This window comes from Lissotriton helveticus, chromosome 3_1 (assembly GCF_964261635.1).
Source record: "Lissotriton helveticus chromosome 3_1, aLisHel1.1, whole genome shotgun sequence".
NCBI lineage: Eukaryota > Metazoa > Chordata > Amphibia > Caudata > Salamandridae > Lissotriton > Lissotriton helveticus.
In genome coordinates, this window is record NC_136061.1 from 356,328,479 (window position 1) to 356,616,836 (window position 288,358).

The window sequence follows — 288,358 nt, forward strand, 5'->3', positions numbered from 1 at the left end:
GAGGCAGGGCGCCCAAATTTAAGGACTGGCTGGCGGACTTGACCTACTGTCAAGAACAACATACAACATTCACTGAATTATTGCCCATCTCGAGTCGGCCCAGCGACATCTGGGATCCACTGGTGAGCTACCTACTCGCACGCTCCGAAGACGTAGACCCGACGGGGGACCACCCTGATACAGTTCAGCGTCCTGGCTCGAACACTAGACCTGACCATAGACCCCACTCACGTATACACACGTCCTTTCTGGACGGCCCTCGCAGGGACCTCTTGCCCTCTGGCTGTAGTGATTTCACCTACTTTTCGGGCCCCACGCGGTGCCTGACATCGTAGACCTCCCTCCTCAGGTTGCCTATCATTCCTCCTCTATCATACAGAGAATCCCTACGCCGTACCCGACACATGCTAGTGCACCTTCTGTTAGGTTACACACCAGGGCACCGCACACATCCTTATTTCCTGATACTGATGGTTTGAATGTTGGGACAGTTGTGCTGCGGCTATAGTGCTATGCCCACCTCTGCTTGCCTGGACTGCCACACCAGCTCACTACCAATTATCCTTCTGTACGAACATGAATTGCCTCTTAGTTACTCTATCGTTGGGGTGTTTCGTTAGCTGTTATGAACATGAACAAAACTTTCAAAAACATTGTTCTACTGCTGCTCATCCTTAACTGCCCTGCAACACCGGCTGTGTTAATATCCTCCCTCACATATATGCTGTGCCACCGGGCCTCAGGGATGCCGGTCACGAGGCTGTGTTATGGTTACCTTATTATGCTGCCGGCCTCCGGGTTGTAGGCGCGAAAAGCTGTGTATTACGATTCATCTTGCACAATAAAGAAGATTTGAACTTAAAAAAAAAAAAAAGTATGTAGTGCAGTCCCAGTGCTCGGATCATGTGTAAGTAAGTACACAAAGCTAGGGCAACCCTTACACCAGTGGGAACCTAGCAACCAACATAAACATGACACAGTGGTTCATGTGGTTTACTTTAAAAACATTTTTAAATCACCAGAGTAGACTTCAGAGCACTCGAAAACTCAATGTAAGCCAGAAAACCTCACCCTTATTAGGAATTTTTGTTATCAATAGTATGTACCGCCCTAAAGGGACAATCAAGAACACTTCTTGCACCAAGAAGATTTTATATACAGAAGACCAATATATACTCACAATCAGTAGACAACAGACATACAAGAAAAGGTGCTCAGTGACCCAGTGAGGAGGAAGCACATAGATGTAAGGAAATCAAACTAGTAAAACAACCATTTCTCAAATAAGTATCCCCATTCTATACAACATAATATCTCAAATGGAGCATACCTAATGCCAACTCGACTCCACAAAATGTACTGCAAGGCATCATCAGATAGCCATCGCTGTCGCGCCCCTCAGGCAGACATTGTACACAAGTTTTGGAACTGTCCAATAGTACAAGCCTTCTTGGCCAACGTTTGCACAACTGTTGCCAGAACCCCAGCCCACCAAAATCTACACTGCGTGGAGGGATATCTGCTGGGATTTTATAAACACCAGAGGAGCGGTCACCCATTTCATTGACCTGGCCCTCCTAGTAGCTAGGTGCACAATCACAATGAGGTGGAAGTCTCCTTCACTCCCTGGAGTCATGCAATCGCAAAATACGGTTGTACACTGGAATGAGATGGAGTCTGTATTCCTGCATCGAGAGGAGGTACGGGGTCGCCGAAGCCCCCCCGAAGCCCCCCCATAGCAGCTACGTGGGACGAGCTGCTCCTCACTACTAAGTAATGCTAGGGACGATACCATAGTCTGACCTCTACACTACATGATTCCACTCCTGCACAATATTCACCCAACAATTACTACCACACGCCTTAAGCCCCTTCCTGCGAGCAATGCTTCTTACGGTTGGGTGCTGTGACACCGAATGCACCCATTCGCTGACTCTGCCGCGATACTATACCTCATGTTGCAGGCTCAGGGTCATTACTGTGTTCTACAAGTTTAACAACGTCATGTATTATTGTCTTTCTTCATGCATGTTTTCTTATCTGCCTTGATGCCTGTATGAGGACTGTCATAAACTGATCCTCATGTTGTAAAAATTCCAGAAAACTCGATAAAGTTACTTAAAAAAAGAATAAGGGGCATATTTACAAGTCCCTTGCGCCGCTTTTGTGCCGCCGTTGTGCCGCTGTTGCGTCACTTTTGTGACGCAGCGGCGGCGCAAAAGATGCACCATGGTGTGGGGTAATTACAACGTGACGCATCTGGGAGATGCGTCACGTTGTAAAGCTCTGCGCTAGAAGGAGGCGTTCCTGCGCAGGGGGGGGCGTTCCGGCGTAGGAACGCCTCCTGAAAGTGGCTGAGTGAAATCTACAACATTTCACTCAGTCATTTTGGTGCCCATGCTCCGTCAAAACCCTGCGCCTGCTTGTAGCAGGCGTAAGGATTGACGCAGCATTGGAATAATAGGGCCCCCCGAGCATTGCTGGAGCTGCGTCGTGCTTGCGACGCAACTCCAGCAATGCGACACTTTTACGGCACAGATGCGTGATGCATCTGTGCCATTTTTGCCCCATGGTGAGCCGCATTGTAAATGCAGTGCAACCATGTTGGCGTAGCCACGGCGCACAATAAGTGGCACATCCCTGCTGATATGCAGGGATGCGCCACTTATTGTAAATATGCCCCTAATTCTTTAACCACTCCACGATGGGGGTCGTTAACTGTGTAGCAAACAGGGGGATATGTACATCCAATATGGTGACCAGGTTTATATCTACCAGGTCATAGTAGGCAGGACAGCGCTTCCACATGAACTTCACCTGGTATCTGTGCATGTTTGTGGGCTTTCTCGCTCTTTGCTCTATGGCACACTGAGAGTCCTTTCTGTTAAACATTTGTTGTTTTCATTCATTCCTTCGGGTTGTTCCCCTTAGGCAGGAATTATTATGTACTGTTCATACTAACCTCACACTCATACTCACTCAGCTCCATTCATCCTAGAATATTCGGGGTCACTCTTTTGGCGCACCTGAACCATAGCCTCCAAGTGGTTAGTTGCTATGTACATACTACATAAGTTTAAGTTTAAGTTTGACATTTGTATAGCGCACTACTCACCCAGAGGGTCTCAAGGCGCTTGAGGGAGGGGGGTACTTACTTATCGAATATCCAAGTTTTTATTTGTTTTCTGAAGGAGAGGTGGTTCTGTGTAAGGCGGAGGTGGGTGGGGAGAGAATTCCAGGTCTTGGCCGCTAAGTAGGAGAAGGATCTTCCCCCCATGGTGGATCTATGGATGCGCGGAATTGCGGCGAGGGCTAGATTGGACGATCGTAGTTGGCGGGTGGGGGTGTAGAAGGACAGGCGCGTGTTGAGGCATTCGGGTCCTAGGTCGTAGAGGGCTTTGTGTGCGTGGGTGAGGAGACGGAACGTTATTTTCTTGTTGACGGGGAGCCAGTGGAGGTCTTTAAGGTGACCGGAAATGGGAGCTTGGCGGGGATGTCTAGTATGAGTCTGGCTGAGGCGTTTTGGATGCTTTGGAGTTTTTTCTGTAGTTTGGCTGTGGTTCCGGCGTAAAGGGTGTTTCCGTAGTCCAGTCGGCTTGTGACCAGTGGGTGGGTGACCGTCTTTCTTGTTTCGGTGGGGATCCAGCGGAAGATTTTTTTGAGTATGCGTAGGATGTTGAAGCATGATGATGAGACGGCGTTGACTTGTCTGGTCATCGAGAGGGAGGAGTCCAGGATGAAGCCCAGGTTACGAGCGTGGTCCGTAGGTATGGGTGCGGTTCCCAGGGCCGGTGGCCACCATGAGTCGTCCCAGGCAGGGGGGGATGAACCTAAGATGAGGACTTCCGTTTTGTCCGAGTTCAGTTTTAAACGGCTTCATCCACTCGGCTAATTCTTTCATTCCTTCGTGTAAGTTGGTTTTGGCGGTGTTTGGGTCTTTGGTGAGGGAGAGGATCAGCTGGGTGTCGTCTGCGTAGGAGATGATGTTGAGGTTGTGTTGGCGCGCGATGGATGCAAGGGGACTCATGTATACGTTGAAGAGGGTGGGACTGATACTGCAAACATATCTTGATTGCTAATTCTCGTAGAACCTATTGAAATATGATTATATAATAACTTTCAATTACAGCTGGTGAATGGAGCTCAGAACCTTATGGATTCCAGTATGTCTCTCTTCCTGTTCCCTTCTCCTGTTTCCGTAAAAAAGCTAACCAATGTTTGTGTTAAATGTATGAGTACCAAGAATCCTTTAATTAAGGGGGGTGTGGGCCTATCTACTTGGATTCCAATTTTACCTAAAGTTGTGGCATTCACACAGGGATTACTGTGATAGATGGGGACAGGCTTTTTACATTTCTATAAATCAGTTGGTTGCAGACAGGAAGTGCACAATTCCTTTTAGGCAAAGTATGTACATGTGTAATTTTTTCACTTATGAACTTCATGTGTAAATTGTTTCGACTGTAACCTTATATTGCAACATGGTACAAAGACAAATGACCCTGCTTCGGCCATATTTTGCCAGGTAGAGACAGTCACAACTGCTACCTGGAAGCAGCAGTGGGGTGGGAGAGGGAAAGCGGGGGATGAGGAGGGGTGGGTTTAAAAAAAAAACACTTACCTCCTGGCCGACTAGCTGCGCCGCTGCTGCTGCCTCCCCTGCGTCCTCTTCCTGGTTTCTTGGGAGAAACAGGAAGCACGAAGCACCAGGTTTCTCACGCTCCCCACAGCCAATCACAATGCTGCAATGCAGGGTTGTGATTGGTCTGAGTGCTGTGACACAACGCTCAGCCAGGGGCTGGAGGAGTGGGCATGTTCTCTATGCAGGCTGTAATGCAGCCAAGATGGAGAAGAGGGAAAGTGCGAATGACTGTTTTGGGCGGCCAGAGAGGGCTGGCCAAACAGTCATTGTGGACTGGAGAGTGTTCTACCACTCCTCCCCTGCTCTGCAGCCTCGCCCTCCCCCTCACAAAAGCTGGAGCAGCAGGAGGAGAAAATAAAATGATAATAACATTACTTTATTAGCATTTAATTTTTTTCCTTTCTTTTGCTGGTTCATGGATGTGGGGAGACGCTCCTCCGCTTTAGCAACGGAGCTGCCACTGCGTAGAGAATTCATATATCAGGTTAATTGTAACCTACGAAAATTTCTGCTGCTTAAAAGGGATTTGAACTGCAACCTAAAGTACCCACATTTTAGAAAGAGGTTGAGTAAGGGTTTCAAAGCAGGATTCTTCAGCAGCCGCGGCCCGTGGAGGGAGTTCCATGGGGCAGCAAGGCGGGGCGGGGGGTGCTAAACACCAGAATATGGATAATGTGAGGTAAGTAAACAATTTAATAAATAAAACAAATTTCGTAGCGCGCCCTGCATCTCAAAATGCGATGCAGGGCGCCCTACAAAATTCGTTTTATTTATTAAATTGCTTACGTACCTCACATTATCCAGATTCCGGTGTTTAGCACCTCCCACCCTGCCCCTCCTCCGCCCGCCTTTCTGCCCCACGGAACTCCCTCCACGGGCCGCGGCTGTTCTTCAGTTTGACACCTGTCTACATGGTTGAGCACACATGCAGGCAGAGCGACTCAATCTAGCACCCGCTTACCAGGAGTACTGTTGCAGATCAGGCCCAGTCTACATTATTACAATTCAATTGGGAACTGGGAGGAACTACGCCATTCTCTTTGGGCAACATATATAAACCTGTAATGTTTTCACTTGTGAACTTTATGTATATAGTGTGTTTAAACTGTATCTTTAGATGACACTATGGTAGAAGGATTAGCTTTGCTGCATTGTCCATATTTTGAGGAGCCCTGAATTCATATTTCAGGTTGTTTTTGACATAGAAGAATTCAGGAAGGAGCACAAAAAGAACCGACTCTATTATGACCCCTGCTTGGAATGCAGGGGTGCAGCACTCCTAATTTGTACTCTTGGATTTGTGGACGACTCTCTCAAGGACTGAAGACACCAGTTCCCTTACTCTCCCTCACGACTAGAGGAGAATCACTTGCTGGGGACCGTGAATGAAAGGGTGCTGTGGACTTCTGATGGACTGGTTCTGCTCCGGTGACTGAGGATTGGGCACTCAGGCATTTTGTTGTTGCCATCAGACACCCTACAAGAGGCCCAAGGCCTCGGTGCTTGGGAAGTGTAAGAGTGTTTTTTGTTGTTTTATTTTGTCTGGTGTAAGAGTGCTTTTCCATGGAGTGCCTGTGGGGTGCTGCTGAGGAAGACTTTTAGCCAAGAGATCACCAGGGTTAGGTAGGAGGGAAATGCTAGGTCCCATCCACGAATCTCAGGGAAAGACGAGCATCATCTCCAGCCCCACTGGAGCCCCCACGCCTCTCCAATGTGGTCCTGTATGAATGGGTCCCTTCTGGGGACCGAAAGCTTCACCTGCTCCCTCTCCTCAGGCCATGTGGAAATCTATTAAACAGCAACACAGCTTTAGTTTTTTTGCCACTGAGTTCCTGATGATGGCCTTTAGGGCAAAGAAGTGATCCACAGTGGAATGGCCCTCACGAAAAACCCCTGTCAATAGGAAAGATCTTATTTTCCTGGGCACATTCCCCCTGATGCATCAATAAGATTTTGAAAAGACCTTTTCAGAGATGCCCAGGAGCCTTATCAATCTACAGTGTGAGGGGAGTCTACCATTCTCTTTTTCCAGATTAGATTTCACCACAGAGCCTTCGCATGATGGGAGATAGATCCCCATTCTGACTTTTCCACCAAACAAATGCATGTAAACCCTTTCCCACCAATCGCTATTTACCTTAACTAAAACTCCTGGAATATTATCAGGTCCCACGCCTTAGTTAGCTTAAGTGATCAATTTTCAGCTTGATCTCTTTGGCCGAAAACCAATTGCGGACCGAACCCATAGTTGGGTACAGATCTGAGTTAAACTGCAATGGTAATAAGCCATAGAGATCCTCCAAGTCTGATACACAAGTATCCTCAGTAATCATACAAGCAAGTGTCCCCCAATGTGCATCACTAAGCTTATTCACCTTTTGGCAGAATGCTCTTTGGTCCCCTGACTGATTACGTCTAGCATTTCTGTTCCATGCTTATGAAAAAAGGCAGATGTTTCGCTCTTAGTAATTGCCTATACTTCCTACTTAGCTGCTTCAAATCTTCACTGGAGGATTTCTTAGACCCTAGCCTATGCTGTCGAGTTACCTTCCTCAGATGGGATTTCATGGTCTGACAAGTAGCATCAAACCACCATACAGCTCTGTCGTGGCCACTCCACCATACCACAAGATAATTTAAGTTCACACGTATGCATGCTTGTAGATTTTCTAAAACCATATTATACCACACAATTCTATCTTGAGTTGACTCGGCCTATACATCGACACAGTCCGACCCTTGGTACGCGGCCAACTGCTGTAGGAATGGCAGGTCCAACCGTGTAGGGAATCTCTGCAGGAAGATTATACTTAGGGATAAAACCCTAACCACCTCTACCATTTCCTCATTACATAGAGCGGCAGAGAATGTCCAATGGTCACTTCCCTCATAGGCCATTCCTTTAAAGTCTAGATAAACCCAAACTGCCATGCTGGAAAAACATGTAGTCAGTCAGAAAACGTTATTCAATTCAACCAATGCAAATCATAAAAGTGCAAATACATACATACATCTCATTGTAGCATGAAAAATACAAGAAAGTAAAACAACAGATAAAGTAAATAATTACATCTCAGCACATCCATCAATAAACACCTGATAAAAAGCATGCTAAAGAAAAACATACATTAAAATAGTTAAAAATTGTAAAAACAATCAAACTGGTCGTACCTGTCAAGGGTTCAATGGTAACAAAAGAGAGCGGATGTATTTATAGCATAATGTGTTGAACCTAGGGCAAATAAGAACAAGCAGTGTGTCATGGGTAGAAATATTATCACAAGTACGCGCTGGTAACTCAGAGGCTTTAAGCCAACCACCATTGGCAAACAAAAGCTGGGGAATAATCTTAAAAAAGGTAAACAACCTTCTTTGGTGGCAGGACATATCAAGAGTCAGAAACATTTCCAAACCACTCTTCGATTTGACCAATAATAATGTGTCATCAAACACTTAGACAGCGCAAGAGCCTCTATTAAGTCAGACAGACAGCCATGGCAGCCAAAGCAGTATGTTTGGACTCGGGATATCCTTCTCAAAACGACCATTTAGACACAAAAGTCCATTATCTAATCAACCAAATGTCCAAAGCCCATACCTCTTTCCTAGTTGCATCTCTGGGAAAGAAGGCAGTGGGTACAATGGTGGGCTGGAGGGCTCCAAACCCTCGTGCAGCACTTCATCCAAATAGCTTGGGTGTAACCGAGAATTAAAGTCCCCAGCCAAAATTAGCATTGCCTTCGGGAATTTCCCCAACACTTTATGAAAGGAACGTTCAAAATCGTCAACCCATTTGTTCATGTTATGCTGCTCCTGTTTCTGGATATATACTCCTATTAATACAACCTGCCTATGATCAATTATCCTTCATCCAAAGTCTATTACTGAGATTTGTACTCCACTGAACAGATAGATTATATCCAAACTTTTCTCTATTAACTTGGTGAAGATTAAGGTCAACAACCCCCCACCACCCCCATCCTGAGGATCTCCCTTCCAACGTTTATTATCTGGGAAACAACCTTTACAACACAACCATTACATCGCACTACATTTACAACGCAGGCATTACATCGCAACATCCTTTACAACGCATGTCACTACAACGCATCCATTACAACGCATGTCACTACAACGCATGACACTACATCGCATGTCACTACAACGCAGGCATTACATCGCATGTCATTACAACGCATACCATTACAACGCATAGTACCCCTACACTATCCAACACTTACCCTACTTTTGCACCCCCTGGAGTTAGAAAAGTAATTTTTACACCTACACTATCAAACACTTACACTACTGTTGCATCCCCTGGAGTTAGAATAGTAACTTTTTACCCTTACACTATCCAACACTTCCCTTAAATGCAATGTAATGGTATGCGTTGTAATGGTATGCGTTGTAAAGGTATAATGCAATGTAATGGAATGCGCTGTAAGTGTAGTTTTTAAAAAATCGTCGTAGTGGTATGCGATGTAATTTTATGCGTTGTAAAGGATGTTGAGATGTAAAAACTGCGTTGTAAAGGCATGCATTGTAAATGTATGCGTTGTAACATCATACATTCTTATTATCCATGCAGTTAACAGCTACAAAGCCCTCAAAGCTTGCAAAGAAGATATCTGCAACAACACTATAAAGTACAAACTCAACTTTCCATCCAGAGGGCCTGACTTCATAATTCACACAAACCCACGGAAGTTCCAGATTAAGATTCTCAGCTTGCTAGAGGGCTCTTCGCTCTAAAATTAATTTGCCCATGTTTCCCCCTCTTGCAGACCCCGCAAGTGCATCAATGAGGAGTACTGATTATTTTATTAACGTATTTCTATGACAGGGCCCTTTATGCTCTAAAGCTCTGTCAGTCAGTATTACAACTCTCAGGTTGTCCAAGTGTTGAGCAACTGCCCAAGTCCCTGGTTACTGACTTCTAGCGATCCCTCAAGTGTAGAGTAGGATGAAATAAACGCCTACAGGCTCAGGGCTACCTCTCCACAGGAGCTTAAAACAGGAATTCGGCTGGGATCTCTTTTAGTGCGTCCACTATTAACCAGAATCCTAATCCCCAGGCCAACATCAGCTAGATCTTGTTCTGCTTCTCCCACCATATTTGCTAATATTATCAAATGAAAGATGAAATCTATCTTAGTTAGTTCCCTTCCGTCCTTGGAATCCTACAAAGGCACCCGAAGATGTCCCTGAGAGTAAGGGGAATTGTTGGAACATAGCTAATACCATGGACTGATGCAACGGCCTCAATATTCTAGCTTTCTTATACTTTCATAAAATGTCCAACAACAACAACATGCGTGTCCCCGGTAACAAAATGAAACTGTAATTTTACTACCTCCCGCCTCACAGGCCCGCAGAACTTTGCACTCACTCCAACTTCAGAGTCTTCATTTTGTTTAATTTATACATTTTTTAAGGAATGACTCTTACCAGCTGATTGTTTTTTACCCTGCTTTGAGGGCTGATTGAAGCCAATTGCTGCAATAACCCTGCGGCAAAGGAGAGACAGATGTTGACCACTATTAAAACTCCAACTCCTCTTCCGCAGCTGATCAGCTTCAGCTTTCATGTTATCCCTACGGCTTTTCCTCCCTCCCAGAAACCTAGTTCTCTCAAATGCCCTCCGACCCTGGAACAAGTCATAATTAGAGGAAATGTTAGGCATCCGTAAGCATATTGCCTTTTTCTAACTAGCGTTGGACATTGAGATATAGAACTAAGTTAAGGGACTCACCAGCACCCTGGCACATACATCTCAGAGTAATTGAGCCAGCGACCTGTAAAATCACAGCTTACAAATGATCCTCTACGGACTCATTACTGTTGGCAAGCAACTGTTAACTTTATGGAGCTCAGATTGAATTTCCTTTAGATGATTGGATTGGAGAGCTAACAACCCCAATAGTCTCCAGGATTCCTTGCAGAGTCTTCTGCCTTAATAAAAGGACATCCTTCAGGGATGAAGATGAAGAAGTCTGTAAATCAATTGACGCAGTTACAGAAGCCTGATTAGAAACTGTCACTCGGCTCAGTGCCTCTTGAATCAGGGAAAGAGCAGACTAAGCCACAGAGCTCACGAAACCTCACTTCTCCTAGATAGGCTGGAAAGCTACGGCACGGGGATGAGGAGAGTCTGGGACCCTTCTCCAAACTGTTGGCCAACAAGCCCTCCAAATGGTTCCCTTGTTGGGCATTGCCAATGTCAGCATCTATTGCAACTTGCGTTCCCAAATTTTGTCCGGGTGAGGGGTTGTAGCTAAATTTGAAATGTTTTGTGACAAAATTCCTTATTGAGGTGGTCATGGGTGACAGGGTCACATTTTCCTTTCTCGCAGACTCCACTAGATAGGTACATTTAACTTCATTGACCAATTACTTCCTCCTTTTAGTAGGCTTCTCCATCCCCTTACCCTTGTTGTTGCTCAGATGGATCTCCTTAGAGCAAAGGTTTGGAAGAGAAATCACACAGGGAAGATCAATGGCAAAACGTTGAACATAAAAGGAGACAATACAAAGTGCACCTCAATCTGCCATACCATACTCAGTCACCGCCTCTATCGCAGACCCCAGTATTCTGTCCCCACAATACGGGTCAGATCCTTGAACGGTAGACCATACAACACACTCCTTGTGCCAACACATGGAATCCATTAAGCACAAAGCCAGGAGACAAGCCGAAAAGATAGTGCGTAAATTAAAGGCACATCAGTTCAAGGAGCAGGGCCAACACTCGCCCTTCCATGGGCTCATAACCCCCTGACCCCGCAGTAGCCAAGGAGACCTGCTCCCCTAAGTGTGACACCATCTTGTATAAATTGTGTGCCAGGGGCCATACAACAAAGACCCGAAACCCAGGGGTTGTCAAAGGGGGGCAGGATTTAGGCTGACTCAGACCAGGTGGGCTACTTTGGCCATGTAGGGTACCGGGTGGGTGCCCGCATTAAATTGTCAGTAAACCAGCAATTTTCAAAGCAGCTAACTTGCTGCTTCCAAATAGCATATCCTGTTGGTGATTTGTGGCTTTCAGGGGCTTATCTCCAACATTAATCACCAAATAGTACATCCTTGAACAATAAAGCGGTGGTGGTGTCGAGCTGAGCTGACAGTCATAGCCTGTCCCCTGCCAAAATGGCGGGCCAGGCCGGAGGAGGGAGCTGGGGGGGGGGAATAAAAAAAAAGAAATAAAAGTACCCGATTTCCGCTGCCTCTGCAGTCCGCTCCATCCCGCTCTTCTTGATTTTGGGACAGGCTCTCAGACTACACTGTGGCCAATCATGACGCTGCTGGAAAGTAGCGTCATGATTGGTCTGAGCGCTACATCTTTGTGCTCCCAAGCAGACTTGAGCATGTGCCTGCTTTCTCCAGTCTCAGAAACGCAGCTGAGGCTGGAGAAAGCTTCACTGCACATGAAGTGTTTGGCAGGCCTGAAACCGTCGGCCAAACATCTCATGCGCAGTGCACTCCCCCACCACAGTGTTATCCTCCTGGACCCGCCCCCAAGACTCGTCAAAATCCTGGAGGTGGGTCCAGGGAGATAAAAATAACCGATAATAAAACAGGTTAAAACCTGTTTTATTTTTTTTTATTGTCGCTAAGGGCCAGCTTAAGTGTCAGCGGCAGGAGCAACTGCAACAGATTTCCTCCCGCGAGGCGCAGGCGCTGCGCCTCGAACGAAACTTGTCCATAGCTGAGGACGTGCCCAGGGAAAAACTTCTTGCCAACCTCCGCGCTGAGATTAGCCAACTTTCGAAGGATGCTGCTAAACTTCTCTTGCGTTCGGCAGTTGCCAGGGTATATGGATGGGGTGACAAGAATGGCTCCCTCCTTCACAGGTTGGCCACCTATCCCAGGGCGAACCGCATTATTCCCGAAATAGTTGACCCGGACGGCTTGGTGCACTGCTCCCCTACGTAGATCGCCCGCGCCTTCTCCACCTACTACCGCCAAGTATACATGACCAAATCCCCGACGCTTTCACTCACAGGCTTGCTAGTAGCCGGGAACCACTCACAGGCTTGCTAGAAGCCGGGAACACTCGCCATCTGCGCTTAGACACCATGGTCCAGGTGGATCTCGACCGTCCTATCACTCGTGAGGAGATCGGCGAGGCCATAACCCGTACCGCCTCCAGCAAGACGCCGGGTTCAGAAGGATTCCCACAAGAATTCTAAATCGGGATACCCTCATTCCATACCTTGCTGGATTGTTTGAGTACGCGGTTGACACGGGTTCCTACCCACCCGAGACTGACCTGGCCACCATTGTGGTTCTTTCCAAATCCCAGCCACCCCCCTGTAGGTGTGCGGACTACTGTCCCATCTCCCTTATCTATATGGTTCTAAAACTTTTTGCCACAATCCTGGCTCAATGGCTCCAGCCACACCTGACCATCCTGGTTCAGCCGGACCAGTGCGGGTGTATGCCCTCCCACGGCACCCAACACTGTCTCCGCGACTGCACCTGGCCCTAGCCCACCGTAACTTGCTCACCCCATATTTGGCAGTCCTTCTTGTGGATTTCGAGAAAGCCTTCAACTCTTTGGATTGAGGGTTTCTGGACGCCGTTCTCACCACAATGGGCTTCGGTCCACACTTCCAGAGCCTGGTCCGGGTCTTTTATGCCCACCCCAGAGCTCGTGTTTTAGTCAACGGGGTCCTGTCGGAGCCCTTTCCTGTCTGCCGAGGAACATGACAGGGGTGCCCTCTCCCTCCACTACTCGTCGCCCTAGTGAAGGAGCCCTTAGCTTCTTTAATAAGGTCAGAGAGGAGTGTGCAGGGTTGGGCCTGGCCCAATGCAGAGGCCGACAAGATTGCCCTCTACGTAGATGATGTTCTTATCTATTTAGCGGACCCGGGCCGGACCGGGCCTCACTGCCTCCGGATTCTCCAGTCCTTCGAACGGGCTTCCCGTGACCAGCTGAACCCTGGCAAGTCAGTCCTGGTACCTCTACACCTATCCGGGGAATGTTATGACTGACAGTCCAACAAACCAATCCAGCGCCAGTCATTTAAATACCTAGGGATATGGGTGACCCTGTTCCCCGACTTGGCTTGGGCCCTTAACGTCACTCCTTTGGTTAAGAAAGCCAAATTGGACCTCCAGAAATGGCAGACACTACCTTGTGGAAAAGTAAATTTTGCCATGTTCTGTGTCCCTACGTGTCATCCATCATATGTTATGTGTGCATGATTAAATATGCATATGCATTCCCTATGTTCGATTAATGACGCAATTACAGTTGTGTCCACCTCTAGTATGCCAGTTTCCAGTTCTCGTGAATACTACGAATATCAGGCCTATGTAAAGCTACGTTGCCACGTTTCTCAGTGTGCACGTTATTCTATTGAAAAGTCCCCGTTTCTAGGCCTCAAAAGGGCCTGGACACAAGATTCAGCTCCTGTCTCCTGAAGCCTCGCTGAGGAGCGATACAGCCCCCACCTGTATCCTCGACCCTTCACTTACTTCCTGCCTCGCAGTGCCCGGCTCACCCTGGCTCTGCCTCTGAGTCTGCCAAGAATATGTTATGATTCCAGTTATCAGTTCAGTCCTCCTTCTCTGCATTCCTAAAGCTACTGAATCGCATCGATAGTTTCCGTCATTGTCTAGCCTTCACGTCTCCACGTTAGAGAAATACTGCATTTAATGGTCATTTAATATTCTTCATCACGCACTACATGTAGAATAATGCATGGTCCAGTCTTAGAATCAAGTTAGCCTTTCCCCTCCTGACTTCTAGTTTATATCAACATGTTCTCTAAACATCGGATACTAGATACTGTTTAGGTACATGTCGCCCTGACTCTCCAGACTTCAGTCTCTGCTCCTAGCACAGAGTTCATAGCCCCCAGCTTCTCCTAGTAACATGTCATTGCTAGTTTGCGCGCACCATCAGGTTAGAGGTCCCGGCTCCTCAGGTAGCCCCCTCCATGGTTTCCGCCCCATTCATGACATATTCTGTTACGTTTGCATCACATGTCTATGTATACGCCCTGTTACACCTCTTTTCACCCTTATCTTTCGCGACTGCTACGCGTCACGCCTTTTGCTCCACCCACTGCTACGCCTATTGCAATGTAATGCTATGTGTTTGCGTTATGTATATATGCTCATGCACTGTTATTAAAAAGTTGTTCCCCTTGTCCCGATCCTGATCCCGGCAGCGCTGCTGGGCCTTGCCATCCTATTCCTTTATGCTGTAATAAACCTGCAAACTCCTACTACCTCGAATCTTGACTCTTATTTATTGAGCTATCTGTTATTCATTTATGCATTCAAAAATAGGGTATTATTTATTTATTTACCACATAATGGCGCCCGAACAGGGACTTGCCCTTTCCCCACGCGTCGGTGAAGCCACGCCGACCCCCTGACCCTCTGCAGTCGTGACGGAACTCTTCTGCGCACCGGCAGATATTTCTGCTTCAAGTATCCCTCAGGCCCACGGAGGAGACGGAGGAGGCGGTCCAGCATCCAGACGAGACGGTGGAGGAACGCGGCGAGTCCCGACCAGAGCCCAAGCCGAGAGTCCAAGGTCCGAGGTATCCGGAGGCCCACCTGTAACAGAAGTCCGAAGTTCGTCCGTCCGGCGTCCAAGCAGTCCCGTCCAGTCTGAGGCCTTCCGTTCTTGCTGCCCGGTGAGTACCGTTACTGGGGTAGTATCTAGACAGGGTCAATTTAATTGACTCTGGTCCGTGGGTTGGTGGTACACAGACCCACAAACGAAGTGTCCACTTCGGTGGATGCGGGTCGTGACGTGTCTCTTTATGAGACCGGTAAGTTTCGTACTGTTTCAGCAGTGCATCTAGTTCCTGTTCTAGTCAGTTCTGTTCTCGAGAAAATTCATGTATTCTGTGTTCCGTATTCCAGGTAGTATTCTGTTCGAACTGTTATTTTTAAATGTTCTTCATGTATTTTAATGTCGTGGTATGAATGGGGAATAAGTGTCGTGTTCATTGTGTATTGTATTGTGTCTAGATTACAGTCCAGTCATGCCCTTGTTTTCTAAGTTACGCCAGTTAAAAACTAGAAAGGGTCTGCTGGAAGCAGCAGTTCCTGTCCCGCCTAGGGACAGTCCAGGTCATTTTATGTATCAGAAGCATGGCATAAGCGCCATACTGTATCTAGATTTATGGGTAGAGTATACCAAACAGTTGGAAGAAAAGTACCGATGGCCCGTATCGGGTACATGGGATGCCGAGTGCATCATGCGAGTAGAAGAGGCATTATGGAAAAAGAAAGCCAGACAGTCACAGAAAGATGCCATCGAGTTATGGCGCAAAGAAGCTCATAAAAGAACTGAAAAAGAAATCAGAAAGTCAGAATTAAGTAGAGAATCCTTGGAACGAGCCCATGAAAAAGAACTAATCGAGATAGGTGAACGAGTCAAAGCCGAACAGTCAGACAGACAGAGGCATGCCCTTATTAGGGGTATGTATCCTCTTCTTGCCGAGGGCTTGCCAAAGGCGACCCCAGAGGCATCCAGTAATTTCCCGCCACCATTAATTCCGACCAAGCTGCGTCACAAACAGACCGCAGCTGATATTTTTATTTCGTCCTATTTGGACAACACAGTCCCAGAATATGCAAATCCTGTTCGTGCTCCGCCAGTCCCTGTAAATCAGGCACTTCCCGCTCCTCCAGACACCGGAGTACCTGTTACGGTACCCCCGGTCCAGCCCGCCATACAAGTCCAGCCTACATTTCCATTTCCCACTCTGCCAGGACGAAGAGCCTCAGTAGACGACTCTAGTTTAGGGGCCGCAGGGGGAGGTACTCCTCAAACCCCGCCGCCACACAAGCGTTTAACGACAGCCGAATTACATATACAAGCATCACAGCGTACGCCCAGGCATCAGACTGTAGCAGAAATAAGAAAATCCCTTGCCGAATGCGGCTATGATCCAGTCCCAGGCGAGGATGATATGGTTTTATATTCATTCCGTGTAAGAAAGGTGGCCGAGTATCTAGTCACCTTACCGAATATGAAAGAAGATCTAGACAGAATATATCGCTTCATCCGTACAGGGGATGATCCAGAAAGCATTGGCGAGGCCATGTCTCAAAGGAAAGCTGAGACCCAGCTCATGATATTAAAGTTTCTGATCAATTGTCTAATAAGAGAACAAGATTACCCGTCTAAAGATCCGGCTGAAATGAAAACCCTGACAAGGTGGAGTGATAATATAGCCGAGGGTAAGCACAAGACCGTTGGTGCTATGGAGAGTATGTACAAGAAAATCCGTAAAGAAATAATAAAGTTACACGAACAGCGTAAAGCAGCACAAGTAAGCGAGAAAGAAAGTAACTCTGATCCTGAAGAGTTAGACGACGAGAATCCTGACAGAATAGCGTATGTAGGAAAATCTAGATTTCCAGATCGCCATTTACGCCTAGAACACAAGTCTATTTTCCATCATCCAGCACCAGAACAAGGTTCTCTAGAACAAGTGTTTCAAGCTACCGATCACATTCTGAAATCACGAATCGGTTACAGTGAGTTAAGTACCATGCATGAACAAGAACTAGCCCGATCAGCAGTCCGATGGATTACTGATTCTACCACTTTTCCAGACGAAATAGTGGCACAAATGTTTCTGAAAATGCCCCCAGCCGAGCAACGACTGGCGGGTATGTATATGATTCAGCACCTCATTACATTGTATGAGGGTCAGCACTCTGATCCAGGCCCGTTACATGATATCCTGAACGAGTTACTCCAGTATAGATGGAAAGGTTTAGGTACTGACTTAATTAGTGTCATTCTAGAACAGCGTCACAAATATAGAACGTTTCTGAACCCGCATTTTGTTCATGTCTCACCCCCAGAAAGTAAACCATTTTATATGGAGAGACAGAATCCGTTACGAGAAGTCCACCCAGTCAGAGGAACGGGTGGCGAACTAGAACGAGTGTTTGTTTACACTCCGATTACAAAGATGGAACTCCTAGAGATGAAGAAATTAATTCCCTGTCATGATAAAGATCCAGCAGGGTTCCATAGAGAATTAAAAGACATGCTCCGTATGGGAGAATACACGTATCCAGATATAATTAAAATGTTAAAAGTTCTGCTGCCCGCAGGGGTGTATGAAAAGCTCAAGGAAAAAGAATGGGAGGTGGGAGAGAAAAAGATCGATTGGGCAGTTCTAGAAGCTGAAGACAAGGCACGAGTACCAGGTACCGGTCTTGGAGCAAAATGTAAAGAATTACCAGAATTATTAATACAAGTTTTACCCAGATTATTGACAACTAGAAAAGAAGACTGGGATGCAATCTCAGCCTGTAAACAGAAACAAGACGAAGATATTAGTGATTTTTATTCTAGATTTGAGAAATGTTTTAGCATCAACAGTGGCCTCAAGACAAGTAGTGAGTCATACCCTCACCTTTTTGTTACTAAATTAGTCGAGAATTCAAGTCCACAAATTAAAAATCGAGTTTTGAAAGTACCTGGCAAGCTAATACCCCGTCCCAGATGTTGCAGATGCTCCAATACCACCAGAATAGGATCAGGGAAGAACAAGAACACGAGAGAAAACGTATGAAAGACACGAAAATGAAAGTACTAGTTGCACAATCTGTTCCTCAAGACAGTCAGAAGAGGGGTCCGAATCAAGCCAGTCATCCTGCAGCTCCTGTTAAAGGGAACTGCAATTATTGTAAACAGCCAGGTCATTTTATAAACGAGTGTGCAGTTCTGAAACACAACATAGCTACCGGTAAGACTAAAGAAAGACCACGTCCGCCTAGACAAGAACAAGTTTCACAGATTCCTCAGCCACAGAATGCACCACAGACAGTTACCGCACCGCAGCCTATTGCTGCAACACAGCACGTTACACAGCAGATGTACCAGTATGCACAGTCTGAGTATCCAGAGTACCAGCAGTATTCATGAAACAGCCTAGAGAGGGAGGTAGGCTTGCCTCTCATCGAGATACCTGTAGATCAAGAAGGTCCCTATGTTCACAGTCAAGTATTAGGGAAAGACAGAAAGTTTTTGATTGATACAGGGGCAAGTAGGACCACAATTAGTCACGCCGAAGTTCCAGGGGCTCCGCTCTCAGGCTCAAGAAATGTTTCCCTTGGATTTTCAGGAAAACCCATTGTAAATGAAATATCAAAGCCAGTTACTCTAGAAGTAGGTCCATTGTCCCGCACTACTGATCTGTTACTTACTAAGTCATGTCCAGAAAACCTATTAGGCATTAAAACACTGAAAGAGTTAGGTGCAGTTATATGCTGTTCCCCAGAGGGAATACGATTGTTCCTACGTGACTTTAAGGGTCACTATGTATTACGAGATTTTGATTCCAGATTGTCTAATGTCCCGCAGCATCTATGGGCGCAAGGTCCAACTGATGTTGGTTATATGCAAATCACACCCTATCGTGTGACTCTCAAGTCAGGTGTAGTGTTACCACGAATCAGACAGTACAGATTGCCACCTGAGGCTGTAGCAGCCTTATCCAAAATTATTGACGAGCTCATGGCTCAAGGAGTGGTTGTAGAAACTGACTCCAATGTATGCAATTCTCCGATCATTCCAGTCATGAAACGTACTGATCCAAATGCACCCCCAGTATATCGATTAGTGATTGACCTACGAGAGCTTAATAAATGTATTATTCCTCAGTACCCAGTCGTTCCAGATATCTCTTCCCTATTGACAGCCATTGATTCCGAAGCCACGTTCTTTACTGTAATCGACCTCAAGAACGCGTTTTTCAGTGTCCCTATTCATCCAGACAGCCAGTTCCTTTTCGGATTTTGTTTAAATGGAAGGAGCTATATGTTCACACGCGCTCCTCAAGGTTTCACAGAAAGCCCTAGTATTTACAGTCAAGCACTTAAGAGACAACTAGACAACATTCACATGCCAACTGACACTGCCCTGCTCCAGTATGTCGATGATCTCCTGATCACAGCCCGTTCTGAACGTGCTTGCGAGCGAGCATCCCTTACAGTCTTGTATTTCCTAGCCGAGATGGGGCACAAGGTGTCCCCTTCGAAGCTTCAATTCTGTGTCCAGCAAGTGGTCTACTTAGGACACTTACTGTCCAAGAGGGGTAGGCAGTTGCGGCCTTACTTCTTACTGCAGACAATGGATTCCTCAGTATGCATTTCTAGCCAAGCCGCTGATACAGTTAACGACACAGGAGGCAGCCGTATCGACTGTCCTCCCTTGGACATCTGAACATACACTTAGTTTCAATGAGTTAAAGAAAGCCCTATGCCAAGCTCCAGTTCTAGCGACACCGAACTACAGTAAGCCTTTTACACTTTTCGTCACTGAACGCGAAGGTACAGCATTATCTGTTCTCACACAAGATCAAGCAGGACAATACAAGCCCTGTGCTTATTTTTCGAGCACATTAGATCCTGTAGCCCAGGCTCTGCCTGCGTGCCTCAAGTCAGTTGCAGCCGCAGCCCTAGCTATCAGACAAAGTTATTCCATAGTCTTAGGACATACCTTGACAGTACAAGTTCCACATTCCGTGGAAGTTCTGTTAAACCGAACACAGACTCAGCACTTGACAATTGCACGTTTAACAGGTTATGAATTGACACTGTTCCAGCCACACATAGAAATCAGACGCTGCAACATCCTGAACCCTGCTACACTGTTACCATCAGTTACTCCGAATTCTGCCGCACATGACTGTGTGGAAGTAGTTAACATTATGACCAAGCCAAGACAAGATCTGACAGATATTCCGTTACCAGACCCCGACCTGACACTTTATGTGGATGGTTCATGTATGAGAACAAGTACAGGAGAACTAGTCGCCGCGTATGCAGTGACTACTGACACTGAAGTTATTGAAACACACCGTATTGACGCCCTGTCCGCTCAAGCAGCAGAGCTAGTTGCTCTGACACAAGCCTGCATACACGCCAAGAACTTGAAAGTTAATGTTTACACAGATTCACGTTACGCATTTGGAGTTGTACACGACTTCGGAGTGCTCTGGCAAGAGAGAGGTTTCATGACTTCTCATGGAACCAAGATTCAGCATGGTCTCCTTATTCAAGCTCTGTTAGATGCCATACATTTACCGACATCTATCGCTATCATGAAGTGCAAAGCACATACGAAAGTTACTGACATTATTTCTCAAGGTAACGATCTAGCAGATCGCACAGCCAAGCTTACAGCACAGACTCTAGACATTCCAGTTAATCCGACACAGACACACACTCCAGATCCGATTACATGTATGACAGTTAAGGACCCTACACAAGATGTCATAGATATCCAGTTACATGCTACTCCCGAAGAAATCAAGAAATGGTCCGAACAAGGAGGGGTCCAGACAGATCAAGGATGGTTAACGAAGGGTAGAGCCACATGGTTTCTCCCCGACTCTATGGTTCAAGTCATTATTAATACCGCACATAGTCCAGCACATTTAGGAGAAAAAGCTATGTTAGACAGTATCCAGAACATCTGGTTCAACAAGCATTTACGAGCTGCAGCCAAGCAGAAAGTCCGTACCTGTATGATATGTTGTCAGTTTAATCCAGGTAAAAGTGTCCCGGTGGAACAAGGTGGATTCCAGCCCCCTGACCACCCTTTTGAAGTCCTCCAGATGGATTATATTCAGATGGAGCGATGTCGAGGTTTCAAGTATGTCCTTGTAGTTGTATGCGCTTTGTCCAGGTGGACAGAAGCATATCCAGTTCCAGATTACACCGCCGCGACCACTGCCAAGCAGTTGGTTCGTGAGTTCTTCCCCCGTTATGGACTCCCTAGAGTCGTATATTCTGACAACGGCCAGCCATTCTCATCTGAGTTGATGAAGCATGTTTCCCTTTTGTTGGGGTACCAGTGGAAGTTTCATTGTGTACGCCATCCTGAAGCAGCCGGTCTCGTAGAGAGACATAACCAGACTCTGAAAATCCGTATTGCAAAAGTGTGTAAAGAGAAAGGTGTGGACTGGCTAGTAGCTCTGCCAGTCGCTTTATTTTATATGCGCATGGTCGCACATTCCAGATCAGGTCTGTCCCCGTATGAGGTCGTTTTCGGCCGCCCCCCTAACATGTGGGGTACTCCTAGACCCCGAAGTATTACCGATGTTTCAAGTAATATGCTGACAGATTACCTAGCTTCCTTGATGTCTGCCCTCAACTCTTGTCGTTCACAGGTTGCCGCCGCATTTCCAGACAATACCGAGGTGGCACCGCATGAAATCGTTCCAGGATCCATGGTCCTTGTCCGGAATTTTGACCGCTCAAGTCCGCTGGAGCCACGCTGGAAGGAGCCCCGACAGGTCCTCCTCGCCACCCATACAGCCGTGAAGTTGGAGGGTCGCAAAGGCTGGGTGCACCTTTCACATATAAAAAAGTTTTATGGACTGAAACCCGTCTCAAAGAACATTTCCCAGGATTTGAAGGATTGCCAAAATATTGTTCTCAAGGACTGTCCCGCAAAAGACATTGCTACAAACCCTCCCCTGTTAGAGAAAACTCCGCAGCAGGAGTATAAGTTGAAACTCCGGTCTAGTAAAATAAGTCAGCCAGTTTTATTGTCTAAGTCCTCCCCTAGGTGAAACGGTTAAACTGTTTCTGACATGTATAAAATAGACCCCCATAGTGAGAGAGTTAGTCAAAACTCAATTCGATGTATCGTTTTTCTATGTTTCATATTATTTCTCAGCATTATGATTTCCTGCACCAGTTATGCATTTTTCTTGTATTTCCCAGTTCTTCATGTAAATAAGTCTGCTAATGCTACAGTAGAGCACACGTTTAGTGATCTGCCTCCTCATGAACTCTCTTACCGCCTCGCTATGCGAAATAATTCTTTTATCCGCATGTTACATTATTCACACCAGACCAGCAATGCCACTAATTGTTGGGTATGTGGTCGACTCCCCCCTTTCCAGATACCGAAGGGAGTTCTGCCACTTTTTCCTTATCCTTTTTCACATAATGGTTCGTGTGGAGCATGGTCCACGTTAACGTCATCCTCAACAGATATGTCTTTTCTTAACAGTACATGTTTCCCAGACAAGCAAGGTCTCCCCCACAGAACCGGGTTAGATCTAGAAAATGAAGTGTATAATTTAGGTAACTATTCTTCGAATTTCATGGTCCTGAATGTTCAGTCTGATACTACTCCAGACTTACCTGCTATTTCAGTACTACCAGTTAAAGGCGAATTATGTGTCCGAAATAATGGTTCCGTACATGTAGGACATAGTGATTGTACTACTATTGTCAAGTATAGTGACAGTGGGAAATCCATTTTCAAAGCTTCACGTCATTCTTATTTTATTTGTGGTCAAACTGCATATGTTCGTCTGCCCCTCGATTGGGAGGGAACCTGTTACATTGCCTTCCTACTGCCACCAGTTTTCCTAGCCCCACCTGATTATCATAGAAACACACATCTAGTACACATTAGACATAGAAGGGAGTCCCAAATTGTCGATTATACTGAAACTGCTCTAGAACAGTATACAGATTTCAACAGAGGTTTCTTTTTCTTTATAGGACCTATCCAGAATAGTAAGCTAATCCGTAGGTTAACCAGAACCCTCGAAGCTGTAGTAAATGAGACTGCCTCTGCTCTAGGTAATTTAACCGAAGAGCAATCTGCTATGAGATTTGTCGTTTTACAGAATCGTCTCGTCCTTGACGTCATACTGGCCGATAGGGGCGGGGCCTGTAGAGTCATCGGATCTAGTTGCTGCATTTTCATTCCAAATAACGCGCCGTCTGTTTATTCAGCTATAACCAGACTCCATAAGATTGCCCATCTGTTACACCAAGATCCAGGCACCTGGACATGGTCCGGTTGGTTCTGGAATATAATTTCCGCCTGGGGATGGAAAGTCTTGTCCTTTCTAGGTATTGCAGTAGCGATCATATTCAGCTGCTGCCTCTGTATACAATGTGGCCCTGCGATTTGCGGCATTTGTGCTACCTCTTGTATTCCTAGTCCCAAGCCCCGTTCTAAATCCCGTTCCAGGATAATTCGAGACGAGCAAATGATACTGTATGAAATGATAGATGGTATCATGAATATTGATGTTTCCTGATGGAAACGTAGTGACAAGGAGGGAATGTGGAAAAGTAAATTTTGCCATGTTCTGTGTCCCTACGTGTCATCCATCATATGTTATGTGTGCATGATTAAATATGCATATGCATTCCCTATGTTCGATTAATGACGCAATTACAGTTGTGTCCACCTCTAGTATGCCAGTTTCCAGTTCTCGTGAATACTACGAATATCAGGCCTATGTAAAGCTACGTTGCCACGTTTCTCAGTGTGCACGTTATTCTATTGAAAAGTCCCCGTTTCTAGGCCTCAAAAGGGCCTGGACACAAGATTCAGCTCCTGTCTCCTGAAGCCTCGCTGAGGAGCGATACAGCCCCCACCTGTATCCTCGACCCTTCACTTACTTCCTGCCTCGCAGTGCCCGGCTCACCCTGGCTCTGCCTCTGAGTCTGCCAAGAATATGTTATGATTCCAGTTATCAGTTCAGTCCTCCTTCTCTGCATTCCTAAAGCTACTGAATCGCATCGATAGTTTCCGTCATTGTCTAGCCTTCACGTCTCCACGTTAGAGAAATACTGCATTTAATGGTCATTTAATATTCTTCATCACGCACTACATGTAGAATAATGCATGGTCCAGTCTTAGAATCAAGTTAGCCTTTCCCCTCCTGACTTCTAGTTTATATCAACATGTTCTCTAAACATCGGATACTAGATACTGTTTAGGTACATGTCGCCCTGACTCTCCAGACTTCAGTCTCTGCTCCTAGCACAGAGTTCATAGCCCCCAGCTTCTCCTAGTAACATGTCATTGCTAGTTTGCGCGCACCATCAGGTTAGAGGTCCCGGCTCCTCAGGTAGCCCCCTCCATGGTTTCCGCCCCATTCATGACATATTCTGTTACGTTTGCATCACATGTCTATGTATACGCCCTGTTACACCTCTTTTCACCCTTATCTTTCGCGACTGCTACGCGTCACGCCTTTTGCTCCACCCACTGCTACGCCTATTGCAATGTAATGCTATGTGTTTGCGTTATGTATATATGCTCATGCACTGTTATTAAAAAGTTGTTCCCCTTGTCCCGATCCTGATCCCGGCAGCGCTGCTGGGCCTTGCCATCCTATTCCTTTATGCTGTAATAAACCTGCAAACTCCTACTACCTCGAATCTTGACTCTTATTTATTGAGCTATCTGTTATTCATTTATGCATTCAAAAATAGGGTATTATTTATTTATTTACCACAACCTCTCAACCCCAGGGGGAGAATCACATTGTTTAAAATGATGATTCTTCCCAGGTTCCTCTACGTCCCTCAAAATACCCCCCCCCCTGCTTCCGTAGGAACTGGTTCCGAGAGCTAGACAGTATGACCTCTAAATTTCTATGAGGGAAAGGGAGGACTCGCCTGGCCCTAAACACTTGCAGGATACCATCATTTGACAGGGGTCTGGGGATGACACACATATATCTTTATTACCTGGCAACACGCTTACTCTCCTTACATGATTGGTTTAATGGGGGGTGGTCTGACTTGGCTTACAGGCTTGAGCTGCACATGCTGCCACTGACTGACATCCAATCCATGCTTTATGGGGACCCCATTCCAGCCCGACTGCTGGACGTGACGTGCTCAGTGCTCCTTCTATGGCGGGTGGCGCTGCGGCACACTCAGTGGACACAGAAGTTGACCCGGTGCACCCCCCTCTGGTCCAGCACCTGGCTTAAGGAGGTGAGTGGCCTACAGGGCTATCGCTTCTGTAATGTAATGTAATGTAATGTAAATGTAATGTAATACTACATTTCTATAGCGCGCTATCACTCCAGGGAGAATCTTGGCGCTTTGGATCCGAGATTGATGTTAGGGTGATCCGCAACTGTACTGTCCAAAGAGCGTTTAGCATTCATATCAGTGCTTTGCACACTGTATCCGTGAGGGTGTATATCCAGGTCTTAAGAGATTTCCTGAAACACTGTTCTGATGAAATCTGGCGAAGATGAAAGGGGAGTTTATTCCAAGCCCTAGAGCTAATCACAGCCAGAGATTTCCCTCCCTTTGTAGTAAGCCTAAATTTAGCAACAGTAAGCAGGTTGGCAGTGGAGGACCTGAGGTTACGTGATGGACAGTAACGTGTGAAGCCTTTCTGGAGATATTTCGGGCCCTGCGAATGAAAGGCCCTAAAAGTAATAGTTAGGACTTTAAACAAAATGCGTTTATGGATGGGTAGCCAATGAAGGGCAGAAGACTTCCTCGGCCATCTAAGCACCAGGCAGGGGCGACCGCGTGCTGGACCATCTGTAGCCTGTGAAGGACCGCTTTACTCGACCCTGCATACAAGCTGTTACAATAGTCCAGTCTTGATGTTATTAATGCCACCACCACTGTACGTCTGGCTGCCAGGGGAAGAAGATCGAAGAATTTCCTCAGGCCCTTTATGACGTTGAAGCAGGTGCCTGCCACCGCCAGCGCCTGTTGTTTGAATGATAAGGTCTCATCAAATTTGATCCCTAGATTCCGTACCACCGTAATAGTGTTCGGGTGGGGCTTCCGCATCCTCAGGCCACTATTGCTTGGGAGAGAATAGATTATGAAGTCCAAATGGCAGGATTTCTGTTTTACCTGAATTACATTTCAGGTGATTATTTCTCATCCACGTGAAGGTGGCTGATATACAGTTTTTACGGTTTTGTTCTGCGTTTTCCATGTCCTTATCAAGGACTAGGATCTGCTGCGTATCATCAGCATACGCAATAGTGCTGATCTTAAAGGACAAGATTAGTTTTATCAGGGGGACCATATATAGATTAAAGAGCGTTGGGCTCAGACTGGAGCCCTGTTGTACCCCAGTCATCAACGCTTTTTCCACTGAGCAGTATTGTCCTAGAGTGGTCACTTGACGTCTGTGGGTCAGGAAATTCCTAAGCCACTCCAATACGGTTCCTGCTATGCCAGATGTTGCCAGGCGATCTAAAAGGATAGCATGAGAGACCGTATCGAAGGCTGCAGATAGATCTAAAAGGATCAGGACAGCCTTCTTGCCCTGATCCATAGCAGCCCTTAGAGTTTCGTAAACAAAAGGGCGGACTTAGTAGAATGCTGGGCTCTAAAACCCGCTTGATTGGTGTGTAATATATTATTGTGTTCCAAAAATGCAGTGAGTTGCCTATTCACAAATGTTTCGGCTAATTTACAAAGTGCTGGGAGGAGTGATATGGGCCGTAGATTGGACAGGGTCGTAGGATCTGACAATTGTTTCTTCTGAAGAGGTTTTACCGCTGCGAGTTTCCATTCTGATGGAATCTCCGCAGAAAGGAGAGAAGAGTTGATGACACTGTTTATGATGGGATTTGCCGTGCCTACCATGGCCTGCAACAGTACCGGAGGGCAAGGATCAAAAGGAGACCCTGATTTGATTGAGGATATAGCTAGATGGGGTTCCTCCAGACTGATCGGAAGAAAAGTCGTCATAATGGCCATGTTTGTGTCAGCCATGGTAGCTTCATCAGGGGCACATGGCTCAAAGGGAGGAAAATCTTTAGTAATATCCTGTACCTTATGCTCAAAGTAATTAGCTATGGAGTTACACAGCGTCTGAGATGGCGGAATTTCCTGTGTCAGTGTTTTGGGATTCCTAAAGATGTTAACAATTCTAAAAATCTCCTTCTGCTTGTTTTTAATAGCTTCGCTTCTGCGATCTTATAGGGATCTCTCAGCTGGGGGACGTGTGGATGATTGACCATATGCGTTCCTTTGCAGACCTGCGGACCCGGTATTCCCTGCACCAGTCCCAATTCTACAAATATTTGCAGCTGCGTCATGCCCTCCATGTACACTTCTCTGAGGGCACACGGATCCCTAAACACCACCCGCCTGAGGCGCAGATCATGCTTGGGGACCTGGAGAAGGAGGGAGTCTCCTGTATCTACCGCACACTAATTAATAATACCCCAACCACGCTCGACCCACTCCGATATCAATGGGAGCAATGGGTTTGAACTCTGGACATGGTGGATTTGCGTGATGCCCTTATTGCCCCCAGGACTATTACTGTTTCCGCCAGACTTCGCTTGGTGCAGCTATACTACTTGCACGCTGCCTACCTGACCCCAGCCCGACCCCAGCCCGCCTTCATCGGGATGGGCTCCGCCCCTCCCCTGCATGCACAAGCTGCGCACATGATCCCGCTGACTTCTTCCACATGGTGTGGGTTTGTCCCAAATTGACGCGGTTCTGGGGTGACATTGAAGAAGAGCTTACGGAGGTGCTGGGTTGGGTGGTTCCCCATGATGCTAGACACGCACTTCTGGGGATTACGGATGGGCTGGACGGGTCCAGGAATGAAAAACTGTTTGTCACAAGTGCATTGGCTATGGCTAAAAGGGACATAGCTGCCTCCTGGACATGTCCGGATTCTCCGAGTGTTGGACGATGGCGGAGTGGGGTCGACTGGTGCGCCGCTCATGAGATAATATTGTATGAAGCACGTGGTTGTCCTAAGAAATATCGCAGGGTGTGGGGGAAGTGGCTGGGGGGACTGATTTAGAGTTATGGAAATGTTTACCTATACTATTTTGTAACCTGCCAGATTCGTACATCGGGAAAGTCTTACCTTTTGTATATACCTATGCTTTTATGCATTGCAATATGTGGCTGAATTTGTGTGTGAAAACAATAAAAAGTTGTTTATAAAAAAAAATCGGTTTTATTATCGTTTATGTGCGCCTGGTCGCAGGGGGGGCAGTGCTCCTCTGCCCTAATGCTGGGGGCACCACTGTTAAGAGCTGAGCGAAGTAGAGCAGCAGGAAGCAGCAGAGACAGGTGGTCATGAGCACAACCTGTGCTCTTTCAGGGGTGCCTAGAGTAACAAATTGGTATCTCAGCCAATAGCGTGGCCTTGAAAACAAGCACATCTTGAGTGGCAAGGCTTCCAATAACAGCAATTGAGCAGCAGCTGCACCTCATGTTTTTGTCTGCAACTTTGTAGCCACCTCCCCTGTTTCCCTTTTACTTTATGGATTTACATCCACTTCAGGAAGCCATTAAACATTTGCTCATTCCACAGAACTCCTTGGTGAGCAGTCTAATTGTTAATTTATAAAAAGAGTGCAAGGACCCAAAGTTGCTCTTAGAAGTTTGACACTGCCTAATGCTGGGGTTGCTAAATATTACGCTGTCTGGTCTTCATTCTACCTTATGCTTCTTTCTTCCACAACTGTGCATTTCTTTTCTCTTTATCTCACTTTTGCAGGTTCTTCTTAATGCCTGCTTTTGGCCTTTGCCACAGTTTTTTAGGGCTCGGCCTACGTCACCACGAAGTGGGGCGGAGCTCCGAGCTCCTATTGTTAAAGAAAAAAAAAAGTTTCTTTAGGGCTCGGGAAAGAAACATTCCTTAGTGAGCGAGCTTTTTTTTATTATCTGAATGGTGATTGGTCGTCGCCATGCTGTTTTTGTAGTAGTCTTGATGCCATAGGGCATATGTAATGTTAGGCGGCCATGTTGGCATATTCTCTGCGGTTACGCGCACGGCAGACTATTAATCTTAATTAGGAGCTGTCAGAGTGCCCGTGTAATGCAATCCAGATGGTCTGAGCGGTGAGCGCGTTCAATGTAAAATGACGAGAGGAGAGGCAGCAGGCGAGGCTCACAGAAGATGACTCATACATGCTCGTCCACACTGTAGTTCTTGTGTTTCCTGAATACTCTCATTTCCAAAGGGCGCCATTTCCTTCTTTTCCTCGCACGCTGCGCTGCACTATTTTTGTCTGTGGTTTAAAAAACGGGGTTTAAAGCCGTTTTATTATAAAACATTTGGATTCTGGTTCTGTAAGCTTTGTTTTCCGAATTTTAATAAGTGCTGACATGCAGACTACTGGTTGAATAAATGATGAGGGTTAAAAGTGACCTTCGTGACACGTGCTGTCGAGCCTGACTCGCAGAGTTAACATGCAGTCATCATTATTGTAAAGTTTTTGAAAAAAACGTGAATACGCAATAATCAGGGAAAACAGAGCCTTCCCGCGGTTACAATGGGAATTCACAAATGTCTTGTGTGTCTCACGTAATGCCAATGGCTATTTCATTAGGAAAAAGTAGACTCATTGATACATGCACCACCACCAGCAGTACTACCAGTACTACAGCCACCAGTACTACCACTACCACCACCACCAGTACTAACAGTACCACGACCACCAGTACTACCACTAACACCACCATCAGTACTACCAGTACCACCACCAGCAGTACTACCACTACCAGTACTACCACTACCAGTACTACCATTACCATTACCACTACCACCACCACCAGTACCACCACCACCAGTACTACCACCACCAGTACTACCAGTACCACCACCACCACCACCACCACCAGTACTACCACTACCAGTACCACCAACACCACCAGTACTACCAGTACTACAGCCACCAGTACTACAACTACCACCACCACCAGTACTAACAGTACCACGACCACCAGTACTACCACTACCAGTACTACCAATACCAGTACCACCACCACCAGTACCACCACCACCAGTACTACCACTACCAGTACTACCACTACCAGTACTATCACTACCAGTACTACGGGCAGCAGTACCACCACCACTAGCACTACCACTACCGGTACCACCACCAGTACTACCACCACCAGTACCACCACCACCAGTACTACCACTAACAGTACCACCACTACCAGTACTACCACCACCAGTACTACCACCACCAGTACTACCACTACCAGTAGCACCACCTCCAGTACTACCACTACTACCACTACCAGTACCACCACCACCACCAGTACTACCAGTAACACCACCACCAGTACTACCACTACCAGTACCACCACCACCACCAGTACTTCCAGTACTACCACCATCAGTACTACCAGTTCTACCACCACCAGTACTACCACTACTACAGCCACCAGTACTACCACTACTACAGCCACCAGTACTACCACTACTACAGCCACCAGTACTACCACCACCACCAGTACTACCAGTACCACCACCACCAGTACTACCACTACCAGTACTACCACTACCAGTACTAGCAGTACCACCACCACCACCAGTACTGCCACTACCAGTACCACCACCACCACCAGTACTACCAGTACTGTGAGTAGTGAGTAGTGAGTAGTGAGTAGAGTAGTGAGTAGAGAGTGCAGAGTAGTGAGTGCAGAGTAGTGAGTGCAGAGTAGTGAGTAGTGAGTAGTGAGTGCAGTGTAGTGAGTAGTGAGTGTAGAGTAGTGAGTAGAGTAGTGAGTAGAGTAGTGAGTAGAGTAGTGAGTAGAGTAGTGAGTGCAGAGTAATGAGTAGTGAGTAGAGTAGTGAGTGCAGAGTAGTGAGTAGAGTAGTGAGTAGTGAGTAGAGTAGTGAGTAGAGTAGAGTAGTGAGTAGAGTAGTGAGTAGAGTACTGAGTAGTGAGTAGAGTATTGAGTAGTGAGTAGTGAGTGCAGAGTAGTGAGTAGTGAGTAGAGTAATTAGTAGTGAGTAGAGTAGTGAGTAGAGTAGTGAGTAGTGAGTGCAGAGTAGTGAGTAGTGAGTAGAGTAGTGAGTAGAGTAGTGAGTAGAGTAGTGAGTAGAGTAGTGAGTAGAGTAGTGAGTAGTGAGTGTAGAGTAGTGAGTAGTGAGTAGAGTAGTGAGTAGAGTAGTGAGTAGAGTAGTGAGTGCAGAGTAGTGAGTATAGTAGTGAGTAGTGAGTAGAGTAGTGAGTAGTGAGTAGAGTAGTGAGTAGAGTAGTGAGTAGTGCGTAGAGTAGTGAGTAGAGTAGTGAGTAGAGTAGTGAGTAGTGAGTGCAGAGTAGTGAGTAGAGTAGTGAGTAGTGAGTGCAGAGTAGTGAGTAGTGAGTGCAGAGTGAGTGTGCAGAGTACTGAGTAGTGAGTGCAGAGTGAGTGTGCAGAGTAGTGAGTAGTGAGTGCAGAGTAGTGAGTGCAGAGTAGTGAGTAGTGAGTGCAGAGTAGTGAGTGCAGAGTAGTGAGTAGTGAGTGCAGAGTAGTGAGTAGAGTAGTGAGTAGTGAGTGCAGAGTAGTGAGTAGTGAGTAGAGTAGTGAGTGCAGATTAGTGAGTAGTGAGTGCAGAGTAGTGAGTAATGAGTAGAGTAGTGAGTAGAGTAGTGAGTAGTGAGTGCAGAGTAGTGAGTAGTGAGTGCAGAGTAGAGTAGTGAGTAGTGAGTAGAGTAGTGAGTAGTGAGTAGAGTAGTGAGTAGAGTAGTGAGTAGAAAGTAGTGAGTAGAGTAGTGAGTGGAGAGTAGTGAGTAGTGAGTAGAGTAGTGAGTAGTGAGCAGAGTAGTGAGTAGTGAGTGCAGAGTAGTAAGTAGTGAGTAGAGAGTAGAGTAGTGAGTAGTGAGTAGAGTAGTGAGTAGTGAGTAGTGATTAGAGTAGTGAGTAGTGAGTAGAGTCGTGAGTAGAGTAGTGAGTAGAGTAGTGAGTAGAGTAGTGAGTAGAGTAGTGAGTGGAGAGTAGTGAGTAGTGAGTAGAGTAGTGAGTAGTGAGTAGAGTAGTGAGTAGTGAGTAGAGTAGTGAGTAGAGTAGTAAGTAGTGAGTAGAGAGTAGAGTAGTGAGTAGTGAGTAGAGTAGTGAGTAGTGAGTAGTGAGTAGTGAGTAGAGTAGTGAGTAGAGTAGTGAGTAGTGAGTAGAGTATTGAGTAGTGAGTGCAGAGTAGTGAGTAGTGAGTAGAGTAGTGAGTAGTGAGTACAGTAGTGAGTAGAGTAGTGAGTAGTGAGTAGAGTAGTGAGTAGAGTAGTGAGTAGAGTAGTGAGTAGAGTAGTGAGTAGAGTAGTGAGTAGTGAATCGAGTAGTGAGTAGTGAGTGCTGAGTAGTGAGTAGTGAGTAGAGTAGTGAGTAGAATAGTGAGTAGAGTAGTGAGTAGAGTAGTGAGTAGAGTAGTGAGTAGTGAGTAGAGTAGTGAGTGGAGAGTAGTGAGTAGTGAGTAGAGTAGTGAGTAGTGAGCAGAGTAGTGAGTAGTGAGTGCAGAGTAGTAAGTAGTGAGTAGAGAGTAGAGTAGTGAGTAGAGTAGTGAGTAGTGAGTAGTGAGTAGAGTAGTGAGTAGTGAGTAGTGAGTGCAGAGTAGTGAGTAGTGAGTAGTGAGTAGAGTAGTGAGTAGTGAGTACAGTAGTGAGTAGAGTAGTGAGTACAGTAGTGAGTAGAGTAGTGAGTAGAGTAGTGAGTAGTGAGTGCAGAGTAGTGAGTAGTGAGTAGAGTAGTGAGTAGTGAGTAGAGTAGTGAGTAGTGAGTAGAGTAGTGAGTAGAGTAGTAAGTAGTGAGTAGAGAGTAGAGCAGTGAGTAGTGAGTAGAGTAGTGAGTAGTGAGTAGAGTAGTGAGTAGTGAGTGCAGAGTAGTGAGTAGTGAGTAGTGAGTAGTGAGTAGTGAGTAGAGTAGTGAGTAGAGTAGTGAGTACAGTAGTGAGTAGAGTAGTGAGTAGTGAGTAGTGAGTAGAGTAGTGAGTAGAGTAGTGAGTAGTTAGTGCAGAGTAGTGAGTAGTGAGTAGAGTAGTGAGTGCTGAGTAGTGAGTAGTGAGTAGAGTAGTGAGTAGAGTAGTGAGTAGAGTAGTGAGAAGAGTAGTGAGTAGAGTAGTGAGTAGAGTAGTTAGTAGTGAGTAGAGTAGTGAGTAGTGAGTGCAGAGTAGTGAGTAGTGAGAAGTGAGTAGAGTAGTGAGTAGTGAGTAGAGTAGTGAGTAGAGTAGTGAGTAGTGAGTAGAGTAGTGAGTAGAGTAGTGAGTAGAGTAGTGAGTAGTGAGTACAGTAGTGAGTAGAGTAGTGAGTAGTGAGTGCAGAGTAGTGAGTAGTGAGTAGAGTAGTGAGTAGTGAGTGCTGAGTAGTGAGTAGAGTAGTGAGTAGAGTAGTGAGTAGTGAGTAGAGTAGTGAGTAGAGTAGTGAGTAGAGTAGTGAGTAGTGAGTGCAGAGTAGTGAGTAGAGTAGTGAGTAGAGTAGTGAGTAGTGAGTAGAGTAGTGAGTAGAGTAGTGAGTAGTGAGTGCAGAGTAGTGAGTAGTGAGAAGTGAGTAGAGTAGTGAGTAGTGAGTAGAGTAGTGAGTAGAGTAGTGAGTAGTGAGTAGAGTAGTGAGTAGAGTAGTGAGTAGTGAGTAGAGTAGTGAGTAGAGCAGTGAGTAGAGCAGTGAGTAGAGTAGTGAGTGCAGAGTAGTGAGTAGAGTAGTGAGTAGAGTAGTGAGTAGAGTAGTGAGTAGTGAGTAGAGTAGTGAGTAGAGTAGTGAGTAGTGAGTGCAGAGTAGTGAGTAGTGAGTAGAGTAGTGAGTAGAGTAGTGAGTAGTGAGTGCAGAGTAGTGAGTAGTGAGTGGTGAGTAGAGTAGTGAGTAGTGAGTAGAGTAGAGTAGTGAGTAGTGAGTAGAGTAGTGAGTAGAGTAGTGAGTAGAGTAGTGAGTAGTGAGTAGTGAGTAGTGAGTAGTGAGTAGTGAGTAGAGTAGTGAGTAGAGTAGTGAGTAGAGTAGTGAGTAGAGTAGTGAGTAGAGTAGTGCAGAGTAGTGAGTAGAGTAGTGAGTAGAGTAGTGAGTAGAGTAGTGAGTAGAGTAGTGAGTAGAGTAGTGAGTAGTGAGTGCAGAGTAGTGAGTAGTGAGTAGAGTAGTGAGTAGAGTAGTGAGTAGAGTAGTGAGTGCAGATTAGTGAGTAGTGAGTGCAGAGTAGTGAGTAGTGAGTAGAGTAGTGAGTAGTGAGTGCAGAGTAGTGAGTAGTGAGTAGTGAGTGCAGAGTAGAGTAGTAAGTAGTGAGTAGTGAGTAGTGAGTAGAGTAGTGAGTAGAGTAGTGAGTAGTGTGTAGAGTAGTGAGTGCAGAGTAGTGAGTAGTGAGTAGAGTAGTGAGTAGAGTAGTGAGTAGAGTAGTGAGTGCAGAGTAGTGAGTAGAGTAGTGAGTAGAGTAGTGAGTAGTGAGTAGAGTAGTGAGTAGAGTAGTGAGTAGTGAGTGCAGAGTAGTGAGTAGTGAGTAGTGAGTAGAGTAGTGAGTAGAGTAGTGAGTAGTGAGTGCAGAGTAGTGAGTAGTGAGTGCAGAGTAGTGAGTAGTGAGTGCAGAGTAGTGAGTAGTGAGTAGTGAGTAGAGTAGTGAGTAGTGAGTAGAGTAGAGTAGTGAGTAGTGAGTAGAGTAGTGATTAGAGTAGTGAGTAGAGTAGTGAGTAGTGAGTAGTGAGTAGTGAGTAGTGAGTAGAGTAGTGAGTAGAGTAGTGAGTAGAGTAGTGAGTAGAGTAGTGCAGAGTAGTGAGTAGAGTAGTGAGTAGAGTAGTGAGTAGAGTAGTGAGTAGAGTAGTGAGTAGAGTAGTGAGTAGTGAGTGCAGAGTAGTGAGTAGTGAGTAGAGTAGTGAGTAGAGTAGTGAGTAGAGTAGTGAGTGCAGATTAGTGAGTAGTGAGTGCAGAGTAGTGAGTAGTGAGTAGAGTAGTGAGTAGTGAGTGCAGAGTAGTGAGTAGTGAGTAGTGAGTGCAGAGTAGAGTAGTGAGTAGTGAGTAGTGAGTAGTGAGTAGAGTAGTGAGTAGAGTAGTGAGTAGTGTGTAGAGTAGTGAGTGCAGAGTAGTGAGTAGTGAGTAGATTAGTGAGTAGAGTAGTGAGTAGAGTAGTGAGTAGTGAGTAGAGTAGTGAGTGCAGAGTAGTGAGTAGTGAGTAGAGTAGTGAGTAGAGTAGTGAGTAGAGTAGTGAGTAGTGAGTGCAGAGTACTGAGTAGAGTAGTGAGTAATGAGTAGAGTAGTGAGTAGTGAGTGCAGAGTAGTGAGTAGAGTAGTGAGTAGTGAGAAGTGAGTAGAGTAGTGAGTAGTGAGTAGAGTAGTGAGTAGAGTAGTGAGTAGTGAGTAGAGTAGTGAGTAGAGTAGTGAGTAGAATAGTGAGTAGAGTAGTGAGTAGAGCAGTGAGTAGAGTAGTGAGTAGTGAGTGCAGAGTAGTGAGTAGAGTAGTGAGTAGAGTAGTGAGTAGTGAGTAGAGTAAGGAGTAGAGTAGTGAGTAGTGAGTGCAGAGTAGTGAGTAGTGAGTAGAGTAGTGAGTAGAGTAGTGAGTAGTGAGTGCAGAGTAGTGAGTAGTGAGTGCAGAGTAGTGAGTAGTGAGTAGAGTAGTGAGTAGTGAGTAGAGTAGAGTAGTGAGTAGTGAGTAGAGTAGTGAGTAGAGTAGTGAGTAGTGAGTAGTGAGTAGAGTAGTGAGTAGAGTAGTGAGTAGAGTAGTGAGTAGAGTAGTGAGTAGAGTAGTGAGTAGTGAGTGCAGAGTAGTGAGTAGTGAGTGCAGAGTAGTGAGTAGTGAGTAGTGAGTAGAGTAGTGAGTAGTGAGTGCAGAGTAGTGAGTAGAGTAGTGAGTAGAGTAGTGAGTAGAGTAGAGTAGTGAGTGCAGAGTAGTGAGTAGAGTAGTGAGTAGGGAGTAGAGTAGTGAGTAGAGTAGTGAGTAGTGAGTGCAGAGTAGTGAGTAGAGTAGAGTAGTGAGTAGTGAGTAGAGTAGTGAGGTGAGTAGTGAGTAGTGAGTGCAGAGTAGTGAGTAGTGAGTGCAGAGTAGTGAGTAGTGAGTAGTGAGTAGAGTAGTGAGTAGTGAGTAGAGTAGAGTAGTGAGTAGTGAGTAGAGTAGTGAGTAGAGTAGTGAGTAGAGTAGTGAGTAGTGAGTAGTGAGTAGTGAGTAGTGAGTAGAGTAGTGAGTAGAGTAGTGAGTAGAGTAGTGAGTAGAGTAGTGAGTAGAGTAGTGCAGAGTAGTGAGTAGAGTAGTGAGTAGAGTAGTGAGTAGAGTAGTGAGTAGAGTAGTGAGTAGAGTAGTGAGTAGAGTAGTGAGTAGTGAGTGCAGAGTAGTGAGTAGTGAGTAGAGTAGTGAGTAGAGTAGTGAGTAGAGTAGTGAGTGCAGATTAGTGAGTAGTGAGTGCAGAGTAGTGAGTAGTGAGTAGAGTAGTGAGTAGTGAGTGCAGAGTAGTGAGTAGTGAGTGCAGAGTAGAGTAGTGAGTAGTGAGTAGTGAGTAGTGAGTAGAGTAGTGAGTAGAGTAGTGAGTAGTGTGTAGAGTAGTGAGTGCAGAGTAGTGAGTAGTGAGTAGAGTAGTGAGTAGAGTAGTGAGTAGTGAGTAGAGTAGTGAGTGCAGAGTAGTGAGTAGTGAGTAGAGTAGTGAGTAGAGTAGTGAGTAGAGTAGTGAGTAGTGAGTGCAGAGTACTGAGTAGAGTAGTGAGTAATGAGTAGAGTAGTGAGTAGTGAGTGCAGAGTAGTGAGCAGAGTAGTGAGAAGTGAGTAGAGTAGTGAGTAGTGAGTAGAGTAGTGAGTAGAGTAGTGAGTAGTGAGTAGAGTAGTGAGTAGAGTAGTGAGTAGAGTAGTGAGTAGAGTAGTGAGTAGAGTAGTGAGTAGAGTAGTGAGTAGAGCAGTGAGTAGAGTAGTGAGTAGTGAGTGCAGAGTAGTGAGTAGAGTAGTGAGTAGAGTAGTGAGTAGTGAGTAGAGTAAGGAGTAGAGTAGTGAGTAGTGAGTGCAGAGTAGTGAGTAGTGAGTAGAGTAGTGAGTAGAGTAGTGAGTAGTGAGTGCAGAGTAGTGAGTAGTGAGTGCAGAGTAGTGAGTAGTGAGTAGAGTAGTGAGTAGTGAGTAGAGTAGAGTAGTGAGTAGTGAGTAGAGTAGTGAGTAGAGTAGTGAGTAGAGTAGTGAGTAGTGAGTAGTGAGTAGTGAGTAGTGAGTAGAGTAGTGAGTAGAGTAGTGAGTAGAGTAGTGAGTAGAGTAGAGTAGTGAGTAGAGTAGTGAGTAGAGTAGTGAGTAGTGAGTGCAGAGTAGTGAGTAGTGAGTAGTGAGTAGAGTAGTGAGTAGTGAGTGCAGAGTAGTAAATAGAGTAGTGAGTAGAGTAGTGAGTAGAGTAGAGTAGTGAGTGCAGAGTAGTGAGTAGAGTAGTGAGTAGGGAGTAGAGTAGTGAGTAGAGTAGTGAGTAGTGAGTGCAGAGTAGTGAGTAGAGTAGAGTAGTGAGTAGTGAGTAGAGTAGTGAGGTGAGTAGTGAGTAGTGAGTGCAGAGTAGTGAGTAGTGAGTAGAGTAGTGAGTAGTGAGTAGAGTAGTGAGTAGAGTAGTGAGTAGTGAGTGCAGAGTAGTGAGTAGTGAGTAGAGTAGTGAGTAGAGTAGTGAGTAGAGTAGTGAGTGCAGATTAGTGAGTAGTGAGTGCAGAGTAGTGAGTAGGTGAGTAGAGTAGTGAGTAGTGAGTGCAGAGTAGTGAGTAGTGAGTAGTGAGTGCAGAGTAGAGTAGTGAGTAGTGAGTAGTGAGTAGTGAGTAGAGTAGTGAGTAGAGTAGTGAGTAGTGTGTAGAGTAGTGAGTGCAGAGTAGTGAGTAGTGAGTAGAGTAGTGAGTAGAGTAGTGAGTAGAGTAGTGAGTAGTGAGTAGAGTAGTGAGTGCAGAGTAGTGAGTAGTGAGTAGAGTAGTGAGTAGAGTAGTGAGTAGAGTAGTGAGTAGTGAGTGCAGAGTACTGAGTAGAGTAGTGAGTAATGAGTAGAGTAGTGAGTAGTGAGTGCAGAGTAGTGAGTAGAGTAGTGAGTAGTGAGAAGTGAGTAGAGTAGTGAGTAGTGAGTAGAGTAGTGAGTAGAGTAGTGAGTAGTGAGTAGAGTAGTGAGTAGAGTAGTGAGTAGAGTAGTGAGTAGAGTAGTGAGTAGAGTAGTGAGTAGAGCAGTGAGCAGAGTAGTGAGTAGTGAGTGCAGAGTAGTGAGTAGAGTAGTGAGTAGAGTAGTGAGTAGTGAGTAGAGTAAGGAGTAGAGTAGTGAGTAGTGAGTGCAGAGTAGTGAGTAGTGAGTAGAGTAGTGAGTAGAGTAGTGAGTAGTGAGTGCAGAGTAGTGAGTAGTGAGTGCAGAGTAGTGAGTAGTGAGTAGAGTAGTGAGTAGTGAGTAGAGTAGAGTAGTGAGTAGTGAGTAGAGTAGTGAGTAGAGTAGTGAGTAGAGTAGTGAGTAGAGTAGTGAGTAGTGAGTAGTGAGTAGTGAGTAGTGAGTAGAGTAGTGAGTAGAGTAGTGAGTAGAGTAGTGAGTAGAGTAGTGAGTAGTGAGTGCAGAGTAGTGAGTAGTGAGTGCAGAGTAGTGAGTAGTGAGTAGAGTAGTGAGTAGTGAGTGCAGAGTAGTGAGTAGAGTAGTGAGTAGAGTAGTGAGTAGAGTAGAGTAGTGAGTGCAGAGTAGTGAGTAGAGTAGTGAGTAGGGAGTAGAGTAGTGAGTAGAGTAGTGAGTAGTGAGTGCAGAGTAGTGAGTAGAGTAGAGTAGTGAGTAGTGAGTAGAGTAGTGAGGTGAGTAGTGAGTGCAGAGTAGTGAGTAGTGAGTAGAGTAGTGAGTAGTGAGTAGAGTAGTGAGTAGAGTAGTGAGTAGAGTAGTGAGTAGTGAGTAGAGTAGTGAGTAGAGCAGTGAGTAGAGTAGTGAGTGCAGAGTAGTGAGTAGAGTAGTGAGTAGAGTAGTGAGTAGTGAGTAGAGTAGTGAGTAGAGTAGTGAGTAGTGAGTGCAGAGTAGTGAGTAGTGAGTAGAGTAGTGAGTAGAGTAGTGAGTAGTGAGTGCAGAGTAGTGAGTAGTGAGTGCAGAGTAGTGAGTAGTGAGTAGTGAGTAGAGTAGTGAGTAGAGTAGAGTAGTGAGTAGTGAGTAGAGTAGTGAGTAGAGTAGTGAGTAGAGTAGTGAGTAGTGAGTAGTGAGTAGAGTAGTGAGTAGAGTAGTGAGTAGAGTAGTGAGTAGAGTAGTAAGTAGAGTAGTGAGTAGAGTAGTGAGTAGAGTAGTGCAGAGTAGTGAGTAGAGTAGTGAGTAGAGTAGTGAGTAGAGTAGTGAGTAGAGTAGTGAGTAGTGAGTGCAGAGTAGTGAGTAGTGAGTAGAGTAGTGAGTAGAGTAGTGAGTGCAGATTAGTGAGTAGTGAGTGCAGAGTAGTGAGTAGTGAGTAGAGTAGTGAGTAGAGTAGTGAGTAGTGAGTGCAGAGTAGTGAGTAGTGAGTGCAGAGTAGTGAGTAGAGTAGTGAGTAGTGAGTAGTGAGTAGTGAGTAGAGTAGTGAGTAGAGTAGTGAGTAGTGAGTAGAGTAGTGAGTGCAGAGTAGTGAGTAGTGAGTAGAGTAGTGAGTGCAGAGTAGTGAGTAGTGAGTAGAGTAGTGAGTAGAGTAGTGAGTAGTGAGTGCAGAGTACTGAGTAGAGTAGTGAGTAATGAGTAGAGTAGTGAGTAGTGAGTGCAGAGTAGTGAGTAGAGTAGTGAGTAGAGTAGTGAGTAGAGTAGAGTAGTGAGTGCAGAGTAGTGAGTAGAGTAGTGAGTAGGGAGTAGAGTAGTGAGTAGAGTAGTGAGTAGAAAGTAGTGAGTAGAGTAGTGAGTAGAGTAGTGAGTAGAGTAGTGAGTGGAGAGTAGTGAGTAGTGAGCAGAGTAGTGAGTAGTGAGTAGAGTAGTGATTAGTGAGTAGTGAGTAGAGTAGTGAGTAGAGTAGTGAGTAGTGAGTAGAGTAGTGAGTAGTGAGTAGAGTAGTGAGTAGAGTAGTGAGTAGAGTAGTGAGTAGTGAGTAGTGAGTGCAGAGTAGTGAGTAGTGAGTAGAGTAGTGAGTAGTGAGTGTAGAGTAGTGAGTAGTGAGTGCAGAGTAGTGAGTAGAGTAGTGAGTAGTGAGTAGAGTAGTGAGTAGAGTAGTGAGTAGAGTAGTGAGTAGTGAGTAGAGTAGTGAGTGGAGAGTAGTGAGTAGAGTAGTGAGTAGTGGGCAGAGTAGTGAGTAGTGAGTGCAGAGTAGTGAGTAGTGAGTAGAGTGGTGAGTAGTGAGTAGAGTAGTGAGTAGAAAGTAGTGAGTAGAGTAGTGAGTAGTGAGTAGAGTAGTGAGTGGAGAGTAGTGAGTAGTGAGTAGTGGGCAGAGTAGTGAGTAGTTTGAGTTTGAGTTTTAAAATATTTATAGAGCGCTCATACACCTGCGGTTTCTTGGCGCTAGAACTAACAGGGTCCAGGGCTAAAAAGACGGGGAGAGCTGATGAGGATTTAGTCAAAAGACTTAGAGAACAGATGGGTCTTGAGATGTTTACGAAATTGAGAGTAGAGGGTGATGGTGCGGAGTTCTAGGGGGAGGGAATTCCAGAGTGTAGGGGCAAGGGTGGCAAATTTCGAACCTCCCCACTTCTTTGTCCGGTAGCGTGGGATGGTGAGGAGGGACTGAGAGGACGAACGAAGTTCCCTGGTGGGTACATAGTGGGTGATCTCGGAGGAGATGAATGCTGGTGCCAGGCCCAATCGGGCCAAAAAGGTGATGGAGGCGAGCTTGAATTGGATCCGGGCTCGCACAGGGAGCCAGTGTAGGGTTTTCAGGAGGGGGGAGGAACGGTGAAATTTAGGAAGATTGAATACCAGGCGGGCCGCCTGGTTTTGTATCTGCTGCAGACGCCGTAAGCTGTATGCAGGGATACCTGCATAAAGGGCGTTGCCGTAGTCCAGGCGGGACACCACCATGGCTAAGATGATGAGTTTAAGGGCAGAAAAAGTGAAGAAACGGGACACCCTGCGTATAGTGCGCAGTGAAAGAAAAGAGGAAGATACCACAGAGCTAACCTGGGAGTGGAGGGTGAGTTGAGAGTTAAGTTTTATGCCAAGGGTTTTGACCGAGGAAGTGGGTTCAGGAGAGGGACCAAGAGAGGTGGGCCAGAAAAGGGAGGACCAGGGGCTGGATGAACCACCCGTCAACACCAGCTCAGTCTTATCGGGGTTGAGTTTAAGATGGTTGTGGCTCATCCAGTCCCGGATATGGAGCATGACAGTTTGGAAGTTGAGAACAGAAGAGGGAGAAGAGGAGATGTTGAAAACAAGCTGGAGGTCATCCGCATAATTAAATGCGGCGACCTCCATTTGTTGAAGAGAAAAAATAAGAGGGGCGACATAGAGATTAAACAGGAGGGGGGAAAGAGAGGAGCCTTGGGGGACCCCGCACTGAACTTTTCGGACGTCCGCTGTGAAATCACCCAGGCGGACGGCCTGGGTGCGGTCACTCAGGAAGGAGGATAGCCAGACCAGAGCAGTCCCCCCGATCCCCGCCGCCCTGACACGGGAAAGCAAGATGGAATGATCCACCGTGTCAAAGGCGGCTGAGAGATCGAGGAGCACTAAGGCCTGGCGCTGGTTGGTATCCATACCCTCCCTGAGGTTGTCTAAGACCGAGAGGACAACGGACTCCGTGGAGTGTGCGGGGCGAAAACCGGCCTGGCGAGGAGCGAGAGCTCCATGAGTCTCTACAAAGGAGCTCAGAGCGCCGGTGACATGGCGCTCGAGCACCTTTGCCAGGAATGGTAGGAGCGAAATGGGGCGGAAATTGGCAGGGACAGAGGGGTCTGCCCCAGGTTTTTTCAGAATCGGTACAATAACCGCGGACTTCAACGGAGGTGGAACAATACCTTGAGTGAGTGAACTGTTGAGGAGATGAAGAGGGGGGTCTTGACAGGTAACAAAGATGTGGCGAAGAATGTGAGCGGGACAAGGGTCAAGTGGAGAGCCAGATTTAACCAGGGGTACTAGGGAGGACAGGGCTTCCCTAGATATGGGGGGGAGGGTAGTGAGTTGTCCTTTGGGAGGGGGACATTGGGGGTCTACAAAGGAAGGAGAGGAGGGCGGGATGTTAGCTTTAATGGTCGCAATTTTGTTGATGAAGTAGTTGTTGAGGGAATGGCAAAGTTCCTCGGAGGGGACGGGCTTAAGGGATGTCCTGTCCGAGAATGCCAGGTTATGGACAATCGTAAAGATCTCCTTAGGCTGGTTCTCTGCGGCAAGGATTTTGGAGGAGAAATAGGCGGTTTTGGCCTCCAAGATATCTTTTTTATACTGGGTAAGGATGTTAGTATACTCCAGTCTTAGAGTGGGGCAATAATTTCTCCTCCAAGCCCGCTCCGCGCGACGCACAGTAAGTTTGGTGGCTTTGAGCTCTACGTTAAACCACCGGTTGGCGTCTTTATCACGCTTAGAGGTAATACGTTTGAGCGGGGCAACAGAGTCGCTCCCAGCGGAGAGCCATTGGTCTATGGCCTCAACCTGGGAAAGGGTGGAAAGGCCCTGTAGGGAGGGGAGGGAAGTGTTGAGAAGGGAAGAAAAGTCTTCCGGAATGACCCGGCCCCATGCTCGGACCCAGGTGTTTTTGGGGCGAGGGGGCTTAGCTGGGGGGTGAATAGGGAGGGAGAAAGATATCAGGTGGTGGTCGGACCACGTACAGGGCAAAATAGAGAGGGGTTCCACCGGGCAATTCAGGGACCAGATCTGATCTAGTATGTGACCTTTGATGTGGGTAGGGGAGTGGACATGGGGGGTAAAGTTAAGGGATTGGAGAGTTTCAGAGAATTCCTTTGAGGACGAGCATTCGGCTGGGTCGGAGGGCCAGAAATTAAAGTCGCCGAGGAGTAGGATAGAGGAATTATTGATTGTGATGGTGGCCAGGACTTCCAAGAAGTCTGAGAGAAACTGTAAAGGGGATTGAGGAGGACGGTAAGTGAGAAAACAGGTCAGAGGAGGGGTGACGGAGGTAGTGCGGATGACCAGGTATTCGGAGGTCGCAATGTTAGGCAGGGACAAAGTTTGAAAAGGAAGGTCGGTACGTGCGATGACCGCCACGCCGCCCCCAGCTCTGCCAGAAGGGCGGTCAGCCCGAAGGGCATAGTAAGAGGTCGGTAAGGAGGCTAGCAGGGCGGGGAGGGAGTCTTCGCCAAACCAGGTCTCCGTTAGAAAAAGAAGATCTGGAGCATGGAGATCCAGCAAGACCGATAGTTCGTGCGCGTGAGCGACTGCAGATCGGGTGTTGAGATAGAAAGCAGTGAGGGTTTTAGGGTTAGTAGGAGGGGTAATGCTACAGGGTGAGAGACAGGGGCCAACCGTAGGGGGGGGAATAGGAGGGAAAGCTGCAGGGGAGAGACCTAGGGAGACAATGCGAGAGCAGAGTAGTGAGTAGAGAGTAGAGTAGTGAGTAGAGTAGTGAGTAGTGAGTAGAGTAGTGAGTAGAGTAGTGAGTAGTGAGTAGAGTAGTGAGTAGAGTAGTGAGTAGTGAGTAGTGAGTGCAGAGTAGTGAGTAGTGAGTAGAGTAGTGAGTAGAGTAGTGAGTAGAGTAGTGAGTAGAGTAGTTAGTAGTGAGTAGTGAGTGCAGAGTAGTGAGTAGTGAGTAGTGAGTAGAGAGTGCAGAGTACTGAGTAGAGTAGTGAGTAATGAGTAGAGTAGTGAGTAGTGAGTGCAGAGTAGTGAGTAGAGTAGTGAGTAGAGTAGTGAGTAGAGTAGAGTAGTGAGTGCAGAGTAGTGAGTAGAGTAGTGAGTAGGGAGTAGAGTAGTGAGTAGTGAGTAGAGTAGTGAGTAGAAAGTAGTGAGTAGAGTAGTGAGTAGAGTAGTGAGTAGAGTAGTGAGTGGAGAGTAGTGAGTAGTGAGCAGAGTAGTGAGTAGTGAGTAGAGTAGTGATTAGTGAGTAGAGTAGTGAGTAGTGAGTAGAGTAGTGAGTAGAGTAGTGAGTAGAGTAGTGAGTAGAGTAGTGAGTAGTGAGTGCAGAGTAGTGAGTAGTGAGTAGAGTAGTGAGTAGTGAGTGCAGAGTAGTGAGTAGTGAGTGCAGAGTAGTGAGTAGAGTAGTGAGTAGTGAGTAGAGTAGTGAATAGAGTAGTGAGTAGAGTAGTGAGTAGTGAGTAGAGTAGTGAGTGGAGAGTAGTGAGTAGAGTAGTGAGTAGTGGGCAGAGTAGTGAGTAGTGAGTGCAGAGTAGTGAGTAGTGAGTAGAGTGGTGAGTAGTGAGTAGAGTAGTGAGTAGAAAGTAGTGAGTAGAGTAGTGAGTAGTGAGTAGAGTAGTGAGTGGAGAGTAGTGAGTAGTGAGTAGAGTAGTGAGTAGTGGGCAGAGTAGTGAGTAGTGAGTGCAGAGTAGTGAGTAGAGAGTAGAGTAGTGAGTAGAGTAGTGAGTAGTGAGTAGAGTAGTGAGTAGAGTAGTGAGTAGTGAGTAGAGTAGTGAGTAGAGTAGTGAGTAGTGAGTAGTGAGTGCAGAGTAGTGAGTAGTGAGTAGAGTAGTGAGTAGAGTAGTGAGTAGAGTAGTGAGTAGAGTAGTTAGTAGTGAGTAGTGAGTGCAGAGTAGTGAGTAGTGAGTAGTGAGTAGAGTAGTGAGTAGAGTAGTGAGTAGAGTAGTGAGTAGAGTAGTGAGTAGTGAGTAGAGAGTAGAGTAGTGAGTAGAGTAGTGAGTAGTGAGTAGAGTAGTGAGTAGAGTAGTGAGTAGTGAGTGCAGAGTAGTGAGTAGAGTAGTGAGTAGTGAGTGCAGAGTAGTGAGTAGAGTAGTGAGTAGTGAGTAGAGTAGTGAATAGTGAGTAGAGTAGTGAGTAGAGTAGTGAGTAGTGAGTGCAGAGTAGTGAGTAGAGTAGAGTAGTGAGTAGTGAGTAGAGTAGTGAGGTGAGTAGTGAGTAGTGAGTGCAGAGTAGTGAGTAGTGAGTAGAGTAGTGAGTAGTGAGTAGAGTAGTGAGTAGAGTAGTGAGGTGAGTAGAGTAGTGAGTAAAGTAGTGAGTGCAGAGTAGTGAGTAGAGTAGTGAGTAGTGAGTAGAGTAGTGAGTAGTGAGTAGAGTAGTGAGTAGAAAGTAGTGAGTAGAGTAGTGAGTAGTGAGTAGAGTAGTGAGTGGAGAGTAGTGAGTAGTGAGTAGAGTAGTGAGTAGTGAGCAGAGTAGTGAGTAGTGAGTGCAGAGTAGTGAGTAGTGAGTAGAGTAGTGAGTAGAGTAGTGAGTAGTGAGTAGAGTAGTGAGTAGTGAGTAGTGAGTCGAGTAGTGAGTAGAGTAGTGAGTAGTGAGTAGAGTAGTGAGTAGTGAGTAGAGTAGTGAGTAGAGTAGTTAGTAGAGTAGTGAGTAGTGAGTGCAGAGTAGTGAGTAGTGAGTAGAGTAGTGAGTAGAGTAGTGAGTAGAGTAGTGAGTAGTGAGTAGAGTAGTGAGTAGAGTAGTGAGTAGTGAGTGCAGAGTAGTGAGTAGAGTAGTGAGTAGAGTAGTGAGTAGTGAGTAGAGTAGTGAGTAGAGTAGTGAGTAGTGAGTAGAGTAGTGAGTAGAGTAGTGAGTAGTGAGTGCAGAGTAGTGAGTAGAGTAGTGAGTAGTGAGTGCAGAGTAGTGAGTAGAGCAGTGAGTAGTGAGTAGAGTAGTGAGTAGTGAGTAGAGTAGTGAGTAGAGTAGTGAGTAGTGAGTGCAGAGTAGTGAGTAGTGTAGTGAGTAGAGTAGTGAGTAGTGAGTAGAGTAGTGAGGTGAGTAGTGAGTAGTGAGTGCAGAGTAGTGAGTAGTGAGTAGAGTAGTGAGTAGTGAGTAGTGAGTATAGTAGTGAGTAGAGTAGTGAGGTGAGTAGAGTAGTGAGTAAAGTAGTGAGTGCAGAGTAGTGAGTAGAGAAGTGAGTAGTGAGTAGTGAGTAGAGTAGTGAGTAGTGAGTAGAGTAGTGAGTAGAAAGTAGTGTGTAGAGTAGTGAGTAGTGAGTAGAGTAGTGAGTGGAGAGTAGTGAGTAGTGAGTAGAGTAGTGAGTAGTGAGCAGAGTAGTGAGTAGTGAGTGCAGAGTAGTGAGTAGTGAGTAGAGTAGTGAGTAGAGTAGTGAGTAGAGTAGTGAGTAGTGAGTAGAGTAGTGAGTAGAGTAGTGAGTAGAGTAGTGAGTAGTGAGTGCAGAGTAGTGAGTAGTGAGTGCAGAGTAGTGAGTAGTGAGTAGAGTAGTGAGTAGTGAGTAGAGTAGTGAGTAGAGTAGTGAGTAGAGTAGTGAGTAGTGAGTAGAGTAGTGAGTAGAGTAGTGAGTAGAGTAGTGAGTAGTGAGTAGTGAGTAGAGTAGTGAGTGCAGAGTAGTGAGTAGTGAGTAGAGTAGTGAGTAGAGTAGTGAGTAGTGAGTGCAGAGTAATGAGTAGAGTAGTGAGTAGTGAGTAGAGTAGTGAGTGCAGAGTAGTGAGTAGTGAGTAGAGTAGTGAGTAGAGTAGTGAGTAGTGAGTGCAGAGTAATGAGTAGAGTAGTGAGTAGTGAGTGCAGAGTAGTGAGTAGAGTAGAGTAGTGAGTAGGACATCACAGGCAGCAGCTGTGCAAGCTTCTTACACTCGCAAGGAGACCACAGGCAGCTGAGGTGCAATTTTCTCCCACTCACAAGAACGACATCACAGGCAGCAGCAGTGCAAGCTTCTTACACTCACAAGGAGACCACAGGCAGCAGAGGTGCAAGCTTCTCACACTCACAAGAAGGACATCACAGGCAGTAACGGTGCAATATTCTCACACTCACAAGGAGATCACTGGCAGTACACACCACATGAACACACTCCATAACACATAGCAACAATACAATGGCATTTACAATGCCATTAGCTCAAACTCAAATAAATCAGAGCCCGATTGCATTTCTAATGCTTGTTCTATTATTGCCTCCCTGCTTCTTTCTCCTTTTTCTGCCTTCCTTTCTCTTATACTGGATCGAAGTCCAATATTGAAAGTGATGACACGCTCCCCATAGATGAGTGCAGGGGTAAATCTATAAAATCACTTAGGCTAGGTTAAGATTATCCCACACATCAGCGCCAATCAAAGCTTAAAATAGTAAAAAACTACCTGAAACCATCCAGGAAGTCAATATTTTTCTCCAGCCTGTTAACCGTACAGAACACATAGAAATATCAATTGCGTGGATTGCCTACTCTGACATAAACACAATGTGAAATAATACGACATTGTAAATTGCAGAGGTTGATAGAGTCCTTCAGAATGGGAAGACTTGAAGGAATTCATGGTTAAGAACTATTTGAGTAGGTGTTTGCTGATGTTGAAAGACACTTAGGGCATCATTTAGAGTTTGGTGAACGTGCTGTAGTTCCTCCCCCATGGTGAAACGGAGAAGACTATCAAGCGGTGAGAGGATGTAGCCTAACGGCTATGGCGGTCTACCTTAAATCTGGAGCACAGGGTTCGTGTCTCCGCACAGACGCTCAACATCCTGTGATTCTAGGCAAATCACTTAGGGCCATATGTATCAACAAACTCTTTTGCGATTCCTAAATAGCGAATTTTAAGGAATCGCTATTTAGGAATCGCAAAATGGTATGTATGAAGAAATTCGCTATTTTTTTAACGTTGCCTTAATCTTCCTTATTTGCGAATTCGCAATTAAGGAATAATTTCCAATGCATTCCTATGGGCCAGAAGGCCCATAGGAATGATTGCAAAATAATTCTCAAATTGCGAATTCGCAATTTGCTAATCGCAATTTGAGAATTATTTCAAGGGTGCAGGGGTGTCTCAAAGACACCCTGCTGCACCCCTGAAATGTACATGTGTGTGCATATGGCGCACAATTATGCCCTATGGGCATGTGTGTGCATCACATGCCACCTTCAAAAATGCCAAATTGTGCATTTTTTGAAGAATTCGCAAGTTACCATCAACTACAAGTTGGTGGTAATTTGCGAATTCTTAACCAAAATTCGCAACACAAAAATGCTACATACATAGCATTTAAGGAATCGCAAAATTGCGATTCCTTAAATGCTATGGCAAAATAAGGAATCGCAAATCTTTGCGATTCCTTATTTTGCGAATATTTCATACATCCCAAAACATGCAAAAAGGCCGTTTGCGATTCGCAAAGGCCGAAATTCTGCGAATTTCGGCCTTTGCGAATCGCGTTGTAAAAGTCCGTGAGATCTTGGACGTCTGCCATATCTGCTGATGGTGTCAGGGCGGAATCGCATTGGGACACCAAGGCATTGGCATCCATATTCCTAATATTCCTTTTCCATTGTTTAGTTTTTGTAGGTTGGTTTCGTTTTGGAGTTACCTCACTGTTGATGGAGAAGAGGATACTGTAGTGAAGGGGGTGCTGGTGACACACCGCCGGGGCCAGGCGGTAGCTTCCACGATTTGGGTGGCGGAGCATGCCAGCCGCCATTTGGGCATGTCTCCATACCAATGCCTACCGCACCGGTGTGAATGGGGGTGCTGGTGACACACCGCCGGGGCCATGGGGTAGCTTCCGCAATTTGGGGGCCATACAATGGCAATGGCCATCTGGCACACATCAACAGTGGACCATTAGATTAATGGGGTGTTCACCCACAAAATCAAAAAGGACCTGGGTATTTATGATATAATAACAGTGGTCCTTGACTATAGATTTAAAATGAAATCATCAGTAAACCAATATACATTACGTAATGCGAATCAATCTGCATTTATCAAGACTAAATCTGTATGGGAGAAAAAAGACTTTTTTTTAAACTCTCTGTATGACCTACAGAGACAGTACCCAAGGGGAACAACTAAATTTACAAGGAAACGAACCAAACAATAATGGTATAGTCTCAATTTCAAATTTTATCAGCAAAAAAGCAAACAATCACATTTATTTACAGTACCAACAGGGACAGTGCTGTTGATATCCGGCGCAAGTGCTACAAAAGAAGGAGAGAAAAAGGGGTGCTCAAGTGTTTTAAGTGAAAAATGAAGAAATCATGCTAAAAAACAGTTCCAATATTTACAACAATATACACAAGCGATAGCTTTCCGCAATTAATAATACAAACAAAAAAGCCTGTTCACTTCCTTCCAGGAAGAATAATGGAGGGGGGGGGGGTTGGGAAAAACTATGATACAGGCAGTTTACAAATTGGGCGTCGACGTTTCGACCCTATTGCACGTGGGGAGTTTACTACCTCGGCGGCGGGTCTTCTTCAGGACAATAAGGGGGAGGGGAGGGGGGAAGGAGGACAGAAGGGCTTGGCCACAATTCACTAGGATTCTGGATAGTCACCTGTAAGACAGAATTATGGTGGATTTTAGCCCAAATGTTGCTTAAAAGGCTGGTTTGTTTAAAAAGACATTTTTTTGGGGGGGGGTTACATTACCAATTAGTCTTATTTGGTCCAGATTCCGTCAATTGGAGTGGGTCGCCTGTTGGGTACAAGGTAGGATAGTGGTCAGTGATCTGCTCCCTACAAATCACTAACTACAATTAACCAAACCTCCTTGTGCGGAGTATCCTTCAACTCACCTGTCTGTGAGGCAGTTTAATTGTCGGTGAGTGGACTCGGGCAGTCTGGGGGTCCAATCTATAGGAGAGGAATACCCTAGTTAATTCCAAGTGGGACATGAAGCCCATCTGCCTTCAAGTTTAATGGTAGATGTGGAATTTACACTTACCAATATATTTTTCTAGTAGGCTGTAGATTACCGGCGCCCCCACGGGCCGTCCGGTAATAGTTTAGACAGATCACGCCTATGTTGCAGATCAGGTTGCAGCGTGTACTCGCTGGTTGAATGGCCGTCGTGTTTCAGCACGAGCCGATATCTAATTAAAGGATTTAAAAAGCAGACACATTACTTGTGTGACCGCTTCGCGTTTTGCCGTTACTGTCTGCAAGGGGCGGGGGTAATGTATCTCAAGGGCCTGTTTAGCAAAGGTGTCTTACCTAAATTCAGGCTCTCTCCGAGAAATAGCCCAGGTCGAGGATTATTATTTCCCAAACGGGACGAGTCAAGCATCTTTAATTAGATATCGGCTCGTGCTGAAACACGACGGCCATTCAACCAGCGAGTACACGCTGCAACCTGATCTGCAACATAGGCGTGATCTGTCTAAACTATTACCGGACGGCCCGTGGGGGCGCCGGTAATCTACAGCCTACTAGAAAAATATATTGGTAAGTGTAAATTCCACATCTACCATTAAACTTGAAGGCAGATGGGCTTCATGTCCCACTTGGAATTAACTAGGGTATTCCTCTCCTATAGATTGGACCCCCAGACTGCCCGAGTCCACTCACCGACAATTAAACTGCCTCACAGACAGGTGAGTTGAAGGATACTCCGCACAAGGAGGTTTGGTTAATTGTAGTTAGTGATTTGTAGGGAGCAGATCACTGACCACTATCCTACCTTGTACCCAACAGGCGACCCACTCCAATTGACGGAATCTGGACCAAATAAGACTAATTGGTAATGTAACCCCCCCCCAAAAAAATGTCTTTTTAAACAAACCAGCCTTTTAAGCAACATTTGGGCTAAAATCCACCATAATTCTGTCTTACAGGTGACTATCCAGAATCCTAGTGAATTGTGGCCAAGCCCTTCTGTCCTCCTTCCCCCCTCCCCTCCCCCTTATTGTCCTGAAGAAGACCCGCCGCCGAGGTAGTAAACTCCCCACGTGCAATAGGGTCGAAACGTCGACGCCCAATTTGTAAACTGCCTGTATCATAGTTTTTCCCAACCCCCCCCCCCCTTCCATTATTCTTCCTGGAAGGAAGTGAACAGGCTTTTTTGTTTGTATTATTAATTGCGGAAAGCTATCGCTTGTGTATATTGTTGTAAATATTGGAACTGTTTTTTAGCATGATTTCTTCATTTTTCACTTAAAACACTTGAGCACCCCTTTTTCTCTCCTTCTTTTGTAGCACTTGCGCCGGATATCAACAGCACTGTCCCTGTTGGTACTGTAAATAAATGTGATTGTTTGCTTTTTTGCTGATAAAATTTGAAATTGAGACTATACCATTATTGTTTGGTTCGTTTCCTTGTAAATTTAGTTGTTCCCCTTGGGTACTGTCTCTGTAGGTCATACAGAGAGTTTAAAAAAAAGTCTTTTTTCTCCCATACAGATTTAGTCTTGATAAATGCAGATTGATTCGCATTACGTAATGTATATTGGTTTACTGATGATTTCATTTTAAATCTATAGTCAAGGACCACTGTTATTATATCATAAATACCCAGGTCCTTTTTGATTTTGTGGGTGAACACCCCATTAATCTAATGGTCTCTTGTGCAGGTACGCCTGCGAGGGTTGTTTTTTGTGACTTGTGAAATTGTTTGTACTATATGTTGTATTTTTTGTATGTTTGAGGTATTTTTTTTTTTTTTAAATCGATAAACACATTATTGATCACCAGACATGGTCGATAATGAAACCCTAACATACAGTGAAGATTATATAAAAACACTGATTGGAGAACAGGGAGGAGGTAGCTTCCTGGGTAGACCAGTTAGCCTAATAGACCCTACACTGAGTGATAAAGTAAACAAGTTGGAAAGATTAGAGAAGAAGCTTGTAAGAACAAGACTTCACGGACATACTTTGGCCCAATACCTACAAGCCAACGTCATCCCAGTTGGGCTCCAGGTTCGGAACGAACCGGCAATCTTTGTGGATAACCCGGTTTTCAAAGGTAAATTCAGTTTTATCTCTAACAACTGCTCCAGGCACTGGATGGTGCTTGGGGTTGAAACTGCATTAGAAGAAGTCACCCGTCTGATCAAAGAAATAGCTGAGATAAGAAAGGAAATCACAGAAGATACAGCCTTAAAAAACGCTAAGGAGACCCTAGAAAAACTTGATAAAACCCTCAAAGACTTTGATACGACAACACAATCGTTCAAATTGGATAAGTTAGCGAACGATATCAAAGTTTTTGACAAAAAGAAGGTCTATCCCTACTTAGCAGAAGGGTATTATAACCAAGAAGCAAGAGGTACCTATACAACTAGAGGCAGAGGGGGATATCGGAGATATAACACCTTCTCCAATTCCTCAGTCAGCAGCGGGTCAGAAACAGACCAACCATCCACTAGTGCTGCTGGACAGGATACTGATCAGTCTTTTTTAGATCAGGACACATGGTCGGATCAACGAGGACGGGGCCGTCCCTGGGGTCGACCCGGGGGTCGAGGACGAGCCTCTTGGAAACAGAACAGGGGTCAACAAACTTGGAATCGAGGGAGAGGGAAACAAGTGCATTTCGGACAGGAGTCCCACGGGGAGATACGGACCCGTTCAAATCACTACAGATGGTAGATGAGCACACAACATCAGCACAATGTAGCCCCCTGATAAATTTGTCAAACTACAGCTTGACACACGATGAGAAACAAGTTTTGAAAAAGGTTTGTCCTTTGTTCCAACTAACTTACCCAACAGTTTCAATTTGAAACTGGAGCTCTTCCAGTTTTTTCGGAAGGTTCGCCTTAAATACCATTTTAACAAAGTACCTAACAATAATTTGATCAATAGCACAGGCTTAAGACCACCCTCAACCTTTACCCCGCCAACACATATGATGTCACCAAAAATTCTAGCCTATGAACAAATGGTTATGGGTGATATCACTAAATTACTTCAGGAGAGAAAATATGTCAAATACAATATCTCAAAGACCGAACGACAGGCATTAAACAATCTAAATAGCAACAGTGGGATAGTTATCAAGCCCGCTGACAAGGGTGGGGCTATCGTTATACAAGGGAGAGATGCATATAAAGCTGAAATTCTCTCACAACTATCTAAGGAAGGCAACTACAGGAGATTACCTAATGATCCAACAAAGGAAATAGCGAAAACAATACGAGACCTAACTGATACAGCTCACCTGGAGGGTATAATTACCAAATCCGAAAATGAATTCTTAAATAACCAATATCCCACGCTCCCGACAATATACACAGTCCCTAAAATACATAAGGACCTAACAGCACCACCAGGAAGGCCAATTATTTCTGGCTGTGGTTCGATCTTGGAACCGCTGTGCAAATTTATTGATACCTTTTTAAAACCCATAGCGGAATCCACCAGCTGCTATTTACGAGATACCATGCAGGTGATCCATTTGATGGATGCAAAACCTTTTGATTCAACTTGTGAATTACTCGTAACAATGGACATCTCGTCCTTGTATACGAGTATTCCACAACAAGCAGCAATGACCACAATGGAAAGGACACTTGATAACCGAACACGTCCACATAGGGTCCCCACCAGCTTTATTCTATCACTGTTGGAAATAGCTATGAGACGCAATTATTTCATCTTTGACGGTAAGTTCTATGAGCAAACCAGCGGAGTAGCGATGGGGGCTAGCTTTGCCCCCAATCTCGCGATCATCTTCATGGATGCCTTTGAGCATCGATGGATATTAAATGACAACAACCCTTATAGAACCAGAATCACAGAATGGCGTCGATATATAGACGATGTGCTCCTCATTTGGAGGGGCACAGTGAATGACCTAATGTCTTTCCATAGTTGGTTAAACCAAAGAGACAGTAACATACAGTTCACCATTGAACAAAGTAATAAGAGCATCAATTTCCTTGACCTGACCATCATGGCTGAAGAGGGCGTCCTGTATACCACACTGTTCAGGAAACCCTCCGAGAGGAATACCCTCCTTAGATACTCAAGTCACCATCCTCGCAACCTCAGGGACAATTTACCCTTTGGGCAATTCCTGAGGTTGCGACGGAATTGCACCAAAAAACATGATTATTTCAAGGAATCTGATATCCTGATAAAAAGATTACAGGAGAGAGGGTACCCAAGAGGCTTGATTAGAAAGGCTCGAAAACGAGCGTGGTTTAATGATAGAGATACATTACTTCAACCCAAACAACAAGTGGCAACCATTGACAATAGACTCATATGTGTAACAACATTCAATACACGGAGTTCTGAGATCAAACAACTAATTAACACACATTGGCACATAGTTGCTGATGAGGTAGGCATTACTGACCCTCCGATGCATGCGTTCCGTAAGGGTCGAAGTGTAAAGGACTATGTGGTGCAGTCACTGCTGGCGCAGAAAAATATTGAGAGCCAAACGGCATTGTGGAATATTCCGCCAATATTAGGCCACCACAAATGCGGTAGTTGCAAGGCATGTACAATGACAACTGAATGTACGACATGCACTTACAATGACCACACACATACTATGCAACAACACACAAATTGCAACACAATGGGTGCTATTTATGCCATAGTGTGCCCGTGTGGGTTCATGTACATAGGGCAAACCACACAAAAAACGAAAACCCGCATCTTACAGCACTGCAGCAAAATACGCTGTAAAGTATTAGGTGCCCCACTTGTTGATCACTTTCTCCAGTTTAACCACCACCCTGAAAGTCTCAAATGGTGGATAATAGAGAAGGTGACCAAAAATCCACGAGGGGGCAACTATGCTAAAGTATTGAGTACCCGCGAATGCCGTTGGATGCACCTCTTCGACACAGTAAACCGTGGGCTGAATGACCGTGAGGAGGTCATGAGACAGATGGTGGCAATTAGGAATAGATAAATGACCAACGGGACACTGTACCTAGTCCGCACCTTATCTGTACCTAGAGTTCACCCCCTATCGATAGCCATAGCTGTTGATAGTTGACACATGGCAGATGGGAACAATTTTATACATTGCGTTCAGTCCCCAGTTTAGTACACCTAGAGGCCACTCTGTCAACTGTTGTGCTCAGGTGACAAATGATGTAGAATTGAGAGTCAATGTACATGTAATAGATGTCTTGTGTATTGTATTGACACATTATGTATAGTATAACATTTGTATTATTGTTTATGTGTAATCTATTGTGTTAATAAGAAGAACTACAATTATGAATCAACTGTGCATATATTTGAGTAAAAAATGTTTCAAATCTGTTGCGAGTAGCACAGGTCATCTAAAAGTATTGAATGAATATTTCATATAGGACGGGGTTTAAAAGAACCCGAAAGCAAATTAAATAAGTCCTTCCTTTCTTTTTATTTGATCTAATACGATAAATTTGTAGTCCCCCCTTTGTGTTTACGCGCTGGGCCAAGTGTAAGGTCATTGGACCAAACAGCACACGTGATAGTGTGCCAGTAGCGTCTGAGGTTGCTCGAATCAGTATGTAAGCGCGAACCAAACCTAAGGGTATTGGTTGACAAAGTCACGCGTTATCACCACTACGCGGTAGTGACTACAGAATCCGGACGCTTGACTCGTCCCGTTTGGGAAATAATAATCCTCGACCTGGGCTATTTCTCGGAGAGAGCCTGAATTTAGGTAAGACACCTTTGCTAAACAGGCCCTTGAGATACATTACCCCCGCCCCTTGCAGACAGTAACGGCAAAACGCGAAGCGGTCACACAAGTAATGTGTCTGCTTTTTAAATCCTTTAATTAGATATCGGCTCGTGCTGAAACACGACGGCCATTCAACCAGCGAGTACACGCTGCAACCTGATCTGCAACATAGGCGTGATCTGTCTAAACTATTACCGGACGGCCCGTGGGGGCGCCGGTAATCTACAGCCTACTAGAAAAATATATTGGTAAGTGTAAATTCCACATCTACCATTAAACTTGAAGGCAGATGGGCTTCATGTCCCACTTGGAATTAACTAGGGTATTCCTCTCCTATAGATTGGACCCCCAGACTGCCCGAGTCCACTCACCGACAATTAAACTGCCTCACAGACAGGTGAGTTGAAGGATACTCCGCACAAGGAGGTTTGGTTAATTGTAGTTAGTGATTTGTAGGGAGCAGATCACTGACCACTATCCTACCTTGTACCCAACAGGCGACCCACTCCAATTGACGGAATCTGGACCAAATAAGACTAATTGGTAATGTAACCCCCCCCCAAAAAAATGTCTTTTTAAACAAACCAGCCTTTTAAGCAACATTTGGGCTAAAATCCACCATAATTCTGTCTTACAGGTGACTATCCAGAATCCTAGTGAATTGTGGCCAAGCCCTTCTGTCCTCCTTCCCCCCTCCCCTCCCCCTTATTGTCCTGAAGAAGACCCGCCGCCGAGGTAGTAAACTCCCCACGTGCAATAGGGTCGAAACGTCGACGCCCAATTTGTAAACTGCCTGTATCATAGTTTTTCCCAACCCCCCCCCCCCCTTCCATTATTCTTCCTGGAAGGAAGTGAACAGGCTTTTTTGTTTGTATTATTAATTGCGGAAAGCTATCGCTTGTGTATATTGTTGTAAATATTGGAACTGTTTTTTAGCATGATTTCTTCATTTTTCACTTAAAACACTTGAGCACCCCTTTTTCTCTCCTTCTTTTGTAGCACTTGCGCCGGATATCAACAGCACTGTCCCTGTTGGTACTGTAAATAAATGTGATTGTTTGCTTTTTTGCTGATAAAATTTGAAATTGAGACTATACCATTATTGTTTGGTTCGTTTCCTTGTAAATTTAGTTGTTCCCCTTGGGTACTGTCTCTGTAGGTCATACAGAGAGTTTAAAAAAAAGTCTTTTTTCTCCCATACAGATTTAGTCTTGATAAATGCAGATTGATTCGCATTACGTAATGTATATTGGTTTACTGATGATTTCATTTTAAATCTATAGTCAAGGACCACTGTTATTATATCATAAATACCCAGGTCCTTTTTGATTTTGTGGGTGAACACCCCATTAATCTAATGGTCTCTTGTGCAGGTACGCCTGCGAGGGTTGTTTTTTGTGACTTGTGAAATTGTTTGTACTATATGTTGTATTTTTTGTATGTTTGAGGTATTTTTTTTTTTTTTAAATCGATAAACACATTATTGATCACCAGACATGGTCGATAATGAAACCCTAACATACAGTGAAGATTATATAAAAACACTGATTGGAGAACAGGGAGGAGGTAGCTTCCTGGGTAGACCAGTTAGCCTAATAGACCCTACACTGAGTGATAAAGTAAACAAGTTGGAAAGATTAGAGAAGAAGCTTGTAAGAACAAGACTTCACGGACATACTTTGGCCCAATACCTACAAGCCAACGTCATCCCAGTTGGGCTCCAGGTTCGGAACGAACCGGCAATCTTTGTGGATAACCCGGTTTTCAAAGGTAAATTCAGTTTTATCTCTAACAACTGCTCCAGGCACTGGATGGTGCTTGGGGTTGAAACTGCATTAGAAGAAGTCACCCGTCTGATCAAAGAAATAGCTGAGATAAGAAAGGAAATCACAGAAGATACAGCCTTAAAAAACGCTAAGGAGACCCTAGAAAAACTTGATAAAACCCTCAAAGACTTTGATACGACAACACAATCGTTCAAATTGGATAAGTTAGCGAACGATATCAAAGTTTTTGACAAAAAGAAGGTCTATCCCTACTTAGCAGAAGGGTATTATAACCAAGAAGCAAGAGGTACCTATACAACTAGAGGCAGAGGGGGATATCGGAGATATAACACCTTCTCCAATTCCTCAGTCAGCAGCGGGTCAGAAACAGACCAACCATCCACTAGTGCTGCTGGACAGGATACTGATCAGTCTTTTTTAGATCAGGACACATGGTCGGATCAACGAGGACGGGGCCGTCCCTGGGGTCGACCCGGGGGTCGAGGACGAGCCTCTTGGAAACAGAACAGGGGTCAACAAACTTGGAATCGAGGGAGAGGGAAACAAGTGCATTTCGGACAGGAGTCCCACGGGGAGATACGGACCCGTTCAAATCACTACAGATGGTAGATGAGCACACAACATCAGCACAATGTAGCCCCCTGATAAATTTGTCAAACTACAGCTTGACACACGATGAGAAACAAGTTTTGGAAAAAGGTTTGTCCTTTGTTCCAACTAACTTACCCAACAGTTTCAATTTGAAACTGGAGCTCTTCCAGTTTTTTCGGAAGGTTCGCCTTAAATACCATTTTAACAAAGTACCTAACAATAATTTGATCAATAGCACAGGCTTAAGACCACCCTCAACCTTTACCCCGCCAACACATATGATGTCACCAAAAATTCTAGCCTATGAACAAATGGTTATGGGTGATATCACTAAATTACTTCAGGAGAGAAAATATGTCAAATACAATATCTCAAAGACCGAACGACAGGCATTAAACAATCTAAATAGCAACAGTGGGATAGTTATCAAGCCCGCTGACAAGGGTGGGGCTATCGTTATACAAGGGAGAGATGCATATAAAGCTGAAATTCTCTCACAACTATCTAAGGAAGGCAACTACAGGAGATTACCTAATGATCCAACAAAGGAAATAGCGAAAACAATACGAGACCTAACTGATACAGCTCACCTGGAGGGTATAATTACCAAATCCGAAAATGAATTCTTAAATAACCAATATCCCACGCTCCCGACAATATACACAGTCCCTAAAATACATAAGGACCTAACAGCACCACCAGGAAGGCCAATTATTTCTGGCTGTGGTTCGATCTTGGAACCGCTGTGCAAATTTATTGATACCTTTTTAAAACCCATAGCGGAATCCACCAGCTGCTATTTACGAGATACCATGCAGGTGATCCATTTGATGGATGCAAAACCTTTTGATTCAACTTGTGAATTACTCGTAACAATGGACATCTCGTCCTTGTATACGAGTATTCCACAACAAGCAGCAATGACCACAATGGAAAGGACACTTGATAACCGAACACGTCCACATAGGGTCCCCACCAGCTTTATTCTATCACTGTTGGAAATAGCTATGAGACGCAATTATTTCATCTTTGACGGTAAGTTCTATGAGCAAACCAGCGGAGTAGCGATGGGGGCTAGCTTTGCCCCCAATCTCGCGATCATCTTCATGGATGCCTTTGAGCATCGATGGATATTAAATGACAACAACCCTTATAGAACCAGAATCACAGAATGGCGTCGATATATAGACGATGTGCTCCTCATTTGGAGGGGCACAGTGAATGACCTAATGTCTTTCCATAGTTGGTTAAACCAAAGAGACAGTAACATACAGTTCACCATTGAACAAAGTAATAAGAGCATCAATTTCCTTGACCTGACCATCATGGCTGAAGAGGGCGTCCTGTATACCACACTGTTCAGGAAACCCTCCGAGAGGAATACCCTCCTTAGATACTCAAGTCACCATCCTCGCAACCTCAGGGACAATTTACCCTTTGGGCAATTCCTGAGGTTGCGACGGAATTGCACCAAAAAACATGATTATTTCAAGGAATCTGATATCCTGATAAAAAGATTACAGGAGAGAGGGTACCCAAGAGGCTTGATTAGAAAGGCTCGAAAACGAGCGTGGTTTAATGATAGAGATACATTACTTCAACCCAAACAACAAGTGGCAACCATTGACAATAGACTCATATGTGTAACAACATTCAATACACGGAGTTCTGAGATCAAACAACTAATTAACACACATTGGCACATAGTTGCTGATGAGGTAGGCATTACTGACCCTCCGATGCATGCGTTCCGTAAGGGTCGAAGTGTAAAGGACTATGTGGTGCAGTCACTGCTGGCGCAGAAAAATATTGAGAGCCAAACGGCATTGTGGAATATTCCGCCAATATTAGGCCACCACAAATGCGGTAGTTGCAAGGCATGTACAATGACAACTGAATGTACGACATGCACTTACAATGACCACACACATACTATGCAACAACACACAAATTGCAACACAATGGGTGCTATTTATGCCATAGTGTGCCCGTGTGGGTTCATGTACATAGGGCAAACCACACAAAAAACGAAAACCCGCATCTTACAGCACTGCAGCAAAATACGCTGTAAAGTATTAGGTGCCCCACTTGTTGATCACTTTCTCCAGTTTAACCACCACCCTGAAAGTCTCAAATGGTGGATAATAGAGAAGGTGACCAAAAATCTACGAGGGGGCAACTATGCTAAAGTATTGAGTACCCGCGAATGCCGTTGGATGCACCTCTTCGACACAGTAAACCGTGGGCTGAATGACCGTGAGGAGGTCATGAGACAGATGGTGGCAATTAGGAATAGATAAATGACCAACGGGACACTGTACCTAGTCCGCACCTTATCTGTACCTAGAGTTCACCCCCTATCGATAGCCATAGCTGTTGATAGTTGACACATGGCAGATGGGAACAATTTTATACATTGCGTTCAGTCCCCAGTTTAGTACACCTAGAGGCCACTCTGTCAACTGTTGTGCTCAGGTGACAAATGATGTAGAATTGAGAGTCAATGTACATGTAATAGATGTCTTGTGTATTGTATTGACACATTATGTATAGTATAACATTTGTATTATTGTTTATGTGTAATCTATTGTGTTAATAAGAAGAACTACAATTATGAATCAACTGTGCATATATTTGAGTAAAAAATGTTTCAAATCTGTTGCGAGTAGCACAGGTCATCTAAAAGTATTGAATGAATATTTCATATAGGACGGGGTTTAAAAGAACCCGAAAGCAAATTAAATAAGTCCTTCCTTTCTTTTTATTTGATCTAATACGATAAATTTGTAGTCCCCCCTTTGTGTTTACGCGCTGGGCCAAGTGTAAGGTCATTGGACCAAACAGCACACGTGATAGTGTGCCAGTAGCGTCTGAGGTTGCTCGAATCAGTATGTAAGCGCGAACCAAACCTAAGGGTATTGGTTGACAAAGTCACGCGTTATCACCACTACGCGGTAGTGACTACAGAATCCGGACGCTTGACTCGTCCCGTTTGGGAAATAATAATCCTCGACCTGGGCTATTTCTCGGAGAGAGCCTGAATTTAGGTAAGACACCTTTGCTAAACAGGCCCTTGAGATACATTACCCCCGCCCCTTGCAGACAGTAACGGCAAAACGCGAAGCGGTCACACAAGTAATGTGTCTGCTTTTTAAATCCTTTAATTAGATATCGGCTCGTGCTGAAACACGACGGCCATTCAACCAGCGAGTACACGCTGCAACCTGATCTGCAACATAGGCGTGATCTGTCTAAACTATTACCGGACGGCCCGTGGGGGCGCCGGTAATCTACAGCCTACTAGAAAAATATATTGGTAAGTGTAAATTCCACATCTACCATTAAACTTGAAGGCAGATGGGCTTCATGTCCCACTTGGAATTAACTAGGGTATTCCTCTCCTATAGATTGGACCCCCAGACTGCCCGAGTCCACTCACCGACAATTAAACTGCCTCACAGACAGGTGAGTTGAAGGATACTCCGCACAAGGAGGTTTGGTTAATTGTAGTTAGTGATTTGTAGGGAGCAGATCACTGACCACTATCCTACCTTGTACCCAACAGGCGACCCACTCCAATTGACGGAATCTGGACCAAATAAGACTAATTGGTAATGTAACCCCCCCCCAAAAAAATGTCTTTTTAAACAAACCAGCCTTTTAAGCAACATTTGGGCTAAAATCCACCATAATTCTGTCTTACAGGTGACTATCCAGAATCCTAGTGAATTGTGGCCAAGCCCTTCTGTCCTCCTTCCCCCCTCCCCTCCCCCTTATTGTCCTGAAGAAGACCCGCCGCCGAGGTAGTAAACTCCCCACGTGCAATAGGGTCGAAACGTCGACGCCCAATTTGTAAACTGCCTGTATCATAGTTTTTCCCAACCCCCCCCCCCCTTCCATTATTCTTCCTGGAAGGAAGTGAACAGGCTTTTTTGTTTGTATTATTAATTGCGGAAAGCTATCGCTTGTGTATATTGTTGTAAATATTGGAACTGTTTTTTAGCATGATTTCTTCATTTTTCACTTAAAACACTTGAGCACCCCTTTTTCTCTCCTTCTTTTGTAGCACTTGCGCCGGATATCAACAGCACTGTCCCTGTTGGTACTGTAAATAAATGTGATTGTTTGCTTTTTTGCTGATAAAATTTGAAATTGAGACTATACCATTATTGTTTGGTTCGTTTCCTTGTAAATTTAGTTGTTCCCCTTGGGTACTGTCTCTGTAGGTCATACAGAGAGTTTAAAAAAAAGTCTTTTTTCTCCCATACAGATTTAGTCTTGATAAATGCAGATTGATTCGCATTACGTAATGTATATTGGTTTACTGATGATTTCATTTTAAATCTATAGTCAAGGACCACTGTTATTATATCACACATCAACAGTGCACACTGGCCACATGGTCAAGGGCACATCATCGTACACACAATGCCAATGTCCCATTGACTCCACTGGTGACTACACATGCCATGTTTGTGTATGTGTGTCATAGATTGGTCTGTACTTTCTCACATGTCACTTAAGAATTAGATGGTCGATGAGGCAGGACAGTGTTGTGTTGGACTCTACAATGTGTACACATGTCAATGCGTTGAGGTGCAGTGATAATCACAGCAATGCTCGTCTCACTGTATGATGTGATTACTTGCATGGCCTCTTCTGTCTACTCATTTATGCAATTGTCATGTCGGTCTTGTTTCACCACAGGCAAATGAGCACATATTTAGGAATCGCAAACATTACCACTCCATTAATGTGCAAGTGGTGCGCCTGGCAGATATGATCATCTCGCATGTGTGTGCCAGATTCCCTAGCTCAGCACATGACTCCTACATCCTGCAGAACAGCATTGTGCCCCGGCTGATGGCTAATCTGCTTCCCGAGCGTGCATGGATTGAGGGTGAGTATAGCCTAGTCGTATAGCGTGCGGTGCGTGTGGCCTGCTGCCCTCTGCCTGTGCAACATTGCAATGTCTATTAGTCATACCTAGGTGACTCTGCATAACCCAACTGTCCATGGCTGCTGAGTCCACTGCGGAATCCCAGGACCCCGGCTGATGTCTGCTAAAATTAGACCCATGGGAGGACACGTCGTGTGGTGGAGCATACTTTTGGTCTGCTTAAGTCACGTTTCCGCTGCCTGGACAAAACCGGAGGCACACTGGCATACTCGCCCAGGAAGGTGTGTCAGATCGTAGTGGCATGCTGCATGCTCCACAACCTGGCCATTCGCAAGGAGATTCCCCTGCTCCTGGATGATGATGAGGACCCAAGGCCCCCGCCTGCATACCAACCTGAGTCCAGTGATGAGGACAGTGGAGAGGAGGAAGGTGGTGACATGCGTCAACAGCTCATCACTCACTACTTCACTTGAAGGTGGGTGACAATGTACAACATACCCATTGCCTGGTGATATTGCTTTTGTCGTGAAGGCGTATGTGGAAATTGTAAAAACAGCCAGGTATAAACTCAGCAGTGGCTGGCTATGTTACTGGGACATGTAATTTGTGAACGTATATGGGACGAGTATGTTGACACTTGTTGCCCATTGTGACGTCTGCATGTTAGGTTATGTATATGGTAGGTGTTGTGTAATGTCCGTTATGCTATACTCACACCAGTGATTGTTGTTCTGTTGTGTTTCCCTAGGTGCCTTAAACTGATCCTTGCCTACATACAGTACATTCTCCTAATACATTTTGTACATGTTGAAGACTGTACATCCTGCACTAAAGACAGAGTTGATACAAAAAAATGTGTGTAAGGTATTTTATTTCTAAAGTTGACATGTGAGGGGGGGTGCACATTTACATTGAGGTGGTGTTAGAGAAGTGAGTTGACAGTCATGCCAAATGAGATGAAAGAGTAGTTACCACATTGATGTGGTGACCCAGTCCAACAGACAGATGCCATTCACAAGGCAGTGTGGGGAAGGACAGTACAAACAGTCAATGCAGTGGTGAAGAGGGTTGTCATCTGGACTGGCTCTGTGACTGGCTTTTGGCAGGTGCTTTGCCTCCAGATACTCCCAGGCTCTTCTTAGGTCGACCCCTTGGTCGATTGGCAGGAGTGGGCCCTGCTGTGGTGCCAGTGGTGTCTGAGAACTCACCCCTCTCTGTGGCAGCAGGGGAGGATGGTGAACTGTCATCCTACGGCCCACCAGAGGGAGATGGAGGTGTTGGTTATTATGCAGGCCTGTCCCTCAGTAGCGCCACTTGCTGGCACATGAGGTCCACCATGTGTTGATGGACCTCATCAGCAGGATGAGCTCGCGTAACAGGTCGTCCGACCGGCCACTTTGTCCCTGGGCCTGTTCGTATGCTCCAAGGACTCTGGTGATGTGTTCCAGGGATGGGGTCCCAGCCTCCTGGTGTCTGGAGGTGACCCTGGCCCTCCCACCTAACCAGCTACCACGGACCTGTTGCCTCGCACCTAATGGTCACTGCACACTCTCCCTGCCATCCTCAGTTAGGGATTTGGGGTGGTCATCCAATGGGACAGGGAGGGTGTTGCAGATGGCACTGGTAGTGGTGGCAATGGTGGTGGGTGCACAGGCCGTAACAGCAGGGGTCAGCTGTGCAGTTGGTGCTGCAGCAGATGTGGTGGTGGGGAGGATAGGGTCCTGGGACCTGTTGCTCCCTGGCACCCCAGATGGGCAGGCCTCAAGCTCATCGTCCTGAAAATCCAGGGAGTCTACATCCGAGAGTCCATGTACCAGGGGGCAGACTGGCTCTGCAGCTCGCTGGTGTTGTCCTCTGCAGTAAGTTCTTGGTCACCTATGGATTAGATGTGAAATGGTCATTGTAGTGCACTCCGCAAGCTTTGTGTTAGCTGTGTGTAATCCACTGTTTGCTCAGTACACAATTGACTGATCATCACATTGTTTGCTATGTGTACTACTGTGCCTCCTGACATGATGCAGTGGTACATGCATTACTTGTCCATGGTGTGAGGTATCAATGCATACCATGCAACTCGTGCAAAAATCATGTTCACAGGGACATATTGCCATGTAGGGACCAGCACAACATGTTTTCATTGTTGACTCCTTGTTGATTTGTCTGACCTGGCAGACATCACATCTGGCCATGTACTGACCATTGTATTCTGCATACCTTTGTCCTGTCATGTGCATATCTTGATGTATAACCCCACACACTTTCTCATTTTTGTAATGGCCCTTGTTGGTTGGGCCCCATGGCAGTGCACTAATCAGTGAGTGCTGTGCATGATTGTGCCCAGTCTGTCTTATACATGTGCATTGTTGTGTCACACTTTGGTAGCTGTGAGAGTTCCCTTTGCTTACCTGTGTGCACACTGTGCTTGTCAAGGGGGGTTGGTGTGCACATGTGTGCAATGAAAGGGCTGGTCTTGCCATATGGCACCATTTCTTTTGTGACATATGTGTGGGTGCACGTACTGGCTACTTACCTGTTACGTGCTCATATTTGGATTTTTAGCACATCTGTGTGTGCCTGGAGGAGGATTACATTCTGCTCAGTGGTGTCATGAGACAGAATAATATGTCTACCTACCGAGTAATTTGCTTGAGGTGGTCCATTATATGCCACATGCATCTGTGTGTTATGGAGTGCTCCATCTTGCTGATGCTCTGGGCGAGAAGGCATGGTGGGAGTAGTGGTAAAGGCCTCCCACCCCCAAGCAGCCCTCAAGGGGAAGATGGCTACCTACCTGTAAGTTTGTTTGGTGTACTGCAATGGCTTCTAAGTGCTTCTGGGTGGGGTGGCGGGTGGGCTCCATCCCGCTGGGATGTGGGCCAGGGGGCATGGTGGGAGTAGTGGTACAGGCCTCCCACCCCCAAACAGCCCTCCCAGGGAAGATGGCTACCTATTAGGCCGCTTGGTGTAATGCAATGGCTTCCAAATGCTTCTGGGTGGGGTGGGGGGAGTGCGCCATCCTGCAGGGCTGTGGGCCAGGGTGGGAGTAGTGGTGCAGGCCTCCCTCTCACATACAGCCCTCCCAGGGAAGTTGGCTACCTACCTGTTGGATCGTTTGATGTACTGCAATGGCTTCCAAATGCTTGTGGGTAGGGTGGGGGGAGGGCTCCATCCTGCTGGGCCGTGGGCTAGGGGGCATGGTGGGAGTAGTAGTGCAGACCTCCCTCCCACATACAGTCCTCCCAGGGAAGATGGCTGCATACCTGTTAGTTTTTTTAGGGTAGTGTAATGGCTGACACATGCTTCTGGGTGGGGTGGAGGAGGGCTCCATCTTATTGATGCTGGAATCAGATCACTGGCTACCCATCAAACAGCACATTGAATTCAAATCTCTAACTCTGGTAAACAAGGCAATCAACGGGGGTAGTGCGGCTGATCTTCAAAAACTTTTTACACCATACGTTCCCTCACGCGCTCTCATATCGGCTAATCATGGTCTCATAGAAACTGTGAAGATTAAACGGGCCAGATGGGGGGGCCGAGCTATTACATACTGTGCAGCCAAGCTTTGGAACAAACTGCCTTTGTCTATGAGACTCCAGCCTAATCTCCAGCTCTTCAGGAAGAGTCTAAAAACCTGGCTTTTTACAGCCACATAAGCTTCATCATCACTCTATTTTCTGCCCTCACACCTCAGCGCCAAGACTCTACGGCATTCAAGAGCTTTACAAGCAATTAAACATTAAACATTTCCTATGGTGTGAATGTTTTTGGTGGAATGAGGGGCCACCGCCAGTCCTGTCAGCGAGCTCCCGGTTCTTGCTTCTCTTCTCTATGACAACCCTCTTCAGATCATGCCACCGCTTCATGATCAACTTTTTGGATCGCGGGATGGTCCCTACTGCATTGACCCTTTGGACTAACCTTTCCCACATCTGTGTCCTTGTGGCTAATGGTGTCTGTTGGACCAGGCTACCAAACAGTTGTGGTTGCACTCTGACTATCTTATTTACCAAGACTGTCAACTCACTATCTGTGAATAAGGCATTTTATGTGTGGACATGGTGTGCGGTGTGGAAAGTGTTTGTGGGTGCAGGGGTGTGAGTGGTGGGTGTGGTGGTGGTATGTGTGGTGTGTTATGTGCTGGGGGTTGGTGGTGCTGGTGTGATGGTGATGGTGATGTGTGTGTGCTGTGTTCTTTTGCCTCTCCTCTCAGATCTGGTGAATGCCCTTGTCTTCTGGAGTGTTGCAAAGGATTATAGTCAGGGAAGGGGCTGGTTTTATACTCAGCTATGTCGGTGTGTCCAAATGGGGTATTCCTGTCAGGTGTGTTGTGTGTGTTGTCCTGGGAATTGTACTTTTCTTTTTAGCATGTGTTGGTGTCATTGGGATGTGATTGTGTTTATTTGGGGTGCATGGCTACTTTGATTTGTGCAATGTTCGGCCTTCTTGTGGGATTTTTGCATCGTCCGCCATGTTGTCCATGGATCGTCCGCTGCGGTGGCTAAGCTGCAGCTCTTCCACGGCAGTCGGAAACAGCGGAACGTACCAGGGGACCATCGGGGATATCCTAATTTCCCGTGAGGTGTCTCCGCTATGCTTGCGGCGGGTTGTTGTTTATCAACTGCATTCCCGATTGCCGGGGTCGGATTTTGGACATCACCGCCCACTACGGGCAGTTGTTCTTGCGACGGTTCCGCCGGTTCCGCCGCGGTCGGTCTTTATTAGCGGTGGATCCAAATTTGACCGCTGGCGGGCGGTTGTTTTCCGCTTCCATGGCGGTCAGGGTTATTTTCCGACCGCCATTCTAATGATCCTCCAAGTGTGGATCTGAGAGCGTTGAAAGCGAATTTGGTGATAGACTGCAACCCGTTGCCTAATATTAATGAGGTGGTATGTATGTTTGAGGGAGCCAAAGTGTTTTCCACTTTCGATTTGCAATCAGCGTACCACCAAATTTCTTTAACTTTTGATTCTAAAGAACTTACAGCATTTCTTACACTGCAGGGGGTCTTCCAATATAAGAGAATGCCTTTTAGTGTGGCCTCTGCTGCGTCTGTTTTTCAGAGAGCTATGCATCATATATTCAAGGATTTTGATTATTTCGTGAAATGTTTCCAAGATGATATCCTTGTATTTTCCCTGAGTCATGGAGCACATAAGGAGCATGTTAATGAAGTTTGCTAACGGTTGGAATTGCATAGTTTAACCCTCTAAAGCAACACATGTAAAATGTTTTGTGACTCTGTTGAGTATCTAGGACACATTCTCTCTGGACATGGTGTGGTTCCCAAAAAATCTCTTGTTGAGGCCATTGTAAAAGATCCTGCACTGGATAACAAGGAGAAACTACTGTCTTTTGCTGGTTTATGTGAATATTACAGTAAGTTTATTAAGGGATTTGCTACTGAGATGGAGCCTCTTAGGGAACTTACCAGGCAAAAGACAGAATTCTGTTGGGGTAAAAGACAACAAGATGCATTTCAGCAGATCAAAGATGAAATTGTGCAGGCGCCAACCTTGAAACCCTTCTGTGTGAACAAACTGTGCATTGTCACAGCTGACTGTCTTTCCCACTTATAACAATACAAAAAGGACTGTCAATGGTCTGTACAACTAATGGGGGCAAAGAAAAGAAAAATGTGACGGACTCTGTGTCTACCTGGAAGGTGTGTAGAACGAAAAGGAAATGAATCCCATCAGCCCACCCATATGGCAGAGCTTCATCATCTGGGATAGAACCAAAGATGGTCTGGTTAAGGAGCCACACACCTGTTGGAATTATGTGCTTCTCCAAACCCAAGGAACCACCAGTGATGGATCATACCAAAAATCAAATCAGTTTGAGATGGTGTGGGATATTAAATTGCAGTGAGAAAAGAATCAAAAAGTGAGATGTAAAATTGGCTACCATGATTTAAGGAAAAGTTTATTAGGGAAAATCATGGTGTCAAGATTAAAATGAGTGTGAGATAGTTTGAAATAATAACTGTCTGTTAAGGATGGTATTTGGTCAACATGTTTCAGCCTTTGTAGGAAAGTTTAAGCCTACCCGGCGTTCGTCAGGACCTCTTGAACACTACTGCAATAAAGCTTGACCTAAGCTTAGTGAAAAAAGCAAAAATTAACACAAATTAATGATACAAAACATCCTACCGTACAATGGATTTTCCAGACGGGGGATGTCTGTTTCATAAAGTATTTAGGATTCTTTCCTAAAAAGGGAGATACACAACAACAAATAGGTAGAACACAGACACACATTTTAATTGTTTTTGCGCCATATATTTCTTTATGCCAATAGGTCATTCTCCAAAACGATAGAGATATGTTTTTTATTTTTACTCACCCAAAAATGCTTGGGAGAAAGCCTCGCCTCTTCCTGGCCACTGCTCAGGCCCTGCTCTAATTTGTGAAATAGAATAGTGGGTGTCTGGTTAGATCACATCCATACTAATGATTCACTGGCACAAAGTGCCAAAAACCTAGGCATTGTTTCTGAGTACATGACAGACAGCAAATGCAAGGGCTGGCGTGAGAGTGAGACACAGTTAGTAACAGATCTCTGATTCTAACAGTATATCAATGTAAGAGCAGTAAAAAAGCTCTTCAAGGCTAGCTGGTAGTGAACCTAGTTCATTTAGTAACAATAATACATAAGGAGCTCATCAAACTCCGCTTTGTAATTGTAATCCAACAGCCTGTATGTTGATATCCAGAGCGCTTTCCTAAGAATAAAAACGCTTCGCTGTGTAAAGCTTGAAAATGAGCGCTCTCCTAAGTATAAAGTAGGAAACCGCTTCGCTTTAGAGCGCTGAATGAGCTTGGCTTGCGTCGCTTCCTCACCTGTCTGTCGGTACCCCTGGACTGATCCTGAGCCGAGGGGGAGGTATCGACTGGAATAGGGAGGAAGTTAATATATGTTACATTGACCAATGGGGATGCTCCATAGCTGTAGGACCAGAGTGGAAACTGCATTATCAGCCAATGGAATAATGTTTACTTAACTGGAACAGGGAGGAAGTTAATAAGTATTACATGGGCCAATGAGGATGCTCCCTAGCTGTAGGACCAGAATGGAAACTGCAGTATCAGCCAATGGAATCGTTTTTACTGAAACAGGAAATGAAAACTGCATTATCAGCCAATGGAATCGTTTTCACTAGGCTGGAACAGGGAGGAAGTTAATAAGTATTACATGGGCCAATGAGGATGCTCCCTAGCTGTAGGACCAGAATGGAAACTGCAGTATCAGCCAATGGAATCGTTTTTACTGACACAGGAAATGAAAACTGCATTATCAGCCAATGGAATCGTTTTCACTTGGCTGGAACAGGGAGGAAGTTAATATGTGTTACATGGGCCAATGAGGATGATCCATAGCTGTAGGACCAGAGTGGAAACTGCTGTATCAGCCAATGGAATTGTTTATACTAGAAAAGGAAGTGGCTGCTTCTCGAAGGAAGTGCGCCACAGTACTTGGACCAGCCCACACACAGGATAGCTATAGGACCATAGTGGAAACTGCAGTATTAGCCAGTTATAAAGTATTTATTTATTTGTTTATGAGTAGTTTCATAGGGAGACCTTCACACACTGACTAAAAGGGATCACCCATGTTGGTGGGTACAAACCCAAGCTCTTTATTAAGAATTTGTTCCTCAAGGTCACAAGGGTACAGGAGCTAATATTCACTATGAGACTCTCCCCTCTGTGCTAGGTCCTGCTTGTTGTTGTTGTTGCTGCAGATGGCCCTTCCTGCTTCGGGTGTTGGGAAAAGATGGTTCATCTTCCCAATGAACCTGTGGCTGGCCTCTCCTACCTCTGCTCCGTCCACGGCCCTGTCCTGAAACAACCTGGTCATTAAACCATTGTGGTGGAGGCTGAAAATTGGGCATTGGTAGCGGGAATTGTGGCTGATGATATCCCCAAGCTGCCAGAGGCCACCAGGGACCTTGTTGGTAAAAATTACCTCCTTGTCTCGCCCCCCTACGATTGGGCCTATTGAAACGACCTCTTCCCTGCCCCGTTGATGTGCTACTGCACGGTGAGTCTGAGTCACTGAAGTGTGGGTCTGAGGAAGATGTGGAATAGTTAGACCCATGCCGTCTACCCTTCTTGTTGTAATCTGGAGGGTTGTAGGTGTCGCTTGTGTATGGGTACATTTTCTCAAACGAAAATTTAACCAGATCTTTACGAAATTTTTCAATTTTGGAAAAGAGTATAGACACTTTGTACTCCTTGTTCGCTTTGGTAGTTTCATCAGAATTTTTCTTAAAGACAGTATTAGTTAAAGTGGTCTTGATCTTCCCCTCTAGGGTTTGTATTTCTATCAAGATGGCATCTGCCACTCTTTTGGCTGTGGTGATAATCAAGATCAACCAGTCGCGGGTACATCGCCATGCGATGAGCGACCAGTCTTTCAAAAACGTCTTATCTGTAAGAAAAAGCCGGAGAGTGTTGGTGACTATGAGTCCTGTAGGAGCGCACTTCCCATGGAGATATTCAGCCATAATCTGCCCGTGGATGCATGTACGTGAATACGTTTTCTTTAAAGTCAGAACAGTACCCCAATCATCCTGCTGACTCGGTCCTACCGCCGGTAAGGCATCCAGAATACTAGGATTCTCTGAAAGAATGGAATTTAGTGTCTCATCGTCAAACGACAAGCCGGTGAAGTCCGCCATCATACAACCTCAGAATAAATTGCCTAGGCGAGCAAATGCAACTCTGAAGTGAGAGCTGCTCAAAATATATATTCAAGAAAGAAGACCCGCAGCCGTGGCTGCTCTAGAACGTCAAAAACAAGATTGGTGGAGGGTCTAAGGGGAAAATTATTTAAAGACCAAAGGACAGACAAACCCCTTATTCACAGTATAACAATACAAAAAGGACTGTCAATGGTCTGTACAACTAATGGGGGCAAAGAAAAGAAAAATGTGACGGACTCTGTGTCTACCTGGAAGGTGTGTAGAACAAAAAGGAAATGAATCCCATCAGCCCACCCTTATGGCAGAGCTTCATCATCTGGGATAGAACCAAAGATGGTCCGGTTAAGGAGCCACACACCTGTTGGAATTATGTGCTTTTCCAAACCCAAGGAACCACCAGTGATGGATCATACCAAAAATCAAATCAGTTTGAGATGGTGTGGGATATTAAATTGCAGTGAGAAAAGAATCAAAAAGTGAGATGTAAAATTGGCTACCATGATTTAAGGAAAAGTTTATTAGGGAAAATCATGGTGTGAAGATTAAAATGAGTGTGAGACAGTTTGAAATAATAACTGTCTGTTAAGGATGGTATTTGGTCAACATGTTTCAGCCTTTGTAGGATAGTTTAAGCCTACCCGGCTTTCGTCAGGACCTCTTGAACACTACTGTAATAAAGCTTGACCTAAGCTTAGTGAAAAAAGCAAAAATTAACACAAATTAATTATACAAAACATCCTATCGTACAATGGATTTTCCAGACGGGGGATGTCTGTTTCATAAAGTATTTAGGATTCTTTCCTAAAAAGGGAGATACACAACAACAAATAGGTAGAACACAGACACACATTTTAACTGTTTTTGCGCCATATATTTCTTTATGCCAATAGGTCATTCTCCAAAACGATAGAGATATGTTTTTTATTTTTACTCACCCAAAAATGCTTGGGAGAAAGCCTCGCCTCTTCCTGGCCACTGCTCAGGGTTGGAGGACCCGCTCTAATTTGTGAAATAGAATAGTGGGTGTCTGGTTAGATCACATCCATACTAATGATTCACTGGCACAAAGTGCCAAAAACCTAGGCATTGTTTCTGAGTACATGACAGACAGCAAATGCAAGGGCTGGCGTGAGAGTGAGACACAGTTAGTAACAGATCTGTGATCTAACCAGACACCCACTATTCTATTTCACAAATTAGAGCGGGTCCTCCAACCCTGAGCAGTGGCCAGGAAGAGGCGAGGCTTTCTCCCAAGCATTTTTGGGTGAGTAAAAATAAAAAACATATCTCTATCATTTTGGAGATTGACCTATTGGCATAAAGAAATATATGGCGCAAAAACAGTTAAAATGTGTGTCTGTGTTCTACCTATTTGTTGTTGTGTATCTCCCTTTTTAGGAAAGAATCCTAAATACTTTATGAAACAGACATCCCCCGTCTGGAAAATCCATTGTACGGTAGGATGTTTTGTATCATTAATTTGTGTTAATTTTTGCTTTTTTCACTAAGCTTAGGTCAAGCTTTATTGCAGTAGTGTTCAAGAGGTCCTGACGAAAGCCGGGTAGGCTTTAACTTTCCTACAAAGGCTGAAACATGTTGACCAAATACCATCCTTAACAGACAGTTATTATTTCAAACTGTCTCACACTCATTTTAATCTTGACACCATGATTTTCCCTAATAAACTTTTCCTTAAATCATGGTAGCCAATTTTACATCTCACTTTTTGATTCTTTTCTCACTGCAATTTAATATCCCACACCATCTCAAACTGATTTGATTTTTGGTATGATCCATCACTGGTGGTTCCTTGGGTTTGGAGAAGCACATAATTCCAACAGGTGTGTGGCTCCTTAACCGGACCATCTTTGGTTCTATCCCAGATGATGAAGCTCTGCCATATGGGTGGGCTGATGGGATTCATTTCTTTTTTGTTCTACACACCTTCCAGGTAGACACAGAACCCGTCACATTTTTCTTTTCTTTGCCCCCATTAATTGTACAGACCATTGACAGTCCTTTTTGTATTGTTATACTGTGAATAAGGGGTTTGTCTGTCCTTTGGTCTTTAAATAATTTTCCCCTTAGACCCTCCACCAATCTTGTTTTTGACGTTCTAGAGCAGCCACGGCTGCGGGTCTTCTTTCTTGAATATATATTTTGAGCAGCTCTCACTTCAGAGTTGCATTTGCTCGCCAAGGCAATTTATTCTGAGGTTGTATGATGGCGGACTTCACCGGCTTGTCGTTTGACGATGAGACACTAAATTCCATTCTTTCAGAGAATCCTAGTATTCTGGATGCCCTACCGGCGGTAGGACCGAGTCAGCAGGATGATTGGGGTACTGTTCTGACTTTAAAGAAAACTTATTCACGTACATGCATCCACGGGCAGATTATGGCTGAATATCTCCATGGGAAGTGCGCTCCTACAGGACTCATAGTCACCAACACTCCCCGGATTTTTCTTACAGATAAGACGTTTTTGAAAGACTGGTCGCTCATCACATGGCGATGTACCCGCGACTGGTTGATCTTGATTATCACCACAGCCAAAAGAGTGGCAGATGCCATCTTGATAGAAATACAAACCCTAGAGGGGAAGATCAAGACCACTTTAACTAATACTGTCTTTAAGAAAAATTCTGATGAAACTACCAAAGCGAACAAGGAGTACAAAGAGTCTATACTTTTTTCCAAAATTCAAAAATTTCATAAAGATCTGGTTAAATTTTCGTTTGAGAAAATTTACCCATACACAAGCGACACCTACAACCCTCCAGATTACAACATGAAGGGTAGACGGCATGAGTCTAACTATTCCACATCTTCCTCAGACCCACACTTCAGTGACTCAGACTCACCGTGCAGTAGCACATCAACGGGGCAGGGAAGAGGTCGTTTCAATAGGCCCAATCGTAGGGGGGCGAGACAAGGAGGTAATTTTTACCAACAAGGTCCCCGGTGGCCTCTGGCAGCTTGGGGATATCATCAGCCACAATTCCCGCAACCAATGCCCAATTTTCAGCCTCCACCACAATGGTTTAATGACCAGGCTGTTTCAGGACAGGGCCGTGGACGGAGCAGAGGTAGGAGAGGCCAGCCACAGATTCATTGGGAAGATGAACCATCTTTTCCCAACACCCGAAGCAGGAAGGGCCATCTGCAGCAACAACAACAACAAGCAGGACCTAGCACAGAGGGGAGAGTCTCATAGTGAATATTAGCTCCTGTACCCTTGTGACCTTGAGGAACAAATTCTTAATAAAGAACTTGGGTTTGTACCCACCAACATGGGTGATCCCTTTTAGTCAGTGTGTGCAGGTCTCCCTATGAAACTACTCATAAGCAAATAAATAAATACTTTATAACTGGCTAATACTGCAGTTTCCACTATGGTCCTATAGCTATCCTGTGTGTGGGCTGGTCCAAGTACTGTGGCGCACTTCCTTCGAGAAGCAGCCACTTCCTTTTCTAGTATAAACAATTCCATTGGCTGATACAGCAGTTTCCACTCTGGTCCTACAGCTATGGATCATCCTCATTGGCCCATGTAACACATATTAACTTCCTCCCTGTTCCAGCCAAGTGAAAACGATTCCATTGGCTGATAATGCAGTTTTCATTTCCTGTTTCAGTAAAAACGATTCCATTGGCTGATACTGCAGTTTCCATTCTGGTCCTACAGCTAGGGAGCATCCTCATTGGCCCATGTAATACTTATTAACTTCCTCCCTGTTCCAGTTAAGTAAAAATGATTCCATTGGCTGATAATGCAGTTTCCACTCTGGTCCTACAGCTATGGAACATCCCCATTGGCCAATGTAACATATATTAACTTCCTCCCTATTCCAGTCGATACCTCCCCCTCGGCTCAGGATCAGTCCAGGGGTACCGACGGACAGGTGAGGAAGCGACGCAAGCCAAGCTCATTCAGCGCTCTAAAGCGAAGCGGTTTCCTACTTTATACTGAGTAGAGCGCTCATTTTCCAGCTTTACACAGCGAAGCGTTTTTATTCTTAGGAAAGCGCTCTGGATATCAACATACAGGCTGTTGGATTACAATTACAAAGCGGAGTTTGATGAGCTCCTTATGTATTATTGTTACTAAATGAACTAGGTTCGCGACCAGCTAGCCTTGAAGAGCTTTTTTACTGCTCTTACATTGATATACTGTTAGAATCAGAGATCTGTTACTAACTGTGTCTCACTCTCACACCAGCCCTTGCATTTGCTGTCTGTCATGTACTCAGAAACAATGCCTAGGTTTTTGGCACTTTGTGCCAGTGAATCATTAGTATGGATGTGATCTAACCAGACACCCACTATTCTATTTCACAAATTAGAGCGGGCCTCCAACCCTGAGCAGTGGCCAGGAAAAGGCGAGGCTTTCTCCCAAGCATTTTTGGGTGAGTAAAAATAAAAAACATATCTCTATCGTTTTGGAGAATGACCTATTGGCATAAAGAAATATATGGCGCAAAAACAGTTAAAATGTGTGTCTGTGTTCTACCTATTTGTTGTTGTGTATCTCCCTTTTTAGGAAAGAATCCTAAATACTTTATGAAATAGACATCCCCCGTCTGGAAAATCCATTGTACGGTAGGATGTTTTGTATCATTAATTTGTGTTAATTTTTGCTTTTTTCACTAAGCTTAGATCAAGCTTTATTGCAGTAGTGTTCAAGAGATCCTGACGAAAGCCGGGTAGGTTTAAACTTTCCTACAAAGGCTGAAACATGTTGACCAAATACCATCCTTAACAGACAGTTATTATTTCAAACTGTCTCACACTCATTTTAATCTTCACACCATGATTTTCCCTAATAAACTTTTCCTTAAGTCATGGTAGCCAATTTTACATCTCACTTTTTGATTCTTTTCTCACTGCAATTTAATATCCCACACCATCTCAAACTGATTTGATTTTTGGTATGATCCATCACTGGTGGTTCCTTGGGTTTGGAGAAGCACATAATTCCAACAGGTGTGTGGCTCCTTAACCAGACCATCTTTGGTTCTATCCCAGATGATGAAGCTCTGCCCTATGGGTGGGCTGATGGGATTCATTTCCTTTTTGTTCTACACACCTTCCAGGTAGACACAGAGTCCGTCACATTTTTCTTTTCTTTGCCCCCATTAGTTGTACAGACCATTGACAGTCCTTTTTGTATTGTTATACTGTGAATAAGGGGTTTGTCTGTCCTTTGGTCTTTAAATAATTTTCCCCTTAGACCCTCCACCAATCTTGTTTTTGATGTCTTTCCCACTTACCTTGTCCTGGTGAAGATGAGTCTGTGATAAGTGATGAAATTGAGCTTGCTGCATCCGTTGGGGAATTCTCTGCCATTTCTGAAGATTCGTGGAGAAGCAGTGTTGCTGGAGATGACAGATGGAAACTTTTGAAAAAATTTATTTTGGATGGATGGCCAAGAGTAGAGTTGAAACCTTTCCAGCATGTGTCTGATGAATTGGAAGTTGAGAGTGAATTTCTTTTTTAAAATGGGAAGTGTGCACCCCCGGAGCTTATGCATGATAAAATTCTTAGACTTGCCCATGAAGGTCATCCTGAAATGTCCTCAATGAAAAGGTTGGTGAGATCAAGTTTTTGGTGGCCTAGCAATGGTAGGATGGTTGACAGGGTAGTGAGAAAATGCTCTAAATGTATCAGCAGTGACAAAATGTTAAAATCTTACTCTGCACTTTTAAGACCTGTTCCTTGGCCCAGAAATCCCTGGCAGAAAGTAGCTTTTGATATATCTGGTCCGTTTTATTGTTTACCACATGATGCTTGCTTTGCTCTTGTATTAATACATTATCACTCTAAGTGGCCAGAAGTCAGGGTTGTCTTTCACGCTACTACACAAGTTATCATCAAATTTTTTATCGAAGTATTTGCCCATGAAGGCAGCCCTGAAGTTTTGATTACGGACAATGGTGTACAGTTGGAGTCGCATGAAATAGAAGATTTTCTTCAACTGTGTGGTATCAAACACATTACTACTCCTCTTTATGAACCTCAAGGAAATGGTCAAGTAGAAAGATTTCATCGAGTTCTTAAAGATTGTGCAGAATGGGCCAGGAATTCTGGTAGAGAGTGGAAGACAGTGTTGAGGGAGAGACTTTGGATGTATAGGATCACTCCTCATTCTGTCACTGAGCTTAGTCCATTTCATCTGTTGAGGGAATGAAAACCTGTATCTAAGTTATGTCCATGGTGGATAAAAAAAAAGATGACAAGTAGTGCGGATGATGATTTGCGTAATACTGTTCAGATGGTGAAACATCATCAGGATAAAATGAAAGAGAACTATGATTCGAAGTGGAGAGATAAAATTCCTACTTTTGTTGTGGGTGACTGGGTGAGGATACTTAAGCCTGGTGTCATTGAAAAAGGGACCTCCAAGTATGGTCCTGCACGTAAAGTTGTTAAAGTCAACTTGAACCACATTGTGACCCAGGATGGAAAAGTGTGGAATGTAAGACATGTTGTCAAGTGTCATTCTAGGAATGAAGGTGAATTCCGGGACAATGTTGAAGGTGAAGAATATTCTGTGAGAACCAATTTTTCCAATGATCCTGATGACTATGATGTGGGTGAAAACTCTGGGAGGCTCTTGGATAATATTGATATTGATTCTGTAGCCTCCAGAGTTAAAGCGAGGGGGAGATTTATCAGTCCCCCCGTGAAATTCAGAGATTATGTTTAATTCTTTTCTTTTGTTTCATTTAAGGGAAAAGATGTGTTATATTCTCTTTCTAATTATGGTTTGTTCCTTTAATTACTTTCTTTACAAGTTATTTATGTTTGAACTTCCATCTGTAATCTGTTGCTATGGTACATGGTGATTCCATGTTCCATGAAACAGAAGATCTGGAGATCTTATTGTGAGTAGTTGTATGTACTGTGCTGAGCTATAATAAATGACCATATTGATATATTACTTGCATCTAGATTCATCGTTACAAGGTTGTAGAGTTGGTCAATTTTTCCTTTGATTTGTACCAGCGCTTGCGCGCTATCTCCCGCTGTCGGGACACTGACCTAAATCCTTAGGGTGGCCCCTCTTCCTCAGGGAGGCCTGCGCCACAATTCTCTTTCGCCCGGTTTGACGACCGTGCAAGACAGCGGTGAGCTAACGCACTCCCGGCTCTAGCATAATCCCCCGGGCAGGCTTCACTGCTCCGTCTTTCGGTGTTCTAAGTCAGGCGCCACAGGGGATTAACTGCGTGGTGCGCTCCAAGCCCGATAGAGGGCGGGGCACTCGTGCGCACATTCTTGACACAAGGGGAATCCCTCTCTCATTCCCCCACATTCTTTGTTCATCTCGCTGCTTCTTCCACTGCACACGCACACAGCGGGTGGTTGCGCGTGCTGGAGGCAGCACCTGTGGTGTTTTCCCATTAATTGGTTTATAAGGTCTCTTTACTCTATACACTGGCTCCAGTGAGTGATTCCTCCATGGAGCATGTTCCCCTCACTCCAGCCTCACGCCCACGAGCGTGCCCTTTTTCAAACAAGCCTTGGCTAATCCAAGACAGTATTTTACCTTTTTCCTTCTGACTGGTGCCCAAGTATTTGCCTAAATATACTTCCTGACCATGGCAGGCAAATTCTATGACTGGGAGCCCATGGATGAGGAGCACTCCTTGCATCCTAACCATGTGGAGCTTGAGGATGCGATTGATGCATTCTTGGAGAGAGCGATCTCCTCTGTGCTTGACCCTCTAAGCTGCAGAATTATTGAACTGACAGTCAGAAGGACTGTGGTACCCTCATCAGAGGCAAGGGCAAAGCACACGCAGAACCCCCTAAGACTGCTTCTATGGATGCTTTTGAAAGGCTACCACAGGATTCCTAAAGAGGCGCCATGATGGCGACGCCCAGGAGGATTCCCAGCCGGGAGAGACCCTGACGAAGATTTCAGCCCCCAAGATGAGGCAGAAGACAATACCAGGGCGGATACCAATGTTGACGGTGACTTGGTTAATGAGCCAGTTCCAAGTAGACCCTGGTGCCCGGAAGAGGGCATCAAGAAACCTCGGCTGGAGGCACCTCAAGCCAACGATTCCCCAGATACCTCAGGGATGCTGAATCCTGAGGACATCTATCATCCTCACTCTGCAGATTGGATACCGGTGCCTTCAATGGCATCTTATGTGGCCAGCAGCATCAGAAAGCCTATCGACCAAGAGGTCCGCGTCTGTCTGAAGGCAGAGTGTCCCTGGCCCGCACTTGCAAATAAAGTGATTCACACCCCTCTTGAATGGCGACTTCTATTACAAAATGTATAAAGGACCCAAAAAAGGGTCTATCCTGCTCTTGGCGGTCTTGCCAACATAAGTTGCTAAATGTCTGGGGTCACTCACGAAAATTCTGGACATGGCGGAGGACACCAAAGTGGCTGGCCACTTGATAGATCCCGCGATACTCTCGGGTTGGGCCCAGAGGGCTCTATGATTCCTCAGAAACGCTAATTGTGCGCTATCAACAGAACGCAGACATTCTCTGCTCATAAAATTCGAGCCCATACTTGGTGAGCTAGCCAGTACGGAGGCTGGCCCGGAGGCGAACGGATGCCTCTTCAGAGAACCGTTCATAAAAGATTTCTCCCGGTTTGTGAACACCTACTCCTCTCTTGATAAGGCACAGCAATCCATCAAGAAAGTGTTCAGTCAGCAAATTTTTGGAGGGGCCGTAAGAGGTAGGGGATGTTCCTCAGGACGGGCAACCAATTCCAACCCCCACAGGCTCCAGACAAAATGCTCCATGGAGTGGCAGGACCAGAAATGGTTCGGGGGCTTCTACCCCTCGAGAGGCCGTGGCAAGGGGGGTGGCAGAAAGGGCAGCTTCCGCAGAGTCAAAAAAAGCACCAGGAGGTGTCACCAGTAATGTATATCCCATCTTTCCTACCAGGGGTGGGAAGAGTGCAATGGTTCCGACCCAAGTGAGCGGAGGACACACAGGACGCTTTGGGTTCTACTGACCGTCATGAGGTTTCACATAGAATTCCACGGCAAACCGCGCCAATGGTCTCGATCACGACCTCTGGTCTTCTCATGGGAGGGAGCACAGGTGGTGGACAGGGAGGTAGCAGAACTTCTCTGAAAAGGGGCCATCGCCCCTGCCTCTCCCTATCCCGGAGGCTTTACCAGCAACCTTTTCCAGGTAAAAAAAAAGACAAGGGGTTCAGGCCAGTGATCAATCTGTGGGATTTCAACCGTGGGTGGCTTACCTCCACTACAAAATGGAAGGGGTACATCTTCACAGGGATGTCCTTTTACCTGGTGACTGGATGGTACATCTCGACCTGAAAGATGCCTATTTGACAGTGCTGATCTTTCCCTCCCACAGACGCGTCCTTCAATTTCAGTGGAGGAGCTGGTTTTATGAGTTCACTTGTCTTCCGTTTGATCAGTCATCAGCACCTTGGTGTTTTACCAAGCTGTTGAGACCAGTCATGGAATGGCTCCGAGCACGAGGTGTACACCTCATAGTCTAGCTGGACGACATCCTCCTGATGCACCAGGAGAAGGAGGTGTTTCAGATGACTCAAACCCTCCTGCAGGACCTGGGATTTATCTTGAACGACCTGAAATTGCTGTACACTCCAGAACAATGCATGACCTTCCTGGGGTTCGAAGTCGACACTGTGCAACAATGCCTGCGATTGCCCCAGTGTCCTCGGTTGGGGCGCCCGTTGCTGGGACGTACCCACAGGCAGGCACTGGTCAGAACACGAGTAGTCTCTCCACATCAATTGTTTGGAGCTCCTGGCAGGTTCTTCAGCGATCCAGAGCCTAGTCACCAGCAAGGCGTTCTGCGCCATTCTTCTAAAGCTGGACACTATCTCCGCAGTGAGTTGCATCAATTGCCTGGGGGGCACGAGAGCCAAGGTTCTGGCATATCTAGCACAGGACTTTTGGAACTATTGTCTCAGACACAATTTCTCCGTCACAGCGGAATATCTTCCAGGGAGCCTCAATCAGATGGCGGATTGACACTCCAGACACCTGTAGGATATCAGTGCCTGGAAGTTAGATCCCCTGATCTTTCAGAGACTCATGGTACATTAGGGCCAATGTCAGGTGGATCTCTTTGCCTCATGTCTCAATCATCAACTACCTCATTTCTTCAGCTGGAGACCAGATCCACTCACAGAAGAAAAGGATTAATTTCTACAGGACTGGACTCCATTTCGGGGGTATGCATTTTCCCCCTTCTCCATGATTCCCAGGCTCACAGCATTAATCAGGTGTCAGAAAGCAGAAGTGATCCTGGTGACACTGCTTTGGAAGTCACAAGTCTGGTTTTCAGTTCTACTGGAACTTTCTACGGATTTTCCAATCCGACTACCCCAGACTCCTCTTCTGTTGGCGAGCTCGAACGACAAACTACACCCTCTGGTTCAAGGGGGGTTTTAACGCTTATGGGCTGGAAGATTGCAGGGGTCGTTGGGAAATCCCAGGCCTTTCAGTGGGGGCTTCCGCTCTTATCAGAAAGGCATGGGCAGAGTTCACATTCAAACAGTACAAATCGGTGTGGCGCAAGTGGTCACGCTGGTGTCTATGACAGGGTTATGATCCCGTGGGGGCGGATGTAGTTCACATAGTGAATTATTTATCAGAATTGGACGATAAAGGCCTAGTCTATCGATCTATTGATGCCAGTCATTCTGCAGTCTCAGCAGGGCATGTCCCACTACATGAGATTTCGGTAGGAGAACATCTCTTGGCTTGTAGATTGATGAGGGGTATTCGACTGTCTTTTCCTCCGTGTGCAAAGTATTCTTCTTTATGGGATGTAAACATTGTCCTCAGACTATTTCAGTCGTGGCAAGATAACCAATACCTCTCATGGAAAGAACCAACGGGAAAGCTAGCCATGCTTTTGTGCCTGATCTCTTGTAGACGGGTATCAAATGTGCGAGCGCTAGAAATATCCTCTTGTATTTTCACGCCAATACTAGGGTGGTTCATTATCTGGTGTTCCAGGATCACCCCAATTTGTGCGTGGTACATTGTCTTAGGGCATATGAGGAAATGACAGAAGAGTATCGTCCTCCTGGTACCTCACAACTTTTTCTTTCATTAAAGAAACCAATCATACCGGTCTCGTCCGCTACGATTGCACTTTGAGTGCAATGGATACTGAGGGAAGCTGGAATAGATATCGATTCCACTTTTAAGGCTTTTTATTTCAAGCCCATCTCATGCATGCCCTCGCTAGTGGTCGATCAGCTTTGAACTAGCTGCAAGCCGAGCCTCCAGTCCTGGCATAGAGTATAACATTTCCTAGCCATCGTTAAGGGAAGTTTCAATTCTATTAAGGGCACGGAGGCGAGGATAGTCCCCCCCCAATTTGTCTTACCTATTTGTACCCTCCCTTGGTGTCTACGCTATTGGCTGTTGGATAAGTATAACTGCCTTTCGTAAGTTAAATTGGCTGAAGTTTGTTATTAACCAAGATACACTGATTTTCTCCTATGAGTTATGAGATGCTCTTTTGTGCCACTTTTTCACTAATGTATATATTTTGTTCTCATATGCACTGTGGTTGGACGTTCTGTTGGGTGTCCTATTTTTTATCTGATATGGTCTCTCTTGCCTTCACATGGTCGGATTAGAAGCAAGATTATTAATCGGAATGCGGGATAGCATCTGTTTCACCCGTACATGCAGATAAAATGCACAATAGCAAGGAAAGAGACGCTGAGCAGTGAAGAAAGAGGAAGTGCTGTTCCTTGCTATTGTTTATATGGGACTGTGTTGTTGCTGTTGTTCTAATACAAAGACTCATGGGATTTGTAGTCTTTCTGTATTTGATATGTTGATAAGGCTGCTGAGCGGGAAATATTGGAAGAGAAAAGCATAATCCTCGCCTCCGTGTCCTTAATAGAATTGAAAATTTCCTTCACGTTAGCTAGGACATTTTATATTCAATCTCACTTCAAGAGATGTCAAAAACATTGGAAATTGTGAAGACCATCTGCCAAATCATGCAATACCACACCACATGCCACAGTGTTGGCCATGAGACCAATCAAGCCCTCCTTCTACAATCCACATGCTGTCAAAACAGTCAGTAACAGTAACACAATGGCCGTAAATCAAGTAAATGGATGACAATATCTCCTAACATTAAAATCTCCTTAATTAAAACAAGACACCCATGTTATAATATATCAGAGTGGACTGGCATACTTCGTCTGCAAGTAGTAATCATTGTATGCCAAGCAATGTGAAATGCTAAAAATGTGTGACATGAATGAAGTGGCATGATGTCATACTTTATAATAACAATAACTAAAGGGATTATTCCCTGACGTGACCATTCATGCCCATCTCTCCACACCCTCCTTTGTGAGAGCAAGGCCACGGCACGAAGGGAGCATGGTCTCACTGCTGTCCACCCAACAAGGAACATCATATGTCTTCAGGGAGAGCATTATATGTCCTGCCACTACGGAACGCCAAGAAGAAATATCCTCTCCACGTATCCCCTCCATCCCCAAGACAAGAGCAGCCCAGCTGAACCAAGCATAGTCCTGACGCCCCATCCATGCACCAGCATTGGGCTGGTTATATTCTCCAGTGCCCTGACCCCCAACCTCCACTGTGGCCACCCCTGTACTGTGCTGTCTTGAGCAGCATCCAGGTACATTGCACCATCTTTCTCAGCATGACAGGAGAGACATGTGGTCATAAGACCTGCGTCTGAGAAACTTTCCCAATATGGTGTCACAGGGCCTGCTGTTGGGAGGGAGGTCCATCATTCAGTGGGTGATGCCACTGTCTTGAATCAAAATCTGATGTGGTGTGGCTACATGGCAGGAGGAACCGCTGGATGAACCCACCCGGCTGCTCAAGGCACACAATGGCATTCTGAAGCAGAAACTTGAGGCCAGGAGTGTGCAGGATGAGTTGCTGGTAGGTGACTATCACACATTCACAACAGCAGTGTGGGACCTGGAAGCTGCATTTCATGGGGCCAACCATCATCTGCCACCACCCTATCTCTTCCCATATCCCAAGACAGAAGGGTCACAAAGACAAAAAATCTGTCTTTTGCAGTCTCTGAGACACAACCCCTATTAATGTCTTTGCACCTCTGGCGCCCCATTCAGAGGTCATCCTGGGCCTGAGCTAATCACAACACTGACCGACCCACCACCAAGAAGCGGAACTAATGTCAGCCGTTTAAGCACTGATTTTTTTGCCCTATCTGTGCACACATTTTCTTAACTACTCTGGACTATGATGTCAGCATCCCAAACATATCTAAGCCCCTCCTCACAGGGGCATTCACCAGAACTCTCACCCCACCCTCTGAGAAATCTATAATGCCACAACCCCTTATATGAATGTAAATAAAAACCACGCCACATATTGGAAATAAACACATCACAATAATAAGAACTCCAGTGTGTGGCCTACCTTGTCTCATACTGATCTATCCGAGGTGAGTTACACTTAACTTGTTGTTAACTAGCAGACAAGTGCACAATGAGGGTCCCCTGCGAGGCTCTGCTCAGGCCACTGAAGTATCCGTCACTAGATTCAGAAAAAAATACGCCACACCCTGTGATATCAGTGTTTTGTGTTGACACACCAGGAAGTGCGATATCTTAAACGTGTTATAAACTGCAGGACAGTAAAATATGCACTCCAACATAATTCATACACTTGTCAGACTTGTAGACAAGTATGTCAAGGCAGCATGAATTGAACAGCATAAAAATCTGCACCCTTTTTGTCACATAAAGAAATGATTGCATGCCACAATTTGTGCAACGCCGAATTAAATCTATCAACTTTCCGTGTTCAGCGACAAGCAAGGAAATACAGCATCCTGCGCAACAATAAAACTTTTGCAAAATGACATGGGAGGAATATGATGTCCAGGCCCCATATGTTTCAGAACACCTTGCATAATCAACACATCGTACCTAAACACAGATTAGTACACAACACCATGGTTGGCCCACAAAACTGATGCTGGATTTTAAAATTGATATTGCTATATCAAAAAATTACTGTATTCAAATCAGATCTGCACTCCCTTGCAGTCAGACTATGGGGAAAGACTGTGGCAGAAGGCAGATGATTATCACAAACATTATTTTTTGCAGCCCTCACTCGGATCAGTATTGCCCCCTCACAGGCAGGGCGCTCTCTAATTCCCAGTGAATTGTGTAGCAATTAATAACATCACATAGTGAGATTCATACGACCTGTCAGGTCCAAGTAACAACACACCCCTGTAGCTGTACAATCACATGACTGGAAGTTGGCATCCCACATCTGTATTCACTGCCACTCACTTAATTCCCACCCACCTGGCCCTGTGGATATCTTCGATTTCAGTGTCTGTGTAACGTTTCCCCAATCCACAAAATATCTGATATTGGGGCAGGGGGTGACAGGGCGATCAGGCCTGTAAAGTGATAGCAAAATGATATGATCACAGCATGACACCATATGCTTCGAAAATCATTTCTATATAAAATAATAATTAGTTGTATTACATCAACACAAACAGACCATCTGCAAGTGTCAGTTCACTGCGGTTCTGATCTGGTGCATCCTCTTTTGAAAACAACTCACATGATTCCCTTTTGTTCCTGTCTGAGGACAGCAGTGATGTTCATTATGGCACAAAGGTGGCAGTCCTTGAGGAAGCGTAATATGTAATCCCTCTCCTGGTATTGTTGGGTTACTGAAGGGTATCAGTAGCCAGGATCTGCTGTGCTATCAGGAATCCCCTGAAACAACAATTTATATGGGGCATCAAGTGTCTGCAGCCTCAGTACATGTATTATTTGCTCCCACAAACACTAATGTACAGCAACATATAGATAAGGAAAGCTTTCCTTGGTGCAAGGTCTGTCATCTGTTGTGGCACAATACTGTTGCAATGCAACACAATCATGGGCGGATCTAGGGAACTTTGCACCGACTCTGATGATGAACTGATCAGTAGCGCAAACCAACAGCACAGGGACTGGGCGAATTTGCTTGTGGCTGCAGACAGTGCACCTACTTCCAATCAAGTCGCAATACCAAACGGCACCACTCACATATGGCACTCATCCCAATCCATAGAATTCCACCTTTATGTTGTTCATTGTTGCCAAACCCACAGGAAAATAGAATTCTCCATATATAGAAGCATCACTCCAAATAACTAGGCAAGGACAGTAGAAACATTTAGTTGTGACATGCCATCTGATAATACCACAGCCTCTTGGAAATAACTGGTTGCACAGTAGCACAATATAATTTGGCCTTTGCAATGGGTGAGTTAGCTGTTCTCATATGAATGTCAGCTTCAAGGTGTGATTTCAACTTTTTCATGAAGACATTATGGTGTTGTGGTCTGATTTGTGCTATGAAGACTCTTTCCTACATGGTGCTGAGGTCTCGATATGGGCTGTATACACATTCTTCAAGTATCCAGCGAATTATTCTTCACCATTACTGTAGAGGATGCTGAAGGAGAATATGAGAAAACATACTGAGGTCAACTCATGGTGATGCATATGTACCAAGGCTAGAATAAAACCCAAACAGTATTTTTGTATCTGAGAACAGTATGAGAACACAACATGGAAAGATGTAAAATACAAATTGGCCATCTGGTCCAAAGTACATGTAATTTGGCAACATTGTTTGGCAATGGATATTTTTGCGACATGCATGTCTTGGGCCAACATATTAAAACATGCCTTGAAAGAGTTAGAAGGGACATCACGTCATATAGTAAGTATCACACAATATGTATATTTTTATGTGATCTTGGCATGCCATATAATGATGGATTGTAGTACAGTCTTCATAGGCATATCTCATGTTTTACACATTTTACTATTCAAAATAACTAATGGTCATGTTCAGATGTCATTAATATTCACAAAACTACAGGTTTTTACAATCCTTCAGTTCCAAGAAAGGAAAATATGCTATTCCTGTTCTACTGCGTCATCATGGGTAGACAGTGCACAAGCCCGATAATACCAGATGGATTATTCTATGACAGAGTTTCCCCACAGCAAGAGCAGCAATCTACATTAAAGTTGTGATCCACCATCCATGGTGTTGCTGTGAGAAGGTGGCCTAGTATATGCTGTCTACTAATTAAAGTGGGCACCTTGTACCAGTCCGCACGACGCTTACGATTAAGGCTCCCGGTTTTCCGTTTAAACGGATTTTTATATATAAATACGCACGAAAAACTAATTTTCCTTTGTCTGTATTTATAACTTAGAACCGGGAAAATACTGACAAACAGTGCGTTGCAGCCTCTCTCCTGCCGAGGGTTACCTCGCCACGCTCCTCTTACTAATCTACACCACTCGGGCCTCTTTAAGAGAACTGCTAACGTAGACGCACAAAGCAGTAGGTGTTGCATGTTAAAGATGTGGGGGACGCTGTAAGAAATGCAAGTACTTGACCTTTAAAGCAGCATTGTGTCCATTCTAGTAGTGCCTTATAGCCGAGCACGAGGCGTTAATGCTGTGGTTCCCAAACTGTGCGCCGCGGCACCCCAGTGCGCCGTAATGAGGTGCCAGGGGCGCCGCGCACAGTCTAGGGTGACCAACTGCCCGTAAATTCCACGGACCGTCCCTACGCCTTTTATTAGGTCTCGCCCTGGAACAGGGACGGAGACTTATAGTCGGCTGATGCCGGGGAATGAGGGACACAAAACTGGCATGATTTTTAGCAGTCGGATTTGGCTGCGCGAACGCGCACGTTCCGTCCTGCGCCGCCCTCCCAGCCTACTGCGCATGCGCCGCCCTCCCAGCCTACCGCGCATGCATGCATGCACACAGACACAGACACACACACACACACACACGTCGCAGACAGACACTCGCTCACACACACACCCCCTCCCCCACAGTCACACACACGCACTCCAAGACACATACACACACGCACGCACACACATACACACACATACACAGGCCGCCCCCCCCCCCTGCGCCTACATGCTCCTCTCCCTCCGCCCGCCCGCCGCTCAGCAACGCACTCACCGGCTTCCTCTCCTCAGCTGCAAGGCCCGGCAGCAGGACTCTTCTTCCCTCCTTCGGCACCGGGGCGCAGGGTAGGCTCCTGCCTGCTCCGGTGCTCCCTGCTCCCAACACGGCTCCAATCGCGGCTCTTCCGTGGGAGGCGGGGTAGGCTCCCGCCCTCCTACTTCCTGTTTCCGGGTGTCGCGCCGGCCTGCCTGACTTCCTGGTCGCAGGCCGGCAGAGTAACGAGGATGTTTTGCGGTATGTATTTATTTATTTAATTATGCATTTTTATATAGCGCAGACTTTACCCGAAGGCGGTATTTATTTATTTATGTATTTATGCATTTTTATATAGCGCGGACTTTACCCGAAGGCGGTATTTCTTTATTCATGTATTTATGCATTTTTATATAGCGCGGACTTTACCCGAAGGCGGTAATGCTTGCCTTAGCGTAATGGTGTTCCTTCTTAATTTATTGGTGGTGTCCCTGTTAGAATTATTCCCACTTTTAGTCTAGCAATGCTTGGCATGATGTTGGCATCTTTGGCATTATTGAGCCCATCCCTGGTATAATGGGACCACAACGTATTGTGGGCATTCTTGACCCAATTGTGCTTCTCTTCACCAGCGGTGATGGTCATCCCTGGCATGCGATGGGTGTTCATGGAATTGGATGTTGATATGTAGACATGTAAAGCCAGACTCTGTCCATGGGGCAGTAATATTCATGAGTACTTGATGACATGGAGATCAAAGATACAACTAAAACTGAAAAGCCATTATTTTGAGAGACTGTCATATTTGTTTTTGGGAATCAGAAATATTTATTAAAATGAAATGCTTGTAATAACAAGCCAATGCATGATTACCAGCTGTGATCGTGTTTTCAAAATGTTTGTAAAGTTGATATTAAAGTGATAATTCATGCTAATTTCTGTAGTCTTATTTACATCTTGTTTACAATTATACTATACTACTAATGTATGTTTACTAGCCATAACTGTACTGTTATATGTTACATTTTAATTACAGTGTTTGCCTTTTACAATCATTTTCTTACAAACTACCTCGTAAAACAAAAATATTTATGGCTAAAATATTTTGCACTGTTTGCACAATATATTTGTGATGTTTACACTTACCTATTTGAAATTAAAATGTACAAATGGACATTTAGTCAATTACCATTAAAAAGTTTAACTTTTTTGCTAAGATATTCTTGTAATCTTTTATGCAAACAAATTTAAATACTGCATAAATAATTTTAACAACAAATACTTTATATGTAGCTTTTTATGTACATAAGAAAACTATAGCATAAAGCAAAAAACATTGCCATTTACAATAATAATAGCTCAAACTTAAATAATGCGAGACCTATTGCATTGCAAATGCTTGTCTGTAATTGTGGCATCACAGGGCGCAGCGCTGCTCCCCTGTGAGAGGCCTCACCCTGCTGCTGGAGCCGCCTCGCACTCCTCCAGGAGCACAAGAGCAGCCCCTCCCGCCCATTGAAAATTCTGTATGGGGCTGATTGCCACATACAGAATGACAATGGGGCAGTCTGGGGTGTTCAAGCATGTGGTGGTGGCCTCCTGCCTCAGTGTACAGAAGGGCAATCTGTAAGAAAAAGGTAAAACGCCCAGGCTGCAACGTTAGAGAACACTTCATTTAAAGAAGCCTGTGAAATAAGTTTAAAAGAACAGGTTATCGTTCTTTCACTGTCTCATCATTTTTGAACTGAAGTATTTTCAATATTATATTCAACAAAGCCATGGTTGCTGCTTTTTTATTTTAAGGAACTAGCAACCATTGACAAAGCCAATAGTCCTGGCTTGTTGTTTGTGCAATGATACTTGCTGTATTATATATCTGGATGCAATGACATAAACAACATAATACCAGTCGGGCGCAACACTATGCTAAGTGCAGATTTTTAGCCTAGGTGTTTTAAACTGCGCTCTTAATTACATCCAACACCCCCTTTGAAGAGACCCCCCCCCAGTTTTTTTACACCGCTTAAAGCCCTGGAAACAACACCATGTTACAGTAACCTCACATCCTGGCACTGTACATCATGTGTGACTCACGACTTCTACGTTTTCAGTCTGCCTATGTGCAGGGGCATAGTGAACTCTCCCCCACCGCACCCCACCCCTTGCTGTAGTTCGTTCTTGATAGGACTCTTCTGCCTGCAACTCTGCAGACAAAGGCTCAGCTCATAATGTGGAAAGGTGGGTGAGTAAATAAGTGAAGGAATGTCTGAATGGCTGGATGGATTACTGAAAGGATGAATGCATGAATGAAAGGGGGAATGATAGATAATGAAAGAAAGGATGGATGGATGAGTGAATGAGTGGAAGTATGGATGAGAGAAAAGGTGAATAGATGGATGTATGGGTGGAAAGGTAGATGGATGGGTAAAAGTGTGTTGATGAGTGTGTGAAAGGATGGATGGATGAGTGAAAGGGCAGCTGATGGGTGAGTGAATTGGTGGATGGGTGTGTGAAAGGATGGATGGATGAATGAAAGGGTAGATGATGGGCAAGTGAATGGGTGGATGGATGAATTGATAAGTGAAATGGTGAATGGATGGATGAGTGAAAGGGTGGATGTAAGGATTCATGAGTTAGTGAAAGGGGGTAGATGGACAAAAGGATGGATAGATGAGTGAAGTGAAAGGGTGGATGGATGAGAGAACGGATGGCTGGATGAGTTAACGGATGGTTGGATTATTGAAAGAATGCGTCCCAATTACTTTAAGGAAGATAACAGGAGGTACATACCACCCACCCACCAGTAAAAAAAATGGTGGGGAGCCACGGCCAACTGCAGATTAGGTCGAGGGAGCCACCGGTCAAAAAAGTTTGGGAACCACTGCGTTAATGGGTGCATTAGGAGGCCAGCTCACTGATAGAAATGTAGGCATCATCTGGCGGGGCCTGCTGGGGGCAGCACTAATAAGGTAGCCTCTGAATACAATCAGTGGTGGCAAGACAGAAAGGCCTGTTAGCAGGTAGTGCTGTGCTCGACAGCAGGTGGCAGGCTTTGAGGAATTAAAAAACTGAACATACTGCCAGTGTACAAACTTTATGGAGACCCCGTTTAAAGAAAACACAAATTCTTTTTTTTTTAACTGTTTACACGTGAAATGCCAGCTGCTTCTGTGTAATTAGCACTATCCATCGAGAGGTGTGGGTCGCAGTCTCTTTCCTTTCTTGATGTTGCCCTTGCAAAAGTAATTTCCCATCCTTTCAAGCATTCTTCATTCCTCTTCTAATCTTACTCATTAACGCTGAGCTTGCAGTCTGCATCACAAAGGGTTAGAACAGGTTGCAGGTAACTTTCAGGAGAGATTTTGTACCACAGTGTGTGTTTGATGCCATCAGAATAACAACTATTTCAAACATTGCCAAAAGAGAGGCTGCATCCAACATCACTCCCTGTTAGAATGCGCTGTTTAATGATACCTGCTTAATCTACCTCAGATGTCAGTGCAATAAATGCTTTTTTGTACTGCTTTTTTGTTTAAAATAGAATGTTCTGTCTTCCAGTGTTTTCAATTTTGTTTAGAAACCTTCTAAGTGCGTGTAGTCGTTACAATCTCTCCATAGCCCTTGTCGCATAAATGTGAAAAAATACTAGCTGCAGCATCGTCATTTGCTTGCAACCAAAATAAATGTGGATAAATGCAGGATAAATTACCCAAAAATAAATATGGATAAATACAGACGGAATTGGTAAAAAAATAAATACCATAAACCGGAAGCCCAACTTATGATGTATAAAGTCAAAAGATAACCTTTAGAAAGCTATCCTAGAGGTAGCTGCAGAGAGCAGCCTTCAGGGATAATCTTGAAGGAATGTAAAGCAGCTTGTTTTACCAGAATATCACCTCCTGAATGACTAAATGAAAGGAGAACCACACAGTAATTATATAAAATATGTATTTATTAATATAATACTGTCTACTAACCTCTACACGAGATTAGAACATAAAGCACACAATACTGAATCAATAGAATATTCGTAAGTTGCTCAATACACAGCGGGCTCCAGGGGGAGACCGAACCATATGCAAAAAAAATGGTATAACAATCACAACTTGACTAGACACTGTGCCTAGAGCACGTAAAATCGCTGGGACCCCAAGGAACCACCCAAGGCAGTGACACAGCAAGCCCACGGAGGACAGGTGCAGTGTGGAAACACAACTGCCTGCTTCAAACGACTCTATGGGAAAGTCACAGTTACAAATTTACAGTTTAAGGACACTTCTAAGAGGACTTCAAGCAAACCCTTTGGAACTTAAGAGGTTCTAGAACCAACCCACCAGTGAGTACCAAGGTATCCGTGTTACCTATCCCTGAGGAGCCCGGTGCATAGGGGTCAAGTGGTGTCGGAAATCTTCGTCTTTTTCAATGGAGGGCTGCAAGGAAGTACTGCTGCTTGGAAGGCGAAGAGTGTCTGGTGGAATCCAAGTCTGGATTCTAGGTGAGAGGAACCTGAAAGCAGAGGGGATAGAGTCTGGGTCACTTCAGGTGACCAGCGGCTCGGTAGTCGAATGCCCACCGATGCTGGGTGTTTCAGGTGCGAAGAAGGGATGCTTGACTCTGCAGCCACGAGGACCAGGAGATGTCGAGGACAACCAGGATCTGAGCTGTCCCACAAAGGATGTCATGTGCTGCAGGGTCAGCGTCTGGCTGGAGCACCAACAAGCCTCGGCAAATGCAACCCACACAGGAAGAGCAAACAGGTTACGGTGTGGACCAGCAAGGTCCACAGGACTCTCCAAGCAATGGGGAGTCAGCGAACATCTGGAGCAACCAGGGAAGCCCAAGAACAAACAAGGTGACCCTAGCCAGGACCCACAGGCCTACCGACCAGGAGTCGCAATGAGACCTCAAGCAAGTTTGCAAAGCACCAGTCCAAGGAGCACTCAGTGCGAGGAGGCCAGGTATCTTCTGTGCAAATACTACTTGGGGTCAGGACTACTCAGAGTCCAATGCACAAGGTCGGGAATTGCCAACAAGCATATGCATTTTCCGTGGTGCACAGGGGTTCGGGTTACATGGCCCCCACGAGGGATACTGGTCTCAGAATTGTTGAGAGGTCAGATCAACCTCAGGGATCTTTAGAAACATACCTCCTGTGTTGCTGAAATTTTCGGGGTCCTCAGGAGCTTGGGAGAAGCAAACCGTTCAGATGCATTTAGGTGCCTGCTTCTGCAGGGGAGTAACTCCTTTACTCCGAGGAAGATTCTTCAGTCATCCAGCATCGTGAAGACCGTCAAAGTACTTGGTTTCCTCCTAGCAGAGTCTTGTCCAGGTAAAATCCAAAATCCTGTAGCCAGGTATCCCACTTTATAACCACGGGAAAGGGGTGGACAGATTATGGGGACCCTCATAGGGGAGGGGCTATACCCATGTCCTTTGTCCAGTTTTGCACCAGAGCAGGAGTCAATGGCTCCCAGAACTGGTTTCAGCTGAACTATGCACAGGGACACTAATGTGTCCCCAGTGCAGACTTTCTGGCACTCTCAGAGTGCACCCACTCAGCCCCAATACACTAAATCCTGCCTGGGAAGTGGTCACACCTCCCTGTGACAGGATGCCCAGTGTCATGCCTTCCTTTGCTCGAGCTTGGCTCAGCATCGTGTCTGTGGCTGGCAGCGTCCATTTTGTGCTGCCCGTGTCGAGAAATCTGGTACCAGATAGACCAGTGACCCACACATGTCCCCTTTGGGAGGGTGGAATCATATCTCCCACGCCAGTTACTGCTGTGGAGATATGATTCCAAGGTGTTTGACACCAAACACATCATGTGTCTAAGCAGCCGTTTTAAAGTTACCATTTACTGCGAGGTTATAATGCACTTAGACCTATATGCCTGGCTGCATCACAGAAAACTGTGGATAATGATCTCCCAAGGCAGCAGAGGGGCTTTGCTCATGCAGGGGCACCCTCCCAGGTAAAACCCAGCACCTTCAGGATTGATAAGGCCTCCCATAGGGGTGACTGATAAGTTTTTAAGTGTAGTGATTTAGATTGATATAGTGAACCAATATCTAAGTAAGCGGTACAAGCACCAGCTTACACAGGCTGCTGTCTCTCATGGGTGGCATAATACATGCTTCAGCCCATTGGAGGCCTCTGAGGTACCTATGCCTTGGGCACATGGGTACCATATACTAGTGACTGATAAGGGTGCCTTAGTAGCCAATCTGAAGTGTACATAAAGTACATGCACAGTAATTTAAGGGAGAAAGCATATAGACGGGGGTCCTGGTTAGCAGGATCCCAGTCAGAATAGTCCAAAAACAGTGAAACATTAGCAAATAGTTTGGGTAACCATAAGAAGCAGGTCCTCCTTTCCTACCGTTGCAATCTGCCATCCAACATGGTACTTCTGCCACTGGCATCAGTAACTATAATCAAGACTAATGCTAAGTATCACTGCGGACAGGGATGTTGCCCTTGGTGGATGCACCTTTGCAGATAACGGGTGCTGCCGTGAGGGTCGGATAGGCAGGGCAGCATTCAGCCATTGCCCAAAGGGTCTGTGACAAAGGCCATCAGATGGGCCTTTTTTCCCGACTGTAAATAATATCATGTTTGCCTAGACCAGCTTGGCCACTGGCTCTCAATCCACAAGGTTGCTGCAGCCTTAGAGCAGAGGTCAGTAAGACCTGGTACAAAGCCTAGCTGGCTCATTGTCATGGGCAGTAGGACAATGGACCAAAGTGAGGAGGCACAGCATGTGGTGGGTCTCCTCCCATCCGGATTGTCTGAGCGCGACAGTGAGGCCTCGAGTAGCAGCAGAACAGCTTTTGACCATCACAGCTCTCTACCTAACGTTTCACAGCCAGAACTAATGTTACAGTGGGCATAGGGAAGGGACTGTGCAGTGAGCCAGATTACGGGTGGAGGCCTTTTAAGAGGCACTGCCTTTGTCTCCAGCAACAGCCAAACGAGCCGGGGTGCCTGCTATCACCTTGTTAACTTACAAATTGCGAAAAGGTTCCCATTCTCAATTGAACAAAAATGAAAAATTAAAAAATATGCTCAACAACCGATAGGAGCAGAAAGAACACTTTTTTTAACCACTCAATTAGTTTTTAAAAACGTTGCTGTGAAAAATATTCATCCAGGGACACAATGACAAAGGGAAGGGATACTAGAAATGGGCGGAAGACTAACAAAATGGATTGAGTGAAGGGCGCAATGAAGAGAGACAAAAGGAGAAGTGAAACAGAATGGAGAAGAATGACAAAAAGAGGGGAAGACGAAAAGGAAATGAAGGGAGGGAACAGAGTAAGGGTAGAACAGGGAGGATAATAATGCCATACGTGCAGACAGAGGGAGGGAGGGGGAAGAGGCTATAGAGAAGAAGTGATGAAAGAAAGTGGGGCAAAAACTGGAAAAGATAGAGAGCAAACGCTGCAAAGCGAAGTTGGAAAGCATAGGGACAGGAAGGTGAATGACAAAAGAAATGATGGAGAGGAGATCAATGCGGAAAAGGGTGTCAGAGTTTTCCTGGTCTATGAATACAAAGAATGGATACCACCTCACATGCACTATTCTAGCTTGCTCCCTACAGTCTACAGCTTAGCTTAGCGGTTGTTGGTATTCCGGATGTATGTCGTTACTACGCATGCTTTTACAACGCATGCCTTTACCACGCAGGTTTTACAACGCAAGTCGTTACAAAGACTTGCGTTGGGGGGCGCTGGATAGTGAATAGTTTAATTTACTATTCCAACTCCAGTCCCCGTGGATAGTAGGGAAGGTTTTGGATTGTAAATTAAACTATTTCCTATCCTACAGCCCCCCCAGTGCAAGTCGTTGTAACGACTTGCGTTGTAAAAGTTGCGTGGTAAAGGTACTGCGTGGTAAAAGTTGCGTTGTAAACGCTGTTCCCCTGGTATTCCACGAGGTAGTGCAAAACGTAGAGTACAATCATCTCACTGAATTTCCTTCGTTAAATGTACAAAATGATCAATAAAATTCCACCAGAGGATTCTCCTTTGGTTTTAGCGCTGCCTCCAAACACAGGAGCACTTTCTGTTACTCTCTGCACGAGGCCATAAATGGGACACAACAGAATATAACATTAGGTGAGGTACAGGATACAAAGGAGTTGAAGGGGCAAAGGGAAGTGAAGTGAGTGCGACTAACAGGAGAGAGCATGACTTTGGAAAAAAGGACAGGTTTGCAAGACAGAGAAATGAAATAAAACTCCAAGGAGAGATACCAAGTGAGAAGAGGAATAAGGGTATCAGCAGTGGTTAATTTGTAAAACAATAAGTGCTGGGGGTCTCACTAGGAGGCAACTTGCCCGGTTACTCACCGGTAATATCCATTACTCCGAGTCCTGGTCTCCCCGTCCCATTCCTTACAAGTGAGCAGCTAGTCTGCTCCACAGAAACCTAGTACCTAGCAGAGCTTTTTGCCCCTCCCCCAGTATGGCGTCACCATCATGTGACAATAAAGGGGGAGGAGCGGCAGAGAAACTTCCTGAGAATACCAAAGACAAAAACCCAGAAACGAAACAATCACCCCAAAACCAAAAAGAGGGAGGGAGGGAAGGGCTCAGGAATGGGACGGGGAGACCAGGACTCGGAGTAATGGATATTACCGGTGAGTAACCGGGCATTACCTCCTCGTCCTGTCTCCCCGTCCCATTCCTTACAAGTGAGCCCATACCCAAGCACACGGTGATTGTAAGAAAAAAACAGACCAAACAGTGTAGAGAAAAAAAACAGGTCCATTTTAATCCACAGAAAACAGTACAGTACACAAACCATGTACCGCAGAAAGGACACCAGCCCCAAAAGCAGCAGAGGCCGCCATCCCCAACCGAAGACGACAATGTGTAACAAAAGAATGGGGAGAAGCCCACGTGGCAGCATTGCAAATGTCCCTCAAAGAGGCCCCCTTGAACATGGCCCAGGAGGATGACACGCTCCGAGTCGACCGACCCTGAACAGAAGAAGGCAGAGGACAGTGGGCAGAATCGCAAGCAGAAACCACAGCGTCCCGGACCAAACGAGACAAGGTGGACAAAGAAGGCCGAAGCCCCAGACCCGAGAGGCCATAGGGGACGAACAAGGAATCAACCTAACGGAAATCAGCCGTACGCTCTAAGTAGAAGCGGAGAGCCCCCAGCACATCCAACGAATGGAGGAGCACCTCCTCAGGGGAGGCAGGAGCCGGAAAAAACACCGGGAGAACAATATCCTCCTGACGGTGAAAAGAAGACACCACCGCAGGAAGGAAGAACGGAACCGGACGGAGAATGACCTTGTCAGCGCAAAAGCGCAAGAAGGGGGAGAAGCCATCAGCGCCCCAACCACACCAAAACTCCACCCAAAAGCTCAATTCAGACACTCTGTTCATCACCACCCCCTTTTCTGAATCGTTTTTGGCCACTATAGGTGTGGCAGGGTATACTCAGACATGAGTCCCTTGCTCACTGCTCCATCAGGATTCAAGCAAGCCGGGCCGACGAGGCTGAAATGCCAGAAACCGGTCCCTGGTAGCTTGTATCCTTTCTGGTGAAGAATTGGCTTGGTAGTTTGGTCTGCCCTGTTCCCATGATGCACTGGGCCAGGGACAGACTAATTTGCATATAGCCAGGTTCTGAGCTGGGATGGGGCAGTGAGCTAAATAACGGTGATGGATCAAGCCCTGATCTTTGGACTGGGTAAGAGTGGTCTGCTTAATTCAGACACTCTGTTCATCACCACCCCCTTTTCTGAATCGTTTTTGGCCACTATAGGTGTGGCAGGGTATACTCAGACATGAGTCCCTTGCTCACTGCTCCATCAGGATTCAAGCAAGCCGGGCCGACGAGGCTGAAATGCCAGAAACCGGTCCCTGGTAGCTTGTATCCTTTCTGGTGAAGAATTGGCTTGGTAGTTTGGTCTGCCCTGTTCCCATGATGCACTGGGCCAGGGACAGACTAATTTGCATATAGCCAGGTTCTGAGCTGGGATGGGGCAGTGAGCTAAATAACGGTGATGGATCAAGCCCTGATCTTTGGACTGGGTAAGAGTGGTCTGCTTAATTCAGACACTCTGTTCATCACCACCCCCTTTTCTGAATCGTTTTTGGCCACTATAGGTGTGGCAGGGTATACTCAGACATGAGTCCCTTGCTCACTGCTCCATCAGGATTCAAGCAAGCCGGGCCGACGAGGCTGAATTGCCAGAAACCGGTCCCTGGTAGCTTGTATCCTTTCTGGTGAAGAATTGGCTTGGTAGTTTGGTCTGCCCTGTTCCCATGATGCACTGGGCCAGGGACAGACTAATTTGCATATAGCCAGGTTCTGAGCTGGGATGGGGCAGTGAGCTAAATAACGGTGATGGATCAAGCCCTGATCTTTGGACTGGGTAAGAGTGGTCTGCTTAATTCAGACACTCTGTTCATCACCACCCCCTTTTCTGAATCGTTTTTGGCCACTATAGGTGTGGCAGGGTATACTCAGACATGAGTCCCTTGCTCACTGCTCCATCAGGATTCAAGCAAGCCGGGCCGACGAGGCTGAAATGCCAGAAACCGGTCCCTGGTAGCTTGTATCCTTTCTGGTGAAGAATTGGCTTGGTAGTTTGGTCTGCCCTGTTCCCATGATGCACTGGGCCAGGGACAGACTAATTTGCATATAGCCAGGTTCTGAGCTGGGATGGGGCAGTGAGCTAAATAACGGTGATGGATCAAGCCCTGATCTTTGGACTGGGTAAGAGTGGTCTGCTTAATTCAGACACTCTGTTCATCACCACCCCCTTTTCTGAATCGTTTTTGGCCACTATAGGTGTGGCAGGGTATACTCAGACATGAGTCCCTTGCTCACTGCTCCATCAGGATTTAAGCAAGCCGGGCCGACGAGGCTGAAATGCCAGAAACCGGTCCCTGGTAGCTTGTATCCTTTCTGGTGAAGAATTGGCTTGGTAGTTTGGTCTGCCCTGTTCCCATGATGCACTGGGCCAGGGACAGACTAATTTGCATATAGCCAGGTTCTGAGCTGGGTTGGGGCAGTGAGCTAAATAACGGTGATGGATCAAGCCCTGATCTTTGGACTGGGTAAGAGTGGTCTGCTTAATTCAGACACTCTGTTCATCACCACCCCCTTTTCTGAATCGTTTTTGGCCACTATAGGTGTGGCAGGGTATACTCAGACATGAGTCCCTTGCTCACTGCTCCATCAGGATTCAAGCAAGCCGGGCCGACGAGGCTGAAATGCCAGAAACCGGTCCCTGGTAGCTTGTATCCTTTCTGGTGAAGAATTGGCTTGGTAGTTTGGTGTGCCCTGTTCCCATGATGCACTGGGCCAGGGACAGACTAATTTGCATATAGCCAGGTTCTGAGCTGGGATGGGGCAGTGAGCTAAATAACGGTGATGGATCAAGCCCTGATCTTTGGACTGGGTAAGAGTGGTCTGCTTAATTCAGACACTCTGTTCATCACCACCCCCTTTTCTGAATCGTTTTTGGCCACTATAGGTGTGGCAGGGTATACTCAGACATGAGTCCCTTGCTCACTGCTCCATCAGGATTCAAGCAAGCCGGGCCGACGAGGCTGAAATGCCAGAAACCGGTCCCTGGTAGCTTGTATCCTTTCTGGTGAAGAATTGGCTTGGTAGTTTGGTCTGCCCTGTTCCCATGATGCACTGGGCCAGGGACAGACTAATTTGCATATAGCCAGGTTCTGAGCTGGGATGGGGCAGTGAGCTAAATAACGGTGATGGATCAAGCCCTGATCTTTGGACTGGGTAAGAGTGGTCTGCTTAATTCAGACACTCTGTTCATCACCACCCCCTTTTCTGAAAAGTAATGGCCAGCAGGAAAATAACCTTAGCAGAAAGGAACTTCAGGGCCACTGAGTCCAAAGGCTCGAAAGGAGGACCCGACAAAGCCCGCAGAATCAAGGGAAGAACCCAAGGAGGCACAGGAGAACGAGAGACAGGACGCTGAAGCAAGAAACTCCCCAGAAGGCGAGCCACCAACGGGGAGACAGAGGAAACAGAGGAACCCCGAAAAGCAAGAATGGCAGCCCATCGCGCCCGCAGGGAAGAAACCGCAAGCCCCAAGACAAAACCATCCCGCAAGAAGTCCAACACCCTCACGGCCTCACAGGAGGCAGAAGAGAGACCCCTCCCAAGACACCAGGAGGAGAAACATCTCAAGCGAGGGGCATACGACTTCAAGGCGGAAGGACGCCTAGAAAGCCGGAGACATTGGGCAACCTCCACTGAGCAACCCAGACCCAGCAAACACAACCCCACAAGCGTCAAACCCCCAGCCGGAGGCGGCGCAGGGAGGCAAACCTGAGAAGAGGAGCCCACAGGGCGGAGGGAGACAGGGGAAACTTCCAATGAGGGCAAACGGAAAGGGCTAGCAGAAGGGGAAACCAAGACTGCCGAGACCACACCGGAACCACCAGGAGAACCCCCGCCCGAACCAACCGAAACTCCCGGAGGACCCTCGGAATGAAGGCAAATGGAGGGAAGGCAAACAGCAGACCCTCCGCCCACGGAATCGAGAAAGCATCGGTGGCCCACGCCAACCGAGAGGGAACGCTGCAAAACAGAGGAAGAAGGGCGGAATCCTCCGAGGCATAAAAGATCCAGCCAAGGAAGGCGGAACCGGAGGACAAAAAGATCCAACAGAACCAGGGACAGACCCAGGAACACCGAGGAGGGGAACACCCAACTCAAAGAAGCCGCAGGCCCAATCACCCACCCCGGAAGATAGACCGCCGTCAGAGACAAGAGGCACGACTCGGCAAAAAAGCCGAACCTCCGGGACAGGAGAAATAGAGCATGACACAAGCCCCCAAGGCGATACACAGAAGCGTGAACCACCAGAACTACGGCCTGCACAGAGACCGCCCGACCCCAAAGGAGAGGAGCGAACCAAAGAAGAGCAAACCAAACCGCCCCCAACTCCTTCCAAGCCGAGGACTCGAGGGACTCGAAACGGGACCACCGACCCGAGCCTAGGAGGCACCCAGAACGGCACCCCACCCCAAAGCACAGGCATCCGTGGACAACACGACCACAGCCAGAGGATGAAGGAGGACGAACCCCCGGGAAAAATACAGTGGGGACAACCACCACTGGAGATCCGCCCGAATCCCCGGAGCGAAAGGGATCAGAGTCTCGTAGTCCAAGGAGGCAGGACCCCAGCGTGACAGGACACGACGCAACAGGGGGTACAGACGTAGCCTGGCCCAAGGAAGGAGAAGCAAAGCGGACGCCAACACCCCGACACCGCAACCAGAGACGGGCAGACACCCGGGAAAGAAAGGCAACCGGCACCCCCGGGAGAGGAACACCATGCCCAGGTCCAAGAGGAAGAGAGCCCCCAGGAACCACAGGGACAGGGAGGGCACCAGGGAGGACTTCCGGGGGCCGATGAAGCCAGCCAACCAGAAAGGGAAACACATGCAGCCCCCTGGAATGAAGAAAACCCACCAGAGGGGCCAAGAGCTCGGAAAAACTCCAAAACATACCACCTGGGGACACACACACAGCAGTGGGAGGACTCGAACCCTGGACCGCGAGGGCGGGCAGCACCAAAGGTACAAGACACACCAACGAGCCAAAGCATCTCGGTTGCAGAAACGCAACCAGCAGATCCAGGGCTGCCAGGAAGCCACCCGGAAGCACCAGAGGCAGAAAGGATAGCAGAAACACCATCCGGAATGGACGACGGAGAACGAAGTGAAAGACCCGCTTCAGATCCAAAACAGGACGCCGAACCGAAGAATCCTTCCAGAGGGGGAGGAGAGGAAAACACCAACTGGCAACCCTCTGACACAGACTGAACCGCCCAGGCATCCGGAACAGACAACCACCGGGACAGGAAGGAACGGAGGCGACCACCAACAGGCATAGGCAGAAAAGCCAACGGGAAGAGGAGGAAGTGGGGGCAGCAACACCGGCAGGGGCACGGGACCAGGCACCCTCAGGGACCCCCGGCCACTACCCCAGCCATAAAAAAGAGCCGCGAAGCACCCCGAGCAGGAGGCCCAAAGGCACGGCGGCAGGCAAACCCACATCCCCAAGAAGGAGGGCATGCAGGAGCCACAAGCACGCGGGACCACAAGCACGTCCACGGGAACCCACAAAGGGCAACCCAAGCAGGACCGAACACTGGGAAGACCCAGCTTACCAGGAACGCAACCAGGCAGGACGCCATGCAGTAACCGAAGCAGCATAAGCAGTGCAGTGGCACACAGAGGGACAACAACCAGTGCACCTGCAACACCAGGAGGGCTAAGAGAGAGGAGGCATCCATACCTTCCCGCAAAAGAAAAACCAGGGCCCAGACCATGTCAGCAGAACAGGCCCACGCCCTGACAAAAAAGCGGGAAGCAGCAGAGGAACGCCACACCCCACCAACAGCCAGCCGAGCCCGAAAGGCAGCAGCAACCCCCACACATAGAAGCAGGAACAAGGACGCCATGAGGTGCATGCAGAGAGCACCGTCACACTGCCAGCAGAGCAGCAGGCAAACAAGGCGCAGAACAGTACATCGCGAGAGACGACTGTGCACTGAGAGAACCATGAGAGTCCGCAGGTGAAGAGGCATCCAGCACCACGGCAGGAACGCAAGAGAGGAGGACACAAAGCAGCCACAGAGGACGGGACCCAAGAAAAAGGGACCCGCCCGGAAAGGCATGAAGTCCCGAGGCCCTGTCCCCACACGGGAAACAGGGGGGGGGGTGCTGAAAAAGTGTCCGGCTGCCCAAAAACATCCCCAGGGAGCTGAGCACCCAGCAGGAAACACAGCCGAAAAACCCCGCCCGCTAAGCAGGGCGCAATGGGAACGGCATCGAGAGGAACGGCCGCTAGAGCAGGCCGGCATATAAAGGAACGGCCGCTAGAACAGGCTGAGGAGGCACAAAAACACAAGACGTTGCAAACAGGATCCAAACCTGCGCAGGGAAACCCACACGGATTACAAGCGCAACGCCTCCACCTTATGTAATAGCAACAAATGAGGCCAAAAAAGGTGAGTCACCCTATACACACTACATGAGAGCTCCACAACTGCTCTCTTCATGTGAAGCATTGTGCTGAATAGCAACCGCCCGTGCACTTTCCAGAATAGAACCCATGACATTGGGTACCAAGCACCACGAGATCACTGAACAGATCACTCCAGTACCCAAAAGCAAGCAGCAGCCAAAAAAGGAGGCACAGCCCGCCGCTAGAGCGGACCGAGCAAGTGACAGGGCCCCCCCCCCCTATAAAACTACAAGAAGGTGGAGCCACAAAGAGCAGGGAACAAACCTCCGGTAGTCCCACAAGCAATAAAAAGTAAAAAAGGCGGCCGTTAAAGCAGGCCGCCACAATAACAACAAAAAAAGAGATAAACTTATCCCCAAACAGCTCCTGCTAGGACATCAGTAGACTGCGAATGCAGAAAAAAAAGAACAGGAAGTTTCTCTGCCGCTCCTCCCCCTTTATTGTCACATGATGGTGACGCCATACTGGGGGAGGGGCAAAAAGCTCTGCTAGGTACTAGGTTTCTGTGGAGCAGACTAGCTGCTCACTTGTAAGGAATGGGACGGGGAGACAGGACGAGGAGGTAATGCACCAGCCCATTTCTCCAGTTAGGGCTGCCTAAAACAGAATCAACTAGGAAACATGAAAGTGGGGAGAGGATGTGGTGTAATGGCCAGAGCTGCCAAATTAGAAGCTGGGAACAGGTTTGAGTCTCGACTTCGGCTCTAACATCCTGTGATTCTGGGCAAATCACTTTTAATCTCCCTATAAATAAATATGTCCGTAACTGGTACTCCTGAAAAGCAACAGTGTTCATGATTAAGTGCCGGTGCTAAGAACCCGAAACCACCAGCTCAAATTAAACAATGAGGGTATGAGAGATATAACAAGAAGTGCAGTAAAGCCTACAAGGGAGACACGGGATTGATAGAGAGGGAGAGGGGATTTGTAGATTGAGAGACAAAGATAGGAAAAAATAAGGGAAAATTAGCGAGACAGAGTGAAAAACATAGGTAGAATGAGAGACACTACAGAGAGGAACAGAAGTAGAGAATGAAAGAAGAAAAAACAGAAAGGAGCAAAACAAGTGATAAGGAGAATAAGGGATGTGTACACAGCAAATAAGAAAGAGGTATGGAGACAGAGAAGGAAGAAGAGAAAGGTAAAAGGGGAGAGAGAAAAAGAAAAGTTAGTGCTATAGATGGATAGACAGAAATACGGAGAGCTAGAAAATCCGAAAGGTAGTTGCATTTGGTGATAGTGGGGGTGAAATTAAGGAACAGAGAAAAGGGTGAGAGAAGTGAAGAGATTTATATGTGTTTCTGGGAGAGAGAGAGCGATGGGGCAGAAAATTCTTAGGAGACTAATTGAAAGGCTGCATTTGGAGGGAATTCCTGATCTAAAGCAAGCTTTTCCAGATCAAGTCTCTCCCCACAAACACAAAAGTCATCAAGTGGTACCAAGCTGTATGCAATAACCAGACACATCACTTGCAGAGAGGCTTCTGGGTGACAACTAAAAGAGTAAACCTTGCCCAACTCTGAAGTGTACGGCCGTGGATGCGTTGCTGCAACTTCTAGGGGAATTTGGCAGTCACCTAAGGGAGGGTGGCAGCTACAAAGGATGTGAAGGGGGCCAGGAAAGCCACTTGTTCAAGAGTGAGCAGATACTTCAGGGGTATTAAAGTGAAGTGAGGAGGAACGTCAGTGACCCTAGGGTTATCCTGAGTCTGCAGCACCTAATGTGGATGGGAACTTCAGGGACGTACGTATGTCATGAGCAGGAAGTTTGTGTACCTGAAAGTGACCATTAGCCCGAGGGAACTGAGGGTGAGCAGAGGCCTGGGGACAATCAAGAACATAAGGGACATGAGATTGAGCAATAGTTTCAGGGAAATGGAGGTAAACTGGTGCCTCAAATTGTAAAAAGTTCAATCGGGTCGGGGACAATCGATATTTGCCCGGCGGTATTGCCTCTGTGACCCTCTAGTTATTTAAATCAATGAAGAGGCAGGCGCTGGAGACTGGAAAGCAGGAAACAAGGTTTTTTATTCTCTCCGGAGGAGAACACAACGAAACGGACAGAAGGTATCGTTCTGAGGTGCTCTAACTGTATTTCTGAGGCCTGGCCTCTTATATCCACATTTATGACTTTATTGCAGATTACACATACATGTTTAAAGCTTTGATGTGCGGAAAAGACATTCTCGGAACTCCCCTTTGGGCCCGTTCCCACACACATTTACAGTTAAAGTCCCCACCCTAGTCACAACAGGTGATGAGCATCGCGCAGCTGGATAATCCGCCGATTCACGGAATGTGGGGAGTCTGATCGGATCTCATGGGGTGGGGGGGGGCTTTGATCAACCCGGGGATTCTTTGATGGGGGAAGCTTTCTATTGTACGGGGAGGGGCAAGGATGGTATCGGCAGAGCTGGGTGTCGGCTTGGGAACGGGGAGGACAAAACGGGCACACGGGGAAAAAGGGGGTTTGCATCTAAGGGCCGGAGATCATGAAAGGAAAGCAGGGAGGTGTCGCGCTGGGAACAGGATGAGGGCCGGGGGCAGAGCAGCGCCGAAGAGGGGTTTATGACTCAAGGCAGGTGCAAGCAGGGGGTGGTTAGCGTGCAGGCTTAGTGAAGGCAAAGGGCTATGTCAGGGGCCAGCGGCATGCAAAAGGGTTTGTTCTGATCGGGGCATCTTAAAATGGCGGGCGCGCACGACAAAAGTGTGGCATCAGGGGAAGAGGCAAGATGGCGCAGATAATGTTCACCAAAACGCACTAATTTTCCACAGTCCTCCCTTTAACATATTCAAGACATCTTGCTGGTTCATTTTCTACTCGGGTCTATTGTGGTGGGCATGAGAAAGAAACCGGTAGGAACCCTAGAAAAAGAGTTGTAAACAATACATTTTGAGGTTTCTAGTTTTTAGGAGGTGCACCTATTTGATAAACTTTGATAAATTTGTTCAGCAGGAAAGTCATAGGAATGAAATACAAAAAAACGGCGAGCAGCAAGTACATATCATAACGTGAACTGGCAGGTTAATACATATTTCAGATTCGGTTTGGAGCAGGATCAATACAATGGCGGCTGGGAGAGAAATGAGGCAAAAAAACGGTGATTGAGGATGTCAAATGTTCGAAGTTTACGAGTTCTCATTGTTCTTTGTGGTCTTTCGTTGGCGCTGTTGAGCACCGGCGGTGGAGCTACAAGTCCAGCTCTGTTCTAAGTTCTGCGTTGCAGGGCACGACCCTTTCCTCGCGTTTCTGGTCGGAAAGGTCCTTTTCGCCCTGTGTCCTTTGAGGTGATTGTCAGAAAGTTCCGATGGAAGAAGAGCGTTCAAAACAGTCCATAGGGTAGGTCAGAGGAAAAAGGGGGATGGAGCAAGGCCAAATTAGGAACAAACTAGGGGAACGAGAGACTTCAAATAGGCGGGCGTGTGACGGAATTCAGAGAGCGGGGACTTGTCGACAGGCACTGGACGTCGAGCAGGGGCATCAGGTCGACCCTTTCTTTTCATGCTGTCGAAAACAGTGCCTCGTCCTGCAGCTCTTTTCAGTCGTGGTCTCGCCTTGGCTAATGTTGCAGGAGTCCCTTAGTCTGCAGTCAGGCCTCGTGCTCCCACATCCGGTCCTTCTCTCCTCCAACGGCAGTACCCTTAAACAAGTTTGAAAAGACAGTCTTTTAGAAAATTTGCGGATGAAGATAATCAAAAAGTCTATTTCTCTCCCAGCTCCAGGCAAAGAATGAAAATGTCCGTTATATTTAACGTTCACAACTGGCATATGAATGACCGGTGGCGGACCTGCTGGATTTACTATGACTTTCCTTCATAATCATTTATTACAGGCATGACGGTTCATCTGATGGTAACCCACCTTCGGGAGACAAATCTGGCAAAGATATGCCGTTCTCTAGAGTTTCACATTTACAAAAGGGTACAGTGAGTCGTCAACATGGTATTTTGCTGAGAGACGAACATGGCTAAACATTTCCTTTCTATCGGTGCATCCTGTTTTTCAACTACTGCGGGGTTCATTTTGATGATTTCTTTACCTTGGTCTAGTCTGTTAACCTTGTAAAACATCATTCTGGGTCCTACGTAACCTTTTACAGCCCGGTTACTTAACTAGGAAGGACAGGGGTTTTATGGGAAACAACCAGGGACATAGACAGGGGAGGTAACGGGGGTGATCGTTTTTCTGGTTTGGGTATTGCGACGATTCGGGGAGGGGAGGGTCGCGTATTCTGAGGTCCTTGTTTTATACTATAGGAGCCGTTGACATGTAGTTCCCTTATTTCGGGCCAGATTAGGGAACCTCTGTCGTCTTACCTGTCCTTTCCCTTACGGCCCAACCTGGGTTCATTGACTTCTAGCGGAAAAGGAGAGGTAATGACGCGGCCTCAGGGTGATTGTATTTAAAGACAAATGTTTGTGCAAATACTGACGGTATTTGAAGCCAATTAGGTGGTGTGCTAGGGGTGGCAATCTGCCAATTTCGGGGCTAACCACTCGGAAGAGTGGTAGTGCAAAAAATAGAGAGAGAGAGTGAGAGAGAGAGAGAGAGAGAGAGAGAGAGAGAGAGAGAGAGAGAGAGAGAGAGAGAGGGAGAGAGGGAGAGAGAGAGAGAGGGAGAGAGAGAGAGAGAGAGAGAGAGAGAGAGAAAGAGTGCAACGGCAGGCTAAATAGTACACGTGCAACAGAGAGGGCGGCAGTGCATTCAAGAAAGGCTATTTAGTGCATTACACAGTAAAGGGTATTCACGAGTCCGCGTTAGAATCTTGTAATCATGCAGTTTGAGCATTAGACAGGGTAGAGGGGACGTGCTTTGAGAAAAGGAAAGAAGAAAAAGGAGGTACCATTTTGTCGCACTTTCTCGCATTCTCGGTCCTTTGACCAGTTGGGTCAACGCCTCAGTCACACACACACACATTCCCTCACAGTTTCGCATCATACGTAACGTGGGTTCATTCGTCCGGTCTGGTTTAAGGGTGATCACTTTTTATCAGGTTGTGCTAATTTTTCGGGTTTGTTCGATACGTGAGTAGTTTGCAGGCGTGCTTAGACACCACCCTGCGGCGCTAGTCCGTTTCGCGTATTTAGACATGGCAAGGTCTCAGATCTTCGCCACACCTTGGCTGTAATCTCTGATGTAACCTGCAGAGGGAGGAAAAAAGGGGGGGGGTGGGGGAGACAGCATTCGCGCGCATTCAAATACATGGATTCATAAGTCCTTTACTTACCTTTTACTCGTCTTTCCTCCTTGGGGCAGGGTCCCCGGGGATATGGTTTTCGGAGTCGGGGGGGGTAGTGTGTTCATGTAGGGCGTGTGCGGGGAAACATAAAAAGGAAACCAGAGGGGCCTAGTGCGAGGTATCTAGTCAAAGGATATATCTCACTATCGGGATCCTTAAACCTCTTTCAACGCCGTGGCGTTCTAAAGTTCTTCGGTTCTTGGGTCCCTGCTACTTTGGAACGTTGTACTTTACAATATTTACATTATTTCATTTCACCCTCCTTTTACATTCCCTCATTTACACCATTCGTTTTACCCATCCTTGGAAGTCACGGTCTTCCTCTACGCGAGAGTTCATGAGCCAGTCGCGTACTTTTAAGACGGAGTGTCGTGTTGTCGATCCGATCCGTCCTCCAGGGCTGGGCAACCATCTTCCTTTAACCTTAAAGAGAGAGCAGAGTAGGGTGCACAGAAAAAGAACTTTCCTACCCATCCCATATTGTTTTAAAATAAAGCATGCAATACCCGTCCATAGTTTCAAAGACTTTATTTTGCAAATTCATTTCAGCATATGGTTTAGGAGGGTGTGGTCGTATTTGGTCGGTCGTGGCAATGGCTAAAGTGCGTACAGTGGGGGGTGTCGTTTGCAACAATAAAAACATCGGAAAGTTTTACTCATTCATTTGTAAGAGACTAAAACGTCTATTAATTGGCTGGGGGTTCGGGGGCATATATTTTCATAATTTAGAAACATAATCATAACAGTTGTAATCAGATTTCCTATATGCATACCGTACGTGTGCATCGTAAATGAGGGTTACATCAGTTATAAAAATATAATACATTGTATATTCGCAATCAACATTTGTAACGGGGATCTTTTCATACTGTTCGTCGAGTGAGCTCTCCTTGTCTTTTCTAGCCAAGTGTACAAAGGATCACAAAAATCTCAGAACATCAAGTTTATATTAGTGCGAAGGAACACCACGAGGTGTTCGTAAGTTCCGATTGATTCCAGCGCCATTTTGGGCGGGGCCGGCACAGTCCGGAAGCAGCATCAGGGGGAAATGTTTCCATTACTGGCAGTTTGGACCAGAGTCCTTTTCGGCAGTTCTAGAATTCACGCTAACAGAAGGTGTGGCAATGTCATGTTTGTTTCGTTGGCGATCGAAGCAGCCGTCCCTTACCGGAAACCTGCAAAGGCCGAAGGCTCCGCCGGGGACCTTTGTATGATCTTCAAGGCTGCGGAGATGCTGTCGGAGATGGGGGCTCGTGCTCCATGGGACAAATGTTCGAGTTGTATGGCTGGCCAAAGTTACTCTAGTGGCCGGGGCCCGCCTTCCAGCGGATCCAGACGCCATTTTGAGGCCCTACAGGGGCCACTCTCGTCGAGTTTGCAAGAATGGAAGAGACCCTTCGGAGTGAAAGGAAGAGGTCCCTGTTTTGTGAGAGCGGGACGTTCAGCTGGGGTGCAGCTGTGATGCCCCCACCTGGGGGGCGAGGGAGACTCGTTCACATCGTCTCCTTCTCCCGGTGCACTCCATGCCGCTCCTTTTCATCGCCCCGCATGAAGGCCTCTCCACATCCGGTGTTCCCCAAGTGCCACCATTGTACGTTCGGTGCTGCGCAAATACTGGGGTGCCACCATTGTGTGTTCGGTGCTGCGCAAGTACTGGGGTGCCACCATGGTGTGTCCGGTGCTGTGGAAGTATGGGCACCATCGCCTGACTGGGGGTGTTCGGCGCCGGGCTGGGGGCTGGGAAACCTCCTACCGGTGGAGGTGGGAGAGGCTCGTCCGCGTCGCCTCTCCCTCCCATCCCAACTTGGACAAATTGTTGTGGAGGTACGTGCAGGACATCCCGCCGTCCAGGACTGCTGCGGCTGTGACGGAAGAGAAAAGGAAGAGGTGCCTCGCTCTCCTCTTGACATGTGGCGGGACTACCTTAGTCTTTCCAGGCCCGTTGCGGCCGGCCAAGGAGACACGTGGCGGGACTACCTGCAAATGCCCAGGCTGCGGGCTCCTGTCTCTCCTCCGGCTCCCCCATACGTTAAGATTTCCTGACCAAGAGTTGGCGGCGGGGCTCGCCTTATATGGGTTGCCGTTGGTTGGGCGTAGCCGTAACCCTGCCCTACTTTGGAAGGTTCCAGAATGGGGGGGGCGAATGTTCTGTTTGACTTTCATTTTCTACAGTTTATCGTTATTATTCCTTGTTTGTTGTGTTAAATTAAAAGTTCAAGTTTATTAATGGTCTACGGATTTTGTTTTATCATTTCTTTCTTTCCAGGTTGCTTTTATGCTAAGTTTCTGCTAACAGGGGTCGAGTAACACGGAAATACGTGTAGAGGGATGACGCAGATTTGTACATTACATACACACGAACTCAGACGGGGGACAGTACAAGTACGACATACAAAGACCCAAGACAAATATAAAAACAGTTATTGGTCATAATTATCTCTTTCCGTCTGTGAATTTTAAACGAGGCTGGGTTCCCGTCTTGACATTGCCCGACCTAGGAGAACTTGATCATGCCGCTGAGATTTTCCTGGCGAAATCTGTGCCATCGGGCATAATCAAACGTGGTGGTTCTGTCTGGTCTGTCTATGTAAGTCGGGTTCTTCTCTGTCTCGCGCCTTTTCTCGTACTGTCGGTCTGTCGTTCTTGTCGGCCCTTTGCCTTTACTCACGCTCAGTAGAGTCGGGCATTGGGCTTTCCAGTGTCCGACATACCTACAAAAAGCGCATTGGTCTGACCCTAAGTCTGGTCGTCCTTTGTATAGTGTCGGGGGATAAGTTGTGGGTAGCGGTGTCCTGGGGTTGTCCTGTCGGTATATTTCCCTACTTGGTTTATCCTCGTCTTTTCTCTGTCGTTTCGTAGCCTCTCTGCGCCACATACCGAGACTGTCGAGCATAATTGGCGTCGTCTTATTATTTCGAAGGGCTATTTCTAACGTTTCTATTTTATCAAGGTCAAAGGATCCTGCCAGTGGCCACTGTTTGTCTTGGCTATCTTCGGTATACCTGTGCCATAATTTATTATAAGCTATGGTGACTAACCCATAGTTTATGAACATGTCCTTATTAGGGGTGCCTTCTAGTGGAGCCATATGGTCCACCTCTAACACCCGGTCCGGGCTAAACAGGCTATTTATCAATGGGGAGAAGACAGACATGACGGCTCGTAACGAGGGACTAAAAAGTCAGCACTGCCTATCTTATCACTAGGTGCAAAGACTAGACAGAATATTTCTATTCTACGTTGTTTGCAGGTAGTGAATACCTCATGGATCCAAAAAAACCAAAAGACCAACAAAATAACAATGGGGAGAATGAGTAGGACCGCAAAGATCTGCGTTACCTACCCTTTTCACTATCTGCAAAAAGGATGGTCTCTTCCCTGCTTGCAGACAGAGAATCTCCAGGAAACAATAGTTTGTGAACAACAGTTCAGTTTCAAGCAATTATTGAGTGGGGGAGAAAAAGAACAAGCACGGCTGCTACCCTACTTATCCTCCACTGCTTGCAAAGGGAGAGAGAGCCTGTTGCTTCTCCGTTTGCAGACAGTGAATCTCTAAATAAAAATAAACAAGGCAATACTAGTATTTTTGAACAATCAAGCAATCAAAACAAATTCTTTCGCAACTTGTCGTGGCAACACGACCTTACCCGGACCATGTGGACAGTTTCTTGTCTTCCGAATCCAGCGCCCGATCGTCCTCTTTTTCTCGTATTTCTCACGGCACTCCTGATGGTTCCCAGTCAGGACCGTAGATCACTCGAGAGAGGTCTGTTCGGAACTAGTGAAGTTCGGATGATCGGCTGCCAGACGAGGGTCTATGGGGCAAGAGCTCTCCCGATCGTTGCAGTCGTTCACTCTGTCGTCGGGACCTCTCCCACTGGATCCACGAGTCGCTGATGGGCCCCACGTTGGGCGCCAATTGTAAAAAGTTCAATCGGGTCGGGGACAATCGATATTTGCCCGGCGGTATTGCCTCTGTGACCCTCTAGTTATTTAAATCAATGAAGAGGCAGGCGCTGGAGACTGGAAAGCAGGAAACAAGGTTTTTTATTCTCTCCGGAGGAGAACACAACGAAACGGACAGAAGGTATCGTTCTGAGGTGCTCTAACTGTATTTCTGAGGCCTGGCCTCTTATATCCACATTTATGACTTTATTGCAGATTACACATACATGTTTAAAGCTTTGATGTGCGGAAAAGACATTCTCGGAACTCCCCTTTGGGCCCGTTCCCACACACATTTACAGTTAAAGTCCCCACCCTAGTCACAACAGGTGATGAGCATCGCGCAGCTGGATAATCCGCCGATTCACGGAATGTGGGGAGTCTGATCGGATCTCATGGGGTGGGGGGGGGGCTTTGATCAACCCGGGGATTCTTTGATGGGGGAAGCTTTCTATTGTACGGGGAGGGGCAAGGATGGTATCGGCAGAGCTGGGTGTCGGCTTGGGAACGGGGAGGACAAAACGGGCACACGGGGAAAAAGGGGGTTTGCATCTAAGGGCCGGAGATCATGAAAGGAAAGCAGGGAGGTGTCGCGCTGGGAACAGGATGAGGGCCGGGGGCAGAGCAGCGCCGAAGAGGGGTTTATGACTCAAGGCAGGTGCAAGCAGGGGGTGGTCAGCGTGCAGGCTTAGTGAAGGCAAAGGGCTATGTCAGGGGCCAGCGGCATGCAAAAGGGTTTGTTCTGATCGGGGCATCTTAAAATGGCGGGCGCGCACGACAAAAGTGTGGCATCAGGGGAAGAGGCAAGATGGCGCAGATAATGTTCACCAAAACGCACTAATTTTCCACAAAATATGTAAACTGAAAATACCCTTGCAGCTCCTGCTGGCCTCATTGTCCTCTGTGGAACCAGGGAGAAAACAGGTGCCTCAGGTCCATGGGGTGAGCAGAGCACCTGATGATCTGGCCTGAGAATAAACATTGTAATCAGAGCCTTTCAGGTGAGCATGTCTCTCAGTAACCTTATCACAGATTCCTCACAAAAGGACTCCTCTGATATAAAGAAACGTTTCATGAAAGATCATTATCCATAAATGTGGGACACTTTTCCTTTGGGTGCCCGGGCCTAATTTGAATCCCAATCGGACCCTGGCTGCCATCAATATCAGATTTCATGTTCTCCATGATTTCAAGCATTCACCATTGTAACTGTGATTGTTGATAATAGCAGATGCCAGACCCAACCCCCATGGATGACGTACCTCACTGTCAAAAGACGTTCTATCCTCGTTGGGTGGATGAGCTCCATCATTGGTGAAATGAGTGACTGTCTGATAGACGTTCATACATGCACTGTACATCATGCACTAAAATAAATCTATCATGTAAGCGTTCTGGAAAGAGCAACTTGTAAAGTTCACTTACCTTACCGTGAGCTCCTTCGGAAGACCTCCTATACACTGCTGCTTGCGGTCTTTGTGATGCCATCATGGCTTAGGAAGGCATTGTGAGGGCCTTACGCTTCAGTCCAGCGAAGCTGAACATTCTGTCGAAGGGGCCTCTGGCCAAATACTGTCAATTGTATGGCCTGGTAGGCAGGAAGTTAATTACAGAAGCATGAAATGTTGCACATAAGGACCTAAGGTAGCATAGTTGATGATCATACCTAGGAGCCAATTTATAGGTTGGCAGGGTGTTCTCCTGCCTGTCAGAGTAGCATAGGCCAGGGATTCTACTACCACAGTAATGGTCCAACCACGATATCACAAGTCCCACGACTGCCTGTAGGGAAACTCTGGGCTCTAAGTGTAGCCACCTTCTAAGTGACTCCGTTCAGAATAATAACTTCGTCAAAACTGATACCATCTTTAAGGTGCACAATAGTATAATGTTTTTTTCCTGAAAAAAACCACTCACAAGGTGGGTCTTTTTTTTCTCAAATACAAATTGAATTCTGACATTGACATATAAGGAGTTTTGTCCTTGCGTGGCATGGCTCTCTTTCAGTTTTAACCAGCCTGAATCCACCTTGAGAGGCATGGTGGACCTGGTCATTGAAAAATCTAAATGACTCGATGAACAGGGAAAAATCCCTGCGCATCGGAGTCATATAATCAACATTTTCTGTGAATTAAATTCCACTGTGGGAGTGGATTTGTGGCCCAAGCAAGGGGATGGATGTGAGCATGTAACCCAATATGCCCATCTTTGATACGTGCCAGGTAGATGTGTGATGAATAATCATTCCACGTGCTCAGGTGATATCATGGTCATCCTTTGCCTAAACCTGCAAATAAAACCTGTCAAATTCCTATTTGTATTTGTCTACTGTGCCATCATTGAATTTAGGTATTTGTCACACATGTGTCCATTGTACATCTACTTTAAGAAAAAGGCAGTGTAAACTAAGATGTCACTCCACAAGATCAACACGGATAGTCCAGGCACAGTAACAGGATGTGAATAGTTTTTAGGTCTCGCCTGTCGATGCGCATGCGCATCGAGCAAGCGAGACTATAGGGGCTCATCCACTCTTTATCCACACTGCAAGGAATCGTGGCGATTCCTTGCAGTGCCCGTGACTTTTAAGGTCAATGCGCATGCGCATTAAGCTTATGCGCATGCGCATTGACCTTAAAAGTCACGGGCGCGTGCATGTCTGTCTTTGTTTACCCGCTCCGCCCCCTCCCGCCGTGTCGCCTTGCCTACTCTCTTCCACAGCCTCCCCCAGCTCCGCCCCCTCACTACTTGATTGCACGGCCGCTAGGCCGTGCCTCCCCTACTCTCCTCCCCCCTCCTCCTCTCCTCCCCTGCCTGCCTGCCGCTAGCCTTGCCTACTCTCTCTCGCACCCTCCCCCAGCTCCGCCCCCTCACTACTTGATTGCACGGCCGCTAGGCCGTGCCTCCCCTACTCTCCTCCCCCCTCCTCCTCTCCTCCCCTGCCTGCCTGCCGCTAGAAAGCAAACAAAATGTTAGCGGTAGCAAATAAAAGACAATATTACTGGGAAACACACAAAAAACCAGGCGCGCGTGATCGTGAGTTGTTGCTATTTTTCCTGATAGCACTCTGCAACTTGTATGAGGGATACAGTGCTCAAATTACTGTGCGGCTCGGATAGGATTACCGGGACTCTGCCATAAGCGCTTTCCTGCAAGCTGCAGCTCTCTGAAAGCTCGTCCAGGAAACCAGCACAGCAACCTTACATGACTTATTGCCAGGGGAGGGGGAAGGAAGGCAGTGCTTCCAACCGCGCTGCACTACTGCCACCTTCTGGCGCGCCGTCGCCCATCCCCCACCCCACGGCGGCAGACGCCAGCCCTCCCTGCCTCTTCACAGCCCTCCAGACAGCGGCGGCGACCGAACATGGAAATAAATCACTGATCTCTGAAAACCGGCGACAAGCGCGAAACCTTAGAAAGCGATAGGAAGGCAAGTAGCTACGCCACCCCCTAAAATTACATAAAGTGTAAAAGAGTAAATACAATCGTGTTATGTAATTAAAAATAAAAAAATAACGCTTTCTTTGTGTTGGATTCTGGACGGTAAATGAAACGGCGTAGGGCTCTCACATATGCATCACATGTTCGTTTCGCCACATAAAACGCCACTGAACTGACTGACTAAGAAAGAAGCGGGGGTTTTAGACGAGCACCGACCGTTCTCATTGGATGACAGGCATCTCTTCTGTAAATTATTAAAAAGAAAACAAAAAACCTCCCCAAAAAAAAAGGCTGCTCAGAAATTTTTTGACAGGTTCCTATTCCGTTCACGTCTTCACTGGACAGGCTCACCTTCAGATCTGCGGCTCCCAGAATATGTGTTCATTCGTTTAGGAGCCGTCATATTTCAATCAGAAATGTTGTCCTCACACACATCTTACCATATTGTGCCTCCTCATTCCAAATCTTTTTTTTGTGTGCAAAATATTTACTTTCTGTTCTGGTTTTATGTTTGTTAGCAATTTAAATATTGTTAACTAATGTTTGTCGCACGTGTACATCTGTACATTTGTAAGACTTTCTTCACAGGCTCATGATGGTAGCCTCTAGACTACCCGTGATTTCTCTATGCCAGTGTCTTCTCTTTTTCGACTTTTTCCACAACTTTCCGTCTCACCCTCACTCACCCTCAACCCCTCACCCTCACACAGTGCAATAGGTCTCGGAGCATTTGAGTTAGAGCTTTTAGAAATGTTTATGGCTTTTTTTTTTAATTCTTTAGCATTGGCTACAGGAAACAAAAATGCTAAAGATTTACACAAAAACCCATAAACAATTCTAAAAGCACTAACTCTAATGCTGCGAGACCTATTGCATTTCCAATGCTTGTTAATGATGACTGTCATTTGATCACAGGCAGGCAACACTTGATTTAAATTTCCTATTCATTTTTTGCAGTCCAGCAATTAGGTTCATAAGTTTAAGAAACATGACCATGAGAAATCTCCTTATATAGTCACAACCGGCCCCAGGATACTTGTTTCTGGTCCAGGGAGGACCTGGCCTGGCAGTTAGGGATTGAATGTTCCCATGAGGAGAAGGGTCAAGAATGATTTGCAAATGGCTGGGCCCAAACTGGGGTGGTGAGCAAAAAACCGATGGCATAAGCCCACATCTCTGTGACTGGGAGGTGGAGGACGTTTGCATTGTTCAGCATTCCGTCCGTCATTTGTTTTTTTTTTGCTTTTGTCGCCTCAGGTCGGAAGGTATGACCAGACATGGGTCCCTTGCTCACTTTGCCACTGGATTCGAACTAGCCTGGCTGATGAGGGGTGTTACCCCGAAACCAGTCCCAGGAGACTTGTTCCTGTTTCAGGGAGGACCTGGCTGATAGTTCGTGTTGAACTGTTCCCATGAGGAACTGGGTCAAGACTGATTTGTATATGGCTGGGTCTGAACTGGGGTGGCGAAGTGAGCTAAAGAACGATCATGGATTTTAACCAGATCTGTGACTGGGGGCGAGTGTCTGAAAGTTTTCAGTTCTCCATCCAACATTTTTTGCCCTAATTTGGCAGGGTATCCCCAGACATAGGTCCCTTAATCACTTTGCCACTAGATACAAGCTAGCCTGGCTGATAAGGGGTGTTACCCCGAAACCGCTCCCAGGATGCTTGTTTCCAGTCCAGGGATTACTTCGCCTGGCAGTTCGGGCTGGACTGTTCCCAGGAGGAACAGGGTCAAGATTGATTTGCATATGGCTGGGTCCAAACTGGGGTGGGGGGGGTGAATGTTTGCATTGTTCAGCATTCCATCCATTATTTGTTCTTTTTGCTTATGATACTACTGTTAGGCACACATCAGTCTGGGGTCCACACAGTACTGCTTAGGTAGGCAGTGGTGTCAAGAATATATATATTGCTTTATTCACTGATCAATATGTCTGGGCATAGAGGCTATAGATTCACATGCCAATAAAGATATGTTTTGATATCACAAGCCTACCTAAAGTACTTGCATTTGTGTGCTCTGCCGTATGACAGTCAGCATACTGACGTATTGAGCTTGATATCTAGTGATTGTAGATACTTCCATCGAAAATATAGCGGCACTACAACGGTTATTGTTTAGGCTTATGGCTTACATATACTTGTGGGCATTTCCATTGGAGATCAGCATGTCTGCTGTACGTATGGACATTAATCAATTTATCAGCTGTACTGATTTGAATGGATGTTATTAAATCACTGGTTGATGTTTAGCATGTAGGTATCACGTTTTTGTCAGAACATCTTTTCTGAATGTCCTTGTGATGTTGTGAGTCATTATATCATAATAATAGATGTTTGTCTCTCAATTTCAAGTACGACTGTGCAACCAGAGAAAGATGCCAGCCATTGGGGATAGTCATCTGGGCAGGAGACGCCACTGGAGTCAGAGGGGCGTGCGAGTGGAATGGAGGGACCAAGTGACAAAGAGGGTGAGGGGTGTGGCATGGATGTGAGTTCAGGGTCAGAATCTACCACAGACTGAGTTAGAAGGTAACTGGCCAGCAGCCAGCCCCTGTGGTGGTGGCTCAGACAGTTAATCTGCTCCAAGAGCTGCCACCACCTCGGCCCCTCCTGCAACTCCATGAACGAGCGGGTGCCCAGTCGAAAGACAACAGGCTGGAGTCTCCTTTGCCTTGAGCACTTCTCCTCAGCTTCTATGCTACCATTCCTTGTTCTTCAGGAGGTAATGAAGGTTTGGGGGGATGTGTGTGTGTGAGTCACGCAATGTTAGTGGCTAGCCACCGTGATTTGGGCCAGAAGATGGGAAGGATGATTCAAATCCTGGAGGAAATCCAATCTGCCCAGCACAGGAGGTCACTAGGTGTTGTTGTCCCCAGGGAAAGCTTTACAACTCGTCCCCAGGCCAGGCCTATCCTGTCCACCATCCATGAATTCCCACTTGGTGTCCCTGCCCACCCCCCTCCCCCGCTCCTCACCCCCAAGGTATCTGAGTGAACTGGTCCAGAGGGTATATTGACCTTAATAAGGAGGCAGGGACAAAGTACAGCAGCATTGCAAGGCAAGCAAAGGACACGTGCATATGATTGCCAGAAGAACATTTTTTTAACGCATTAGCTCCCGCAAAGTTCCCTTTCCCAGAGTCAGGGATGTATTTATTTTGACTTTTTTTAAATCACTATAAACACTGTTTAAAAACATGATGTTTGTGTTGTCCATATACTTTAAGTCACAACACGTGCTATTCGGTTATTGTGAGATATGTGGGTGTACCTACACTGTTTGACTTGATGTATGTGTTTCCAGATGTAATAGCCTTTTATTATTATTGTACTTTCAAGGGTGTGGGCGTTGGAAAAGAGTCAGTGTTCGACGTGTTGCATGTCATTTCACAACTTCCTTTTTTCCGTTTTGACATAAACGCTGGCAGCATGTGCCCGTCATGAGTTCTACTATGCCAATCAAGCTATATCCTCCAACAGGATTTCATTTTCAGTTAGGTACATACCACTCATGCCAGGAAGGGCACTTTAAGCATTTGGCAACATAACAGACTGACTTAAAACGTGTTATTCAGTGGAACCCCCTATGTTATGGTGGGTAACACATCTTTATGATGATGGGCAACTATAAAGATCGGTAAAGAAATGTGCTTTTGTGTAAGCAAACATTTACAGCTCTAAATGGCCGCCTGGGTCTGGCACGCTGGATGGGTACATCAAAAATAAATGGTGATCGAATCATTTAGTAGGCACGTGCATTCTTGGAGACCCAAACACGCACGCATATGTCATCACGCAGCAGGCAACTGATCAACAACATATGAAAAGTTGCTAAACAAAGAAGTCTGTATTTTATTTTATCCACTTTGTGTTCGGATTACTTTGTCAGACGCATAAAACAGTAACAATTTTGGATATTTGCTGAACAAAGAACCACGTGCGCCTGCATTTTATACTGCATATATAAGTGAAGCACGGTCTGTAAAACGCATTTTATATCCACAGAATGAGCACATCGATGGTGGAATTTAGTGTTCAATATCCGGTTTAATTTTATGAAAATTATCAACAGAAAATGGTCTGCAGTGAGTCTTATTTTCCTGACGCACGGTGTTTAAATTCGTGTCATTGTTTCAAAGGTTACCCTGCTTAAGGCGGCATTGTTTGCGCACCTCGGGTCTGTGGTGTGGGTGAGCCCGTCCTTGTCGCGGCGGGTGGCGTCGGCGGAGGTGTCCGCGGAAAATCAGAAGACGCAAGCACTTTGCTTTCTTCTCGAAGAATGTGGTGTATTTTTAGAGCGAATGAAGCGCGAGGCTGACAGCTCGGGAGCCGCACAGGCAGGGTGTGAACACAAAGCTCCGTCACCCCCCTGCCCCCGCCCGCCCGCCTGCCTGCGCGAGGCTGCTGCGCGCAGATGCACGCGATGGCCTCGTGCCTGAAGGGGACCTCTTCTCCTTTGGAAGGTGACTCTTTATATAGGGCTATGTGCTGTGAAGACCCAGAGAGAAGTCGTGACTCGGAGCGCTGTACATTGATGGAACATAAGAAATTATATTCAGAAGTATGCAATTGGGGGCACATGAAGCTGCAATCTATATAATATCCTCTTCTCTAATCTCCCAATGTAACGTAATTGGTTATATTGTGAAGCACTCTGACACCTTTGGGTAAAGTCCGCGCTATATAAAAATGCATTAAATAAATAAATTCTCACCAAACTGTCATCAATCAATCAATCATTTATAAAGCGCACTACATACCCGCAAGGGTCTCAAGGCGCTGGGGTGGGGGGCGCTACTGATCGAACAGCCAGGTCTTGAGTATCCTCCTGAAGATCAGCAGGGCTTTGGTCTGTCGTAGGCTCAGTGGGAGGGTGTTCCATGTCTTGGCGGCGAGGTGGGAGAAGTATCTCCTGCCGGTGGTTTTTCTTCAGATGCGTGGGACGGCGAGTGAGAGGTCGGCGGAGCGTAGCTGGCGGTTGGGGATGTAGAAGGAGAGCCGTCTGTTGAGGTAGGCTGGGCCGGTCTTGTGGAGTGCTTTGTGTGCGTGGATGAGGAGCTTGAAGGATATCCTCTTGTTGACGGGGAGCCAGTGCAGGTTCCTCAAGTGGGGGGTGATGTGGCCGTTTCGTGGTACGTCGAGGATCAGTCATGCCGAGGCGTTTTGTATGCGTTGTAGTCGTTTGATGAGCTTGGTCGGGTTGGGAGGACGTTTCCGTAGTCGACTCTGCTGCTGACGAGGGCCTGGGTGACTGTCTTTCTTGTATCTGTTGGGATCCATCTGTAGATCTTGCGGAGCATGCGGAAGGTGTTGAAGCAGGAGGAGGAGACGGCGTTGACTTGCTTGGTCATTGAGAGCGTTGAGTCGAGGATGATTCCCAGGTTGCGTGCGTGGTCGGTGGGTGTCGGGGCACCAGGAGTCGTCCCAGGCTGAAGGGTTGGAGCCGAGGATGAGGACCTCCGTCTTGTCTGAGTTCAGCTTCAGACAGCTGATCTTCATCCAGTCAGCGACGGCCTTCATTCCTTTGTGGAGGTTGGCTTTGGCTGTGATGGGGTCCTTGGTGAGGGAGACGATCAGTTGAGTGTCGTCGGCATAGGAGAATATGTTGAGGTCGTGCTGTCGGGTGACGTGTGCGAGCGGGGCCATGTAAATGTTGAACAGTGTCGGGCTGAGGGAGGATCCCTGGGGTACCCTGCAGATGATCTCGGAGGCTTTGGAACGGAATGGGGGAGGCGGACGCTCTGGGTTTTGCCCGAGGGGAAGGAGGTGGTCCATTCCGGAGCCTTGTCTCGGATCCCTGCGGCGTGGAGGTGTGCGCGTGGAGTGCGGTGGCAGACGGTGTCGAAGGCGGCGGAGAGGTCTAGGAGGATGAGTGCTGCGGACTCACTGTTTTTCAGCATGGTCCTGATGTCGTCGGTGGCGGCAAAGAGGGCAGTCTCGGTGCTGTGGTTGCTGCGGAACCCTGACTGAGAAGGGTCCAAGATTCTGTTTTCTTTGAGGTATCGGGTTAGCTGTCTGTTGATGATTTTCTCGATGACCTTGGCCGGGAAGGGGAGCAGAGAGATGGGCCAGAAGTTCATGAGGTCCCTTGGGTCTGCCTTAGGTTTTTTGAGTAGGGCGTTGATCTCGGCGTGTTTCCAGCTCTCTGGAAAGATCGCGGTCTCGAGAGAGAGATTGATGACGTTGTGCAGGTGGGGTACGATGGAGCTGCTTGCTTTGTTGAAGACGTGGTGCGGGAATGGGTCTAAGGAAGAGCCGGAGTGGATTGTGCTCATGGTCTTGATGGTGTCATCGATGTTAACGCTGGCCCAGGCAAGCAGGGGGTCGTGGTCGATGGTGTGCGGAGGGTCTGTTGGAGCTGTCTGGGTGTTGAAGCTGTCGTGGATGTCTGCTATCTTGCGGTGGAAGAAGGTGGCGAGGGAGTCGCACAGGGCTTGCGACGGCGGGATGTCATTGGTGTTGGAGCTGGAGTTGGAGAGTTCCTTCACGATGTTGAAGAGCTCCTCCCTATTGTGTGCGTTGTTGTCGAGGCGGTCTTTGAAGGAGGTCCTCTTGGCTGCCCTGATGAGGTGGTGGTGATTGCGGATGGCGTCATTGTGTGCTGCGTGGCTGTCCGGAGTTTGTTCACTGTGCCATTCCTTCTCTAGTTTCCGGCAGTCTTGCTTGGAGGCAAGGAGTTCTGGGGTGAACCAGCTGACCCTCTTGCTGGTGTCTCTGTGGGGGGGTTTCTTCAGCGGGGCGAGGCTGTTGGCGCAGTCCTCGATTCAGAATCTGAGGCTGTGGGCAGCGTCGTCGGTGTTGGAGGGTTCGGTGGGTGGGCTGAGAGCGAGGTTTGCATGTAGTTGGTCTTCAGTGATTTTGCTCCAACAGCGGCGGGGATCTGTTGGGTGTGGTGGTGTGTGGTGGGTTTCGGGAAGGTGAAGTGGATGCAGCGGTGGTCGGTCCAGAGGAGTTCGGTGGTGTGGCTGGTGGAGACGTGCAGGCTTGAGAAGACGGGGTCGATCATGTGGCCGGCGGAGACGTTGTGATGAGTTGCTTCAGTCCGAGGTTAGCGAGGTTATCGATCAGGGTTGTGAAGTTGTTGTCGTTGTTGTTCTCAAGGTGAAAGTTCAGGTCTCTGAGGAGGATGTAGTCGGTGGAGGTCAGGGCGTGCGTGCTGATGAAGTCGGTGATGGAGTCGCTGAACTGGGGACAGTGTCCGGGGGGGTCAGTGACGAGGGTGCCTGTGAGGGTGGAGTTAGGGTCTGAGTGGATCTGGAAGTGCATGTGTTCGGCGGTGCTGAGCGCGTCATCGGTGCTAGTCAAGACCCTGATGCTGTTCTTGTGGATGCTGGCTATTTCTCCTCTGACTCCGTTGGTGCGGTCTCTGGGGTGATCTTGTAGCCGTCTGGGATGGCTATGGCGATGTCGGGTGTGGAGGAGTCGTTCAACCAGCGATGTCCGGGGATGTTGTGTTGAGCAGATCCCAGAGCTCGACGCCGTGTTTGCGTGCGGAGCGGGTGTTCAGTAGTATGCATCGGAGGTGGTTGGGGCCTTTCTTGGCGGGTGGTTCGTCGGCTCTGAGGCTGGTGTAGCTGCACTTTCGGCAGGTGAAGGGACCGTGTGTGCGTTTCGGGGCTGCCTTGAAGCAGGTGTGGGTCCGCCCGGAGTTGAGAGCGTGCAGAGTGCTGGCGTCGTAGTGGCTAATGATATCAAAAAACAGTGGTCCAAACCGAAATAGTTCTTTAAATCAAACAAATGATGAACTCACAGTTACTCATTTTCCATTATTAGATGAGTATATGAATTGTTCTACTCCATAGAATCAATCAGCAAAAAATGTTAGCAAGGTAAAGCAACTATCTGACACACAAACAATTTTTAATCAAAAAAGGAGAATTTTAATTAATTACTCCATCGCAACAAAATTGTTTATATACATTTGTACATCTTCAATGCTAACGGTAAAAGGAAAGAGCAACCTGCTTCTAAAAAAGGGGGGTGCAAGAAAGGAAGTGGTGATTAGAAGAAAGGGGTGTAAGCCTCAAAATAAAGTGACATGAGATTTAGAATGAATTGAAAAAACAAAAACTGTAAAAATCCAGCTTATTATGCAAAAAAGGCCACAATTGATTATTTTTCTTTTAACATTTATACAGTCCAGAATAGCATGTATAATGTAATTAATAAATGGTGATCCTGTTTGCTTGTAAACTAAAAGAAACGTCGACGTTTCGACCCGTCTTTGGGGTTCAGGGGTAACTGGGGGCCTCGACCTGCGGGTCTTCCTCAGGACGTGTGTGGCACCACCTTAGACCGTAGATTTTCAAAAATGTGGACCCACGAAAGTTCAATGGGTGCCCTTGGTACTCCTTATTACAGGATGAACGATATAATCAGTTGACCGTAGTTTATCCAAACACCAATAAAATTGGGAGGGGCCCGTGTATCGGAGTCTGTGTAGGGCGTCCCACTATAAGCTGTGGAGATTCAGGAGAAGGCAGACACAATATTCAAACGGACACCGTCACTGGCTTTGCGTGTTCAAAAAAGACATCACTTTCGGCGATGTGTTTGCACTCGAGTAGTGAAAAAAGGGGGGAGGAAGCAAACACTGTTCTAAAGGCAATCCGCACTTGCCAGAATTACTCCTCCACTGCATGTAAGATCCACTGTGTCGGAGGAGTAATTCTGGCAAGTGCGGATTGCCTTTAGAACAGTGTTCGCTTCCGCCCCCCTTTTTCACTACTCGAGTGCAAACACATCGCCGAAAGTGATGTCCTTTTTGAACACGCAAAGCCAGTGACGGTGTCCGTTTGAATATTGTGTCTGCCTTCTCCTGAATCTCCACAGCTTATAGTGGGACGCCCTACACAGACTCCGATACACGGGCCCCTCCCAATTTTATTGGTGTTTGGATAAACTACGGTCAACTGATTATATCGTTCATCCTGTAATAAGGAGTACCAAGGGCACCCATTGAACTTTCGTGGATCCACATTTTTGAAAATCTACGGTCTAAGGTGGTGCCACACACGTCCTGAGGAAGACCCGCAGGTCGAGGCCCCCAGTTACCCCTGAACCCCAAAGACGGGTCGAAACGTCGACGCTTCTTTTAGTTTACAAGCAAACAGGATCACCATTTATTAATTACATTATACATGCTATTCTGGACTGTATAAATGTTAAAAGAAAAATAATCAATTGTGGCCTTTTTTGCATAATAAGCTGGATTTTTACAGTTTTTGTTTTTTCAATTCATTCTAAATCTCATGTCACTTTATTTTGAGGCTTACACCCCTTTCTTCTAATCACCACTTCCTTTCTTGCACCCCCCTTTTTTAGAAGCAGGTTTCTCTTTCCTTTTACCGTTAGCATTGAAGATGTACAAATGTATATAAACAATTTTGTTGCGATGGAGTAATTAATTAAAATTCTCCTTTTTTGATAAAAAATTGTTTGTGTGTCAGATAGTTGCTTTACCTTGCTAACATTTTTTGCTGATTGATTCTATGTAGTAGAACAATTCATATACTCATCTAATAATGGAAAATGAGTAACTGTGAGTTCATCATTTGTTTGATTTAAAGAACTATTTCGGTTTGGACCACTGTTTTTTGATATCAACGATCACCCAGGTCCACGAACCGTATTGGGTTACCCCATTCTTGTAATGGCGTTGTAGTGGCGGCGGTCGTCGTGGCGGGTGCGGGAGCCAGGGGTTTTGGCGCTGGGCGCAGACCAGGCACGGACAAGCGCAGACGGGCTTGCCTAAGGCGTGCATTTGGGGCGCCAGCGGCGTGGCCGCGCAGCGGTCGGCATATATGGGGAGGTGGAAGGGAGGAGCAGCTGGGAGGTGGGGGCAGTGAGGGGGCAGTCAGGGGGGCAGGCCGGCAGGGGACACAGCGGCGAGGGCAGTGAGGGACAATGAAGGGAACAGAAGGCAAAAGGGCACAAAAAACTAGGGAAAACGAGTGTCACAGAAGGCAAGAGGGCACAGAAATACAGGGAAAAAACGAATGTCACAGAAGGCAAAAAAAGGGCACAGAAATACAGGAAAAACAAGTGTCACAGAAGGCAAGAGGGCACAGAAATATAGGGAAAAACGAGTGGCACAGAAGGCAAAAAGGGCACAAGAATACAGGGGCAGCTGAGAAACAGAAGGCAAAAATGGGCAGAGAGGCACTGGGGCAGCGAAGGGAACAGAAGGGAAAACCAGGCTGAGAGACACAGGGGCAGCGAGGGGTACAGAAGTAAAAACTGGGCAGAGACATGGGGGCAGCGAGGGGTACAGAAGGAAAAACCGGGCTGAGAGACACGGGGACAGCGAGGGGAACAGAGAGAGGAAATCGGGCACGGACCACGAACAGGCAGCGGGGGAAGACAGACAACAGCAGTCACAGACACAACAATGAAATACAGGCAATACAATAAAACAATAAAGCGGAAGATGAAAAAACCTACGGCCTACCACTGGCCACCAGGGATGAGGCGCAGGTGGTAGCCTGTGGGTGGTGGAGGGCCTCAAAATTCCTCAGCAGCGGCAGCTGGGGCAGGGACACACAGGCGGTGCTGTGCGGAGGGGGAGTAGCCTACCTGGTGGGGTCAAGGGTTGCTCCCAATAGATTACTGGAGTCAAAGTCTTCTTCCCACCGTCCTAAATAAACAGATGAGCTTTGTTTTCCCGCCATTGAATATTTCTGACAAAGTAAAATAATAAAATGTAAAATCCACCTTATCTTCCTGTAGTGATATGTATTGTTGACCCCACCGCCATGCCAAGGACAGGAAGTAAATCCCCTTCTTTCCCCAAACACTTCCAGATATTAGAAAGTTTGACCACCTCCCGAAAAACAATGTGACCAAGGCCGGCTTTAGGGTTGTGCGACTGGTGCTGCCGCACTGGGCACTGAACTGGGGAATGGGGCACTGACCTCTGTGGGGTGTGGCGCATAGCAGTAACTTAAACAATTTAAAAACACCATCTGTAGAGTTCCTTGTACAACCAGCTTTCCGGTAGCAATACAACTATCAAGAAAGCTCTTGTGATTATTGTTCCTGTTAGAGAGAGTTACCAGAGTTTTGTCTAGCGGCATAAAGTAGTGCAGAGGGTTAATATGCCTGCTGCAAAGAACATGTACCGTGCAGGTCACAGATCTGTATTTTATGTGGATTGCGGAGTGGATTACTGCTGTTGTTACAGAGATCCTTTTGTAACCCCAGTGCATAAGATACATCCCTAACATAGAACAGTGACTTTTACTAACTGTCATCAAAGAGCTACCTGCAAACTGCAGAAATAGTTAGAACGTTATGTTTTTTCCTCCAGTCTTTCATCATCTATTCCTAATGTTGCTAAAAAATGGTTTGTTTGGGTAGCTATACATTATTAGTAAAGCCAGTCTTTACCAATGATTTAAAAGAAATAAAATGTATGCACGAGAGGGGCCATGGAGAGATGAGGGGCCCTTTTGCCCTATGCTAGTGAGGGAATCCAAGGAGGAGGTCATGAGGGGGGGGGCGCCAAAATGGATTGTTGCACCGGGCGCCATCAGCGCTAAAGCCCGCCCTGCATGTGACAACTGATCAGAGGGGCCAGGGCCGGCTCTAAAGCAGTGCGCCCAGTGCAGCCACACCTGGATCTGACCTGGGGGTGGGGTGTAGTGAGGGGATGGAGGGTGGGAGGCTGGGGTGAGCTGTATTAGAAATAACCTATGGTTTTAAAGGCACTTGCTGCAAAGTTCTTTGTGTTTCAGACAGCTTTTAGGCAACAATAAAAATGCCAAGATAACTATGTTCATTATTGTTCCTGCTGGAAAGAGATGAGTTTTGACTAGTGGCAGTTCTGATTCATCATAAAGTAGGGTAGAGGGCGAATATGCCTGCTGCAAGGAACATGTATCATGCAGATCACAGAACTGTATTTTCTGTGGATAGCTCAGATGGTTACTGTTTTTTGTCAAATAAATCCTTTTGTTACTTGCAGTTCGTAAGTTTAAATCCTAATATAGCACCGTCACCTATTAACTCTCATCAAAGAGCTGCATGCAAACTGATTAGTATAAGTTAGAACAAATTGTTTTTGCCCCAGTCTTTCATTATCCTAATGTTTCTAAAAAAGAGTTTGGGCAGAAATGCAACCTTATCAGTAAAGCAAACCCCAAACACCGTGGTACTTTAAAAATCCAGAGTTTGCGCTTCTCCTGACTAAATACTCTTAAAATATACTACCCACCATTATGGATGACGTGATTCCTTGTCTCTGTATAATGTGTGTGATATTAGGTGCCCTGACTCCCTACATTGGGGTGAGTAGAACTATAAAAACAATTAAATGCATGTGAGAGAGGAGTTATGGCTGTATAAAGGACACTGTTGGAGGGTGGTAGTAAGGGAATCCTGGGAGAAAGAGGTCATTGTAGGGGGGGGCGACAAAAAGATTTTCGCACCAGACATTACCAGCGCTGAAATCGACCCTGGGAGGGGTGGCTGGGATCTTTAGGACTGTGGCGAGGAAGACTTGGACTCAGAGTAATGAAGATTACAGGTAAGTAACATGGTCATTGCTTCTTCGCCATTCGTCCGCAACACAGTCCTAAGCATGTAGAGTTATACCCAAGCCAAAATGAGTTGTCACAGCAGAAACCTCTAGACACCACATAAGTATGCAGGGTTTAATGAAGTAATAAAAGATTACAAATTATAGAAAAATAGCACTCCGAACGTGTGTTGCAAATTCAATTGAGTACCTTCCACCCACTCACCTATAAGTGATAGTGTCTCACAAATGTGTAAGGGATACAGATATCTTTTATGGAAGCCCTTTTAAATGCTGCCCATGTAGTGGACATGCCCTTTGTCGAGCGCCCCAGGACAATGTCTGGCTATTGAACCCTGTTAGATTGAAAGGCTAAGGTTATTGCAAAACAGATTCATTAGCTCGGGGTCAAGGAATACATTTGTTTTCCTTGTCCTCAGCCCTCAACAGTCACATATGAAAAATAGGTATTTTGGAAAGTGGCAGACCTTTGAATGTAAATAGGTAACACTCTTACATCCAAAGACTATACCTTTCGGTCAATCTCAGAAGATGGTTCAGAATAAAAAGATGAGAAAACCAAGAGAGTGAAGGGTATTTAATTTTTGTCCTTCGCGTGGGGGTCAATGAAGCATGTCACTACCCATAGATACCAGTGAGAGCTCGCAGGAACGTGAAATACAATCTCTCATCTGATGAATCTTTTTATGTGACTGCGACGCAAAGGGAGTTAGCAATAATAAAACGATTCAACATTCGTGAAGCCCATTGGGCCCCACAATAAGGATCAGGAATTAGTAATTGAATTTAAGTAGTTTTATTGCCAATTAATAATCAGACCAGTATATATGCATATCAAGAGAATATTAAAAAGATACAGAATTACAGCTGGCAAGCTGAAATATCACAATAGGTTCAGTAGCAGTAGTATAAGATATGAAAAAAATCACAGCCACAGCAATAACAAACTAACAAATAGGAATAGGTGTTCCTTAAATAAAGTTTGATTGTCTCTTCTAAATATAAGTTTTAAAGTCATCTAATCAAGGCTCTTAGTTTAAAATAAGGATGGTTCGTAGCACAGAGTCTCAAGGAAATTCAGATGTTCGAGAAGGGGATGTATGACATTACAACGCATGCTTTTACCACGCATGCCTTTACAACGCGGTATTTACAATGCATGCCTTTACAACGCATAGCGCTTTGGGGTGCTGGATAGTGAATGGTTTAATTTACTATTCCAACTCCAGTCCCCGTGGATAGTAGGGAAGGTGTTGGATAGTAAATTAAATCTATTCCCTATCCTAGAGCGCCCCCCAGCGCAATGCGTTGTAATGATTTGCGTTGTAAATACCGCGTTGTAAAGACACTCCGTGGTAAAAGTTGCGTTGTAAAGGATGTTTCCCTCGAGAAGGTGTCAGCATAGTAAAAGCTCCAGTGACTGTCTTTCAGAATTGAAACACGTGTTTAGCATGAAACTACACACTTGCAAGAACAAAGGAAGCAGAGTGGTCTGTACCCCTCAAAGTCTGTGGGAATCTGCCTTAACTTCTAACAGCATGGATACTAATTGAAACATAAAAAACAAACATATCTCTTCCCACACCACCAGCAACCAATCAATTATCTTCTTGTGCTGTGCATTTGCAACATCACCAGACTTTCCCATTCCACAGAACTTGGAAAACTACTGCAACCTTGAGCATTCTCCATTCTCGGTACGCAATGAATAGGAGGCTTCATCTGCTCATTAGGTCTTCACTTTTCTTGCCAAGATGTCTCTCTCCTCTCAGGCCTTACTATTAAAACACTTGTACAGACAACAGTACTCCTTTTCTCAAGCTAATGAAAACTTGAAAACACACCTGCAAAGGAAAAGAACATGCTAACCAAGCAAAATACATTGCAAAATCAAGGCTTTTAGTCAGACTAACTTTAACTAAACATTTAAATGTGCACTTCAAATACATGGTCATACTTGGACACATGTAACTCACATGTAACTCGAGAACAAAGGCAATACGTGAATAAAAGCATACATGATTACCCTTTCAAAGATAACTTTCAAAATATATTCAAATGTGACTTAAAATGTAAATGCAACATGAATACAGATTACATGTCTTCATGTTAAACTGAACATTAGCGGGCACGTTTATAAAACTCTAGTTTCTACAGTGAAATGGGGCACCATTAGTGGATTTGTGCAAACATCTATTCATCAAAAATCTAAAATTGTATGTAATTATTCCTCTACTTTGTTATCCGACAAACTATTGTGTTCCGGTCCTAAATTGACAAGTGGTATTGCTTCAGGGGACTTTTTTAATTAAGGGAGACAGGGGTATGACATGGAACAAGCTTCACACTTTCCTCGCCTCAACTTTTCTCCACAGCTAGAGACCCGTCTTACTCAACAATCAATTGCTGACTTGAATATTCCTACCTCTAAATTTCCGCCTGAGCCAGTCGAGTCCCCATCCCCACACTCACCTCAGATTGCCATTCGTTAGATAGTGCTCCTGAATTCTCAAAGCTGAACATGTTGACACTGATGCAAACAAGCTTTAAAGGGATGTTAAAAGATTTAGTGCTCTGCGAATTCCAAACAAGCCAATCAGATATTGCTGTTAGAAAACATCCAGATTGTGCTTGACCTCAAAACAAATGAATGTAAAAAAAAACCTCTATGGAGCCAGAGTTAAGGGGAGCTCCCAAACCATCAATATCTAGGATAACCAGTAGTGTCTATATTTGCCAGGGCCTAGGGTCCTGTTACCACCAGGGAAAATGGTATGGGAAAACAGGGTTCTTTCCAGATTTAGCTTAGTAAATAATGTAAGAAGAAGGAGAAGAGCCCGAGATTGAATTCCTTGAAAAAAACATTCAAAATAAATAAAATCAGTGATCCACTTTCGATTGGAAGTTCAGATAGTTCCAACGATAAAGCTTGTAAGACTCTTTAGGTATAATGCAAATGTAAGAGGGAAGTTCCATTCATCCCCAACTTGCAAACAGGCAAATCAGGTAAAACAGGCAAAATATGCCAAACCAAGTAGAAGCCTTGTTATCTTAGAAAAAGTCACCCAGTTCCATAGCAAAGCTGAAAGTAATAGTATCTACCAAAACTCATTGTTTGAGGGTGTGACCCCGGAATTAGTTTACTTAAAACCATTAAAGATGGAAAAGAGAAAGCCCAAATTCTATGGCAGGACCGGAGGCGATGATTATGCTTTTCTTTCTTTACTTTAATAATAGCAGTCATTCAAAGTTAAACAAAATGCAACCACTATTCCCATGAACCATAGGGAATAATAACACAAGAATAATAGAGAGTGGATAGACAGTCCTCCTCCAATGCACCAATCACAGGGCTCCTGGGAGTATGAGGTCCTCTGTTACTCTCCATTCCCCCTCTTTCTTTGCTGCTTGCGGCCAGATAAGTGCTTTTTTTTCCTCTCCTCCTAATTTGAAGGCATTGAGCTGTTGTGTTGTTGAATGCGAAAAGAAAAACAAGGGAAAACCCTACTCACAACGGAACCAGGGTAATGCGTTTATCCAGAAAAACAGTGGTTCCTGTGGGATATTACTTATCTTATTACTAGATAAATATAAGCTTAATAGCAATTCAATCATTTGGGGGCAGAGCGGCAAGAAGGAAGAGACACAACTATATCAGTTTAAAACATTTTCTTATATTTCAAAATGCAACCAAATAATAATGTAATTTTTGCGACATACATATACTATACATATACTATACAAAGTGCAATGTGTCCCAAGTGATATTGTGATATGCAAACATCGGACGAATTATCGAATTATCGAAGACAGCGATTGACCTGGATGATAGAAGTGCACAGGCAACTCCTGAATACCCGGCGCAGAGACGGCATTGACCGCCATATAGGACGCGTTACCAGCTGTTACAAACAGTGTGTCCGGCTGGGTTCACTGTAAGTAAATTCAATTTAATTTTTCACGCATGGGTCGTATCCTAGTACACATCCCATTGCAAGACGTCCCTCACTGTCCAGTCCTGATGAGACCCTCACTCTAAGGGTCGAAACGCCGTCGACGCACTAGGAAACAAATCAGACTAATGCAGCGCCTATGATTGTATAGTCGCTTCTCAACATTTGGTTAAAATAATTGCTTTAAGTCAAGTTTCCTTCTCTTGTAAATAGTCACCGTTGAAACATGTACAGCTCACCTTAATTGTACACAGTTTGTTTCGCTCACAATATCACTTGGGACACATTGCACTTTGTATAGTATATGTATAGTATATGTATGTCGCAAAAATTACATTATTATTTGGTTGCATTTTGAAATATAAGAAAATGTTTTAAACTGATATAGTTGTGTCTCTTCCTTCTTGCCGCTCTGCCCCCAATGATTGAATTGCTATTAAGCTTATATTTATCTAGTAATAAGATAAGTAATATCCCACAGGAACCAAAGTTGTGTTGTTGAAGGCATTGTGCTGTTGTGTTGTTTAACGGGAGAGTAATTTGGTCTGACTCGTGGTAGTGTGCTCTTGCGCTCCGCTTTGTTTTTATAACTGTGTGCCTTTGATCTGTGGTACAGTTTGACTTGTAGCGATCTTGTGCGGCGGCGTCGCTTCAGTGATTCTTGGTTTATAGTGCCCGTTGCTGCAGTTTTCTGAAGTGTCTTGTTGCTCTAGCGCGGTAACCGCTACTCGGTTTCCCGCGCAGAGCCATGGGAGCGCTCTCACTCCCTAACGCTGTGGTTCCCAAACTGTGCGCCGCGGCGCCCCGGTGCGCCGTAATGAGGTGCCAGGGGCGCCGCGCACACTTAGGGTGACCAACCGTCCGTAAATTCCACGGGCCTTTTATTTGTAATTTTGGCCATCACAGGGAGCAGCGCTGCTCCCCTGTGAGAGGCCTCACCCCCTGCTGCTGGAGGCGCCTCACACTCATCCAGGAGCACAAGAGCAGCCCCTCCCGCCCATTGTCATTCAGTATGCCGCTGATTGCCACTTACTGAATAACAATGGGGCAGTCTGGGGGTGTGACACCATGTGGCGGCCTCCTCCTGCCTCAGTGTACAGAAGGGCATTCTGTATGATAAAAAGTAAAACGCCCATGCTGCAATGTTAGAAAACACTTCATTCAAAGAAGCCTGTAAAACAAGTTAAAAGAACGGGTTATAGTTCTCTCACTGTCCTATCATTTTAGAACTGAAGTATTTTCAACATTGTATTCAACAAAGCCATGGTTGCTCCTTTTTTTTTTATTAAGGAACTAGCAACCATTGACAAAGCCAATAGTCCTGGCTTGTTCAGGTGTAATGATACTTGCTGTATTATATATCTGGATGCAATGACAGACAACATAATACCAGTGAGGCGGAACACTATGGAAGCGCAGATTTTTAGCCTAGGTGTTTTAAGCTGCGCTGTTAATTACGTCAAACACCCCCTTTGAAGAGACCCCCCAGTTTTTTTACACCGCTTAAAGCCCTGGAAACAACACCATGTTACAGTAACCTCACATCCTGGCACTGTGCATCATGCATGACTTCTACGTTTTCAGTCTGACTATGTGCAGGGGCATAGTGAACTTTCCACCAGCCCACCCCTTGCTGTAGTACATTCATGATGGGACTCTTCTGCCTGCAACTCTGCAAACAAAGGCTCAGCTCATAATGCGAAAAGGTGGGTGAGTAAATAAGTGAAGGAATGTCTGAATGGCTGGATGGATTACTGAAAGGATGAATGCATGAATGAAAGGGGGAATGGATAGATAATGAAAGAAAGGATGGATGGATGAGTGAATGAATGGAAGTATGGATGAGAGAAAAGGTAAATAGATGGATGTATGGGTGGAAGGGTAGATGTATGGGTGGAAGGGTAGATGGATGGGTAAAAGTGTGGGTGGGTGTGTGAAAGGATGGATGGATGAGTGAAAGGGCAGCGGATGGGCGAGTCAATTGGTGGATGGGTGTGTGAAAGGATGGATGGGTGGATGAATGAAAGGGTAGGTGATGGGCAAGTGAATGGGTGGATGCATGAATTGATAAGTGAAATGGTGAATGGATGAGTGAAAGGGTGGATGTAAGGATTGATGAGTTAGTGAAAGGGGGTAGATGGACAAAAGGATGGATAGATGAGTGAAGTGAAAGGGTGGATGGATGAGAGAACGGATGGTTGGATGAGTGAAAGAATGGATGAGTAATAGGATCAATGGATGGATTCATGAATGGATGAGTAAATGGGTGGGTAGATGGATGGATAAGTGAAAGGGGGATGAGAGAGAAAGGGAGGATGAATGACTGAAAGGGTGAATGGGTGGAAGGATAAATGACTGGGTGAATGGATGAGTAAGTGAATGGGTGGATGGATGAGTAAGTGAATGGATGGCTGGGTCGAAGAGTGGATGCATGGATGATTGTACAGATAGATGAATAATAGATGGATGAGTGAAAGGGTGGATGGAGGGATGGATGAGTGAAATGATGGACAGAGGGATGGATGAGTGAAATGATGGACGGAGGATGGATGAGTGAAATGATGGACGGAAGGATATACGGAGGATAGGTGTGCAAATGGTTGAATATGTTTGGATATAGATGGGCGCACAGATGGAAGGACAGACCTTTTTAGTGTAAAAATAAGGCTGGGGATACTGATTACGACAGACCAAACTCAATGTTCCATTTTCTCAGAGTGGGTCTCAGTAACAAAAGGTACTGAAAGCAGCAGCTGGCATAAATAAGGGTTTGGGACCAGGAACTCTGTTGGGGGGAAAACGATGGATTGGGATGCAGCCAAAGTGATTGCCAGTGGATGAGATTAATAATTCAAGCATTCCAACCAATATAATACCTTCATTGCGTCCCAAATACTTTAACCTCTTCAGCGCGGCGCAAATTCGTGCGCTGTGCTGAACGTTCTATTGGGCTTATGGACGCATGACGAACGGTTCCGTCATGAGCACAGGCCAACCGACGCTCATGACGGAACCGGAGGTACACACCACCCACCCACCGGTAAAAAAATGGTGGGGAGCCACGGCCAACTGCCGATTAGGTCAGGGGAGCCACAGGTCAAAAAAGTTTGGGAACCACTGCCCTAACGGCTCGTACTGTCGTGCTGGCTTGCTGCGCTCCCTCCCGCCGCTAGAGGGCGCCTGTGGCATCCCTCGCGTTCCTTTGCCAGAGACGCATCGCCGAGCTGAGCCGTTGCCTGCCTCTACGTACCAGTGGTCTGTTCCTGCCGTGAGGTAGTTATTATTTTGTTCACGCGAACGCTCGCGCATCGACCCGAGTCTGTCCCTGCCATTAGGCAGAGTTATCTTGGTGGTTCTTTCCTGCTTCGGGGGTCTGTATTAACTTAGGCCTGTATATCACGGTTTCTAGGAGAGTCTGTATTGGGACATTATTTTTTTGCAGGCTGCCCTTTGTTCCCACTGCACCAGGGCTGATTGTCCCAAGGTTTGAACCCACGTTGAACGCGAACACTGCCCGCACCTGAGTTCGGCTAACACCCAGCCCATGTATGTAGAGGTCACCCCTCTGCACGTTTTTCCCACTTACCTGTGAGTCGCTTAACCTTCTGAGTAACATGGCAGAATACAATGAAGAGCCCAACCAGGATGATCAGTGGGAGGAGGATCCCTGACTGCCCTTCAATGAGATGAGGACTTCTATGTGTTTGTGGACGAGCCTATCTACAAGGCGGTGGAGCAGGCCATGGCGCCTTTAGAGGACCGCCTGTCTCGCAGAATTGAGTAGGCTTGTGAGAAACTGGCCAGGGTGGCGCAGGCTCTCCCTGCTTCCTCTCCCAACACCAGTGGGAACCCTGCAGAGTCTTAACCCCTACCGGCTAAACGCCCTAGAGACTCTGGAGTGGACGGGGATGCTTTTGACCGCCTAAAGCGGGCGTTTCTAGCAAGCAATCCCAAACCAGTGTAACCCCCTTTGCCAGGGGACGCTGATGGTGACGCGGACGATGAGGTTGGCCCGTCCCGTCCCTGGTGCCAGGCCCCTCCAGATCCAGTTCCTGATGGTCAGAATCTGTGTGCGGACATGCTAGACCCTGTTGATGTCCTACACCCCTGTTCCTCTGATTAAGCCCCCTCAGAGAAAGTGGTCCAGTACGTCGCCAGCAAAATCCTCCGGCCGTTAGAGGCCACAGAAATAAACTGTCTCAGGCTGGAATGCCCCCAGCCATCCCTTGCGGGGAAGGTGGCGGCTACCCCGGAAATTGACCCCCATATGGCGACGTTTCTCCAGAAGTTTGTCAAGGATCCCAAGAGGGCTATAGACAGGTCCAGGCACCTGTCAGGACAAGCTCCTCAATGCCTTGGGCTCCATTACAAAAATACTAGATATGTTGGAGGAGGCCAGTGTCAGGCTCCCTGATATCCCCCCATAATCTCTCATCCTGGGCACAACGTGTGGTTGTTTTCTTAGGAAACGTCAACTGCGCGATTTCCACGGAAAGGCATCGCAGCTTGTTGATCGAGGTGGACCCCAAACTCGGGGACTTGGCCGACTCGGAAGTGGGGCCCGTGGCTCAGGGCAGTGTCTTTGGAGAGCCCCTTATCAAGGAGCTGTGGAGATTCGTCAGTACGTTCACTTCCTTGGACAAGGCCTAATCCTCCATTAGGAAGGTCTTCCACCCTTGGATTTTCCGGGGGGGGGCGGATGAGGCAGGGGCCACTCGTCCGGCTGTCCAAATCACAGCAGAGGGCAAGGCTCCAGTAACAGCAATTACCAAGACCAAGCAAGATTCGGAAACTTCTATCCAACCAGAGGACATCGGGGGAAAGGGAGAGGCAGCCGAGGCAACGGAGCATCCAATTCCTCCGGTGAGTGTTCTCCCTTCTTCCCTTCTAAAAGTGGCGGGCAGTCTGGCGTGTTTTTTCCGGGCCTGGACTTCTGTCACGGGGAGTGCTTGGGTGTTGCAATATAGAGTTCCAAGGGGAGCCCTTGCAACCGGTCCCTCCGCGCCTTCACAGCCACCGAGGCGGCGCTGGTCGATCAGGAGATCTTTCGTTGCTCGACAAGGAGGCGATCGTGGCGACGCTTCCTCATCCCCATGGTTTTCTCAGCAATTTGTTCTTGGTGGACAAGTTGGACGGGACAAAACGGCCGGTAATAAACCTTCGGGAGTTCAATGGATGGCTCGAGTATCGCCACTCCAAGATGGAAGGGATCCATCTATTGCGCGACCTCCTCAGACCAAACGACTGGATGGCGCGCCTCGACCTCAAGGACACCTATCTCACGGTCCCCATTTTCCCTCTTCACAGGCATTTTCTGCAGTTCCCCTGGCGGGACAAGGTGTACGAGTTCACCACTCTTCCGTTCGGTCTTTCCTCCGCGACTTGGTGTTTCACCAAGGTTCTTCGGCCGGTGATCGAACACCTGAGGGCATCTGGTATACGTTTGATAGTATACCTGGACGATATCCTGCTCATGTCCCAGTGCCCACAGGCCTTATCGCGTCAGCTTCAATCAGCAATCAATCTTCTCCAGAGCTTGGGCTTCATTATCAACTAAGCGAAATCCACTCTGGTTCCGGCCCAGAAGGTCGTGTTCCTGCGTTTCGTGGTCGACTCGATGGCGTCCACTTTCAGCATTCCGTCTCGAAAGATGACGTAGATCCGCCACGAGATCAGGAGGGCTCTGGTTCTGTGTCAACTCACCAGGATAGTGGGTCTCCTGTCGACCTCCATCCAAGTGATCTTTCCGGGTCCGTTGCATTATAGGGCCCTGCAGCGTCTCAAGGCCGCCACCTTCGCTGGGGTCTTTCCTACTCTCAGAAGGTCACCCTCTCGACCAAAGTCAGGGAGGAACTCCAGTGGTGGCTTGCCAATATGGAAGCCTGGAATGGGCGGGCGATCTTCGGTTCCGGGCCAGATATCATTATAGAGTCCGACGCCAGCAGGTCTGGCTGGGGCGCATGGTGTGGGGAGTTCACTACAGGGGGTGTGGGGTCACCTCAGGAGCAACGGCTCCACATCAACTGTTTAGAGCTCTTAGCGGGCTACTTTGCGATCAGGTGTTGGACCAAGGACTCGGTCAGGTATTGCGTCCTCCTCAAGATGGACAACATATCGGCGGTCCGGTACGTCAATCATCTAGGGGGTACCCGATCGCGGACTCTATCCGACCTGGCGGCGAACTTCTGACAGTGCTGCCTGGACCATTACGACTTAGTGACGGCGGAATACCTCACGGGTCAAGACACTTAGGTTGCGGATTTTCACTCGTGGCATTTACAGGACGTGAGCCTGTGGAATCTCTATCCGGGGGTGTTCGCGGACCTCCAGCACCTCTGGGGCCCGTTCTCGGTGGACCTCTTTGCCTCCCACCTGGATTTCCAGCTGACCCGGTTCTTCAGCTGGAAGCCAGACCCTCTGGCGACCGGCACGGATGCATTCCTACAGGACTGGAGGGAGGAGGCGGGTTCCGCCTTTCCCCCGTTCACCATGCTGACCAGGGTTTCGGCCCATGTGCATCGCCAGAGGGCAGATGTGGTACTGATTTCGCCAATTTGGAGATCTCATGCGTGGTTTCGGCTTCTTCTGGAACTTTTGTGGGATTTTCCAATCCTACTCCCCGCCTCCCGACTCTTCTTCTCAAGACCCACAGAGTTCCTCATCCACTAATAGCTCAGGGGTCCCTTGCCCTGACAGCGTGGCGGTGTACCCGGGACGATGGGCGGTCCCAGGCCTTTCGGGAGCAGCTGAGAGGTTCATGTCAAAAGCCTGGGCCGATAGTACGGTCAAGAGGTACCACTCCTCTTGGAGACGATGGGTTCGTTGGTGTATGCGACGGACTCTCGATCCCGTGGCAGCATATGTGACTTCGATCCTAAATTTCTTGGCCACCTTGGCGGAGGACCGTTTGGCCTATAGAACCATTAATACCTTTCAGTCTGCCGTCTCTTCTGGTCATTCCTTGGTGGATGGTTCCCCGGTGGGTGAGCATCCTCTTGTCTGTCGCCTCCTTTGGGGCATTCGCCTCTCGCTGCCTCCGGAACCTCACTATTCCCAGTTGTGAGATGTCAACCAGGTCTTGAACCTGTTCCTTTCATGGCAACCGAACTTTCAGCTAAGCTGGGCATGCTTCTTTGCCTTATATCGTGCAGGCGAGTTTCGGACGTCTGAGCGCTGGACATCTCCGGCAGGATCTTCTCCCCCTCTGGGGTCACTTTCACGATCCGGAGGCGGACGAAGTATTGGACAACCTCTATTTCATACCCGGCCTTACCAGATTCTCCTAAACTCTGTGTTGTGGCTTGCCTCAAGGCTTACGAGGAGATGTCAGAGAAATTCCATCCTCCTAGGGAGCGTCAATTGCTAATCGCCCTCAAGAAGTCCCACAAGGCGGTCTCCTCCCCCACGATAGTCCGTTGGGTGCGGTAGGTGATGCAGGAGGCTGCGATGAATCTCCGGGCCTTTGGTGTCCATTCTACTAGGGGGGCCATGGTCTCTAAAGCATTTACCCTGGGAGCTCGTCTGGAAGACATTTTCAATGCGGCAGATTGGTCTTCGGACTCCACCTTTAAATGGTCCTATTTTAAGATGGTGCTAGATATGGCACACCTGGTGGTTAGTAAGCTTTAAACGAGCATAATCCTCACCTCCAGTCCTGCCATAGAATGTAAAATTTCCTAGCTAACGTAACAGAAAGTTTCAATTCTATTAAGGACTCGGAGGCGAGGATTATACCACCCAGGGTACCAGTTCCATTGTTACCTTTCCCGCCCTCGTACTGGGGTAAGTAACTGATTTTCAGGTTTTTTGCTGTTCTCTTGAGTAAGCATGGTATGTTCTGGCGTCTTCTTTCTCCTGTGGGGTTAAACTCTATCCACTACAATCGCTTATAATGTGCCTCTTTTTCTGTAGGCGACTCTGGCAAACAAGATTCGTGAGGATCTGGGACTGGCTGACCTGGACCGACGAAAGAGGGGGAATGGAGAGTAATGGAGGACTACATACTCCCAGGAGCCCTGTGATTGGTGCATTGGAGGACACTCTCTATTGTTCTTGTGTTACTATTCCCTATGGTACATGTCAATAGTGGTTTCATTTTGTTTAACTTTGAATGGCTGCTATTATAAAAGTAAAGAAAGAAAAGCATAATCCTCGCCTCTGAGTCCTTAATAGAATTGAAACTTTCCGTTACGTTAGCTAGGAAATTTTACATTATGCCCCGTAAATCGTTGTAAACTTTTGCCAGTTTTTAAGCTCATCCCAGCACTGAGTGAAATACACTCAAGGTATTTAGGGACTTAGTGGTTTTCAGTATCAAAGGGGTATCAAAGGCACATTTCCATTCAAAATTGTGACAGCTGTAGTAACTGAGGAGAAGGCGGATCTTATTGAGTACGGAATAGAGCTATGTGAAGGTTCTGAAATTCAAGAGGCAGCATCTGAAACTATGCACCGTACATTTCTCCATCCTCAGAAATCATGAGGGTTTGTCTGCTACCCAAATTAAATTACCTCACTCAGGGTAGGCTTAGTGCTGGTGGCACCCTGTGTGACAATAATTTTTGGAGCCCCCTCATGTCCTCTTACTTGGATTCCCTCATTGCCACTGGGACAAAGTGCCCCTCATCTCTACATAGCCCCACTTTCACATAGATTTCATGTATTTGAACAGACTGGTTAAGGTTGGCTTTACTAATAATAATGTATATCTACCCAACTGAACCCTTTTTTGGAAAAATTAGGAATAGATAATGAAAGACTGGAGAAACAAATATAGGGTTGTATTTTATGAACTGCGGTAACAAAAGTATCTCTGTGACAAAAGCAGTATTCCACCCAGCTAGCCACATAAAATTAAGATCTGTGATCTGCATGGTATGCCTTCTTTGCAGAAGGCATATTAACCCTCTGTGCTACCTTATCGGTGAGCAAAAATGGCAACTAGACAAAAACTCTAAGCTCCCTCTCTAGCAGGAACATCAATCACCAGAGTTATCTTGACATTTTTATTGCTGCTTGAAATCTGGACGCACAAGAAACACTGCAGCAGGTGTTTTAAAATCGTAAGTTATTGCTAAACACAGCACCCCCATGACATCAGCGCCCCCAACCAAGGGGCCGATTATGATGGCGGACGGACCTGAGTCCGTCCACCACCATAGAGCAGGAGGGAACCTCCGCATTGCCTGCGGAGTTCCCTCCTGTGCAATTAGGATGTGACCGCCACCCTGGCGGTCACATCCTCTATTTTTACCATTGCGGCGGGTGCGGCTTCAAACTGCATCCGCCGCAATGGTAAAAATGCATACATTGCATTTGTATGCAGAAAGCGGCAGGCACCGTGCGGTGCCTGACGATTTCTGCATACAAATGCAGGGGGGTACCATAGGTACCCCCCATGTGCACCCCCCACTCCCCCTTCACCTAGGGGGCCCGCTACGGGCCCCCGCAGTGAAGTTACACATGCTTTTTCACGGCGGAAAACCCGCCGCGGAAAAGCATTTTTTAAAGCCCTTCCTAATATGGCGGACGGTGTCTGAGAGACACCGCCACCATATTAGAGCTTTTCCGCCGCGGTTGTAAGCCAACCGCGGCGGAAAAGCTGCGGACGGAAACCAGGACCCACCAGCCATCCTAATGTGGCGGTGGGTCTTTGGTGGGTCCGCTGCGGTTTTTCCGCATTCTCCGGGCCGGCGGTGGCTTCCGCCGGCCCGGAGGATGCGGAAAAAACGCAATCATAATAGGCCCCCAAGGTCGGTGCCCAGTGTGGCCGAACCAGTTGCACGACCTAAAGCCAGCCCTAACCTCAATTGTACATGCATCGGCCTAGGAAGGGTTACAAACAGTGGTATGAAAGAGGTGAACCATAAAATATAAAGAGATACTACAAGTCCTTCCAACCCCACAAGCTTAACACAGATTAGGTAAATAACCTTAGTGGAAGAGGCAGGGAAGACATCCATCCGTAGGAGAATGGGCAACCCACAGCTAATAATATCCTCGTCTAGAAGACCCACTGGTTTATTAATACCATATATTTAAAAGGGTTTTAGCTGATTATCCAATCCCAATGTTACAGGAGGCTTGGCTGCTGGATAGTCCCTCCGTGGATGGGTTTATTATTATCACTAGAAAAGCCACCCCTTCAATAGCAGGGTGGGCCTCAGGAGGTTAGATGACCCTAGAGACAGTTCTTTATGGTAATAAAGTTTCCTTATAGGAGACAACCTGTAAATGGCTGTTATCAAGTACAAATGTATTAGCTAATGAACAAAGAGCAAAAATGACTTGTTAATTTGTATGAATGTATATTAACCTCCAAGTTGTATCCAGTTTGAAGACAAATTCGAAAAATTAGGTTGGGCTTTCTTACATTTACGTCGTCGTTTTCTATCTGTATTGCTTATTTTAGTGGGTGATTTCCGGCCAGCTTTAGATCTCGTCAACCGAGAAACCCTATGTAAAAAATTAACCAGACGGAATATTCTGAATAAATTGTTGTTTATGCTTCAACAATTGCATGCTAATAAATGGGCCCAGATTGATTTGAATGAGTCTGGTATTTCATCAGATAAATATTTTGTCAATAATGGTTTACGGTAGAGGTGTGTCTTAGCTCCCTTCCTTTTTAGCCTTTTCATTTCCTTTCGGCTGTTTTAGCGAACACAAATTCCTTCCCGCCATAACTAGGACATGCTCATAAACACTGTCTTATGTATGTGGATGCTCTAGTAATAATGGAGTATACCCCCAAGGTCTGCAATCATATTGCGAGGCAGTCTTACCATAAATGTGGAAACAATTAAGAGCTTGAGTTTTTTCGAATTGACCAAAGAAGTACACCTAGTATTTAAATAAAACCCCCTAAGTAATTGCAAATATTTCGAACTAATGTTTGACAGAAATCTAAAATAGAACAAGCATATAACAAGCGTGAAAACCTTACTTCTCAGGGCTGTAAACACCCTGAAAACCTTCGAACTTTGGTTTGGGGACAGATAATAGTAAGTTAATTTCTCTGGCTTTCCATGGAAAAGAGATTGTTGCAGTGGATAGGCAAATAAATTGTGAATCATAGGACAGCCTATGTTTAAAGCCTCTCCTGAGTCAAGGAACTTCAAATGCAATAAGGGTGAAGATGGCTTTAGATTCCTGTCGCTGCTCATCAAATCACGTGTTCTATGGTCCCTCTACAGTAAAGAAAAGCTTTCATCCTTGAGGCTACCAGATATAATGTCATGCCCTGGTGATATTTCACAATTATTCGAAAACTTACCTAAAAGTAAAGATTAGGGAATTTATATTTTTGAAATGAACAACTCTATTCCTCTAAATAGGTTATAGGGAATTCTTCGGGATGGGGTAACGGAAGGCTCAAAAGTTGAAGACAGAGTGTATCTTGCAAGGAAGCACTCAGTTCGCCATTTGATTAGCTATTTGGGAGCAGACAAGACCATTCCCTATCTGACCCAGGTTCTGAATACCTTGTAACAAGTATTCACATGGAATTGATTTGGAGAAAAGATTTGTAGTGACACAGCTTTTTTTTTAGTAGACTTAATCTATATAAACATTTCCAGTTAAACTTTTTTTATGACAGACATTTTATTGTCTTGATAACATCAATATAAACATGATATCAAAAAGAGAGAAGCCAGTATCTTATGGTGTATTTGGATTCAGCCAAACCAAATTTTTTTTTTCTTAGAAATCAGTTATGCTATCTAAGAAATTCGTCAAAAATGTGCTTGATAAAAGGTTTTTGTTTGAAGGAAAAATAAATAAAAATAAATATATATATACGCCCCAAGTGAAGAAAACCAAAGCCGAGCCAGAAGGAAACACAGTGGTGAATGGTTTAAACATATGCGGTATATTGGTTATTTCATCCAAAAGACAGTCAATTAAATTCAATACAATGGAAACCACTGAGAAATGTACCATTGTTCCTCCTATACAAAATTACAGTCTGTCTTTATAAATGTGTTGTCGGCGTTTTGACCCTTAATCCAATTCTAGGGTCTCATCAGGACGGTAAACTTGGGGATGGCTGATTATAGGAGGTCCTGTCTGCTCAGTTGGGGACCAATGTGAGTATGGTAACCAGGATAAATAGCAGGTCCAGATGTGAGGTACACTGGTGGGCTCAGATAACTCAGGAAGGTGCCCGATAGTGCCAACTCAGAGGGGCATAGTATCCCTTGTTGCTTCCGTAAAGGTTTCACAACATTTTGCCAAAGACTGGCCTTTGCTTGATGATACGTGGCTCGTATTAGGGACTTTGAGTCTTCAAATTTTGAGTGACTGTTCTCCCGATCAGAGATGCAGTTATTCCAATATGCATTTGTGGAGTATCATTCTCCAGCTTTGAATAGGAATTGATCCTGGTTGGAGAAATTCTGTTTTTAGAAAAAAGAATCTTGGAAAATAATTATCATTGTTTTTGCGACTTAAAGTGAAATATTTTTCATTCGCCTCCTTTTAGCTTGTATCTCTCTCTGTGTGAGCAGAAAAATCTCCTTTGTCCAATCTTTAGGAAGTATGTTGTTAGAACACGTAGCGATGCAGCAGACACTAGACATTGCAATTGGAATGCAAAGTATATTCAGCTTATACAACAATTAATTTTAACAGACTTTTGGGATTTTATTGCTGAAATACCAATATTATTATTTTTTGTTTTATATAACGCTAGCTAGCATGAGAAGTTTATTGGTTTATATACATTTGATCCATAATCCAATATTGTAATTTTTGACATATGTTAAAAAGTTATGTGTTGAAAGAATCAGTCAACTTTATAAAAGCGATAATTTATTCAATGTCCTGGAGCTTATCTTTAAAAAAATGTTTTTTTAATTAATTGGAATACTAGCAATTTGTGGATAATGTTTGTGTGGAACAGATGTTTGTTTTATAATTGTCTTTCTATAATTAAGACTTATTGGAAATAAATATTATTATTGGAACTAAGATCAAGGCTGGAGATCAACTAAGATCTGCTCTTGTAGCATGGGCAGGAGAAAGGCTGACTGGATTGTCACATTAACAGCCAACAAGTGAATCGATTAAGTGGCTGCTTTACAGCACTGACTGCACACCTTAATTTACTGGAGAGCTTCCTGATATTCCAGCTCTGATATCCACACACAAAGGGGCATTACACCTTAATCCTGTATAGGAGCACTTCTTCAATTCTAATGATAGGTCTACAATTCTCTCTGCTACTATGGAGAGCAAAGGCAATATTTTGTAACATAAAAACCCACAGGGATGCCAGATACCCCATGGCATCAGGGAGCCATTCATCAGTGCTCTGTATTTTGTCAGGCCCATAAGTGAGCAGCTCATCTAATCCAGGTTTTGCTTTAACTTCCTGCCTTAGTGTTTCTCTCATTATAAAATCAGGACTACACCCTTCACTCAGCTCCAAGAGCAGTAGAAGATGGCACCCAAGGAACAATTACGCTATCAGATTAGACATGCCCTGGAGGCAGAAATCCCACCTGACACCACTCCGCCCGAGGCCTCACAACTGGAGGACAGATTACTGACCGATCATATGTACACTAAAGAAATTTCAATTACATATCAAAAAATCATTAATAACATGCCTGACCCCATGCAAAGTTTACAAGATAAATGGATAAATGGGGGGAGGAGGTAGGCAACCTAGATGACACTGATTGGCAAGAAGCACTAGCATCACCCAGAGAGGTAGCGATTACGTCAAAGCTACAGCTCAGAATGCTCCATAGAATCTACTACACTAGAGTCACTCTCTATAAGAAAGGAAAGCCGATACCCACTTATGGGGCTCTTGGTACGTTCTTGCACACACTTTGGGCCTGCCCCGCCATAATTAAATACTGGAAATCTGTCATGGACACCATTACGAGAGTTAGCGGGAATCCCCTCCCTCTAGAACCCAAACGTTGCCTGTTAAACATCTGGGAAGCAACAGACCTTGCCACCGCGTCGCAGACATGGGCGACACTAGCAATGATGCTGGCAAAAAGAAACATAGTCAAACATTGAGGGGTAGCCGCCACCCCCAGACACCCGGAATGGTGCAAAGATATGGACATGGCCATGGAGGCGGAAAATACAGTATATGTACTTACGGGGTGCCCAAAAAAGTGGATAAGACTGTGGGATGGCTGGAACACCTATATGGGAGGAATATGTGCATTACCAACAGTGGCTAATGACCTAGAAATGCTTTAAAGTAATAGAACCCAAACATGTGCGAAAGTTTGCTTGTGCAGCAAGATACGAGCAATGTCATAATAGCAAAAACGACAGATGAATATTATATAAGACTGCATACGTACAATGTTTGTTATGCAACTAAACAACTTAACTATGCCATTTATATCTAAATAAAAAGAATTAAAAAAAAATCAGGACTACATGTCCTAAAAGGAAAGAGAAATCTTCACTGATGTAGCTACTCACACGGTGCCCTGGGAAACTTAAGATTGCTGCTCTCTCGAGCCCAAACACTTTGGCCAACAGTATTTACTTTGCTGGGACTGGTATTTACTCTGTTTTCTTTAGATGTATGGCCTATCAGTCCCAGCATGCAAGATGCTAGATCTGTATAAAGCTGCTGATGATGACATGGTGCTACCCAATGCCCATTGGTAAGCAATTAAGCAAGCTGAATTTGGCGTGTGTTTCTTGAAAACAAAAAACCTTTGCAGATTGGGCACATCAAACATGGCACATGTCAAAGCTGCAGTGCCTACAGTGGAGCTGTCGTATTGCTGGGCAAAGGTCTCCAAAGATGGCAGGCAGTTCTAAGTGACCAAAGGCATACCTAGACAGGGGTCCCTTGCTCACTAGGCCACCGGGCCCAATCTATGCCTCACTAAAGAGGCCTAAATAGGCAGAAACTACTCTAGGGTTTCTTGTGCTCCCTTCTGGAGGACGCCTCACCTGGCAGTTTGGGATGGACTGTTTCCTTGAGGAGCAGAGTTAGTACTTGTAGGAGAGTATGATCTGCTTTTATGGTTGCGACCACTTTTTGCCTGGTGCTATGCTGTTTCTGACTAGTCTGACTGGGATCCTGCTAATCAGGACTCCAGTCTCTGTGTTTTCTCCCCTAAATTGGTATGGTAAGTACTTAGGTATATCCCAGATTGGACACTGGTGTACCCTTATCAGTCCCTAGTATATGGTACTGAGGTACCTAGGGCATGGGTATGCCAAGGGTCCCCCATGGGCTGAAGAATGTATTATGCCACCCATGAGGGACCACTCAAATTGTAACTACAGGCCTGCCATTGCAGCATGTGTAAGCTGGTGCTGGCATCTCTTGCGAAAGGTATAGGTTTCCCTATATCGAAGGTCACTGCACTTAAAACCTGAAAGTCATCCCTAAAGTAGGCCTTTCCAATCCTGAAGGCAGGGTGCTCGGTTCTAAGTGTGAGGGTGCCCCTGTATGAGCAGGACACCCCTACATCCTTCGGAGTTCATTCTACCAGATTGTAAGTGCATCAGCCATTACGGTACATAGAGTGGCCATGCATCATTACACGATGACCATCTCTAAAATGGTTGTTACGAACCCTATCATGTTTGGTGTGGGAGGTATGATTCCATGCACTGTAAAGCACCTCCGGGAGGCCCTCAGTGCTCCCGGTACCAGTCTTCCAGTCCCGGACAGCACAACATGGATGCTGCTGGCCAGAGACACGATTCTGCCCTCCTGTTGCTGAGCCAAGTTCGAGCAGGGAAAGGTGGAACAATAGGTATCCGGTCATACGGAGGTGTTACCACCTCCCAGCAGGGTTTAGTGTATTGGGACAGGTTGGGGGCGCTGGTCAGCGCCACTCAGTCTGCTTGAAGGGCATAATTTGGTGCCCTCCTTGCATAGTCAAGTTCAAACCAGCTATGGGATCCATTGACTCCCGCTCGAGCGCGAAACTGGACAAAGGACATGGGAATATCCTCCCCACTGTCCGACCCCTCCCCTGGGAGGGAACCTTCAATTGTCCCAACCCTTTTCTTAGGGTACTTAAGGGCTTGCCTGTGGGTGGTTCCCTAGATTCATCGTGAGACAAGATTCAATTCAAGACACCACTTCATCTTCAACGGTCTAGGCATTCTAGACTTCGCTCTGGGTATCAAGACTGCAACTGGGAAGACTCCTGCTGCTCCTGGTCTTGTCGCCCTGCTCGTCTGCTGCAACATCAGTGTCTGTGGTCCATACAGGAATTTTCCAAGGCCTGTGGACATCTGAAGGAATCTCCCTTGAAGTGAAGGAGTCACTTCCCTGCATCTGAAGGTACCGCAACTACGCTGATCTATCTGCTGATCCTGGACTCCCATGGACTCCAACAGGCTCAGCAACACAGGTGGTGGTTTTTCACATCCCTAGAGGCCTGCACTGTCCTCTCACCAAGTTTGAGGCCAGTATCCCTTGTCGGAGCCGCTTGAACCGAACCCCTGTGCATCGCGTCAACTTGTGCTGTAAGGGCTTGTTGGCTTCCTTCCACCAATATCTTCAGGCTCCAAGTAGCCTGAACCTCTAGCATCTCCTGTGACCAAGATCTTCATCCTCACCGCATAACTTGCATCGTGGGCTTGCATCTTTTGGTGAGCTGCGCGAGGTCCCCTCATTACTCCAGTGCCTCCAGCCTGTGGGTCGTCTTGAGGGCCTTATTTGATTTCAGCGGGCTCCCCTGATTGCTTGAGGCCTGCTCTGACTCCCCTGCTTGTGGTGAGTCACCTGGACCTTGCTGGTCTTGATACTGCACCTTCTTCGCTTTCCACGTTGTTTGCAGTTGCCAAGGCTTGTTGGTGTTCCCTATGGACTCCCAACCCTCAACTCTCGACATCCGACGTGGGTCAGCTTGTGAATGTCTTCCACAGCAGCGCCTGGCCCTCACAGCTGCAGCTCCAAGGTCACCGTCATCTCTCCTGCAGCACCAGACATCGGTGGGCATTCGTCTTCCTGGTCACTCCTAAGTGGCAAAGACTCTGTACCTTCTGCTTGCAGGTACTTCTCATCTTGAATCCACCTATGGGTTCCACTTGACACTTTCACCTTCTCCAGCAGCGGCATCTTCCTAAAGTCCTCCATTGTGTTTGACGGCGGTTTCCGACGCCACGTCACACCTATGCACCCAGCTTCCCTGGTGTAGGTATCCTGGTTCCTAGGGTATCCATGGGCGGGGTGGCTCTCCAACCTACTGTTTTCCACAGGGTTTCTTCAGGGTCCACTGGGAAGGGTCCTTCTTTAAAATTGCGACGGCGACTAAACCATTGACTTGTATTGAGGCCGCGGTCGTGTTCCCACTCTGCACACAGCCTCCATTGGGGCTCCTGGTTACTTACCTCAGGTGGTTCCTTGGGTTGCCGGCACTTCTACGTCTTCTGGGTATTGTCTTGACTTAAGTCATGGTTTTCATACTGCTATTTTAGCATATGGTTTGGTATCTCCCTGGTGACCACTGTGTAAGATATTGCTGCCGAGACTTTGGCGTTTCATAATATCGACTACAACCTAATGATTATTTTTCTCATCAGCGACATTGAATTGAATTGAATTGAAATTGCACTTGTATAGCGCGTATCTACCCGGAGGCCTCGTAGCGCTTTAAGCTGATTACTGGTGGAAGCTCAGGGGGATCATCACATCTTTACAAACAAGTGAGTTTTTAAGGCTTTTCTAAAGGAAAGATGGTTGTTAATTTCTCGGAGGGAGAGGGGAAGAGAGTTCCAGAGCCCGGCCGAAGTATGGGAAAATGAGCGGCCACCCCAACGGGCTTTGTTAATTTTGGTGGTGGATACCAGTTGCAAGGAGCTGGAACGTAGAGCTCTGGCGGGAACATAAGGGGTCGCTATGGTGTGAAGGATTGCTGGACCCGTGCGGTGAAAGGATTTGTGCGTAATACACATGGCCTTGAACTGAATTCTGGCTGTTACAGGGAGCCAATGGAGCTCCTTCAGAGCTTTCTTAGCTGACTGCCAGCGGGGGCTATTGTAGAGTAGGCGGGCAGCACAGTTCTGTGTGACCTGGAGCCTACGGGTCACAGCTGATGGAGCTCCCATGTAAAGGGCATTCCCATAATCCAGGCGGGAGAGGATCAGGGCCTGGACCATGATCCTCCTGGCCTGGAATGGGAGCAAGGGTAACACCTTGCGAAGCATCTTCATCATTCCGATGCAGGTAGAAGCAGTTTTTGTGGCCTGTACTGAGAAATCGAGTGCTTTATCCATCCAGACTCCCAGGCTTTTGATCTGGGGTTTGGGAATAGGGGGCGGGCCCAGAGATGGAGGCCAGATGGAAGCTAGGGCAGATGGAGAGGGGTTGCCCAGCAGCATTATATCTGTTTTTTCCCCATTCAGTTTGAGAAATGAGGATTGCATCCATCTGGCAACAGCCTCCAGGCAAGGGCCTAGGGTGGAGGAGGATCCCACGTGGTGGTCGAGTGAGACCACCAGTTGGGTGTCATCTGCGTAGGTGACAATACGCACACCAAAGGGGTGGACTATCCTCTCCAAAGGTTCCATATAGGCATTGAAAAGAGTAGGGCTCAGGGAAGAACCCTGAGGTACTCCACAACTGAGAGGATGTTTTGGGGAAACCGACTCACCCTCAAACACCTGGAAGAATCTGCCGTCCAGGAAGGAGGCAAGCCATTTCAGGGCCGCGCCCGACACGCCCAAACCACTCAGCCGATGGAGAAGAGTAGAGTGGTTGACCGTGTCGAACGCGGCACTGAGGTCGAGTAGAATGATGGCGGCCTTCCCTCCCTGATCCAGCACAGTTCTGGCTTCTTCCGTCACCGCCAGAAGAGCGGTTTTGGTACCGTGCTGAGGACGGAACCCTGTTTGAGAGGAACGGAGCAGACGGTTGGACTCAAGAAAGTCTACTAAGATGTTATTAACATGCCTCTCAAGTAGCTTGCCCATCCATGGAAGTAAAGAAATGGGACGGTAGTTGGCTAAGTTGTTCTGATCCAACATGGGCTTTTTCAGCAAAGCTTTTACCATTGCACACTTCCATGGAGGAGGGACGGTGTTGGAGGCGATGGAGGCATTGAGGACGTCTAAGATGACTGGCCGGATAACATCTAAAACCTTGGTAAGCACATGAGGGGGGGCATGGTCATTAGGGGATCCCGAGGTGATTTTAGGAATTAGTTTATCTAATGATACCAGATCAAGTAGTGGAAGTGTTTCGAGTATGCAGGGGATGGGGGCGGCAGGGAAAGGGAGGGGAGTAGATTTGTTGTTATCATCATCAGTGATGAATGAAGAATAAATTGCCTGGATTTTCTGGGAGAAAAAGGTAGCAAGATTATTGCACCGGATTTGTGCGCCGTCAGATGATGGTCGCTCAGAGGGTGGAGAAATTAAAGATTTTGCAATTTTAAAAATTTCTTTAGGTGCATTAGCCGCCATATTAATTTTCACGTTGTAGAAACGGGATTGAGTGGCAGCAATTTCCCCCTTATACAGTTTGATGGCAGCTCTATAGTCGGCCTTCCTCTGTTGAGAGTGGTTTTGCCTCCACACTCTCTCGAGTCTGCGGCATGATTGCTTCATAGTCCTGAGGGCTGGTGTGTACCACGGGGCAACTTTGGATCTAGTTATTGATTTTAAAGGAGTGCGGGGAAGAACCTGATCGAGGGTACTGGAGATCCAGGTGTCAAAGTTAGTCGTGGCAGCACTGGGGTTAGTAGACCTCTGTGGGGGATGTTCAGTAAGGGCGCGTTCCCATTCAGGGAGCGATAGGAGGGACCATTTCCTTCCCCAGTGTTTATTGGGCTTATGGGTGGTAGGGGGGGAGTTCATAGACCAGGTAAAGGGTATTAAACAGTGGTCTGACCATGGAAGGAGAATAGGAGTCTCCACTTTTAAATTATCCAGGTTGCTGTAAATGTGGTCCAGAAGGTGTCCCCTATTGTGAGTTGCAAGAAAGCCCTTTTGGCAAAGGTCAATGGCCTGAAGGTTCAGCCTAAGGTTATTGGCTGAGGAATCACACGGGTCATCCAGGTGCAAATTAAAATCCCCCAATAGGGTAAAATTTGCTGTGGAGAGAAGGGCGCTAGCGACCGTGTCTGTCAAGTTGGGAATAAAGTTGTTGAGGGCACCAGGAGGGCGATAAGCCAGGATGCCGGAAAATGTGGTGGTGGGCGAGAGTTCTAGGGAAAAATTAAAACTCTCACATTTAGATATAGTGGAGGGGGTGATGCGGCATTTGAAAGTGTCTCTGTATATAATAGCGAGACCGCCGCCTCTCCCAATCTGACGGTCTAGATGTTTCATAGTGTAACCTTCCGGAGTCGCCCATACCATGGACGGGTCATTTTCCGATTGAAGCCATGTTTCCGTAAGGAAAAGAGCTTCAGGATGTAGCTCTTCTATCAGCATAGAGAGCTCTGTATGGTGTTTTGGTAAGGACCGGCAGTTAAGGAGAAACATTCTCCACTTATGTAGGGGTTGGAGTTTATCGGGGTGCACTGACGACAGACTCCAGCTACATGAAGAACAATGCGACCATGCTTAAGAGAATAAGGCACAATTTGGACCATATTCTTTAGAAGCACCGTTGGACTTACAAGTGATAAAAGAAGAACGAAGTTCAAACGAACGAAACGCGTTGGCTGACTGTTTTAAAAAGATTGAAAAGAATAAAGAATTTTGGACTAACTTGAAGCTCCTCTGTACTCTGCTTTTTGGTGCACCGTCCTTTTCTACATAAATATCAGTAAAAACTGAATGAGGTAGGTCTAAAGTTGACTTGTTTTTTTTTTTAATTATATTTATTAGTCGTCCAGAACCACAGGAGACTTGTTGCTTAAGCAGACATGGGCAGCCTGGCATCCTCCATACTCCAGGCCAGGAATCGACATTGTCGCTTTCGTGTGATGCATTTGTTGGACAACCAGGAGCAAGATGAGATGTTATGGTGGGCCTTGGTGCCTGGGAAAGCATATTCATAGTTTTAGGAAGCTGTAGAACTGTAGTGCTGGCCCGTATTGCTCGATGGAATTGATATGGTTTGGGACAAAATGAAGACCGTTGGTTTCTTTGATGCTGGGCTTTAAGAGGTGAATCATGTGGTCTAATCGCACAGGGGCAGAGCTAAAATATTGCTGTTCTTTGCAGAACATTTTGTACATCCTTTGACGATCATATTGGTATTTTGGACTATTAATCACCCACATCAACCCTCTCGCCCTGAAGAAGCGGATTCTACTGCAAAACACATGTTGGCTGAGGCTGTATTGTTGATGGAGGTTTTCTTTTTTTAATTAGACTGTATAGGAAAGACAAAAACAGAACAATGCAATTCATAATATAAGAAACAGCTGAGGGTCGTGGACTGTTTATGCTTAGTATTTTCGTATAAAGAATCGCGGTTTATATCAAGTATTTACGTGAATGTGGATAAAGAATAAAAGATACTGATGTTCAATATAAATATTAAAAGAATAGAAAAGAACTTTAGCATTTATGGCTGTGAGTGTAGAATTCCGTAAACATTTGGCTTCCGTGATTGTAGATAGACTTTTAGGAAGGCCTGTGTGTTAATGGTGGAATTTGTGCCTTATTCATGGCAGGAGCACAAACCCACCAGGTAATATTACTACTCCTCATTATGGAGCCATTGCCCCTGAGAAACTGGAATGTAGACATATTGCCTTAACATACCTGTAGCAGTGGCCGCCATGTTTTTGCTCACTGCCAAACCAGTGCTACCAACGTATCCAGCCTCTGACTGCAAAGCCTCACTCTCATGCTTAGCATTGTAGGTAAACATTCTCAAAAGTTTGCTCAGCACTGAAAAGTTGGAATTTTGTAATCAGTTTGAGGGAGTGTGTACTATCTATTCCACGATTTCAGTTTTTGCTCCTGCACAGCCCTTTTGTTTCAGTTTTGTCACATTGAATCCTTTTGTAAGAAATTACACACATTTGTCTTCTGAGCATGTGTGTTTTTAGCTTCTGGCTCACCAGGTGCACAGGGATCCCCTTAGCACCCGGCTCTTTGATTCACAGGTTTTTTTTTTCTTTCAATTTGTTAATTAACGTTTTCAGACCTTTCATTCATTACCTGTTTGGAGAAAAGTTGGAAGCAGTCCCTTGCCTTAAGCTTTTTTCCAGTGCTTAATTTGTAAAATAATAAGTGCTGCTGCCCCAAATGTTGGCTCAGAAACTGCACCGTAGCTGCAGAAGGTCGTGGTACCGAATACCAAGGCTGCATAGCCTTGATTCCCCCTCATGCGCCTTTAATCCATGATGACCAGACACTCCCTGCTCTTCACACTCATTCTTGTGTGGACACAAGAAAGCTGCAAGGAGTGTGCATTGTCTTGGGAATCCCCAACCGGACGAATCCCTAACTCTGCGAACACCTTAACTGATTTATTCTGAGAATGGTGCTCAGTCAGAGGAGATCTTCTGCCCAGAGGACCTCCTGGTAATCTTGTATGTGTCTTACGTCTTTTATCTGGAGGTGTCCCAAATGCAGGAGCCGAACCTTGTCCATAAGAACATATATGAGGACACCACCAGTCACAAACCTCTGGCACCAAATTACACCTCCCATACAGGTCGAGGTTGAGATATTGAAGGAACTACCACAAGGTGGACTCTCATGCTACAAATAACTAGGAGACACAAATAAACCAGAACAATTTACAAGAACTATCACATTATAGAATAGTTATGGTTTGTACAAAATATGTTGTGCAATTTCCTAACTATGGGGCCGATTAGGATGGCGGACGGACTTGCGTCCGTCCGCCATCCCAGAGATGGAGGGACCGTCCGCATGGACTGCGGAGGTCCCTCCGTGCAAATCAGGATGTGACCGCCACCCTGGCGGTCACATCCTGGATATTTAACATTGCGGCGGGTGCTGCTTCAAGCAGCACCCGCTGCAATGTTAAAAGTGCATGTGTAACATTTACATGCACAAAGCGGCAGGCACCGCGCGGTGCCTGCCGCTTTGTTCATGTAAATGCTGGGGGGTACCATAGGTACCCCCCATGTGCACCCCCCACCCGCCTACGCCCTGGGGGCCCGCAACGGGCCCCCAAAAGCAAAAGTACACATGCTTTTCCACGGCGGAAAAACCGCCGCGGAAAAGCATGTTTACTAATGCTTCCTAATTTGGCTGGCGGTGTCTGATAGACACTGCCAGCCAAATGAGAGCTTTTCCGCCGCGGTTGTAATCCGACCGCGGCGGAAAAGCAGCGGACAGAATCCAAGACCCACCAGCCATCGTAATGCGGCGGTGGGTCTTTGGTGACTCCGCAGAGGATTTTCCGCCTCCTCCGGGCCGGCGGTGGCTTCCGCCGGCCCGGAGGAGGCGGAAAATCCTCTATCATAATCGGTCCCTATGTTTGTATCTAGAAGTGTGCTATCAATGAATTGTTAAAAAATATTTATAATGTTGTGATACTATCAGAATAAAGCAAATTAAGACATGCACAAACAAATGGCATTGATTGCAATAGCGAGGAAAGCCACTATTGTTGAATTCCTGTTGAGGTACATCGCAACGCTCCCTGTAGGGTACCCCTTGTTATGTTTTATTTTATGTCGAGGGTAACATTGAGCTATTCTTGCTTCCCCCCTTTTGTCACAGCAATCCTCAGAAGTGCAACCATGCATATGACACATCATTAACCAATATTTATCAACAGTTCTATGATAACTTACCTGTACAGCACAAACATTGCTCAGCAGGACTGATTCACATTTCACAGACAGGACCAACACTTCCCAGTTGAGTTAGGCTGCCATGCATTTATTTAACAGTACTGAAACTTTCAAATATCTACAAACATTTTATGACATCATTTGAAACTTTTAAGTTGTAAAGTAAACCGTTTGAACCAAATGGTGCCACTCATGTTTTCGATGCAGCAGCAGTATTTTAGCCCTAGTACGGAAACACAACTGTTGGTATGCTAAAATGTATTCTTAAATTTGCATCCAAAAAGTATTCAAGTTGGTATCCCAAGTCAATTTAATATATTTCTACCATACAACAGGGATTTTCATAAGGCAAGATAAGCCTGTGTTGTAACACCGGAAACACTTGACTGATATTTTGAGGGGGAAAAAAAAGAACGGCTCCGTGGAAATGAGGACCAATAATTGGCCGATGTTGGCAAAAGCACCGCCTTGTAGCAAAACGCAGGGTGGCAAAATGAGATTCCTTTAAAAGAGCGAGTGGTCATATAAAATTGACTTGTTTAAGAGAGCTCACGAGTTGATATGTTCGTGATTTGTTTAAACTACATTTTGGAATTGTTGTTTGCATTTTTCCAATCTATACATATTTTTATTCTCGTGAGGAAGGTGTTTGTTCAAAGATGCATAAAGATAGTACTAAGAGTTGTCATCAGTGCTACAGTGCATTTAATGGGACGGCATTCAAGTTTCAAAGTGGGGCTGTTACAATTTGAAAAACACTGGGCTTTCATATCTTTAGCGGGTGAGACTGGAACACCACTTCTTTCCAGGGCTCTATACTTTTCATTTACAGCACCAACACTTCCGAACAGGATTGCTATCATTTATATTGGCAGTACCAATATTTCGCAGCAGGAGTGACATATCTTTAATGGGACAGCCTTGATGTTAACTTCTCAGAAGGGCTGCTGTACGTTTCATGGAAAAGTGTCAACATCCCAACACTTCTCTGTAGGGCTGCCATACGTTTGATGGAGGTTGCCCATGAAAGAACAAGGAAGGCCAGATCTACCTTAAAGTTGTATGTTCACTAATGCAATGTCAATGATTTCCATTCCGATTAATTATACTTAATTATTTTATGTACAGATCTTGGCAATTGTATTTTTTTTAAAGTTTTATACGCTTTATTGAATCATAAAAAATAATTAACATACATTAAAGGCCTAAAAAATAAGAATATAAAAGATAACTTGTAAGCAAAATAGAGTAGGCAACAGAATCAGTAGAAAGCTGTTTACATTTTTAGGGAAAATAAGGGAAAGGAAAGAGGGGGAAAGAAGGGGTACAAAATATATCTAAATCACTAAGTAACTGTTAATATTATGCTCCTAAGAATTGTACGATATGAAGAACAAGGTAACTTTTGAGTAAAAACTCTGCCAAATAGTAGAGGAAAGATAGAACAAGGAGGAGGAATTCAAGGGGGTTGGAAATTTTTAGAACGATAATGAGAAACATTATTAAATGGAAACTGTATTTAAATAAGTAGTTAATGGCAACCAAAATACATCTCTATTTACATGCGGATGGCATTGGGAGGCATAAGCCACATCTAATCTATGGTGTTGGAATACAGTATTCCACCATGACTTAATCGTAATTTGTTGAAATGCTAAAGCCAACATAAGATCAAAAAACCTTTTTCAGAGAAAGGTAAAGGAATAGATTCTGAAATACTTCCCATAAAAAGAAGAATAGTGGATATGGGAGTGTGGATCCGAAAAATTGTAGATAAATGAGCCCAGATGTGTGTCCAAAAAGAAATTACAGGGGGACATGAGAAAAGAAGATGTGAAAGATCTGCTGATGGAAAATCACAGGACCAACATTTCTTATTATATATGTGTGTGAAATTAGCTATAGAAGTGGAAGTGAAATATAATCTGTGATATAGAAAAAACATGGATTGAGTGGTAGAAGCGGATCTTGAAATCCTCAGCGACCGAGCCCAAATCTTATTCCATATATCAGTGCTCCACTGAAAATCGAAGTCAGATTCCCAAGCAAGTTCCACCTTAGTTTTATCAAGTTCTGGATTCGTGGTGTAGAAGAATTTATAAACTGAGGAAACTTTTGGAATTGATGCTAAAATTTTAAGAAGTGAATCCTGAGTGATTGAAGCTTCATCAGAAGGAAGGGAATAAAAAGTACTTAGAAGTAATTTCATGAGTATGGAAAATGTATATAAAAAAGAACAAGGGCATTTGAATGTAGCTTGAAAAAAAGGGAAAAGAACAAGGAGAAGTGCCATCAAACAAATCTTTAACCCAGCCAATCCCCTTTGTTCTCCATGAGGACCAGTACAAAGGTCTTTTATTAATGGTTATAAGACGGTTATGCCCCAGAGGAGAATGTAGAAAATAATTTCTGGATATTATTTTGGGCTGAGAATGAGGTCTTAACAAAGAGCATGTGTGTTTAAATAATGGAAGGGATGTGAGGGCATTTTTGGCAGTAAAAGAAAGAACTTCATTGGTCGAGAAAGGAGTCAGCAGACAAAGTTCGATAGTGATGCATAAAGGAGTAAAAGGAGAGGATTCCGTAAGAAGCCAATGAGAAGTTTGTTTTAAGCTGAAAGCCTTATGATCTAATCAAAAATCTGGAAAGTTTACCCCACCCACAAGTCTTGGTTTCCTGAGATGAATTAAAGAAATTCTGGATTTTTTATTTTTCCATAGAACATTGGAAAGAGGAGAGTCTATTTTTTTAAAGAAGGTGACGGGGATACGTATTGGAATCATTGAAAAGTAATATATTAGAATGGGAGTAATCATCATCTTAATGGAGTCAATATGGCCCCACCAGGAGAGAAAAAGAGGGTTCCAGGATGTGAAGAGTTTAGAGATACGGTCTAGAGCTGCATTTATGTTTATTTTACCCGAGTCGGTAATAAAATTCGCAAACCAAGATATTTGATTTTAGAACTGTTCCAAAGAAAGCCAGTAGACTCAAATTGTTGTTTGAGGCAAAATTTGGTAATTGGTAAAACTTCTGTCTTATCAGAATTAGTCTTATAGCCTGATGCCGCTGAGAAATTGGAGATTTATTGTAATAATGAAGGGATAGAAGAATCTGGATTGGGAATGAAGAGCAAAATATCATCAGCATAAGCAGATCATTTCAGATGATGATCTCCATATGGAAATCCAAAAATAGAGGGATTTTGACCAATACAAGAAAGAAAAGGTTCAAGAGTAAGAACAAACAGAAGAGGGGATAATGAACACCCCTGCCTAACACCTCGATGGAGTGAAAAGTGCTGCGAGATTTGACCATTAACGATGGTAGAAGCAGAGGGGGTAGAGTAAAGGAGAGAGATAAGAGAAATGAATTTAGGACTAAAACCATGCCATTGAAGAGATTTAAACAAAAAGGACCAATCTACTCTGTCGAATGCTTTTTCTGCATCATGGAGATCACCGCAAGAGGAAAAGATAAAGAAGCAGCTTTATTTAGAACATTGAAAAATAGACTTGAGTTATCGGAGATTAGCCTACCTTTAACGAATCCACATTGCTCTGGGCCTATTAAATGAGGAAGAAAGGATTCAAGTCGCAAAGCTAAAAGTTTAGCAAAGATCTTATAATCAACATGGAGTGGAGAAGTGTGGCTCACTGGTTAGAGGAGGTAGATCCTGAAGCAGAGGTCAGACCCGGGACCAGGGTTCAATTCCCGACGCGGCAGGGTCTTGAGCCCAAATATCCACGGACTCGATAATTCTCGTTTCGGTGCCTACTCGAATCACGGGTTCACACTCTGCAGCTCTGGGCATTAGCCTGCTTAATCTCCACTACGGCCCCCCCGCGGCGGGATGCCTGGCTTTCACCTTGGGGATGCCCAGTATCTCACAGGGATAAAGCCAGGACGGGTTCCCAAGGCAAGCGCCGAGATGCCTACGGGTAATCGAGCGCTATATAAGAACGCATAATAATAATAATAATAACATTTATCAAGGAGATGGGGTAATAAGTTTTGCAAAATTTGGGATCTTTGCCATCTTTATGAATAAGACAAATAGAAGCTACTAGAAAAGTAACACTTGCTGCACCTGTGCAGCAGACATGTTGGAAGAGATAAAAAAGTTTTGGTAAAAACAAATTGGAAAAATTAAGATAAAATTCTACAGAAAAATCATCAGGACCAGGGGATGTACTCTTCTTTAAAGAATTCAAGGAGGAGGAGATTTACTGTATTGAAAGATCCGTGTCTAAAGAGGTGAAATCTAGCTCAGAAGAGGAAGGAGGAGGAATAGTATTAGGATATTCATCAATGAGTGAATCAGGTAGGAGCGATTAAAAAGTATACAAAACGCTATAAAATTTAGTAAATTCGGCTAATATATCTTAGTCTTTGAAAAGGTGTTTACCATCGGTTGAGTGAATGTAATCAATTAATGTCTTTTCTTTCCTAGATTTTAAATAATTAGCAAGAAGTGAGCCAACGTCATTTCGAATACCATAGTATCGGGCACTGCTACTAAGCAGAGTGAAGGAAGCATTTTCATTATAAATTTTATTAAATTCCATCTTAGCACGAATATGTTTCTGCAGAGTACAGTCCAATGAGAAAGTATAAAACTGATGTTCTAAGTGTTTAGTGGAGGTCAATAAGGCTGTATGCTTATTGGAGGTCTGTTTCTTTTGCTTAGAGACAAAATCTATAATAAAACCTCGAGCCGTTGCTTTACAGCTATCCCATACCTAAACAGGGGATATAGAAGAATCTTCATTAATAGGGAAAAATTCTTCAGCGAAGGAGATGAAAGAAGAGGAAAAAACTGGATCCTGCAAAAGATAATTATTAAATCTCCACCTAGACGTTATAGAGCGAGGAGGAAGTAAGTCAAAGTCAGCGACTACTGGATCATGATCTGAAATCAAAATGGGCTCGATCGAGGAGGAAACGAGGTTCTGGGCCAAGGATTTAGTAAGAAATATATAATCAATCCGGGATAGGGATCCATGTGGAGGGGAAAAAAAGGAAAATGTGACTGGTCTCGATTGCATCATCTCCAGGCGTCTATCAGTTGAGTCTGTGTGATAGTATTAAGACATTGTTTGTGAGTTTTATGGGGGATAAAACATACCTGGGATTTGCGATCAATAAAAGGGTCCATAACTTGATTGCAATCCCCTCCTAGTATAAAAAATTCATCTTTATATTGAAAAAACGTATCTGTAATAGTAGGCCAAAAAGAGGGATCAGGTTGAGTTGGACCATAAAGATTAAACACAGTGAGAGGGATATTAGTAATTAGTAGTTTAACCAAGATCCACCTACCGTCGGAATCAATATCTAGCGTTACAACAGAGCATTTCACTTTTGTATGACATCGAATAACAACCCCATTCTTTTTTGTGTCAGTAGGAGAAACCAATACTGAGCAAACCCAAACACGCTTAAGTTTAAGAGCTCCAGCCTCAGATAAATGAGTTTCTTGGAGCAAAACTAATAGGGTTTATATGAGGCCAGATGTGGAAGAATTCTCTGCCTCTTTATAGGATTTATTAAAACCCTTTACATTCCATGTAATAACTCTGAATGAAAAAGATTAACATCATATAAACAACAGTATAAAATTAAAAAATGCAAATGAGCATAAAATGAAAAATGACCAGGTGAAATATTGAGAGAAATAGGTGATAGGAATAAAGCGATATGAAAAAGAAAAGAAATGTGAAATGAGAAAGGTGGAAAGTGAAGGAAAGCTAAGGAAACTATAAAACCGTCCAGCGTCTGTATAGGAAGGAACAAAAAGTAGTAAGAAAGAAGAAGACAGGATATAAAGGAGGGATGATTAGGCAGAAAAAGAAAAGACAAATATATCCATTAGAACAAAGGAAGAAAGCAGGAGAACAGGGAAAAGGGAAAGAGAAAGGAAAAGCAAGAAGAGACAGTACATATCCAAAAAGGATGACTGAAAAAACATACGTGAGGGTGACAAAAAGAGATACATTGGGGCAAGAACGACACACGAAAAGATGGAATGCCTGAACCTGGGGAGTCCGGACAGCATCGGGATAAGGGAGAAAAAGGGAAAGAACCATACAAATTGAAAATACACAAACGAGCCTGTAGGGATATACAAAAGAGACAATTAACATTAAATAATTGCAGAAAAAATTATATGACCGGGAAACATATGACAAGAAATATGACAAACATAAACATCATATGAAACTTTGAATGAATAATGGTAGAAAAAATAATAAAAACAACTAATACACTGAAAAAAACCTATAAATAGACAATTAATGAACCTATAGAAGACTCAACAAAAACCATGGCATTACTGGGAAATTTCTAAAGATTGTTACATTAAGCGATCAGGAGAATCAACCATTAGAAGGGCCAGCAGTGTCCATGTCACTAGTAGTTTGGGAGTGAATAAATGTTCTATGTTCTGCAGGATCTTGAAAGGATCGCATCTGGTTCTGAAAAGTCACCTTAAAAATGCAGGGATGAAAAAGACCATATCTAGCACCAAGAGAGCATAAGGGTGCTCGAAGATTAAGGAACTCCTTCCTATTGGCTGCTGTAGCATTAGACACATCTTGAGAAAGATACACCCTCTGACCAAGCCAAGAAATGTGTTGTTTGGCTCTAGCTGCAGAGAGGATTGAGAGCAAGTCAGTAAATTTCAAAAATAGAATGATGACACCCCTTGGCTTGACCGGAGACGTAGAACTTGAAGGACGTGGACCAAGTCTGTGGGCTCTCTGAATACTGAGGGATGTAGAAGAAGGCATATCCAAGAGCTTCGGCAAAAAGGAGGAAAAGAAGGAGACAGGGCCATCACATCCGAGAGCTTCAGGCAATCCGTAAATACGTAGATTGTTTGTCCTAGTCCTGTTTTCCAAATCCTCAGTATGCTGTTGAAGATAACGAACCTCCTTTTATAAAGAAGAGAGCCTTTGAGAGTCACCTTGGACCATTGAAAGTTGCTGTTCCATTGAAGATACTCTACTTTCCATTGTAGACCATTTTTCCTCCAGGAATTGCATTTTGCTGTTGGTTTCATCTAGAAAGGGGCGCAAGGCACGAATTTCCTCCAATAGTAGCTCCAAGGAAATAGGAGATGAGGACTTGTCAGGAGAGGGAGTATCATGCTTTAGATGTTTAGAAGACAAAGAAGGGGGAGAATTTTAGTTGTGGGAGACTGCGATGAAGAGTGACGATTGGAAGCAACACCTGCCATCGTTCCTTGGGATGAAATTAGTGCTGAAGAAGAAATTTGTGTTGACGTAGAAGAGTGCTTTTTAGGTACAAAAACAAATTGTGGTTTACGCAGTCTTCCTATATATAGAAATCCCTCAGGTAGGACAGAGACTGTTGCAACCCCTAATCATCAGCCACAGCTTGTAAATTTCACAAAAAGAATAGTGTAGAGCTGCCACCTGAGGTAACTAAAAATTCCATGAGAAAAGAGGCTAATCATGAACAGCCATAGCTCAGGGACTAATATAATTAACTTGCTTAAAGTTATGGCAAGGAGAAATATATGCAGCCATAACCATAGAAGATGGTCATGGGAGCTCCAAATAAGCCGTCAAAACGTGAGGTGTGCTTTGAAAGACGCAGCACTGCATGTGGGACATTGAGACAGCCTGAGAAAATAATGAAAAACAAAATGGTGGGCTCTCTGAGGCGAGGAAAATAACATATGAGATGCCCACAACTTCACATTTCAAAGGAAATAGAAAACCACACTGTAGCCAGGCTTGCTGCAAATGATATAATAGTTATTCAGCCATGAAACATTAAATAATGGAAGGAGAATGGTTGTCCATGCTCGTTTTTTTGAGGGAGCCGGTAGTCACCTAAAATGGCGGACGCGCTGAAGAAAAACTGTCAGCGGCAGAAAGAAACATGAGCGCAACGCGCTGTGTCCTTAAAAACGCCTCACCAGTGTCCCGGCATGTTCCGATTTGGATGCGGGTGATTTTCCGGCAGAAATGTGTGCAGGAAGCGCACCTTCGGGTCAGGAAGAAATCCAGATGCGGCTGAGCTTCCCCGTCAGGCAGCCATTTTGCCCGGCGCCGTAACCACGCCCTCTGCAATTGTATTTTTTAATTCTTTTATTTATTAAGGTTAAGTAAGGATGCAGAAAATACAAGGTACCACAAACATCAGGACATTAGAACAAATCAAACAAAGAAAATAAGCAGAGGAAGATCATAACAGCACAGGGAGACAAGGAGCTTAAGCAACAGCACCACAGGTCTGCCAATAATCAATGTTAGAAAACTGGGTGGACCCACAGCCAGTGCTTAATTTGTGAAAAATAACTGCCAGGGCGATTGTCAGGATGCCACTGCACCTTGTACCACACATTGCCCCTGCCATGCTGCCAATGATAAAAACAACACAACTACTAACCATCACACTCCTACAAGTGGGACAATTGAGACTATTTCAGGCCCCCTTAGCTATAAGACTGGCTTGGGTGGCAGACAAAAGAATTTTTTATGTATATTTAATTAATAAATAACTTTTGTTATCATAATCTCTACATTAGCCGGACAGTGCCACAACCACCGTTGTTGACAATTAAGTGGCAGTGCTGAGGACCGGAAACCACCGGATCAAATAAGCACTACCCACAGCATGTCATTATACAAGTGCAGTAGTTACTGGGATCAGCAGAGCGTATGATTTCTTGACCAACAGAGAGCACACCAAGTGAGTGGCCGGTACATTCAAAGGAGAGGAAATTGGCTCCAATGGGCATCAACACTCTCGGGGAGAAGCCTCCCATATACAGGCGCAGGGGGATCGAGGGTGTTCTAAGCCCCATAAAATCTGTACGATATGAAAGATATGCAACGAAGAGAGGCCAGACATCTAACATGCGGGAGCCCTGAGGCAACAACTTCCAGTAAGCTGTAAGTTTCCCTATGCAACAGGTGATATCTTGCAGCCAGCTATCAATTTGAGGTACAGGACAGTGGCCCCAGTGTATTGCAACTCTGTCCTTAGCAAGGAGGAATACCATTGCATTCAGTCGCCGAACTCAACTAGAAACGTCCTTGACGTAGCCTAAAAAAGCAGTCAGTGGGAGCTTTTGGGGCCAAAAATCAGTGATAGAGGTGATGGCATCATATATGAGGGATCAAACAGGTGGAGGAGTACACCCGGGCGACACCTCTATGTCTCCGAGGTATAAGGAGAGGTGCACAAAAAGGCGAATTTCTCCTTTTTAAGAAGACCCCTCACTCACCAACCTAGTTGGTGACATGCTCCATCATAGGGGTCCCACCCAAATAGCCGAATGCTATCCGGGTGTGCTACGACACCTGATTACAGTTCAGCAGGTTTTTTCGTGGTGCAAGTGAGCGAAAAAAGTGGATTAAAAATTGGCCAGATTTTCGCCTTGTTGTGCACCTCTCCTTATACCTCGGAGACATTGAGGTGTCTCCAGGGTGTACTCCTCCAAATGTTTGATTACTCCATTACAAGGGCACCAGGAGTATTCCCTTACAAAATACCCTTTCTCTCTCCTTTGTTTTTTGTTGTTCATATATGAGGGACCCAGAGTGGTGTATTGCAGGGCATTCCCAAACCGAATGAAGCACCATCGTGGCCGCATCTACAACAGCGTGCATCATCTAAAAGCCTCATTCGGCACGACTGTGTAGGAGTATGGTACATTTGATGAAGATATTTAATATGACTTAGCGCAATCAGTAGTTGAGAGAGAGAGTAGTCGTCAGCCCACAACAATATTACCACTGCGCTACAGTGAGGGGAGGATCGAGCACAGCGTCCCAATTGGAGTACGCTTTGTGAGTGCATAAGGGTTACTTATCTTGCATGACGCCGTACAGATGTGCAACCAGGTTCCATGGTGATGGGTTGGTGTGACATTGATCCACATTCTGTCCATCATTGTTGTGTTTGCAGTCACCGCTCTAAGTGTACTGGGGATGCTCAGACGTGAGTCCCAGTTACTCCACACCACTGGAATCAAGCTAGCCGGGCTGATGAGAGGTGTTACCTCGAAGCCGGGCCGGTCCTCGGATGCTTGTTTCCGTTCTGGGAAGGACATGGCTTTTGTAGTTCGGACTGGACTGTTCCCATGGGGCACAGGGTCAGCGCTGATTTGCATATCGCCATTGTCTAACCCAGGGTGGTGTGGAGTGGAAAAACGATGGATTTGGGCCCAGATCTTTGGACTGGGGTGAATGTGTGACATTGATCCACATTCTGTCAATCATTGTTGTGTTTGCAGTTACCGCTCTAAGTGTACTGGGGATGCTCAGACGTGAGTCCCAGTTACTCCACACCACTGGAATCAAGCTAGCCGGGCTGATGAGAGGTGTTACCTCGAAGCCGGGCCGGTCCTCGGATGCTTGTTTCCGTTCTGGGAAGGACATGGCTTTTGTAGTTCGGACTGGACTGTTCCCATGGGGCACAGGGTCAGTGCTGATTTGCATATCGCCATTGTCTAACCCAGGGTGGTGTGGAGTGGAAAAACGATGGATTTGGGCCCAGATCTTTGGACTGGGGTGAATGTGTGACATTGATCCACATTCTGTCCATCATTGTTGTGTTTGCAACAATATGTCCAGCGCATAAAATGTGGGAGGGGCAGCAGGAAACATATTGTGTGGGATGTGAATTGCAGCATGAAATCTGAAGTATGTGAAAACATCAAGCGGAGTATGCTGCGGGAGTGCAGATATGTGTTGCACCAATAGAAATTTTCCCCCTGGATATAAATCACCTAGCATCAAGAGACGCAAGTGGGTCAGTTGGTGGCATACTCCATCATCTACAGGCACCAGGAGCCACGAGTGACCACACAAGTGGGTGTTCGGGGACTATAGGGTGCTTAAGCGAGTATTGAAAATTTGGCAGTAGTATGTAAATGTCTCTTCTGCAAATATCTTGGAAATTTGGCATGGATCAAGCACTCCTAGATGCATATTGGGCATGTGTGCTTTAATGGGAAATACTGGAGTACAGCTTTTGAACAGTGCTGCCGTACTTATAAAACCTATAAACAGGACCATAGTGATTTTAATGGATGACCTAAGAATAGATCTGGACAAGGAACATGTGAGTGCATTGATCCTCCTGGACAAGTCATTTGAGACAGCGGGTCATTCCATCTTGTTTAGTATATTGCTACAGCCGCCTGGAGGGGCCGTCGTTTATATGGTTTCAGTCCTTTCTGATCGGTCACTTTCAAGCAGTGAAACTAGCCAAGTTTATGTGCAGTGCCTTAGGATTCTGCCCTCTCACCTCATTTGTTTAATATCTATGTTCACCCCTTGTTAAGGCCTTTACAAATTAGATTGTGTAATCTACACTTGCAAATCACAATACGTCTGGATAAGAATATCTCCTCCCATGAGACCTTTCAACAACTGCTTTTTATTTGGAACTGGAAAAGAAGCAATTGGCTTAAGGTTAATGCAGAAATTATCTGATGGTTAATGGGAGGACAGACCTTCTGGTTTGACACCTGGTGGCCATACAAAATTAGGAACTTTCGATACCGCCCCACATAGTGACCAAACGTGGAGTGACAGTGGATGGCTCCCATTCATTGGTGTCACAGATTTCCTCAATAGCTTTATCTTGCTTTTTGCATCTTAGAGTTTGGAGGAAGTTACTTATTTAATTGAGGAGGGATAAACAGCAGCTGTTGCTTTGACCATTGGACCGAGACTCAATTATGCTAAAAATACTACAAATGGTTTAAAATATGGCAGCGAGATTGCTCCAGAAGACCCCTAGATTTGCCTCAGCACATCCTCTTCAACAACTACACTGCCTTCCTATCACACTGAGAATACAGTTTAAGGCTCCTGCATTACCTTTAAGAGTTACACAGCACTGCCCCTAAGTTTATCATTCATCATTTGACCAGACATATTCTTGGTCAGACTCGATGCTTGCACACTGGCAACCCGCTGATGGTTCCTAAGATCAGGAAAATCGGAAGTGGTGGCTGCAATTTTTCCTGCTGTGTCCTGAGACTTTGGAATCACCTTCCTTAACACTAAGAGCAATATCTAATCAAAAGAATTTTAGAAGCCCCCTAAAACCTGGATTTTCTGTCAAGCGTTCACTATATAAATTGATTCAGATTGATTCCTCTTGCTTGTCTACTTAGTGTCAACAAAGAATTGGTAAGTAAGTGCTTTATTAATTGGAATAACGTATTATAACAGTCCAGAACTTCCCTGTGGAGCTTTTTCACTTTAAATTAAATGGCACGGGCACTCTAGTCTCTAGACAGGGCTAACTAATTGCATCCCTCCCCTTTCATGAAACAGTGGTGTGCCGAAGATAAAAGCCCTGCATGTGATACTGAAGAAAAATCAGCTTGAACGACTGCTTGAAAGATGAATGCATTTATTGAGCAAAAATTAGCAGAGTGATGCCACAATGCAAAGCAACTATGTTTTTGCTTATTAACAGTGAGATTCTAATTCTGAAATCTCACTCCATACATGGAGTTTTTATAAATATATACAAGCACCAAAGGATATTACATGGATAAGGATATGACAGTAACTAAAACTCAGATATCACTTAAGGTGCAACACATTCTCTTGAGAAAGCTAAACAAAGCACTGGTAAAGCAAATTTGCCACGCCCATAAACAAAAGTGTCTCCTCAGCCTCTTCAGTCATTTATGGGTTATAACACTTAGTAAGATGGCTCAGTGAGTTGAAGCTCAAAGCAGACGCCTGCCGTGATCTACCAGTCATGGTTCCAATGTCCATAAAGAAAATATAATACAGATACGTAATTAAATTGGGTTATGCTAAAACCTATTATTTAGAGCAGATTATATACTAAATACTAAGACACATTCACAAACCAGGATATGTGCTTCCAGTCCAACTGGTTTACAACTCGGTAGGTAATGTGGTCTATTTAGTATTAGGTCACGTTGCAAATCCTTTTCCTTTCTGTGACAGCTTCTTCTTTGCGTATCAGTTACCCACCCCTCCCTTGGAGGTGTCAGTGCTTTTTCAAAGTCTTGCAATCACAATCCTGGTCCCAAACCATTTGTATATACTATTGCAATTAAAAATTAAGAGGGGACGCCGATTTCATGCTCTCTCCTAATTGAGATACATAACAATTTGCAAAACTCGTTAGTTGGGTGGGAAAGACTTTTCCGACTCACAAAAGGGTCTTTTTCCATTGCCCAACGCAATTTGCTGTGGCAAACCATGTGATTATGGGAATAGCAGGGGTTTGCATTCTCAAAATGGTTTAGTACACCTGGCTATTAGAAACAGGAGAAGGATAGTATAAAATGCTGTATAAACATAATACTTTATTATGTTTCTGCCACTTAGTTTTATTTCACTTTTCGAAAATTCAGAATGCTACTGCCAGCCATCTTTTCCTCTTGCTACCCTTTTGCCTTTTGCACTTCTCTAATAACTGATCATCTATTTTCACTTTAAAATCAGCTTTGCTTATCTTTCCCCTATTTCTCCTCACATTTCGGTCTTCTACTCTGTATGCATCCTCCCACCCCCTCTTCCCACCTAGCCCATCTTCTCATTATGGTTTGTGGTTCGTTGACACTCTGGAACTCGATTAGCTACCCGTCTACCACCCCACGCTTAAGTGACTTACTTTAATAAAGTTGTTATATTTGTAAAGTGTGTATCCCATTTTGCATTCATGAAAGCGTCATATTAGATCATCTTGAAAATATTAGCCCTGTATCAAATATTTGCCACACAGAAGTCCAAACAATAGAAGCTAAAACAGTGCTCCTCATTGATGAAGTGAACATACCTGGGAGGAAATTTAGGCGGGTAGGATGGTACCACCTCCTTCACACAAAAGGGTCTCTAGGATCTAAAACAATGTCTTGAACTTGCATGGCGAGGAGAGGACAGAAGAGTGATCCAGGCATCTAACCAACTGTTGCATATCGCCCCTATTGTGCCGCGTGCCAGTCTCACTAAGGGCACATGAAGACTGTCCACCACTAGTAGCATTTGGAAGGATTTGGAGCACACACATTTGATTACAATTGAAGTTTTTGAGCTCAGGTGCAGTAGGTACTATGCACTTTTTATAAGGTTTTATCGGTTGAAAAGGTTCTTCTGAGGTCAACAAATTTGACTGCTAGATTAACTTTATTTTACTTTTTAGCCATAAGTGTATGGTAGTAAGCAACATCCCTGTCTCGGAAAGGATGCATCGGTGCTGTGCATGTCACCATGTTACATGTTACTGAGCACGTAGTAATTATTGCAGGTCACTATGTTAAATGTTACTGAGCTCGTTGTAATTACGCTCTTTTAATGTAAACACATATTGTTCTTCACTTCCCATGTGGTTAGCTTTACACTATGTAGATGCCTATGAGTAAGCAGTACTAAATACTCTGTGCAGGTGGCAGTGAAAGTAACCACCTCAACCAGACAATTCCACAACAAAAGTCAGGCCATCACTAGAATGGAAAAAAAGAAATGCAAGAAAAGGAAAAAAAAAGGTCACCACTCGAAGGACAAGGAACAACATCTCCATCAACATTAGCGCATACACTCCTGCAATCATGACTGCATTCTCACCAAGAATACATGCAGAAGTATAGCTGAGCTCATGAAATCTAACAACTGTCCCTCAGAAGTAACAATAATATATACAAATTTGGCTATGAGTTATTACAGTTAAGCATTAGAAATTTTATATTTTTACACTAGACACGATTGCGCTACCACCATTACATTCATACGTAAAGACATTATATGTTCATGGCACCTTCCTCATAAATCACAGTACTCTTTCCCTCTTCATTTAAAAGGCAATGTGTGTGTTATTTTTTTTGCATTTTTTAGCAACTTAGTCGGTCAGTCAGCCTTTCGTTCTTTAATAAGTCACAAAACCTTATTTCGCATCAATTAAAATTCATAAAAGTACATTAAAACATATAAAAGTGACAATTTGATACAAAATTCTATTTTGCTAAGATCCATACATAAACCACAAATTTATTGTTAAACAAAATAAATAAATAATTCATCGGTAACTTTAGACTCAGCATCTGTAAAATGTTTAAACAATCGATTTTGGAAAAAAGGGGGGTGGTGATGGACAGAGTTTCTGAATGATGCAGAATACTCTTACCAAGTCAAGAGATCATGGTTTTAATCCATCACCTGTTTTTTAGCTCATTGCACCATCCCAGCTCAGAACCTGGCTATATGCAAATTAGTCTGTTCCTGTCCCAGTGCACGATGGGAACAGGGCAAACCAAACTACCAAGCCAATCCTTATACTGGGAAGGAAACAAGCTCCCGGGGACCGGTTTCTGGCATCACAGCCTTCGTCGGCCCGGTTTGCTTGAATCCTGATGGTGCAATGAGCAAGGGACTCACGTCTGAGTATACCCTCCCACACATAGTGTGGATAAAATCGATTTTGGAAAAAAGGGGGGTGGTGATGGACAGAGTTTCTGAATGATGCAGAATACTCTTACCAAGTCAAGAGAGATCATGGTTTTAATCCATCACCTGTTTTTTAGCTCATTGCACCATCCCAGCTCAGAACCTGGCTATATGCAAATTAGTCTGTTCCTGTCCCAGTGCATGATGGGAACAGGGCAAACCAAACTACCAAGCCAATCCTTATACTGGGAAGGAAACAAGCTCCCGGGGACCGGTTTCTGGCATCACAGCCTTCGTCGGCCCGGTTTGCTTCAATCCTGATGGTGCAATGAGCAAGGGACTCACGTCTGAGTATACCCTCCCACACATAGTGTGGATAAAATCGATTTTGGAAAAAAGGGGGGTGGTGATGGACAGAGTTTCTGAATGATGCAGAATACTCTTACCAAGTCAAGAGATCATGGTTTTAATCCATCACCTGTTTTTTAGCTCATTGCACCATCCCAGCTCAGAACCTGGCTATATGCAAATTAGTCTGTTCCTGTCCCAGTGCATGATGGGAACAGGGCAAACCAAACTACCAAGCCAATCCTTATACTGGGAAGGAAACAAGCTCCCGGGGACCGGTTTCTGGCATCACAGCCTTCGTCGGCCCGGTTTGCTTGAATCCTGATGGTGCAATGAGCAAGGGACTCACGTCTGAGTATAACCTTCCACACATAGTGTGGATAAAATCGATTTTGGAAAAAAGGGGGGTGGTGATGGACAGAGTTTCTGAATGATGCAGAATACTCTTACCAAGTCAAGAGATCATGGTTTTAATCCATCACCTGTTTTTTAGCTCATTGCACCATCCCAGCTCAGAACCTGGCTATATGCAAATTAGTCTGTTCCTGTCCCAGTGCATGATGGGAACAGGGCAAACCAAACTACCAAGCCAATCCTTATACTGGGAAGGAAACAAGCTCCCGGGGACCGGTTTCTGGCATCACAGCCTTCGTCGGCCCGGTTTGCTTGAATCCTGATGGTGCAATGAGCAAGGGACTCACGTCTGAGTATACCCTCCCACACATAGTGTGGATAAAATCGATTTTGGAAAAAAGGGGGGTGGTGATGGACAGAGTTTCTGAATGATGCAGAATACTCTTACCAAGTCAAGAGATCATGGTTTTAATCCATCACCTGTTTTTTAGCTCATTGCACCATCCCAGCTCAGAACCTGGCTATATGCAAATTAGTCTGTTCCTGTCCCAGTGCATGATGGGAACAGGGCAAACCAAACTACCAAGCCAATCCTTATACTGGGAAGGAAACAAGCTCCCGGGGACCGGTTTCTGGCATCACAGCCTTCGTCGGCCCGGTTTGCTTGAATCCTGATGGTGCAATGAGCAAGGGACTCACGTCTGAGTATACCCTCCCACACATAGTGTGGATAAAATCGATTTTGGAAAAAAGGGGGGTGGTGATGGACAGAGTTTCTGAATGATGCAGAATACTCTTACCAAGTCAAGAGATCATGGTTTTAATCCATCACCTGTTTATTAGCTCATTGCACCATCCCAGCTCAGAACCTGGCTATATGCAAATTAGTCTGTTCCTGTCCCAGTGCATGATGGGAACAGGGCAAACCAAACTACCAAGCCAATCCTTATACTGGGAAGGAAACAAGCTCCTGGGGACCGGTTTCTGGCATCACAGCCTTCGTCGGCCCGGTTTGCTTGAATCCTGATGGTGCAATGAGCAAGGGACTCACGTCTGAGTATACCCTCCCACACATAGTGTGGATAAAATCGATTTTGGAAAAAAGGGGGGTGGTGATGGACAGAGTTTCTGAATGATGCAGAATACTCTTACCAAGTCAAGAGATCATGGTTTTAATCCATCACCAGTTTTTTAGCTCATTGCACCATCCCAGCTCAGAACCTGGCTATATGCAAATTAGTCTGTTCCTGTCCCAGTGCATGATGGGAACAGGGCAAACCAAACTACCAAGCCAATCCTTATACTGAGAAGGAAACAAGCTCCCGGGGACCGGTTTCTGGCATCACAGCCTTCGTCGGCCCGGTTTGCTTGAATCCTGATGGTGCAATGAGCAAGGGACTCACGTCTGAGTATACCCTCCCACACATAGTGTGGATAAAATCGATTTTGGAAAAAAGGGGGGTGGTGATGGACAGAGTTTCTGAATGATGCAGAATACTCTTACCAAGTCAAGAGATCATGGTTTTAATCCATCACCTGTTTTTTAGCTCATTGCACCATCCCAGCTCAGAACCTGGCTATATGCAAATTAGTCTGTTCCTGTCCCAGTGCATGATGGGAACAGGGCAAACCAAACTACCAAGCCAATCCTTATACTGGGAAGGAAACAAGCTCCCGGGGACCGGTTTCTGGCATCACAGCCTTCGTCGGCCCGGTTTGCTTGAATCCTGATGGTGCAATGAGCAAGGGACTCACGTCTGAGTATACCCTCCCACACATAGTGTGGATAAAATCGATTTTGGAAAAAAGGGGGGTGGTGATGGACAGAGTTTCTGAATGATGCAGAATACTCTTACCAAGTCAAGAGATCATGGTTTTAATCCATCACCTGTTTTTTAGCTCATTGCACCATCCCAGCTCAGAACCTGGCTATATGCAAATTAGTCTGTTCCTGTCCCAGTGCATGATGGGAACAGGGCAAACCAAACTACCAAGCCAATCCTTATACTGGGAAGGAAACAAGCTCCCGGGGACCGGTTTCTGGCATCACAGCCTTCGTCGGCCCGGTTTGCTTGAATCCTGATGGTGCAATGAGCAAGGGACTTACGTCTGAGTATACCCTCCCACACATAGTGTGGATAAAATCGATTTTGGAAAAAAGGGGGGTGGTGATGGACAGAGTTTCTGAATGATGCAGAATACTCTTACCAAGTCAAGAGATCATGGTTTTAATCCATCACCTGTTTTTTAGCTCATTGCACCATCCCAGCTCAGAACCTGGCTATATGCAAATTAGTCTGTTCCTGTCCCAGTGCATGATGGGAACAGGGCAAACCAAACTACCAAGCCAATCCTTATACTGGGAAGGAAACAAGCTCCCGGGGACCGGTTTCTGGCATCACAGCCTTCGTCGGCCCGGTTTGCTTGAATCCTGATGGTGCAATGAGCAAGGGACTCACGTCTGAGTATACCCTCCCACACATAGTGTGGATAAAATCGATTTTGGGAAAAAGGGGGGTGGTGATGGACAGAGTTTCTGAATGATGCAGAATACTCTTACCAAGTCAAGAGATCATGGTGTTAATCCATCACCTGTTTTTTAGCTCATTGCACCATCCCAGCTCAGAACCTGGCTATATGCAAATTAGTCTGTTCCTGTCCCAGTGCATGATGGGAACAGGGCAAACCAAACTACCAAGCCAATCCTTATACTGGGAAGGAAACAAGCTCCCGGGGACCGGTTTCTGGCATCACAGCCTTCGTCGGCCCGGTTTGCTTGAATCCTGATAGTGCAATGAGCAAGGGACTCACGTCTGAGTATACCCTCCCACACATAGTGTGGATAAAATCGATTTTGGAAAAAAGGGGGGTGGTGATGGACAGAGTTTCTGAATGATGCAGAATACTCTTACCAAGTCAAGAGATCATGGTTTTAATCCATCACCTGTTTTTTAGCTCATTGCACCATCCCAGCTCAGAACCTGGCTATATGCAAATTAGTCTGTTCCTGTCCCAGTGCATGATGGGAACAGGGCAAACCAAACTACCAAGCCAATCCTTATACTGGGAAGGAAACAAGCTCCCGGGGACCGGTTTCTGGCATCACAGCCTTCGTCAGCCCGATTTGCTTGAATCCTGATGGTGCAATGAGCAAGGGACTCACGTCAGAGTATACCCTCCCACACATAGTGTGGATAAAATCGATTTTGGAAAAAAGGGGGGTGGTGATGGACAGAGTTTCTGAATGATGCAGAATACTCTTACCAAGTCAAGAGATCATGGTTTTAATCCATCACCTGTTTTTTAGCTCATTGCACCATCCCAGCTCAGAACCTGGCTATATGCAAATTAGTCTGTTCCTGTCCCAGTGCATGATGGGAACAGGGCAAACCAAACTACCAAGCCAATCCTTATACTGGGAAGGAAACAAGCTCCCGGGGACCGGTTTCTGGCATCACAGCCTTCGTCGGCCCGGTTTGCTTGAATCCTGATGGTGCAATGAGCAAGGGACTTACGTCTGAGTATACCCTCCCACACATAGTGTGGATAAAATCGATTTTGGAAAAAAGGGGGGTGGTGATGGACAGAGTTTCTGAATGATGCAGAATACTCTTACCAAGTCAAGAGATCATGGTTTTAATCCATCACCTGTTTTTTAGCTCATTGCACCATCCCAGCTCAGAACCTGGCTATATGCAAATTAGTCTGTTCCTGTCCCAGTGCATGATGGGAACAGGGCAAACCAAACTACCAAGCCAATCCTTATACTGGGAAGGAAACAAGCTCCCGGGGACCGGTTTCTGGCATCACAGCCTTCGTCGGCCCGGTTTGCTTGAATCCTGATGGTGCAATGAGCAAGGGACTCACGTCTGAGTATACCCTCCCACACATAGTGTGGATAAAATCGATTTTGGAAAAAAGGGGGGTGGTGATGGACAGAGTTTCTGAATGATGCAGAATACTCTTACCAAGTCAAGAGATCATGGTTTTAATCCATCACCTGTTTTTTAGCTCATTGCACCATCCCAGCTCAGAACCTGGCTATATGCAAATTAGTCTGTTCCTGTCCCAGTGCATGATGGGAACAGGGCAAACCAAACTACCAAGCCAATCCTTATACTGGGAAGGAAACAAGCTCCCGGGGACCGGTTTCTGGCATCACAGCCTTCGTCGGCCCGGTTTGCTTGAATCCTGATGGTGCAATGAGCAAGGGACTCACGTCTGAGTATACCCTCCCACACATAGTGTGGATAAAATCGATTTTGGAAAAAAGGGGGGTGGTGATGGACAGAGTTTCTGAATGATGCAGAATACTCTTACCAAGTCAAGAGATCATGGTTTTAATCCATCACCTGTTTTTTAGCTCATTGCACCATCCCAGCTCAGAACCTGGCTATATGCAAATTAGTCTGTTCCTGTCCCAGTGCATGATGGGAACAGGGCAAACCAAACTACCAAGCCAATCCTTATACTGGGAAGGAAACAAGCTCCCGGGGACCGGTTTCTGGCATCACAGCCTTCGTCGGCCCGATTTGCTTGAATCCTGATGGTGCAATGAGCAAGGGACTCACGTCAGAGTATACCCTCCCACACATAGTGTGGATAAAATCGATTTTGGAAAAAAGGGGGGTGGTGATGGACAGAGTTTCTGAATGATGCAGAATACTCTTACCAAGTCAAGAGATCATGGTTTTAATCCATCACCTGTTTTTACTGTCTATTGACTTGGTAAGAGTATTCTGCATCATTCAGAAACTCTGTCCATCACCACCCCCCTTTTCCAAAATGTTTAAACAATCCCACAAACTGACCCCTTTTAATCCATCAGTTAATTCATCTATATCAGAACTTGTAAAATACTCATGTTACAAGCACCCCATAGGTAGAAATACATAAAACAGATAAAAGAGACCATTTAAACCATAATTCTATATTACTAAAATCCATACATAATTCATAAATTCATAATTTAGTGAAATGAGTAAAAAACCATTGCTTTTAATTCTGCATCTGTAAGCTATTTAATCAGTCTCAAGACCTGCCCCATATACTTAATAAATTAATTGATCTGTATAAATCTCATGAAGTGCAGATATCTGTTAAATATTACAAAAACATGTTCCACTCCGTTGCCTTTAAATTTGTTTATGTACCAGCCGATAGATCAAGATCACATCAACTGAGATAAACGTTGGTTGTCAAAGCAGCCAAGAGAAAGGGATGCGAGCGTATAAGATACATAAGGATTGTCCAATTGTTGAATGAAAAGTAGAGCTGGCAAACACTGTCTAAACTCGTATTTACATAATAAAGAAACAATGTACTTTTTTATCTGCTGGCTATACAAGGGGCAAAAAACAAAATATGCAAATTTGACTGTATAGACTTTTCATCACATGGGCAAGGCAACAACTGGTTCGATGAACAGGAATTTGCAGGGTATCCCACCATGAGCAGGATGATGTTTAAATGAAACTTTGATAAAATAAACTGACGCTGTGAGTTCACTATGAAGGACACATAAGAAAGTGTACCATGCTTCACAGGGGGTAACGTCTGGCACAAAAGTACTGTGCTTTTGTCTTTATTGATAGCCCATCTATCACTTGTTGCCTTAGCCAGGAGATTTCTATAAACTTGGTCGTAGGGAGGCTATCACATTGCAGGGGGTTATCATAAAGATCGCGTAAGCCCAGGTATATGAGAGTGGTCTTTACATAGCTCAACCATGAAATTCTAAGTACAGAATCCATTTTTAAGCAGTCCCTTAACACTAGTTGATTCAGTTTGACACTGTCCCTTTCCATACTGAATGTCACAACAATATGGGCGCTAGTTTGATCGAATACCTAATATACAATAATCCCAATTCAAAATGGCAAATGTAATTTGGGCAGACACAGATAATAATAATCTTTCACAGACTATATCCTCTATGAGCGGCAATGCTCCAACATCCACCATACCCCAGAATGCTGCTCCATATGTGGCAATGGCTTTAGCTTTGGCTACATAAATCTTTATAATTTCCGGGATACGTTTTGAGCCTAATTTGTTTGAAAATCAAAAAATAGAGGATATGTTTTTTCCATAAGATTAGCACTATTAAGCACCATATCCTTCCAGTTTAATCTAGAATCACAGAGAGCTCCCAGATATGTACATTTCTCCACCACTTCTATTCTTCTATCTTCTATGGAGAATCTCATAGATTTCTTGGTCTCTGCCTCCATGATTAATACAAATGTTTTGGACTCGTTGACATGCAAGTCCAGGTTAGCCATAAGGTTGTGTACTCCTCTATGCGACTCTGCAGTGCCAAAGGTGATCTAGCCAATAGTACTAAGTCGTCTGCATAGAGGAGTATTGGTACGGGAAGAGACTCAACATATGGAGTGTCTTTTGCATTCTCCACCAGGACCGTTTCTAACCTACAGGTGTAAAGAACGAATAGGAATGGGGCAAGTACACAGCCCGGTCTCATGCCTTTTTTAATTTGAAAGGATTCTGAACTCTCACCCTGTCTCCTGTATCGGGCACTTGCCGTGGCTCCCACACAAAGCTGCCCTATGAAAGTGATTATTGGTGCATCCACTCCCATATTCTCCATAATGGCCCACAGTTTACTGTGGACCACACAATCAAATACCACAGAGAGGTCCACGAAGGCCATACAAAGTTGACCTTTCTTTACCATTGAATATTTTCCAGCCCCCATCATTAAATTCAGGCATTGATCTATTGTTCCTTTGCCCTTCCTGGAGCCATACTGGGCCTAAAAGAGGGTCTTCTTTTCTTTTACACTACTCAATTGGAGACAACCCATTATCTTGGCTGTATGATCAATTATGGAGATGGGTCTCTATTTTTTTGGATTAGATCCATTCCCCTTCTTAAAAACTGGTAGAATGATTGAATGTTTCCAAAAGGTCTGTGGCTCTGTTTTGGCTATAGAATTAATAACATTTATCAGTAATGGTACCCACACTGGCCTGTTATTTAAAAAGATATCGACTGGAACCCAATCAGGCCTAGGGGCCTTCAAGGGGGGGGTGACTGCTGTAAGGCTAGTTCTATTTCTCAGGTGTGTGCTCGTGCACATCCTCCATATATTGCATTAAATGAAGGTGATCAAAGCTTGATGTTCTACTGGGGTATCATTGATCGTGATCGTAGTTAAATTGAATCAATAGTCCAGCCCATGAATCCCCCGTGCACAATCTTGACCTCTATATCACTAGAGGATTTAAAATTTGTATGATTCTTTGAAAGATAAGTAGTCGAGATTTTTCAATCCAATTGGTTTTATTTGATGAACTTAAATTCAGTCCATTAATGTTTAATATTCAAAGTGCCATCATCATAATAGTTTTTAGATTTCCGAAATCCAATGCAATGCGGAAGCGAGCACTTGATTTTACTCATGACTAACCTCAGCTATCTCGACACTTGAAGTGATCCCTGACGAAGGGCATCTGCCCGAAATGCATTGGATTTCGGAAATCTAAAAAGGATTATGATGATGGCATTATGAACATTAAACATTATTGGACTGAATTTAAGTTCATCAAATAAAACCAATTGGATTGAAAAATCTCAACTACAGTTCTTTCAAAAAAATCATACAAATTTTAAATCCTCTAGTGATATAGAAGTCAAGATTGTGCACGGGGGGATTCAACCCAACGTGGTTTGGACTATCGATTCTAGTTCTATTTCTGCCACTTCAAAAGTCAAATGTGGGTGATCTACCAATTCTGGACTGTGTACAAGGTGTATTGCTCCATCATTATATTGAAAGATGTTTTGATAATACGTAACCAACCATCCTTCTCAATGTGAACATCTAAGGACAGCTCCCTTATTTCTAAAATGGAGCATTTACCACCTTCCAGAAACCATTACTATAATTTCTCACAGAGGCTTGCCTTAGATTCTCCCATGCTTCCTCTCTTAGGTGTTTCAACCTGTTATCTCTAACTTCTATATACCTTGATGCGTAGGGTCCGTACAAGCCAGCTATCTCTTGGAACCTTATTATAAGGTTTACGCAGGTTTGCTAGTGCCTTAGAGCAATTTCTATCAAACTACTCCTTAAACCAGCACCCCGTCTAAATGGAGTTACTTTATATATTGTTGAATAATTAATCAACCTCATCAGCATGGGATATGTTATACATTTTATCTTGCCACATTATCATAAGTATTGCAGCTAATCTGGTCTATACCATTGCACGTAATTTTTGGACCTCATCAATGCGTTTGCCTAATGTCCACTGATGTTTCGCCACACTATAAAAGTACATTTGTTTGCCTCTAAGGAATTTGGACCAGATGTACGAAGAATAGATCTGGTCAAAGTGGTTGCAAATTGTACATAAACCATTAAATGTTAGTTCTCAAAAAAACGATTCCTAAGGGGCATTACTTCGACTTGGCTCATGAGTGCTAATGAGGTTGATCACAAATTGCAGTACACTATGAATAATACTCATTACAGGGATGCAGCGAACGCAAGGCAAGTGGTTTTATTTTCACTATTCTGTTGTTCGTCACTTCAACCCGCCCTCTGCCCCGCCCCACCGCGCTTACCTGCACGGTCCACCACTGCCTTTCAGACTGGAACAAAGGAGCATTGGCATTATTTTAACAATACAAAGATCGTGTGGCTAATTAAACAATCCAAATATTTTGAGGTTTAACTGAAAAAAAACAGTAAAGAGAAAAGCACAGGACATCATACACAGAAGAGACAAATGAACAGAACAAAATGAGGAGAAACCAAGATTTCACAACAATAATGAAAAAACACAGAAGAACTAGGATAGCTGTTCAAACAAATAAGACATAATCAGGAACTAGAAGTAGAGGTTTCTGCCAATACAGGAAAGCATCCATGAAAAAAATCAAATCAAACGACTATCAAATGACTAGAGTTAGAAGTGGCTTTTAAGAACACTGCAGCGATGCCTTATTGGCACCGAAATAGAAGTGCTGACAAGGCAGTATAACTTATCATGAAATCAGGGAACAGAAGTCAGTGCTGGTGGCAGAAGTACTGGACTATAAAACAATGAAAAATGCCAACAAAGCTCAGACGTGGATCAGGTGTGCTGCAGTAAGCAACATTTTCAAGGAAAACAAACAGGCTGTTTAATGAAACAGGGTGTGCAACTAAGGCCATATAAAATACAGAGACATAAAAAAGAAGTTTAAAGAAAGTTGATTGATAGGAAAGCATCGGGACCAAGGTGGGAGCTGCCAGGTAAGCGGAGTGAAAAAGAAAAGCAGATGCAGGATGAAAACCAGGAGGGTAAGACTAGAAGACCCCTAGCCAAGTAATTGGGGGCAGTTGACAAAACCCACAAGCACTGTGGTTTGCTTTATTCTTAATTACCAGAATGTAATGCACCGAGTGAGCGAAACCCAGGACTGTAGTAATAAAAAGATCCGTTTCTTAGGATGTGCAACAAGGCTTCTTAACAGATACACATGTAAAATATGAATGCCAAAATGCAGTTCATGGCAGACACTATGGGGCCTATTCACAAAGGTAAATATACACGTATAGATTTACTATGAGTACATTTACTCTTACACGTTTGAGTAATTCACTGCTTTTAGGTATTCACTAGTCCTGAGTGTAAAGTTACTTAAAGATGTAGGCTTACATGTCCACACCCGGGGCCGGACTGGAAACCAAAACCAGCCCTGGCAAACTGTTCGGCCGGCCCCCCTGTGGGGGAGCGGCCGAGCTGTTTGCCATGGCTAGTTTCGGCTGATTTTGTTACAGGGGGCCAATATTGCCGCCCCGGTAACAAAAACGTCCCTCACGCTAGCGGCCTACCGGAGAAATGCCCGGTGCCTGCTACGGCCAGTCTGACCCTAATTAAAACCATGAAGTGTCGTTGACACTGTAAGAACAGATGCCCACCACCATAATGGTGCCATAATATGTAACAACTCACCAATGCTATGTACAATAATTTATCTTAAGCCGCAGATCCGATTGCAAATGTTCTGTATTCAATTCCTCTAGCATCTGGTCATAGAGACAGATCAGATCATTTATAAATAACACATTAGGCACTAGACCAAATATTCTAATAGGAGTAACCAATTAACTAAATCATACCTATGTCTCCAAGCCATTCCACAACAGGAGTTAGTATAGTTAGGAAATCTGAAAACAAAGTAAATCCGTAATATCAGTGTGTGGCCTATAAGTAAATAACTGTGACAAACCCACATAATACTTTAAAGGGTTCAATATACACAAGTCAATGAAAGGTCACAAAAAGAGTACGTATAAAGATACTCTGAGCAACTTAGTATACCATTGCTCTAAAGGGGAATTATTAAAAACCACCCATATTCTATGGGGCCTCTATATTTGTGATCGCCAGGCTGCCAGACGTAGCACCAGAGATGCTCGCAAAGTATTCAAAGTAATCATACGTGCCACTCTGCGGACATTTCACCAGATAATTCCTCATTCAAGTAATCTTCAATTAGGCTTGCCCTTGCTTGGAATGACATAGTGTAATATTGTGCCTTTTACTTGTATGTGCATACCTGTTCCTTTAAGAGCTTTAGTTATTGTTCAAGCAGCTCCATAGCAATAGAATGTGTATGAGTGGTCAGCAAGTCAGTTGCACTGACTTTCTTTCATCATATTGGAAGTTCATCTTGATTTTACACATAGCTATTGAAAATATCAAAATACAAACGGCAATGCCATATCTTTAACTAAAGTTAAGATAATTATAGGTGTGCAGCACATTTTAAGCAGAATACAAACACAAAGTTGTTTTCGGTGACCCCCGTATGCCAGCGGAGGGCCACCGTAGACTGACTCATGCGTTTAGGGCTGTGAGGGTATTGCTATGCCTATATTGTAAAAACTGTGGCGACCCAGTATGCTAGAGGGGGCCACCAGTAAAGTACCATTGTAAGGAGGGCCAAGACGTATGACCATCTGGGCTGAAATAGCCTGCACCTGTATATTCATGTGCCATAGCAACACCGTATGCCAGGAGGGGCTGCGGGCATCAACCCTGTCAAAGGATTCAGGCTGCCATACGAAGGAGAGAATGAAGCTGTGGCCCATTGGTTGGACCCAAACAGCGAGTGAACTGCCTCTGACTCACCACGCTGGACTGCTGGATACGCTGTAGATGACATTGCATCCATGCTTGCTCTAGTCCCACACCCCACTGAGCAAAGTCAACTTATCACATCTTTGCAAGCAGGGAGCTCCTTCCACATCTGAGAGACCTCTGGCAACTCTGCTCAGGAGAGTGCCTGCACCAACGGGTGCTGCTACATTGGCTGCAAGCAGCCCGACTTCTCCGAACTGAGCAGGACTCATGGGTGCCCACTGAAGGTGCCGTCTGCATTGCTGAACTCTTCTGAGCTGTGATAAGCAGGTAAGAAGTGAACTGGGCCAGTTGGGCCCCAGGGGACTCGCTTCAATGTGTGCTGCAGCACTATAGACATTTTTTACTATAGTCCTAAGGAGTCAAAGGGAGAAGTCTTGAGTTAGGCCTAATAGTTTGCATTCCCTGATGCGGCCATCAGTGAATGGGGAATAACCTTGAATACGTCAAACAAAGGAGGATGTTACAGGAATTTCCCTGACAACTATAAGAGCACAGACCTCAAGCGGGTTTCTGTTGTTGATTCTGAATGTCTTACTTCATTGTCTTTGTAGAGCTAGAGATAAAATTATAATTTTCTTATAAAAGCAAGTATTTGGCTGGGCATTGGTTTATTGTTCGTACTGTTCGCACTATTAGTTATGAGTCGTATTCACTGACCTGTAACTGCATCCTCCCAAGGAAGTTTTGACTGCTTGACCACAGCTACCAGTGAGAGTAAAGTACATATGGGGTACTTGACCCAGTTCAGCGGTATCCACAGTAGGTCAAGCCCCGGGACTTCAGGAGTAAAAGGCCTCAACCAACACAGTTGGGCCCAGTAACTCCTGCATGCCCCGTGGCCCTCTGAAATGGGTTCTGTCACTATCAGACAAAAATAAATTAGGCATCACATAAAGAAGCTTATGTCCAGTCACTTCATTATTTCTTCTGAACACATGGACATGAGATTAACTGAATATAAATTCACTATAATAAGTATACATTCAGTCAAATCAAATGTAGATTCATTTAAAAAAAAAACGTTTGAGCCAATAAAGTATATTTGACCATACAGATGTGGAATCACACCACAGAATGTCTATTCTGACCAATGAATGTACACTGACGGACATAAATACAGCTCTTAATTGGACCCTGTGGTTTCTGGTGCATGGCACTGGCACTTAACTGTCAACACAGGCACCTATGATGGTCTGCCACATGGTGGCGCTATTTAGAGATGAGCATACCAAAAGTTGTTTATAAATTCAATACACATTAAAAATGAATAATACCCACTGCCCAACCCATTCTTATGAATTTGGGGGCCTAAAACGGTCTACAATGTCACACTTTTAGGAGTGTGATGGTTAGTAGTTAAGTTTTCATCACATCACCTTTACAGGAGTCAACTTAAAATGTTCAACCTGAACCCGCCATAAAAAAGTTATATGAATTCACTTAATAACTAACAATAGTGCATACACATCCGCTCCACTAAACTAACGTGGAAAGAATACATATGCATGCTGTTACTGGGATTCATGTCATACAAAGTTTACAGTGAGATCTAAGCATACAGTGGGTGCAGACTGTAACACTTTATAAAGTCAGAGCTACTAAAATACATCAGTTAAGGTGCATTTTCAAAAAACATAATAGTACTATGCCAAGCTAATGACTAATTCTAAGGTTCACGGATACTTCGCACAGTGACTTCCTGAATTATTTAGGAACAGTATTTATACAGCACTTTAAAGTACATTAACTGATGCCTTTCAGCACTTTTGAGGCATTCTCTTTTTTATGTGCTAGTGCTTATCTCTGTTGTAACCTTAACTTCCAGTGAAACCTTTCTCTTTTATTTAACAATTAAATATCATGTGTATCCTGTAGATTTAGCTACTGTATAGTTTGTCATTGTAAAGTTGTCTAAACCACAAGTGGTTCTGTCACCCAACTCAGCAAAGGTCCTTTCAAGAAACTCAGAAGAAGGAATTTCTGAGACACCACATCTGCGATTCAAACATGAATTGAAATGAAATGAAAATTAGACTTATAGAGCACAAAACAGATAAGACCAGTAGAGACAGCCTCAAAGATTAAAAAGCCACGTATTTAATGCCTTCCTAAATGGCAACAAGTGAATTTCTTCCTTAACCGCATGCGTGCGGGCGGAATTCCGCCCGTACGCTCGGTTTTGCGGAAACGCATGTTACGTGACGAGCTGGGCTCGTCATGAGCGTGCGAGGAGGCTACGCCATGACGAGCCCAGCTCGTCATGAGCGTCGAAGGGGTTAAGCTGCACCGGAAGAGTGTTCCAAAGTCTGGTGGTACTGACCAGAAAACTTTCCCCCCCAAGCGCACTTTTTAAACCTGGGAACTACCAGGTTGTGAAAGTGTGCCAAGCGGAGCTGGCAGGCAGGAGCATAAGGCTGCAAATTCTTTTTTAAAAATGCTGGCCCAATATCGTGAATGGCTTTGAACGTAATGCAGAGAGCCACAAACGCAATCTGCCTTTTCACTGGCAGCAAGTGAAGCTTTTTGAGCGCCATAGAGGCCGATTTATGTTTGGGATATTCAACAAAAGGTGCCCTGCAGCATTCTGCACAATCTGCAACTAATTGAGGCAATTTTTTCGGAGGTTCATAAAGAGCCTGTTACAATAATCGGCTCTAGATAAAACAAGTGCCGAGACCACTAATTTCCTCAATTCAACTGGAGAGAATGGGAGAATCCTTCTCAGTATTTTTAAAGTATAGAAGGAGACAGAAGTGACCTGGTTCACAAGTCCTTCAAAGGAAAGCATAGAGTCAAAAATGACACCCACGTTTTTGACCTTATTTTTTGGGTTGGGGAGCTGACCAAACTCTGAGGGCCACAGAGCGGGGGCCCAACAGTTGGTATGCTTGCCAAAATGTAAGACTTCAGTCTTGCTAGCATTCAGCTTCAAACAGTTAGCATACATCCAGTCCCCCACTTGGCGAACACAGGTGTGGAACAGTGCCGCTGTTTCGTCTGGAGAGCCACTCAATGAAACCATGATCTGGGTTTCATGATCATCTGCATACGAAATAGCAGAGAAACCCAAAGATCTAATTAACCTTGCCAGTGGGGCAACATAGATATTAAAAAGGGTCGGGCTTAACGACGAGCCCTGTGGTACTCCACATGGCAGTGTGTAATTCAGCGACGTATACTCAACAAGGGCCACAAACTCTTCCTGACCAGACAGGAATGATTTTAGTAGAGCAAGCGCTTTTGTAGTGTAGCTCCTATTTTCCCAATAGGCTCTGTGCATTGGAATAGTACCTACAGCAGTAAAGGCCTAGGCCAGACGTTAACTAGGTCTACTACTGTCGATACTAGACTTAATTTTTGGGTTTGCCAGCTAAGCTCAGAGTTCGCTAGAAACTTTCTCGAATGTTCAAGGAAGGATTAACTCCCCTGATTAGACAAGAAGGGATTTAGTTTCTGACAACCATAGAACATGACAACTTTGCTCTCCCCTAATCAAGAGTCAATCTCAAGAGTCGTGTGAGCACAAGGCAATTATTTTACTCAGTCAGTACGTGCATTCTTAGTCTCATCAGAATGTAGAGAAAAGGAAGAGACGGGCGTGTTCAATAAAAGATGTTATTTATTGATCAGTCTCTTTTCTCGTACAAGAGAAATGGATCGATATTATTGCAATACTTATAGTTAAGTAAAGTGCATACATTAAAAGCAATAGTATAAAATAATACTGTAAAAACATTGATATGGTTTCTGAGCCATATGATGTTTTAAAATGATTAAAATATATTTACATACACATATACATTTGACTAAACGTACTCAACTGGTGTTTCTAAATACGCCTACCCCGTGTACCTGACCTAAGTCTAATGCGTGGGCGGGAATAGAAAGTTACAGTTTAAGTTAAGTTTGTTTTTGCCAAGTGAATAACTAAAGAATTCTCTGTGAGGGGTTATTCAGTTCTGTACCTGGAATTTAGGATGGATGAGGAATGGTATCTCTTTCTCTGCTCTCGATATTCCAGGCTGCCTGCGAGGGCTGCCCAGAAGCGCCGGTGCTGGGTCTCTCGGCTTGAGATAGCAGCGCGTCTCTCAGCGCGTCAGGAAGGCGGGGCTGCTGCCAGCGGGGTCTGCTTCTGCTCTCGGCTTCGGCAAGTATGGCTGCTCCGTCTTGTCACCACGCGTGTGTTTGCATAGGGCAAGGTCGGCAATATTTATACCTTAAAGGTGCCGAGATTGACGTAAGGATGGACATAGGTACGTCAATAAAGATGTCATACGACTTGCTCGTTAGCACATTCTTTTGCAAAAGTTCTCTGTGAAATCAAAACAATGGCCGCACGGATTTTCCAGGTTGTCATAGGTTTGATTTGTTATGAGAACGTCGTATGCCTTATCAGGGGCTGGAGGAATGTCGCTTGTCTAATTAGATCTCAAGCGTTATGACCTAATCAGATAACACGTTCCTGTGCCGTAGTGTGACTGCGTCAGATAACGGTATCTGCATCATGGGGGTTTTCTTGCCTCATGGGCTGACTGTTAGTTAACTAGCTAGGTAGTTTAACCAGAATAGGGTCAGGAATAGGGGGATCGATTCAGAACCTATAGAAATACACGACACCCACTCCACGCTAACTATGGTCATATCTACTAATCTATGCATAGTATAACATAGTACAACATACTATAGAGTATAGTGTATACCTTACCACCCCAAAATACATAAATGCATTTCGAAATTTTCAAATATACTGAAAAAATTGCAGTCATATATATTGTATGCACTTAAGCTATGAATTAAATGCAAAAGTAAACACGCATTGTAATGCATTATTGCTTTTTGGTATATGAGAAATACACATGAAATGGCTCTTAATATAGCTATACAGAAAGGAAAGTCGAGACCATTTCATCACATAATAAAATATTTGTGAACATACCAGCGGGCAGCTAAAGTCTATGTAAAGTATCTAAAAATAGAAATCTTAGTTCTCTAGGAATAGTTTCTTACTTTGAGCAGAAGATCAGTGTCCCGGGGAAAAAATATATAGAAAAATATTTTATGGGCTTGCTGAAAAAAATTGCTGTCCGTGAACTGGATTGTAATTGTTCATGTGACTTTATTTTTAAAGGTTGAAGGCCGAATTCAGGGAACGCCGTGTGCGAGTTTACTCAAAAGTCTCTATTTCTGTTCCGGAGAGAACATCATATCATTCAGGCTTTCGAAAAAACTGTCAACAGCTTCATGGGAAAGTTCCACTAAGTCGGAAATAGGGGTAACCATGCATTCATGCGCATGATTGTCTCCATTGACATTCTGATTTGCATTGCTGACAGAAGGTCGTACCTGTTCGATGTTGCTTTCATCTTGAACTTCACTACTCTTCAATCGTAGTGGTGAAGATTCCAGGAATGCCGTCATCAGAATTGGCAGCCTTTGAGGGCAGCACAGTGCGTGAACCTTGGTAGGAACCAACAGTGTATCTGCATCCACTGGCGCATCCGATTGTAGCGTCAGACAGGTGTCTAACACGCATTCTTCTCCGCATAGCAGACACCTTAGTACAGGTAAAACACACCTTTGCCACATTGGTCGAAATGATAGAAACCAAGTCATGTTTAGGTCTCTAAGCCGGGAGAGTCCCAGGATTTTTGATATCCGGTCCCGGTATCCAATGGCTAGGATCGTATCTTCCATTGTCGCGAGAGTTTGATCTGTGACATGGGTTGCCATAACGAAAAATAAGGACTAGGAATAGGATTCCTGCAATTAGTCCCAGGATCAGGGGAAGTCCGCCAAAAATCGAATGGACGAAATCTGGAAAAATACCCAGTATGGCTTTGAATGGTGTTAATGCCATCGAAAATACTGTCTTAAATACCTTTGAGACCCCAGTGGTATCAGAAATATTTAAGATTTCGCTCAGGATTTCCGCGAAATGTACGGGGGAATTAGTCGATAATAATGTATGTATCTCTGCAGTCGTCCTTGCGACTTGTAGATCATATGTTTCTTTTGATGACGTGAGCCTTGTAGGCGTCTGTAGAAGCACTGTTTTCATTCTGCTTAAAGTATCTATTCGAATAGAAGTAATTTTCAAACCGGGCCATGCCCTTGCCTCCCTGTCTGGTAAGGAGCTGGGGAACAAAGAACGTCCACAGCACTTGACCTTCGCCGTCGTGGTGACGAGATAAGGAGTCCCGGGCATAAGACTACAACATCTGCGGTCTACAATAAGAATGTAACTCCCATTATAGAGTCTTTGAAAGAATGGTTCTATTTCAGTTGCAGGTGCGCCTTGCTGGTGACATGAAAGGTTGTATGAATTCCCTTCACAGGCTCCGTGCAAACTAATTCCGTTACACAGAAGCGTGCCGCTTAGTGACATAGCACAATTGTTGCCACTAAGAAACACTTTCTGTCCTTTATTACTGACACATGCATGTGAATAGGGCAGGTTCCAAGTTGTTTTAAGGTACCCCTTTCCCAATCTCTCGTACATGCCAGCCTGTATATATTTTTGGCAGTATTGAAACCTGAAGGTTGAGATTGGAATATTTATGATTCCGTGGATTATCCATTCACTGACAGGTCGTTCTGACATTGTCATCGGTAATCTTTCTAGTTTTTCAATGCTCAAGATTGTATAATCAGCACCCTTCTGCGCCATACCGATTTGTCTATCAGTAAGGTTAAATATTTGGAATAGTGACGTTGTGTTGATTAAACGCCAAGGCACATATCCTGAACGCAGATTTTGTAACGTCCAGCCAAGCTGTACAATAGAGCGCAATTGTGACTGACCATGTTGTAATAACAGTAAGTCTTGCGATAATATATCGATTGCTGAAGACACAATGCTGTCCAATGAAAAAATTCTGGAGGACAGAGTCATTAACCCATTGTCCACTACAGAAAGTGATTTTTCCAAATTAATACGATCAATTTCACGTATTCTCTGCTGTTTCAATTTGAGTAACCTTCCAGGCCTCATTGTATGCTGCATATACAGAGGCTGCTATGAAACGCTTTTGACGCTGTTTGCGTGGTCCCAGTATGAAATCACGCAAGTCAGCACCATCAGTAAGTAAAGTTAGGTGTTGCTTAATTTCAGGCAGTGTGGAAGACTGTAGCCATTGAAGGCATAATTTGCCCACACTGTAGGTTGTTATTATCCCTGGGTGATGTCTTTGGGGATATCTAGGGTCTGGCCTGGTCATTTTGAAACCCTGTGTTTTATTCAGGAATCTATCTTGACAGTGATTTGTATCTGTGGGCCAGATCAACCATTGTTTCCAATCAGGATGTGTTCTGTTTTGGTTAAGTATATGGTTTATGTCTATTTCTTCATCTGTTTCAGAGCTATTGCTAAACATTGTTGGCTTTGGAATAGACGGGTTATTTAAATCTTTGATTTTGGCTAAGCCAAGACAGGTGGTTTGTTGAACAGTGTCATTTAAAAATATCATTTGTTCTGGGATCATGCAGGCTCTAAACAAAGCTTCTATACCCTGTACTTGCCATTCTTTTGTACCCCAAACACTTTTCAAATCAACATTTTTGTCCCAATAATCAAATCCAAATGTATTCATTTTTTCAAAGAATGAATCTGAATATATCAATTTTGTGTTGGTTATCATGGTTTTCATCCCTGTCTTGTTTGACAATTTGTAATAAAATGTTTCAGCATTAGTTAAGTTAAAACCTGAAAAATATGAATATTTGTCATAAACGGTTCTAGAGCTCCCTTTTGGAGGTGTAGCACAATGTTCCCATTGATTATAATTTAAAACATTTCTAGGTTGTGCAGATTTATGCAAGAAATGGTTACCATAATGGTTATAGCAATACATACTATCATAATTTGTAGAACCTTGCAAATAATCATGTTTTGTAAATTTAGCAGACATCACTAAGTCAGACATCATATTGTTTATACTTTCAAAGTCCCAATCATCAGCAAATGAGTTTGGTTTTGCAAAGTCACTCAAGGAGATCTTGATTTGGTGTGGATATTTCAGGATCTCGACCGGACCATAAATTTCATAGTCAGTGTTGTCCCAGGCTACCCCACCAGGTATTGGAATTGCTGTGAAGTTGGCTGAAGAAAGTTCTGAAGAAAGTTCTCGTTTCTCGACGTGTGAAGATGTGTGTGGTTTGAGGACCAAGTTGATGTTCTGACTTGCTGTGTCCATTTTAGCATATTTTCCCTCAATGAAGCGTCCCAAGGTAAATACCATGATGAGCCAAAGTATGAGGATAAATGCACCAAAACCCACCCAAAATTCAATCCATGGAGTAACCAGATATGTTTCTTTCAGTTGTTTCAAAAGTTCCTTAGTTTTGTCTTTAAAGGATTTTGATGATGGCTGTGTCTTTTGTTCGCTGAAACCTTCAGAGGAATCATCGAAGTTGATGAAGTAACCAGATGCAGTTCTGTCAATTGTTCCAATTGGTTCAGGATTTTTGTTTCTTGCATTTTCACTTGGAACTTCATTGTAGATTGGTGTGTCTCTGCTAAATGTCTTTATTTGGGTTTTCAGAGGTCTGAGTTCTATTGCATTGTTGCATAGTCCTTGTTGTTCTTCTTTAGGCGTTTCGAATGTGATGAGCCTCTTTGTTAGGACCTCTGTACTGGTAGCAAACCTTGGTGTTCTGCTACTTATTGGGAGTCCACTTGGCCTACTGTTTGTTATCGGCCACATGTTGTGGTTTTACCAGGTCGATGGATACAACTCTGTTCTCCTTTTTTCCAGCAAGTGGCGGTAGTACAACTGATCTTGTCCCGTTGACAGACAAGACAGGAACTGCTTTTCTGTAAGAAGGCCCAAATTCCTTCTTTACCGCGATCTTCTCCCTGACTAGATCCCCGACTTTTGGAATCCAGACAGGTCTTGCTGGGACAGGTGGTGATTCTTCAGTGGTTGTTGGCTGTTGTTTCAACTGTATGTTGCTCAGGTCTTTTCTTGTTTTGTTTAAGTCCTGCAAAATAGCCAAACGGTCTTTGACATCAAAGGTTTTTTCTATTACTACTGAAGTCTGACTATCAAGGTCAGAGATCAACATCCTAGTTCCGAATAATAATTCGTACGGACTGAATCCCTTCAGAGAATTTCTTGGCAAGTTATTTAGACTACGTTGGACACTTATTAGATGTTTGACCCACCCAGCTCCCGAACCTAATGTCCTTTCCATTATAGATTGCTTTCTGCCTTGGTTTTTTCTTTACACCATCCCATACCCTCAGGAAGGAAGTGAGAAGATTCCCGCTGGGCTGTGCTCATTTGGCCATTCTTTCCCCCCCCAGGCTGGATTGCCTGAGAGAAAAAAAAAAAAATGGTCGAACGTAGCATGCTCTTAGCGTATATGCCATTTAGACTCGCAAATCTTGTATAACAGTCCGGACGTCAGCCGAGTGCTGTGGATCTACATTATAAGTGGAACTAGCCTGTGTATGTTAATCGCAAGCCATTCTTTTTGTTGGTAATATTATCTGCCTTGATACGACGAGGTATTAAACTGCTTCTCTCCCCACTGCGATCTCTGTTGCAGTTTGGGCAGTTTTTTACAAACATGGTGTAGTGCAGGCTCATGCCTGGCCACCAGTACCGTGATTGTAATTCTTCCAGAGAATCTTTTAATTTAAGGTGTCTGAGACCCTCGCCCATGTGTGCGTCTGCGATTAACAAGTGTCTCCTGTCCATGTTTGGAATCACTCTATCCCCCACTCCAGGGATTCGAGCAAAAGGGACGGAGTTTGCATCGATTATGTATGTATAATTGAGTGGATAGTTGATCGGTAACGCTGAGCAGTCGCCTTTTGATGACGTTTTCACCGCCAGCATTGTTTCACCGTCAATGTATTTTAATGTACGCTTTTTTCGATCTACGGGAGCCGATTTAGTGGCTGCCGCTGCCGCTGCGGCTGTTTCAGCCAATGAATTCCCTACAACGTGAACGCCATCACGTTGATGACTCAGTGAGTGAGTCACGTGAGTCTTTGGTAGTTCTTTCTTCAAAAGAGCTACTTGTTCCCAGAGAAGTCTCTGCTTTATTGGTGCATCTGTGTCATCTTTGTAACCGTTCTGAATCCATGTCTGCAAATCCTTGTTATATGCTTTGACGCAGAAATATGAATCTGACACTATAAGCGTCGGGAATTCGCGATCCGCATTATCTAGCGCCATTTTCAAAGCTATTATTTCAGTTTGTAGTTCTGAATTAGTTTCTACTGAGTGTGATTTTGTTAATAGAGGTTTTAATATACCTCCGCGCCACACTTCTTTTGTGATCTCACATGTGGGATTGTATGCATGTTCTCCCCAAACGGAGGGTTGAGCATGTCCGTCTGTATAGATTACACAGGCGTAATGTCGTAGAGGTAGAATGTCGATTGGCAGAGGATACGTCTTTTCATATTTTAAATTTTTTAATTCTTCTAGTTCTGGATCAAAGTAGTAGTATACTTTGTCCGTTGTAATTGAATTCACCCATTGTATCCATTCTGGATCTAATGTTGTTGATGGTAAATTACACGGTGTTGTTAATGCCTCAAAGGCTGATTCAGCTGTTCTGACTGTGATATGTCTACCGTCAGCTATGTCTTTTTCTCTAGCTATTGCGGTTTGAACTGCTTGAACCATTTTTCCTTTGTTGCTGAATCTCTGTTCAGCTTTTGTGTACAAATGTGATTTGAATGCAATTGGTACCTTTTCTCCCTCATTAGAGGTCAGGTATGTGAATCCGCATTTCCCTGGGATGACTCGGATCACAAGGTTGCGTGTATTATCACGGGTTTCTAATTTTGTCTTAATTAGCATGTCTGTTTGTAAGGATCTCAAAATTTCTGTGTGTGTTTGAGTCCAACTGGATCTTTTAAAGTCTGGTTTAATTAGATCATAAAGGGGCTTGACCCTTTCTGCGTAATTTGCAATGTATGTTCTTCCGAAATTTAGGAAGCCTAGAATTGACTGTAGGTTTTTTAGTGTTTTAGGAGCTTGGATTACGGCACATTTCTCTAGGAAATTGTCTGCCAGGCTTTTGCCTTCACTTGATAACTCATATCCTAAGAATAGGACTGTCAGATGGGCAATTCTGGACTTTTTGAAGTTGAATTTGTAACCCTCTGCAGCGAAACCAAGTATTATGGTGTTCAGTCTTTTCAAGTGAGTCTCCAAGTCATCATCTGTTAAGTAAATGTCATCGACATAAGATAATGCTTCATCATCATATAGTTGTAGTAATTCTGTTACTCTTGCTGAGAATAACCCCGGGCTGTTCTTGTACCCCTGGGCTAACCGACAGAATTGTTTTTGAGTGCCATTTACTGAGAAAGCTGTTAAATATCTGCTCTCTGGTGCTATGTTTTGACAAAAGAATCCATTGGAGATGTCCAAGGTTGTTTTGTATTTTTTGCGCACTATGTTATTCATTAGTGCAGCACTGTGTGAGTTTTGCACTGCAAAAGTTTTGCAACATGTGTTAAGGTGTCGGTAATCCAAAACTAGACGGTATGAATTGTCTGGTTTGGAGACCGGAAACAAAGGATTGTTCATTTGTGAGGTGCAAGTTTCAATCGCCCCCTGGTATTCTAGCTGATCTAGTATTTCATTTACTTGTTTTTTAGCTTCTTGCTTAATTGGGTACTGCCTTTGTGCAGTTGGTTGTGATTTTAGCTGGATTTTGTGAGGAGGAGAGTCCTCATCCCATCCTACATGATTTTTGTATAAAGCAGGTGCTAAGGCCACTGCCCACTTTCTAGCAAGTGTGTATTTTTTATGAATCGGTATTTGATTCGAGAAGGCAGGCATAATTACTTCTTCGCCATGAGGGCACTCCCTGACAAACTCTGGTGGCCAGTCTTTTTCAGCTAGAAGGATGTCATAGCCCTTGGATAGGTTATCCCAAAATAGTCCCCTTATTTTCCTAGTCTTATCTCCCTCTATACGTAATGTTATCTCGTATATTTTGTGGGGCTTGCTAACTCTGGTATCTGCAGTTTCCACTTGAAGGTATTCATTCGTGTCCACTGTCTCCAGATGATTCATAAGGACTTTGCGAGCTATGCTCACCTCTGCTGCGCTGTCTAGCATTGTCTGAGCCCACTCTCCGTTTTTCAGTTGTGTCCTCAGTATTCTCGGCATTGTTAACTACCTTGATACTGGCTACCTTCTTTTTTGGAAATTGTGATTTCTTTTTCAGTTGAGCAGGTTCCTTGTCTTTGGACTTGGCGTGCTCTTCTGATCGTCCTCTTCTTTCCGATTTCTGCGAGGAATTCTGAAAAGATTGAGAGGGACGTGTATCAATGTCTTGATATCTATCAGGTTTTTTAATATTATCCCTATTTCTAAGGTTATATCTATTCCCAGAGGGGTCACTCTGGGGTGACCTTTGTCTCGGGTTTGGAGATTTCTCTCTTCGCCTAGGAAACCTTCCTCTGGACTGGAATTTCTTTTCTTTAGGATTGGATTGTTTGTTCCCATCCCAGTTCTTTTTTGGTGAATTATTATTATTGTTAAAAAATATTTTTTCTGGACTTGTAGTCAGTTGCGGTTTTACTGGTATTCCACCTAGACTATCTCTGCCTAGTTCTTCATAGGATTTTTCTATGATTCTGGCAATTTCAGCTGGTTGGTCTGCTATATCTGTCTCTTTTAACCTCTGGCGGATCGCCACGTTTGCTGCTTCACCCTTTATGTTGGCTAGTAATATAGCCGAAACCTGTTTGAAGTCTTTTAGTAATTTCATACCAAGAGTTAAAGCAGGTTCTGGACCGTATTCATCTTGAATTTGTTTAAGCACATCTGGTATTACCGAAATGGATGGAACACCGTGCGTTTTTGTATAGATGGAAGCAAAGACTGTACCCCAAGTGTCACAGTCCTCAATGTGTGGTGCGATTCCCATTGGGAGACATATAGTCAGAATCCTGTGTTTTTCCAGCGGGGTGGTGTCAGGAAACACCGCCTCTATTTGGGTAATTTTCTGTGCCAACCAGAATGGTATTTGTTCCCGTTTAGCTGGAACTTTACCTAGGCAGGATTGGATGTTCTGTGGTGTAATTTTATTTGTGTTCCCCTGGTGAGGGGTCAGCTGTGGAAGTTTAATCGCTGGCTGAATTGTTGAAGTCCGCATTACATACTGAACTAATTGTCTGTGAATTTTTAGTAGTTGTTTTAGCTGTATTAACAGCTCTGCTGCAGGCATTCTTTCGATGTCTGGATGTGGTGTGTATCCGGCTAAGACCGGCCACGTTGCTCCTGGTCTTCCTAAAGGACCGAGCCTTGTAATGTGATTGTTATGTATTAGGGCGCCATCAAATAAGAGCAAATGCTCTTGGAATTTGAGTGGTACTTCCACCTCCTCGAAAGGAGTGTACGTTTCAGGAGGTTCCTCTACTTTGTAATAGTGGAAGTACTTTGTTACAGCATTTGCTGCTGGAAAATGTATCCATGTATAGTATACCTCTGTCTGCCGATATTCGTGTGCCTCAATTACGAATATGACTGTGCCACCTCTAGGTGTCAGTCCATTTTCTATAAGTTTTAAGGTTATAGATCTCCTTTTAATGACCGGAATGAGTATTATATCCGCGTCTGCTGCTTGCATGGTAGCATCAGCATCTGCTATTTCAGTAGCTAATCTAATTGCCTCTCTTTCTCCATCACTGTCTCCCATTTTACTGACAGGATGGTATTATTTTTATTTGCAGATCAGGTTTCTTTATGGAAACAGAGATTAGATGCACAATATTCTGGAACTGTTTTATCCTTCAACGTTGACTAGACCAAAAACCATACATAGGAGTTCCCTCCTGCGAGGTTTTGGAGGATATAATAACCTTTCACCCACTCCAGACGTCTTTGGAGTATTTGGGAAAAGGGGTCTGAGTGAGAAAGCACGACTGAGTTACTCTAAATGTCTTACGTTAGTTTTATCGCCCTTTCCAAACGCGTTGGGCGCCATGTAGTGTAGCTCCTATTTTCCCAATAGGCTCTGCGCATTGGAATAGTACCTACAGCAGTAAAGGCCTAGGCCAGACGTTAACTAGGTCTACTACTGTCGATACTAGACTTAATTTTTGGGTTTGCCAGCTAAGCTCAGAGTTCGCTAGAAACTTTCTCGAATGTTCAAGGAAGGATTAACTCCCCTGATTAGACAAGAAGGGATTTAGTTTCTGACAACCATAGAACATGACAACTTTGCTCTCCCCTAATCAAGAGTCAATCTCAAGAGTCGTGTGAGCACAAGGCAATTATTTTACTCAGTCAGTACGTGCATTCTTAGTCTCATCAGAATGTAGAGAAAAGGAAGAGACGGGCGTGTTCAATAAAAGATGTTATTTATTGATCAGTCTCTTTTCTCGTACAAGAGAAATGGATCGATATTATTGCAATACTTATAGTTAAGTAAAGTGCATACATTAAAAGCAATAGTATAAAATAATACTGTAAAAACATTGATATGGTTTCTGAGCCATATGATGTTTTAAAATGATTAAAATATATTTACATACACATATACATTTGACTAAACGTACTCAACTGGTGTTTCTAAATACGCCTACCCCGTGTACCTGACCTAAGTCTAATGCGTGGGCGGGAATAGAAAGTTACAGTTTATTTTAAGTTTGTTTTTGCCAAGTGAATAACTAAAGAATTCTCTGTGAGGGGTTATTCAGTTCTGTACCTGGAATTTAGGATGGATGAGGAATGGTATCTCTTTCTCTGCTCTCGATATTCCAGGCTGCCTGCGAGGGCTGCCCAGAAGCGCCGGTGCTGGGTCTCTCGGCTTGAGATAGCAGCGCGTCTCTCAGCGCGTCAGGAAGGCGGGGCTGCTGCCAGCGGGGTCTGCTTCTGCTCTCGGCTTCGGCAAGTATGGCTGCTCCGTCTTGTCACCACGCGTGTGTTTGCATAGGGCAAGGTCGGCAATATTTATACCTTAAAGGTGCCGAGATTGACGTAAGGATGGACATAGGTACGTCAATAAAGATGTCATACGACTTGCTCGTTAGCACATTCTTTTGCAAAAGTTCTCTGTGAAATCAAAACAATGGCCGCACGGATTTTCCAGGTTGTCATAGGTTTGATTTGTTATGAGAACGTCGTATGCCTTATCAGGGGCTGGAGGAATGTCGCTTGTCTAATTAGATCTCAAGCGTTATGACCTAATCAGATAACACGTTCCTGTGCCGTAGTGTGACTGCGTCAGATAACGGTATCTGCATCATGGGGGTTTTCTTGCCTCATGGGCTGACTGTTAGTTAACTAGCTAGGTAGTTTAACCAGAATAGGGTCAGGAATAGGGGGATCGATTCAGAACCTATAGAAATACACGACACTTTTTCTTTAATACCAATCCCCTCCAGGACTTGCAGTAGTTTCTGATGATTAACCATATCAAATGGTGCAGCGAGGTCAAGCAGTACTTGTGCTGCATTGCCGCCTGCATCAACGGTCTGCCTAATCATTTCAGAAGCTGCAGTTCACACACAGATTTCGGCATAAAATGCTACATTAGCAAATATATCCACGTACATAAAGATGCATATCATCTGAAATAAGTACGTTTTTATTATTGACTGTTCAATCAATTAAAATCTTTACAGTACAAAAGGCTAAAAACTGTGATTCAACACCTTAATACTGGTTACAATTTTGAGGTCCCTCCCTAAGACCTGCATTGTCTTTCCCCAGAGTGTGAGCATGTGTTCTTGACGCCCCATTTGTGCCCTGAAGATGATCTGGTATGCAAGGCTCTTAGACTGCCCTTTGTGGTGCAGTAAGTGTCTCTCAGTGGGCGAAATTCTCTTGGAGAGCATGCAAGGAGGGCACTGTTGATGCAACACTGGTTCGTCGTTGAAAAAACCCATTAGCTTTCCTCCACGGAAATAAGTAGAATGAATAGTGGAAATTTTTTATTCAACATTGCCTAGATACAATTATTTTGTCCACTACAATTTAATTAACTTTTCATACTGAACAGGAATGACCTCACACCATAAAAATAAACTACTAATAGGATTCATTTTATAAAATTTTTGTTTAATTTTATTTGGACGGCAAAATCCTTTTCAGATTACTTTCACCATGTACAGGTTATTGTTTCTGAGGTGCTTGCAATGGCAGCTTGCCGAGCCTTCTTCTGTTACAGTAGGAGTGATCATGTTGCTGTTTCTTTGTCTCTTACAGTAGGGGTGTTCATTTGTGTACGGGTCAGCAGTATGATAACAGCATCCTCCTTTCTTGTTGACTTCACACGCACACCAAGACACCTCAAGCAATATTTCATTGCCTGTGTGTATGCTAAACATGTTTGTATAGTAGAGTGCATCCTTCAGTGAACAGGACAGTTTTCCCTGTGAATTATAGCTCCGTGCTAGGGTCATAGCACAAGCCCCTGTAGCCCATGCGGCGCGGGGGATGGGGCCGCATGGGCTACAGGGGTTTTCAGGGAACCCCCTCAACACTCCCATTCAGGCCAAAGTCAATGAATATCCAGGAGATATGGAAGTCTCAGGGACTCCTCCTTAAATTCTGCCGGGGGGCCCATTATTTTGCACTATGCCACTGGTCTGTGCATTCTAATCGGGTGGATTTCCTGGCACACACACATGTAATATGTCCCCACTCAACACAGTCAAAACATGATCCTTCCAGGATCAACACCAGGCAAAATGGATCACCAGTGCAGACACTGCTTCAACAAAAATACCAGAACCTTGAATCCCGATTGCCCCACCCTTCCCGCCTTTTAACTTTGATGTGAAAAATACACTGTTCACAACGAATTATTACCTCAAAGTCTATCATTTCCACCATCTGAGACGGAGACTCACACACTTCACGACTACCCTCAAAGAAATTAACTCCTCAAATCATAAAATCATTCTTGAAAAGAAAGTCAAGAAAGGTGTTCCAGGGACAAAAAAGAATGTTAGTCATTCGTGTAACATGAGAAGTGTTACAAGCAACACAATCTTTGAACAACTAGGAATACACCGCAACTATAGACCTTTCAGTAAAAACAGTCCTATAGATGGGCATGTACTGCCAGGTAGTGAGTATATGCATTTCTTCCATCTGGAAGACTAGAAGCACTTCACAGCAGCGAGCTATTCTTAGAACGAGAGAATACCAGCAAAACCAGCAGTTTACAAGATTTCTTAACCGGCATTATCTGTGTGTTACCTACGAAGAGAACATGAGACACGAAGCATAAAGCAAAGGCATTTGTTCCCTGTAGTATTAAATGCGTTTTGTCTCCACAATCTCAAGCTAATTATGTGCCCCATGACTTTTAGGAGCTCATGCTGTTGCCTGCTATTAGGTATTCAGCAGTTTTTGACGAAGCAGTCATATCTTTGGTTCATCATTTAGCATTTGAAAGTCTTTGATTTACTTTTCCAGGTATCTAAAACAGTATCTGTTTTGTCGTTTCATTCTTGGTGCACCAGATAAAAATAATATTGGCATTTGCTACAAGGACCCATGTCAGAGTGCCTATGTGTGTTCTGGCACGGTGATGTGTAATTGTGGGTTGTATCAGACTGAGTTGATTAGTTTCTCTGGACCAAGTCCAAAAACCACTACGATTCAGTAAAGGTACAGCCTGATGCAGCCGCCAAGCCAAGCAAGGATGTAATTATTTCCCTATCAAAGACCTACGTGACAAGTGCCTACAACACACCATCACCATTGTAGAGGATATAACAAAGAACATTTTTGTAAACTTACTTATTCCCAATGATCATCTACAAGCTGTAATCTCAGTGGCGTCGCAAGGTGGGGCCGGGCCAGGCTCACCAGCATACTCCTCCCGCCCCCGCTCTTACTTGTGGCCACGGGTGGCAAAAGGTCTAACTACGCCACTGTCTAATCCAAAGGTAAACCCAACAACTAACTATCCTGCACTTACACTGATAGAGCGCGCAGGTCATCCAACTACAATTTTATCAATACACACCTGGGCCCATAATTCAATTTACCAATATTTACTCAATTGGGTAACCCCCACTCTAATACCAGTCTATTTTAATACTACTAATTCCTATACCATTTGACTTACCAATCCTTGTCTCTGGTACCTATGACCACAATGGATCAGGGAGTTTAGAATGATAGGCAAACAGTCAAAAATACCAAAACATTTGCACTCAAATAATAACCACAGACTCGGGGAAGTTTTAAACTTTTTATCTAGTCATCATCAAAAGTCATAAGCCACACATTAAAAGCAATTAAACTATCAATAACCAACATCAGAAACAGTGTATAGCTATGCAAAAGATATATTATGCCAACTGTGAGAAGTTGGCCTGATGTGCAGTGCTCACTATTCTAGTGATCACTATATATCAGTCCAAACAACCCTTATTGATGATTGGTTGTAAGTCAACCTTATAGACCAGCTATCCTAGTAGCATGGATACGAGCAGTCTAAGGCTAAGACTCTAGAGGGCGTGTTAAGCCAGCTGTTTTACCATCACATTACCCCTTGAACACCCAGTGAAAGGACACCACACAAGTTGTTATGAAAATAAACAGTGTATTTATTTATAACAAGACTACCCTGGCTCTTTATGAGACAGGGAGCTAAGCACACAACAAAACTCTTATAAAAATACTTAAGTTAGCACAGTATATACAAATGCCCGAGGGGCACGGGAAACCATATACTCAGAAAGTGGAATGCGAAATTACTAGCAGGTAAGTACAGTACTAATAGGCTTTGGAATCGCTAGGACTTGACTATAGAATCGTTAGATTACTTCTAGGAGGCCCAGGGGACTCGGGTGCAGAGTGTGCACTCTCACGCGGGATGCGGGACAAAGTCTATGATAGCTAGTAAAGTTAAAGTTAGTGTTCACGGGCGAACCCGACCTGGTAGGAAGAAAACGACAGTGGATCCTGACCCTTGGATAGTGAGGCTATGCTGGGGCACCGAAATGCCGAAGTTACCTAGCCCAGGGGCTGCAGCTGCATAGGTCTCAAAAGACGTCGGGAATCCTCGTAGACGAACCAGGAGCCTGGAAGAAAGATGCTGGCAGGCGACCAGTGAAGAGAGTTCGAGTTGATCCAAGCCTGGATCTTGAAGATGGATGACACCTGAAAGCAGAGGGGACCAAGTTCGTGACTACTAGCCAGTAGTCAGGGGCACCAGGAGGGCACCGGAGGGTAGTCACCTCGACTAGGTGAGTGGGCGACGCTGTGCTCTGCAGATCTCACGGACCAGGAGGCGTTGTCGGCGACCAGGATGGAGGGGCGAGCTGTCCCACGATGGATGAAGCTGTCAGCGTCGAAGGACCCAGGATTGGGCAACAAAGCCTTGGCTAATTCAAGCCCACGCGGTGGACTCAAAATGGCGTCTTGAGTGGACCAGGAGGGTCCGGGGTGCTCCTCTTCTGGAAGGGAGCAAGAACCAGTCTGGAGCAACCAGACCAGCAGCAGTGATGTCGTCGGGCGTCGTTCAGGAGGCCACAAGCCAGCGGGCTAGTAGCCAAACAACGCGGTGAGCAGCAAAAAGCAGAAGGGCCCCACGCCGATCGTGGAGATGCTGGGGGACTGATCTTCGGTGCTGGAGCTGCTCAGGGTCGGGGCTTCTCGGACCCCAAAGCACTCGCCAGTAGATTACCCGGCGGGCTTGCTGTGAAGAAGTCGTGCAGTCTTGGCAATAGTCGGTCCCTTGAGGTCTCGTCGCACTCACGGTTCTCAGCTTGGCTGTAGAGGTGAGTAGAGGTCGGAGGTGCCAGGGAAGCCGGGTCTTGTCGAGCTGGGCAGTCGGATTCCGGAGGAAGGACTTGCAGCAGACCGCAGTGTTCTTAAGGTGGTGCCTGCGGATGCAGGGTGACTACTCCTTAGCCACAAGGGAGAATCTTGAAGAAGAAATCTTGATGTCCTTTCGTAGAAAGTCGTGTCTTGATTCCAAAGATGATCTAATTTGGAAGGGGGCCTGCTCCTACCTTTATCTGGGAAAAGGGGGCTGGCACGCGACTAAGTCCTGCCCTATGGGTGGGACCAGGAGGGGGGTGGTTACACCCCTCTCCTTTGGCGGGCTTTCCCCAGGCCAGGGGCTGGAGTGCCCCTGGAACTGGTTTCAGCCGGCCTATGCACAGTGAGCACCGGGGTGCCACTTGCAGTCACCTTCCTCTGTAGCCCTGCCTACCTGGAATACACAAAACCCTGTCTGGGACGGTGCTGGCACCGCCCCTGGCAGGAAACCCTTTGTCCTTGCCTCCTGCTCTGGGAGGACTCCCAGCAGCAGGAGGGCAGACTTGTGTCTCGGTGGCAGCATCCATTTTGTGGATGCTAAGGCTCTGTCTGACTTTAACCGGGGTTACAGGTTACATACATGTCGTGTCCCTCTAGAGGAGTTGAATGCTAACCCCGTCGCCAGAATTGGCGAGGGGTTAGTATTCCAATTCGTATGACACCTTACTCGACATGTTTTGATAAAGCGATACCAGAGTTGGCATATAACCGCGAGGATTATAATGCACTTAAGAGTATATGGTATGCGATATCATGGAAACGGCTAAGGGATGGATCCCGAAAGCCGCAGACAGGCTCAGCTCATGCCAGAGCACCATCTCACACGATTCCAAGCACTCTGCCTTCAGGATTGTTAAGGCCTGCCATAGGAGTGACTGATAGGAGATCTGTGTGTCCATTTTAGGGTTAGATATAGGTATACTATATCTAAAGCAAAGGGTGATTACACCACCTTGCCCCAGCTGTCGTGCAGCCAGTTGTGTCAGTTTAGTTAGTCAGCCCAGGGGTGGCACAATACATGCTTCAGCCCCAGGGAGACTTCTGGGTGCACCTCAGCCCTGGGTACAGGGACTTAGAGAGGGCCCAGTGCCAATTCAGTACCTGAGTACAATTTGGATAGAGAGAACAGCTAGGCTGTGGGTCTGATTAGCAGGCCCACAGCCAGGGAAAGTCGTAAACCAGTGCAGCAAAAAGCAAAAATCTGGGTGATCATAGGATTGCAGACCCTACTCTCCTACATGACCCCCCCCCAAACTTTGGGACAATAAACTAACCTTGACCAGGTGAGTCTTCTTGCTCTAAGTGGAAATACCTGGAGAGCCCATCAGCATTGCTGTGATCAGTACCAGGTCTATGCTCCACTGTAAAATCCATCCCCTGTAGGGAAATGGACCACCTAAGCAGTTTGGGGTTTTCACCCTTCATCTGATTTAGCCACAAGAGGGGCTTATGGTCGGTCTGAATGGTGAAGTGAGTGCCAAACAAGTAGGCCCTCGGCTTCTTCAGGGCCCAAACCACAGCAAAGGCCTCCCTCTCAATAGCTGACCAATTTTTCTCTCTGGGGGTCAGCCTCCTACTAATGAAAGTAATAGGCTGATCATTACCATCAAAATTCAGCTGAGACAGAACAGCTCCCACACCCAACTCAGAAGCATCTGTTTGGACAATGAATGGCTTGGAGTAATCTGGACTCTTAAGGATAGGTGCTGTGCACATGGCCTGCTTTAGGTCATTGAATGCTTTCTGACAGCTTGCTGTCCACTGAACTTTCTTTGGCATCTTTTTGCTTGTCAGGTCATTAAGAGGGGTCACTATGGACCCATAATTTCTGACAAACTTCCTATAGTACCCAGTCAGGCCCAAGAAAGCTCGAACCTGAGTCTGGGTGATTGGAGGAGCCCAGTCCTGGATGGCCTGTATTTTACTCTCCAATGGCTGAACCTGGCCTCCACCTACAAGGTGGCCCAGGTATACAACCTGTGTCTGCCCTATCTGGCACTTAGTGGCCTTGATAGTGAGGCCTGCCTTTTGCGCAGGGCCTCTAACACTTTCCTCAGGTGGACCAGGTGATCCTCCCAGGTGGAGCTAAAGACAGCAATATCGTCAAGATATGCTGCACAGAAGTCATCCAGCCCAGTGAGGACTTGATTCACCAACCTTTGGAAGGTGGCAGGTGCATTTTTCAAACCAAAGGGCATTACCACAAACTGATAATGCCCACCAGGGGTAGAAAATGCTGTCTTGGGTTTGGCCTCCTCAGCTAACCTGATTTGCCAATACCCAGCTGTCAAATCAAATGTACTTAAGAATTTGGCAGAAGCCAATTTATCTATAAGTACATCTGCTCTTGGTATTGGGTGGGCATCAGTCTTAGTGACTGCATTGAGGCCTCTGTAGTCTACGCAAAACCTCATCTCTTTCTTACCACCCTGGGTGTGAGGCTTTGGCACTAGAACTACTGGGCTAGCCCAAGGGCTATCTGAGGGCTCAATGACTCCCAGCTCCAACATTTTCTGAACTTCTGTTTTGATGCAGTCTCTAACATGATCAGGCTGTCTGTAGATTTTACTCTTGACAGGCAGACTGTCCCCAGTGTCAACATCATGGGTACACCAATCAGTTTGGCTGGGTGTTAGAGAGAACATATGTCTGAAGGATTGCAGAACTTGCCTGCAATCCGGTTGCTGATGCTCAGTGAGGCTGCCACAAAAGACAACACCATCTACTGACCCATCATCAGGATTCTGAGTGAGCAGGTCTGGGAGAGGGTCACTCTCTTCCTCCTGTCCCTCATCTGTGGCCATGAGCAAGCTCATGTCCTTCCTGTCAACATATGCCTTGAGCCTGTTTACATGGAGCACTCTGAGAGGGCTCCTGGGAGTTCCAAGGTCCACCAAGTAGGTAACCTCTCCCTTTTGCTCAATGATGGTGTGGGGCCCAGACCATTTGTCTTTCAGAGCTGCTGGGGCCACTGGCTCCAGCACCCACACCTTCTGTCCTGGCTGGTACACAGTCAGAACAGCCTTTTGGTCATGCCAAGCTTTTTGGAGTTCTTGGCTGGCCTCAAGGTTTTTAGATGCCTTTTCCATATACTCAGCCATCCTGGAGCGGAGACCAAGTACATAGTCCACTATGTTGGTTGCAGGCTTTTTGAGAGGTCTCTCCCATCCTTCCTTCACCAAACACAGGGGTCCTCTTACAGGATGCCCATACAGAAGCTCAAAGGGGCTGTAGCCAACCCCCTTCTGTGGGACCTCTCTGTAAGCAAACAAGAGGCAGGGGATCAGGACATCCCATCTTCTCCTAAGAGGTTCAGGTAGCCCATGAATCATCCCTTTGAGGGTCCTGTTGAATCTCTCAACAAGCCCATTGCATTGTGGGTGGTAGGGTGTGGTGAACTTGTAGTTCACACCACACTCCTTCCACATTGCAGTCAGATATCCTGACATGAAGTTTGTACCTCTGTCAGAAACAACCTCCTTAGGGAAGCCCACTCTGGAGAACACTCCAACTAGGGCCCTTGCCACTACAGGTGCTGTAGTGGTCCTAAGTGGAATAGCTTCAGGATACCTGGTGGCATGATCCACCACCACCAGTATAAACTTGTGCCCTGATGCTGTCTGGGGTTCCATTGGACCAACAATATCAATCCCCACTCTTTCAAAGGGGACCCCCACCACAGGTAGTGGTATGAGGGGGGCCTTTGTTGTGCCACCTGACTTACCTCTGGCTTGGCAAGTGACACAGGAGCGACAAAACTCCTTGGTATTCTCATTCATGTGGGGCCAGTGAAAGTGTGAGACAAGCCTGTCCCACGTCTTTGTCTGACCTAAATGACCTGCAAGGGGAATCTCATGGGCCAAGGTGAGAAGGAAACCTCTCAGAGACAAGGGGATGACCAGCCTCCTGGTTGCACCAGGCTTGGGGTCTCTTGACTCAGAGTACAGGAGTCCATCTTCCCAGTATACCCTGTGGGCACCTGTGGCATTCCCTGCAGCCTCAGCAGCAGCCTGCTGTCTGAGGGGTTCAAGGGAAGGGCAGTCTAACTGTGCCTTCCCTAGGTCTGCTCTGGAGGGTCCCCCTGAGCCCAGAAACTCAACTTGATCAAGTTCAAGCTCTTTAGGCTCAGTTTCCCTCAGTTCTCTCAGATCAGCCTCCTCAGAGACTTGATCCTCAACCTGGGGCAAGGGGGAAGGCAAAGCCTTAACCCTACTGCTCTTCTTCTTGGAAGGTGTCTGGTCCATACTTTCAGGATCCAGCACCTGTTCAGTGGGGCATCTTCTGGCCTGTGACCTAGTCACAGCAAGCACATGTGCTGGCAAGCCTAACATCTCCATGTGAGTCCTCTGCTCCACTTCTGACCATAATGATGACTCCAAATCATTGCCCAACAAACAATCAACTGGGAGGTCTGAACTGACTACAACTTTCTTTTGACCCTTCACTCCACCCCAGGAGAAAGCCACAATCGCCATACTATGACTGGTAGTGACGTTGCTGGCATTGGTCACCAGGAAATCTGTACCTGGCATGATCTGTCCAGGGTCCACAAAGTTAGGTGTCACCATGGTGACACTGGCACAAGTGTCCCTATAGGCCTGAGCCATCTTGCCATTAATCAAAGGTGTCTGCCTGTATTTGCCCAAAGTATTGGGACTTATATCAGGGGACATATCCATATCCCCTGTACAGACAAGGACAGCCTGAGTGAGTGTGCCAACTAAGTTGTCAGACCCCTCAGTTCCCAAGGTTAACCCAACTAATGCCTTGGGAGGTACACTACCACTACTGACTGTACTAGGGGGTGCAGTTGCCTTAGGGGCTGTAGTGGCAGGAGTTTGTCCTCCTCTTTTGGTGCACTCACTAAACCAGTGAGACTTACTTTTACAGTACTGGCACCACCTCTTTGACTGGCCTTCTTGAGTCTTCTTCTTCTGGGAAGCCTGACCCCCACCCTCTTTGGTTTGTTGGGGACCTGGTGAAGACTTCTGGTCATTTTGTTCACTCTTAACATTACCCTTCTGGTCTGCTTTCTTCTGACCACCCTGGTTCTGGTTCTGCTTGATCCTTGTCCTGACCCATTTGTCTGCCTTCTTTCCCAACTCTTGGGGAGAGGTCAGATCTGAATCAACAAGGTGCTGGTGCAACAACTGGTTCTGACAATTATTTAAAATCTGTTCTCTCATCATGAGATTGTACAATCCTGTGTAATCAGTAACCTTGCTACCCAGCAACCAGCCCTCCAAAGCCTTAGTGGCACAATCCACAAAGTCAGACCAGTCCTGAGACTGAGTTTTCTGGGTGTCTCTGAACAGCAACCTGTACTGCTCAGTGGTTAAACCAAACCCATCAACCAGTGCATTTTTCAGGACCTGGTAATCATTAGCATCCTCCACTCTTGTAGTGAGGAGCTTATCTCTACCTTTACCATCAAAGGAGAGCCACAGTATAGCTGCCCACTGACTTCGGGGAATGCACTGCACAGTGCAGGCTCTCTCCAAAGCAGCCATCCATTTCTGGATGTCATCCCCTTGCTTAAAGGGGGGCACTATCTTAGTCAGGTGTTTAGTATCTAAACCCTTCTCTCTATCTCTTGGGAGATTGCTGCCACCAGTGGGAGCCAACCCACTCATCTGCTGCTCTCTAGCAAAGGCAAGCTTTTCTTTGGCCAGGGCAAGTTCTTCCCTTTCAATCCTCAGAGTAGCCTGTCTCATCCTAGCTTCATGCTCCAGTCTCTGAGGGGAAGTCAATCTCCTCTGGGGAGAGTTCCTTCTCCTCTGAGAAGAGGCATTAGAGTGCAGAGATCTATTGGAGTCCCTAGAAAGAGATCTATCTCTCCTAACTCCAAGGTTAGGCCTACTTAGGGTCAGTACTGGGGGTCCCCCAGATCCTAGCCCAAGCAAGTCTAAGTTGGCCCTAGTTAGCCTTCTGACTACCTCAAGACCTTTGTCTACCTCATCCCCAGAGAGTTCCTCAGGATCCTCCTCCTCAACTGCATTTACAGTGTTGTGGAGGTCTGGATCACCAAGGTGCCCCTCTAAGGCTGGCATATTCCCCTCTCCCTGAGATGCTCTACTAGCATCATAGGTCTCTAAGAGATCCAACAGGAAGGGAGTGGTGGGGTTAGCCCCCTGTTTCAATTTCCTGGAGGTACACAAGTGTCTCAACTCCTGGAAATTGAGAGCTGCATATCTTGAGCTGACCTGTGGAGGGTCAATCACCACAAGAGGGGTCCCTGAGGACTCTCCCTGGGTAGACATGCTTTTCTAGTGAGGTGTAAGTGGTGCACTTACCTACACTATATGTTTACCTACTGATCCCTTGCTAGAGTTGTAGTTTAGGGTGTGCTAGGCCCTAGGAGCTACAACAGCTGGTTCAGTAGAACTCAGAGTATTCTAAGCTAAGTTATATGTACCTTTAGTACTTATGTGATCTTTCACAAGATATTCTTAGGATATGTGTGGTAAAACAACAGCAAGCTCAAATCCCAACCGCTGCTCACCAATGTGAGAAGTTGGCCTGATGTGCAGTGCTCACTATTCTAGTGATCACTATATATCAGTCCAAACAACCCTTATTGATGATTGGTTGTAAGTCAACCTTATAGACCAGCTATCCTAGTAGCATGGATACGAGCAGTCTAAGGCTAAGACTCTAGAGGGCGTGTTAAGCCAGCTGTTTTACCATCACATTACCCCTTGAACACCCAGTGAAAGGACACCACACAAGTTGTTATGAAAATAAACAGTGTATTTATTTATAACAAGACTACCCTGGCTCTTTATGAGACAGGGAGCTAAGCACACAACAAAACTCTTATAAAAATACTTAAGTTAGCACAGTATATACAAATGCCCGAGGGGCACGGGAAACCATATACTCAGAAAGTGGAATGCGAAATTACTAGCAGGTAAGTACAGTACTAATAGGCTTTGGAATCGCTAGGACTTGACTATAGAATCGTTAGATTACTTCTAGGAGGCCCAGGGGACTCGGGGGCAGAGTGTGCACTCTCACGCGGGATGCGGGACAAAGTCTATGATAGCTAGTAAAGTTAAAGTTAGTGTTCACGGGCGAACCCGACCTGGTAGGAAGAAAACGACAGTGGATCCTGACCCTTGGATAGTGAGGCTATGCTGGGGCACCGAAATGCCGAAGTTACCTAGCCCAGGGGCTGCAGCTGCATAGGTCTCAAAAGACGTCGGGAATCCTCGTAGACGAACCAGGAGCCTGGAAGAAAGATGCTGGCAGGCGACCAGTGAAGAGAGTTCGAGTTGATCCAAGCCTGGATCTTGAAGATGGATGACACCTGAAAGCAGAGGGGACCAAGTTCGTGACTACTAGCCAGTAGTCAGGGGCACCAGGAGGGCACCGGAGGGTAGTCACATCGACTAGGTGAGTGGGCGACGCTGTGCTCTGCAGATCTCACGGACCAGGAGGCGTTGTCGGCGACCAGGATGGAGGGGCGAGCTGTCCCACGATGGATGAAGCTGTCGGCGTCGAAGGACCCAGGATTGGGCAACAAAGCCTTGGCTAATTCAAGCCCACGCGGTGGACTCAAAATGGCGTCTTGAGTGGACCAGGAGGGTCCGGGGTGCTCCTCTTCTGGAAGGGAGCAAGAACCAGTCTGGAGCAACCAGACCAGCAGCAGTGATGTCGTCGGGCGTCGTTCAGGAGGCCACAAGCCAGCGGGCTAGTAGCCAAACAACGCGGTGAGCAGCAAAAAGCAGAAGGGCCCCACGCCGATCGTGGAGATGCTGGGGGACTGATCTTCGGTGCTGGAGCTGCTCAGGGTCGGGGCTTCTCGGACCCCAAAGCACTCGCCAGTAGATTACCCGGCGGGCTTGCTGTGAAGAAGTCGTGCAGTCTTGGCAATAGTCGGTCCCTTGAGGTCTCGTCGCACTCACGGTTCTCAGCTTGGCTGTAGAGGTGAGTAGAGGTCGGAGGTGCCAGGGAAGCCGGGTCTTGTCGAGCTGGGCAGTCGGATTCCGGAGGAAGGACTTGCAGCAGACCGCAGTGTTCTTAAGGTGGTGCCTGCGGATGCAGGGTGACTACTCCTTAGCCACAAGGGAGAATCTTGAAGAAGAAATCTTGATGTCCTTTCGTAGAAAGTCGTGTCTTGATTCCAAAGATGATCTAATTTGGAAGGGGGCCTGCTCCTACCTTTATCTGGGAAAAGGGGGCTGGCACGCGACTAAGTCCTGCCCTATGGGTGGGACCAGGAGGGGGGTGGTTACACCCCTCTCCTTTGGCGGGCTTTCCCCAGGCCAGGGGCTGGAGTGCCCCTGGAACTGGTTTCAGCCGGCCTATGCACAGTGAGCACAGGGGTGCCACTTGCAGTCACCTTCCTCTGTAGCCCTGCCTACCTGGAATACACAAAACCCTGTCTGGGACGGTGCTGGCACCGCCCCTGGCAGGAAACCCTTTGTCCTTGCCTCCTGCTCTGGGAGGACTCCCAGCAGCAGGAGGGCAGACTTGTGTCTCGGTGGCAGCATCCATTTTGTGGATGCTAAGTCTGACTTTAACCGGGGTTACAGGTTACATACATGTCGTGTCCCTCTAGAAGGGTGGAATGCTAACCCCATCGCCAGAATTGGCGAGGGGTTAGTATTCCAATTCGTATGACACCTTACTCGACATGTTTTGATAAAGCGATACCAGAGTTGGCATATAACCGCGAGGATTATAATGCACTTAAGAGTTTATGGTATGCGATATCATGGAAACGGCTACGGGATGGATCCCGAAAGCCGCAGACAGGCTCAGCTCATGCCAGAGCACCATCTCACACGATTCCAAGCACTCTGCCTTCAGGATTGTTAAGGCCTGCCATAGGAGTGACTGATAGGAGATCTGCGTGTCCATTTTAGGGTTAGATATAGGTATACTATATCTAAAGCAAAGGGTGATTACACCACCTTGCCCCAGCTGTCGTGCAGCCAGTTGTGTCAGTTTAGTTAGTCAGCCCAGGGGTGGCACAATACATGCTTCAGCCCCTGGGAGACTTCTGGGTGCACCTCAGCCCTGGGTACAGGGACTTAGAGAGGGCCCAGTGCCAATTCAGTACCTGAGTACAATTTGGATAGAGAGAACAGCTAGGCTGTGGGTCTGATTAGCAGGCCCACAGCCAGGGAAAGTCGTAAACCAGTGCAGCAAAAAGCAAAAATCTGGGTGATCATAGGATTGCAGACCCTACTCTCCTACACCAACCATTTAGCAAGTTTGAATTAAAGGGAAGGAAAACAAAGAACATGCTATTTTGAGAAACAGACTTTTCAACTTAACTAAAGGAGGGTAAAGAAATGGAACACACTAGAGGATACAGTTTAAGCAAATTATCAAAAAGGTAGGGAAAAAGGGAACATAATATGCAATTACGAACGTAATTTAGCATATGACTATAGGAAAGGTAAGAAAAAGGAACACACTAATAAATCGAATAATCAAACCTAATCAATTTTATGGGAGGGTAGAGAAATAGGACGCTATTTATTCAATCATTAGACGTTTGACATTCAGCTAAACGGGAGGGTAAGAAAATGGAACAAGCTAATAGATCAATAAAACGCAAATTTCATTTACTAAGGGAAGGGTAAGAAAGGGAACATATATAATTAAAGCTAGCAAATTAGGGAGAGTAAAAAATAAGGATGCAAGTTATAATGACAATTACCCACACAGATTTATATTTACCTAGAATGGTGTGAAGACCAACCCTGGCCACGGGTCAGTTGAAAGGACAGAAGAACCCCAAAGAATGCAGTTGCCAGTAGGCCAGCAGGTGCAGTATGGAAATCAGGACAGGGTAGACCAGATTTGGATCAGGACAGGACCACCAAAGGTTAAGATCAGCACCCGCAGTTCAGTTGCAACGCCTGCGCTACTCCCTATCTGCAAGGAATCAGCCAAAACCCCGACTGGGTTATAGCATGTACCAGCAAAGTGCTTTGCCAGCACTTCACCTTCCCAGAACCCCAATTGGGTCAGCGAGTCTGTCTGACAGAGTGCTCCGCAGCCCTCTGTTCAAAATCACCTATTGAGTGCATTGGGTCAGTGACAGGTCAGCTATTCGGACAAGTCGGACAATTTCTCTATCTAAACCTAGGCTAGTTATACTATTTTCCAGGTCAGTGTACCATCCCCCAATGTTGCAAGTGTAAGAATCCCCATTTTCGATTTGACAAAGGAAGAGGATAGGTCATCACACCACCTAATATTTTGAATTTTGCTGTCTCCTATTGAAATTTAGGTTCACGCCCATCAAATTCAGGTTCTCATGAAGTCTTCAACTCATAAAACAATGGATGTTCTATTCACAAATACAATGTATTTTTCCAGAGTTCATTAGGGCAGATTCCCAGGAGCATCTTCTCAGTCAGTCAGCTCCTTGGCTAAAGTCCAAAGGTCACTGCTCTAGAGACTTGCGAATCTCATGCAGTCGCAGTTTTCAACCAAGATGGAGTACAGCATTATAGGAAAGGCCAAGTTTCAAAGTGTAACATGAAATGGAAAAGAAACCGTTTTAGAACACAGAATAAATTAATACACTGTACACCATTAATTTCTACACTATACCCATTACTTTATAATAAACTATAGCATTAGGATTAAGCAGAACGAACAGCTTAGCAAAAGCAGCAGTGCAAGCTTCTCGCATGTGAGGACATAGAGCAGCCATATTAGCTCTAGTGCGCAGAAGCAACAGATTCCCTCCAAAGCTGCGAGTACGTCATGTCACGTTTATATGACAGACGCATGCGCAGTAGAAATTCCCGCGTAGCAGAAGCCATTTTATTTGCAAGCGTATTAGGATTAGAAAACACATAAGCAAGCTTCACTCGGATACCCAATAATCAAGAAAGAGGGGCAAATTAGTAAGACAAACATATTGGTTAATTCGTTAACGTTATTTTGAGGTTCTTGAATACAAGCAAGTTGCTTCTTATGCGAATCCTTGCTCCATCAATCCCCTCTTTGATGATATTTTATATCATCACAATGAATGAAAACAGATGCCAACTTCTCACATTTCACCCATTTCAATCTCTTCAAACTTTCTATTCTGCTTTTTCTCAGTATTATTATGAAAATTTTTCATCTTCTTATAGATTTGGCTATTCAGCTCTTCCAATTCGAGCTCTTCAATATTCCTTTTCACTCCTCGCCTATTCATGGAATATTTCTTTTTAGGTTTTCGACATTTGCAACAAATTATTATTCCTAAAACTAATAATCCTATTCCCGCTATTGGCATCAGTATTTTACTCACAAGACTTTTACCTAGATTAGAAAACCAACTACCTACTGCGGAGAGACCATCAGTAAGCCTCTTCCATGCACTATCAACCTCCAGTGGTTTAAGCTCCTTTTCCAAATTAGTAATATTTCTCACATACCTCTTAATTTCAACACTTTTGTCTGGTATGTAAGTGCAACAATGTTGCGCCTTCTTCATTCTACAGACGCCGCCCTCTTTTGCCATTAACGTATCAAGACCAAGTCGATTTTGTAAAACCATAGATCTGATCGCAACCAATTCGGTATTGACCATTAAGAACCCTCCAGCAGTGTCAGTTGATAACCGATCCACTACTGTTGACAATTTGCAGGTTCTGTGTGTATTCAGAGCCACTCCCACTGTAGGTATCAATGCACTAAACATATCACCTACTATTTCACCAACACTTTCTCTTTTACTACGCACTAATTCATTAGTTCTTTCATGGCTTCCAGTGATTTTACCCACATGGTATATCTTTGGGAAGACAATACCAAAATAACAGCTCCCATACCAGTGATCTGGTAGTTTGAAATATGCCTTGTTCTCACATATATATTAAATTCCGGGAAACACAGGTTCTGACCCATCTTTAAAACCCCAACCCCCAATTACCTTGTAATTGTGTTCGCATTCACTGGAACCAATGAATATATTGTTATAATAACTGGTTCTTTCTCTGTGAAGACAAAGTTTCCCCTTTTTTTCGAAATCCAGTAACATAGCAGCATTAGCCCCACCATTTGAGGTGCTCCCTAAGCTTTCAGCCCATTTAGAAATTTTCTGATTCTTGTCATTTGCTTTCTTTTGGAAACTCTCTTCTTTTCTCTACCATATTAAAAATATTTTCTCCTTTTCTTGTAATAAGCATGTTAAGTTATTCTTGTGTGCGTCATCTATATTTATTTTACCTACTGTTAGAAAATATTCACTCGTGTAACGTGCCACGTCTCTCGTGGTATGTACAGGGTTTAAGTTTCTACGTACAGGGAGTTCAGAAAATATCACATCTAAGTTATAATATTAATACTGTAAAGGTCCTCTTTTGTAAAATGAACTAGCTAAAATACTACATGAAATTCAATAGGTTAGTGGCAGATAGTGGTACGTCACACCCTCAGCTACCGAGGTAGGCAGCTTCATACAGACATAGCAGTCTTCTATTTCCATTGCTTCTACATAGTGTACTAACAAGTTTGCAAATACATTTAAATGAGTTCTATTTTTGATTCTATTATAATGCAGTCCTTCCTCATCTGGTGCTTCTAAGTTTACCTTTGTTTGTCTAAGGCTAAGTGCTCTCTTTTGTGTATCTACTCTTTGTGGTGTATCTCTAGTTTGTAGCTCTTCAGTGTCTTTTGGCAATTGACTAGTAGGGTACAGGTTTGTCTCTTTACTCATCATGTAAGGAATAGCTATTGTTAGTCCCATCCAAAGTATAAGTACTATTGCTACACTACATAAACATACTTTGCAGCATGTTCTTAAACAATTTCTTTTCGGTCTTCCATTAACAGTATGATCAGCCATTTCTGTCTAAAGGAGATTCAACCCCTCTTTGTAACTTCTACACAGATTTACCCGGTGCAAATTTCAGGTTGGTCTCACTTCTTCGTCAGTTTGATCAGTAATCAATTCTTTATCATTTTCGTCAGAAATGTCTAGATTTTCAAATTCTTCCAGGACAATGTAGGTCCACTCAGGACCCTTATATTTATTATTCAATCTCTTTAACCTGGGGCTTCTCCTTCTGGTTTGTATCACAGGTTGATCAACTTGACTTGAGATTTCATTTTCTTGTTCTGGTTCTTCATCAATTGTTTTTAATCGCAGTCTCAATCTTTTGACAAATCTAGGCTACTTGTCTCCTTTTCTGAGTCTTTTAGCTGGCACTGTGCTTTGGCCATCTTCAACTGTTCTTTTGTTTTCGTTCAGTTGTGGCACATCAATTTCAATGCTGTCTTCTGTTTCCCTCTCTATCTGACTAGGTCCAGGTCTTATTTCTGTTTCTTCTGCCTGGTCAATAATCTGGCCTTGTTCAGGTATTTGTTGAATTTGACTTTTGCTTGGTTCACCTTCTTCGTCCTGAACACAATTTTCTATTCCTGTCTGGTCCTGCTCAAGCTCTTCGATCCCTTGATTTTCTTCTGCTTGAGCCTCCACCCTAATTTCTATCTGACCCTTTTCAGGTTCAGGAGTTCTTGGTGGAGTGTCGATTATTTGATCTTTCCCTATCTGGTCCTCCTCAGAATCACTTTTGACTTGGATTTCTATGATCGGAGTACCTTCTTCTACACCTGTCACGTCCTCACTATCACTCTGTCTATCTAGGTATGTTTGACTTCTTGTCCCCACATAATCTGCAGGTATGTTGATTACTGGAATCCAATAATCTTGACTGGTGCTCGGTTGTTCTTCTTCAGCTACTTCAGGATCGATCTCTTGAGACCCCTCAGCTGCACAACCTTCAGCCTCAGTTTCATCAGGTTCAGTCACCTTCTTCGTATGACTGGCATGAATCCAGTGTGGAACTCCAGCACATTTTACAGGTGTGGTGGTAACCAAAATTACTGGAACTCCAGCACATTTTACAGCTGTGGTGGTAACCAAAATTACTTGTCGTGGTTTTCCCCATCTGGGTGCAAGGCAAGATTTTCGAGTATGTTTCTTTAACACTACCCAATCACCAGGGTTCAGGTCATGTGCTGGAGGTGCTGGTCTGGCGACAGAGTCTTCCCCAACCTGGTGAGAGATAGAACGCACCTGGTCAGCCAGCTCTTTGCAGTATTCCAGTACTAAATCATCAGATATGCTTAGCAATTTGTATCCTGGCACCCATGCTTGCCGCATTGCTCTTCCCATTAGTATTTCATGGGGACTCAAGCCTGTGTTCCGATCTGGTATACTTCTAAGTCTCATCAGAACAAGTGGCAGAGCATCTGGCCACTCCATTTGAGTTGACTCATACATTTTTCCTAATTTTGACTTGACTCAATTGTTCTACCACTCCAGAAGCCTCTGGGCGATATGCACAGTGAAGTTTTTGCTTAATTTGGAATGCTTCACAAATCAGGCCTATTATTTCACTGTTAAAATGTTTTCCTCTATCTGATTCAATCGTTACTGGAAAACCGAAGCATGGGATAAGCTCTCTAAGCAGGAGCTTAGCCACAGTGATCCTATCATTCCACCCATTCTGAAAATAGGCAGACAATGACAAGTACGTATTTTAATCCTCGACAAGGGGGTAACTGAATGAAGTCAATCTGTAATTGAATAAAAGGACCTGCTGCCTTTCCAATCTTTCCTGGTAACACTACTGTTTTCTTTCCTGGGTTCATTTGTTAGCAAATTAAACACCTCTGGCAGAGTGCCTCTGCTATGTTCCTGAATTTCGCATTAAACCATGTCTGTCTGAACACACGTATCATAGCATCTCTTCCCAAATGTGAATCTCCATGGATCAACCTAGCCATAGGAGTTAGCAGACAGTTGGGTAACACTGCCGTTTCATCAAGATAAACAATGACACCATCTTCAGCCCTTCTCTGACACCCTAATTTCTTCCATTGTTCTTTTTCCTGTGGTTCTGCTGCATTCTGTAAATCTCTCACTTCCTCCCACGTGTTCACACCTTTCAGCATCATAAGTTGGCAGCTGTTTCCACTCACCTCAACTTTTTTATTAATAGCCATTTTATATTTTGCACAATGTTGGGCTAACTGGTCAGCATATCATTGCCGGAATTGTGAGCAGCACACTTGACCACAGCAACTTCTTTTGGCAACTGGATTGCTTCCAGTAAATCTTTCACATATTGACCATTTCTGATTGGAGTTCCTGAAGAAGTCAGAAACTCCCTTTGCATCCATAATTGGCCATAGTCATGCACAACCCCATAACCATATTGGCTGTCCGTGTATATGGTTACTTTCCAATTTTTCCCAAATTTACAGGCCTTTGCCAGCGCAACCAACTCAGCTACTTGTGCAGACTTGACTCCATGTAAATAGGATGCTTCGACTGGAGCTCCTAACGTACACACTGAGTAAGCAGCGCTTAGACCTCCTTCCTCATGTCTCATGCATGAGCCATCCACAAATAGCTCATAATCTGAATCAATTAATGGCTCTTCTCTTATGTCTGGTCGTGGTTTGTGCTGTATTCAGTCAGGTCAATGCAGTCATGTTCAACTTCTCCCTTCAATTCTGGAGTAGGTGAGTCAGGTAACAGGGTTGCTGGGTTCAGAATATTACACCGAGCAATGGTTACGTTTCCTGCACCTACAAGAATTCTCTCGTACTTAGTCAGCCGACTAGGGGGCCTATTATGATTGTGGTTTTCCCGCATCCTCCGGACCGGCGGAAGCCACCGCCGGCCCGGAGGATGCGGGAAAACCGCCGCGGAGCCTCGAAAGACCCACCGCCATATTAGGATGGCTGGTGGGTCTGGCATTCCGTCCGCAGCTTTTCCGCCGCGGTCGCCTTCCGACCGCGGCGGAAAAGCTTTAACATGGCTGGCGGTGTCTATCAGACACCGACAGCCATATTAGAATGGTGTAAAAGGCATGCTTTTCCGCGGCGGCTTGTCTGCTGTGGAAAAGCATACGGACTTTCACTTCGGGGGCCCGTTGCGGGCCCCCTGGGTGAAGGTGGGGTGGTGGGTGCACATGGGGGGTACCTATGGTACCCCCCTGCATTTGCGTGCACAAAGCAGCAGGCACCGCGCGGTGCCTGCCGAAATGCGATGCATGCATTTTTAACCTTGCGGCGGGTGCAGCTTGAAGCTGCACCCGCCGCAATGTTAAAGATAGAGGATGTGACCGCCACCCTGGCGGTCACATCCTAATCTGCTTGGTGGGAACGCCGCAGCCCTTGCGGACGTTCCCTCCTGCTCAGGGGGGCGCGGACGGACTAAAGTCCTTCTGCGATCATAATCGGCCCCTAGGTGTGAGATACTGGGTTTTAGTCCTGGTTAGCAAAATCACAACTGCATGTGGAGCATACACAGTTACAGGATGTCCCATAACAATGGATTCACTCTGCTCAAGGCTCATACAAGTTGCAGCTACTGCTTTCAGACATCCAGGTAATGCAGCTGCCACTGGGTCTAATATGGACGAAAAATATGCCACTGGACGTCGCACTAGTCCATGAATCGGAGTCAAAACTGAAAGTGCACAATTATCTTGTGTGTCACAGAACAGTACAAAATCTGTTGAATAGTCAGGCATTCCCAATGCTGGAGCTGTACACAGACAGTTTCGTAATTTTACAAAAGCAGTCATGCTTTCGTCATCCCACTCTACTGGGTCCTTGGCTCTTTTCTTTGTCATCTGTATAAGGGGCTTGGCAAGAACCGCAAATCCCACAATCCATTGCCTGCAATATCCTACAACTCCAAGAAACATTCTGATCTCTTTTTGTGTTTGTGGCAGATTCATGTTTTTAATTATCCTGATTTTTTCTGAGGTAACTTTTCTATCACCTCTCTCTATCTGGTGCCCCAGATATTTCATGGATGTAGCACAAAATTGCAGTTTCTCTGGGGACACTTTATGTCCTCCTTCACCCAAATGATTCAGTAAAGCACTGGTATCAACAACACAGTCTTTTCGTGTTTTAGATGCCACCAAGAGGTCATCTATATAATGACTCAAGGCACTTTTTCAAAATCTGATTAAAAATCGAGGGACTTTCCGTGTACCCCTGAGGGAAACGATTCCAAACATAGACATGACTGTCGAATTCAAATGAGAAAAGAAATTTGCTGTCTGGGTGGGAGGGAATTGAGAAAAATGCATGACATAGGTCAATCACAGTAAACCATCCAGCCTCCCACGGTATCTGATACAGAATCACTGCAGGATTTGGCACAACTGGACAGCAAATAACAACAATCTTATTAACCTTTCTCAGGTCCTGTACTACTCTGTACTTACCACTTCATGTCAATAGTGTCTAGTCGACTGTATTGTTTGAATGTCTGTAATAACCGTTCATAATATGAATGCACAGATTCGTCCTTATTCTGAGTGGTTCTGTCTATTTTCATCCAGTCAGTCTCCTTTGCAGGCACCTTTCCTTTAAGGTAAAGTATTACCTGATTGTAAATTTTCTTTACATCCTCGGAAGGTGCCCCTGTCTTTGGGTCTCTTGGGTACTCATCACTAGGCCAATCAACAGCAATTTTGCATTCCGTCCACAGATCTACAGGAACTACAATGTCAAATAATCCATCTAAGTCTTTCAAAAGACACTTTGAAACCTTTACCAATCTCTCGACTTGTCTGTACCACTCGACAGGTTTTGCACGAAGTTTTGGAAAATCATTCGTAAATGACAAAATATCCTGTCGGGACCATGGGACATGCACATAGCCTCCACCTGGTACCTCTCGCATGGGACATAATTTTCCCCCCTTTTCTGCTTCTTTTAAAACATATTCTGAAGTCATTTGTCTTGATCGAACCTCTTCCTTTTTCTTTGCTCACCTGGCTTTCCATTTTTCTAATTCTCCCCATTTTTGTAACAGGTTTAGTAGTTCTCTTATCTGCACTTTTCTTCCTGACACATTCATGTTTTCTAATCTTTGTCAGATAATTCTGCTCAATATGGCTTTTGCAATACTTTAGATTTACCAATGTCAATCCCCATGCAAGCTAATTTCTAATTTAATTTCTAATTTAAAATACTTGTAGAGCGCAGCGTCCACCTTGCGGTTTCTTGGCGCTAGGGGGATCGGCAACTGAGGTGAAAAAAGAAAAAAAAAGACCAGGGAGAGATGAAGGGGATGTATAAGGAAGTCTAAGTGGGGAAAGCCTGGCTGAAAAGGAACGTTTTCAGATCTCTGCGAAAGGGGAGGTACTGAGTGGCAAAGCGGAGGTGGTCAGGAAGTGAGTTCCAGAAGGTTGGAGCTAGGGTGGAGAAATTAGCCCCGCCCCACTTTTTGCGAGTGAAGCGAGGGATCTGGAGGAGGGACCTGGAGGAAGACCGAAGTTGTCTAGTAGGTACATAGGACTTGATTAATGAGGAGATGAAGGCAGGGGCAGAGCCCTGGCGGGCCTGGAAGACCATGCACCCGATCTTGAATAGGGCCCGTTCCTTTATGGGGAGCCAGTGAAGCTCCCTGAGAAGGGGGGTGGAGTGGTGGTAACGAGGGAGGCCGTAAACAAGCCGGGCTGCTTGATTCTGGACGGTCTGGAGTCTACGCAAACTGTAAGCGGGGATACCGTGATAAAGAGCGTTAGCGTAGTCCAATTTTGATATCACGAGTGCGGCCATAATGATCTTAAGTGCCTGGGGAGAAAAGAAGCGGGAGACAGTGCGGATAGTGCGGAGAGAAAGGAAGCAGGAGGACACCACAAAGCTGATTTGTGAATGAAGAGTGAGTTGGCTGTTTATTTTGACACCAAGTGTTTTGACCGTGGTGGAGGGGGTCGGTGCAGAGCCAAGAGAAGAGGGCCAGAAGCGAGAGTTCCAGGGACTGGATGAACCACCAGTGAGAACCAACTCGGTTTTATCCGGGTTCAACTTGAGGTGGTTGTGGTTCATCCAGTCCCTGATGAATGTCATAGTTGACTGGAAATTGGAGACCGAGAGAGGAGAAAGGGACAGATCAAAGATGAGCTGGAGGTCATCCGCGTAGTTAAAGACGGTGACCTCCAGCTGCTGTAGTGCAAAGATGAGAGGAAAGATATAAAGGTTGAAAAGTAAGGGGGAGAGCGAGGATCCCTGGGGAACACCGCAAGTGACAGGGAGGGGAGTGGCCGTGAAGTCGCCTAACCGGACCGCCTGAGTGCGTTCCCTCAGAAAGGAGGAGAGCCAGATCAGAGCTGATCCCCCGATGCCGGCCGCCTTGACACGGGTGAGTAGGATGGTGTGGTCCACCGTGTCAAAGGCGGCGGAAAGATCAAGGAGGACCAGTGCCTGGTGTTTGTTTTCGTCCATACCCTTTCTGAGTTTGTCCAAGACTGAGACCACGACTGACTCGGTCGAATGCCTGGGACGAAACCTGGCTTGGCGAGAAGCCAGTCCCCCATTTGTCTCGACATGGGCGCTGAGCACCGCGGTAACATGGCGTTCCATCACCTTGCCCAGGAAGGGTAGCAGGGAGATGGGGCGATAGTTGGCCGAGATAGAGGAGTCAGCGCCAGATTTCTTCAGGATGGGCACTATGGTAGCTGCCTTAAGCGAGTAGGGCACTACACCCTGAGCCAGGGAACTGTTGAGGAAGGCAATGGGGGGGTCAGGGCAGCTGGAGTAGATTTGCTGCAGGACTCGTGCTGGGCAGACGTCCGCGGGAGATCCCGACTTCACTTTAGGGAGTATCTCCAGAAAAGAGTCCTGCGTGAGGGGGGGGATAGAGGTAAGAGTGTAGGGGAGGGAAGGAGGGGCGGGATCGACGAAGGCAGAGGAGGGTGGGGGGATATTAAGCTTGATGGTTGCTATTTTATCTAAAAAATAGGTATTGAGCTGGTCGCAGAGAGGTTGGGAGGGAGGGATATTGGTCGAGGTTCGGTCAGAGAATGCCAGGTCATTCACTATCCCGAAGATTTCCCTGGGTTTGTTTTCGGCAGAAGTAATTTTGGACGAAAAGTAGGTGGACTTAGCAGCCAGGATTGCTGTTTTATATTTGTCCAGTGCTGATAAGAAGTGGGTTTTTAATAGGGGATCGTAATTTTTCCTCCATTTCCTTTCTGCCTGTCGGGCGCTCAGTTTGAGATCTTTTAGGTGGTCATTGAACCATCTATTGGAGTCCTTTGGTCGGCGGATGGAGATGCGGCGTAGGGGCGCCACCGAGTCGCAGCCATCCGCCAGCCAGGTGTTAATGGCCGTGGCTTGAGAGGTAGATGTTAAGCCAGTAAGAGTAGGAGTAGAGTCGCGGAGCATGGAGGTCAAGGAGGGGTAATCCAATCTATTCCAGTTCCGTGCCCAGGTGTTTTTGGCATGCGGAGTTTTAAGCATCACGTTGCGGGGAATAGAGAAGGAAATGAGGGCATGGTCGGACCAAGGGCACGGCGAGACAGTGGCCGAGGCCACGGGGAGGTTGAGTGACCAGACCTGGTCCAATGTGTGCCCATGGGAGTGAGTGGGAACGGATATGTGCGACGCGAAATTAAGGGTTAAGAGGCAGTCTGTAAACTCTCTTGAGGCTGAGCACTCGTGTGGGTCAGAGGGCCAATAATTGAAGTCCCCTAGCACCAAGACCGAGGCGTAGTTGACCGCTAAGTTGGCCAATAGGTCTTGAAAGGCCGGCAAAAATGCAGGCGAGGGCTGGGGAGGCCGGTACATTAATAGGCAGGTGATGGGGGGGGGAAATGAGAGAGAGCGGGCCACCAGGAAATCAGCAGGGGGAATGGGGGGTGAGGGAAGTGATTGGAAGTTCAGCTCCGACCGAGCAATCAGGGCAACCCCACCGCCTGCCTTTCCCGCCGGCCGGTCGGCTCGAAGGGCCACATAGGAGGGGGGTAAGGTGGCCAGGAGAACGGGGAGGGAAGTGTCACAGTACCAAGTTTCGGTCAGGAGCAGTAGGTCAGGTTTCTCAGAGTCGAGTAAGACGAACAGCTCATGGTGGTGCTTGACCGCTGACCTGGTATTGAGTAGAAAAACAGACAATGCCGGCGAACGGGGGGGGAGGTCGGGAGGAAGGGGGCAGGGTGACAAGGGAGCATGTAGCGGGGGATGAGGGCCTATGGAGGAAGAGGAGGTAAGGCCTAAAGAGGAGATCAGTCTGCGGGTGGGATCTGGAAGTGGCCATTTACCTTGAAGGGCAATAAGATCCTTGGAAGAGTAGAATAAAGGATTGGCATGGAGTTGTGCCCCTAGCCCCGTCCGGCCGCGGACGGGCGCAGACGGGCTTGCCTTAGGCGCGCCTTCGGCGCGCAAAAGTCGCGCCCGCTGCGCTCGTCCGCTGCGCTTCCTGCCAAGACACATACTTTATGCCAGTGGGTGGGAAGGTTGGGGGGGTGTGGCCAGCCGAGGGGGCGTGTCTCGCCTCGCCCTCGGGAATGGCGGCTGAAGGAAGGGAGTCGTTGCAGCGAGAAGCGCTGTTTCTGGGAAGCCAAAGATGCAGGTAGGTGAGGGTAACAGTTAAAAGACACAGTATTAGATCACAAATGCTTTAAAAATTATAAAACCCTGCTCCCGGCTTTTCGCCTCAGGAGCTAAGCTGCGGTGTCCATTAATTTTTCATGGTACACTCTTGTATTTCGAGTAATACTTTTACAAATGAATAATAATTCACCTTCACTGAGGGTATTCAGCCTGTCCAATCCCACATTCCCAGCCATCAATTCCTCCAATTCGATTCTCAATTTATATATGTCTAATGGCTTTGGCTGGGTTTTTGGTTTCTCTATTTCTCGGGTCCATCTGTCTATTTCTTCAGGAGTCACTACCGTGGCACTTTTCGTACCAGAGGATGTCGCTATCTGAACTTCTCTTGAATTTAAAGGAGTATTCTTTCTCATTGAACTGCCTTCTGGTTCTCTTATTGGTAAATCCATAAGTGAGATTACTGACTCACACTCACTTGCCTGATCATCTATTATCAACAATTCTTTTCTGATGTAGTTATAACTGGAACTTTTGGACTAGCTTGCTTATCCCCGTACAAAGGTACAATTGGTCCAATAGTTACTGGGATTGTCAGAGCTTCAGGACTTGTATTTAATTGAGAGATTTTCTGAATTAATTCACTTCTCTGTTTATTTAAAGCCTCTCTTTCCCTCTCCTGTAGTACCTTTTCAATGGAGGTCTCTTGTATTATTAGCGGAATCAAAGGTGGTTTTAAAAAAGGGGCACTTGGATTTACTGTACTTGGTCCCTCATTATAAGGTGGTGGATTCTTTATTAATATATCCTCCATATAATCATCATCTGAATCACCACTAGTCATTAAATGTATGATTTTCTCAGTCCTTTTACCTCCCATGGGCTCTTCTAAGGTTAGTACAGGATATAGTCCTTCTACTAACATGGTCTGTCTCCAATTTTTCATTTGTTTATCTCTGGATACCCCTTTTACCTTAGGGTAGAATGTACTCAACTCTTTGTCAGTTCAAGGTCTGTCTCGCTCAAAAGCCTCAATTTCCAATTCTTCTAATGCCTCATATTGCGTTAGTCTAGGTCTGGGATGTAGATCATTCATCGAGTCCTTAAATTGAACAAAATTCTTCCATTAAATGTGCCTTCTAAGGGAAATGCTAAAATGCCATCATCTTTTGTGTATTCCACCCAGTTCTCTAGCCATACACACGTGTGGTAACCCCTATCAAACATCATGAATGATGCAGGAGTATTTGGTGGTGGAATAATGACTCCTTCTCTAGTTTTAATTTGCTTATCTTTTTTAAAGTAATTCTTAACTCTGTCTACGAACGACAATTTTCTTTTGCTTCCATACATCTTGCAAGGTCTGCCTCTTATCATCTGTTCTCTAGCAAACCCTAAATATCTTGTGTCAGGTCGAGTTTCTGGATTATTTAGTTGCCACATATACTTTCGTAAAATTCAGGATCACTCAACTTTGTTTACAAATTACTTCCAATGCTAATGCGTCTACTATTTTCTTCAACCAATCAAGTATGCGATTTCAAATATCCACAACCAATAGTTGCGCGACTTTTCCCGTGAGATGAGTTCCCACGCTCCTGCGCTCACCCCTCCTTTACAATGCTATCTCAGCTAGATGCCCGCTGTCTCGACCAATAACAGCGCGGCTCTGAGTGACGTCAGCGCAGCTCCGCAACTGACTCCCTCCTTCACAAGGTAATTGGAAAAAAAAAAAAATTCTTTTAAATTTAAAGTGCGTTTCTTTTTTTAATCAACAACGTGAAACCATTCGCCACTGTACCCGAGTGACTAGATAGGAAAGAAATATCTCACTGCAAGTAAATCCCTTCCGTTTACTTTTCATACACTACCAGTAGATCCCTTCCACCTACCCTTCATACAAGCATTAGAGAACCTGCTACTCCTTCAGACTTTATCCACTCCGGGATATATACTAAAACAAAAGTTTCACCAGCGGACCCCTTTGCTATCAATCAAGCTCAGACGAACCTGCTACTCCTTCCATGTGACCCTTACTAGGTGATATCACAACAAAAGTTTTGCCAGCAAACTTTTTGCTAACATTTATTCACACATTCATACAGAAAACCCTAAATAGTGCTTCCGGTTCTGCCCAACCATGCACTAACTTCCTGCGGGTAAGCGAACTCACCGCGATGTGGCTTCCATTTACCACCCGCTATTCTGCCCCCGGGGATTCCAGACAAACATATAACAGGTACGAACAATTTTGGTTAATACATAAAATCAATATAGCAGCAATGACATCACTAAAATTTTACATTACATTTGATCGATCAACAAAATGTTAATCCTAATCAGCTAACTAACTACCTATCTTAACTAATCCCTAACCATACTACTGCTACCAAAGTAATATACTGATAGAGCGCGCAGGTCACCCAACTACAATTTTATCAATACTCACCTGGGCCCATAATTCAATTTACCAATATTTACTCAATCGGGTAACCCACACTCTACTACCATTTTAATACTACTAATTCCTATACCATTTGACTTACCAATCCTTGTCACTGGTACCTATGACCACAATGATCAGGGAGTTTAGAATAATAGGCAAACAGTCAAAAATACCATAACATTTGCACTCATATAATAACCACAGACTCGGAGAAGTTTTAAACTCTTTATCTAGTCATCATCAAAAGTCATAAGCCACACATTAAAAGCAATTAAACTATCAATAACCAACATCAGAAACAGTGTATAGCTATGCAAAAGAAATATTATGCCAACCATTTAGCAAGTTTGAATTAAAGGGAAGGAAAACAAAGAACATGCTATTTTGAGAAACAGACTTTTCAACTTAACTAAAGGAGGGTAAAGAAATGGAACACACTAGGGGATACAGTTTAAGCAAATTATCAAAAAGGTAGGGAAAAAGGGAACATAATATGCAATTACGAACCTAATTTAGCATATGACTATAGGGAAGGTAAGAAAAAGGAACACACTAATAAATCGAATAATCAAACCTAATCAATTTTATGGGAGGGTAGAGAAATAGGACGCTATTTATTCAATCATTAGACGTTTGACATTTAGCTAAACAGGAGGGTAAGAAAATGGAACACGCTAATAGATCAATAAAACGCAAATTTCATTTACTAAGGCAAGGGTAAGAAAGGGAACATATATAATTAAAGCTTGCAAATTAGGGAGGGTAAAAAAAAAAGGACGCAAGTTATAATGACATTTACCCACACAGATTTATATTTACCTAGAATGGCGTGAAGACCAACCCTGGCCACGGGTCAGTTGAAAGGACAGAAGAACCCCAAAGAATGCAGTTGCCAGTAGGCCAGCAGGTGCAGTATTTAAATCAGGACAGGGTATACCAGATTTGGATCAGGACAGGACCACCAAAGGTTAAGACCAGCACCCGCAGTTCAGTTGCAACGCCTGCGCTACTCCCTCTCTGCAAGGAATCAGCCTAAAACCCCGACTGGGTTATAGCATGTATCAGCAAAGTGCTTTGCCAGCACTTCACCTTCCCAGAACCCTGATTGGGTCAGCGAGTCTGTCTGACAGAGTGCTCCGCAGCCCTCTGTTCTAAATCACCTATTGAGTGTGTTTGGTCAGTGACAGGTCAGCTATTCGGACAAGTCGGACAATTTCTCTATCTAAACCTAGGCTAGTTATACTATTTTCCAGGTCAGTGTACCACCCCCCCAATGTTGCAAGTGTAAGAATCCCCAATTTCGATTGGACAAAGGAAGAGGAGAGGTCATCACACCACCTAATATTTTGAATTTTACCGTCTCCTATTCAAATTTAGGTTCACGCCCATCAAATTCAGGTTCTCATGAAGTCTTCAACTCATAAAACAATGGATGTTCTATTCACAAATACAGTGTATTTTTCCAGAGTTCATTAGGGCAGATTCCCAGGAGCATGTTCTCAGTCAGTCAGCTCCTTGGCTAAAGTCCAAAGGTCACTGCTCTGGAGACTTGTGAATCTCGCGCAGTCGCAGTTTTCAACCAAGATGGAGTACAGCGTTATAGCAAAGGCCAAGTTTCAAAGTGTAACATGAAATGGAAAAGAAACAGTTTTAGAACACAGAATAAATGAATACACTGTATACCATGATTTTCTACATTATACCCATTACTTTATAATAAACTATAGCATTAGGATTAAGCAGAACGAACAGCTTAGCAAAAGCAGCAGTGCAAGCTTCTCGCATGTGAGGACATAGAGCAGCCATATTAGCTCTAGTGCGCAGAAGCAACAGATTCCCTCCAAAGCTGCGAGTACGTCATGTCACGTTTATATGACAGACGCATGCGCAGTAGAAATACCCGCGTCGCAGCAGCCATTTTATTTGGAAGCGTATTAGGATTAGAAAACACATAAGCAAGCTTCACTCGCATACCGAATAATGAAAAAAGAGGGGCAAATTAGTAAGACAAACATATTGGTTAATTCGTTAAAGTTATTTCGAGGTTCTTGAATACAAGCAAGTCGCTTCATATGCGAATCCTTGCTCCATCAACACCAACACCTTAACAGCTGGAAGGTCTTCGTGGGAAGCACCATCTCAACCGGCATTGATCCATCAAGGCCCATAGTGTTTTGACTGTGGTGACATGTGTGTGCCAGGAAAACAACCCCAGGGGAAACCACTGAGATACAATTTACAGGGAAACTGTCCTGTTCACTGAAGGACTTACTTTACCATACACACATGTACACCATATACACATTGCACTCAGGCTATGGTAGAAACAGGCTGCTGCCAAGCCTGTTATCCGGTATCCACTGAATAGAAGTGGAAGGAAATGGTAGTGTGACTCACTTTTGTTCATGATGAACCAAAGCACCACAAGTGTGAAGCACCGCTGCTTTTGTTACGGCGGTGGCGATATTGCAGCACCACTGCACAACCGCCCCCCAGTAACAAAACTGGCCCCCACCATTGCATATCCGGTCCCCACCCTTTCAGCCTCCCGGGGAAACACCGATGCCTGATACGGCCAGTCCAGCTGTGAGTGTTGCAAAATGTCTCTTGGTCTGGAGGAAGGGGGCAGCATGTCTGCATATATTTCTATTTGTTCATTGCAGTACACCGGGTCCGCAACCGACTGCTTGAACTTGTGGACTCGGGCTCATCCCCCGCCCCATCTGCAGGCCACCTGTCTCTTTGCTAAGAGCAGGCTTAGCGCCACAAACTTCCTATTTGCAAGTTCCACATCTTTCAGATATCGTAGGAGGCCCACATGGAGATCCACCTCCATCACACAGTCAGTTACTGTTCGTAAATAAGGCACCAAGACATCTTGCAAGTCATTGTGCACCACAGGACACGCCCATGACAGATGAAGGAAGCTTGCACCGAACCTCCCACATCTCCATCATCCCGTCTCAAACCTTATCTGTGCAGTGCCGTAGAGTATAGTAGGCACAGTTCATGAATGTATGGTGTATGGTACGAAATCTGCTGCTAGTAGACTTCTGCCCGGTTTGCATGCAGTCATCCAGTTAGCATCGGGGATCTCACTCCACAATATCTATTTCCAACCCTTCCTTGCCCTCGGAGCCAGAGTTATGGTTGCGCCCCGAGCTCTATAATAAAGCATGGTGATCAGGTGATTCATGGATCACGCCTCAAGCAGACACGCTAGTGGCATGCATGTCGGGGATTACTTAGGGAATCCTGGGGCTCCGCATGCGATAGAATGACCGGTTACTCACCGGTAATATTCATTGCTCCGAGTTGTAGCCCTCCCCGTCCCAGTCCTAACTACATGAGCATAGCTCCTCCCACCAGACACTCCCAAGCAACTAAAAACCCATCCCTTCCCTCCAGGCCACACCCATGCCCTGAGGCATATAATCAAGTGACCCGCCCATCCACATACTGTACCACCAAGCAGAAGAAGCTGAACAGGGAGGGAGGGATGGGAACCTGGACTGGGATGGTCATTACCTCCTCGTCAACCCTCCCCATCCCAGACCTAACTACATGAGCAGATACAAAAGCAAAGATCAGCATCACTCAGTAGAAAAAACAGACTTTATAAGCACAAGCAGAAATTCACACAAACTGAGCAGAACGCAACACCGCAATCCCAAACCCAGGAGACGCAGTCCTACCCATCAACCAACGAGTAAGGGACACAAACGTGTGAGGAGAACACCAAGCAGCAACCCTGCAGAACTCAGACATGTAAGCCCCCCCGGAAGCAAGCCCAGGACGCAGCCACTCCCGAGTCGATCACCCATGAACCGACCCAGGCGCCAACACACCACTAGCTGCATAAGACGGCCCCACAGCCAACGCAGCCATTGACAGAGCAGCCCCAGAAGGAATCAGACCTCGACCAGCCAGCACAAAGGTCGCAAAAAAGGAAACCACCCCACGAAAAGGCACAGTCCGAAGGAAGCACACCTCCAGAGCCCGCCCAACGGCCAAACAGAGCAGCTGCACCAGAACCCCAGAAAGAGGATCCGGACAGAAAAACAGGCAACACAAGATCCCTGAGCAGTGAAACAAGGAAGGAATCCTGGGACCAAAAGACCGGTCACAGGAGGAAACAACCCCACAACAACCGGGACACCAAGGGTCCAGAAACAAAACCCAACGCCCAGCCCAGGACTTGAGAGCAGAAGGGCGCCCGGACCGCTGAACAAACACAGCCACAGAAGAAAAACACCCCAAAGTCTTGAGGTACAGCCCCACAACAGCCACTCTGCCAGCAGCAGACGGACCAGACACCCCCAAGACAGAGGGGGAATCAACAGGGGACAAGGGACCACCAGCAACCGCCAGCAAGGCACCACGGCCAACCTCAACAACAGAGGGAACCAAGGCCTCCAGGACAAATCCGGAGCCACCAGGACAAACGTGGCCCGACCCAGTATGCAGGACCCGTGGAATCAGAGCAATCAGGGGAAAAGCCACAGCAGGCAGGCTTCCCCCCACCGGCAGAACCGGTAATCCACCCGCCAGACAGCGTCTGACTGTACCACAGAATCAACACAATTCAGACAAACCCCGGAGAGGCAAACAGGATCACGTCCGGGACCCCAAACCACATCATCAGGCCACCAAATACCACCTCGTCCGGCCCAACTCGGACCGAGAGGTAATCACCTCGCTCAGGCGAGCCGCCAACGAGACCAAAAAACCCCAGCAGATGTAAACCCTCAGGGACAACAAGCATGAGACCGCCCACCGGCAGAAAAGCAGAGCCAAAAAAGCGATGGAAGCCATCTACGCCCCCAATAGTGGTTGAAACAAAACACCACCACCGCGCAGTCCAACCACACCATCACGAACCTCTGGAGGATCCAAGGCAGATAGGAGTCACGGCCAACCGAACCGCCTCCAGCTCCCTCCAATTCGAAGACAAATCTGCCTCTAGCACAGACCACAGCCCCCTTCAAAAGCAGAGATCGAAAATATGCCACGACAGGACACATTGACAGCATGAGCAGGATCTGAACCCTTGTCCGGTGAGATCCCATGCCACCACAGGCACAAGACTCACAAATGAGCTATAGCTCCTGGTTGCACCAGAGCCAACACTGCCTCCGAACTCAGTTTGCTGGTAACGGTCAGCTCCCAGGACACAAAGGGTGAGTCCAGATCAGAAATGCACAGCTTGAACACGCACCACCATAGGAATACAACCACATCAAGGGCAGGATTCAGACGCATGCCCTGCGAGAGACTGTGCTACCAGAGGCACAAGACCTACCACCAAGCAATAGGACCGTGGTGAGGAGGCCACAAACCACCAGGCACCAGGACAACCCCAGGCCAATGGTCACACCTCCCCCCCTGGAACCAACAGCCCGCAATCCAGAGTCGCCAATGACCCCAAAAATCCAGGACATGAGACACCAGGGGGAACAAGAGCAAATGGGCCCAAGGAACAACCACCAAAGTAGCAGACAACAGCCCCCAAACATGCAGCCACTTGGGAGCAGGGGAAGACTGGGCCCCCAACAACCAACACAGGTCGTTCAACAGAGCCAGTCCGCGGGCACCAACAGAAAGACTTATCCCACAGTGGCGGCGAAAAACCCCTCAAAGAACAGCAGATGCAGAGAAGGGCAAAGAAGGGCATACTCCAAGCCCAGAATCCACCCGAACTGAGAAAGGAGCCAGCAAACTCACCGGGATGGGCCAGAGCCTGACGGAAAGAAAGGGGAAGAATCAACCAACTGTCCAAGGAAGGGACCACCAGGATGCATGCAACAAACCCACGAAGGGCGCCAACACTGCAGCAAACACCCAAGAAGATGCAGACAGTACAAAGGCAATACACAGAACCGGTAATTAACCACTCCCTCACCGAAACGCAGGAACCTCTGTGAAGCCGCATGTACCAGCACACAAAAGCAGGCGACCCTGAGAACCAGAGAAGCCAGGAAACCTCCCACCGATCTTTGTAGAGAGCTGCGGCAGGATTTGAACATCTATCCAGTGAGAGCCTTTGCTACCAAAGGCACAAGACTAGCCACTGAGCTATAGCTCTGTGCTAAAAAGGGAAGAAACAACTAAAGCAACACCATAATGAGGGACCGATGAGGGAGACACAAGGTAACAGCCTGCAGAACCAGGACAGGACAGTAGTACCCATATGGCTTCAGGATCCGAAACAGGACAGAGCAAAGCCCTACCTGACCCAGCCGACTCACAGGCACTCTCATCAAAGCCCCTTTGGAAACTAAGTCCCGAACATCGTTCAATCGAACCCAAGATGTTGCCAGAGAACAGGGACAGCACAGAACACAACCACTGAAGGAACCTCAAACATGATCCAGCAGCCCAGCCGGACCACCAGCAGGACCCACTGACCACAAACGAACTCCTCCCACACCGGAAGAGATGTGAGGCGAACCCTAACTGGCACCCACAACGAACTCCACACAGAGACACGACGAGGAGGGACCAGAAGAAGAAGAGAAGCAGCCAGTGTACACCGAGACTTGTGGAAGGATGGGACTCCCGGGCCACGTCCCATACCACCAAGTGGCAAGGCCACCAACCCAGAGCAAAACACCTGCCCAACAGGCCGCAAACTTCCCATTGTGAGAAGAGAGGACCAGAGCAAACAATATACACCCTCAGACGGTTCACCCAAGAAAGGCCCCCAACGGTGCCCCAAAGAGATAAGAGCCCGTGAAGGAAGCTCCATCATGGCAGCCCACCAAACAGCACCTCCTACCAAGGCATAAGCCCCAACTGCCACCGAGCATCCCCCAAGGCATAAGCCGCCGCACCAAGGGAATCAAAATGCAACTGCAGGTCCCACACAGATAAAGATTCAGAGGGATCCATATTCCGCAAGAGCTGCCCAGAAATACCCCGACAGACATTCAGAAGCAACCGAACCAGTAACAGGTGGAAGCCCCAGACCAAACTGCAAGGCTAGAGGCAGTAAAGGAGCACCAGCAGGCCCCCATGCAGCACCCAAACCCAGGACAAGAAGGACCGACTCCACGGACATCAACAGGCACTGAGACGCCACCAGTCAGCAGGGAATCACCACCACCACAGTGAACCCCGGAAAGGACAACACCCTGCCAGAAAGCGGGGAAAGGCAAGATTGGCAACCAACTCCCCCACCCCAACAAGCACACGCCCCACAGAGCAATGAATAGGGAGGCCTACAAGCCGCAGTAATCGGAAAAGGTAAATAAGTCCACTGACGTTCCACCCACCAAGAGACCAGGGAACCTAAATGGACCCCAACACGCAGCAGAACATCGTGAAGGTCAGCCACCCTGACAAACCGACACATCACCACTTCACCCGAAACCACGTCCAGATATAAAAGCAAAAAGCTGCATGACAAAATACCAATCATAAACTTCGGCAGCAGTGGCAGGATAAGAACCCGTGTCCTAGAGGAGCTGTGCCTCCAGAGGGAGAAGACAGTTGCCCCAGCAACAGCACCTAGGTTCAGCAGAGGCAGCCCTAGAAAACTCACTCATAGAAACACCAGGATCACAGAACCATAGGAGCATGAGTCAGAGGCCAGAACCACTGGGCCACAGTGACTCACCCAGCATCCAAGAAACACCCCAGACCAAGCGATGCAAGATCTAAGGGACAACCCGGGACCGCCCCCTGGACCCACTGCCACAAGAACCAGGACACACACAGGCAAGCGTCCACACAAACCAGCGCACAGTAAGAAAAATTTTAAGTATGGGCGAAATTTGTGAATTCGCATTCCGTGAATTCGCGCGAAATCGAATTCGCAATCCGCAAATTCGTGCGAATTTGCGGATTTTTGGTTTTTTGCGTGTTCGTGGTGTTTTTTGCGTGTTCACAAGGGTTTTTGCGTGTTCGCGGGGCTTTTTGCGTGTTAGCGGGCCGCTTGCATGGCGAAGTTACCCATGCGGTCGTGTATGGGCACAGCACCCTTTGGTTCACCACTGCCACCCTCTGGTTCATCACTGCCACCCTCTGGTTCACCACTGTCACCCTCTAGTTCACCCCTGCTACCCTCTGGTTCACCACTGCCACCCTCTGGTTCATCACTGCCACCCTCTGGATCACCACTGCCAACCTCTGGTTCACCCCTGCCACCCTCTGGTTCACCCCTGCCACCCTCTGGTTCACCACTGCCACCCATTGGTTCAGCACTGTCACCCTCTGGTTCACCACTGCCACCCTCTGGTTCACCACTGCCACCCTCTGGTTCATCACAGCACCTCTGGTTCACCACTGCCACCCTCTGGTTAACCACTGTCACCCTCTGGTTCAGCACTGCTACCCTCTGATTCACCACTGCCACCCTCTGGTTCACCCCTGCCACCCTCTGGTTCACCACTGCCATCCTCTGATTCATCACAGCACCCTCTGGTTCACCCCTGCCACACTCTGGTTCAGCACTGCCACCCTAAAAGTGGCTGAGTGAAATCTACAAGATTTCACTCAGTCACTTTTAGGCCAATGCTGCGTCAAAACCCTGCGCCTGCTTGAAGCAGGCGCAAGGCTTGATGCAGCATTGGGGAGATAGGGCCCCCCAGAGCATTGCTGGAGCTGCGTTGCAAGCGCGACGCAGCTCCAGCACTGCGCTGCTTTTATGGCACAGATGCGTGACGCATCTGTGCCGTTTTTGCCACATGGTGCGCCGCATTTGAAATGCGGCGCACCATGGGTGGCGGAGCTGCAGCGCACAATAACTGGCGCATCCCTGGGGATGCACCAGTTATTGTAAATCTGCCCCTATACATTTAGCCAACGAGGGAGCACTTACTGATTAGACAGTAGAAAGTACTCCAGTTGAGTAGAGGTATTGCACAAAAAGGTGGCATCTTCGTGGACAAACACGCAGGGCGGGATTCATTCTGCCCCCTGTTAGACTCGTTTTTTGTACCCTTCTGCCCTCTGTTAGACTCGTTTTTCCCTTGTTTGTCTGCCCTTCTGCCCTCTGTTAGACTCGTTTTTCCCATGTTTTTCTGCCCTTCTGCCACCTGTTAGACTCGTTTTTTGTGCCCTTATGCCCTCTGTTAGACTCATTTTTCCCTTGTTTTTGTGCCCTTTTGCCCTCTGTTAGACTCGTTTTTTGTGCCCTTCTGCCCTCTGTTATTCCCTTGTTTTTGTGCCCTTCTGCCCTCTGTTAGACTCGTTTTTTGTGCCCTTCTGTCCTCTGTTAGACTCGTTTTTGTGCCTTTTTGCCCCGTTAGACTCGTTTTTTGTGCCATTCTGCCCTCTGTTAGACTTGTTTTTCCCTTGTTTTTCTGCCCTTCTGCCCTTTGTTAGACTCCTTTTTGTGCCTTTCTGCCCTCTGCATCACCACATCATCACTCAGCGCTACCCCAGAATCACTCAGCACCACCACATTATCACTCAGCACCACCACATTATCACTCAGCACCACCACATTATCACTAAGCACCACCACAGAACCACTCAGCACCACCACAGCATCACTCAGCACCACCACAGCATCACTCAGCACCACCACAGCATCACTCAGCACCACCACAGCACTACTCAGCACCACCACAGCACCACTCAGTGCCACCACAGCATCACTCAGCACCACCACAGCATCACTCAGCATCACCACAGCACCACTCAGCACCACCCCAGCACCACTCAGCATCACCACAGCACCACTCAGCACCACCACAGCACCACTCAGCGCCACCCCAGCATCAATCTGAGCAACCATTCAACAACTGGTTCAAATATGTTCTCTCAATGTTTCAAACTTTATTACAAATGTCACAAAAAGATGTTAATATTTCACTTCTGTTCTTGGATTTTCGTCACAATAAAATACACTGAACATAATCTTCACAAAAGTTATTTACAAAAGTTTAAGCTATTGCCATTATAAATTAAAATCACTTTTATTTAAGTATTAATTATTTAAAAAAATTAAAAGCCATTGTAATTTGTAATATCAATACAGCTAAGTCACGTAAATACAAAACATGTTGCATTACAAATGCTATAGGTGTCACATTTGCGAAAGTTATAACTATTGGCATTGTAAATGACAAAGCTATTAATTTAGCTATTTTCAAAACCAACACATAAATAAAAAAAATTGTCATTTACAAGACCAATAGCTCAAACTTTCCTAATGCGAGACCTATTGCATTACAAATGCTTGTTTTTATATCTGTCAGTGCTTCCTGTTGAGGTTTAATTTTCGTGACAGGCGCCTCATTGCCTACTTGTAACTATTCTCTGACCCTGCTTCAAGGATCAGAGCAGGGTCAGAGAATAGTTGCAAGTAGGCAACGAGGCGCCAGGAAGCACTTACAGGCTTACAGCAAGTTGAAGTTAATTTCTTTGTAACCCTTTTGTAAAATGTTACAAAAAATTAGCTTCAACTTTTGCACCTGCTGCTGTAACCCTGTAAGTGCTTGGCTGAAAATTCGTCCCCGCTTATTCGCGGATTTTACCGCGATTTCGCGAGATTCGCAGATCACGAAATCGCGGAAAATCCGCAAATTCAGCAGGCGGAACGAATTTTCAGCCCATGCTTAATAGTGGGGACGGGCGGGAAGACGTTTCATACCGCTAGTGTGTGGTGGATGGGGCCAAATGGGCGGGGCTTCTATGCAAGTTCACATGCATCTTGTTTATAAAGGGTCGGAGACTGAGAAGAGCAGCAGATGAGGAGAAAGCAGCCTCCTGGTCACAGGAGCTACACGGGGATGGCGTTCGGGAAACTCATGGATGCAAAAATACGTTTGGCATAGGACCCCAGAATCCTTCGCATGTCCAAGATAGCTCTGCTGCGCGTGTTGGTACAAAGCCATTCTGATCCTGCTCAGTGGGTTCAGGCGCATGCAGCTGCTGCTGCTGGACAATGTCCCATCTCATACTAAACTGCCCCGTACAGGCATATGCTGGCGCTGGGCAGTGTGGTGCAGTGGCATGCGGGTGCTCCACGCCTGGTACATGCGCATACCGGTGCCAGGGGGTACACGTGTTTATTGGTGCTGTGTAGCAAGTTATGACTTTACATTTTGACTGCACCAGACGGTGGTACCACCTACATGGATCAGGAGCATCCAGGCACCAGACTTCATGGTGCAGGAGCATAATGATGCTGTGCGGTACGGGTATATGTACTGGGGGCAGGGGGACACTAAACACAATGTGTGCTCACACCCAGAGGGCTTCCAGGCAATTGAGCACGAATGATTTTCACACTGAGAGGGCTCCGGGGCAGTTCAGCAGCACGGGGGCTCACACCCACTGGGCAATGGGGCACTTCAGTAGCGCGTGGGCTCACAACCCCTGGGCAGCTCAGCAGCGCAGGGGATCACACCCACAGGACTCCCGGGCAGTTTAACAGCGCTGCCCTCTGGTTCAACAATGCCACCATCTGGTTCATCACTGCCACCCTCTGGTTCACCACTGCCACCCTCTGGTTCACCACTGCCACCCTCTGGTTCACCACTGCCCCCCTCTGGTTCACCACTGTCACCCTCTGGTTCATCACTGTCACCCTCTGGTACATCACTGCCACCCTCTGGTTCATCACAGCACCCTCTGGTTCATCACAGCACCCTCTGGTTCACCACTGCCACCCTCTGGTTCAGCACTGCCACCCTCTGGTTCACCACTGCCACCCTCTGGTTCACGACTGCCACCCTCCGGTTCATCACAGCACCTCTGGTTCACCACTGCCACCCTCTGGTTAACCACTGTCAACCTCTGGTTCAGCACTGCCACCCTCTGGTTCACCACTGCCACCCTCTGGTTCACCACTGCCACCCTCTGGTTCACCACTGCCACCCTCTGGTTCATCACAGCACCTTCTGGTTCACCCCTGCCACACTCTGGTTCAGCATTGCCACCCTCTGGTTCACCACTGCCACCCTCTGGTTCACCACTGCCACCCTCTGGTTCACCCCTGCCACCCTCTGGTTCACCCCTGCCACCCTCTGGTTCACCACTGCCACTCTCTGGTTCACCACTGTCACCCTCTGGTTCACCACTGCCACCCTCTGGTTCACGACTGCCACCCTCTGGTTCATCACAGCACCTCTGGTTCACCACTGCCACCCTCTGGGTAACCACTGTCACCCTCTGGTTCAGCACTGCCACCCTCTGGTTCACCACTGCCACTCTCTGGTTCACCACTGCCACCCTCTGGTTCACCCCTGCCACCCTCTGGTTCACCCCTGCCACCCTCTGGTTCAGCACTGCCACCCTCTGGTTCAGCACTGTCACCCTCTGGTTCAGCACTGCCACCCTCTGGTTCATCACGGTCACCCTCTGGTTCATCACTGCCACCCTCTGGTTCACCATTGCCACCCTCTACCGAGACCTTTTGTGACGCAGCGGCAGCACAAAAGATGAGCCATGGTGCTGGGTATTAACAATGTGACACATCTGAGAGATGCATCACGTTGTAAAGCCCTGCGCCATCAGGAGGCGTTCCGGCGCAGGGGAGGGCGTTCCTGCGCAGGAACGCCTTCTAAAAGTGGCTGAGTGAAATCTACAAGATTTCACTCAGTCACTTTTAGGCCAATGCTGCGTCAAAACCCTGCGCCTGCTTGAAGCAGGCGCAAGGCTTGATGCAGCATTGGGGAGATAGGGCCCCCCAGAGCATTGCTGGAGCTGCGTTGCAAGCGCGACGCAGCTCCAGCACTGCGCTGCTTTTATGGCACAGATGTGTGACGTAACTGTGCCGTTTCTGCCACATGGTGCGCCGCATTGTAAATGCGGCGCACCATGGGTGGCGGAGCTGCAGCGCACAATAACTGGCGCATCCCTGGGGATGCACCAGTTATTGTAAATCTGCCCCTATACATTTAGCCAACGAGGGAGCACTTACTGATTAGACAGTAGAAAGTACTCCAGTTGAGTAGAGGTATTGCACAAAAAGGTGGCATCTTCGTGGACAAACACGCAGGGCGGGATTCATTCTGCCCCCTGTTAGACTCGTTTTTTGTACCATTCTGCCCTCTGTTAGACTCGTTTTTCCCTTGTTTGTCTGCCCTTCTGCCCTCTGTTAGACTCGTTTTTCCCATGTTTTTCTGCCCTTCTGCCACCTGTTAGACTCGTTTTTTGTGCCCTTATGCCCTCTGTTAGACTCATTTTTCCCTTGTTTTTGTGCCCTTCTGCCCTCTGTTAGACTCGTTTTTGGTGCCCTTCTGTCCTCTGTTAGACTCGTTTTTGTGCCTTTTTGCCCCGTTAGACTCGTTTTTTGTGCCATTCTGCCCTCTGTTAGACTCATTTTTCCCTTGTTTTTCTGCCCTTCTGTCCTCAGTTAGACTGTTTTTTTGTGCCCTTCTGCCCTCTGTTAGACTCGTTTCCCCTTGTTTTTCTGCCTTTCTGCCCTTTGTTAGACTCCTTTTTGTGCCTTTCTGCCCTCTGCATCACCACATCATCACTCAGCGCTACCCCAGCATCACTCAGCACCACCACATTATCACTCAGCACCACCACATTATCACTCAGCACCACCACATTATCACTCAGCACCAGCACAGCACCACTCAGCACCACCACAGCATCACTCAGCACCACCACAGCATCACTCAGCACCACCACAGCATCACTCAGCACCACCACAGGACTACTCAGCACCACCACAGCACCACTCACTGCCACCACAGCATCACTCAGCACCACCACAGCATCACTCAGCGCCACCACATTATCACTCAGCACCACCACAGCACCACTCAGCACCACCACAGTATCACTCAGCACCACCACAGTATCACTCAGCACCACCACAGCACCACTCAGCATCACCACAGCACCACTCAGCACCACAACAGCACCACTCAGCACCACAACAGCACCACTCAGCACCACCACAGCACCACTCAGCATCACCACAGCACCACTCAGCACCACCACAGCACCACTCAGCGCCACCCCAGCATCAATCTGAGCAACCATTCAACAACAACTGGTCCAAATATGTTCTCTCAATGTTTCAAACTTTATTACAAATGTCACAAAAAGATGTTAATATTTCACTTCTGTTCTTGGATTTTCGTCACAATAAAATACACTGAACATAATCTTCACAAAAGTTATTTACAAAAGTTTAAGCTATTGCCATTATAAATTAAAATCACTTTTATTTAAGTATTAATTATTTAAAAAAATTAAAAGCCATTGTAATTTGTAATATCATTACAGCTAAGTCACGTAAATACAAAACATGTTGCATTACAAATGCTATAGGTGTCACATTCGCGAAAGTTATAACTATTGGCATTGTAAATGACAAAGCTATTAATTTAGCTATTTTCAAAACCAACACATAAATAAAAAAAATTGTCATTTACAAGACCAATAGCTCAAACTTTCCTAATGCAAGACCTATTGCATTACAAATGCTTGTTTTTATATCTGTCAGTGCTTCCTGTTGAGGTTTAATTTTCGTGACAGGCGCCTCATTGCCTACTTGTAACTATTCTCTGACCCTGCTTCAAGGGTCAGAGCAGGGTCAGAGAATAGTTGCAAGTAGGCAATGAGGCGCCAGGAAGCACTTACAGGCTTACAGCAAGTTGAAGTTAATTTCTTTGTAACCCTTTTGTAAAATGTTACAAAAAATTAGCTTCAACTTTTGCACCTGCTGCTGTAACCCTGTAAGTGCTTGGCTGAAAATTCGTCCCGGCTGATTCGCGGATTTTACCGCAATTTCGCGAGATTCGCAGATCACGAAATCGCGGAAAATCCGCAAATTCAGCAGGCGGAACGAATTTTCAGCCCATGCTTAATAGTGGGGACGGGCGGGAAGACGTTTCATGCCGCTAGTGTGTGGTGGATGGGGCCAAATGGGCGGGGCTTCTATGCAAGTTCACATGCATCTTGTTTATAAAGGGTCGGAGACCGAGAAGAGCAGCAGATGAGGAGAAAGCAGCCTCCTGGTCACAGGAGCTACACGGGGATGGCGTTCGGGAAACTCATGGATGCAAAAATACGTTTGGCACAGGACCCCAGAATCCTCCGCATGTCCAAGATAGCTCTGCTGCGCGTGTTGGTACAAAGCCATTCTGATCCTGCTCAGTGGGTTCAGGCGCATGCAGCTGCTGCTGCTGGACAATGTCCCATCTCATACTAAACTGCACCGTACAGGCATATGCTGGCGCTGGGCAGTGTGGTGCAGTGGCATGCGGGTGCTCCACGCCTGGTACATGCGCATACCGGTGCCAGGGGGTACACGTGTTTATTGGTGCTGTGTAGCAAGTTATGACTTTACATTTTGACTGCACCAGACGGTGGTACCACCTACATGGATCAGGAGCATCCAGGCACCAGACTTCATGGTGCAGGAGCATAATGATGCTGTGCGGTACGGGTATATGTACTGGGGGCAGGGGGACACTAAACACAAGTCAAGTCAAGTCAAGTCAAGAGATTTATATAGCGCGCTACATACCCATAGGGTCTCAAGGCGCTTGAGGAAGGGTGGGGAATTACTTGTCGAATATCCAAGTTTTAAGTTGCTTTCTGAATGCTAGGTGGTTCTGAGTAAGGCGAAGGTGAGTGGGAAGTGAGTTCCAGGTTTTAGCTGCCAGGTAGGAGAAGGATCTACCTCCCATGGTGGTTTTGTTGATGCGAGGTACAGTGGCAAGGGCTTGTTTGGAGGATCGTAGCTGACGGGAGGGGGTGTAGAAGGACAGTCGTGTGTTGAGGCATTCGGGTCCAAGTTCGTAGAGTGCTTTGTGTGCGTGGGTTAGGAGGCGGAAAGTAATCCTCTTATTTACGGGGAGCCAGTGAAGGTTTTTCAGGTGACCAGAGATGTGTTCTTTACGCGGGATGTCTAGTATGAGCCTGGCTGAAGCGTTCTGGATGAGTTGGAGTTTTTTCTGGAGTTTTGCGGTGGTACCGGCGTATAGGGTGTTTCCGTAGTCCAGGCGGCTTGTGACCAGTGCGTGGGTGACCGTTTTTCTAGTTTCGGTGGGGATCCAGCGGAATGTTTTTTTGAGCATGCGAAGAATGTTGAAGCAAGATGATGAAACGGCGTTGACTTGTCTGGTCATCGAGAGTGAGGAGTCTAGGATGACGCCCAGGTTCCGTGCGTGGTCCGTCGGGATGGGTGCTTTTCCAAGGGCCTCTGGCCACCAAGAGTTATCCCAGGCAGAGGGGGAGGTGCCTAAGATGAGGACTTCTGTTTTGTCTGAGTTCAGTTTCAGACGGCTGTGCTTCATCCACTCGGCTACTTCTTTCATTCCTTCGTTTTCGTGTAAGTTGGTTTTGGCGGTGTTAGGGTCTTTGGTGAGTGAGAGGATCAGTTGAGTGTCGTCAGCGTAGGAGATGATGTTGAGATTATGTTGGCGAGCGATGGCCGCAAGGGGGCTCATGTATACGTTGAAGAGGGTGGGGCTGAGTGATGATCCTTGTGGCACGCCGCAGATGACTTCAGAGGCCTCTGACTTGAATGGTGGGAGGCGGACTCTCTGGGTTCTTCCGGTGAGGAACGAGGTGATCCATTCCAGTGCTTTTCCTTGGATTCCGACGTTTCTGAGGCGCTGTAGAAGGGTGCTATGACAGACTGTGTCGAAGGCAGCGGAGAGGTCGAGGAGGATGAGGGCGACTGTGTCTCCATTGTCCAGTAGGGTTCGAATGTCGTCTGTTGCTGCGATAAGTGCGGTCTCAGTGCTGTGTTTGGTTCGGAAGCCGGACTGTGAGGAGTCGAGGGATTTGTTGGTTTCGAGGAAGGCGGCGAGCTGGTTGTTGACAGCTTTCTCGATGACTTTGGCCGGGAATGGAAGAAGCGAGATGGGGCGGTAGTTTTTGAGTTCTGTGGGGTCAGCTGTGGGTTTCTTCAGAAGGGCGCTGAGTTCGGCGTGTTTCCAGCTTTCCGGGAAGGTGGCGGAGTTGAGGGAGCAGTTGATGACATCTCGGAGGTGTGGTGCTATGATGGAGTCTGCTTTGTTGAAGATGTGGTGAGGGCATGGGTCTGTGGGGGATCCTGAGTGGATGGAGTTCATCAGGCGGATGGTGTCCTCAGTGGAGATTGGGTTCCAGTCGTTAAGGATGTTCACGGGGGGTGAAGGTCCTGCAGAAGGTTGGGTGGGTTGGTCTCCGGGTCGGTTGTCGAAGCTGTTGTGGATGTCTGCGATTTTGTTGTGGAAGAAGGAAGCTAGGGAGTCGCAGAGGGCTTGGGAGGGGGTGATGTCGTTGGAGTTGGCTGATGGGTTGGTAAATTCTTTGACGATGTTGAATAATTCCTTGCTGTTGTGGGCGTTGTTGTCTAGTCGGTCTTTGAATGCGGCTTTCTTGGCAGATCGGATTAGTTGGCGGTGTATGCGGGTGGCGTTTTTGAAGACGTCCCTGGTGCCGGTGTTTGGGTCTTTTTTCCAGGCCTTCTCGAGGGAGCGACAGAGTTTCTTCGATTTCTTAAGATCATCGTTGAACCAGGAGGCGTTTTTGCTGCCTAGTTTGATTTGACGGTTTTTCAACGGTGCTAGGATGTCGGCGCTGTTGGATAGCCATTGGGTGAGGTTAGTGGCTGCTTGGTCGGGGTTTGAGGAGTGGGCGGGGGGTTCTGAAGAAGCGATGAGGGGATCTGGTCGATGGTGATTTTGTTCCAGTTTCTTCGCAGGGTGGGTTGAGGATGGTTGTGGATTGTGGTCTTATTGTAGATAAAGTGAACGCAGCTGTGGTCCGTCCAATGGAGAGTTGTGGTGTGACTGAATGAGATATGTTTGCTAGAGGTGAAGATGGGGTCGAGTGTGTGACCTGCAATGTGGGTGGGGGTAGTGACAAGTTGTTTGAGTCCGAGGTTGGCGAGATTGTCCAGAAGGGTGGTGGTGCTGCTGTCATTGCTCTTTTCCAGGTGAAAATTGAGATCTCCCACTAGAATGTAGTCCTCGGAGGGGAGGGCGTGTGGGGTGATAAAGTCAGTGATGTCGTTACTGAATTGTGCACGGGGTCCTGGAGGTCGGTAGAGGAGGGTGCCTCTGAGTGTGGTCTTGGGGTCGGTGTGGATCTGGAAGTGGAGGTGTTCGGCGCTGGCTAGGTTGACGTCTGAGCTGGTTGAGATGCGGATGGAGTTCTTATGGACGATAGCGATGCCTCCTCCTGTTTGCTTGATGCGGTCCTTACGGATGATCTTGTATCCTTCCGGGATGGCAATGGTGATGTCTGGGGCTGAAGAGGCATTAATCCAAGTTTCTGTTAGGAAGGCGACGTCCGGTGAGATGGTGTCTAGTAGATTCCAGAGGTCGGTGGCGTGTCTGTGGACCGAGCGGGTGTTGAGCAGGATGCATTTTAGGTGGTTGGTGTCAGGTCTCTGTTTGGTGTTGGTGCCGTCGAACTTGCAGGAGTTGCAAGAGAAGCGTCCATGGGTGTGTCCAGGAGCGGCTTGGACGCAGTTGGTGGAACGGCCGAGGTTAAGGGCTAGGAGGGTGGTGGCATCGTAAGTGATGCGAGAGGGCTGGGCATTACGGGAACCAGGGGGTCTGGCGCTGGGCGCGGGCCAGTCGCGGACGGGCGTAGACGGGCTTACCTTTGGCGCACCTTCGGCGCGACTGGGGTGCGTCCGCTGCGCTTGACCGCTGCGCGAGAATGCTTCTGTCATATATGGATGGTGGAGGGGGAGGGGTGAGGGAGGGTCAGCAGGGAGGCGGGGCTGGCTGTGGGGGCCGGTCTCTGGGGCACTAACAACACAACAACAAGCGTAAGATGGCGGCAGCTATGTATAAAGCGCTCCTTGCGTTATGCTGAGGCTGATGTAACTGACTACGCTTGCAGCTGAAGCGTCCTGTTTCAATAAGTGTGCAAAGAGAGAGCGCCGATAGTACAATGCCCCCAAGCGTTCCGAAGTCTATTTAAAAGGTCAATGAGCGCCGAGTCAGCACTCCTCTGAAGTAATTTAAAAGTCTCAGATGCGTGTGGCAGCACTCGCGCTGCAGCGCTATGCAAGCAGATCAAGTTAATGCAGTCAAAATATTGATCAAAGCACATCCAGATAACGATACCACACAGGAGCAGGCAGCAGGGCAAGGGGAGCGGCCGCTTCTGAACTGGTCAGGGCGGTACAGCGCGAACGGGTTCAAAGCAGGCAGTGTAGTTCGTGGGAGGGAGGGTCAGCAGGGAGGCGGGGCGGGCTGTGGGAGCCGGTCTCTGGGGCACCAACAACACAACAACAAGCGTAAGATGGCGGCAGCTATGTATAAAGCGCTCCTTGCGTTATGCTGAGGCTGATGTAACTGCCTACGCTTGCAGCTGAAGCGTCCTGTTTCAATAAGTGTGCAAAGAGAGAGCGCCGATAGTACAATGCCCCCAAGCGTTCCGAAGTCTATTTAAAAGGTCAATGAGCGCCGAGTCAGCACTCCTCTGAAGTAATTTAAAAGTCTCAGATGCGTGTGGCAGCACTCGCGCTGCAGCGCTATGCAAGCAGATCAAGTTAATGCAGTCAAAATATTGATCAAAGCACATCCAGATAACGATACCACACAGGAGCAGGCAGCAGGGCAAGGGGAGCGGCCGCTTCTGAACTGGTCAGGGCGGTCACCTGTGTGCTCACACCCAGAGGGCTTCCAGGCAATTGAGCACGAATGATTTTCACACTGAGAGGGCTCCGGGGCAGTTCAGCAGCACGGGGGCTCACACCCACTGGGCCCTGGGGCACTTCAGTAGCGCGTGGGCTCACAACCCCTGGGCAGCTCAGCAGCGCAGGGGATCACACCCACAGGGCTCCCGGGCAGTTTAGCAGGGCCGCCCTCTGGTTCATCACTGCCACCCTCTGGTTCATCACTGCCACCCTCTGGTTCACCACTGCCACCCTCTGGTTCATAACTGCCACCCTCTGGTTCACCACGGTCACCCTCTGGTTTATCACTGTCACCCTCTGGTACATCACTGCCACCCTCTGGTTCATCACAGCACCCTCTGGTTCATCACAGCACCCTCTGGTTCACCACTGCCACCCTCTGGTTCACCACTGCCACCCTCTGGTTCATCACTGCCACCCTCCGGTTCATCACTGTCACCCTATGGTTCACCACTGCCACCCTCTGGTTCATCACTGTCACCCTCTGGTTCATCACTACCACCCTCTGGTTCATCACAGCACCCTCTGGTTCACCACTGCCACCCTCTGGTTCACCACTGCCACCCTTTGGTTCATCACTGCCACCCTCCGGTTCATCACTGTCACCCTCCGGTTCACCACTGCCACCCTCTGGTTCATCACTGTCACCCTCTGGTTCATCACTAGCACCCTCTGGTTCACCACTGCCACCCTCTGGTTCATCACTGCCACCCTCTGGGTCACCACTGCCACCCTCTGGTTCATCATTGCCACCCTCTGGTTCACCACTGCCACCCTCTGGCTCATCACTGTCACCCTCTAGTTCATCACTGCCACCCTCTGGTTAACCACTGCCACCCTCTGGTTCACCGCTGCCACCCTCTGGTTCATCACTGCCACACTCTGGTTCACGACTGCCACCCTCTGGTTGATCACTACCATCCTCTGGTTCACCACTGCCACCCTCTGGGTCATCACTGTCACCCTCTGGTTCATCACAGCACCCTCTGGTTCACCCCTGCCACCCTCTGGTTCATCACTGCCACCCTCTGGTTCATCGCTGCCACCCTCTGGTTCACCACTGCCACCCTCTGGTTCACCCCTGCCACCATCTGGTTCATTACAGCACCCTCTGGTTCACCACTGTCACCCTCTGGTTCACCACTGTCACCCTCTGGTTCATCACTGCCACCCTCTGGTTCATCACTGCCACCCTCTGGGTCATTACTGCCACCCTCTGGTTCACCACTGCCACCCTCTGGTTCATTACTGTCACCCTCTAGTTCACCACTGCCACCCTCTGGTTCATCACTGCCATCCTCTGGTTCACCACTGCCACCCTCTGGTTCATCACAGCACCCTCTGGTTCTCCACTGACACCCTGTGGTTCACCACTGACACCCTCTGGATCACCACTGCCACCCTCTGGATCACCACTGCCACCCTCTGGATCACCACTGCCACCCTCTGGTTCATCACTGTCACCCTCTGGTTCATCACTGTCACCCTCCCCCCATTTCTGCGCTATATTGCGCTTAGCAACCATGAACCCTAGAGTGGCCCAGTCTTGCATAGGATGAGTAAGGTCAATTGGCTCCCATATATTTAACAAACATCTTTTGGTACTGTTCTCAACACCTGTACCCAGTAGTTCATGATCTTCGAGCACTGCCACAAAGTATGGTAAAACGACCCCTCCTCCCCGCATCTTCGTAGGCAGTATGGATGTGGTGCTCTACCTATTGTGTGCATGGTACATCTAGTAAAATAGACTCTGTGTAATATTTTGAGTTGCACTAGCCTAAGGCGTGAGGGTATACCCACCTCCCTTGGTGAGGCAAGCGCCTCTTGCCAATCCGAGTCTTCAACATTACCAACGTTGCGGGACCACTTCCCTCTGAGCGCCGTCGTTGGGTCAGGGAGGTTATTAATTAACTTCCGATAAGTAAATGAAGTAGCCCACTTGGGCATATACTCCGTCAACAACCTGTCCTCGAGAGGCGAGGCTTCCTTGACTTCAGTACCTGGTGGCAGGGCCGCTGTCAGTGCATGTTTTATCTGTGTATATCGAAACAGTTCAGTGGGTGCTAGCTCATATTGCTGCTGGAGGCGCTCAAATGTCATTACCTCTCCCTTGTACATAATGCCCCCCACCGTGGAGATACCAATTGCGTCCCACCTGGCAAAGCCTTTGCTGTTCCTAAGCAGACCCAACTGTGTCGCGTCCCACAGAGGGGTAAGTTGAGGTATAATCCCCTGCCAACCCAGTTTAACCTGCGCCGCATGCCATATTACTACTGTGTGCTTCGTGGGTCCAATGAGAGCTTTGGCTCGTTTCTTGTCATAGAGATGAGACAACATATTATCTGCACCCAGAGTCACCCCGTCTGCCCTAAATGCTGGTTCTACTTTAGGGGTATGTATCCATTGAGTGGGGAAGGGAGGGGGCCTGAGGTGATGTGCGCAAACACACCCTGTGGTGCGTTTTAAGTTGGGGAAATAATTCCCCTTCAATTTTGAGGGCCCCTGGGGGCCAACTAGCCCACCGGGTGCTTCCAGTAACAGCCACTGCGCTGTGTTGCAGACAGCTGGTCCAGGCTGTGCCCCTTTTTACATCTCTGTGCAACACAGCTCTGTGGCGCTTATTGAAGGTACCTAGTTGGCTAGTTGGACCCCAGGGACCCTCAGGATTCAAGGGCACTTAATCCCCCAACTTGAAACGTGCCACAGGGTGTGTTTGCACACGTCACCTCAGGCCCCCCCTCCCTTCACCAGTGTGCAAACGCGCCCGTGGCGTGTTTTAAGAGATAGTTTTAATCCCCCTGCCCTATTATATACTAGGGGCTTACAGAAGAGGTCATGGTAATCACAGGAGTAGCCCAGCGCATAGTGTTCCCTTACTGTATGTAGGTGTTTTAACTGTGTTCTAAGTGTCTTTTAGCATAGCACTGGCTCTAGGAAAGTTAGTCAGAGTCAGTTACCACCAGTACCCATCTGAAAAAGTTGAGGGTACAGGATGATTTTGCAACAAGGCCTCTTTCTGCTCCTCTGTTTGGTCTTTCTGCATGTCTTCCTTCTTCCTGCACTTTTCTTCGTCTTTGAGGACATCTGGTGCTTCTTTCTGCATTTCTTTTTCTTCTTTCTGTGTGTTTTTTCTTCTTTCTTCACATGTCCTACCTCTGTAGGCATAGTTAGAAACTAACATTTAAAACACCTTTGAAATTCACTTAAAAAAAACATAGGTTTCAGGCACATCATAGTTAGGAATTAGCATTTAAAAAACATTGGAAATTCACAGAAAAAACCAGAGGTTTCAGGGGCGTTCCAGTTAGTTGGACATTTCACTCGTACAAACCCATAGAAATTACCCCGTTATATTTAGTTCAGCTAACTATAACTCGCGCGCCCGCAATGCACTGCTGATGACGTCACATATTACATCACTCATGACATGGTCAGTGATATCACTCATGACATCACTGATGACATCATCCTTCTGATAGAGTGACAGACCTCCTCTCACCCTAATATAATCTTTGATACACACACTCAAAAATAGAAACTAAAATTTTCAAAACAATGGACATACCAATACCAGTTACAACACACCTATTCAGTAATTCCAAGATCTACACACACATCCACTCATTCACCAACAGTCCTTACAGTCACTCATACATGTACTCATTCATCATATGTACTCATACACCAATACATCCTATTACACAGAGACACTCATCCATAGAGTTACTCACACACAGTCACACATGCAAGCAAAGTATCAAACATCCATTAAATTGCATATACAGTTATACACACACCACACTTACTGCTACAGAAACTTACACATACTTACTCTCTTAAGCAATCACTTATAGAAACACATACTAATTTATACAGAAACTCTTCTAATCTCTTACTCTCACTTATATACACTGATACTCACATATACTAGTTTAAAACATATGTAGTTACTCATAAAGACACTATTGAGACAGTCATTCACTCACTAACACACCCATACACACACTATCCACCTATACAGTCCTGCACAGATGCTGTCTTTAACACATACAAGCAGTGAGTCACTCATGCATGCAGCTATGCACTACGTAAGACACCCCAACGAACCACTCATACTGATACTCAAAAAACCAAATAATAACCTATATAGACACTCATGGAGTTACTCACCAACCCATGCAGTCACTTATACACAAAGTGAGAGATTGAGGCAGATATTTACATATTTAAACATTATTCCCTAACCCATGTATTCACTAAGAGACACTTAATCAGTCCGTTATACAATCAATTTTACAAAAAAAAAATCATCTATTTAGACACGTATATAGCCACTTATTCTTCCATTGACCTTGAGATATACATATATAAAATATATTTAATTTTCAGAAAAACACACATTCACTGGATGGTGTCATCAGTGATGCCATGAGTGATGTCACTGGCCAGGTCATGAGTGATGTAATATGTGATGTCATCAGCAGTGCATTGCGGGCGCGCGAGTTATAGTTAGCTGAACTAACTATAACGGGGGAATGCTATGGTTTTGTACGAGTGAAATGTCCAACTAACTATAAAGCCCCTGAAACCTATGGTTTTTTCAGTGAATTTCTAAGGTTTTTAAATGCTAATTCCTAACTAAAACGTGCCTGAAACCTATGGTTTTTGAAGTGAATATATATATATTACCTACTGGCGATAGCCAGTAGGTATATATAGTTAGGATTTTTTTCCTATGGGATTTTTGAAAATTCTATGTCGAATAACTTTGGCGTTTGAGGACAGAATTGGCTGAAATTTTCAGGAAAATGGAACATTTTGTTTCTGCGCAGCCCCTGAAAATTTGGGGGGGTTTCGTTAAGGGGGGGCCGAGAAAAAAGGGGGGTCCCAAAACGTGTTTTTCCCATGCAATTTTCCATAGGGCGGTTGGCCTCACTTTTAGCCTGAACGGCTGAATGGATTTACACCAAACTTGGCAAAATTGTAGGGACTGGTAGCCCGATGTGCCTTTGCTATGTCTCAAGATATAGGCTCCAGTGGTTTTTACGAAAATTAACTTTGAAAAATATATATTGGGCTACATTGGGCTATATATATGTTGGAGCCCAAATGTAGCCCAATGTAGCCCAAAGATGGCCACCAGAGACAAAAAAAACAAATGTAGCCCAAATATCAGCCAGATGTAGCCCAACTATAGCCCAATGACAGAATGTCCCAGAGTGTTCTAAAGAACAACTAGAGTGCTAACAGTCCTACTTATTACAAAGGTATGGCACACCTGAAGCCATCTTGATTGGAATAAAGTGGTAACTCTTAAAACATTTAATTTAAAAAGGAACAAAATGAGGGGGTTCATTTTGCCATAGAAAGTATGATTAGCGAATATATGACGAAATCCCGCATACCATCAGTCCGCAAAAAAAATCCCGCATGTACTATTAGGCCGCAAATTAAAATAACGAAAACTTTTAGAACGAATATGCCTTTAGCATACACTAAACAACTAAACTACCCTAACCCTAAAACACTACCCCCAGCATGACCCTACACTACACAAAAACTACAACACTACCCTAAACCCTAAAACACTACCCCCAGCATGACCCTACACTACACAAACACTACAACACTACCCTAAACCCTAAAACAGTACCCCCAGCATGACCCTACACTACGCAAACACTACAACACTACCCAAAACCCTAAAACACTACACCCCAGCATGACCCTACACTACGCAAACACTACAACACTACCCTAAACCCTAAAACACTACCCCCAGCATGACCCTACACTACGCAAACACTACAACACAACCCTAAACCCTAAAACACTACCCCCAGCATGACCCTACACTACGCAAACACTACAACACTACCCTAAACCCTAAAACACTACTCCCAGCATGACCCTACACTACGCAAACACTACAACACTACCCAAAACCCTAAAACACTACACCCCAGCATGACCCTACACTACGCAAACACTACAACACTACCCTAAACCCTAAAACACTACCCCCAGCATGACCCTACACTACGCAAACACTACAACACTACCCAAAACCCTAAAACACTACACCCCAGCATGACCCTGCACTACGCAAACACTACAACACTACCCTAAACCCTAAAACACTACCCCCAGCATGACCCTACACTACGCAAACACTACAACACTACCCTAAACCCTAAAACACTACCCCCAGCATGACCCTACACTACGCAAACACTACAACACTACCCTAAACCCTAAACACTACCCCCAGCATGACCCTACACTACGCAAACACTACAACACTACCCTAAACCCTAAAACACTACCCCCAGCATGACCCTACACTACGCAAACACTACAACACTACCCTAAACCCTAAAACACTACCCCCAGCATGACCCTACACTACGCAAACACTACAACACTACCCAAAACCCTAAAACACTACCCCCAGCATGACCCTACACTACGCAAACACTACAACACTACCCAAAACCCTAAAACACTACCCCCCAGCATGACCCTACACTACGCAAACACTACAACACTACCCAAAACCCTAAAACACTACCCCCAGCATGACCCTACACTACGCAAACACTACAACACTACCCAAAACCCTAAAACACTACCCCCAGCATGACCCTACACTACGCAAACACTACAACACTACCCAAAACCCTAAAACACTACCCCCCAGCATGACCCTACACTTCGCAAACACTACAACACTACCCAAAACCCTAAAACACTACACCCCAGCATGACCCTACACTACGCAAACACTACAACACTACCCAAAACCCTAAAACACTACCCCAGCATGACCCTACACTACGCAAACACTACAACACTACCCTAAACCCTAAAATACTACACCCCAGCATGACCCTACACTACGCAAACACTACAACACTACCCAAAACCCTAAAACACTACGCCCAGCATGACCCTACACTACGCAAACACTACAACACTATCCTAAACCCTAAAACACTACGCCCAGCATGACCCTACACTACGCAAACACTACAACACTACCCTAAACCCTAAAACAGTACCCCCAGCATGACCCTACACTAAACAACCACCACAACTCTACACTACACTAACACAACACTACACTACACAACACTACACTACACTACACAATCACTAACCCACGAAAAAATTAATACAAACCCACTTACCTCTCTCGTCATCGTGGTTTTCACAACGCAAATGCATTTACCATACATGCCTTTAAAACGTAATTCTTTGTAAAGGCATGCGCGATAAATGCACATGCGTTTTGAAAAAATGCGGAATAATGGTATGCGAGGTCAATGACCTTGCGGGATAATGGTATGCGGACTGAAAGTCTGCGGGATAAAAAATGCGGGAAAATGGCTGCAAACCATGATTAGCAGCAGACTTCCCTGGTGAGCACTAGCTTTACTACAGTGATCTAATGAGCAACTAGAGTGCTAACATTCAGAATTTATGGCAAATGTGTGACACATCTGAATGCCTTCTTGATAGAACCAAAGTAAACAAGCATTGAAAATGCAATAGATCTCGCCCTCGTTTAAGTTAAAGCCATTCTGTTTGTAATGAGGTGGCTTTTTAGCTTTGCTTTTATTAGTGTTTTTAAGACTTTCATGTAAATAACATGCATATGTATGCATATATGTATATGTATGCATGCATTTATATTTATATAGATATGCAGATTATATATGTTTATATATGTATATTACCTACTGGCGATAGCCAGTGGGTATATATAGTTAGGATTTTTTCTCTATGGGATTTCTGAAGATTCTATGTCTAATAACTTTGGCGTTTGTGGACGGAATTGGCTGAAATTTTCAGGAAAATGGCACATTTTGTTTCTGAGCAGCCCCTAATAATTTGGGGGGGTTTCGTCAAGGGGGGGCCGAGAAAAAAGGGGGGTCCCAAAACGCGTTTTTCCCATTCATTTTTCCATAGGGCGGTTGGACTCACTTTTAGCTCGAACGGCTGAATAGATTTACATGAAACTTGGCAAAATTGTAGATATGGTTTGCCCGACGTGCCTTTGCTATGTCTCAATATATGTGCTCCAGTGGATTTTGAGAAATTAACGTTTAAAAAAATATATATATCTGTGACAGCGCTCCGGTTAGCGCCCCGGTTCGCGTACCTGACGCGTAACGGAACTTCGCGAAGCGAAGCTGATTGGCTCTCCGGTGTCTGCCAACATTCTAAACAGTCCGGAGCGGCCGCCATCTTGTCTCTCGGTACGATCGAGAGACAAGATGTGGTGAAAAACTAAGGGGGAAATGAAGGAAAGGGGGCAAGGTAGACCACTCCTGACCCCCTAGGATTGATGAGGGGGATATTAAAGTGCCCCGCGGGGCAAAAAATAAAACGCAAACCGGGCAGCTCACCGGGCAGCTAACCGGGCAGCTAACTGGCAGCGTAGCTGTCAACATTGTAAACAGTCCGGAGCGGCCGCCATCTTGTCTCTCGGTAGGTTCGAGAGACAAGATGTGGTGAAAAAAGAAGGGGGAAATCAAGGAAAGGGGGCAAGGTAAACCCCTCCTGACCCCCTAGGATTGATGAGGGGGATATTAAAGTCCCCCGCGATTTTTCGCGGTAGAGGCGCTTCCCGGTACGCGAACCGGGCAGCTAACCGGCAGCGTAACGGGAGTCCGCCATCTTGTGTTTTTGGAGCGTCCGGTTCACGTACCGGGTAGCGTCCCGGTAAGCGTAACAAGGGGAAAACCAAGAGAAACAGTAAAAAAAAAATTAAGGGAATAGATTTCCAGCAAACTTGGCAACATTGTAGGGACTGTTTGTTTGATGTGCCTTTGCAAGGCCTCAAGATATGTGCACGTGTGGATTTTGTCTAATTAAGGTTAAAAAAAATATATATATCTGTAAGCGTGCTCCGGCACGCTTACGTTACGGGTTTTGTTTGCGCTGCAGAGCCGATACGTCACGGTTATGCGACGCGTCATGAGGCGTCTCACGTGGCTACGTGATACGTCACGTAATAAAGAATATATTTTACAGCTATAGATATTAGCTTTTAAAAAACCAATGAAATTCACTGAAAAAACCATAGGTTATAGACCATATATAGTTAGGAATTTGCATTTACAAAACCTTGAAAATTCACTGAAAAAACCATAGGTTAGAGACCATATATAGTTAGCTGGACATTTTATTGACATAAAACCAATGAAATTCCATATATAGTTAGTTGCACTAACTATATATCGCGCACCCGCAATCCAATGCTGATGATGTCACATATTACATCATTCATGACATGGTCAGTGACATCACTGATGACATCACTGATGACATCTCAAATGACATCACTGATGACATCACTGATGACATCTCAAATGACATCACTGATGACATCATGACACACCAATACCAGTTACTACATACGCACTCACTGATTCCTACGTCTACACACACATTCACTCATTCACCCATACAATCAACTCATACATACAGTCACTCATTATTACAACACTATCATATGCACTCATACACCTATGCAGACACTCACACACTGCCACTCATCCATGGAGTTACTCACACACCTAGTCAGTCCTGTAAAGAATCAATCACACTTCCATTTCCTCATCTATACAGTTAAACACAGAACACCATACTTCAGTGACATCACTGATGACATCACTGATGACATCTCAAATGACATCACTGATGACATCTCAAATGACATCACTGATGACATCATGACACAGCAATACCAGTTACTACATACGCACTCACTGATTCCTACGTCTACACACACATTCACTCATTCACCCATACAATCACTCATACATACAGTCACTCATTATTACAACACTATCATATGCACTCATACACCTAGTCAGTCCTGTGAAGAATCAATCACACTTCGATTTCCTCATCTATACAGTTAAACACAGAACACCATACTTTTCACACATATACTAACACATACTTACTCTCTTATACAATCACTGATACAAGTACACATTGATATGCACAGTCACACACCTCCCAGCCAGCCACACACACACTCAGTCTTCCATACATCCACTCATTCTTCAATATGTAAAACATATTTAAACTTTACAAAAACACACAGACACTAGATGATGTCATCAGTGATGTCATTTGAGATGTCATCAGTGATGTCATCAGTGATGTCATTTGAGATGTCATCAGTGATGTCATCAGTGATGTCACTGACCATGTCATGAATGATGTAATATGTGACATCATCAGCAGTGGATTGCGGGTGCGCGATATATAGTTAGTGCAACTAACTATATATGGATTTTCATTGGTTTTATGTCAATAAAATGTCCAGCTAACTATATATGGTCTCTAACCTATGGTTTTTTCAGTGAATTTTCAAGGTTTTGTAAATGCAAATTCCTAACTATATATGGTCTATAACCTATGGTTTTTTCAGTGAATATATATATATATATATATGTATATGCCACAAAACACACGCGCCTCTCCGCCTCTTACAAACGTAGTTCCAGAGCACAACACTGTCACTGCTGGTGCCGGCGTTTAGAGATTGACCACAGATCCCTCATTTTTATGCACAACCAAAATCAATTATGCTGGAGCATTCTGGGAACTGTGGTGCTACGAAACGGGTGAGAGCCTTACTGGAATGCAATGGTGGGCATGTCCTGGTTTCCAATTCTGTGAACCGATGAGGCCTGTGATTGTGTCAGGCCCATGAGATGTATCACCATGTATTTGAACTTACATGCAAACCTCACAACGGCTGAAGAAAGACTCTGAAGTGACACCACAGTTCCCAAAATGCCCCAGGTTGGAATACAGAGGATAAAAAACTTGTCAAAACATTTCAACATATCCACTTTGAAATAGACCAATAAGGCTGAACCCCTGTAGTGAAGACAGGGCCATGCTTGCACACATTGCTATGTTAGCATAAGCGTATTAGAAGTTTATACGCCATTTTTGCCACTTTGCAGCTTTTGCACATAACACTACATGTAACTGTTTTAAGTTAAACTGCTTGCTGCTTGATATTCTTTGCATGAGAATGGTCTTGTTTTTCACATCCCTAGACTTACACCGCAACCTTAGTCTGTACACTGCGTGCAGAAGCCTTCAAGGCCCCTTGTACCTGGTCCGACCATTCCATAATTGAGCTTACTATTAATGACATTGCTATAGTACATTCGCCAAGTTTTAAAAAACTAGTTGCTAGAAACTGGAATAATATTAACACAATCCAATTCCATGCCACTCTAGCAAATACAGACCCTATCCATCAGACGACAATTAATTCAAGGGAGAGAAATCTCACAGCATGGCTTACCGAGGCTAGTAATATACGTGCCCCATTAAAAACTATTCGGTTAGCAAGACGCCATGAGGCACAAAAATTGGTTTTCCTCAGACTTACAGAGCCAAAAACTAGCACTTCGTCAAGCTGAAAGGAAATGGAGAACTAATTATTCCCTGGATAAAAAAAGAGAGATATCTGATGCAACTGAAAGAGTATAAAAAAGCTATTTCTTTAGCTAAAGCGGCTTATTTCTCCTTAACAATTCTGAGTTCCTCCAACAAGTCTAAAGAGATATTTGTCATTGTGAACGAATTATCTAAGCCTGATAGAGTTACATTAAAATCTACTCCTAGCCAAGTTTTTTATAACTCTCTCAACTCGTTCTTCATTGATAAAATTGCCAAAATCAAAGCCAGTATTCCCTGTTGCCCTGCTCTTGAGGGTTCGCCCTCAATGTTGGAAAACTCTTGTTCTCTAGAACAATTTCCAGCAATTGACAATCAGAGCTTTCTGGGCCTTCTGTCTAAAGTAAAGTCAGGATCACCTACGGATAGTTGTCTGCTTCCCATTTTAAGAGCCGTTTTCACCACTTTACCCGGACCTGCTTTGACACTCCTTAATGACTCTCTAACACAGGGTTGTGTTCCGAGAGCTTTTAAAGAAGCAATAGTTGTCCCCCTGTTAAAGAAATCAGGTGCGGACCCCGGGGCTTTGGCCAACTATTGACCTATATCCCTGCTCCCCTATTTGGCCAAAATATTGGAATCTTACATGGCCAAATGTCTCTGCACATTTATTGAGCAATCGGAGTACCTTGATCCTAACCAAGCAGGGTTCCACCCCGCCCATTCCACCGAGGCAGTAATACTTACTGTACTGGATACGCTTCGAAAGGAAGCCGACTAGGGCTCCCCCAAGGCTTTGGTGCTGCTGGATTTGTCAGCGGCATTTGACACGGTCGATCATGGTATCTTGATCGACCATGTCAGGATGGCCGGTATCAAGGGGATGGCGTCCAATTGGGTTGAGTCATTTCTTGAGGAACGCACTCAGTCAGTGTGCCTCTCACAATTCTCTGCACCAAAAATGGCAACAACATGTGGAGTGCCACAGGGTTCCTCACTGTCTCCCCACCTATTCAATCTCTACATTCTTCTCTTACTTCATTCCTTGAAAGATAGGTAGGTGTGTACGTATAATTATGCAGACGATCTGCAACTGGTGTTCTCAATCGAGAATTCATCTGAATCGATATTTGAATTCCAGGCAACAATGTTACATATACGTGATTGGATGAACTATAACCAGTTAAAACTGAACCCTGATAAAACAGAAGTGTTTCTGATAGGTGGTTCCTTGAACCCCTAGAATGCACATTTCTGGCCAAGTGAACTAGGCTCTCCACCTAACCCTTCTTCCTCAGCTAAAAGCCTGGGAGTGATCATAGATAGTGATCTCACTATGAAATCCCAGATAGGAGCTGTGACCTCCACTTGCTTCTTTCAACTGAGGAAGATAAGGAAGATTAGGAGATTACTTACTCAGGAAGTCTTAATCCAGGTGGTTCTATCCCTGGTAATATCTCATCTGGATTATGCCAATTCTCTTTACTTCAGCATTCAGCTCCATCTCACAAAAAGGCTGCAGATGGTTCAGAATCAGGCGGCAAGGCTGATTTCCCAACAACCTAGATGGGAACACATCACGCCCACCTTAAGAGAGCTACACTGTCTCCCCATCTTGCAGAAAGGCGCTTTTAAAGTTGGCTGTATCATATTTAAAGCCTTGCATGGTGCTAGCCCTAAATTTATATCCAGACTTGTCCAGAAATACCTCCCCGTAGGGAGCTTACGCTCTGCTCATAAGAATTTCTTAACCGTTCCATCCTATAAACAGAAACGAATAGGCGGTTGCAGGTTTGCAGTATTGGCCCTCAGTTTCTGGAACACTCTCCCCTTAGATATTAGAAACTGCACTGAATCCGATAGATTCCGTAGACTTCTTAAGACCTGGCTATTCACCCAAGCCTATAACTAGTTGGTTGACTGCTAATTTCATAAGGTTCCAGCAAAATTCCTAAGTTAGCGCCAAGAAACTAATCAGTGTATGAGCGCTTTATAAGAAATTCGAACATAACATTTAACATAACATAATAACCATGTATGCAGTTATTCAGGTTGATCAAACCACGCTCTAGACACAACACGCACACAGCTGCAACCAACTGAAATTCACGTGCCTTTAATATTGCACGGAATGCATGATTTTGGCACTTGGAGAAACAACCTTTTCAGAAGCAGAGAGCTTTGCTGATCCTGAGATGTGATTCACCTCTGCTGATCTTGGAGGTATGGGGTTCCCCATTCAAGCCTAAGAGACCTTCTATTATTATAAAACCTAGTTCCGAGCAGGGGAGGGCGGTTCACAAGGCACTATATGACCTGTTTCCACTATAATTATAACATGATTTCTCCCTTTTTGTTTTATGGAATGCTAACAATGCTGATTGTTTTATTTCTAATCATATGCCTGCTTATGTTAGCCACAATACTGCATCTTAGAGCACGTCGTTAAAAATAAACATTTTAAACTTTTCCGTATCTCTGATTACTCACTCTGTTGACTGGTATGAGAGTAAAAACAAAAGAGTGCTCTTGATTCCCACTATTACTGAGAGTACCCTAAGTCGCAAGTTCTGGGTTGTCTAATCATTGGTAGCGTCCCTGTAGGACGGAGAGCTGAGACACTGATGCTAGTCGGATAGGGGTTTTGGGTACTAAGGTGAGTTTCTGGTATTCCACAAGTCACTGTGGTCCTGGTTTCCTGTGCACAGTTCTGGGCCTACACAGAATCCCGCAACATGGCGCACTTCACGTTTGGTCTTATATTCGAGAAGCTTGATTAGTGCTTATAGTAGTCCCCACACCCTCACTTCTGTTTCCGGTTGACAGGCGTGACGGATTACCTATACGAATGTGTTATAGGTTCATTCAAGCTTCATATTTATAAAAAAGGTTCACGTTTGGATTAATACCCCTTTTTGTGCTACAATTCATATAGATTGTTTTTTCTGTACTGTGTGATTAGTTTAGCGAGTATTTTAACATCCACGTTTATCAAAGACAGAGGCCTGTAGGAATCCATCTCTGTTTCCGACTTCCCAGGTTTTAACAGGGTTATAATTATTGCTTCTCTCATGAACTGGGGTAAGACACCCACCTCTAGAGCCTCCTCGTAAACTGCCAGTAGCCTGGGTGCCAGCTCTTCCGCATATGCTTTAAAAAACGAGGTAGTCAGGCCATATGGCCCCGGGGCCTTGTCAAGTGGTAAGCTTTTAATAACCTGGGCTACGTCCTCCACCGTGATGGGGAGATCCATATATTCCCTATGAACATTATTGAACCAAGCTAAGGCTATGGAATCCAGAAATTCCTGCATCCCCTTTGGGCATGCCTCCTGAGTAGCCGTGTAGAGATTGGAATAAAATGCAGAAAAACATCTAATATTTCTGTCTGTCCCCTAATAACGCCTCCATCCGCTGTACATAGTTCATGCACGAACATGGTGAACCGAGATGGACGAATCATACCAGCCAGTGTACGGCCCGGTGTGTCACCCTCTCCATACCTTCGCGCTTTGGCGTATTTACCCAGGAATTTGACCTCACGTTGGGACTCCTCGGCAAATTCTAGCAGTTTCGTTTTCAGGAGGGCAGCATCACCCGGCTCATTCGTGGAGCAGAACTCATTTTCAAGGTCTCTTATTTGGGTTTCTAATGAAGCAAGTGTACCCCTGATAGCCTTCAGTATTCCAGCCTGCCTAGAAATGCACTGTCCTCTAATAACAACCTTAAATGACTCCCACAGGGAGGTTTCAGTGTCAACGGAGCCAGCATTGAGGACAAAATAATCTGTGATGTCAGAGCGGATTTCTTCCCTGAACGCCTCATCTAGAAGGGCATACGGAGGCAGACGCCAGGAGAATGCGCAGGGAGGCGCGCCAGGGAGTTTTAGCCTGAGCAGACAAGGGGCATGATCTGACAAAGAGCGTGCCAGATGCCGGGCCTCCGAGGTCCAAGTTGCTATGTCTTTCGAAACCAACCAGAAGTCCAGCCTGTACCATGCGCTATGGTGACTAGAAATACACGTTCCCTCCTTGAGTAACGGGTGACGACACCGCCAGATATCTAGTAGTTCCCCATCAGCCATAATAGCATTCAGAGTGGCACTAGCATTCGGGTGCAAGGAGCGGGCCGCACCCCGTCTGTCAAATACATCATCCAATACAGCATTAAACCCCCTCCCCCATAATAACATGTTACAACCAATCGATCTTATCTTAGGCCAAATACCGTGGAAGGACTCTGGTGAATCCACGTTAGGCCCATAAACTGCTACGAAGACCAAAGATACACCTCCCAATTTTCCATGTACGAGGTGGAACCTCCCCTCTGGGTCAACAAATGTGTGGTCCTCCCGCCAGTCCACCCCCCTCTTTATCAACACCGCCACACCGCAAGCATAGTTGGCGTAGATAGCTGAATATGCATTTCCCCACCTACTGTGCCGCAATCTTTGCGATGGTTTGACATGTAAGTGGGTTTCCTGTAGAAGACATATATCAATGTTATGTCTGGCGAGATAGGCATGCACCAATCTGGCCTTCCTGTTATCGTTCAACCCCCTAATGTTCCATGTGAGAAAGTTTAGTGTATTAGCGTGTGGTCTGGCATAAAAGTCTCATATAAACAGTGCAGGCTGAGATAACGTGGCAATACCCAATATCAGTCCTCTGTCTTGATCTGTAACGCACCAACATGCTGGCTACAAACAAGAAAACAATCCCTACCCACCACCCACTTCAACCCCCCAATCAGGTTGCAGCATACCCACGTATCTCAAAGAGGAGCCAAGAGGGAAGAAAAAAGACCAGGGTCGCCCTCTACTCATATAGTCATCAAAAACCACAAAACCCTGTCCTGTGGACGTAAAATATGTCAGTATTCCTTGCAACAGATAAGTCTCATATCAATAATTACTGTTGCACTCCCCTGTCCACTATTGTTTATTCGGGGGTATATTACTGCAATACGTCCAATATCTTAAAAAATTCTTTTAAAAAAATATATTGGCTAACGTCTCTTGACAGTCACATAGAACAACACAGGATGTCGGAAACATTAATCTACACAGTGCATCCGTACTCAAAATGAAAGTGAGAATTTGCAAAAAATTGCACAAAAAGTGTAACGAAACAGAATGACGCCTCACGGGAACACCACCATCGGGGTAACTAGTAGATACTCACCAGATTGGGCCCCTTTTCTCATCATTGGTCGTCATTCCACCAAGAGCAGGGCAGCAGAGGCCTCCCATACGCAACGACTCCGGGCCTGGTCACAAAAACACATTGAAAATACAAAACAGAGAGGTACATAGTCAGAAGAACAATGTGTGTTGTTGTGGAAGCGTGGAACAGAAATACCACTAGGCTGAAGTATTCCCATCAGCCCACCATACGTGGCGGAGGCATCGTCATGTGGGAAGTGGATAGTATATTCCAAATCTCACTCACCCCATCAAAGATGGTGTAGAGATCGGAAAACTGTGATGACCTTCAAGCCACAGTGGATTTCAGAATGGTGCTAATGGATGTGCAGTGCTCAAAATAAAGTGAACTAAAAGAAATGTTTAAAAACAACTACAAGAGCAGAAAATATGTTTATTGGATACTGCTCTGGTGTCGTGGTTAAGAACAGGCGTTTTGTAGTCTGAAATTATAACTACCATAAGACGCTCAGCAGTGTGGTCAACATGTTTCAGCTGTTATCCAGCTTTCGTCAGGACCAGTAGTGAAGATGCAACTGCAATAATGAAAACGGCAATTCTAAATGGAAAAAGTAATCCTACCAGTATTTTGGAGCCCCAATATTAACTGGAGGAGACTGGAGGAGGAGTGGAGGTCCCACTCGGATGCTTGCTTGAGGTACCGACGGACAGAGCGGGGCCTCATTCTCCCGAGCGGGTGCCGGGTGAGGTGAGGTTTCTTCCCACACAACGCAGGGAAAAGGACAAATTCATTCAGAGTCTCCTCCAGTTAATATTGGGGCTCCAAAATACTGGTAGGATTACTTTTTCCATTTAGAATTGCAGTTTTCATTATTGCAGTTGCATCTTCACTACTTCTGGTCCTGACGAAAGCTGGATAACAGCTGAAACATGTTGACCACACTGCTGAGCGTCTTATGGTAGTTATAATTTCAGACTACAAAACGCCTGTTCTTAACCACGACACCAGAGCAGTAACCAATAAACATATTTTCTGCTCTTGTAGTTGTTTTTAAACATTTCTTTTAGTTCACTTTATTTCGAGCACTGCACATCCATTAGCACCATTCTGAAATCCACTGTGGCTTGAAGGTCATCACAGTTTTCCGATCTCTACACCATCTTTGATGGGGTGAGTGAGATTTGTAATATACTATCCACTTCCCACATGACGATGCCTCCGCCACGTATGGTGGGCTGATGGGAATACTTCAGCCTAGTGGTATTTCTGTTCCACGCTTCCACAACACAGATTGTTCTTCTGACTATGTACCTCCCTGTTTTGTATTTATGGTTTCTAGGGTTGTGAGGTTCTATGGTCATTAAACCAACCCATATTGACCCCCTTCTAAGAATTTATATTTTGGCACAAAAACACATTGTTCTTGATGTAGCGCCTGGGTAAGGATATGAGTTACCCGGGACCACAGAACATCAGGGGCATCCCAATGCGCCGTCTCGGCGAATGATCCTCCACTCCACCAGCTCCGCACACTTGTGATGTCCCAGGCGTTAACATGTTGTCCACCACAAGTCATGCACTGCTAGGGGTCGCACCCCGCTGGCCACAGCATAGTCAGGTGCTCACATGCTTCAGTTCCCACTGCTGCGACACATGTATGGCGAGCTAGGCCCCAGGGAGAAGGCAACAAGGCTCCAGAGCCCCTGCACCAACAGGAAGCGCTCCTCCCTCCGATCAGCTCCCGGCAGCATTACCCACATCAACCTTTCCGCAGCTTCCTCTACGATATTGGCAGCACAGTCACACACGCCAGTCAGCCCCCTCTCGCCTCCAGGTGCCAATGCTACTGTCGCAAGCCGGCGGCTGCGGCCCTCAGTGAGATGCGCCACAGCTCCCCTCAAATACGGCCTCACCGTACTCTGGCCCTCCTCAGCTCACCAAAACATTGCCGGCACCCAGTCAGGCTCGAATCCGCCACTGGATTGCGGGTTGAAGCTCCCCCGCAGCGTGGCACGCACAGAATACAAGGCCGCACCGCAGCCTCGGACTGAATTGTCAGGGCGGCCCGGCCACGGCGTGTGCAGAGGCCTGGCAGGCCAGCCGCGTCTCAGCAGATCACTGAACCGCTCGGCCAAACAGCACTCCCCGTCCTCAGGGGAGCCAGTGTCAGGGTCTTAAGCCTCTCCGCAGCTCGAGCAGCAACAAGAGACGCCGCAGCAGCCCTCAATGTGCAGGATTTTTCAAGGATAACGTCCCGGCCGGTGAGCTCGCTCACAGAGCGGCCATTCCGCAGCACGGCTAGCCACGCTCCCGGTTTCACTTCTTTTTAAGTATACCCCAAGTATCATATGTGGAGAAGTGTGGCTCAATGGTTAGAGCGGCAGACCCTGATGCAGAAGTCTGGCCCGGGACCAGGGTTCAATTCCTGCCTTGGCTGGTCTCGGCGGATCTTGGGCTCATAATTCCTCGGACCTGATTTCTCGCCTCGGTGCCTACTCTAAGCATGGGTCCCACACTGCAACTCTGGGCAATAGCTTGCTTAGTCTCCACAACGGCCCCCTACAGCACTAGGGATTGTTGGTTGCACCCTGGGGATGCCCAGGAGTGGACATTTCATGGGAAAAAACAAGGAAGGGTTCCCTAGTGGTATGAGTACAGCGCCAGGACACTCAGGAGTATCAGTGCGCTTTACAAGTACGTCTACATTTACATTTACATTTATATATGTTAAACCTAAAGACAAACTCCTAATAGAATTAAAGAAAGGTTTTCACGCAACCAGAGAGTGGGTACACAAGAACTGATTAGGAATCCTGTTTTTCTTTCTTTCAAATGCACCCCCAAGTGTTATATGTAACCCCAGCAGCCCTTTCAAGCAGGATTTGACATTCAAGCAGAGTTTAACACTGTACTTTCCAAAGGGAAACTCACAGTCCCCACACTGCATATTTTAGGAGATTCAGGAGTAATTTCTGACAATTCAGTGCAGCCTACTGGGAGGCATTTCATACATTTTCCACGCCTCTTCTTATGCTAATTAGTGGCTAGCAGAAGTTTGATAGGTAATGCAAATTAGCCTCCAGAAACTTCAGGAAGGCAAAAGGTAACTCTCTAAAAGTTACTTTCCCTTAATATGTACTAAAAATGTGTCTTCACAATGTAATTGGATTTCAATAACTATCATGAATAGTTTAATTAGTTTTTGTCTGATCCCATTCCTGAGATACAGTATTAGGACTTGAATCTTTATGCTGGTTTTCTACATAGGACATCTAAGCCTGCCACAGTGAAAAATAGCTTTTGGATACTGGTCACTGTAAGGATATGTTAACATTACATTTCTACATCTCCTTCTTTTAAAGGCCATGCTCCCTGCCTTGTGGAATACAATACCAACATAAGGGTAATATATTAATATTAAAAAGGGACGTTTTCACCTGTCAAAAGGGTTGCTTTTGACAGGTCAAATTGCAATGTTTACACTGCTACAGTTAGCCTACAATGGTAGGCATAAATCCATTATTTACAGTGTCACAGCATTGGATGGCACAATAGGTGCTGCAGTCCACTAGTAACGCTAACTTACAGGTCCAAGGTACAATTTGTATCATACTGTTGTAGTTCTATCTAGGACCCTAAATTCGATAGTCCTGATTTATGCCCTTATGTGGTTATAATAAATAATATCCCTATAAAGGCATGAGAATCATATCCATATTTAGTCATAGCCCATGCTGCCCAAATTAAGCAAGGCTACTTCCCCAGGCTCCTAGAAAGTACAACGAGTTCTGTAAACAAACCAAACCTCCAGCAACCTGGAAATTCCCCATTGCTTCTGTTTTGATTTCGTCCTAGAACTCCTGTGAGCACTCTAAGAACGGCCAGTTCTTAGTGACATCTTCATTGACGTCTTATGTCCAAACTTACGTCAAATCCCGGCACCTTTCAGGTATAAATATACCAACGTTGCCTTAAGCAAACACACAGTGGTGGTTTTGGAGCAGAGCGGCTATCTACTTGCCCGAGAGCCCAGCTGATGCGAGAGCCCACGGACGCCGCCCCTCCCCTTTGACGCACCGAGAGAGACGCTGTCTTTTCTCCTGCCGAGAAATCCAGCTGCGGGGTTTCCAGATACCCTCGCGGGTTACTGGGATATCGAGTCCTGAGAGAGAGATACCAGACCTCCTGCTTTCTAAATACCCAGGTACGGAGCTGACTAAACCCTTAAAGAGAATTCTTGATTCAGATTCCTTGGCAAAACTAACTTAACTTAAGCTGCTACTTACTTACTCCTTCCCATGTATTAGGCTTAGGTCAGGTAGACCGGGGTAGGCGTATTTAGAAGCACCAGTTGAGTACGTTAGTCAATGTATATTTGTATGTATATATTTTATCTATTTTAAAGAAACATATGGCTAAGAAACCATATCAATGCTTTTACAGTATTATTTCATAATACTCCTTTTACTGTACGCACTTTTTTTATGCTAAGTATTGCAATTGTGGCAATTCATTTCTCTTGTGTGAGAAAGAAGACTGCTCAATAAATAACACTGTGATGTTTCACCGCAGGCCACGAGAACCCTACTCACCCCACCACGAACATCACCCCTCCTCTGCTCTCCCTTCCAGGACACAGAGAGGAAGTGCCGCTCTCCGCCTGACACGCAAACCGGAGCAACCACGACAGCGTCCGTGACAACAGAACACCCGCCCCTCTCTCTGTTGCGGGATCCAATCGGAAGAGAGGACAGACTGGAAGAACCTCCCCCTGACCCCGGAAGTCCCGCCTCCCTGCCGACGGCCGGAGACAGAAAAGACGGAAGACGGGTGTCAACAGACGCCGGAGTATCGTGGCAGGAGATTTCGACTGGCGTTGAGACGGAAGGAGAAGACGGGAGCGGAGAAACCGAGGAGTGGTCGGAAGACTGGTGGAGTCCCACGGAGGTGGCTGAAGAGCGGCCGTAACTCGGAGGAGAGTTACGGCGGAGCGCGTGAGTACCTGTCTCCCTCCTTTAGCACGCTAGGTGCATTGTGTACATAGTACGACCCCCTCCCGTGTAAATTACTCCCTCTATCATAGACACGTCCACTGTAGTGATAGGACACCTTGTATATAGAATACAGCACTGTGCACTGTATAGAGACCGCCCCACACGAACCCTCCCGTCCACCATTTCTATTTTCTCTACCTTCTTCATCCTTCCCTACCCCTTCCTCACGGTCCTTTCAATCTCATCACTCCGGGTTACGGTGAACGGTATCTGGCCTCTAGCCCCAGTAAGACTAACGGCTCCTTCTCTTTTCTCTTACTGCCCTCCGAGGTGGTTATCTACGGACGCCTGCACCCAAGACCCGAAGAACCACTGGACCCCCTTTCCATCCGGAGGCGACCGAAGAAGACGAAACAGCCCTCAGGAATCCATATCTGTGTTCCCACTCTTGTTATAAGACTTTTCGGTGTGCAATAAAAGAACACTATTGCCCACTATATCCGGCCTCCTCACCTGATTTTCCAGTCCGCCGACAACCCACGATCACAAACACCTTTTATTGAAAACACCCGTCTCTCTTTTCTCTACACTCTGGTGAAACTAAGTATGCACACTTGACTGAGTGAAATAGCTGTCTATTGTTTTCACACGACTCTAGAGATACACTCTTATTCTGAGGGAGCAAAGTTGTCATGTTATATGGTTATCAGAAGCTAATCCCTTCTTGTCTATCCAGGGAAGTTAAACTCCTCCTTGTTTATTCGACAAAGTTTCTAGTGACCTCTGAGCTAGCTGGCAAACCTTAAGTCTAATATAGTCAGTGGAGACCTAATTGACCTCAGTCCTACGTCCATACTGCTGAATATATTATTCCAATGCGCAGAGCCTATTGGGAATATAGGAACTACACTACATGGCGCCCAACGTTTGGTAAGGCGATAATCTAACGCAAGACACTAAAGTAACTCAGTCGTGCTTTTTCACGCAGACCCTTTTTTCCCGTAAATACTCCAAAAGACGTCTGGAGTGGGTAAAAGGTTAAAATCCGCCGGAAGTTAGTAGGATGAGAATCCTATGTATAGTTTTTGGTTTAGTCAACGTTAAAGGATACAGTGTTCCAAAATATTGTGCACCTAATCTTTGTTTCCTTGAAACTTGATCTGCAACAAAAACCTTTCTGTTAGTAAAAATGGTAGAAAGTGAAGACCAAAGGGAGGCAGCTAGAATAGCAGCTCAACTCCTAGCGGATGACACAAGTCTCCAAGAAAATGACCCGAATATTATACTCATTCCGGTCAACATAAGAAAAACTATAACTCTTAAACTTATAGAAAATGGACTGACATCACAAAAAATCACTCAAATAGAGGCAGTATTCCCAGATACTACACCTACTGAGAAACACAGAATTCTGACTATCTGTCTTCCAATGGGGATCGCACCACATGTGGAGGACTGTGACACTTGGGGCACAGTCTTTGCTTCCATTTACACAAAAACACATGGTGTTCCGTCCATGGCGGTAATACCAGATGTGCAAAGACAGATTCAAAATTAATACGGTCCAGAACCTGCTTTAACTCTGGGTATGAAATTACTGAAAGACTTCAAGCAGGTCTCGGCTATATTATTAGCCAACATAAAAGAAGAAGCACCATCTGTGGCGATCCGCCAGAAATTGAAAGAAACAGATACAGCAGAACAGCCATTTGAACTTGCCAGAATCATAGAAAAGTCCTATGAAGAACTAGGTAGAGATAGTTTGGGTGGGAAACCAGTAAAACCCCAACTAACTGAAAATCCTGAAAAAATCTTTTTTAAAAATAATCTAAATAATCCAAAAAAGAGTTGGGATGGAAATAAAAAATCCACTCCCAAAGAAAAAAGATTCCAGTCCAGAGGAAGGTCTCCTCAACGAAGAGAAAGATCTCCTGACCGAGGAACCAAGTCTCCCCAGAGGGAGCCCTCTGAGAAAAGATACAACCTTAGAAATAGGGATAATTTGAAAAATCCTGATAGATATCAAGATATTGATACACGTCCCTCTCGATCTTTTCAGACTTCCTCGCAGAAATCGGAAAGAAGAGGACGGTCAGAACACAGGGAAGAGCAAGTCCAAAGACAAGGAACCTTCTCAACAAAGTAAAAAGTTACAATTTCCAAGAAAGAAGGTAGCCAGTATTAAAATAATTAAACATGCCGAGGATACTGAGGACACAACTGAAAAACGGAGAGTGGGCCCAGACAATGCTAGACAGGGCAGCAGAAGTGACCATAGCTCGCAAGATCTTGATGAATCTTCTGGAGACAGTGGACACGAATGAATACATTCAGGTGGAAACTGCAGATACCAGAGTTAGCAAACCTCATAAAATATATGAGATAACTTTACGTATAGAGGGAGATAAGACCAGGAAAGTAAGAGGTCTCTTTTGGGATAATCTTTCGAAAGGCTATGACATCCTTTTAGCTGAGAAAGACGTGCCACCAGAGTTTGTCAGGGAGTGCCCTCAAGGCGAAGAAATGATTATGCCTGCCTTCTCAAATCATATTCCAATTCATAGAAAATATACATATGCAAGAAAATCGGCAGTAGCCCAAGCTCCTGCATTATATAAAAATCATGTAGGATGGGGTGAGGACTCTCCTCCTCACAAAATCCAGTTAAAATGTCAACCCACTGCACAAAGGCAGTACCCAATTAAGCAAGAAGCAAAAAAGCAAGTCAGGGAGATCTTAGATCAACTTGAATACCAAGGGGTGATTGAAACATGCACCTCACAAATGAACAATCCTTTGTTTCCTGTCTCCAAACCAGACGATTCATATCGTCTAGTTTTGGACTACAGACACCTTAACTCATGTTGCAAAACATTTGCAGTACAAAACTCACACAGTGCAGCACTAATGAATAACATCGTGCGCAAAAAATACAAAACAACATTAGACATCTCCAATGGATTCTTTTGTCAAAACATTGCACCTGAAAGCAGGTATTTGACCGCTTTCTCAATAATGGGGTCACAGAATATTTCTGTCGACTCCCACAGGGATTCAAGAATAGCCCAGGATTATTCTCATCAAGAGTAACAGAGTTACTACAAATATATGATGATGAAGCATTATCATATGTCGATGACACCTATCTCACAGATGATGACCTGGATAATCACTTGAAAAGAGTGAACACCATAATACTTGGGTTCGCAGCTGAGGGTTACAGATTCAACTTTAAAAAGTCACGTCCTGCCTAACTGTCCTGTTTTTAGGATATGAATTATCAAGTGAATGCAAAAGCCTAGCAGACAACTTCTTAGAGAAGTGCGCTGTACTTCAACCACCTAAAACGCTGAAGAACTTACAATCGATACTAGGTTTCCTGAATTTCTGAAGAACATATATTCTAAATTAAGCGGAGAGGGTTAAACCTCTCTATGAATTAATAAAACCTGATTTTAAACCAATCAATTGGACTCAGAAACACACAGAAATTTTAAGATCATTGCAAGCAGACATGTTAGCTAAAACAAAATTGCAAACACGCGAAAACATACGCAACCTTGTAATCAGAGTCATCCCAGGAAGATGCGGATTCACGTACCTGACCTCTAATGAGGGAGAAACGGTACCAATAGCTTACAAATCACACTGGTACACACAAGCTGAAATGAAATTCAGTCTTACTGAAAATATTGTAAATGCGGTTCAAACTGCTGTAGCAAAAGAAAGAGCCCAAGCCTAAGGCAGAAGTATAACTGTTTTAACAGCTGAATCGGCCTTTGAGGCATTAACAAGCCCATGCAATTTGAATGCAGTGGCATTAGATCCAAAATGGATACAATGGGAAAATTCTCTTGCTGCAAAAGACGTGAAATACTATTTTGACTCGAAAATGAAAAAACTAGAAAATCTAGAATATGAAGAAGAATATCCTCTGCCAATCGAAATTCTGCCTCTCGAACAATACAAATGTGTAATCTACATGGACATATTTGCACAACATTACGATGTAGAGAAAAAATGCTACAACGCAGCGTGCGCGATTGTTAAAGGTAGCTGGCGCTTGGGTAAATTCAGACCGTTAATTAACAAAACTGAATCACTCAGAAACTGTTCAACTCAGCGAGCTGAAATAAGATCTTTAAAGATGGCACTTGAAAATGCTGATCGCGAATTCCCCACACTAATAGTGTGCGATTCGCATTACTGCGTCAAATCTTACAATAATGACTTGCAGAACTGGGTTCAAAATGATTACAAAGATGACACAGGTGCCGCAATAAAGCATAAAAAGCTTTGGGAACAAGTAGTTCTTTTACAGAAAGAACTATGAAAGACTCACGTGATTCATACATGGAGTCATCAGCGTGATGGCGTTCGCGCTGCAGGGAATTCATTGGCTAACACAGCCACAGCGGAAGCAACTAATCAGGCTTCCATAGCCACAAAAAAGCGTTCAGAAAAATACATAGACGGGGAAACCATGCTGGCGGTAAAAACGTCTTCTAAAGGCGACTGTGTCAAGTCATAACATAAGTCAAGTCAAGTCAAGTCATAACATTTATATAGCGCACTACATACCCAGAGGGTTTCAAGGCGCTTAGGAAGGGGAGGAGGATTATTTGTCAAATATCCACGTTTTAAGCTGCTTTCTGAACGCTAGGTGATTCTGGGTGAGGCGAAGGTAAGCGGGGAGTGAGTTCCATGTTTTGGCAGCCAGGTATGAGAAGGATCTGCCTCCCATGGTGGTCTTGTTGATGCGAGGTACAGTGGCGAAGGCTTGGCTGGAAGAGCGAAGTTGTCGGGAGGGGGTGTAAAAGGACAGTCGAGAGTTGAGGCAATCTGGTCCGATGTCGTAGAGTGATTTGTGTGCGTGGGTAAGCAGTCGGAAAGTAATCCTCTTATTGACGGGTAGCCAGTGGAGGTCTTTAAGGTGACCAGAGATGTGTTCGTTGCGTGGGATGACTAATATGAGCCTGGCTGAGGCGTTTTGGATTCGTTGTAGTTTCTTCTGGAGTTTAGCGGTGGTACCTGCGTAGAGGGTGTTTCCGTAGTCCAGTCGGCTCGTGACTAGAGCGTGGGTGACTGTTTTCCTTGTATCGGAGGGGATCCAGCGAAATGTTTTTCTGAGCATGCGAAGAATGTTAAAGCAGGAAGAGGATACGGCGCTGACTTGTTTGTTCATTGAGAGTGAAGAATCCAGGATGACGCCAAGGTTCCGTGCGTGGTCTGTCGGGATGGGTGCATTTCCGAGGGCTTCCGGCCACCAGGAGTCGTCCCATGCAGAGGGGGATTTACCTAAGATGAGGACTTCTGTTTTGTCTGAGTTCAGTTTCAGACGGCTTTGTTTCATCCATTCGGCGACTTCTTTCATTCCTTCGTGTAGGTTAGTTTTGGCGGTGCTGGGGTCCTTGGTGAGAGATAGGATCAGTTGAGTGTCATCCGCGTAAGAGATGATGTTGAGGTTGTGTTGGCGGGCGATGGCCGCGAGGGGGCTCATGTATACGTTGAAGAGGGTGGGACTGAGTGAGGATCCTTGTGGTACGCCGCAGATGACTTCGGTGGCCTCGGACTTGAAAGGTGGGAGGCGGACTCTCTGGGTTCTTCCGGTGAGGAACGAAGTGATCCATTCCAGTGCCTTTCCTTGGATTCCGATGTTTCTGAGGCGGTGTAAAAGGGTGCTGTGGCAGACTGTGTCGAAGGCTGCAGAGAGGTCGAGGAGGATGAGGGCGACTGTGTCTCCATTGTCCAGCAGAGTTCGAATGTCGTCTGTTGCTGCGATGAGGGCGGTCTCAGTGCTGTGTTTGGCTCGGAAGCCAGATTGTGAGGGGTCGAGGGATTTGTTGGCTTCGAGGAAGGCGGCGAGTTGGTTGTTGACGGCTTTCTCGATGACTTTGGCCGGGAATGGAAGAAGCGAGATGGGGCGGTAGTTTTTGAGTTCGGTGGGGTCTGCTGTTGGTTTTTTCAGAAGGGCGGTGAGTTCAGCGTGTTTCCAGTCTTCTGGGAAGGTAGCGGAGTTGAAGGAGCAGTTGATGACGTCTCGGAGGTGCGGAGCTATGACGGAGTCTGCTTTGTTGAAGATGTGGTGAGGGCATGGGTCTGTGGGGGATCCAGAGTGGATGGAGTTCATCAGGCGGATGGTGTCCTCAGTGGAGATTGGCTTCCAGGCGTTAAGGGTGTTAACGGGGGGAAGATGGTCAGCTGATGGTAGGGTGGGTTGGCTTCCGGGTTGGTTGACAAAGCTGTTGTGGATGTCAGCAATCTTGTTGTGGAAAAAAGAGGCTAGGGAATCGCAGAGGGTTTGAGAGGGGGTGATGTCGTTGGAGTTGGCCGAGGGGTTGGAAAATTCCTTGACGATGTTGAAAAGTTCCTTGCTGTTGTGGGCGTTGTTGTCAAGTCGATCTTTGAATGCTGTTTTCTTGGCTTTTCGGATCAGTTGGTGGTGAGTACGGATGGCGCTTTTGAAGGCGTCCTTGTTGCTGGTGGATGGGTCTTTTTTCCAGGCCTTTTCAAGGGAGCGGCATAGTTTCTTGGACTTCTTGAGGTCGTCGTTGAACCATGCGGCCTTCTTGATGCCAAGTTTGTGTTGACGTTTTTTCAGTGGTGCTAAGGTGTCGGCGGTGTTGGATAACCAAAGGGTGAGGTTGGAGGCGGCTTCATTGGCGTTAGAAGAGAGGGCTGGGGAGGTTTGAAGGAGCGATGTGGAGATCTGTTCTGTGGTGATTTTGTTCCAGTTTCTTTGTAGAGTTGGTTGGAGGTGGATGATGGGTTTCGGCTTGTTGTAGGTGAAGTGAACGCAGCTGTGGTCAGTCCAGAGGAGATCCGTAGTGTGGCTGAAGGAGACATGGTTGCTGGAGGTGAAGATGGGGTCGAGAGTGTGACCTGCGATGTGGGTGGGGGAAGTGACCAGTTGTTTAAGTCCGAGGTTGTCGAGGTTGTCTAAGAGGGTGGCGGTGTTGCGGTCGTTGATCTTTTCAAGGTGAAAGTTGAGGTCTCCCAGAAGGATGTAGTCTTTGGAGGGGAGCGCGTGTGGGGTGATGAAGTCCGTGATGTCTTCACTGAATTTTGCGCGTGGTCCTGGTGGTCTGTAGAGGAGGGTGCCTCTGAGTGTGGTCTTGGGGTCGATGTGGATCTGGAAGTGAAGGTGTTCGGAGTTGGCGAGGTTGGCATCAGAGCTGGTTGAGATGCGGATTGTTTTCTTATGGACGATAGCGATTCCACCGCCTGTATGGTCGGTGCGGTCCTTGCGTGTGATCTTATAGTCATCAGGGATGGCGATGGCGATGTCAGGGGCGGAGGAAGCGTTCATCCATGTTTCCGTTAGGAAGGCGACGTCAGGAGAGATGGTGTCTAGTAGGTTCCAAAGGTCAATGGCGTGCCTGTGGACCGAGCGGGTGTTGAGAAGGATGCATTCTAGGTGGTTGGGGTCGGGAATCTGTGTTGTGGTCGTAGCGGAGTTGGTGACGGTGCTGCTGAATTTGCAGGAGTAGCAGGAGAAAGGTCCATGGGTGCGTCCAGGAGCGGCTTGGACGCAGGTGGGGGCGCGGCCGGGGTTAAGGGCTAGGAGGGTGGCGGCATCGTAGGTAATGCGGGGGGGGGTGGGCGGCGAGAGGGGCAGGGGGTCTGGCGCTGGGCGCGGTCCAGGCGCGGACGGGCGTAGACGGGCTTACCTTTGGCGCACCTTCGGCGCGTATTGGGCGCGGTCGCTGCGCGTGAACGCTGCGCGCGGGAACTACTGTCATATAAGGAAGAGGAGGGGGGAGGGGCGAGGGCGACTCAGCTGGGAGGCGGGGCGGGCTGACCACGAGAGCAACAACAAACAAAATGGAGGAGGGGGGAGCACAACAGAGCGCCTGGGAACAAACGCGCTAATACAGCAGCTGAAAAAGTACACTTTAAAGCCAATGCGCGTTATATGCAAAGCGGCAGCCAGGCAGATCAATAAGAGGCACACAGGAGGCAAATGTCACAGAAGCGCTGCAGTAACGATACCAGTACACGCCAGGGGGCACTGGGAGCGACCACTCCGGCCAAAGCGAAGAGCGAGTCACAGCGCTTCCAGGCAGGGAGGCGCTGTTTGTATCCTGTGGGAGGGCGACTCAGCTGGGAGGCGGGGCGGGCTGACCACGAGAGCAACAACAAACAAAATGGAGGAGGGGGGAGCACAACAGAGCGCCTGGGAACAAACGCGCTAATACAGCAGCTGAAAAAGTACACTTTAAAGCCAATGCGCGTTATATGCAAAGCGGCAGCCAGGCAGATCAATAAGAGGCACACAGGAGGCAAATGTCACAGAAGCGCTGCAGTAACGATACCAGTACACGCCAGGGGGCACTGGGAGCGACCACTCCGGCCAAAGCGAAGAGCGAGTCACAGCAGCACTGCCTCTGAACTATCCACTCACTTATACATACATAATTGATGCAAACTCCGTTCCTTTTGCTCGAATCCCTGGAGTGGGGGATAGAGTGATTCCAAACACGAACAGGAGAATCTTCTTGATTCAAGAAGCACATATGGGATTAGGTCTAAGGCACCAGGAGATCAAGACATCTCTGAAAGAATTACAATCAGAATACTGGTGGCCGGGGATGAGCCTGCATAACTACAAATTTGCAATGGGCTGTCCAAACTGCAACAGAGATCGCAGTGGCGAACCGGCCGAAGTAATGCCAGGACCCTTCTTTTAGAAAGCATAAGGCTATCTATACGCATAAATCCAATAGGGGATATGCGTCCCATTAATGTTTAAGACTAGATTCACTTAAAATGTAGACACCAGCGCTCGGCTGACGCCAGAACTGTTATAAAAGATTTGCGAGTCTTTATCGGCACATACGCAATTGGCATGCTACATTCTGACCAGGGTCCTGCTTTTAGCTCTCGAGCTTATAAGGAGGCCATGACCAGCATGGGCATTGCATTGCAGTACTCTTGTCCCTTCCGTCCTGAGGGAAATGGGATTGTGGAAAGAAAAAACCGGCACATAAAGCGGGACTATAACCGGGACTATAACGGCGAGGGTATTAGGTTCGGGTGATGGGTGGGTCCAACATTTAACAAGTGTCCAACGTAGTCTTAATAATCTGCCAAGAAATTCTCTGAAAGGTTTCAGTCTGTACGAACTATTGTTCGGGACTAGAATGCATATTCAGGAGCTCGATAGTCAGACTTCAGTGGTAGAAGAAAAATGCTTTGATATCAAAGATCGTTTGGCTATTTTACAGGACTTAAATGAAACAAGAAAAGGCCTGAGCAGCGTAAAGTTAAAACAGCAGCCAACAGCCACTGAAGATAAACCACCTGTCCCAGCAAGGCCTGCCTGGATTCCAAAGATTGGGGATCTGGTCAGAGAGAAGATCGCGGTGAAGAAGGAATTTGGGCCTTCTTACAGAAAAGCAGTACCTGTCTTAGCTGTCAGCGGAACAAGATCAAAAAACAGAAAGGAAGGTGCACTCAAATGAAGTCAATAGAAATAGTATTTATAAGTAAATTCTTCTTTATTCAATAAATGTTCTTGAAGCATAGGCACAGCCAACGCGTTTCGTTCCTTTTGCCTTTTTTAGGAACTTCGTCAGGGCAGGTTCTTGTTATACGGTATCTGTATCTGTGCCCAAAATGGTGTCCGGGTTCTTTATAAGACGTAGAAATGTTTTCTGGAGCCAAAGGTTTTCAGAGGTGGTATCAGTGAGGGATTTTTTTGTTGTGGAGATATCACCATTCCCTCTAAATCCGATACTACTTCGGAACTGAGGTTGTTATTAGCGTTTTGGGAGATATTGGTTTGGATATAACTGTGAAAGAATTTATTTTGATTGCATCGACGGTGGGGACTACTCCATCAAAAACGAAGGATATCTTCTTTGATTTGCCGTGCTTACCGCCATCTTTGACCAATTTTGTGTTTGGCTCCAGAAAACATTTCTACGTCTTATAAAGAACCCGGGCACCATTTTGGGCCCACGAAGCTCATCAGCAATTCTGATTTAATTCTAATCGACTCTTGTGTACAGATACCGTATAACAAGAACCTGCCCTGACGAAGTTCCTAAAAAAGGCAAAAGGAACGAAACGCGTTGGCTGTGCCTATGCTTCAAGAACATTTATTGAATAAAGAAGAATTTACTTATAAATACTATTTCTATTGACTTCATTTGAGTGCACCTTCCTTTCTGTTTTTTGTATTTCAATAATTTACACATCCTACAGCAGCGGATGTTGGAAGAGGTTGCACCACCTTAACTTAAGAACAAAATGAACCGTAGTGCTTGACCTGGTCTGCTGCCTTTGGTCTTTTTGGTTTTACTAGCGGAACAAGATCAGTTGTACTACCGCCGCTTGCTGGTAAAAAGGAGAACCGAGTTGTATCCCTCGACCTGGTAAAACCACAATCATGTGGCTAATAATAAGTAGTAGGCCCAGTGGACTCCCAAGAAATAGAGTACCAAAATTTGCTACAATACAAGAGGTTCAAACTGAGAGACTAATCACATTCGATAAACCTGCAGTGAATAAAAAAGGACTATGCAACAATGCCATGGAACTTGTGCCTCTTGAAACCCAAATTGCAACAGTTCGTCAAGAAACACAAGTCTACAACGATGTAGCCTCAGACTATGCTAGTGAAACTGAAACAAAGAAAAATCCAAAAGCAAATGAAAATTCGGAAGCAATTCCAACAATTGACAGAACTGCATCTGGCTACTTCATCAATTTCGATAACTTTTCTGAAGATCCAAGCGAACAGGAAGAAACGCCAGCAACAAAAACTTTTAAATACAAAATAATTGTACTTCTACATCAACTCAAATAAACCTATCTGAATTCTCCATGGATTGAATTTTGGATTGTGTTAGGTGTACTTTTCCTCCTACTTTGGCTCATCATGGTTCTTTGTTTGGGAAAATTCATTGGAGGAAAATACAGTACAATGGACACAGCAAGTCAGAACATCAACTTGGTCCTAAAGCCTCACAAGTCATCTCACATCGAGAAAAGAGAACCATCATCAGTGAATGTCACAGCCAATCCAATACCCGGTGGGGTAGCATGGGACAAAACGGATTATGAAATCTATGGCCCGGTTGAGCTCTTGAAATATCCACATCAGTTCAAGGTTTCATTAAGTAACTTTGTAAAACAGAGTACATTCTCTGATGATTGGGACTTTGAAAGTATTAATGATATGATGTCAGATTTAGTAATGTCAGCAAAATTTACAGAACATGATTACTTACAGAGTTCATCAAATTATGAAGAAATGTATTGTTATGATCACTTTGCACATCACTATTTGCATAAATCTGCTCAGCCTATAAATGTTTTTTAATTATAATCAATGGAAACATTGTGCAACTCCACCGAAAAGCAGTTCGAAAACATTTTATGAGAAATTCCCATACTTCTCAGGGTTTAACACAAGTGATGCGGAAACGTTTTATTTCAAACTGTTAAATAAGACAGGAATGAAAACAATGTTGACAAATACTAAATTGATTTATTCTGAAACATTTTATGGAAAATTGATTACATTTGGTTTTGATTTCTGGAAAAACAACATTGAAACAAAAACCATCTGGGGTACAAAAGATTGGCAGGTACAAGGTCTAGAAGCATTATTTAGAGCCTGCATGATCCCAGAACAAATGATATTCTTGAATGATACCATTCAACAGACAACCTGTCTTGGCCTAGTCAAGATAAAAGACTTAAACAAACCGTCTATTCCAAAGCCAACACCTGACAGTAATAGCACTACAGATGTTGAGATAGACGTATCCCATATTTTTAACCAAAACAGAACACATTCTGATTGGAAGAAATGGTTGATCTGGCCCACAGACACTAATAACTGTCAAGATAGATTCCTGAACAAAATACAGGGGTTAAAAATGACCAGGCCAGACCCAAGATACTCCCAGAGACAACATCCAGGGATAGTTACAACATACAGTGTAGGCAAACTATGCCTTGAGTGGCTACAAAAATCCACACTGGCTGAAATTAAGCAACACTTGACTTTACTTAAAGACGGTGCTAACTTGCAATTGGGACCACGCAAACAGCGTCAAAAACGTTTCATAGCGGCCGGTATATACACTGCGTACAACGAAGCTTGGAAAGTAATGCAAATTGAAACAGCAGAAAAAAAATACGAGAAATTGATCGTATTAATTTGGAAAAATCACTTTCTGTTGTGGACAATGGGTTAATGACTCTGTCCTCAAGGATATATTCACTGGACAGTATTGTATCATCTGCTATTGATATAATAGAGCAGGACTTACTAATGTTACAACACGGTCAGTCCCAATTGCGTTCTATTGTACAGCTTGGCTGGACGTTGCAAAATCTGCGTTCAGGCTACATACCATGGCGTTTAATCAACACAACGTCCTTATTCTCTATCTTTAACCTTACTGATAAACAAATCAGTTTGGCACAAAAAGGAGCAGACTATATGATTCTGAGCATTGAAAAACTTGAGAGATTACCATTGACAATGTCAGAAAGACCTGTCATTGAATGGATAATACATGGAATAATCACAATTCCGATAACAACTTTCCAATTTAAATACTGCCAAGAGTATATACCAGCGGGCCAGTATGAAAGGTTGGGTAAAGGGTACATCAAGTCATTATGGAAATTACCTTATACACACACATGCTACAGTGAAAAGAAACAGAATGTATTTCTTAGTGGTAAAAATTGTAAACGATCACTAAGCGGTATACTTCTGTGTCAAGTTATTTACCTGCATGGGGCCTGCGAAGGGACTTCAAATAACCTTTCATGTCACCAGCAAGGCACAGCTGCAACACAGATAGAACCATTCTTTAGACGGCTTTCTAACGGGAGCTATATTCTAATAGTGGACCACAGCTGTTGTGGCATGGTGCCAGGAAAAGCCTATCTCGTCAGCGTGAGTTCCATGGTCACTTGCTGTATGCAAGTATTGTATCCAAACAGCACTCCAGATACGGAGGCAACAATTTGGCCTTCTTTGAATATCTCTTCTATTCGAATTGATACTTTAACCAGAATAAAGTCTGTTCTTTTACAGACAACTGTGCCCTTAACGTCATCAAAAGAAACGTATGATCTGCAAGTCGCAAGGACAACGGCAGAGATACATACCCTTTTATCAACAAATTGCCCCGTGCATTTCGTAGAAATGCTAAGCCAAATCCTAAATATGTCAGACACCAGTGGTATCCCACATGTATTTAAGACAATTTTTTCGGGACTGTTAACACCCTTCGAAACAGTTTAGGGCATTTTTCCTAATTTTGTCCATTCTGTCTTTGGCGGCCTACCACTTCTTTTGGGACTCGTAGCAGGCATTTTATTTTTGATCCTTCTGCTCCGATATGGCAAGCCAAGTCGCAGACAAGACCCCGGCAACGATGGAAGAAACTATCCTAGCTATACGCTATCGGGACCGCATAACTAAAGTCCTTAGATTAGCCCGGCTAAGAGATCTGAATATGACCTGGTTTCTTTCATTCAGACCCATCTGGCAGAACTGCATCCTACCTGTGCTTCGATGTATGCTATGCGGAGAAGAATGCGTGTTGGACGCCTGTCTTACACTACCATCAGCAGTACCATTGGATACAGATACTTTGCTAAGTCCTGTAACGGCTCATGCATCGTGTTGTCCCCAGCGGCTACCCATTCTGATGATGGCATTCGTTGAGACTTCACCACTACGAGTAGGGGGTAGTGAAGTACGAGGTGAGAGCAGCATCACCCAGGTACGATCTTCAGTGAGCATTGCTGATCCTGACATCGATGATAGCAATCATTCTCACAACTGTACTGTTGCGGCATTTTCAAACTTGGTCAAACTTTCACCTGAAGCCGTAGACCAGTTTTTTGAGAGTCTGTCTGAAATGATGTTCTCCCCTGAACAGAAACAATAACTTTTTAAGCAATGAGCACACAGCGTTCCCTGAACTCTGAATTCGGCCTTCAGCTTTGATAAACAAAAGCTACTGAAAACATTTGGAACTAATTTTTTTTCCCCTGAAAGCGAAATTATTTTTTTTCCACTCCCAAAATATTTACCTTTTTCTGGCACATGTACTCTGCTTAAAGTAGAACTATTCTTAGAGAACAGAGCTTCTATTTTAGGAACTCTAGAGACAATATATTACCTCAGCCTCTAGCACATGTACAGCATTTTGTATTAATATGTGATGGAATGGTCTCGACCTTCTCTTCTGTATTAAGAGCCGTTTCATGTGTAATTTTTGCAAATCATTCAGCTGATAATTATATGCAATCCTTTTTTCTGAATGATAACACTGCTTGAAAAACGTACAGTACCAATACTCATGTTCGTGTATTACCATATATCATTTCAAATATGCAAATTTATGTATTTTGGGGTGGGTTGGAAAACACATACATCATTATATGTTTATATGTTTACTATTGCTTAGTTTTAAGTAATGAGGGACATTAGATCGTGGAGTGGGTGTTGTAGTTCTATCTAGGACCCTAAATTCGATAGTCCTGATTTATGCCCTTATGTGGTTATAATAAATAATATCCCTATAAAGGCATGAGAATCATATCCATATTTAGTCATAGCCCATGCTGTCCAAATTAAGCAAGGCTACTTCCCCATGTTCCTAAAAAGTACAACGAGTTCTGTAAACAAACCAAACCTCCAGCAACCTGGGAATTCCCCATTGCTTATGTTTTGATTTCATCCTAGAACTCCTGTGAGCACTCTAAGAACGGCCAGTTCTTAGTGACATCTTCATTGACGTCTTATGTCCTACCTTACGTCAAAACCTGGCACCTTTCAGGTATAAATATACCAACGTTGCCTTAAGCAAACACACGGTGGTGGTTTTGAGCAGAGCGGCTATCTACTTGCCCGAGAGCCCAGCTGATGCGAGAGCCCACAGACGCCGCCCCTCCCCTTTGACGCACCGAGAGAGACGCTGTCTTTTCTCCTGCCGAGAAATCCAGCTCCGGTGTTTCCAGATACCCTCGCGGGTTACTGGGATATCGAGTCCTGAGAGAGAGATACCAGACCTCCTGCTTTCTAAATACCCAGGTACGGAGCTGACTAAACCCTTAAAGAGAATTCTTGATTCAGATTCCTTGGCAAAACCAACTTAACTTAAACTGCTACTTACTTATTCCTTCCCACGTATTAGGCTTAGGTCAGGTACACCGGGGTAGGCGTATTTAGAAGCACCAGTTGAGTACGTTAGTCAATGTATATTTGTATGTATATATTTTAAAGAAACATATGGCTAAGAAACCATATCAATGCTTTTACAGTATTATTTCATAATACTCCTTTTACTGCACGCACTTTACTTTATGCTAAGTATTTTAATTGTGGCAATTAATTTCTCTTGTATGAGAAAGAAGACTGCTCAATAAATAACACCTTTTATTGAAAACGCCCGTCTCTCTTTTCTCTACACTCTGGTGAAACTAAGTATGCACACTTGACTGAGTGAAATAGTGGTCTATTGTTTTCACACGACTCTAGAGATACACTCTTATTCTGAGGGAGCAAAGTTGTCATGTTATATGGTTGTCAGAAGCTAATCCCTTCTTGTCTATTCAGGGAAGTTAAACTCCTCCTTGTTTATTCGAGAAAGTTTCTAGTGACCTCTGAGCTAGCTGGCAAACCTTAAGTCTAATATAGTCAGTGGAGACCTAGTCGACCTCAGTCCTACGTCCACACTGCTGAATATATTATTCCAATGCGCAGAGCCTATTGGGAATATAGGAACTACACTACAATACACTGGGGACGTATAGATAAGTTAAATATACATTACATAAATTAAATGTACCAATTAGGAATATTCCAGAATATACCAGGAATATATCAATTCAGCCAGGTTTAAAGGGGAGCACAGACATTTTACGGCTGGTTAGTAGGGTTAAAGTGCACAAAGAATTAAAGGCAGCAAAAACATGGGGTCCTGCAAAAGTCGAAATATATGGGGTGACCACACAGAGAAGGCAGATCTCTTACAATTACCAAAAAACAGACCTTAGATGTTATCTATTTTAAGGCAAAGTAAATTAGTCCTCAACCAGGCTGCAAGGGAGCATATACTGTTTTCAAATGTGCCTTAAGAGCAGCAGTGTGGCCCTGCACATTGAGGATAATGTGTGTGTTGTCCGCAACTGTGTGAGAAGGTGGCTCTATATATACTGGACAATAAGGCAGTACAGTGTGTACAGAGTCCACAAAACCCAAAGGTTTAACAGAGGTTAAAGTCAGAACTGACCTTACTCTCCAAAGTGGTAGCTTGGTCGAGCAGTAAGGCAGTACCAGAGGACAGTGTAAAGCATTTGATGTACACACTCAGTCAGCAAAAGGTTTCACACACTCAAGAACTGAACTCCAGGCCAATTGTTGTTATATCCTTAGATATAGTTGTTTTATTTTTAGAACCAACAGTTATAAAAATATACTTTGAGATACGAGTACTCTCGGGTAAATACTTTGCAGAGGAGCAATAAGTTTGTACACACAATAATCACAGGTTAGCTAATTGCCATACAGTTCTGAAACACACTCTAGCATTGAGCTCAATGGGTTTTCATAGGAAAGTACAGTTGATTACTTTATGGATTACTTTGGTAGTTCCAGGACTAGATCTTGTATTCAGTCCTGGGGCCTAAGCTGACACGAGATTAGCAAAAACGTTTCAGTTACAGTGATGATTTTTCCTGAATATAAAGCTGTTTTAAAAGTTCACACTTAGAAACTTTCCGAGGTGATTCTCACAATGTTATTCAATGGGAGGAAATTCAGGTTACAGGTAAAGTACGATCGCGTTACTTTTGTAACCCAGCACTAGTCTCCTGGGGCCAGCACTGGGAGCTTAACTCAAAACAGGTAGGTAAAAGCGTTTCAGTATGTCGTACGATTTTTAAAGAATATTTGCAGTTTTCAAAAGTAGACAGAAGAAATTTCATAGAAAAGCAGACAATGGGTTCCTATGGAGAAAATACAGGTTACTAGTAACCCCGCTAGGGATTACTTTTGCAGTTCAGTACTGGGCTGAAAGGTACAGTACTGGCTTCTCTCCTGATCACAGGTGAGTATTTTCGAATTCGGACTTTGGCTGATTTTATAAGAATATTTTCAGTTTTCAAAACTTCACACAGAAAATTTTCGAGTCAAAAATGGGCCAATGTTATCCAATGGCAGGTAAGTGAATTACCGGTTTCCAGGTGAGTACTTGGTTGGTGAAGTTAGGGTTCTGGGCATAGACTCAGGGGTCCCCCAGGGTCAGGTGAGTACAGTTAGTTCAGTCCCAGCGGCGCAGGGGCGGCCAGGTTGCAGAGGTGGCCCAATGTTATCCAATGAGGGAAAGGGGGCCTTCGGTTGGTGGCTGCTGGCTAGCAGGCCACGTGGCTCTGGGAGCTGGGCTCCTGGTCACTTGCTCTGGGCAAGGGGGGAAGTAGGATAGGGCAAAGAGGTCACAGCCAGCGGCACTCGGGCGGCTGGGCGCAGGGTGCTTTTGAGCCGTCGGGCGCTCAATGTTATCCAATGAGGATCTTGAAAAAGGAACAAAGGCTGCAGGCTCGGGGACGGTGACTCTCCAGGGGCGACCAGCACTTCAAGAGGTAAGTTGGGATGTTGGAGCACAGGTAGGTACCCCTAAGGGAGGCACAGGGGGCTGTAGGTCGCCGGGTGCAGGGGTGTCTTTGGGTGTCGGAAAAGCTTACCCTCGGCTGGTCGCGGTTGAAGTGGCCCCTGGTTCTAAGTCTGCAGGCGTCGGCTGGTTCGTCGAGGAGGGTCTTGGGCAATGGACTTTGGGTCCCAGTCGCAAGGGGGACGTCCTCGTGGTCTTGGTTCGGGTTGGCCCGGCCCGGGCTCGGCTGGTGCAGAGTGGGCTGGTCTGGAGCTTCCTGGTGGGAACCAGGTGGGTTGTTGCAGCAGAGCCTCTGCTGATGGTAGTCCCAATCATCAAGAGGGTCAAGGCAGGCAGGTCCTCTGAGTGTCCCAAGGTTGCTGTCCGCGGAGGTCGCCGGGTTTAGGCAAGAGCAGGTTCCAGGATCAACAGGCCGGTAGGGCTGGGGCCAAGTCAGTTGTTGTTGTCCTGTTGTTAGCAGCTGCACGGCGGGTCTTCTTCTTCTTGATCTTCTTTCTTCTTCTTGATATCGGGATCTAAGGAAGGAAGGTTCACAGAGCCCCTAAATACTGAATTTAGGGGCGTTACAGGTAGGGCAAGGGCAGGGACCAATGGGTCCCTGTCCTGGGGTGGGTACACCCCCTAGCCTGCTCCTCTTCCGTGGGAGGGGGGCAGGAGCCTATCTGGGATTGGGCAAGACTCCCCATCTACAAGATGGCTGGGATCCGGGGTCGTGCTTCACCTCGCCTCCTCCACCTGAGGGGTGGAGTTAGCACAGGTTGGCACACCCCCTTCCTGGCGTAGTTTTTCCCACCAGGGTGGGGGTAGGCCTGGTGGGGGGCTGGGTGCTGGGTACAACAAATGGTCTGGAGAAGCTCTCAGATGCGGTATGCCTTTGAAGCTTTCCCCTGTCCATCCAGGGGGAGGAGACATATCACCTCGCCCAGGATGTGCATTGTTGCAGGCCCAGGAGAACGGGGGGCTCTCCACCCAGGGGTCCAGCAACATGTCTGCTGTGTGGCTGCCTCTGCAGCCACTCAGCCCAGACGTGGATTGTAGGTTTGGGTTTTGGAGGGCATCTATAAGATGCCCTCTCGTGCATTTTACATTAAATCCCACAATGGCATCAGTGCGGGTTTAATGTGCTGAGAAGTTTGGTACCAAACTTGTCAGTCTTCAGTGTAGCCATTATGGTGCTGTGGACCTCCCAGCACCATATACTCTTAAATGGCATCACTGCACTTACAGTGCCCACGAATGGCCCTGGGTACTGTAGGGGCACAGGGTTCATGCCCCTGTGCCCTCACCTCTGGCATAGGGCACCCAGCTAGAGGGGTGACTGAAGTATGCCAGGGCAGTAGGTTCTGTGGGCATGGCACACAGGGATGTGTGCCATGTCGACTCTTGCTTTAGTTCTGTACTTAGGGACTCAGCCTGCAAATGCAGTGTGTGGATGCCAGGGTAAAGGGTCCCTGAGGGTGACACAATAAGTGCTGCAGCCCTCAGAGGTCTTCTCTAGTCACCATGCCCTGGGTACCTAGGGTACCATTTACTAGGGGCTGACAGGTGGCCAGAGATGCCAATTGGGTTTTTTGTTTCAGCATAGCTTTTCTTTGTAGGGAAGGAACACGGGCCCTGGGTACCTGGTTGGCAGGAACCCAGGGCATACTCAGTCAAAGTACATCAGAAGTACAGAAAATAAGTGGGGGCATACCAAGGCAAGAAATATGGCACTTTCTCACAAACTGAAACACATAAGAATTAGCTAAAGTAGGCACATAAAGATTACAAAGCATGGGGCTCAAGGAGTAGACGTGGGACACCACACATTCATCGTTTGCAAGATGAGTGAAAATGTGCTAGAGCAAAAGGCTGAGACTGGCCATGAAAGAAAGATGTAAACCAACTACAAACAGACAGAGATAGAGTGATAATTTCAAATACTGTGGGATCAAGCAAGGTGTTCTTATTTGAAGGAATGGTGAGAGACATTCTGGTTCTAGGCTGGTGAATAATAAGGCAGTACAGAGAGCAGATAGAAGAAAATTACAGTCAAATCAATTCTCTTCATTTTCTTAACGGGAATAGGGTCAAGAGGGGAACAGGAGGAAAGTGAGTAAGGATGAGCCAGATAATCTTACTTCAATACATGAGCAAAGGAAGTTCAGGATGTGATAGAGGATAAAAAAGATCCATTAGGTGAGAAAAATATCACAATGTTGTGTTATAAAGTTTTAGCAAAGCTGATCAGTTAAAGGCCTACTCAGAAAGATGGTGTGCACTTAGAGATATAGAACTCAACAGCCAAACATTCATGTACGAAAGTAAAAATACTTTACTTTTACACACAATATAATACTGTATGACACCGGTCTTGTGAGTATGGGTCACTGTGTAATTGAGAGAATACCCCCTGCTGTTCCACTTCAGACAGATGCCAATAGGTAACTGCACAAAAATAGATCTTGCCTTCCGAAAGTAATGGTTAATCAGTGGGCCACACACTGTCCCCGGTCATGGGTAC